This window comes from Crassostrea angulata, chromosome 4, assembly GCF_025612915.1.
Source record: "Crassostrea angulata isolate pt1a10 chromosome 4, ASM2561291v2, whole genome shotgun sequence".
Taxonomy (NCBI): domain Eukaryota; kingdom Metazoa; phylum Mollusca; class Bivalvia; order Ostreida; family Ostreidae; genus Magallana; species Magallana angulata.
In genome coordinates this window covers 11,668,621-11,922,797 of record NC_069114.1, presented here as the reverse complement: position 1 = coordinate 11,922,797, position 254,177 = coordinate 11,668,621, and the positions used below count along the sequence as shown (strand labels likewise).

Below are 254,177 nucleotides of genomic sequence, written 5' to 3'. Positions count from 1 at the left end.
TTTCCGAAGACGGTTTCTTTTTCTTATATTTCGGTTTACTTTTTTGCATTTTTTTGCAATCACTAATCGGCCTCTCTTTTTTTCAAAAACACAATTCTCCCAAAACTCCAATGTTTCAACTAAAATAACAGCAGCAGATTTTGCTTGGTCCAAGGCTTGTAATTCCTTTGGTGTTGTTTTATTCCGTTCAATATCATTTATTTTACAAGCTCCAGACTTACGAAAGTCTATCCACTTTTTTCTCTTTTTTATCTTTTTACACTGTAGTTTTTCGTTGACCTGGTACAATGTACACCTACCGTTGCGGAGGAGACTTGTTAGATTCTTTTCGTTGTATGGGAATGTTCTAAGAACACCTGATATCAGGTTTTGTACGAGTGTAAAATTTGCATATGTCCCATGCACAAAAATTATCTAAGAAAGAAAGAAAACAATTTGATCATTACAAATTAATTATATTTTTATAATCGGTAATGAATCGTTTTGTAAGATTTTAAGAACATTTTACATTACATTAAAAGTACACTGTACTTCTTTTTCATAGTATTCCAAGTAATGACACAGGTTAATGTGTCAATAAAAAAACTCTTTAAAAAGTATTCTTAGTTCTCTTTCTTTATCTTACTTTTCTGTTAACTTTTGGAAAGGCTTGGGGTAAAAGTGTTTGGGTTTTAAAGGCTGCATTGTGTACCATGTTCAGTTTGTTCTCCTGTGTATGGTTAAAGAAATACATAAAGGAATGACAAAAAATATTGCTAAATATTCTATGAGATTTTTTTTTAAAACTTAGGCCTATATAAAAAATATCTAATAGATTTCTACTTGTTAAAAGATAAAAATTCTTACAATGTTTTCAATAAGTTTGTCGAGGTTGTTGATGGTATCGTTAATGTTCTTTTTAACGTCTTTTAGTAAAACGACATGGTCACAGGATCGGATTTCATCGTTGGTTTTTGTAGATATCCCAACTTCACACGGGTCACACAAATGACTTTGACTTGCAAACGTTAGTTTAAGTGCTACGGCAAAAATGCCAGCAGTTTGAAGAGCTGTAATAAAATCCCAGAATCAATAAACACTGAAAGACAACTCCTCTATTTCAAACCGAAAGTAAACGATTATAATTTTGTACTTTGATATTAACTAATTAAATGCTTAATTAATGCAAACTTACCAAATGCCATATGCTATTCCGTAAGTTGTGTACATGTATCCGAACATCGCAAATATTTATAGTATTTTTCTTTAAGGAAAACCAAGGTCTTAGGAAATCGCCTACCAGTATCCGTGTTTAAATGAGTAATCCAACTTTGGCGAAAATGGAAAAATCCCATGCTATCCGAGACAAGTCTAAGCTCCCAAATTATCATTGTTAGTGATTTCAACGGATGTGTTTTTGTATATTATACTATAAATATATTTATGCTTTTTAATTGAATGGATAATGAGTAAATTTGGAATTTTTGCATTAAAAATTCTGCGAGAAAATATCATTTTTAATTTGTCTTTTTAGACACTTTTAGTGAACATATGCAATTTCTTTATAAATCAAAAATACAAATACATGTAAGTACTTTATAAAACACATTGTCTAAAGTATGACTGTGCAACATATTCTATTCAAAACATACATTAGAAAAAAAACTTATGGGACGTTGGCGCCAAACAATATATTACAAGATGAAAGTGATAAGTGTAAACTCTGACTATAACTGACTTTATTCCTTGTTTGCAAAGGAAATAGCGGAGTTACTATGATAATTGCCTTACGTTTTCACAATCTAATTTTTAATAGAAACATTTTAATAAACAATGAATTATAATGAAAAATGCATTTTGTAGTCTTCCCCTGGATTGTCTTATTTTGTCTATAGCAAATATTTTTAAGAATATTTATAAGAAGCTCTGTAATTCAGTTAACTGAATGTCAACTGGTTTGGAAAGGGGTCTGGAAAGGGAGCTGATGGCAGAACCTATGCCGTGTCTTAAAGCCCTTAAATACCCTCTGAAATTTAAATACCTCTCAGTAACTATTTGTAAACAGAATATCAGAGTTATATCCTGTGATTTGAATTAAAAAAATACCCAGCAATACCGTGAAGTCATTTTAATCGGCGTTGGCAAAAATTCATGGTATTCGTGATAAGCCCTGCCCAACCAATTTACATCCTAAACAAAAAGAAATTTCTAGAGACTTACCTGCTCTACATAAATTGAAAACCGACGCATCAACGAAAATACATCCCCGCGAATAAGCAAAAAATCCCAAACCAACGAACATTGTCCCCCACGAATCTAAATGATTTCCCAGTATATGTTGAATATTCTGTAATATCAATTTTACAAAGCAAAGTCGAAAAATCAAGGTTTATCATGATTAGTTGGTCTTCCAATATTTTCATAGCTTTACATACTACATCCCAATTTTAAATATAACCTTAAGTTCAGTCAAATATCTTAATTTAACACATAAATAAGTGAAAGTATATAAATAAAAACATACAAGCATTAAATATTGACGCTCTCTTTATCTGGAAAGCCTGGGTTTTAAATCGAGAAAATTCTAAACAATTAAGTCTTGAATCCTGGGTTTGTGTTATTCCCTTGAAAAGAGAGAAGTGAATTGACTTCATACATACTCTAAGCATTTTGTGAATCAGATGATAGAAATGGCGACAATATTTTGTATCTGCGGTTTCTTACGAATAAAACATTCTTCTGGATGAATGCTTTCTTTAAAAATTTGCCACAGAGTAAAAGAAGCAAAATAATCTTATTATCATGTTACAAATGTTACATAATTTATATGGCACATTTCCCCCCCGTTCAGATTTTAAAGTCACTTTTAAATGCTGTTAAAGGCCAAAAACATTTCTTTGTGTAAATGAAAAAGCCACCTTTTCCGCCAAACGGCCTAAACTATCGTCTGGACGACACAATCATGAAGCTGATGAAATTCGAGGACTGTCATAACAATTTATATTGCATTTCAAGATAACCTAATTGTTAGCGAACTATCTGTTATCGAATTTCATTAAAATATGTTGAAATTAACATACAACGTACCCAAGCTTCTTGTAGTGTAGCAATTTGAACTCTTAGATTAAAAAATACAAAAATTAATCTTTCGTTAATTTACGATTATTATGATCTTTGAAAAGAATGTGATCATTAAAAAAATTGATAAGATCGAATGATATGAAACAGGGAAATGTGCGGTTGAAAAAAAATATAGAACACATTTGATTGATTTCGAAGATAAATCATCGTATCTAACTTTTGACACAAATATATGACGTTGCCGTTTATTCTAAATATGGAACATGATTATACAAACAATATTTTAAGTGTTCACTCGTATTTTTTTAACCACTGTGAAACTTGGTTATAGCAAAGTCCTAGGGACCATTTGATTTACTTCGATATATCAGTAATTCGTTCTTATCGTATAACGAATTCGTAATAATTATTATTGCAAATTCACTATATGTTTTTATTTATTATTTTTTTAATTATATATATGGGTTTTTTTCACCAGACTACAATTTTTGCTAATTGAGGCTTTGAATGAAAATATGCTTTTTAGTACCATTGATAATCGTCTTGTAAATTTAAGAATTTATGTGAAAATAAATCACTGAATCTTTTTTATGAAATGATAATTTAATCTTTTTTAACTGTCAAGCATTCGTTGTAAAAGTATTCAATTTCGTCATTATTCAGCTCTAAGGAACTCGGAATCAGATTGCTTTATCCGTAAATTCGTTGTAACCGAATTCATTATAACCGTTAAAAATGTTACTTGGAACTACAAAAAAACTTCGCTATATCCGAAATTTCGCTATAGCCAAGTTTGTACTAAACAAATTTTACTGTAAATGAAATAAACGATTCGCTAATCTTTCATAATTCATAAATCATGATGCATGTTTAAACGACTGTTGCGTAAATATCAGCTTACTGTCTCATCAGACTAAAATGAAAACACCCATTGACATGACACTTTTAAAAACTGGAAAAAAAATATGAAAATGAAGAACATAAATCAACATCTTTGCCATGGCAATGAAGCATATGTTTGTCTTGCCGATGCTAATCTTCACCTATTTCCAACAGTTGGTAAGATTTATAATGACCAGTTGCTTAACGAGATATGTTCCTTTATTAGATATCACTTCGATTTGGTTGAATTTCTCCCAGATCTTTCTTGGTTTCTGATGGAAAAGACGTGACACTGATCATAGCCATGACAAAAATAATCTTAATTTTTTTAAACAGATTGCCAAACATTTAGAACAATAAAGAGGACACAATGAACGCTAAATTAAAATCAAGCATATCCAGTGGTAAGAACAATCCAGACGCTAATAATCCCTAGGCTTTAGCTTGTTCCACAATGATCAATCACCCAATTTTAAATGTCATACATTTGAAACTGTTACAAAGACATACCAATTGCAAAGAGAAGCAATTTATCAGAAAACATGTGCTAAAAATTACCAATTTCGAGTTTTAAGATTTGTCTCAGATAACTACAATTTTACATTTCACCGTGTCGCATGCTGAATGACGTTTTTCATATGAACTGTTCGACCATAAATATTCATCTTATTGTCTACGGATTTTTCTGTTTTTTTCCCGATTACCACAAAGAGCACACGGCGGGTGTGACCAGTCAGCAGAGAATGCTCACTCTTCTTTGGCACCTGATCCTACATCTATCTTTTTACAGGTTTGTGTTGCACTGCTTTGAATTTGTATTTCGTTTTACGAATTTTTGAGATGGTTGGCAATTTGTTATTGTCATATTTTCTCAAGCATGTGCTAAAAAAAACTAATTTCTTAATTCTGGGATTCGCCTCATATAATTGCTTTCAATAGATGTTTTTATTTATTATTTGTGCTATTCTATATGAAGACAAATCGTATACACAATTTTAAAATTACACTTCACCAGAAATTTCAATATTTATATCAAAACTTGTATATATGATAAAAAATTCTAAATTGAAAAAAAAAACAACAGTACTTGGGATCCAGGAGGGTTTTCAGACCCAACCTAACACAAGAGTAAACTCAAACTAAACCCCAGGTTTCCTTTCAGGATTTACTTGGGGTTTTACTCTGGGTCCTGATTTGAAAATTTGCCCATCCAGGGGTTACTTTTGGTCCATTCAGGGTTTACTTGTGTTTACTTTTGGGGTCCACTTTACGCACTGAATTGTGAAGCAGACCCGTCTTTTATCTTGCCATCTTACTGCCTGTAATTCTTGCCCCTTGTTCATTCCAAGTACAAATGTAGCTTCTGCTTAACTGACTAATAATTATTGAAAGTTCCGTTCAATGTTCCCTTTTTGGTAAATATGAAGAAAAATATGTCTCATTTTTCATTGAATTCTAAGAATTGTGGTAATTTTGATGTCGGTTTCTGCCACCGATTAAATGATGCAAATAGATGAAAAGCATTTCTTTAATCAACTCCTCTTTAAAATAAAACACAACCAAACATAGCCATAAACTTTTAAAATTACGATCTTATGGGCGAATTTCAAACTTTGAAAATAGTTCATTTAATATATATAAAGTATGTCTTTAACTTTTTTAACACACATTATGACTTTACCGCTGCTGAACAATTAAGTAGTGATATTAACATCAAGGGATGGGCTTTTTTAAAATACATTTGCAAAGTCACATTTGCTTGCATTTGTATTTTAAGATAAACTGGCATTGCTTTGATTTGGAAAAAGAGCCCTTCCTGTTAAAGTATGCATCGATTTTCACATAAATACTTAAACATCTCGACTGCATACCTTTCATGAGAAAACATAGTCTACAAAAACTTATATATCCGGTCTTTAAAAAATTACATTCTAATATTGACAAAATAAGCTGAACGAACAACACAATGATGATTTCAATGATTTTATTGTTTTTAATGGTAATGTTATGCATTTGATATAACATCTTGTTAATTTATGTACAATTAATAGAAGTTCATTTTACTATTTCTTCAAGCATTTGAATCTACAATCTATTCGAACAATTTAGAAATCTTTTGCACAATATAACAATCTATTGCACAATGTATTACTTACGATCAGTTTATGATATTTAATATGTAAACGTTGTCGTGGAAACAATTGGCGATGACCACTTTTAAAAAGCGAGACCCCCCCCCCCCCCCCAAAAAAAAAAGTACAAAAAAAATTTAATTTTAAACATAAAAAAAACAACAAAACAATCAAACCAACATTTTTACAATGTATCTCTAGAAATGAAATGAAAGTAAAAGAATATGAACAAATAGAAATTACCTTTAAATCATATGTATAGTAGTTGGTAATATCGACAATTATTATCATATAAAAAGACTAGGTATGCAAAAGGCTATCATTTCATACATTGATAATATGTTAATATATACATGTAACATAACTTTTGGCGAACATAGTTTGTATTCTACACAGCATGTAAATTATTTTTCGGACATAGTCACTCTTGCTTTCTCAATTCTCACATACTCACTTTTTCGTCTTATATTGTAATACTAATAGTAACAAAGAACAGGATAGTTGCTCGAGATAATTTTAAAATTGATTACCTTAAATAAGTACAATTCATGAGAAAAAAGAAGAATAAACAAAAGAAATGCTTAAGTGATGTACTATTGCACTTATGTCACATCTTACACTGCCATTTGATTAATAAGACAATTCCATTGAGACCATGCTTTTTTCAAATTCTTCAATATCTGATTTCTGAATATAAATAGACTTTTCAATTTTGCTTCTTTGATTTATATAGTCTAAAAAACCCTAAAACAGTTGGCGTCTTATTTTGTTTTAAGCATGAAAATCTATTTTGCATTGCAAAATTCTGTTCTCTCCGTTAAAGGGATAAACTAGAAAAGACATTACAAACATTAAAACTAAAATATTGTAGCATTTTTTATATATAAGAATACTAAGTGCATTCCAGTTTCAGATATATCGATACAAAAAGAACAGCAATCAGGTAGAAATTTTAATTTTTCACATGCAAAATACTTTATGATGCGATATGAAAGAAATAATAGTATGTGATAAAGATTTTCTAATGGCAAACCCCTTGACCCTTAATAATTATTTTACTTTTTAAGTGCTTGACATTTATTTTTGGGAGTTGATTTTAATCAACTCTCCTATGCAGTTACTCAGACGAACCGAAAGTGAAACCGTGTTTGGACCTCAGCACAAATCATTGCTGCTGACAAGACTTAGTTCTTGAAAATAATTGATAAATTCGATGTAATGTATGCTAAAGCATTGTTTTTCAAGGAATCTTATTTACAAATACCTTAAAAATGGTCAGATTTTAAATGGTACGAACAAATTAAATATTTTTTGTAGTCATATGTATTCCTACGCCGGAGTTTAATATAGTCTTGTTCAAGTTGACGCTCGGCTGTCTCCGTAAATCCTTGTCGGAGATTTACGGTGTCAGCCGAGCGTTTGGTTGAACGAGACTAGAGTTTAATATTGCTTAAATCCATCCAATTTTCGAGAAATGTTTCTATTACTGATACATAGTTTGATTGAATTAATTTTATCTTTAAATATTATTTAACATGATTCATATGGGGGTTTCTCGACATTCTTTCGAAAAAGTCCAAAAATTCATATTATAAAAATGTGCGAAATTCAAATTAGAAATTACATCTTAGTACATGTACTTGTCATGCAAAATAACATATCATTGATTTTAAAATAGATAAACATCGACAAAATCAACTCCCGTCAGTTCTTCAGTACTTTGATTCATTTTGATACTTAATGTATAACCTTTTTTTTTTTTAGATACGCTAGACGTATAATTATCAATTTAGAATGTACCTTTACATTACTGCATTCAATGAAATTCTAAGGTTTCTCATTTAGAGTTTAATTTTAAATTCCCATTCCCCCTTAATTCCCATTTTGAATATATTGTCCATATACGCCATTTTTGGATTGTTCTTTTGACATTTTCTTGCAACCATTAATCGATTTCTTCTATTTTCTACAACACAGTTTTTCCAGAATTCCAAAGTTTCATTTAGGATTGCTGCAGCTGATTTCGCATGTATCAAAGACTGCAATTCTTTTGGATACAGTCCGTCCAAATTTCGATCTTTTATGTCATCTTTGACTTTGCAAGCTCCAGACCTCTGGAAGTCTATCCATCTTTTATTCTTTTTAATTTTTTTACACTGCAGTTTTGCGTTGACTTGGTACAAGAAACACAAGACTGGTCGAACTGATAAATCCAAATCGTTGTACGAAAAGGTCCTTAAAACACTTGTGATAAGGTCTTCTACTATTATTAAGATATAATACGTTTTATGAACAAACGATATCTGAAATACAAGGAGAAGAGTGGAAGGATTTAAATATATAAAAAAAGAATGGGCAATGAAATTTGAAAAACAAATATATATGTATATGTTTGTGTGAAACAATCAGCTTACCTTTTTGTTGACTTTCAGAGGGACAAATGCTATTTGGTTCTGGTATGCTCCTACATCTGCGATGTCAATTATATTCATTTGTTTTTCCTTTAAGTAATAGAACAAAAACAAACAAAATTGCTTGTAGAATGAATTTTAGAGGTTTTTTTTATGATAAAAATTAATTTTCCAATAACAGCTTAGCATAATCGTGTTTGTATCAGTTACATTGTAAAACTATTTTGAAATAAAAAGTGTAACGAATGACCATTCTTATTCCTTAACTAATGTCTTGAGTTGAATTGTGTCAAACAGAGCATGACCATATTATTTATCTGTAAAAGTTACAGCCTAAATTTAAAAATTCCTACAATACACTTTGAAGTAACTGTATTACTTTTCAAATTGGTATAAGTTATATATACATACCCACTCTATAACGTTAGCAGGTTATGAAATAATAAATTGTGTACTTACTATACTTTGAATAAGAACGTTAAACTTGTTAATAGTCGTATTCAAGGAACTTGTTATGCTGTCAACAGGTACAGCATGATCACATGAACGCTCTGCATGGTTTGATTTTGTTAATATTCCATACACACATGGTGAGCAAATTTCACCAGTAGCTACCAAGTGTAAGGAGACGACCAAAATGCCAATGATTTGAAGTACTGAAATAAAATTACAAAATCAGTGAACACAGGAAGATAACCCTTGTAAAATCAAATTTAATGTTTATACTCTCATTGATATTAAATGCCATAAAGTATGCAAACTTACCAAGTGCCATATTTCGATTTTGCTTGTCTTTTTTCGCGACATGGCATACATTTATAGTATCTTTCTTTGAGAAAAACCGATGTCTTTGGAAATCGCACCTTCACTAATATCCGTGTTTATATGAGTAACCCCATTCACCCCAAAAAAGCAGGAAAATCCCGGGCTATCCGAGAGAGATCTTAATTCCTTAATTTTGAGAATAAGTTGTGACCTAATAATTAGCGTGTGAATCTGCATTACTTTTATTTCTTTACCATCTCCGAGGTGGTTTGCATACTATTGGTCTTATTCATCTTTCTTATTTTAGAAACATCGAAACCGGTAATTATGCTTACGGATACATGCTCTAATCGAATCATTGATGCATGAATTAATCAAAAGTTTTTGAATTATTTGAAATTGAAATTTAAATAATTCTAAATTCATTCAATATATTAGTATAAACTGCAACGTTTGTTTTTGGTTAAAATAATAATTTAATGCAATAAGCCCCACTGACATAGCAAGGTTCTGTATACTATTAGTAAATGGGCATTATGTGTTCCTTAAAAGCTTTTCCTTAACATCAATTTTGGTTGTTTGATCATGCAGCTTGCAACCTTTAGATCTTCCTTGAATTACAAATGGCCATAATAAGATTATTTGTTTATTGTTTGTACCAAGATATTTAATGCTTCACTTTTGGACAATAGCTAATAAAAGTAGACGTACCGATGAAAAAGGGTATTTAAAATCGAATAAGGGGAACATATCCAAGATAACTTCATTAGCAGATTAACATTTTTAGGAAAATCATGAAATTTGTCCCACTGCGTAAAACTTTGTAACAATGCTTTGACATCTTGAGTACCATCTCCTTTAAATTTTTCTAATTTGATAATTGAAGACATTTTAAAAGGTAGACAAAAACTGTTTCTACCTGCTGTTTCCACTGTGTTTTATAGGTCCTGTTGCTACACATTCCTAGCTGATGCGGGGGAGGTTCTCCAGTTCGTTGTTAATGTCCGGGATTTGGTGTGCGTCCGGAGCGACGTATCCGTCCGAGTTGATGTGCAGTAAGCGTTAATTACGTCCAGGGAATCGCTTCGGTCCCGATTGATGAAGAGGAACCCGGGCGTCGTTTTCGTCCTGAGTAATGATTAGACGATGCTATGGAGGCGCTGTTGCTTTACGTTTGTGGCCCGATCGTGTTCGTAGGGTCGTTGATGGCTCTTCCGTGGCGTCCCTAGGACAAGTTGGAAACCCGGATTCCACCACTTTATCATAACGCCTCCAGTACTATCCTCGAACCTCGAGATCTTTGTTCCAACATAGCCACACCTGGCGGGTGCCCTAGCCAAGGTGTTTCAGGAAAGTCTCCTTCTCTTCATTGGGAGTAGCCCGTGTCCCAGTGTGTATAAAAAGAGGAGGCAGAAAGACGGCTTCCAGATGACTACTCTTTTATTGCGATACATCAGTTTAATATGACATTTTAACAATAAATATTAATATCAACTACAATGAAATTTATCAACATTAATATTTATTACAAAAATATCTGAAAATAAAATATTAGTTGAACCCTCTGAATTCACTTTTGAGAATGCGCGTAAGCGGTATAATTTATCTTACCTGTATAAAAAGAGGAGACAGAAAGACAGCTTCATGATGATGAAGAGTTGTGTTTCCCACACCCCCATTTTATACTCACGGACATTGCGCTACAACATTCTCCTCCTAATAAGTAAATGCGATCAAGTGCATACTAATGATCTGACGCACCGCGGTCAGTAGTAGCATTTTATTAAGATTTTTGACCCGGCGTTGACAGGCTCATCACTGGACTTAATAACACATTTCTCTATGAATATAAATAAACATACACTATCTATTTACCGCATGTATTTTAACCAATTTCTGTCGAATATCCGTTATGATATAGCTATAATATCGAGTAATTAAGCAAAATGCGTATGAAGGATATTTTTGAACAAAGTATAGTACACGATCGTTTAGCCAATGTAAGGTTTATTTACCTCCTTAATTAAACAGCAGGATTTTAAATATCTGCAGGCATAAAAAAATGGCATTTTTCAATAGCCATATACTCTTTCCCGGGATTATGAAGCCGATAAACTATTTGCTTTTCCTTCCCCACAGGAAAGGTTGCTCTTAAATGTGATTGTCTTATATTCTTTCCTTTCCAATATTTTGTATGGTCAACTATTCGACATCACATATTGCAACATTGGATAAGACATCAATCAGTTTAATTTAAAATAGATATATATGTGGCTGCCTGTATGAGAAAAGGATCCAAAAGGTCGGACTTTTACAATTCATATTTTTATCAAATTTGAGTGCACATCACTTTCTAAATATAAGTATAAGTACATAAATTAAGATAACTGTTAAGATAACAATTACGATTACGCGGGTAGGTTAAGGCAACTCATAGTTTAATGACCGTCAAAATTATGATCAATTTAAATAATGTTTATTTTTATGAAAACAGCGCTGGATATTAATACCAAGTGAAAGAGTTCACCAAGATATTATTTTTCTACTTCGGAATCGACTCAATCTTTGAAGCTGCCGTGCCATGGTATCACGTGACAGTTAAAAATAGATCACTTTTTTACCTTAACAAAAAATCAAAAAGTGTAACACTACCCCGAAGTTCATTTGTATTTTTTCTACAATAATTCGATTGAAAATTAGTTCATGTTTATTAGTATTACTGCTAGAATCCTATTGTACATCGCATAAAATAAATATTGTAAATATTTATCGGAAACCCTCTCAACTTCTACAATTTCATTGAAAATACTACGTATTTTTCGTTTAAAACAACAAAGCACAGGATTCTAGCAGCACTTTTCATGTAGTTTAGGTCATATACCGTTGATATTTACAAAAATCATCTTTCCTAATATCCAGGGTAGTGTTACACGTTTGCCATTTTTTGTACACACTGACAGAGGAGAGGCTGGTCAAGCCATATAAATGTCGATCCGCTTACCTTATAACACTCGCTGATTAAACAAAATATCCATCCCTGTATTATCCTGATTATATTCGAACTGACACTCATCTAAATCTTAGGTATCTGTATTAAATAAGTCTTATTTCGGCATTGTTTACACTGCATTCCGATAATTTGTCTCCCGACATGATCTTCTCTTTTAAACATGCTTGTGACGTCATCAATGATAATTATACGTAATAGAGAGAAATCGAAGATATATTCAGTTAGAAGAGTTTCTAGTGATCTTTTATGTCTGTAATTTTTATAATAAAAACCAGAGATAAAGTTAAAATCGACATGTTTCTGAGTAAAATATGACATCATGCTGCTTATTGTGACGTCATATCGATCAGAGGAATTTGATCGCTGTGAGTTGCCTTATCATACCCGCGTACAATGGAATCACACGCTAACCTGAATTCATGAATTGCTAAGTTAACAGAGAGACGGTGATTTTTTAAAAGTTCTGTTTGGGGTTTTTTAAAATGAGATATAAGCTATCTCTGGAGACATAGATGATCAATTGTGACTTCTGGGGCTGAGGACACTAACTACTTCAAGGTAAGTAACATTGACCACCATGTTTTCAAGCAACGCTGATCATAAATATCTTTTATTATTACCCTTTGTATGAGTTGGAGAAAAACACTTCGCCACCACTCATAGCTCTCATAATTAATCAATACTGTCCCCTAACAAAATAAATATTTGTTAAGCGTTATCAAGCAAAGTTAATGATAGAAAATAAACGAACAAAAAATGTGTTATACGTGTATTAGTTTTTCATATCAAAACGCGAGTAATACCGGTATATACAAAAGCAGTACTGGCTTTGATAAAAATAATAGAAAAGCATTGGTTGCAAGCAACTTAATTTGTTGATATGCATTCCAACCATAAAATCATTTGTTAAAAGCAGAATGTTTAATAAAATTAATATTCAACTACTGAACATTTTAGGGTCAGAAATCACTGCCAAAAAAGTGCATGCATAATGATCTAATTTTGAATTGGATTCCAGTATATATAAAAGTAACAAAAATTGATAGTGTTTGTTTCGATCATACCGGTATTAAATCGTTCTTCTTCAAATTTCAATTTTCCGTAATCTTTTATAATTTCATTTTTTTTCCACCTTTTCTTTACTTCTTATTTTTTTTTGTTTCTTTAAAATTTCTTTGAAGTTTTTCTTTAAATTTTCAGATTTATTCATGGAGACTTTTGTTAAACCGGTATTCTGCCTTGTTTTTCAACCATACATTTTTCCCAACATCCAAAAGTCCTTACTAATATTGAAACAACAGATTCGAATCTTTCCAGGATTGCAATTTGTTGGATTTTTCATGCCCCTTTTTGAATTTGAATTATTTTTATTAAGTGTACAAGCTCCAGATCTGTCAAAATCTATTAATACTATTCATGTTTCTTTGCATTTTTCTTTCACTGCAGTTTTCTGTTTGTTTGTTGCAGTAAGTACAAAGAATGTCAAAGATAAAGAAGAAGAAATTAAATAGGTGTAAAAAAAAAAAAAAAATATTTGAAGATTTAAAATCATTTAGCTCAAAAATGATAAAAGTATGATGTAAGACGAGTTACATGCAGGCCAGTAAATTTATGTTTCCTTTTTCTTGACAATTTTGAAGACTGAAAGATTTATGTTTTGGGATATTTGCAGTACCGTCATTATGTACTATGTTCATTTTGGTCTCCTGGAAAAGTTAAGACTATTTTAATCTAGTTTTTTTTATGTTTCTTCACAATAAAAATAGAAGACAATTGATAGAAATTGATAGAAAACATTTGTTTAAAAACAGTTTAACAAGGTAAACATTTTAACACTTTACTGATGAGAATGTCGTTGAATGCTCAAAGTTTGCCTTGTACAAAAGTCAGTGTATCGATTTCACTTAAATAGTAATTTTCATATGTTTTGATCTCTATAAATTGTTTGACTCAAACTCTATTTTGTCCCCAAAATTGCATCTTTTCTGTTAGCCAAATGCCAAATGCCTCAAAATATCTAAATTCTTTTATCATCAATTATTTAAGATTTTCGTTATAAAAACCAAAGAAATAAAAAATTATAAAAATAGAGGGTTATTTTTCAAGTGATTGTTATTTTGTTATATTTTTACTTCTTTGCGGTGGGTGTCTCTCTTATTTATATGCATTGCAATTTCTAATATATTAATTCACCATAGTATACTCCAGTAAAAGTTTTTACTATAAAAGTCACTACATATAAACCATAAGGCAGCATGATCATTTTATCATGATGCCAACATATTATTGGTCAGATAGAGAAATCAAGTAAGTTGTATGTGAGGTCTCTAGAATGCTGGTTTTAAGGTCTCAAACAAATGTTAAAAAAGCACATAGACACAATGTATTCAAAGGACAAATTAAGTTGATTACGAAATGACAAACAAATGTGTTTAAAAACCAAAACATTTATTTTCATTTGTATTTGGTTGAAAGGGTACATGTATAATATGTACATGTGGTAAAAATTAATGTATATCTAAAGGGTCAATGTATCTGGAACATATTAATGTCTCCATTGCAAGCAATTTTCATTTTTCTCTCATTTTAACATTGATTTAAAGAATATTTTGTTTAAGAGTACGCTAACATTCAAATATCAAAACCCGTCACATACTTATATAATATACATTCATCAAAAGTATGATCTATTATACTTCTACATGGAATCATAAGCCCAATCGTGAAATAATTAGCTCAGTTCTTCCAGTTCTTACAATTAAGGTTTTTGAATTTGTTCATGATCATGTCTAAAGAGTGTTTTTGGAAATTTGTCTACAGAAACAATGTCAGTACAGGAAACCTTGCATTTGTGATTCGCTTTTCTTTTATGACTTTACAAAATGACTAAATATCATTTTCAACAGTTAAAAAACAACCAAACGTAAGCCAATACATTTGAACAAAAAATTGTAAAAAAAAAAAATGAAATTTGTGAAGATAACTTTTTTAAACCGAAAGTACAACAAAAAAACAAACATAAGGGGGATTCTATAGTTTATGCTTATCATGAAAACTAATGCAAGATTCTCAAGAATCCACATTTTGATTCCTAATGATAATAGTTTTAGATTTTTAAGGTCCAATTGCAATAAAACTGTCTGTCCTTGGGAAACTCGCCTACTTGTATCCAAAATTGAGTAACCCAAATTTGCTGGAAAAGGAAAAATCCCCACGTTATTCGAGATTATGCTTGGGCGTTAGATGCAATTAGACTAAGGTAACTCTAAGCATATTTCTATTCTTACAGCGATGTCTGGTTAGCTATTAAATATAAGTATGTCGAGTTTATTTGTTGAAGTCGAACTGTCTTTTTTTTTCAAATTCAGTACTTATGAGAGTTTGCGCAGTAGCGAAGATTTGTAATCGATACACACAACATACATACAGCGTGTCATTGTTTGGCTTGATTATTTCAATCTGTGTTTCAATCAACTCACTGCTTGCCACAGCACGGTTACCGGTGGACGGAATGTAAACAAACCAAACTGAATTTTAAATTTAAAAAAAAAATCCTTCGATATAAATTAGGTTGATGCAAAAATACTTTTTGATATATTATGTCGAAAACGGACATAGTAGCAGGTTTGCAAATTATGTTATCTTCAGACTGATATTTGACATACATTTACAATACAATATTTTTTCTCAATAACAAAAAAAAAAAACAAAAAAAAAAAAAACCAAAAAAAAAAAAATAAATAAAATACAAAAAACCAAAACACCCACTGAATTATTTTGATTAACAACGTACGTGTACACAGAGCACTACCAGAAATAGTAATTATGAACATTTTGTTAAAGTTAAAAATGCTTGCGTGAAAAATTATAATAGGTACCAAATAATTTTGCACTGCTTAATCAATAATATTACCAACCACCCACCCACCCCAATTAGTTTGCTTCTGAAGCAAGTTTATTAACTATTTTCAAATATCTCTACAGGATATCAGCATATGAAACATTAAAATAATTAAAAACTGGTACCGTCAATATTGAAAACTTTGTCATGAAATGCAACTTCTATCATTCTACTGTTTTTTCGACAGTGATTATTATCTGTTATTAATAACTGGTAAAAAGAGACCGAAAGGAAACTGTGAAATTTAATAGGGATTTTTATGCGTTTATGGACCATTTCCATAACAATGTTGACAAGAATGACAGACCCGTTGTACTTTTGATTTACCAAATGCTATCCACTTAATATAACCCTAGCTTAGTGTTTACAGAGTAAATATTGTGTTAAGAACCGTGAGCATGTTAGTTCCTGGATTGTTCTTACGACAGGATGAACGTACGTTTAATTATTTGTTTATATCGTCCTCGAAAATTATCTGGATGTTCGGAAATAAGTTTTTAAAAAGTTATTTTTCGATATTTTCATCTGATATAAGTGGTACGTTTTGTTCATCGACAGAACAGTAATCTATAAGCTCTGGGCTTATCTTAACCCAACTGGAAGTGGTAGTGCTATTATCTAGCAAACACCTAAATCTAGGGTCGCAATCAAAGGTAAAGATTGCTTTAATAGTTCTTAACCACTTGATAGTTACGAGGAAATCAGTAAAAACAAAGGCAAAAGAAACGAATGTGATATTTCGTATGATCAAGACATTAAGTGTGTTTAACCTCACGAAATAATTTAATTTTTTGAAACCTATGTATTGCAAATTTCATAATATTGTTCATATATAAGTTTCGTATCATTGATTTGTAATGACAACACATTTTGGTTATGCAACATTGTGGCAACCCTTGGATTTGGGAAAATATTTAATATATAAATAAAAACAAATAGTATCATAAATAAAATTTTATCGACGCTATATACATGCTATATGACTTGGATAGCAACACCAACAACAACAACATAAGATGTGCAGGGTACGAATGCAAAGAGAGGAGTGTTTAGCTGCCTTCAAAATTGTCTAGTGTTTATATACAATGCCGGATAATAGAGCATAATATTTGAATTGTCCTTCTTTTCAAAACGCTAATCCTTTCCCCGTATCTTTCTACTTCTTTTACTTTTTCCTCCATTTCGCTGCTTTCTGATTTTACACTTTCGAAATTTCTTGAAAGTTTGTTTTTTTCTGGAAAATCGTTTCGCTGCTCGACATTTTTTTGCTACAATCAGTCGACCTCTCTTTTTTTCTACTACACAAGTTTCCCAATACTCCAAAGTATCCACTAAAATTGCAGCTGCAGATTTTGCATGCTTCAGGGCTTCAAATTCTTTTAGATTAACACCGTCCTGTTTTAGGTTCCGCATGCTATTATTTATTTTACATGCCCCAGACCTCTCAAAGTTTGTCCATTTTCTATTACGTTTTATTCTTTTACATTGAAGTTTTGAGTTAACTTGATATAACATACACATTATGGGTTGCAAAGATAAGTCCACTTTGTATAATATGAAGTACTCTAAAAAGCTTTTCGTAAGGGTTTGCACCAAGGTCAAATTGGCGTATGTCTCATGCACAAAAGATATCTGAAATTGAGATTAAGAAAATATTAAGTTATTGTTTTTAAATGAGGAAATGAAAGAACGAAGAATTTTAATATCACAAACGTATATTTGATGATATACAAAATTTAAAGTATCAAATAAAATGAAAATATCACATGTTCTTTCAAAGGTACATTGTGCATGTATGAAATATAATTTATCTGACCTTTCTGTTGACTTTTCGAGAAAGTAAGGGTTTATGGCTGTGTAACCTGCGAATGTTGGTATTATGCACCATATTTATCTTCTTTTCCTTAGGAATTAAAAATAAATAGTTTATAAATCAAAAGGAATAAATAGATAAAAACAGTTTCTTTAAATCTTACGTCGTATCAAATATGAAATTATATATATATATATATATATATATATATATATATATATATATATATATATATATATATATATATATATATATATATATATATATATATATATATAATATTCGCTTGTATATAAAAATATACACACTGACCAACTGTTTAGCAATTATTGAATCAAATGCATGTACTTACAAGGCTGTGTATCAGAATTTTTAAGTTGTTGATTGTGCTATTTATGGAGTTTTTGATGATATCCAAAGAGACAATATGATTACATGATATTTCTACATTGTTGCTTTTCGCATTTTCTCCAATATCACATGGTGAACAAATTCCACTTGCTACTGTCAATTGCAAAACGATGACTGAAACGCCAAGAAATGCTGTAACAAATCATGAAATCCTTGAGAGGAAGATAACTCGTTGTTGTAAAATCGAAAGTAGAGTATTATAGTTAAAATACAATTATGCTCAAACGGGGGGAAAGTTTACAAGCCAATAATGCCAAAACTAATGCAAACTCACCCAATACCATGTTTTGATTCTGCTTGGTCGGTATCTCGCCATTGCTTGTTTTTATAGTCTGGTTCTTGATGAAAACCCATTGTCTTGGAATACTGGTAAATGAGTCACCCTCCCCGCCAAAATAGAAAAAAATCCCCATGCTATCCAAGATAAGTCGAAGTACAAGAATTTCAAGTAGATTGTTTCATACAATAGTTTCTATTTATTTGTCTTCCTTTTATTAGTTAAGAACAATCAACCGTAATTGTATGTTAAATTTGATTTCTATATCAAGATTTTATGCCAAGGCGTCATGATAAAAAAAACATTAACTGAATGCTTTAATTATAATTGATCAGGTGAAGAATATATTTTAAGATATATGTTTTAAATTTTACTCTCAGTTGACTTAATATGCATTCATCATGTGAAAAGTGAAGAAAATAACAGACTGAAGATATTTCAGATAATAAATTAAAAACCACTTAAACGCTATAATTCTCAAATATTTTATTTTTAATCTTTGAAAAAAAACACAAAAACAATAACATACAAAGCAATTCATTTGAAAAACTTATTCATAATACTTTGTAAATACTATTTAACAAGAACGTATAATAGTGTGGGTATAAGTCTGTAAACTATATATATGACTTAAAATGCAAGATCTATTTGTAAAACGAAGGCGAAAAAACTCGATAGTCTCATGTTCACAACATGGCACTTCGCCCAGAAGCTCTGTTGTAAGAATCTGAATGTTCACTATTGAAGGCAAGATGAACCTGGATATGAACGGCGAAAAATCATGCGGCACCTCTCCTCGGCTAGTTTTAAGTATTTCTTCCTCGTGCAAAAACAACATGAAAATTTCCATCCGATGTATGACCAAAGGTAAGTTCTATAGATGAAATACGAAAAAAAAATCATAAGTTGACCATATTGTTTCTGATTTTAATAAATTGTGTACGAGTGAATTCATAGATATAAAAATCAAAACAAAATATGTATACGAGGTTTCGTATTTACCATACCTCGAATGAATCGAGCTGTCTTGATACCGGACATCTGTTATTTGGTATTATGTAGGATAATGGAAGATTGTCTTGCTTTAACTAAAATAAATGAGTAGAAACAATGTCATTTGTATCCTTTGATCGTAATCATTTAATTATTTGTCATCTCTAGTCCGTATTTTTTTGCACCAAATAAAACATTGACATTGAACACGTAAGACCTTAAAACTGATTTGCATTTATTTGTGGTCGTTATTTGGACAAAGTTACGCAGATAATACATCAAATGGAAAATGGGAATCTATTTAATCAAACTGTTTTCAAACCATAGCAAAATACTCGTGTTATAAAACCCGCTGAATCTTTTTTTTCATAAATTATTTAAACGCTGTAGAGTTCTCTTAAAATGACATTTTTTGGGGGCAGTGACTTCCTGTTCAAAATATTAAGGAAAATTTATTAGGCTATTTGTTTGATGGAATAGGAATTTTTTGCAAATAGTTGTAAATTATTTCATTTCAAGTTTATTTAATTGTGATGCCCGTGATTTAAACAGCTTTTCCTGATTAAAAATACATATCAAATATATCAAACCCGATGACTAGAGATGTACAAAAAACCTATCATAAGCACATTTAAATAGTAGGACATGCACCCTTTGTATTGTCTTTATTAAAGCCAGTAAACTCATCCCAAAAAAGATAACAAAGTTCTATGATTTCGAAAGTCTTAAAAGTTGTTTGTCTAAAGTCAGACACCCTTTAACAATGTATACGATTGCTACACGTTTGTGATGTTCGATTTGCCGCAAACGTAACTTTAAATTTGTCGCCTTTTTTAAGAACAATCTATTTTTCTATAGACATTGACATGACAGTCTCTTCTAAAATGACAAAATTTCTTCGAAAAACAGGCAAGAACGAGCTAGTGAGTTGTTTTTTTTTTTAATTTATCCTAAACGTGAACAGTTTTCTGAAATGCTACATGGTTATTTTTACGTTGTATTAAACTTTGAGAAAAATTCATCCGTTTATGGGCCATGAACCAGCATCCAGTCTTGAACAAGTGCTATACACTACTTTGAGAGACGTGCGGCACGTCTACTTTTTCGAATGAACATTAATTTAGGGGAATCAGTTACTTTCTTTACCTGTGACTTTTCATTCGCGATTCGATTCGCAACGCTATCAAGTAAATGAATACACATTGTTTCGTGGAAAAAATACCAAATATAACTAACCAAATGTGTTTGCCATTACATGTACTACAATTTTTCAGACTGAGTGTCGTTCAAAACCATCCCCTACCACCTAAACAAATTAATTACCATTTTTCGCAGTAGTGAAGAAATAGAACGGTGTAATAGAGTCAGGTGTGGTAACACAGCTCTGCAGTTTTCTACCGTGTCACGAAGTGGGGTCGGTAACACTGGAGTTACAACCACCAACAGAACTGTAATATAACACCATACCATACATGTTTTACATAGTAAATATAGTTCGTAGGGTTTATGTTCACTACACTTTCATACAAAAAGGTATTTAATCTTAAAGATTAGATTTCATGTTAAATCTTCCTTTTCAAAAAGCACATTTGTATAATGTTTTGCACTATTATCAAATTCTAATAAACACACCAGGGTACCTGAACATCATCTAGCAGCAGCGATGAATTTGATAATGTGACATAAGAAATCAATATGTATGATTTGATGAACAGAACATTTCAGTAACGAGTGCATTATCTCTTTGACTTCAATTCAAATACTTTACAATTGTGTTATATTTTTTTTCCTTAAACACTTCCTTATCAAATATTTGGATAAATGTCGATTGCTTGCAGACTCTACTTTTTTATCTAAAGATGTATAATGACATTCTCTAGCAATTATAATCTATATACGTAAAAAAAAAAGCAAAAAGTATCAATAAATCAAATTTCATATTTTAAGATTAAAAAAAAATGATTAATAACAATAACTTACTTGCACATAGAATAATTTTCCGTTTCATTGTATAGAAATAAGTTAAATAAAAGAGTGATTACAAATTATCTGTGAGTGTTTCGATTTCTGTCTAGATTTATATAAGCATTGTCTGTGTTATATTTCAAGGAAAAGCCCAGTGGAAAAACAATTACTTAAAGCTGTAATTTAATGAAACACAATATTTTACATGGGTCGCAATACCTTATTGGATTATTGTAGTATGGGAATATGACAATTTTCAAGAATGCCTATCCCTTGTTTCATATCTTTTTTCCATAGTATCAGACAGCTAAGCATTGGTGTATCACGTTAAAAAGAAAGAAAATGATATAAAAATATATTTTCTATTTAGATTTTAGGTAAACGCTTTTGTTTGAAGAAAATTAAAGTACATTTGATTCTGTTTCCTAGTATAATGTATCAAGAAAGAGATTAATTGTCGTTATATATAACAGTACAAATTGGATACATTCGTATCGATCGATTACCTATGTTGCATACATTCCGTCAAAAGGTTTTGTCAGTACAATTACAACTCACCTACATTTACCTTTCTTCGGTAGAAAAAGATAAATGTTTGTTCAATTGATTGATTTTTTGAAAACATCATTTCGTTTTAATGATAACCAATGTTAAAAAGATTATACTTGTATTAAAGTGTGTAGGATTTATTTTATTATAACATGTAGCTGTATGTATATACTGGTACTGTGCTATAAAAAAGAAACAAATAAAAACAATGTAGCTATGTTTAATTATAGATTTTGCAATCTTGACTTTAGGACATTCTTTAACCAAAATCAGATTTATATTGTGTTGTCCTCCTATAATCTCTTACGTTATTAATTATTTTATGACATTCCCCAGGCAGTGCGAGGTTAAAGATAGTTGATCGTCATCATTAACCTAACAATTGTGAACCTCGATTAAAAGATATTATTACTGTGATAACATTATAAAATTAAAATAAAGCATGCAATATTCAAAGGTTTGGATGATAGATAAGTTAAATCCCATGTTAAAAATCATGAGAAGAAACAAACCTGTCATTCTATAGTTTAAATGTATGTCAAAACCCTGTATTTTATGGATCAATGGGACAAATTTAAACCTATCCAAATTGAACTGTCATCTTTTCTACGAAATAGGTAGTGAGATATCTTGGAGGGGATTAAAAAAGAAACTCCCCTTTAAATACTACACATATCAAGTAAAAACTGGTCCGTATCTGAATAGTTTAATTTCAAATAGTTTAAATATTTGAAATACAGAAGTCATGAAAAATTTACATAGTAAGCAAACGGGGTCTTCCTTGATATGATGCATCAACATAAACTACATGTTCGGAAAAACATGCATGTAACCTAACCAAATATATAAAATATTGAAATGTATTACTGAAAACTTTCTTCTTTACACAGTTTGTTGTTAAAACAATGCAAGCTGTACGAACGGTCCTTTATTATAACATGTGGTAATATGCAAAACAGTTGCACATTGACTCTACTTTTACCATATTCAATTTGTACATAAATTTCGTTGGTTGATGCAAACCTTCTGTTCTTAACAACATTAAATTTTAATGAGACCGATAGGGACTCGTTTCTGGTTTTTTTAATGAATGATTTATCTTAAATCCTTGGCTAATTGATTACCGCCCACACTTCTTAAGGCGTATTTGAATTCACTGAAGGGTGTACTTTAAAACAAAACAAATTCATCAAACCTATTAAGATTCATTCTAGCTAATATTTTGGCCCTGTTTGTGAAGAATATTGATTTCTCTCTATACATATGCATACAAAATCCATCAAGTCTCCAAAATTGCGTCAAATGTTCAATATGGAACAAGGTTAAGATATTTAAAGATAACTAAAGAATGCGGAGATTTAAAGAACACTTAAGAACGCTGTTGCCTACATTTACTGCTAGAGTTTTTGTTTTATGAATCACCTTTAAATTTTAGTTTTTTCGATATGTTTGTATCATTGTCATTTTTTTATTTTCTATAATACGTTCGCACCTCTTACTTTCACACTTATCAAGTAAAATTTCGTCAGATGTTTTATGCGATTGTAGGGGAAAATACTTTTTCCTAAAGGAAATTTCTATAGTTTCTATAAAACATTACAAACACAAAATGCCATAAAACATTGAATTTTTTAAACATTTCTTCGGTTTTCGTCAGCAAAAGTTAAAATCAGTACTATGTAAATACTATTTGCAGGAAAAGAATCTTAAGCAATATATATAAGAAAAACAAACTAAGTCGAAAATCTATCAACAAAAATCAAAGGGTTTTCAATTGCCTTTTAAAAAAATAATGAAATGTAGAATATTCCTTATTATCAAGATAACTGAAAACTCATAATTAATAAAAGTACATTGAGTACAAAAAGTGCGTATAAATATCTATGAAGTTCAGAATGCTTTTCTTACCCTAAAATCATCCCATCAACACCTGTGTCGGTTTGTCATTATTGTTTACGGTGTGTTCGTTTGGAGCCTAGTACAGAAGAGATCGCCGATGAGTCGTGTGGATATGTACGTGCATAAGAATTTTATATCAATGTGTAATCTTTAGCTTGTTTTTTCCTTGTCTTCTTTCTTTTTTTTTTCCAGTACACATCAAGTAAATACCAGAAATGATTAAAAAACGATAAAATGCATAAACAATACACTGATTTATAAAACAGTTAAAAAGGGGAAAGCTAAAAAGGAAATACATGTACATGATAGCAGTTTGGTTTGAACAAAAGTGAATCATTTGATGAAATGTTGCCTTTATTACATTTAACTACAATTACATGTTTCATGGTGCAAAAAGCTCCGATGATTGATATGAACTCTGCTCAACAAAAATATCTCTATAGTAATGAAATGTGAAATAAATTTAATATAGTAGCGGGAAAAAGTGTGAATCTATTCTTTTTTTCTTCAAAGGAAGTAGTGGTCATCATAATTTGTCTAAATGAATTCAGAGAAAAAAGAAAATAAAAAAAATTAGCTAAAATTTATACCAATGGTTTCATATATTTGCCTTTTATCAAATTCAACCCTTAACAATAACTGAAAAAGTTAAAAAAATCAACAAATCTAACAGAGAAAAGATTAAAAATAAAACGTAAAAATTGAATGTAAAATATTTAAACGATTCTTAAAATCTGTTTACTACACTACTATGCTCTTTCAGGAGACGTCTTAAATTTCAAATCATCATTTTAAGTTAATTATTGATTTCAACAACGCATGTTCTACATTAGTGAATATTCAATATTTATGCAATGATCGGCAGATTATATTGTTACCCTTTTGGAAAATAAAATGTCGGCAATGGGTTTGCGAAATATCAAGTGACGTAATTTAACTTTACTAATTAAATAAAATGTGTAGAGTGTATAACTTTAAGCATAAACGGAATTGGGTTTTTTTTCACCACGAATCATGCATATGGATTGCAGAGTAATACAGAAACATACTATTTCAAAGACATACAAATGGATATGTAGAAATATTCTTATCGTAGACACTGTAAAAATTGACCTTTAAAATTTGTTTTTTTTAAACTGAATTTAGTGAGCTTATATCTACATTTATACTTCAAAGATTCCCATATGCAAATTCGGTAAGGACAATTACATTATTTTGCACAAAACTGAAAACATCTTTAATATAAAAACAATGTGCAAAATTTCATCTTACATGTACATGCATCAAACATTATTTAACGAATACGTAACGTGTAAATTACAGTCATGCGAAAATGTACGATAAGATTAAGTAAATGACCATGAAACATTTATCTCAAGGTAAGTCTCTGATCTAGCACCAATGTGAATCGGTTCTGTAAATTCAGGGGGAGCTCAAAATAAGGTTTGATGCTTAGTGACGTTATAGTACAATTTTTGTCGACCATATTCTCAAACATTGTGTTTACTTTTACTATGCAAGTTGACTCGAAATTTATTCAATACATAGACATCTTCATACTTCAAAGTCTTTCAAAACAATTAACATGTTGATCAGTAATAGTATTAAAACATCAAGTTCACGTGTTAGGAATATTGCTTTTTTTCTCCAATAGAAAGATAATTGAAAAACTATATTTTTATGATTTGTTCATTATACCTTCATAACAAACTAAAGCAAACAACTGATCATCAAACATACATATTCGCTACCATAGAACCAGTACAAAAGACAAAAGTAAAGAACATGGATTACCAGTTATTAACGATAGTACACTCTGTTTGAATTATTGATATTAAACTTTTCCTCAAAAGATCTTCAAACTTTCTTACGACCAACAAATACATGACCATGAACAATTTTTGGATAAAATCTCGCATTGCTTAATACCACTAGGGTATTTCATTATAGGGTATGTTTGTTGATGTGCTAAAGTATGAGTGTGTGCAAAATCTTGTGAGCAAGATAAACATTAGACAGATGCATGTCAATTTTTATGTACATTTACAATGCGATTAAAAAAACATCAAGTCACAACAAATAAACCTCTTAACGTTATCAATGTTCGAAAGATTGAATTTCGCTGTTTGGTAGTAAAATATAAGCTTACAAAAAGTCGTAAGCATTTGTAAACGTTTCGTGTTGCAAAGGAATTTTCCGCCTGCCTTGCGCTGTCCCATTTTATTTGTTTAAGGTTAGAAACCTGGTTTGTTTTTACATGTAATACAGCTTACAACAGCTTAAATGTTAGTTGGCAAATATGCTCTTACATGTGTTCTTTTAGTAGCAAATCTATGCCGTATATGATTGCAATTGTTTTGTTACAACCTTTGAACTTTCGAAATATAGTGGCATTAATACATAAAATAAGACAATGTACTTCAAAGAGTGAATTAACCTGACATTGCTTCTTTCCCGGAATCTGTGAAATAGCTTCAATATTGTAGAGACAAAAAAATACATTCCCTGATTCATAAATATCTGAAACGTAAGTATGTTTTTATAACTCGAAAACATTTTTATATCAAAACTAAAAATATGTTGGTAAACTTGCTTTCAAAACTGATACATTTACAGGATTAGGTTTCAACAAGGATAAGACAAATTTACACGCATCACTCAATGAGTTCCTTCTTCTTTAAAGTATTGGTTATAAAAAGGGAAAACAAGTGAAAAGCTGTCAATGTGACAGCAAACCGGGTTTTCTTTTATTGTGAACTTTATCCATAATCCAATTCAACCCATATCCAGTGAACTGGTGTACCATATATGCAATATTTTGCCAAAAAATGACTAAGTTCAAAACCTGGTATTTTTTTCATAAATTATTGGAAATCAAAATCCTAGCAATATGCACACCTCTGATATATGTAAAATTGATCTGCAAAAGAACAAATTCCTATCTTGAAAACTGTAGGAAGAGTTATCCGTACTATGAGGGTACATTATATGCAATATTTTGCCAAAAAATGACTAAGTTCAAAAGCTGGTATTTTTTTCATAAATTATTGGAAATCAAAATCCTAGCAATATGCACACCTCTGATATATGTACAATTGATCTGCAAAAGAACAACGTCCTATCTTGAAAACTGTAGGAAGAGTTATCCATACAATGAGGGTACCCTATATGCAATATTTTGCCAAAAAATGACTAAGTTCAAAAGCTGGTATTTTTTTCATAAATTATTGGAAATCAAAATCCTAGCAATATGCACACCTCTGATATATGTAAAATTGATCTGCAAAAGAAAAAATTCCTATCTTGAAAACTGTAGGAAGAGGTATCCGTACAATGAGGGTACATTATATGCAATATTTTGCCAAAAAATGACTAAGTTCAAAAGCTGGTATTTTTTTCATAAATTATTGGAAATCAAAATCCTAGCAATATGCACACCTCTAATATATATGTACAATTGATCTGCAAAAGAACAACGTCCTATCTTGAAAACTGTAGGAAGAGTTATCCGTACAATGAGGGTACCCTATCTGCAATATTTTGCCAAAAAATGACTAAGTTCAACAGCTGGTATTTTTTTTCATAAATTATTGGAAATCAAAATCCTAGCAATATGCACACTTCTGATATATGTACAATTGATCTGCAAAATAACAAATTCCTATCTTGAAAACTGTAGGAGGAGTTATCCGTACTATGAGGGTACATTATATGCAATATTTTGCCAAAAATGACAAAATTTCAAAAGCTGGTATTTTTTTCATAAATTATTGGAAATCAAAATCCTAGCAATATGCACACCTCTGATATATGTACAATTGATCTGCAAAATAACAACTTCCTATCTTGAAAACTGGAGGAGAAGTTTTCCGTACAATGAGGGTACTCCTTTGGCAGCCGCCCGCCGCCCGCCTGCCCGCCCGCCATTTTCACCATTTTAATAACCGGATTTTTCCTTCGGAAAACCCGGTTAAAAAAACTTTAATATTGTTTTATAGATTAATTTATCGAGTTCGCTTTCATTTAAACTTTATAACAACTGTACATATGCATGTCTGTTGTGCTTTCTGTGATTTAGTGTATCATTATTTTGAATTATATTGTATCTCATCTTCCATTTCAGTTTTGGTTGAACAAAAATATTTAAAAAAGAAATATTAACTGCATACTTCGTAATAAAACTGCGCCATTATTTTGTTTTTCTCGGAATAAAAAAAATATGCATGGACACTTTTCCAAGAAAATGAGCCCTTCATTGAGATTTCAATTAATATTCAGATTAGAATTAAAAGAATAGATTTTTTTGGTCATTTATGTCATTTGGCAGAAACGACAGAGGAACGTTATGTATGTAAATGCTTTTTTCAAAATAAGTTTTAAAACTTTAATTTGCATTGAAATATCGTTTTTAAGTCATCACATTTTGTTTTCAATTTTAGGAAATAAAATGATAAAAATATATTCTTTTTATTGACATTCATAAATATCCCACAAGACGTAAAATGTGTTTATCCGTATTATCCGTAGAATAGTTCTGACTTTAAAAGATATAATATAATAAATAAAAATTTAGTTAATATATCTTCAAATGCAAAGATTATAACAAATAAAACAATGGGGCAATTTACCGAACGTAAAAATGACGTTAATGAAATCATAACGTAACGTCGCAAGGTGAACCACGTAATAGGTAAGAAAATCCATAACTTTAAATGCCAAATAAAGATATTTGTCGTACTAAGTGGATCTTCATGAAACTTCATAACTTTAATATTCTGACAAATATATATATATTAATCCATAAAAATCTGGAATTGTGAAATAATGCCATAAGGACTCTTTTCTCATGGGCGCATATATGTATAATTTTTTTTTCAAATCTTAAAGTTGCACCGGCCGTTTTTTTTAGCAGGTTAAACGTCTGGTTTTCATTTCACCTTGGTATTCGAATACAGATGTATTTTTAGATTACAACTAACAATCAGAGATTGACGACTATTAGAATCAAATTACATACTTGACAATGAATCATATTCCAAAAGTCTCTATACATGTTACACCTTAATGGCAATCTTTTTTCTAAGTTTTCGACGAGGGCATGAATTGCACTTGACAATATGACTATAGTTTCATTAATTATGACTGTTTTAAAAACACATGGATTTTTATCTCAATATCTAAATGATTGGAAATATTTACGGTTTTATTAAATTAGATGAAACATATTCAAAACACCTTAATAATAATAAGTAATAGGAGTTTAGTTTCTTTCCAAACTATTGTTCAAAGCGAAACAACTCTAACAGAATTACATAACTGCATTTTAGAGGAACCATATTAATAAATGTATGGTCATTTATAATGTACAGTTATTCTTTAAACGACTAAGTTATCAACATAATTTTTTTCATATGAGGAATTGTGTTGAATTGTATTGGTTTTTATATGTTTGACGTGCAGACTACATGTACTTGAGCTTTCCATTCTCGTTAATACTCCTTTGACTTTTCCAAGAAAGTGTTTCCTTTTGAAACAGAAACAAACTAAATATTGTGAAAAAAGTCGAATCGGTCATTTTGTTTCAAAACAATGCAAAATATTTTTTTTTAATGTGTAAATTTAGCCATTTGAAAAAGTTTACATAATAAATTTAAAGATGGCAAAAACTTCTTTTTTCCTGCTTAATAAAGACGTTTATTTGCCATATACGCATTTTTACTTTCCATTGCACTTAATACACCGAAATATGATTTTCTAATAGTTGTTCTAGAACCCCAAGGCAGATCCCTCCCCCCCCCCCAAATAGGTGGGAACTTTAAGTACGTTATAGCTTAGGATCGGCGATAATTCACTCAAAGACACTAAGTGACGCATTATCCTCAACATGACCAAGGTCAAGTAAGAGATGAATGAATACTATCAGTTACCCAGGATCAATCAACGGTTTCTTTGGATCTACACCGGGTGTTTTCCAAACACCCGTAGGCCAAAAAAACAAACCCAGGGTAAATTTCCGAACACATTTGATTGGACCTTGATTTATTTATAAAGAATTTATTTCCTATGTAAACTAAAAAAAAACATGTTTCCCATGTCTAATCAAGGATGTACTACACTTTCAAGATATATCATTTACGCATTTTATGCATTGTGACGTCATATTTCATGCATTATGATTGTAGTTTTGACTTTTGAATAAAAAATGTTACCTTGATAAAGTAAAGGGAAGACGTGGAATCGTATAAAGATAACGTAAGCAGCTCAAATAAAACTATGATAGTAAATAAACATGAAGTTAACAAAATTTAGCATTTTACGGGAAAAGTCTGGCATAACTAGACTTTTCATTATACTTAAACGTTGAAATAATAGGGGATATATTTTGGATTTGTTCTGATACTTTTCTATAAAAAAAAAATGAAGCTTAATAAAGAGGCGATAAATAAGTTTATTTTATGCTTTTGATCACTTCATCATTTTTTGGTAAAATATTGGAAAAAACATTGTTGGCATACTGAGCCTGAATATAATTAAATTGTGACCACTGGTAAATATCTATTCCTAATTCCTTTCTTCTGATTCATATGACAAAAACTACTATTTTATTACAGAATTGCGAAGAAAGAAAAATTTGAAGCGATATAATCAACCAACCTGAAACCATGTTCATGTACCTAATGAGTGTCATCGCCCAACAGTAATGAAGGTACTCACTACATCAAACCTATACTTTTTTAGATACTAGATGGCGATTTAAATGTTTTGTTATTTTTTAATATTGATTAATTTGGTTGAATATCATCTTGCTTCATTGGTCGAATTGTCGCTTAAAGTATCGTTCATATTTACTGAATTTTGAAAATCATTTATGATTATTTTTATCCAAACTCGCATATGTTTCGCCTAATTGGCTTATTTTCTTTCTGTGCATCATGCTTTTAAACACAATCAAGTTCTTCTTTTGCTGATTTAAGAAACTATTTGAAGGTTTAGTTTGACACCATATTATACAACCGTAGAATCAAGCACAGACACAATAGAGACAGTGATTGATTTCTTGAGCAATTACATTTCATAACATTACATCGTATGCAAATAAACCCCATTAAATCTAATGTGTAATACTTACTTCAATTAATACGGATAATAAATGTGAGCAATAGGTTTTTTCCAAAACAAAAAACACTATTCTGAAAACACGAGAGAAACAGGAGAATAAATGCTTAAAACGTTCATAGTAACACACTGTATTTAATTACAATAAATAGTCTGCTTTAACCAAATTTGAGCCAGCTTGCCCTTTGAAAATTCTATTGTTTAAACATAAAATACATGATTTCTAAAATAGTTGGCTTTATTAGAAAAGTTGTATGTCATGTATAAAGGAAAACAAAACAAAAAAGCCTAAATTTGTTTTTACTACAAAGAGCATTAAGTTCACATTAAGTTCAACATTAAGATTTACATCGGGGGGAGGGGCGGAGGGTGCTGTTTTCTTTGATATCATCGATAATGTTTTACTATTGAAATTTGAATATTAAGGTACTTCACTACACCGAAACTTATACTTTTTAAGACACTACGTCACAAGATGGCGATTTAAATTTTTTGTTAAACTGTTTGTATCAATCGAATCAGATGTACATCGGCATAGCCTAGCGGTTAAAGTATCAGGCTTGTGATCATGAGTTCGAATCCGCCTGGGGCTTTTGTTTATATTCACTGAATGAAATTTTTAGAAATATCATTTTTTATCTAAAATTGCACCTTTTTTCGCCTATTTGACATATATACTTCTTATCCATCATACTTTCTATCATAATCAAGTAATTCTCTGCTGATATGATATTTTTTTCAAGGTGTAGTGAGGCACCTTAAGGGTAAAGGCATAATAATTCGTTTTCTTTTTGACATTTTGAGATTTTATAACGGTACTCGGTAAACTTCAAACTTTATTTTTTCGTAAAATTCAGTCTTTATTCATGGATAGAAATCTAGACATTGTTTTAAAATAAAAATGATTGCTTTTGAAATGTTTAGTTTGTGTAAACTCTCTTCCTTCTATGGTTAAAAACGCAATAATATAGAAAATGTATTATACAATATATAGACCAATTGTTGAAAGTAGTGATCAATTTGAGGCAATTTTAGCTACTTTAATTCATTATTTTTCTTTTTAAACTCATAGAAAGAAGTATATGTAAAGAACAATATAAATATAACTTTTTATTTAACATCACTTATGAGAAAAAATGTACATGCTTTCTTTCAGTGTCCTTGTTGTTTAATAAAGGCATGCAATATAAGTTACTGTCTTACCGAATCGCATCCAACGTGGAGAATTCGACGAATAATCGACTGGATGATGATTTGATACAAAAAATGCACATAGTCAGTTTGTAATTCGGATTAAGCTATTCAGCAGACTAAATTATACTAGATGTTAGTGTGAACAGATATAAAGTTACCTCATATTACATAAGCTACAATATTCGGTACAAAAAAGTGTTTGCTATTTACAAATGTACAGAACATGCACTAGTCTTGAAGAAACTTTTTTAACAAACTATAACGAATTCTCCAAAGTGGTTTTGATTAAATATTTAAGAAATAAAGTACGAGTTTTCGTGAATGTTGCTGAATTACCTCCGAGGTCGAGAAATTTGTTTTGAAATATAAAAGCCGAGGCTTTTATATTTCAAACAACATTTCGAGACCGAGGAGGTTATCCTGCAACATTCACGAAAACAGGAACTTTATTTCTATTCTACTAACAGCTCAGTATTTCTACAGATCGTTTCTCTTATAGAGAGACGATCTAGATCATTTTGACGGCTGTTCCGTGTAACCCCAACGGTTTTGTTAGTAATGTTTACTTGTGTATCCATCAAAGGAATCATATGCAGACGACAGACTTTTTCTTAGGATTTTAATACTCTTCACTTATTTATAAAATATCTTTGAATCATATTCCTAATATTTTAAGGGCAATTTAATACGATTAAATCTACTACACGTTATATATTTTATGTAAAAACACGCTGTGAAAATGTGCTAAGGAGGTCCTAGGAACAGCCGCATTGATCTCTTAAAAATAAAGATTTGAGGCAATACACATTGTTTTGGCGGGAACTAACACGTGAAATTGACATGGTTTTAAAACTTTTTACGGTTTGAAGTTGTACTTCCATGATCAGAGCGAGACAAATAGGTATTTCTGATCTGATAATTTACTGATGACGTTCGTGGTATATTGGAGAGTAATGTCCGCGGCATCTCTTTGATCTCGGCAATAACTGTAGAAGAATGATACATACATCTGATTTACTACAACGTTAGACAGTCTAATCAATTTGTGATACTCAATTTATTAACGATAAAAAAGACCAAAGATATATAAAACTTTAAAAGGATGCGACATAAAGCAGCGGTGTTTTTCCAGAGTGAATCCTCTAGACATTGTCTTAATGGTTTATTTTACATTGTCAAGACGTTTGTATTATTTTTTATGTGGTATATTAAATTCGTTTGTCTCTTTTAATCGTAAATATTCGAGTCCCTGCTCTTCAACTTGCAATAATTCGAGAACATTGTCACTTATAGATAATGATCTACAGCCAAAATATTTGATCTTTTATGGAAATGTATTATGTATAATAACATTTTTTATATATATAATCCAAATTGAGCTTAATGTTCAGTTATTTTTCAATCTGAGCAGGGCTCGAGGTTCGACTATTTATTATCTCAATAATATTTGCTTAAGTTATGTACACAAATCTAGTATGAGTTAACGTAGTGGAGAAACTAAATTTCCCGTACTTTCGGCATAGAATGCTTCAGATGGCACGTTCTTTTCTAATTGGGTCAACAATCGAAAGACATTAAACACCTTCGCCTTCTCGGCTTTAAAAAAACATAAATATGATCATATATTTATTTTATCCACTTTGGGGTAACCAGCACTCCACATGCGTAGGTTTCCATTCCAGTAAGAATCAACATTTCAATTCAGCAACAGGAATTGTTAATTGATTTTAATAAAAATCAAAAGGGAAGCATGCTCAAGTTTTGAGCAGAAATCTTTCTCAGTTTTTCTTTTCCCATGTTCTTTATTAGGAATGCTTTAGTTAGATATTTTGACTGATCATCCAGAGTATCAGTGTCGGTGTCCCATTTTTATGTTCTGTATATAGTTGCTGTCTGTAAATTCGTTTTCAGGACCACAATGTGAACTAGTTTTGTAAACTAATTGTGCTATCCTATATAAATAAAGGACATTATTCTTATATATTATTATTATGTAAAATACATAACACACTACTCTTTAACATGCAAACAAAATTCAGGCCATGTTCCTGCTAACCTGGACATTAAATGCTGAATAAATTTCAAACAAAACACTTGCAACTGTGTATTGGAGTTCAATACGAAAATGGAAGATTAAAACATCTACTTCAAAACGATTTTTAGTACTTGAGTTTACAACTAGAATTGTAACTCCGTATTTTTTATATACTATAGTAACTTCACAACTGACATTCAATTTAAACTGACCATTAAAAAAATATATCCCAACGAGGCATTTAAAATATTAAAAATAGAACAATACAATTTTAAAGAAAATTGAACGGGAAGATTTTAGCCTCGTCTATAAGACACAATAATTTCAATTGAGGTTAAGTGATTATTCCTTGTTTTAGCGGACAATGTCTTTATGATTAGAACATGTATCTTGATAAACTGTGAAATGAAATTTTGTGACTGAAATACCATATTTCTAGACAAGAAGCTGTCGCGGTTTCTACATGAAGTTTTCTTTGATGTGACGTAAACCAAGAAGATGGTTGCAAACCTCAGAAACCCAAACGTCTGCTCACGAGAGATCATCATATTAACTCTGTCCTGCACGTGACCTGCACATAATCAATATTTCGTATAATGTTCTTTTTTGTATTGTTCAATGAATATATATTCAAAATAAATTTAAATACATTAGCTAGTAGCAATTTGAATTAGTTTGAATCAATCAATGTTTTGACATACCGACTTTGAACATTATCGATGAAATCACATGCCCATAACCTTCTATATAAACAACCGAAATGTAATGTCTGATATTTTACATGCAATTACAACTTTTATTCTCTGTTACAGTTTGGGTGAGAAGAATAAAATATTTTCTCAGCAGTTGATTAATAAAAAAAAAATGATATTTGGCCATTCAGGGAAGGACCATTTTTTTTGTTGGGCCTGCCAATACAAAAAATGGAACTGGAGAAAATAGTAGTAAAAGGGACAGAATATCTAAGTCCAAATAAGTTCTATGGGCATACCAAACATTCAAGTAATGCAAAGTACACATGTGTTTTTATTCTTTGAATACTTTACTGTCGCAGTGATAGTCTTATTATTCATAAATTCATAAATTCAGACTTGTTTTTTCCTTACACCTTAATATCATCTGGGACATATGTCCCATAAATTGACAGTTAATAATAAATAACTCTTCGATGTGATATGCAAAATTCATTGATCAATTTAAGTTTGTCATCTTATGGCTTCTGTTGTTCCTCTCTCAAATCCTCGAGAACATTATCACTTATAGACACAGATTCACTGTCAAAACTTTGTGGATTTGTAGAAAGGAAGGATTTATCATGAGGCGGTAAGTAATTTAAATCGAGATCGGCATTCTGATGCGATCTTAGGCTCGGAGTTCCACTGTCAGATTCCCTTATGAAATCATTACTTACGTTAAATTTAAGGGACTTCATTTTCTCGTTGGGAGATGAAAAATTGCTATTTGATCGTTCATGGTGATCGTAGAATGAATAGCGCTGTATTTGCCTAAATCTTTGGCTTTTCCTGCATTTACAGCTAAGGATGTTACGGAAGGCACGTTTGAATTCTTTGCTTGAGAAGCCATAAATCACTGGATTCATCATCGAGTTACAGTAACCGAGCCAGAAAATCACTTTGAACAAATCCTCGGGGGGTGAACATTTACTACACAATGCACCTGAAAGTAAAAAAAACAACACAGAACTGTTTAAATATTATAACATGATGTTGAAAGAAAAAAATGCGAATTGTTGCTCTCTCATGATCATTCTGTGAAGCAATGTGGCCAGTACGCAAATTAGAAATATTATATTTCTCTCATGATAAATATTTAATTTCAATACGCTGTGAAAATGTATTAGTTTCGTGCTTAATAATGTTAGGTGGCAACAGATCTGACCTTCTGAATAGGTGGTCTTTCATATAAGTGTCCTTAACGATTTGTAATCGAAAATCTGATAAAAAGATACAATAACTAATGAAATACATGTAGTTGATGTGGCGCAGATTCATCCACTTGTACTATATTTATAAGCGTCTGTATGTCAAAAACAAAAAGAACCCTGTAATCCGTATTCGAGTATCATAACGATAATTTTAGGTCTCTGGTTCTAAGGAGATGAAAAAAGGCTCTTTTAATACGATTTGGTAATACAACCGTAAAAAAGTAAAAGTGATTAACACTGGCATTTGAAATCCCGTGTCATTGAAAGCCAATACCCTATACACTCAACGCCCCAGCCTAACGAACTAATAGTAGAAATTTCTGAATGAATGAACCGCATTACTCGATCCTGGCCTTTTCAAACCAAGTGGAGCGAAAATTATTTTTTTTTACATTATGCATGTATCTCTCTATCAACATGATCTTATTTCTAGTTAAGGACCTTAAAAATGTTTAGCCTTCTCATTTTCTTTCGCTTCAAAAACTGATACGACAGTTTAACAAGTGTGATATTTGCGTAACTTGTACTGAAGCACTTAAAATGTAGCTAGAAATAGATACATTTGACTTTCCTATCCATTCGTCGTGTATCGGACACTTCCTTTTTGGAGAACTCAGCTATGTTTGAAAGTCTAAGTTGAAAGAAGATGGCAACTGTGTATTTAATATTATTGTAGTGGGTATAAAGGGTCGGACACATTTTAAAAAGATAATGTCTTGTTTATTGTTAAAGGGGTAGTGAAGATATAAAAAGGTTCAACACAACTGGCGACCCAATAAACGTTGAAAAATACAGCCATTGAAAATGACAGTAAAAATCAATTAACAAAACAGTGTCTGCTTTCAAATCGCATTAAGTTCAAAGTGAATGGAAAAAAACATAGTAAATATAGGTTCGTTCAAAAAAACTTGAAATAAATAACCTCAGTCTGTAAACAAGTAACTCTCTTTGGCGGTCCAACATATTAAACGACATAAAATATTTAAAAAAAAAAAACTATTGTTTCAAAATCGTTAACCTGGAATGTAGAATGTTTCACACATATAGCCACATCTTTTATCGGAGTTATTATCTTGATGCCCATAAAGACTTTGGGCTTTTCTGTCACTTCGATTCTTTTAACAGTATTTCTTGTCTGTTTGCCAACAAAATTAAATTTTCCTATTACTGTGCAATAACTTTTGATGAAACCACAGAGACAATATAAATTTTGCTTGAATAAAAGAAGCTCCCTATATCTATTTTCGTATTTCATTAAACTGTCTGGTTTTGGTCCATTTTTTGTTCCTGTGTTCAAGAATAAGGCAGAGTTGCACCGCAGTATTATTGAGTTTCGAGTGTCATGGTAGTAAAACGATGCCAATAATTTCAGTTTAATAACAAATCATCAAAAAAGAAAATGCAGAATTTTCTGTTGGCTTTATTTTCAGCTTGCATCTAGAATATAATGACAGCCGAATGCTAAAAATAATAATCGTGGAAAAAAAGTTACAGAGCTCGCGTAATAAATGGAAATCCAAACATGGAAAGGAAATTCGCAGACGTTTATGGTTATACTATTCTCTTCCCTGTTTCATATATTCCCTTGTTGTAATTTCACACCTGTAACATTTCTGTAAGATATTAGAAATGTTTCCTTGCTCATTCGCCGAATTCCTATTAAGTACCCTGCTACATTTTCTTTTCTTATTACCAACAACATAGTGTCTGGAAATCGGGTTCAACAAGTATATTAAATTAAATGGGTATGAATTTTCTAACTAAATGACGTCGAATAGAAGTCATTATGTTACGTCCAGGTACTTCTCAATGCAGATGTGGAAAAGTATATGTATGCATAAACATTCAGCATACTGGTATTAGAACTAATTTGACAAGAGCCTGGACTTTGGTTTGTTGTTTCAAACAGCAATGTGACGTAGGCATGTCCATTTCATTACTGGCCACTCAGCCACAACTCTTTGAAATCAGCAACATTTGTCTGGCTTTGAGGCAAGATAACGCAATCGGTGCATATTTCGCTTGAAATCGCGTTATTTTCAACTCGTTTTGACGCACGAATTAGATAGCCACGTCCTACTGAAAGTCCAAGGGCTTGTTAAAATGGTTCTAAGACCTCGTAACTTTCAGGATAAGTAAGGTATGACCGAGAGAATCCTGTAGGGCTAAGTCCAAGTTCAGGGAAAGAACCGAGCAATGTTCTTTTGTGTAGGTAGTGTTCATTGGGAAACGTTACACCAGACACCACCAACATTACCAATACTTGTACATCCTATATATATATAAGTCACGCATCTTACATATCAATCAAATAATGATTTTCACACTTAAATATTTGACCTATTTGTACTGAATTGATCTACGAAAACCGAATTGGGTCACAGTGAGTTTATTTTGACAGAAATTAAAACGCTACGTGTAATTTAATTTCATTAGCATAGAGGTCAGACGACGGGACATCGTGATGGAAACAGCAACTAACCTGATATCCAAACACACATCAATCCATGATTTGACAAGGTAATGTCACTCAAGTTACATCGGGATCGAAAATTTAGCACTGTAATGATGACCAGGCATGCATTAAATTCTCTTAATCAAGCATGCTGTCTCTTCAATGTTTCTGTAATGAACTGATCCAGGAACTATGGAAACCTCATTAGGGAGAATATCAGGATTGATGGGAAGAGGAAAAATTCCATATAATGGACCTGTACCTTTTTAATTAAATGCATCAAAACAATGAGTTTTTGTTTTTATTGCACCTAACGTGTATTTTCACTCATATAAATAACAGGCTTGATTAATGTCACCTCGGTTTTTTTTTATTTGTTAACTATATGTTTCATAACATGATTTTCATTTATATCTAGCATTTGTTTGAACATAAAACGTTTGCTCACGACTTCATGCTGATCTATAACTTAGTTATGGACAGCATTCGTACTAACCACCTGCTCACAAAACTTTCAGTAAATCAAGATGGCCACCCAAGCGACCCTTTGTAATTTTATTTATAATCCGAGGAAGTTACTTATGGCTTTAATAATATGATATTTAATGAGTTTTTTCATATCAGGATGCTAAAGAGTTTGTAGATTATTCAAAAACTACCCCTCTGTTCCATTAAATAAATTTTTGATGAAGAGATACAATCTTTGTGAGCGTTATCTCTCTTTTCACAGACACATTGTGCCTTAAGCAGTCGAAGTTACTTCCCTTATCAAGTGATATGTGTACCGTAAAGTTTTTAGACCCGAACAGAAAGTCAGAAACCAGGCAGTGATACTGTTATCTCTTTATACAGATTATAATTTAATAATGTTTGATTTCTTTTGTTCCGGAAATACATGTCTGACATTCTGCAATACCGTTTCCCCCTTAATGTCGCACTATCTCATGATCAGTTTTGTCAATTTGATTTTTGTGTTGTTTTTGGAGAACTGCATCTAATTTTACTTAACAACCAATCTTGCCTTACAGCTAACATGCATGCAGATTGTACTTCTTTTTCATTACAAAAGAGGTTAAATATGATCAAATAATTCTGTTTGATTCAGATTATCAGATAGGCCGGTTTTCGATGCAGTGTCTGCGGTTTTAGTAAAAAGCAATATCGTTTACTTAAACGGTTTCCTACTATTTAGGTTTTCGTTCGGATCTTGAAAGAGAACGTCGTATCTGACACATTATTTCGCTTTTTATTGAATTTTTTATTGTGTTGCAGAAAAAAACCATAACACGTCAAGTTTAACAAGTTTCCAACGGCATCAATTGTTACGAAATGAAACGAATTCATCTTTTTTGAAAACCAATAAAAAAAAACAAAATAATAAAAACAGAATGATTGACCTTTAAACAACAAAGTAATAATCACCAAAACACAACTTTTAGCACCATAATAATGCTACAGCTTACATGTATACATGGTATTATATCACATACAGTAGTTTAACTGAAGATATATGTCTCCAGTTTCAGTTTTATGGGATCTACTTTCAAGTAGGGCACTACTAACAAAGTTAAAGCAAGGCCGTGTTAAAGAGTCTCTGGGGATAAGTGATACCAGCTTTACATATAAATGTTACAAAATAGTACATCGTGGTACGGTTGCCATAGAATCGTTCGTCTGTATGTTTGATTATCAGTGCTGCTCTCTTTGATACTTTAAATGATGCCAATCTAGAGTATAAAATATATATTTTTTTTAAACAAAGTGAAATATTGACAAAGTGATAGAGAAAAAAACAACAAAGAGAATTAAAAAAGTCTACACGTGCCATTGCTATCGTAGTTGTTAAAAATATTTGACAAATGAACGATTTGAAAAAAATACTAAACAGTTACCAAAAGACATTGTAATACAATGTCCCTTACAGAGTAAAAGATTAAAATAAATATTTCTTTAAAACATACCAAAAAGGGTACAATAATATTTGTATATTTGATGAATAACTTTGTAAAACCTATCTGCTTAACTGTACAGTATCTACACGAGATATTTTGCACAATTTCGAAATTTTTCCGTAGATTTACAGTTTAGCAGCTGAATACACCTATATCATAGGCTATTCATATGAATTATAGCTTCCATATTTTACCATGATAAAAAAATTGCAATCCTTTGGTAAACTTCTATATTACAGTTATGAAGAATTAATTCAATCTTCGACGGAGAGGTTTTGGATAATTGAAAGGCTGTTCGGTATAGATGCATTATCATTATTGGCGAAAAGGTATATGAAACTCTTTGGTATGCAATAGCTTGTTTCTAATTATCAAGATATCTTTCTACTTAAACTGAGCTGGTGTTAAATACAGGAATGTTAAGTTCCCTTGTTACTTGGAAAAGGAGATAAAGACATTTTCAACATTACTATAATATAAAATAATTAAAATTAATATTAAATTTGTTCTTCTCGATCTTTTGCTCATATTCCTAGAAGTCAGTGCATGATACTCTTCTGAAAGCGAAAGGAGCAGGGTTGATCAAATTGTAAAACTCCTTAAAACATTGACATGTTCTTTCTAGGAATACTCTATTTCAAATACACTTCATGATGTGTTATAACCATGATCAGAAACTAGTTGCTTACGATACTTTTCGGTTCTACATATGCATTTTTAAAGCAAGTGAATTCACAGATGTTTGAGGACAGGACAAAGCCCACCCCTTCCTTCTCCCGATTTCAACCCTTGGGGTGGTTTACTTTATGATGAACATTCCTTTTTAGTCATATACAAACGAAGTTCCATTTCAAATACCTAAAATTAACGGAAAACAGACGATTTAAGTAACCCTCCTTGCATATAAAACCATATGCATGTAGCGGTTGTTTTAAATAAATTGTTTTTTTTTCAATAAATTTTCGGATATTTCATATGGAACATGTGGTGTACAAGACTTTAAAGGAATCTTTATCCAAAAAAGCGTCAACAACATGTATCGGGAGCGGGGGGGGGGGGGGGGGATCATGTCCTCCAGCACCTGTGAACAAAATATCATATTTCAGAGTTTGACTGGTAAAACGATACTATGTTTCAAGTCTCCATTTTGTTTTGTTTCTGTACAATAACTGCAGAGTGGAATGACGGAAAGGATTTTACATGTAAATACATGTACAACTACATGTAAATATAATTAAAATGTTTCTTAAATATCATTATCAATAATTCTGTCATGAATAAGATCAGAAATAAGTGTAACAGGTGAAATGACATGGACAGTTTTTTGTTGTTTTTTCTAGTTTTTTTTTTTCTTTTTTTTTATCTTTGTTCGTTTGTTTTTGTTTTTTTTTTAAGGGGAATGGGTGGGAATGAAATCATTTTTTGTCTCACCGATATTACCATAATATCATGTTTACTATGTTTTCACGATATAAAAATTGCTGGTATTAGAAAAAGCATCGTTATGTAGTTAATGTCTTGCAGTAAGACTCAACTATTATGCAAAAACGTGAAATTCAGGATAGCTACCTGTTATGAATATGATACAAAATAAACAAAATGAATTCCTCGCACATGTTATTGCATTTTGTTTTTCTTTAAAAATATCCAAGCACATCACTATTTGTAGCTTCGTTTGATCCCTGGTAATGCATATCGTATTCTACGTCGTGACAACATACTCTCTAAAGTATGTTTTGCATACTTTGGGGGTAAAACATAGATGACCAGCAATAACTGGGTCTTTTATCTGCAGAGTATCGAATTTTAGGGTCGGTTAAAAAATATATTGCATTAAGGAGTTTATTGTGATTAAGAGATATAACATCCCTATAGATATTAGAAGAAAATGTCATTCATTTGCATTGATAGGCATGGTTTGAATTTTTCCCAGAGGCTCTGATAATGCATTGAGCTTTGCTTCGAATTCGACGCAGATCTACTGATTCAAATAACATCCCGAAGAATAAAAAAAACAATTATATTAACAACATCTGATAGTTGAATCAACAGAATAAATTGCATATATGTAGCATGTTGAAAAGATACATGTAGTAAAAAAAGATCCTAAGAGGAAATATTGATTCGTATAAATTCAACCATACATGTACGTTGTCAAATTAAATATAATACAAATGGAGCCATCTACCCTTGACAAAACACGAGTATCTCATGCTAGAGCAATGTATGTGTTAATTATTTATTACAAAAAAGTACAAAAAATAATTCCTTGGAACTTTTGTGTCTCTCATGAAAAAAGTCATCTTTTATTTTTCTTCCTACAGCAACATTACGTATTTTCGATGATACATGTACATTCAAGTAGCGTTCTCTTGGATAGAAAAAGTATAAAATAGGTAAACGATCATATTTGATGCAATGCTCGAAGGTATAGATGAAACTCAGCAAATTCACAATATATGTATACTTAAATCTATTATACTAGCTATAACAGAACTACAAAACCGTTTGCTTACAACTGTAAACGGGTGACATCACTCTACACGTATGTACCTCACGATAAACGTATACATTACATGTATTTAACTCTCTCTCTTTTCATCTCCAGTTGCATCTCTCTCTCTCTCTCTTTCTCTCTCTCTGATACTAAATTTTTCAGAATCATAAAACTTTGCAAACACACACTATTTTTTCTATGATTACTGACGCATATAACATCTAATTACGTAACGCCTCATCACTTTCGGCCCAGTTTCTATTTATCTATCTATACCTCTCACTTTGTAGGCAGCTAACCAGTGATAGATTTCTTTGATGAATTCACTTATCGTCCAAATCATACAATAAAAGACCTTGAAAATCTACTTAGAAGAGGAAAATTACTTAAATATCTAAAGATGTCGATTTTTCACAAAACTCTTTTATCATGTTATAATTATACGCGTGTATTCTTTTGATTTTCTAACGATTTTCAATACATTGCATTCTGGGTTTTGAAGTTTCGGCTGTTATAGAAGAAAAATGGAATATGCTTTAAAAAACGGAAAAGAATGCAGATAAATGGAGAAATGTTTCAAAGATATCATTTTATGTTTGTAAATGTGATAAATGTCCTTTGTAAGGAAGTCATTACATATGATTTATCTTTCTTACATGTAGCAAAACAGCTGTTATGCATATCTTTAACAGAACGGACAGATAAAACACTTAAACAAATGTACCCTCCTTAAGGTTTTCTAGGTCAACCGTCCAAATGTATGGGATAAGATTATCACAGCACTTGACCATTTAATTGACAATTCAACAGTTCTGACATATTTCAAAAAAGTGATAGATTTACAGATCTTAATGTTGGTTATTTTTACTACAGAAAGATGTATCAAAAAGCTCAAATGGCTATGTTTGATTGTTTCTTTGCCGAACCCCACCCCCCCCCTCTCTCTCTCTCTCTCTCTCTCTCTCTCTCTCTCTCTCTCTCTCTCTCTCTCTCTATTTCATAGTTGAATTCATAGAGTTTTAGATACAAGTAGGATATTTAAAACAGCAGACTCCGCTGCATCTGTTTCGACTTCTTTTAACTGAAGAACGTAAACCTATATGTTCGTTAGATTAGCATGCTCATTTTGATAAATAAAAGCAGAAACGCGCACTAATGATTGTATAAATTAACTGTAAATAAGATAACAAAAACTTTTAAGAAATACCCCCTCCCACACGAAAAAACGGGGTTTTTATTAAAGCCAAACCAGATGTGTTCATATGTCGCATTTGAACCTGATTCATGGTGCAAACCTGTAAAAGTCTTAACACACTATTGATAAAGTATCTAGTTATTCGAATTAACGATTGTGGATTAAAATGTCCCAAGGATGTATATCTTTTCAAAATGTCAATGAAGTGATTAATATGGTAGCTTTGATTCACTGTAATTTTCCAATGTTTGTATTCTGGAATCGAATCGATTATCTTTACACGAGGGTACACCTCTCTCTCTCTCTCTCTCTCTCTCTCTCTCTCTCTCTCTCTCTCTCTCTCTCTCTCTCTCTCTCTCTCTTTCGTACCTTTTAGAATGTAAAACTGATATAGTCTTTAATGTATGTATTTATGTAAATATCTTTAATGATTTATTTTGCTCGATACTGATAATGGACTAGTAGGTCAGATCTACTTAAAACATATGATATGAAGAGGTAACGAAGTGTATGCCTATTTATGCTTCAGGAAGAAACAAATCTTTTCAATAAGAGCCTGAGACAAAGATAAAAATCATGTATAGCAGTGTTCCCGCCGTCCAACCTCGCATTCAATAATCAGAATGTGCATTACTACAAAAGTTCGGTATCTAATATTTGTTTTAAAAAATGTAACTGTAAATATTTTTTTTCTTTAACTATTGGATTGTGTCCTATGGTATAACATCTAAGAAAAACAAGTTTTTGTTTAATCGCGTTGTTGTATAATCTCGTTTTATTAAAGAAACAGATAAATGTGTTTCTCTTACTTTTAAAATCTTATTTAACAGGTCATCAAAGGACTATATATGGTTTGAGCCTAAAATGGCCCCCGAAAAAGAACATTGTCATTTTACTGTAATTCTTTGTTTTATTTGTACAAAAATACATTTGAAGTTTTTTCATATTTTTCATTTTGATTTTTAATGCCCACAATTTAAAAATATGACATCATAAAGTTTACCATTTCCCGCCATTTTCTCATTTTTAGCATAAAACGGCTTGTTTTGAGGCAGTTTTTCTTTAGGGAAACATTGAGCGACTGCTTGAACAAACAAAATATTTTCACCAAAGATGTATCTCTAATACTTATAAGTGACAAAAAGTTCGTTTTTGTTCAAAGAGTCGCTCTATGTTTCCCATTCGAAAAAAGATAAGAAAAATGTCAATTTTTGATTGATTTTGATTGAATTATAAAAATAGCGTCACTTCTGACGTCATATACTGCCAGTGAGTGCATATAAATCAAATAAATTGGTGAAAAACGTATTTCATGTCAACTCTTTTATAAAATAACACAACAAAGAAATGTACCTGAATCATTTTAAAAATATCGAATTTTGGGGGCCAAATTTGACTAAAATCATATATAGTTCTTTGAATTTTTTTTTCTGTTATCGAACTGTCAGTGTTACAAACTGTTTTGATGCACCATGTATTTAAATCAACCATTATTTACAAGGAAGGGTAACCTTAGAATAACAAAAACAAAAAAATCCATCATAAACAAAAAACGACAGGAAGTGCAAACCAACTTAAAAGATGCATCTTGAGCATAAAAGACGAACCATTATTTTTACGACTTTAATAAAACAGAGCTTAGTCATGTTGATGTGCTTTACAATTCTTTGAATTTATTTCATGAGTGGGGTGAACACGTTTACCAAGTGTTCATTAGAAGAACAAAGCTCTAAAACTTCTTCAAAAGTAACAAATGTTACAGGAGATAAGAATATATCATGTCTTTTGTTTGACATGATCTTCATCCTTACAAAAACCATGAGTTCAACCAAACAATTTACAGTCTTTTTTAAGATTTTCCATATTCCAAAAGCTATAAATTCTACAGCCAACCTTAATTAAAGAACTTTAAATTCTTGGAATTCAAAATTCAGAGAGAGAGAGAGAGAGAGAGAGAGAGAGAGAGAGAGAGAGAGAGAGAGAGAGAGAGAGAGAGAGAGTACAAACGCCAACTAGATGTACTCTAAAGATGTTATATTTGTTCAGAATATACTTTCATATGACTAACAATTCAATGACATATGTGTCATGAAAACACTTAGATCTACTTAAAATAAGATCTTTGATCTGCTTACATGTATACTAGATCGCCAGCTGAAGCAGGTCTAATTTTAAAAAGATTGGTTAAATAAATATAATTTACTCATAAAATTGAAAAAAAAGTTCTGAAAAAGACGCAATACATTATAAGTAAACGTAGCATACTGAATTTAGATAGAATATTCAATTTAGTGAAACTGTATCATTAGACATCATTAGACATCAGAGAGAGGTCATGGTGTGTCAGTGTGTCTGGGAGGGGGGGGGTATATTTACATGTATATAATGAAGGCTTTAATCTGTGAAATTGACATATAATATAGGAAAACAAGCTTTTATGAGGAATTTGATAGATTTATTCCAAATCTTTGGGCTTTTTAAAGGGGCATTGTCACGATTTTGGCCAAAAATCATTTTCCCGATTTTAGTGTTTACAATGCTTTAGTATGGCTTTTTTAATAGGCAACCACAATTTGAGTGTCATTCGCTGAGTTATATGCAAGTTACAGAGCTTAATAGTACTGCTCTTTACTATGTAAGCAAAGCTTTTGTTTACATTTTGAATGTTGATGTGAAAATTCCAGTTTTAGACTTAAATGAATGTGTTAAACGTTAGGACAATCAGCTTAAAACAGATTTTATACTGGCATATTGAACTTATGTAAACAAAACAGGGCATGAGCCTTGTTTATGTGACAAAGAATTGTGAGCCCTGTATCCTGGTTATAACTCTGCGACTGACTCTCAAATTCTATTTGGTCATTTGAAATGCATTCCTTAAGCATTTTAAATAATAAAAACACAAAAATAAAATGTGTCCAAAATCGTGACCATGCCCTTTTTAAGGCTTACAAGAAGTCTTTTAAATCTTTAATAATCAATTTATCAAAAAATGCAGACAAAAAATGCTTGGCGAATAGAGGTATATAATTTGATAAACGAGAAAGCTGTAGCTGATTCTCATATTATAACCACTGCAGGGCGTGTATACACGTCAACTATCCTAGGGTCTCGTTTTGATTTGTATTTAACTTAAATTTTATTTTTTTACCTTTTTCCTTCTGTTAAATACTTAAGGTTTAGTGTTATTTGTATATGTTTGTCTTAAATTCAAAAGCTCTTTATTTTGAGTGAGGGGTTTTCTTTTCTTTCTTTTTTTTCTTTTTTTTCATGTTTTTTTTTCTTTTGTTTGTTGTTGTTTTTTTTTCGTGTCTTTTTCCCCTTTGTTTGTTTGTTTTCTCTTTTAAGGATATCATTTTGTATACGTAAACCGTATAAGTAAAATCTCTTTATATTTCTTTGCGTAAAAAAAACATTGATTTACCTTCTTTTTTTCGCCATAACGCTTTACACAATCTTCGTTATCATTTCCCCTTTCCAGTTCTAGTGATCTTTTGCTTAGATCTAAAACAGTTCTTCTACACGAGCATTTTATTATATTAGTTTCTACGTATATTACATCATCCGTCCACTTATTTCTTTGTTTGGTTGTTTGTTTGGGTTTCTTTTATTTGTTTGTTTTTTATTTGTTTTGTGGCCTTTACTGTCCTTTACAAAAAAATTAGATTATTGAGAATCAAAACTTGTACCTTTACAAACTTTGATTCTCAATTATCTAAATTTGTACATATACAAATTTTGATTCTCAATAAAATAAATTTGTACATGAAAATTCATTTCTTTCAACTATTCATCAAAGCATTCTTTTGCTACATGTAGGTGGCCGATACCATACTGTACATTTCATTCTGTCCGTAGAATTCTAGTCACCGCATTCTATTTAAATATTTAGGAAGATTGCCGTAGAACTAGTTTTCATCAAAAGCTCTTTAATGATGATGAACTCTGTACACAACTCAATTGCTACAACCGCGTTTCTTCTGTAAATTGCTCTTATCATGATACCACCAAGGCCCACATTTCATTAAATTAAGGGTTTATTAAAAGAAAGAAAACCATCCTTGTGATTATTGCCAACGGTAAAAGTCTTTCATCTCAAATAAATTTTCTTCAATTCTATTTGTCAGCAATGTCCATGAACTAGGATATTTGCAGGACAGCTTTCGTGATCCGATGGGACCAATTAGTGATTAGTCCTATACCCGGTCCGTGCACTTTTGGACACGGTCGCATTTAGCATTATTGGACATTAGCTCTGGGAACGGAAAATGAATGTCGTACAAGGGATATACACAAAGAGAACAAGAAAGCGAAATTTCCTTCTATACATCTTTGTAAAATGTCGCAACCCTATATGGATTCACGATAATTCACCCAGACGCTTGTCATATATATTACAGTAACTGATATATGTTACCATAGTAACCATTTACTCAACTTGTTGCGTAGGAATCAACGCTAAACTATCTGTATACGATGTGTGCATTTATTTGACTTGTAGGAAAGATTAAAACAAACCCATAGCACAATAAACTTAGGTCAATTTGAATCTTAACGTTTTCAATTTGCCTCTGTCATTTTCAATTTGCAATGTCATTTCAAAAGTAATCAGTGATTTTTTTCTCTTTCCGATATCATCTACTGAAACGTCTAAACTCAGATAACTGTGATACCTACATGTACATGTATAACATGATAAAGAAATGAGTTTACTTGTGTATTGACAATGTGAAAGAGAAATTCCAATTTATAAGCATACATGTATATCATGTGATCAAGACTCGGGGCTAGCTCAATCGTGATCTCAGTCTTTAAAAAAAATTATTTCGTGGAAAAGCGAGACCAAGATAAAAAGTGAGCCCACCTAGTAAGCTTTTCAGCCCTCGGGCCTGCGTTTACGTTGTGCGCATAACAGAAACGCACTAATTTTCCTGCTCCAGTATGTCCCTTGCAAAGTTTCACTTACATAAGAACTCTTACTATGAAATACCGCAAAATTCACCCTCTATTACATTTCATTTGTTTTCTTTTCTAAGGACAAAGTTATGCTATTCAGATAACTGAATCCTCAATCAAAGGTCTGCCAAGTGTTTGCGTAGTCACATAATAGAGGGAATCTTAAAGGTCAATAAAAAAAGTAAGATTTTAGAAAATTGTACGTAGACAAAGTGATCTTACATAAGTCCCTACTAGGCTGCGCACATACAGAGTGATCACGGCCCCTGTTGTACTTCCGGAATCGCCATGTTATCGCAGAATAAAAGTAAAATTTTATAGGAAATCTTCAAGATAGTTGAATGCGCTCAAACTGAGTGCTTATGGCGTTATTGGGGTTGCCACTTCGCGTTCACAACGTGTTGGATGTGTGCAAAGTGGTTTGATTGCGTGCACAAACAGTCATTTCACTTCCTAGATCTATGATTCTGCTGCGTTCTTCTGAGATGCGCAAGTAGAGTCTCTTAGAGAGCCGCAATAACGCAACAGTATCTTTATTTGTCGCGGTAGGATCGTCTAGAACGCCATGCGACGTTGTGCAATTTGAGCAAGCACAGAGTATTAGCGTGCGCCGTAACTCTGCGTTCGCATACACATTTAGTAGAAACGAAGTGGGATCGCCGTAGAAGCAATGTAAGGTCTCCAAAAGCGCAATTAGAGATCTGTAGGCGCACTTATGTAGCGCACATAATCACAGCATATACGCAGAGATACGTACGTTGCGCTGGCACGTGAACAGTGACTTTTCGGGGTCATTTGGAATGTCATTACCTCTCCTCGCTAATACGCTTTCATTGGCCATCTTCAGCGTTCAAAAGTGTTGGCACCATTTATTTACTCCCTTCGCTTCAACGTCTACCCGTATAAGCGTTTGAAACGCCCCTCAAATGGGTTTCTGGTGTGCGTTGTTTGCCAGTCCACCAGAAGTTTAGCAATGCTGTTATACAACAGTAAGCTATGTTTAGCGCTCTCAAAAATAATAAAGACGTTGTAATTTGTTGTGTTTCCAAATATCGCAGGACCAGTTACAGGACGTACATTTGTAATATATCATTCTTGACATTTTTTATGTTGCTAGTTCCTCTCTGTTTTCTTGTTACTAAATACTTTTATCCGTATGACCTCTTCTCGTTTTGGGTTTTTTTTTTAAAATTATTTTATCTATTAACAAATTAATTCATTCGCAGTAAAAAAAATAAATGTTTTTGTCTTTTATTTATCAATTTATAAATTTGAGTACAATAATAGACAGTGTAATTTATATCTACTCTCATCGCATTAAGCACGCCCAGAATGCGAGGTGAAAACCCTTAGCACGTCAGAAACACTCAGCGGGGGCACAAACAGTTGTCATGTAGATGTATATACGCATTCACACGCCGCAGAAGTTACATGTACGTAGGTCGCTATCAACCGTTTCACTTGTAATTTCATATAAAATTGTAAAACTTTTCATGAATTTCCCTACGACCCAATTGCGATCCCATAATGTTCACAACGCCGTGAAAAAGCCACTGTGGGAGCGCAACTTAGGGTCTTAATAACGGTGAGTGAGACAATTTCTTCGCAACCTCAGTGACACGTATTCATTTGTACTGCCTGCGTGACAGAATGCATGCCTGCGTACTGTGCTTGCTCAAAGTGTCGAGCCGCAATCTGTTACAGCCGCTTTAATTTGCTGTTACAGTGCTGTAGGAGGCCGTATTGCAGACATCTTTTCGGTTCTGCTGTTTTCATGGCCGCCCCTGAATCACCGTTTTGACACAGGCCTTCTGCTTTGAGTTCAGTTCTTTTCTATAAGAACCATCGTTAGTCAATCATAATAAGATCATTTTCTCTCTGCAATTGAATACGCTTACTCCGATTCATTTATCTATGCAATGGTTTCTCTTCTCAATTACTAGTATTTACTGAGTATTTGTTAAATCTTAAATAAGTCACTAACTAATTGTGTTACTACTTTGACTTATCATGCTGTACGATTGATGGGAACTGTAATCATACAGTGTATCAGGGTTATCGCAAATTGTTTCTTTGTTTTATATTGCAATAAAAATTGATTATAAGTGTTTTTGATTGGAACTCTATAATCATATTAGAATTATATTGAGTGGATTTTTACAGTCACTTTGTCACACCGAATAGCTTTAGTTTTATTCCAAAACCATGAGTTATTAATACTCTTATTGGAGACCGATCTTAGCCTGGTGGTAGATCAAGCCCTACGATGTGATTGTAATCATCGTAATGTGTAACAGTGTTCGACCAAATCCGTGCGTTTTATGATATAACTTAAGCCCTGGTAAACCAATATGCCTGCAATAAAGATCTCCAATACAATAATAATTCAACATTCCTATACATAGACGCTCCAAATGGGCGATATTCAATGATATCGGTTCTTAGAAGTAACATTTGTATGTAGTTCAATGGCTAATTTAGGGAAGCCCCTGGATTTGACATTTAAGGTGAAAGTTTTATTCCTGGTACACAAGATAATCATTTTCAAAAGCTTTTTTAAGCTCTGGTGATATTTGTTCTTTGATAACAAATCCTACAGTATGAAATGTAATCTCATACTTTTCTAAATGATATTGTTGCAACGACGTAGAAATATTGGGTCGAAGAATAATATCTGACAAAACTCTCATCAGTATAACATGTTAACAAAATTGTCATAAATAAAGAAATAACTAAAATGGCAAAGGTTTCTTCTATGATTAATTCGGATTTTTTGGTACGTCCATGTAATAAAGTTTGTGATTTTTTACTTTTGAGTTTCCTGTCACACAGGAAGAATTCTGTTCATGCCGACCATAATGAACTGTTCGCAGAGAGAAGTGAAGGTGAATTAAATTATTGTGGTGGTGTTAGATTTCTTTTGTGGTAGGGGGTACGAGAAACAATCAATGCCATGCCACACAAAACTAAAACATAAGCTGATATTATACAGTTACAAATGTAAGTCGGTGTCAGAAAAATCAAAAATAAACCAAAATAAAAGATACAAAAAACGGTTGCACTTTCCGGCTTTTTTACAGTCCTTTATAACCAAACAACTTCTGGTTTCTGTTTCAGTGCACTAGGTTAGTTTATCTTAGCGCTGATTTTGGCAGTATGAAATGTAAATTATGTAATTCAAATAACAAACCTTGTCTCTTGGGCTTAGAATTAAACGCAGATCGCGGTAAGTCAATTGTATACCACAGCAATGGGAGCATATCTTGACAGTTTCATTCCATTTATATTTATCTTTATACTTTTTCCCACCGCAATTCACCTTTTAGCATTGACGAACTATAAAACATTCTGAGAAAATTGCATAAGCTATACATGAACGTTAATCTCAAACGGCATGCATTTGAGATAAGATATTTTTTTTTAATTCCATTCTGTTTATATTATAGAGACAACGTTTCGAGATAATTGGGAAAAAATGTAATGTTGGTTTTAAAGCAAAATTAAAATAGAACCATTTTAACAAGACCTTGGACTTTCATTGGGACAAAACAATCTATATCTTGCTTCAAAACAAGTTAAAAATAATGTTGATTTCAAGCGAAATATACACTGAAGGCGCAGTCTAAGCTAAAACGCCAGACAAATCTTGTTGATTTTAAAGACTCATGACTGAAGAGTGGCTGAGGAATGGCCTACAATGAAATAGACAGGCCTACGTCACATTGTCGTTTGACACAACTTCCCAAAGTCCAAGCTCTTGTTAAAATGAGAACACTGTTAACATATAGTTTACAATATATTTTGTATTTTACATAAATTCGTGATTTCTGTTCACAATTTATCATAAATATCTTCTTTGCCATGCGGGAAAAGCAATGTAATGTTTAAAAACAAAACAGAAAATGTTTCATCATCGTTTTCCTAGTAGCATAGCTGCATGTGTAAAATTGAGTTATATAAGAATCTGACGAAATGAAGTTATTTTCTACTATTAACACATGTCAATGTATGCCTGATTTCGGATCCATTATTCAGTTGCTCAAGCCTCTCAGATAAGTCAGATTTTGACAGATCGGTCAATTTATTTATGGATCAAATACGAGAGCCCGGCTTTTTTATATTCAGAACCCCGCTCTGTGGTGGCCCTATAGTGATTAGTCTGTCCGCCCGGAATAACGTGTCCGGAGCATATATCTCTCTCCTTAGCCCAATCTGGCTTATAACAACAGAGTGTCTTTGGGTAAAGAGTGTGCAGTGACATTGAAACAAAATCATGCACCAAAGATGAAGGGCATAGCAGACATGTGTAAATTTCTTGTCAGGACGACCCCCCCCCCCACCCCCTTAACTCAATCTGTTTAATTTTTCTCACATGCAAAGAGCCTTTTCATGAAGGGTGTGCAGTTACTTGTACCGTGAGCCCGTTTCTAGATCAAAAGTCGAAGTGAAATTTAAAAAAACATCTGTTAAAAACCTTTGTCTATAACATATATTTTCCCCCATGAGCCTCCTCTGGCTCATACTTCACCTAAAGAGGGCTTATGTGTGCAATGACTGTGATTCAACATTTAAGGTCAGCGATTAAGGTCACAAGAGATCCTTTTAGATCCAATTCTGCACCATTTATTCTCTCCTATTTACCAAATCTTGCTAAGACTACCTGTAGGCATTGAGTAAACAGTACATATACCTTAACACAAGTGTCAATGAGGAAAGATCGATGTCATATCAGACTTCTCTGTAAAAGACTTGTCCACGCGGTATGTGTTTCCACTTTGTTTTATCTGCCTTATTCTACACCTTATAATGCCTTCATGATGTATGATACGTTCAGAAAAAAAATCAAGTTAGAGGTCAAGGTCAAGCAAAGTCCTCTAACTCTAAATTCTGAGGCTCTTGGAAATGGTAAGAAATTACATAAATTAATGTTGTGGCATGAACAAATGCAAAGGTTTTGGATAAAACCATCTTCACAATTACATAAGTCAGAAAAATGTATCTAACGTCCATTCCCCACCTCAACCCAAAGCAAGAAAAATATTTTTCATAGTTGCTCTTTAGGGGATAGTATTAACAAATGAAGAAGAAATAAATTAATAGACGTTGATATGAGCAACACTGCTCACATAGGTAAGCTAAGATAATAACCGATACAATTAATAGAGTTAAGATTAGAATGGTAATGGCATGTCCGATATCAATACATTTTCAAAAAAGTATTTCATGAAAACTTCGACTCTTTCATGTAAAGGTAAATATAGTACCTTGATACCACGCTAGATCTGGTCAATCTTCCGCCAGATGAATCTCATGATAAAGTAACTAAAGAGTAATTGGCATCAAACACACATTTTCTGATTCGCACGCACACACATGCATAGTGCGAGTAAAATCAAAATGCATATTCTTTTGATCTGTAGATTTTTTTTCAGCAAAAAGCAGTTACATTGGGTTTTTTATAGATACTCAAGCGACCGCAAAAAAAGCATGCGATGGAGTTTCGATATGGATGCATATTATTTGGCTCAAAAACCAGTCGTTACCGCAAGTTAACAAGACCCACGTGTATCCTGAGATCGTTTTTTAAGTTTTGATGATTTATTCCTCTAAAAAAAATTTATTATTTTTTTTTATTATATTTAATTATATTAATATTTATAAAAAGTGCACTAAAATTCCTAAGTACAGTTTGTATAGACATGTAAACTTATTTGAAAAACAACAAGATATTTGTGAGCCAATGCTCACTGGTGATACCCCCGCTCTGATGTGAATATGCAAAATAAGCAAAGTCGACATTTAACAGAAAGCTGGCATCCGATTGGTACAGAAATCCCACAATATGGCATGCCTAAACAAATAGTGTGTTAAAATTTCAAGCGTCTGCGATAAATAGCTGCTGAGAAATCTTTGAGGAATATTTGTTTGAACATTTTGGCTAAAATTAACAAAGTACTCTTTTAAAAGTAAGTTGACGTCCGATTGGTACAAAAATATATCCCACGATATGGCATGCCTTAACAAATACTGTGTAAACATTTCAAGCATCTGCGATGAATAGCTGCTGAGAAATCTTTGACGAAAATTTGTTTGAAAATTTTTGCTAAAAATAAACAGTCATTACTAACAGGAAGTTGACGTCCGATTGGTACAAAAATATATCCCACGATATGGCATGCCTTAACAAACACTGTGTAAACATTTCAAGCGTCTGCGATGAATAGCTGCTGAGAAATCTTTGACGAAAATTTGTTTGAAAATTTTGGCTTAAAATAAACAAAGTCATTACTAACAGGAAGTTGACGTCCGATTGATACAAAAATAAATCTCACAATATGGCATGCCAAAACAAATAGGGTGTTAAAATTTCAAGCATCTGCTATAAATTGTTGCTGAGAAATCTTTGACGAAAATTTGTTTGAAAATTTTGGCTAAAAATAAACAAAGTCGTCATTTAACAGGAAGTTGACGTCTGATATTGGTTCAGAAATATATCCCGCGATATGGCATGCCTATACAAATATTGTGTAAAAATTTCAAGCATCTGCGATAAATAGCTGCTGAGAAATCTTTGAGGAAAATTTGTTTGAAAATTTTGGCTAAAATAAACAAAGTACTCATTTAACAGGAAGTTGACGTCCGATTGGTACAAAAATATATCCCACGATATGGCATGCCTATACAAATATTGTATAAAAATTTCAAGCACCTGGATAAACAGTTGCTGAGAATTCTTTGACAAAAATTTGTTTGAAAAATTTTTGCTAAAAATAAACAAAGTACTCATTCAACAGGAAGTTGACGTCCGATTGGTACAAAAATATATCCCACGATATGGCATGCCCTAACAAACACTGTTTAAAAATTTCAAGCACCTGGATAAATAGCTGCTGAGATAAATGCGACAGAATTTTTTGTTACGGGCGGACAGACAGACACACAAGGGTAAAGCAGTATACCCCTTCTCCTTCGGAGCGGGGGTATAAAAACAAATACACTATGTGATATGATACTATGCGGCATGCTTTCGGAATAAGATGTGCACAAAATATGGGGATCCTTTAGATAATGTGGTAGGAATAATTCTTTCTTGAAAAATAAAAATATTGCCGATTAAAATGTCACTAATTCTGGCCTACGTCATGTTGTCAAACGTCAAATTTCAAGAGTAAATATTTACATTCAGTGTATGTCACCTTATCTTTGCATTGAAAATCTGTGACGTTTAATTTCCTGCGACGTTTAATTTCCTTTGGATAGACTTGGATACACATGCGCAATGAGTACAAATATAAACGTTATCAGTCTTTTTTTTTTTACCATAACATTAATTGAAACGTTAAACCTTACATATTAACCAACTTCCTATGTACTGATGGAAAATAATCGATAAATCAAATCTATCATAAAAAAGATCATGTTTTTCGACAAAAGTTTCTAGCACTATATTTTCAGTCGCGGAAACAAACTAAATAAATGCTAATATACTTAATTTCGTGGATCAACTTACTAACGAAATCCACGAAAATTGGTATTCAACGAATATGATGAAAACACAGTAGCTGTTCTATGTATGTTTCATCTCCCTTATTAACAGCGTATATAATGGCTTTATAGCGACGATACACAAATATTTCATACTAATTGACATCGGAATGAATATAAATGTAAGCATTGAATGCTTATTTTTTAGATGGCATTGGTCCTTTAACCCACCATGCGGTGCAGACAAATTATCATACCGCGCTAATGCATAATTTGTCTGCACTGCATGGTGTGTTATAGGACTGACGACATCCAAAAACAAGCATTCGATGCTTAAATGTAGCTTCACTATTTGCAACATTACTCTTAGAGGCCTAACAGTTGTGACATTGGCTAATCACTTCAGTTATTGAACGTTGATGATGAACATATTTTTGAATGAATTCATGATTTCTTTCATAGCAGTGCAAATACGTATTTATAAATAAGCCTTGGGATGTATGTATATGTTGTTTTATTTGTTTTAATATCAATGTACCCGACATGGCTATAGAATAGATGAATGAATTACAGTGCCGTAAATCTTATGAAAACGCAATCAATTATTTTATTAATTCCCTTAAATGTTTAATATCTTTATAGAAGTCTTTTCTTGTTGATAATCGCACAATCTTGCACTATAAAAATAGTTAAAGCAAAAAATATAAGAGATCATAAAAAAGCAATGCACAAAATTACACAAGGAATATTGGGGCAAAAGACAGAGGATGCATACAGAGATTCTCCGAGTAGGTGTGATCTAGAACTATAGTAGAAGGAGTGTGATTAACGTGAAATGGCAATACTCCTATCAGCTTTACTGTCAAAAATCAATGTGTTTTATCAGAAATTATTCACGACAACCGCGATCAAATTTAATTTTTTTAACAACAGATCCCTGAGATTTATGATTGTTATTGACGGTAAATATGATATAAACTATGAGATATTGTATAAAAAATATTATGTTAATCTTCGTAAATTGCACTCTAGATTCTAATATGCATCCGTTATCATAACTTTGACAACTAAAATCATTGGATTTGATATCAAACCAAAAAACAAAAGAGCATGATATCTTTGAAATATTCAATAAGAGTATAAATGATATCAAAAAAAAGGTCACAAAATGTCACGAGCATACTTTCTAACACTGGACAGTCTATAGAAAAAAGATGAATGTTTCTAGCTATATAAAGACATGAACATGTAAACGCCGTGTAAGTGAATGGTTGATATTCGATATTCAGAGAGCAAAGTCGCCGGTGTAATGTATTTTTTTATCACCAACAAAAGTAAGAGTATCGCACGGACCATCGTGTTAATGGCAGTTAATGGAAATGTCAGTCTTTGGATAGAGCACAGCAGATAAAACGTTGACAAAATATAGATGTAGGAAGGATATACAGACAGTTTTGAGGGAATAATGTTACATGTACCTTTTATATGTGTACCATTATGCACAATAACGAATACCTATTACTATGCCCAAATTTGTATTGACCGGACAAGTATGGAACACCTACGCTATCTGATCATGGCCAACCTAACTTCATTTGATGCTTATATGTCATTATGTAGTTTTTCTCATACCATTATGTGGTGTGGTTTTGTCAACATGTGATGTGCTTTTATTATTGTGTTGTGTACTTTATAATCAATATTTAGTTTGATTACATCATTATGTAGTGTGCTTATATCATTATGCAGTATGCTTATATCACTATGTAGGGTGCTTATATCATTATGTATTGTGCTGATATCATTATGTTGTGTGCTAATATCGTTATGTATGTAGTGTCCTGATATCATTATATATTGTGTTTGTATCATTATGTAGTGTGCTGATATCATTATGCAGTATGCTTATATCATTATGTAGTGTGCTTGTATCATTATGCAGTGTGCTTACATCATTATGTTGTGTGCTCATATCGTTATGTATGTAGTGTGCTGATATCATTATATATTTTGTTTGTATCATTATATAGTGTGCTGATATCATGATGTAGTAATGGTGCGCTGATATCATTATGTATGTATTGTGCTGATATTATTATCCAGTGTGCTTATATCATTATGTAATGTGCTGATATCATTATGTATGTATTGTGCTGATATTATTATCCAGTGTGCTTATATCATTATGTAGTGTGCTGATATCAATATGCATGTATTGCTGATATCATTATGTAGTGTGCTGATATCATTATGCATGTAGTGTGCTTATATCATTATGTAGTGTGCTTATATCATTATGTAGTGTGCTGATATCATTATGTTGTGTGCCGATATCATTATGTATTGTGCTGATATCATTATGTTGTGTGCTAATATCATTATGTATATAGTGTACTGATATCATTATGTTGTGTGCTAATTTCATTATGTATATAGTGTGCTGATATCAGTATGTATTGTGTTTGTATCATTATGTTGTATTGGTGTGCCGATATCATTATGTTGTATGCCGATATCATTATGTTGTATGCTGATATCATTATGTAGTGTGCTGATATCATTATGTAGTGTGCTGATATCATTATGTGGTGTGCTCATATCGTTATATATGTAGTGTGCTGATATCATTATATATTGTGTTTGTATCATTATATAGTGTGCTGATATCATGATGTAGTATTGGTGTGCTGATATCATTATGTATGTATTGTGCTGATATTATTATCCAGTGTGCTTTTATCATTACGTAGTGTGCTGATATCATTATGTATGTATTGTGCTGATATTCTAATCCAGTGAGGTTATATCATTATGTTGTGTGCTGATATCATTATGTATTGTGCTGATATCATTATGTTATGTGCTAATATCATTATGTATATAGTGTGCTGATATCATTATGTTGTGTGCTAATATCATAATGTATATAGTGTGCTGATATCATTATGTATTGTGTTTGTATCATTATGTAGTTTTGGTGTGCCGATATCATTATGTTGTATGCTGATATCATTATGTAGTGTGCTGATATCATTATGTATGTATTGTGCAGTTATCATTATGTAGTGTGCTTAATAATTGATATGCTGTGTGCTTAGTATAGTATTACCATTGTGTAGTTTGCATTTATCATTATATAATGTGCTTACATCATTATGTAGTATATAGTGTGCTGATATCGTTATGTAGTGTGCTTAATATAATTATTATTATTTAGTTATTGTTCAATATATCATTATGTAATGTTTAATTTATCATTATATAGTGTGTTAATACAATATGTAGTGTGCTTTCATCACTCTGAGTGTTTAATATATCATTATATAGTGTACTTATATCAATATGTACTGTGCTTAATATATCAAAGTGTGCTAATAGTGTAAGGTAGTGTGTTTTCATTACAAAGTACATGTAGTGTGCTTTTGTCATTATAAAGTGTACACTATATTTGTAATGATGTGATGTACAAATGCCATTTTCACGTGTGTTTTGGTTTTCCTGGAATATAATTATAAGATTGCATTATTTTTAGGTCAATGTATAGTTGGAAATTAAAAAAAAATGACATCATTGAAAAGAGAATTTGAAAGAGTAACATTTGTTATCAAAACTCTCCAATTCATGTATAGTTGTAAGTAGATCAGTCATCATGAAATATTTAAATAAATGTAAACGTTGATTAATATGAAATCAAAGTAGAAAAGAAGGACCAAATTAGATATTAAACTAATTTATTTTAACTAGTTCTATACAATGATATTTAACATCTAACATTTCCTTCCAAGTAGTATTTTGTATTTTAGTTTGAGCCGTTCCCAAATCACAATTGTTTCTATAATCAAAATGCTTTACTTCTATGCTTACCAGAACATAACTGGCATGAAACTTGACTTAACTTCAGTCAAACTTTAACAAATCTATAAAGATTAATATATTGATGACAGAAACAAGCAATGAACTAAAAAAGCGAACTGTGCTTTCTAAACGCTTTCTTCATTGTGTCGTGTATTTTATCATATGAGCCAAAAAATATGACGTCATTCAAAAACTATAATCATAACGATGCTCGAACATCACATAAAGGGGTTTGCACAGCGCATGAATAGTTATGTAAGTCTTTTTGATTACGTAAGGAATATGATATAAAGAGATATGTATGTTACAACAACGACATGACAAAAGCACATAATATTATTTTAATATAAAAGAGAGAACATTCCATAATGAGATAGCAATGCATTTACTTGTAAAAGAACATCAATTATAAGTTAAGCAACAGTACATCACATGATGAAAAAAGTAAAGCACAAAAAAAAAACCCAAAAAAGAGAAAAGACCGAAATACCCCCCCCCCCCCCCAAAAAAAAAACAAAACAAAAAAACAACCCACATAATGACAATATCTCATTGCATGACACAAGAACGCCTTATAATGATAAAAACTTATTATATAATGATAAAAGAACTCCACACAATGACAATAGCACACCAAATCACGATAAATACATGCAGAATGATCACATAAAAAGGTAATAAACTGAATAAGAGAGCTATGTTTTCTTAATTTTTTCTTTATGTCATATATTTATCAGATTGAGCTGAAATATATGACATCATTGTAAGACAACCATTTTAACGATGCTTGAAACATGCAAAAGCACACAACATATTGATTTAAAAAATCACAGAACAAACTCAGTTGAGACAACTCAATCGTTCCATGGATAAACATATACACGGTTATGAAAAAAGAGTCGCTGGCTGAACAGTAAAACTACTCCTGCACAATCACAATATTTTTTTTTATTGCGCGTGTTAGGCCATGGCTAAAAACCTTAGCTACATGTTTCTAATGGCTTATAACGAGGCCCCGAGAGCGATATCGGCCGGAGCTACCCAGGACGCTAATATATCGGGGAGCAATACCAGCATCCCCTACAGCTATACGTCGTTTAACAGCAAATTAAAAGGACAGTATATAAAAAGAAATTGTTTTCTTCTTAGAATATTCTTTCTTCTCTCTCTCTCTTTCTATCTTTCTCTCTCTCTCTCTATTTATCTCTCTCACTCTCTCTTTTTCTCTCTCTCTCTCTCTCTCTCTCTCTCTCTCTCTCTCTCTCTCTCTCTGATATAAGAAGTTAGAACTCATATGAATGCAAATAAATGACTTTAATTACATACAATGCTTCATTAAATCAAGTTTAAAATGTGGTTTCTTTCCATTAACGTAAATAAATTATTATTTAAAAAGCTATTCAAATGTATATAAAATGCATTTACCTGATTTGAAATATGCTAACTCTGTAATTTTGACCGCTCCCTATTATTGTTTGTTTTGTTTGTTAAAAAGTTTAATGTTTTTCATGCTGTGTCTGTATCAAAAAGGTTAATTAATATTTCATTTTATAGCAATTTAGCTTTACAAACTCCAGGAAAACTTTTGCCGGAACGTTACTTTATTGTTACACCTCGCTGGTCATCCAAAGGTGTTTCTGAACCGCTTTAGAAAGCAATTCATTGTGGAAAACCATTTGCTACAAGATGGGATCCATCGGACCAGCATCGAAAGTGATTAATCACAGATAATAAACCCGTTATTAACAGGCATTGGCTACCTATTTCATCTGAATAAAGGGATGTATTGACTTATTTACACATAAAGAACAAGTCCGTGAAGAACTGTAAAGGTGTTTTTTAACTCTTGTAGGGCATAGTATCTGAAGTCATCGATAAATAAAACAAAATTAAAGAGCTGACACAAACCTATGTACCGTGACCAATGAATGATGATAAATCAATGACGTTTGTATAAGAGAGAGAGAGAGAGAGAGAGAGAGAGAGAGAGAGAGAGAGAGTCTTAAACTGAAATAATATTTCCGTCAAAAGATAAGTAATTATAATAGAGCAAATTACAATTCATATTTAAAACTTCGCACTTCAATTTTGAAAATGTGTTTGTCATAGTTTCGTCTTATTATCTTGCAATACCAAAGTTAGCAGATTCACAAGTTAGAGATGGCGGACAATCCTGTTTGAGCTCATAATTTTTTTATGGCAGAAGACGAACGAAGGGGATCTTTGATGGAACAATGCATTGAATATATAAAATATAATTGAATGAAAAAAAACGACCAACATTCATTAAGCTTTGGTGTTCATTACCCGTTTACTTCAACTGTGTCTTGTCAGCATTTGTTTATTGTCAGCTGTTTAAATTCCATTCAGTGCATGACGCCATATTTAATTCTAAAGTGAACCAATTGAATATATTTACTTCTTTATCAATCTTTAACGAGGTCTAGTTCTTAACATTGCTCCATTCAAACACATCTTAACGTAAAACAAGCCCACAGCTTCCTACCATAACATTGTACCTGTTTTATGATTCAGAATATGACCTTCCCGACTAATTAACATCAATATGCCCCAAAATATTCTTTTATTAAAAACATATACTTGAGTTAAAAGAATACCAAATACAGTGTCCTTTTTAAAATATTCGTTTCTTTTAAATAGAGTAATAAGAGATGCAAGTTTTAAATTGAAGAAATAAGACTAGCCGACTTGCTGGGCACTTAAAGATAATAATAAATGATTTTGATATTTCTAAAAGGATCACCCTGCATATTTATGCATAGTATCAGGAGAAGAAACCATATAAAGGGTGAAAGAAAATGCACTTTGAATCAATCGATTGAATTAGTTCGGCAGATCTGCACGACAGCCAATATACAAGTATATACATACGTATAAGACAGTCATGTATGTTATTATGTCATAAAATGGCCGCTTTTAACCCCCCCCCCCCCCCCCCAACCACTTAAACTATAGTTTAAAAAACTGAAATAATGGTACAAACTGTCATAGTACAATTGTACTATATGCAAAATATCTACGCATTAGCTGATTTGCTCGGCACTTCAAGATAATAATAAATGATTTGCATATTTCTTAAATGATCACCCTGCATATTTATGCATAATATCAAGAGAAGAAAATCATCCAAAGATTTATCATCTCTCTAAAGGAAACTTAAACTCACTATTTGCAAGTTAAACGAAATCTGTATGCACACCTCTTAACTTTACTCGGTGCCAGAAAGAGGAATACTAAGTTAGCTTCACGCATTGCCTTTATTATTTATGAGCAAGTGGTAAATAAATTCATCACAAAAATTCTTTTCGTGCCATTCTTGAAAATATTCTCAAGAAAATATTAATATTATCGGAGACTTTTTTGTCTTCCTTTTTTTAAGAATGACATTTCGGGTATTATTAAATAACTTTATCTTATTAAAAATATAGCAACCGTTAAGTACCAGTTGAATTTGTAGTATATAGTTACATTTATAGTAAAGAGGTTAGGCATTGATTCATCAAAATTATTCTTAATCTGCACAGACCTATCGTTATTTTTTTCTGCAATAGAAAAAAAATTGTCATTATCAAAAGAGTACTTACCTAAAGGTAGGACCAAAAAGAAGGGAAACCAGCAAAGGATGAAGACCCCGACTACGATTCCAAGCGTTTTAGCGGCCTTTTTCTGCCGGCTGAATTTTATTAATCGCTCGGACATATTCTGTTTCGAGTTTCCGTTCAATATCGTGTTACAGCTCGACCGACCGGTGTGGATTCTTAACTTTACTTTTTTGGTGGATGACTTTCCACAAGACATGGTGGTCTCCCCTTTCTGAAGATTTTTTGAGTGTTCGTTGACAGTTTTGAAGATGCGGCTGTATACGAAGACAATTATGAACAATGGGATATAAAATGATCCCGTCACTGAAAATAAAACGTACGCGGGCTCTCTGTTCACATGACAATTTTGAGCGCTTGCTAACTTCCGGTCATGTCGCCAACCAAACACCGGTCCGATAGAGATCGCAAGGGAGACAACCCACACAAGGGAAATAATCCAGCAAGCTCTCCTCTCGGACATGATAATTCCATGTTGGAGAGGTCGAGTTATTCCTATATAACGGTCAACGCTGATGACACACAATGTTATTATGGACCCAGTACACCACAACACATCCACCGACGTCCAGAAAATGCACAGGATTGGACCAAAGGGCCAATATCCAAGAATATCCAACATCGCCGAAAATGGCAGCACTGACAATCCCAGCAGAAGGTCAGCACAGGCTAAATTCACAATAAAGTAATTTGTCGTGTGTCGCAAATTCTTGTAAATGGCCACAGAAAGTAAAACTAACAGGTTTCCAAACACAGTCATGAATAATATACTAAAAAGCACAGTTCCCGTCGCAATGGCGTAAGGTAGAGAAAGTTCCTCTGAATGCGGGTTCTGTTCCGTTGTATCATTTGTGTCGTTCATGTTGAAGAATCAACAGTGGGTGAACTGCTGCTCACTGCAATACTGAATACTGATCTGGCGGTGAAACCCTGTTGCCTTTATGAAACCGTTCGATGGCATAAGACTACCGATAGAAATACATACCGTAAAGAGTTCTCGCCTATGGTCGATTTCATTTCCTCAATATCACAAGTCCAGCGATCTTCTCGAGTTGCAACGAAGAAAACAAATAATAAAAGAGCGAGAAAATTCTGCACCCGTCATCACTAAAGTGTCACTGGCGAAAAACACACAGCAAGGTGCTGAAATATAATCAGAGAAGTATTAATTATGTGAAGTAGTGTCTCAAACAAAAAAAAAAACGTTCACGAGTTTCTTAACACTTCCACTGGGCGTTACTGCGTTGTCTGGGTCCATACGCTAAAGCGAGATAATTATCGACTATCATTTTCTTTGCGTCATTATAATGTACAGTGTGTTTAATTGGAGCAACAGCAGCACTTCCTATTCACAGCGCGCTCATATCACCCTAGGAGAGAGAGAGAGAGAGAGAGAGAGAGAGAGAGAGAGAGAGAGAGAGAGAGTGTGTGTGTTGTATTGGACATAGGTGGCATATCTCTTATCTTGAAATATCTACAAACTCAATTATTTATTCTTTTGACAGTCCGTGGTTTTATGTTATATTTTACAATCGGTGCAACGAATACAAGTTAACCCAAAATAAAAGCCATTCAAACTTTTAATCTTTGGGGTGTCGTTTTTACTGCTGACATGCAATGCCTGTGTTTAAGTAACCACTTGAAGTTGGGGGAGCTTCTAAAAATCGTTTAAATAGCTGCATGGTGACACATGCTGATCTTAGGATCGCGGTCTTTAAGTGTCAGGGCGGCAGATGTGGGACTTGGGTCGTCCTGAATAATTTTTGTGCAATATCATTGTCAATGTCGTTAAAGATTAATCCATTAACATTAAGCACATAAAATTTGTATTCAAGAAACAAAAATAATACACCCTAAAGAGGTTCTAGAATAAGTGGCATATTGAGTGTCGTCCCCGTAACCAACTTTTCTTATACGAGTTAAATGCTATCATTGAATAAATTTTCGGAACCGCCATCAATGTGCAAAAACAATAATGTAAATTGTTTAAGGTTCGTTTGTAAGACAATAAAGCGACTTGACAACTTACTATTTCAAATACGGATAAAACGCGTTCAAAGGAATCTTGTATATATACAAGATATACCATACGAGATGGCATGTTCCCTTTTTTAATGATTTTGATAACGCAACATAAGCCTTATCAACTTTTCAATCTTTTGAATCAGGCCATCATTTTTAATCTGTATGATAAGTCATGTATAAGACAATTTTCTGACAACTAAGCTATTTTTTATCGGTATTTATCGGGACACTGGGTATATTATGTAATAGAAGGGGAAACACCGATTTCCATATGCATACTTAAAAATGGTTGATGTTGTTGTCAATTTGAATATGAAGGATAACCCACATTCAAAGGCTATCGTGTTTAAGTTTTAAAAGAGATTACGAGATCACGTGACAATGGATATTTCTAAAGGTTCGTTTTAGAATAAATTCATCGATAAATATTTACATTTTCCAGTGTCTTTGCCTGTGATAACAATACGTATCGATTTTGTACTATATAACCCGTAACTTCAAATGACGCCAAATTGAGGCGCCAGCGGGGTTTGCTTATTTATATTTAAAAATCTAATCGTACGATGGCTTAAAATTGTATATATATAAGTAATAAGGAATCATTTTTTGAATATTATGAGGTGATAATTTCGGTCGGGGCGTGATCAAATCTATCATAAAGCATTTCGGGCTTTATTCGATTTGATCACGCCCCGACCAAAATTATCACCTCATAATACTCAAAGAATGATTCCTTATTTCTGAAGTATCTTGTGTTTGAGTATAAAAAAGGATTATTTAAACCAGCCCGGAAGTCTTCTACGTGTCGGATGAGATAAAATTTGACCAGGGAAACAAACATGCTGAGAGTATTGCATAAGCAATACACGTCCCCTACCGGTTTGTATTATTATATGAGAGCTTCGAAGCCTACAACTTTACAGAACTATTATAAACGAGATGTTATTATTTAATTAGATAACAGATATAAAAGAACAGAGGAAATCCAAACTATACAGTTGGTAATATTGAAATCAAATAAAATGTGGGTAAAATAATACTCTTTATTTTATCTCCTGCATTTTTGCATTGCTGGTAGAAATTTTGAAAACAATGTACTGTTATGCACAATATAATTTCTTACCTTCTTCTGGACCCCAAACCAAACCAAACAATTAAAGAGCTCAACCCGATAACGAACCCGATTGTAAAAATACAAAAAAAAAAATACTGCCAATTAAATTTACAACACAACATAACACAATTTTTCAGAACTTACAGTATCTGTTTGTTAGAAATGATAAAAGTAATGATACAAGTAACGCACGATATTATTACTGACCACATACTGGCCTCGTTCATTACTTACACATCGAACCACGGTCGGATAACGAACCTAAACATTAAAAAAATGGAATTTAAAGAATTCATTTTATCGTATAAATGTCGACCAGACGCTACGAAAGTGTAAACTTGATCGGTTGAAATTTTGGACCTGTTCAACAAGTTTCATACATGTATGACATGTATTCCTCAAACGCATAAAGAAAACAAAAGTGTGGAAAACTGATGTGGGACAGACAGAAGGACAGGCGGACTGACGGACGCAGAGGAAAAGCCAGTAGAGGACTAATAACACCTAGATAGGTAATGTCCTTTTTAGTCATTGAACACAAATTACTTGTTTGATGGAGAGAGAGAGAGAGAGAGAGAGAGAGAGAGAGAGAGAGAGAGAGTGTGTGTGTGTGTGTGTGTGTGTGTGTGTGTGTGTTAATGCATACACTCATCGAAAAAAAATTGTATAAAGTTCAAATCAATTTAAACAATGAGAACATGTGTACTTAAACTGCACATGCACTTCCTATGATCTTCAATGTAAAATTCAATATGCATTCAAATGCTTTAGGTTTTCATAATGATCGCCATTTTTATACCTTTATAAACAAAAGAGTTGCACTAATGCCTTATTGTATTGGTGAATAAAGAAATCAATATTGGATATTTATGAGAACAAAAATAATCAAAGAGGTTAGCTATTGGTCAGATAGCGCACAGTACATGTATATAAGGGTGGGCGTAAGATTTCGACGCTGATGTAATTAGAATTAGAATTTATAAAAGTTAAAAATTTCACTATTCACTATTCACTTTTTATTCTTTTTTTAGGTTAAAGGAATATATTTACCTCTACCGAGTATGATTCCCTCTATTTCTTTCGAAAACTTATAGTTAATTCATAGCTTTATAGAAACAGCCAGACTGAAATCTACACGCGCCCGTTTATCGATTGGTCGAAGCCTCCTGCGAAAAATCATGGACTGCACGAAATAAGTATGGAGATGTCAGACTCAAATTCCCATAGGAGATGATTTGGCTGTTTCTTAAGCTAACCTACTGATGCACATTAGGAGTACTTTATCCTACTTTTTATAGTAAATGTATTAATTTGTTGAAGGAAAGATGTACAAAACAAACAATAAATTGCTTTCTTTGATGATTCATGCAGGTTATGAAGGTAGAGATCAAGGCGGAAATAAATGACATGCAAACGCGTAATTAAAAAAAATTAAGATGATTGGTGCTTAAGAGTTTCAAAAGCGTGGATGTTAAAAGGAAATAACAATAGACATATTTTAATGGTGAATTGATATAATTATTTGTAACATTTTTGCAATCTTTTACAGGTTATATTTAAAAATGTTTTTTGTGTATTTTTCTTGGAGCGGAACAACCTATTTACCAGTATTGAATGGGCAATCACTTTCTCTCAACAAAACATTGGCATCGACGTTCCATATTTTAATAACATTAAGGCATGCTTTTCTTAGAATCAAGGGAAAAAAATGACATATTATATGTTCTGCTCCGCTAGTTTCTGCGATGATCGATTAAATTGGATCCCCACCATTGAGTATCGCACAATGGGAACACGATAAAAAGCGAACTAAAATACACCACAGAGTGCGGGCTGTTTCGTTCCTGCAATGCTATTATATGGATTCCAGTCGCTCTGACATACGCCATCACCCTGACACAAAATTTATTTAAAATGACGTACGTTGCTTATCATGGGTTGCGCTAAATTGAAATTTATTAAAATTACAAAGGAAATTGCGAAACTCTAACCAAATTTGGTAAACTTGAACATCCCTTCGACACCCAACCCCCTTGAAAAATTATAATGCGAAACATCGTTTAAATTTGTACGTTTACGTGTCGTAACGGCGAGAATTTGATCTATTATACGTGCTGTTTTGGTTTTTGCAATGGTTCTATCCGGACACCATATATGCCCTCATGTAAGAAGAAAGAGAGCTATATTGTATATTGCGAGCTGAATCTTCTGGTTACATACTCCTATGATAGCTTGTTTTTATTCGTATTAATATGATTCCCTTATATATTTGGGCTCAAATTCTTCAGGAACTTTTGTCAACTGCATGTTCATAAAGAACAAGATGCAGATTTAACCTAATTTGGCCGGCTTATTATGTTCAACAGTTACACGTTTTTGAACTGCATTGCAATTAATATCTTTGATATGATAGCAATTTCAAAGATGTACTACATGTACATTTGAAAATCATTACTTATGCATTGTTTAAATACATCTTAAAAGTATTCATTATTTAATGTAAATGAGATATTTTCTTTTATCTTTGCGGGTCAAGAGTTTTAAGTCGTTTGTGGGGGGAAGCGGATTGAACAGAAAACATTCATCTTTGCTAGCCAAGGGTTTTTCGGTCCACTCCACTCGCTGTGAGGAGCAGTGCGGATCAGAAACCCCTGATGTAGAAGATGAAAAACCATAGGCTTGCATAGATATATTTATGTTTCATCTTCACAGATATGCAAATGTTTATGTAACAAAACTGCTGAACTGGAGAAAGCGATGCCTCGTTCACGATTGAAAGTAAATTTATGTGCATACGGATGAGATATCTAATAGAGATCTTGCTGTCAAGAACAACAACAAACTTTTTGAGGCCCTTCTGTTGATGGATCGGCGGCGTTGGAACTCTAGCAGGTGAAAAGAAAAACTAAGTTTTGAAAACTGATAATTTCTATGTTATCTAATCGGATTGAATTAAGTGAAACAGATAATTATCTATAATTATGTAAAGTTCATGTACACTTAAAGGGACCTAGACACAATTTGAGACACGAATTTAAATTTCATATTTTATATGTATAAAATGGTTTACTTGTGCATTTTGAATGATTGTCCAACATTTGAATGTTATAAGTTATAAGAAATGTACAGAAGTTAAAATTCATTGTTATATGTAAACAAAGCGTTTAAGTCTTATATTTATTTACAAATAATGTAAAGATGTAAAGTAAGGAAAAACCTTTCTTTAACAAAATTACTCGTGACAAACAAGATAAGTTGAATAAACATTAAAACATACATGTATACCAATAAAGAAATTATGTAAACAATAACGAAACTTGAGCCTTGTTTACAAGAACAAGATATTCAAACTCTGTATCTTGCTTGTAGCTCAATATTTGACTTTCAAATTTTAATGAAGTATTAAAAAAAAAACCATATTAACCATTCTAAACATTAAAAATGGAAAAATGAAATTTAGAATTTGGAGTGCAAATTCTGTGTAGGTCCCTTTAACCGGAAGACGATACCATGCGTAAAACAAATGACAAAATTCTCCACTTGCATGCGTTTTCTATCCTTTTCTTGTTCGGCAAACACCGGTAATTTCAGCGCTCGGAGAGAGCCTATGAAGATTATGTTCTACGGCAAAACATTTTTAAGCAACCTCAAAACTTGGAACGGGGAGTACCAAGGTGAGTAACCGTTTAAAGGAAGGTATAGAAGTTATGGATTTAAATGCGTTTTGTTCAGAACTCATTGGATTAGTTACTTGTACTTGACTGCTTGTATTGATTGAATTTAGACTTGAGTCAGAAAAGGACAAAATTTTATACCAGTTGTAAAAAAGGAAAAGCTGTACTGTCTTTTTTGTTATCAGTTCACAAACGTCAGACTTCTGTTTAAAAATCATTTTGAAAATATCTATGCGTTCACGCTGGAAAAAAAAAAACAATGTTCATGAAAAGTTCAAAAGGAAAAAACATCGAAATTGTAGATTAGACTGGTACAGAAATTTCAAATTTGATGAATTTTGAAGCCAAACATAATGGAACTTTATTCAACACATTTTATTAGTCCCCTACTGGTTTCATCGGAGGGTACTATAGCTTTCCTCTGCGTCCGTCGGTCCGTCCGTCTGTCTGTCCCACTTTAATTTTCCACACTTTTTTATTTATGCGTTTGAGGAATAATATGAAATTTGCTGAACAGCTTCAAAATGTCAAACTGAAGATCAAGTTTACACTTTTGTAGCAGCGTCTGGTTGACATATTTTCGAGAAAATTATTTTTTTATGTTCCAATCTTTTAATGTTCGGGTTCGTTATCGGGTTCAATGTGTATTGAATAAACGAGTAAAGTATGTTGTCAGTAATAATATCGTTCATTACTTGTACCATTCCTTGTATTGCTTTTAACAAACAAATAAGTTCTGTAAAATAGTGTCAAGCATTGTGTTGTAAATTTAACCGACAGGGTTTTTTGTATTACATGTATTACAATCGTGTTCGTTATCGGCTTGGTCTGTTGATTCGGGGTACAGAAGTCGGTAAGAAATGATATTCTGCATAACAGTGCATTGTTTTAACCGGTAGGGGACGTGTATTGCTTATGCAATACTCTCACAATGCTTTTTGTGATTGATTTTTTTTTTTGCGATTGAGATTTTCCGCAAAGTGAACATGTAGGACTTACAGAAAATGCGAGCTTTACGATCATTTCCTGTTGTATGAAATTGAAAAGCTAACATATTTCAATTTCCCTACCTATGAAAATACTAATAAAAGGAAATTAACAACTGCGATTAAAAGACGTAAAAGATATACATCTTTAATTTCCCTAAAAAGTTTATCTGCCAGGTGGATTGAAACCCTTTATAATACAGATAAAGATGTTTTGAATTATTCGTAGTTTTTACCAAATTCCAAGCTTATCTTCTCTTCACGATCAATATTAATTATATATTTTCTGTATGATCAAAAGCATCATGGAGATACAACGCAACATAAGCATTGATTAGTGTTATTTTGTGGAAAGAAAAGGGTTGTTACATGCCCATTTACTCAGCATTGATTAAAACTGTAGCAAAAGTATAAAGTTAGCTCTATCTCTACGCCAGCTTGTGGGAATTGTTAACACCCTCTAGACAAAGCATGTGGAAGAACATGCAAGATTTTCTCATCAATCATCTTGTACTATGTTTAATTCTTTTTTCAATTTAGTGGCGCATTTTTGTTCGATAACATTAAATCATAATATATAGTTTCGTTATCTTTTCTTTCCGAAAATGTTATTCTATTACGATTTTTTTTCTTAAAGGGGCATGGTCACGATTTTGGTCAAATTCGATTTTTCTGTTTTTAGTATTTACAAAGCTTTAGGAATGCATTTTTAATGATCAGAGTCAGTCGTAGAGTTATAAGCAAATACACGACTCAAAATTCTTTGTCATGTAAACAAAGCTCGTGCACTGTTTTTCTTTACACAGGTTCAATATACCAGTAAAAACCGTTTTCAACCTGTTTTGCCTATGTTGTAATTCATTTTGAGCATTAATAAACAGTTCATAACGTATAACACAACATTCAAAATGTAAACAAAAGCTTTCTTTACGTAGCAAAGAATTGTAAGCTCTGTAACTCGCTAAAAAATCAATGAATGACACCATATTTTTGGTTTTAAAACGCCTAAAGCCCCTTTCACAATTGGCGTACGAGCAGAAGCGACCAAATATTCGTGCAACCGAAAAAATTTGATATGAATCGTTAACTGTTGCCGAAATAATCGCATATGAAAAAAGTATTCGTACGAATTTTGCACGATCTAAGCGAGCGTTGAGCGATGTAAACGCATAGAGTCTTGCGATATATCTTGCGTCTGTATGCGACTGTTGTACAATGAAAGCAACTGTTGAAAGATAATACGATATAAACGCGCGAGAGACTAGGTGATCGGACGATTGAACGTGCGCCAATGTGATTGGACGTGCGATTATGCGTTCCATGGTACAAATGATCGTGCGAGTCAGAGGGGGTATATACACCGCCCATATTCAGTAGACATACTGTAGCTGAAAGCGAGAAAAGATGCCGCCCAAGAAGATACAGATATGCAGCAGCATTTATTATTATACCTCAATATGATTATTCTATTATATCTGAATGGTCTAAAAGTCACGTAAAAGGGAGATGTCATAGGAATGAAAAAGCCGATATGAGCATACGATGTAGTTTATGAAAGAAAAGTGAGACAGTTAAATGGGAAATCAAACAATCACGACGTTAATGTTGCGACTGTTGAAAAGTCAAACATAATTAGAAATCAACGTATTTTGTGTAATCATATGTTGCTTGGTATAATATAACGTTTATTGCATTAATGTACAGGGAATATGAAGATTTATTCCCCAGAAAAAACAAATTTCTCTCGGGCAATGCCCTCGGGAAATATGATTTTTCTTGAGGGAAAAAATTTGCATACATGTATTTCCCTCACGATGATGCAATAAATGTATATTGTAAATTTTGTTCTGAAACAGAGATACTTATATAGGGTATATATTCTTGTAGGAAAGCATGGCATATAGAGGCTAATAAGTCGTGCAATGATAGTAAAACGTTGCAAGATTACATGAGACACGTTGAGCAACAGTCTCACGGTCGCAAAACAGACGCATAAACACCAGCGATTTATCTTACGATCTTTATAAATCGTGCATCACTTTTGCAAGTACACAAAACGTTGTAAAACGTTCGTACTAATGTTCGTGCGTTGCACTGCGATAATTTGGATCGCGTTCGGTCGCGTCTGAACAGTGTGCATGTCCACTATTCAAAAGAGACTTGATGCGACCAGTAAAACGTATGCAACAAATGCGAGAGCTCGTGCAACGTATGCGAGAGCTCGTGAGCAGCTAAAAAATTTCGATCGCAAAGTGGTGTAAAGTGGTCATGCGCCAATTGTGAAAGGGGCTTAACTGAAGCATTGTAAACATTAAAATCGGGAAAAAAATTTTTGACCGAAATCGTAACCAAGCCCCTTTAAGGGTCTGGGATTTTTTTATGGGAGTAGAGGGGTAGCGATTTCGGAATGGATAGGCCTTAAAGGATATTATCTTTTAAAGATAGATTTAATATAGTATATATGTCGAATCTACTGACCAATCATTGACCAACTAAAGGTATGGAAAAAAACACATATGATTTGTAGTAAGGATTTAGGGGTTTAGAAATGAAATTCAGGTGCTGGGTTCCGGGGTTTTTTTTTTCTCTGTTGAATTGAAATATAACTTTTATCACATGACACCGATGTGGCCAGTTACGACTGACGCTGGCAGGCTACGTCATTGTGGCGGTTCAAATGTCCAGTGGACGAGCCCCGCTTAATGACGTCTACTTATGTTTTTTTAAGGTCGATTTTCGGGAGCCATACACATTTTGAATAAGCTATTAAGGTACAACAGTATATGATCAGTATGCTGTTCATTCACTTGTGTTTGTTGAATCAGGTATTCAGGTACAACTGTATATAATCAATATGCTTTTCATTCATTTGTGTTTGTTGAATCAGCTATTCAGGTACAACTGTATATAATCAATATGCTGTTCATTCATTTGTGTTTGTTGAATAAGCTATTTAAGTATAACTGTACATGTATATAATCAGTATGATGTTCACTAATTTGTGTTTGTTGAATAAGCTACTCAAGTACAACTGTATATAATCAGTATGCTGTTCATTCGTTTGTGTTTGTTTCTTTAGAAAATGAAGTTAATTATTGACTTCTTGCGGACGCAATTCTAACTTTTCATTTAACAAACATTTTACAGAGGCATTCAGCATTCCGCAACCTGTATGATTTGTTTACAAATAGATTTTATAATCAAATTCCACGATGCAGGAAGTAAGAATAAAACAGTGAGATAACGTGTGGCTCATGCTTATCTAAAGGGGTGTGACTGAGTTTATGAAAAATTTCAAAAATATTGCATTGAATGCCAGGGATAATTTTTTTAGCAATAAACAAATCAAGAACGTGAAACATGTTTTACGATTACATGCCTTCAAGTCAGGTTTCCATCACATGGTAAATTTAAATAAGAAATTGTTTTTAATGATAACATTTACTACAATATACATGTATTTTATCTTTTCTTTTTTTTCTGGAAAAATAGCGTATCTTTAACTGTAGTGATTGAATCCTTTGGTTTCTAGGCTCTAACATTAATCAGGTTTAAAAATCGAGTTGAGGAAAGTCTTGAGATACACTTCAACCAAGACGCCATATGTTGATTACTATTTATGTTGAAATTTAGATTTGGCCGCATGTAGCACAAATTAAACGTTTGAAAATGGCTTAATCTTGTGGAATCGTAAACCAAAAAAAAATGGTTTAAGGGGAAAGTGTTGATCCATATGTTAAATTAGATAGAAAATTAATACAGAAATAAAAATAAACCATGCTGTGTTTTATTTTTAGTTTTTCTTATTGAAATTGAACGCTTTTACATATCATATCCTGTAGAAGCTTCCTTCACTTAACACGGATACTGGCTTTTAAAGGGTAGTAATCAGTCTCTTTTCATAATAATAAGTTAACTATGAGTTCCTCAGCTATCTAGTTACTGCCAATACGCTGCTCACTAACTACAAGTATATGGCAAATTATATCTGGCCTCTACAGCAGGACTTCACATAAATCCTACTCTATACGTTATTAATATCGATAACAACACACATATATCACAATATACTCGGGGGCACACTTCAATTTGGTTGTTTAGACAACAAGATATGAAATAATTTATTATTGTTCGATTGAAAATAACTCTCACTTGTAAAATTTGAATATTCTGAGCATGTACACGTGATTATAAGTTTTTTTGATATTTTATTCATGTGCATCGGATCCAAACCGAAGTTTCAAGTATGACTGGTAACTATTTTCCTTATCGCATGCAAGCAAGCACTATAGAAATTCTTCTTTAGTTTTAGCACAAGTCCTACTTTCCACGTACCCAATACTCCTGCTAATGAAGACTCTAAGAGACTCAAGAGAAATTGACTTGTGATTTGGCGAACATGCAAGATAATGGATTTGGGTTGTCTCTCTGTACAAATACCAACTGCAGTGAGATCATAATACAACGCGCTCATATGTTCGTGGATTTTGTTCTCGTAGACGTTTGTATTACACGTGGATGCAATGCTAACCGACTACATAGTGCAATGCCTGCTTCACAAACGTGCTATCACTGAGCTCGATTTTATTATATGAACAGATATACAGTTAATTTAGTAACAGCAGTAATTATGATATCAAGAATTGACCGAGTGAACGATGTTACCCGAAAACATACTGAACTCTTTCTTGAACTGTTGAACGTTGCATATCTAACAAATGATTTCCACTATGTACATGTACAAAGCAAGTCGGCTTAACATCAATAAAGACTCGTTAAGTCTCGAATCATTATGTATTTGACTGCAAGTGCTCTCTTTCTCTCTCTCTCTCTCTCTCTCTCTCTCTCTCTCTCTCTCTCTTCCGTGGGCAGAATATTTTATCGTTAACATTATTCATAATTACTGTGAAGAACAAACAAACTGACAAAGATCTAATTTTTACGCAACCCTGAAGTGGGTGGCAGACAAATTTTTTCGATCAAAAACAGCGACTTGCAGATTAAAATGATCGGAGCAAACTAGGAGCCTTCACGTACAATAAGATGTTATATCGCTTTTATGAAATATTTGCCTGACATTTCATACCCTCTTTCCCTTACTTTTCGTCAGTTTAAGTTCTGCACAGCCCAGATACATTCTTTACAAGCAACTATGCTTATTTCAACTTTTAAAATGAACATGTACATACCTTCAGTCAATACGATATTTTCTTCCTGTAAAACCAGTAGATATCAAAAGAATATTCGTTAATTCAACTTAAGGATGAAATTAAGCAGTGACACACCCTGAGTCTCGATTTTGTGTGTGTGTTCCTTATTCCTAGTCCCTCATACAGAGAATCGACAAGTACCTTAACAATGTGCTAATTTGTATGAAATGTTTCTAATAGCTACTGTGCATCACTATAAATGATGCAATATACGTTCCCAAAACGCATAATGAGAATTTTATAGGTAATTATTTAAAAACAGTGACTCACTGCTGGAGCTAGAAATTCACGTAGTCATGTGACAATTAAAGACATCTGTCATCTTCAAGTGTTTGAAAGGACGTTGATCTGCGGGCAATAGAGAGTCTATGTTCTTCGCAGATAAAAGAAAATCAGAAAAAGAAGTAGGAAAAATGGTCATGCAATGACACAACTTTCTAGATCACTTGTAACTTCAAAACGAGACAAACTCAAATAGATTACATAGTATTACATGTAGTTAGTCTACAGAATCCAACAAAATATGTATTGATAACATAAACATCCTAATATTGCAACTGATATGAAAAGAGGTGACAAATTGCTACAAAACGGTTTTGTGCTTACCACAACAAAAATCATATCTTTAAACATTATGTTGTTATTCGGTGGATTCGTTTCCTGTGATAAATGCTAGAAATGACACATGAGAGACACTGATGCTGGTATTCATGTATACAGTTCTAACACTGTCTCTGTATGAGCCCATTTTTTTCTCGACCACTTGGATGTCTTTGGCTTCTAATTAGTCTGCTTTGAGTTTGAAAATGGGCCTATGTAAACTAATTCCGCTGTCAAACGATCATAAAACCAATATCATTTCCCATAATATTGAACGTTCTTCTACGCAAATAACAAATTCAATTTGACAAGCAGACATCTGGTCCTGAGCATGTATATTTGTGGTAAAGACCTTGTAAGTTGTCTGAACTTGTGTCCTAACCATTTGTGTGTGTGTGTGTGTGTGTGTGTGTGTGTGTGTGTGTGGTACACAAAATAAAATATGTTCAAATCAAATCAAATCAAATTTTCCATACCACTGTTATTTCCGGTGATCATACACTAACTGAAACCATTGTTTTATTCCTGTTGTAATTAGTAATTACTGTGTGACGAGTTGTTTTTGAAATAATTCATAACAGGTTAGATATCATATAAAAGGAAAGTAAATGCATAAGGAAAAATACGGCGATTGTATTTATATTTAGGCTAATTGATTATCAACAACATATCTAGTTTATTTTTAAAATAAAAAATGTCAATTAAAACGTTGTTTTATTTAATCCTGTTTATTAATTTGAAAAGATGTCCAACACATATTTTTATGTGTCACATGAATGCCTTACTAACAAACTATTTCATAAATCATTTCATTTTGGCTAACTTATACAAAAACAGTTCCCTCAGAAATATTCAGAGCATGTAATGACTGTTGAACAGTTGGTAGTATGTATAACTAGGCTAACAACTGAACTGAATCAAAGTTCTAAGTGTTCTACCATTTATTTAATGAAATAAAGACAATCATTTTCTTGTCATAGCCTAATCACACTTTGCGAAAAATGTTTTCCTTTGTGGGACAACATAGAGGTCTAAAGGGAAAAACCTACTTTCCCATTCTAAATGCTATCAAATATTTGGGCATTGTAAGATGAAATCTCTTTGAATTGATGAATTCCTTCAATGTGTGAGTTACTCCATCCTATGGCAAGCAAAATACACTGAAACAGATTTTTAATGTCAAATAACGTAGTTACACAGCTTTAAATTACAAAAGGTACTGTAAAAATCTATAGGTTTTCCCAAGATGGGCGTCAAGGATCAAAAATTTTGTAAAGTGTTGCTAGGTATGTCGAGGAGGCTGATTTCCATCATATTCTTAAAAGCGATTTTGCAATCTTGACCGCTTGTTTCGACACAAGACCTGGAATAAAGACGTCAACACTGTTCCGGATAATAGTGCCAGTGGCAAGGTGGAATTTTTGCACCCGTCTAAGCTGCATGTATCGACAATTTCAAATATGCCATATAAAAAATGAGCCATTGCTAATAATTAAGAAATGAACTCAATGTCTACCCAAGTTATGCAAGTATAACCTGGGATGGGACAGTTTACGCTTTATAATCCGCAAAGCGGATTATTAAAAATGCGTAAATTGACTAAAATAAGTTTGGTTGATATTGAGTTCATTACTTACATGTATAATTTAATTTCCTGTGATTTTATGTACAAATTGAGTGTGTTTTACTTCTAAAAATGATATTAATCTGTTTAAAATTCAAGCGTAACGTCAAGCGGATTAGTACGTCTTTGGCGTTGGTTCTTTGTGACGTGTAAACCAGGTTATACAAATTTAACTTAATTTTTCTATCCAATCAAATGCCACGTTACAACCAGAATTAAATTATATATATATATATATATGTAGGATCTTTTTTGATTTGCGATGATATATAGTTTTTATCCAACGAGTTGTGAGTTTTCTATCCTCGAACCTTGCCGAGGGGATAAAAAACACACAACAAGTTGGATAAAAATTATATACCATTGCAAATCATGAGAGATTCTTTTCATCGCATGTTTTACAACAAATTAAACCTCAATTCTTTTAAAAACTGAATCTTTCTGTAAACATTATAGTTGTAAGCCGCAGAACACATTCACTACAAGACGTCAACAACTTTACGCATGTAAAAAAGTTCCTTAAAGATTACGACACATTTTATTTTCTGGTATATTTTTATCAATTTATAAAAGAAAAGGAAATAATTTTAAATAATGACGTCACGTGGCGTAAGAACACACAGTGGAATATAAAAAAAATTATCCCATGATTGATACCCACCGTATATTGGCATAGACATGTGATAATAATCGTTAAATGATTGACACGAAACAATATAAGGGACGAAATAAAAAGTAAATGTGAAAAGTAGATAAAATAAATAATTTCACAAGGAGTTTATTACTATCTTTTGTTATCATTGTATCTCACCTGTCAGATGAGATATTTATCTTTAAAAAGTACATTCCTACTGGAAAAAAAATTTTCCTATTGAAAAATCAATTTTCCTATAGGATATTTTGAATTTCCTACTGGAGTATAAGAACTTCCTACTGGAATTTAAATTCTGTATAAAAGCCCCTTAGGATTTTAAAAACTGATAGTAAATCTTAAATTCCTATTGGAAAACTACATTTGTACCTGTCTAAATCAAATTCCGGCTGGGAATACTTTTCTCCTATGGAAAAATATTACTACAATATTTTTTAGAGAATTCAAAATTTCATGCAGGAAAAATTATTTCTACAATGGGAACTATTATTATTCCATGGGGTATTCATTTTAATTGCTAAACATATCACCTGTGTCACATCTCACCTGTGTCAGGTGAATATACAAAAAACAAAATTAATAATATACTCTCTAGACAACGGTCTATCATTTAGTATGTATAGGGAATACTGCATCTTAAGGTGGAATAGCAGGAAAAAGTAACTCAATTTAAATATAAATTATTTGATTATGAAATATACCATGTTAAATTAACTGTACATCTATCAAATAAACCAAAAATTAGTTTGAGAATAAAAAAAATGAACATCTAAAAAAACGATCATTTTAGTAAGTAACAACAAAAACCCCTGCGGGATTCGATATCGAGATGTATGTATCACAAGCCTGACACGTTATCCACTCGGCTATGGGATAAGTTACATTTTGTTCTTGATAAGAAGCCTTTTAATAAAACAATATGAAGTTTTGATCAGAGGCCAGCAATTTTGTGATGGTGTGTTATTCCACCTTTTCGGCGGGCGCAACAATGCCACCTCGGCACTGACATTTATCCGGTACAGTGTTTATCATGAATTCCTGTTTAGCCGACATTCGGATTGCTGCTTGTGGTTCATGGAATGACGATGTCAGGGTTGTCTCTAAAAATTGAAGTAGAAGGAAGAAACAAAAAATTAGAAAGAGGATCTGGGGGTCTTGCTTATAGCTACATTATGTTGAAATGCAATAATAGCCAGGGAAGTCCCCGCCTCCTGGGTCTTAAAGACAACCCTGCGATGTACTCATAACCTTGATCGATTTTTTTTTAAATAACTATTTATAGACTTTGCCAAATAATTAGCTGTTTATATAAATTGTTTGATAATTGAAACAACATCGGGGACGAAATGAAAAGTAAATTTATTATAATAGTAAGTACAACATGTTGTAAGAACAATTCAAACAGCAACATTTCAACTGCTCTGATTTTTTTCTCTCCTTATTTACATGCATTATGCACATTAATTGTAAGTATTTATTTTTAAGACCATTATCAGAGACTAATGTCAGTTTCAAAAGGTTTTCGTTTAGCTATAAGGCACCACCTCAAAACGCCAATCCCTTGTTTTGAGGTTTATTCACTGGTAACTGATTTCAGTCAGTTTTATTTAATGTGCTATTGATGAAAAGACATATTGCTTCTGTAATATTGAACATTTTTTTATATCATTTTATTTTATGATTTTTAAATTATGCTACATTTAGCAGGCTGAATAGTTGGTAGTTTTGTTAAATGAGGGAATAAGAAAGGTTACCATTCTTTGAGTATGTCTGGCAATTTAGCTTTATGATATATTCGATCATGTCCCGACCATGATTTCTGAACACAACACGATGTGATAAGAAGACCTAGAGTTAGAAGGCTCAGGTGACCTTAAAAACCGATATTTCACGTTCACATTAATACCCGGTATGTGTTTATCCCTTCAAACTCAATGATTTTTTTGTCTTAATTTCTTCCCGGCGTTTAATTGTTACCCACATCAAGTTATCTCTCTCTTTCCCTCTCTCTCTCTCTCTCTCTCTCTCTCTCTCTCTCTCTCTCTCTCTCTCTCTCTCTCTCTCTCTCTCTCTCTCTCTCTCTCTCTCTCTCTCTCTGAAACAGCTTTATGGTTTCAAGTCTTATTTCCTAATACATCTCCATTCTTTTAAGTGTGTTCGTCTGCCATGACTTCTTTACACAAATTGATTCTGAGATCAACAGCCATTTGCACTACGGATGGGATATCGTATTGGAAAAAAAGTACAACTGGAGTTGTCGTACTGTGTCGGTTTTATTTATCGCAGTCTTACGTCTTGCAAAGCGTAATATTGATATATCTTTGATGAGACCTTCTAATGTTCTCATATACATGTAATTGAATATGTGATTTCTCTAATACTACATAAGTAGTCTTTTGTTCATATCTTTTTAGGATACATACATGTATAACATATTTTTTAAAAATATTTTTTTATAGACAAATATGTACCGGTATAAGTGATTTTTATAAATAATGATCTTTGAATTGACCTTTTTTCTGCGGCTAGATGCAATTAATTAATATTAAATTTTTGGATTAATTCTGGTTTTTAATGCCACTGTTTGTTTTGCAAAAGTTTTATTATTACGTAATATTAACATTTTCTCTCTCTGTGATTTGCATATTTATTAATATTAACTTACAAAGTGTAATGTATGTTAATAAATTTTGATTATAAAACACTGTGCCGGATAATTATGCCTGTGCCAAGGTGGCAATTTTGCACCCGTCTAAGCTGCACATATCGAAAAATTTAAATATGCCACATGATAGATCATTGCTTCAATAGTTTAGAATCTCCTTTGTTATCATCGTAACTCACCTGTCAGGTGAGATATTTACCTTTCAAAAATAAATTCCTACAGGAAAGTAATCTACAGAAAATTCGAAATTTCCTTTCGGAATACAAGAACTTCCTACAGGAATTTCAATTCCGGCAGGATTTGATAAAAACCTATAGGAGATACTAGTTTCCTATATGAGAATCATTTCTCCTATGGGAATTATAATTTTCCTATGGGATATTTATTTTTAAAGGTAAATATCTCACCTGTCAGGTGAAACACATTAAAAACAGAAGTGGTTATATACTTTCTAGACAACGGTCTATCATATTTAATGTATGAATTTTTCTGAAACTGCATCTTAAGCGTGTGCAAAAAGCCACCTTTGCACTGGCATAATTATCCGGCACAGTGTTATAAGTATAAAGCTGTTATATTTAATCATTTTTATTTGTCACTTTACGTCTAATAATCTATCAAACTAAATATAACAACCTTAGAGTTTATTGCGCATACTTTTGCGCACTCTAGTAAAATTCCGTGTATGCACATGCATGACATTTATTTATTGCCATACATTGTTAAGTTTATTAAAGAATTTGCTGTATATGAGGGCTGTTCGCATATGTTTTGAGACAACTATTCTTATTCCCTTGGGAAAAAAGAAAAACCCTTGAGATTTAACCAAAACGTACACAGGAGTATAATCGTAAAAACTTCCCAGTCTCATAATATTACTAGATCGTTTCTGGTAAGTTGTCAAACTTGCCTTCGTCCAGTGACTCGGAGCAACCACAAACTTATCGCAATTTTCGCATATTTTAACGCTTTGCATTGCCCCTATGCTTTTAACACCATACATACATGTATGAGCAGAAATTCATTTTTCATCTTTTGTTTTCATTTCAAAATGCCAGCATTGAAACATTTTCTCCATTCTTGATTTTTTGGAAAAAGAGCGGAGTTCTTTTTAACCGAAAGTTAAATTACTTTGAACTTCTTTTACAGTCATTCTTTACATACTTTACACATTTTGGCATCAGTTGGATTGTACACGTACTTAGTCCCTTTGTTTCAACTCTATTTAAACAATCGGTACAAAAGATTATAAACTGGAGCTCTAGGTCCCTTTCAATCGTTCAGGTTTTGTTTAAGTAATTGCAGAGCTGGCATTACAAAGCGGCGGTACACAACAGAAGAAAAAGACTGGCACACAATTCTATTAAAATCATAGTTTTGACATAAAATTATGGTTATGATCAATAATAATTTTTCAAATAATTACAAATAAAACCCGCATTTATATTCATTTATTTGTTTTTATCTGTACATCGATATATGTTATTTGCCTTTAATTTTGGTATTGTGGTTAATGTCTCATACTTTCATAAATATATTAGAATTAACGAATTATATTAATTTGTGACAATGAACTTTAGGTTAAATATGAAAAACTGAAATGTCACTAAACATTATGCAATGATATGAACACATCACCAAATTCGAATATTTGTCAATGTATATACATCACGTGATTACGGTCATCAGGTAGGCAGGGCATGTCTCTGTGTATAAAATGCAAACATGGGACTTCTAAACAATATTACTGAGCAACATGAGCAGAGTTTCACTGATCGCCGTTGTCTTCTTCTTTGCTGTCAACTTGTCGGCAGGTAAGAACTTACTTTTATTCTGCTATGTTCAACTCTACTTCAATTAACAAAAACAAGTAGATTATATTTTTAATATTTTAAAAATCATTGTTTGTTTTGATGTTTGAACCATATACAGTTACTTGTATGAGTATTTTTAATCGCTAGCATAATATGTTTTATAACTTATTGAATGATGAAATTTTTGAACAGGACGGTATCCAATTCCACCCCTAAACGGGCCCTGCCCAGGAGGAACCTACCCCACAGTATACACGGCATGTATACATAGCATTCAATGCCCTTACCGACAATACTGCTTTATCGAAAAACCTTCAAGTTTTCAAGACCATGGATTCTGTTGTCCTAGTAAGTAAAGATAGAAAGCTGTCCTTGGTATACGTCAATTTCGGGGGGGGGGGGGGGGGGTGGGGGTGGTTAATTGAAAAAAAACGGGGCGTATTCGGTAACGGAAAGAAATTACGAATAAAAGGGATAACGGAAATGAAAATATCACCTTTTTCAATCAGATACGTATTTCAACTTATTTCTTGGAACATTTTTTTAAATTTTGACTTTTTTGGGGAATATTTTAAATAATCTTACAACTGTATTTGTTACACGATTCAAAATGAAATATTGCATTGCAATAATGTATTTACTAGGTTAATTATAAGAAATAAATGCTAAGACTTTGTCGTATATATAAATAATTGAATTTTCATTTTTTGTCTCTCAATATATTCACACTTCTCAAATTCACATTATTTTTTTCAGAGCCACCAAAACCGCACCACTACTAGGCCTACAAGTGTATGGCATTTGAAATAAAATTTTTAAAAAAAGCAAAACTCAGAAAAACAATCAATGTCATGTTTGATACTGTGGAAATGACATAATAAAATTGCATTGATAAATAAAGGTTTTCATGCAGATGATACTTTGCTTTATATTTGTCCTTGGAAAGATAATTTTGCTTTTGTATTGTTTCTTGTTAAAGCTTGTGAAAATCTAAAAAGCAATTGTTTTGGGAAGTTTCCAATGGCATTAAAATATACCTTATTTTGGCATTTTCTGAACATCAATGTACTTCACAATGTTAAATTACATACCTTCAAACTTTGTAACATCCTTATCATAAAAGAAAAATGCAATTTTCTTATTAACTGTAAATAAGAATATTATAAGAAATTCATTTATAATGAATAATATTCAATCAAGAAAAATTCAGCAACGAGATATCATTCATAAAAGTTTTCTTTAACAAGATCTAAATTTTTGACCATGTTCATGATCGAATCTTAAGATTTATCCTAAGACATGTACTAGGATACATCTTAGGACAAACCTTTAGTTAAAACAACTTTAATACGTGTCTTTAGAAGTAAACCAAGCTAACTTAGACGAATCTTAAGATATCCATATAAACTAAATTCCCTTTATAAAAAATAAAAATATATAACTCCATAGGTAGGGATGAGAGGGAGTGTGGATTTTTAAGTCAATGGAAGAAGAACCCACAGGAACCAGACGTTATACATCTTTCTCATAATAAAAATATATACCCTCAATCTAATAATACACAAGGTACCCATCGCCGCCATTTTGTTTTTCAAACTGTCACATCAGGTTGAAATTTTACAGTGTGTCGGTGCCTTAAGAGTTTTGGTTAATATAGAAGCCGACGATCGCATAGGATAACCCACCAAAGCTATGTGTGACTAATAAAGGATTCACAGGATGAAGCTCTGCCATTCAGTCAACTGAATGATAACTGAATGGTCTGGAAAGGTGACTGAATGGCACAAATATGCCATTCAGTCACTTTTCAGTTACCTTTCAGTCACCTTTCAATTGACTGAATGGCAGAGATTCATCCTGTGATTGCGTTTAGTAGATTTCATCTAATTAGATAGGAAAACCTATAATCATTAATTGCATCAGAATTTTGCAGTACGCATTTTTTCCTGTATGAGAAAAAAAATGTTTTATGTATTATGAATTAAAAATTATTAATGAAAATGTTTTTTAATGATTAATTAAGAAACTTTTTTTTAATTATTCGTATATTTTTGTGTCATTTTTCTAAAGGATTGCAATTAATGATATATTATTTTGACATATGTTTTGAGATTGTTATGCAATTTTGAATGACTGTGCGTTTTAAAAGGAAAGTCATCAATGACAATGGCCATATGAAAAAACAACATGCTTCGGAGTTTACACTATATAGGTTTCTGACATGTGATAGTGCAACATGCACGCGGTACGGAGGGTCAACCCTCTGCAGGGAATTAGATGGGGAAGGTCTAAAAAGCTGAAAAATCATGAAAAATAAGCAAAATATGAAAGGGTCAAAATCTCATAAAAACCAGTATATAGAGAATTTTACAGGTTTTGATTAGTAATTTTCTCCATAAATTGGTGATTGGCCTTATAAAGAGTGAATTAAAGGTATTTGTGCTGAATAGGACCTGAGGAAATTCTAGTTACAGAGTTGACATGCATCACTTAGCTACAATGAATTGTATAAAAAACTGTCGCCTGCCACCTTACCTAAATCAATTTGTTTACATTTTTATACCTTTAAACAGAAGTTTTTTTTTCTAATTAGTATATGCTGCAATTTTTTAAGTTTTAAATTATTCAGATGAAAATGTTAAACACCCGGTCATTTGACCTGATTATTGGTTGGTTTTTACAATTAAAACATTTTTCCACAGCGCGTTGACATAATTCTTTTTTCTAAGATCAGTATAACCCCACTTTTAAATCTCTCCAATTGAGAGTGATATAAGCTTGGCGGAATTAAATTTAGCCAAACAGATTATTACAAAATAAAAGGTTTACTACAAAGCAGATGACAGCCCCGTCAACAGAAATTGCGTGAAACAGAATGATTGTATTATATCTTAAAGAGCTCTTGATGCTGGCTTTTTCTAAAGTACTCTGTGTACTTAAAAGTAAACAGCTCAAAACAGAAATTTAAAATGAAGGTTCCATGCTATTGAGTACACCTTTTCATTCAACACTTTGCTGCGTGCTTTATTTTTCAGTTTTATATTCTTACCAATTCAATTGGTTTTCATACCTTTGATACAAGGTTTCTTACCATGCTTTTAACAACATGCAACAAAGTAACAAATATGTTGACATAAAACTGGGACGTCTGAGTTGTTAACTTTGAAACCATCAATCATTATGTAATTTAATGATCATAACACGTTTACGGAAAAGTCTACGTTTTAAGAAGCACGTGATTGTGATCATAAGGTAGGCAGTGTATGTGTTGCTGCTGTATAAAAAGCTTACACAAATTGTCAAAACCAATATTCATCGCACAACATGCACAACGTTTTACTAGTCGCCTGTCTTATATTGGCAAGTGTTTGTTTTTCGGCAGGTAAGGTTCTTGCCAATTAGTAATCTTTCGTTTATTTTCAATCAATCAAATACATCATACTAAGATTTTGCACTCTTCAATGTAAATAAAGAGGGAAAAGAAATCTTTTATTTTCAAATAATTTTCTTTGCAGCAAAAAACTTATTGATTTACTTTCAATAAAACATGAGTACAAAATTTATAATTTGAAGTTTACAGTCACAGAAAATTCATTTTTAAAAAAAATCAGTTTGCTTTTTTTTAGTTAAATTAAGGATTTTTCGAATGTCCAAATGATGTTCAAAAAACCGAATCTTATATCAATAGGACTGCTACCTGTCCCAGGAAATGGGCCGTGCCCTGGGGGTACCTACCCCACGGTCTATACAGCATGCAGGAGAGACTGGCACTGCCCCCGAGGGCAATACTGCTTCCTTGAAAACCCATTTACTGGCTACAGTTTTTGTTGCCCCTGTGAGTATTGATAACGATTATGTTATAATAATTGCATATTTACTTCATTTTGTAAGTGTGTGATGTAATTACGTACTTAATATAAAGATCAAGATATGAACGAAATACAGTTGCAATTGATGATATGGAGACAAATAAAACTAATGATATTTATATTCTGGGTTGGATGAGAATTCAAGTGTCAATTGATTTTTTTCATTGTTGCATGTATATGTTAGAGTATAGACAATACATAGAAAAACTGTTGTTTTGTAAAATATGATATTTATTAATGAAACGAATATTAACTCTACATGTACGTTATACATGTATGTAACCTAATACAATTAAACATAAAGTTTATTGACAGTTTTAATCATTTTGTAAATCGTGTGGTAGATGACTCTAATTATTTGCTTATTTTTTTTTCTACTTTTTAGATCCGCCGAAACCATTTTACTGATTAAATTTTGGTGGAAAGTACACAAAATAAAAGTTGATAATGCAAAAATGTTATTTCTCCATCAATTAGCATAAAGTATTCGTGTTTAACGAATAACCAAAATGGATAAAGTTTCAAAGCCAAAATGATAAGCATTATTGAAGCTTTCTATCGATAGACGTTTTTATATTGGTTGAAATACGCTTAATTGTATAATCATGATTCACTAGATCTTTTATTCATTAAAACTTCTTATTAGATTAAAGTTTGACATAGTTCGTGTACACACAATTAAGCATTGAATGCTTATTTTTGGATGTCGTCGATCACGTAACACACTAAGCGGTGCAGACAAATTGAATAGCACGCGTTTTAACCATCCTAAAATAAGCATTCTGTGCTTATATTTATATTCATATTGATGTCTTTTTGTATACAATATATGTAAATTGTCCCTGTAAAGCCATTATATACGCTCTCAGTCAGGGAATAAAATATACCTGGAACAGCCATATTAACATGTTCCGCTTCTGCAACTTAAAATATAGTGCCAGAAACTTTGTAGAGAACATTTTTCTCTATTAAGGAGTTTATATCATTCAATAATTTTTTTTAAAGTACATAACAAATTATGTATGTATGTATGTAAGATTGAAAGTTTCATTTAATATTACCCCCCCCCCCCACCAAAAAAAAACCCCACATAAAACACGTGAAGACGTTTATATTTGTGCTCATGGCGCATGAATTATCAGAGTATTCATATAACTATGATATTTTGTGATTGTTTATTGACACCACCGAGAAACATATTGATTATGATACATTTCAAAAATATGACAATTCTTTTAAGAAATAAACGTCATTTTCTTTCCAACATACTAGACCTACCTTAGTCTAAGTTTTGTCAAGACATTTATTAGATTTAACATTTTAATTGATATAAACATTGTTTAACAAATGCATCATACAGTGTTCTCAACCTCTTCTTTGACTACTTTTGTTATTAAAGTAAAGCCAAGTTTCCAATCTATTTAATTATTAATATGTTCTACAACCAAAGCATATAAAATGTAACCACAATGAATTTCTATCGAAAAATAATAATCATATATTACTTCTTATCAAAAATACAAATGTTTATAAAACCAGCAAAAGGATATCTTCAAGGACGATTTAAAAGCGATTAGCGATTTAAAAATAATTGCAAGTTTTAATGAAAAAAAAAACATTCTTGTCCAAAAGAAATAATATTTACTAATTCGTATTGTAACATGATGCACAATGTATAATGCATACTAACCTTTAGAAAACCTTTCCGGTTCATTTGGTAAGTATTACTTAATTATACTTATGGATTAACAAAAGAATGTTTAGGTGTAGTAAAAATATCAGCAACTCCAAAAATTTTTTTTTGGTCTTTTTTTTGGTTAGAAAGTCCATATTGAGAGAAATCTATCTATATTTTGTACGATCTAATTGTAGATATTAATAATCGTAAGTTGATAGAAAAGGTTATTCTCAAAAAGTTGATAAACTTACTTCTTTTATATTTCAATTTCATTTTAAAAAATAAATTTTTTTACAATGAAATTGAAATATAAAAGAACGCCAAAACCCGTTTTAAAATGTATTACTTAATATCTTTACTGAATATTGAAAATACAATTAAAAGAAAACAAGTTAGTTTGAAAATGTCATTTAGATAATTCTCACACTTTTAATTCATTTATGCAAGTTTCGAATATTATAATACAGTTGACATTTTAAAAGTATAATCAAAAGATGTTCATAGCTTTTTTAAAGAAGTTAATAAATAAACATAAAAGTCGATGTTGATTTATGTACGGGTACAGAGGCGCGTACTTTATAAGCAATGCTTCGTTTTAACTAGGCCAGTTTTCATCAAAACCGCCCGGTAACTACCCCGGCGGGTTCCTAGCAATGATTAGAACGGCCTGTTCCCTTCCTTTACAGTGTCTGAGTGGCGCTTTCAGTTGGCTTTAACCTAGCAATATTATGGACTTTGTTGTTCAATCTGTATAATTTATGCGTGTTTCCTCTAGTGGCATGTTGGTGTATTTGACATTTGCATACATTTTGCTGGTGTGACTTTTTTGTTAAATGATTTTTTTTTTGTATTTTGTCAGTTTGGTGGTATTTAAAAAATCACTGTTAGATATCACCATTTTTGTATATTTTGTAAATTTTTACCACACATCCTTAACTGAAAAGCTCTGTTGTTTTATGTGAATTATCAGCAAAATAAAGCTAATTGGAAAGTATATATGCTCTGAGATAAAGATATTTTGCACGGTCCGATACGACCTTGACCCTTAACCTACAAAGTTCTTTAAGGTTACTGCACACCCCTTGTGATTGAAGTATGAGCCGGATTCGACCAAGGGAAGAGAAGATATTCCCCTGACAAGAATTTTATATATAATTCTGCTATGAACTTAACCTTCGAACTAGAAAGGCCACTGCACATTTTTTACTCAAATGCACTCTGTGGGTGAAGTATGAGCCAGATTGTGCCAAGGAGAGGAAAAGATATGCCCCGGACAAGCAATCTCAAACGGACAGGCGGACTGAAAGACTGAAGGACGGAGTGATCACTATAGGGCGCCCACAGAGCGGATCCATATTAAAATCAATTGTTACAAAATATATCTTAACATTGTGTTTTAATAGATAACTTGTGATAAAATTTCCCTGCCTATTCTTTTGTTTAGCATTGATCCCCTTCGTTACAGGATGATTCTACAGTCTATCACATATCGAGCATTGCAGTAATTTTTCAGAAGATTTGAGACAACCGTTAATATGTAGATTTTAAACCTACATCAAATTTGAACCCATTGTGAGGTCTAGAAATTGTCCAGGAGCAAAAATCTATACAATTTTAAAGAATCAACAGAATGCTTGCATATAATGTAAACCATAAATAATAACACTTGAGTCTTTCTAAATTATTTCAATGTTTTCCTTTGTAAAATTGGAGCCCCCCCCCCCCCTCCCTTAATGTCTCCCAACCTTACTCTAAAGGATTATGAAAGGATTATGATTTTGACAAATTTTAATCTACACTTAGAATGCTTCCGCACCAGTAATACCTTTTCTGGCTGTTCAGTTTCTGAGATGATTTTTAAATGTTTTCCCTATAAATTTCTTCCTATAGAAATTTGACCTCCAAAATTTTTGTCTCACCCTACCCCGGGGGTTAATGATTTAAACAAACTGGAATCTACCATATCTGACGATGCTTCCAATCGGGTAACAGGTTTTCTTGCCGATTGGTTTCTAAAAGAAGATTTTTAGAGATTTTTCTCTTTAACTTCCTATGTAAAAAAATCACCCCATATTGTGGTCCCCATGTTACCTTTTGGGGTCATGATTTGAACAAACATGGGGATGTTTCCACAAAGTTTCAGCTTTTCATGCCTATTGATTTCTGAGAAGACGATTTTTGAAAGATGCCAAAAAATGATTTTTGATTATTTTGTTTTAAAAGAGGGCGTGGCCCTTCATTTTATTAAATTTGAATCCCCTTTACCTAAGACTGCTTCGACCAAGTTTTATTGAAATCGGCCCAATAATTTTGGAGAAGATGGAAATGAGAAAAAGTTGAAAACGACACAACTCAGACAAATTTTGATCAGAAAAGCTCACTTCAGCCTTCGACTCTGGGTAGGTAAGAAGTGTTATAGAACTTACCTCTAAAAAGTGAAATAGAAAAAATTAATACATGGAAATTAAATTGAATTGGTATTTATACAAGATGGCTGTTTTAATCTAAAAAGGATAGGTTCTGATTATTTTCCCCAATTTAGTATTCACAATTTTTACGATCATTTAGAAATTAAAACGCTGTAGCAAAATTCAATGAGATGGGTTGAAAAAAAAATTCAAATTGTTGTTTTTTAACTGAACAATTCTATTTTTAACAAGAAAAATATTAACAAAATTGTTTGTTTTTTCGGTTGAATAATATTTGGCCAAAAGATCGAGTTACTTTTTCTCTAAGTGCGTATTTATCATAAGTAGCATTTACCTGCAATCCATGGAAAGTTAACATTTTTAAAATTATTTTTAGTTCGAATTTCTGCCTTGTAATGCTATGGAACGTGACGAATGTCAGGGCAACTATGCACAATGTTGTCGTTACTGCTGTAAACAACAGACTAAATTGATTATGTTAAATGCATATTAACAAAGCAAAACCACAGTTCTGTCCGTTCAGCGTGATTTATTGTTGTTCTTTTTCTTACAGAACCGAATAAAAGGACAATGCTTGTTTTGTGATTTTATAGCATTGTTAAAATGAAGAACAGAACTGCATTCTTAGTATTAATTGTGTTTTTAAGCTGCTCTAAAACCTTTGGTGAGTATATGAACTACTACATGTTTATCTTTATCACATTAGCTTAAACTATAGCTAAACGTATTTGGATGTGTAGACAAAATCATTTACACAAATCGCATTATGATTTAGTGATCAGTTTGTTATCATTAAAAATACATATACATTGTTCATAATTACATTTTTACATTCTGTAAACGACACTTCAGGTGTCATTGTATTCCAGGTGCCAACCTTCTTAAAAAGGATAATTATGGCATTCATTGCATCCAACAATGTTTTGTATGTTTTTCAACAATCACTCAATGTGGGCATTTTTATTACAGGGCAGAGTCAACCAACACCGCGAGGGGATTGCCCAGGCGGTTATTTTCAGGTGAGCAGAACGGCATGTTTCCGCCATTCTCAGTGCCCAGATCGCTCATTTTGTTGGTTTACACCAACTAGAACTCATGGGATATGTTGCCCTTATTGTAAGTACAATGCACATGCTATTTTAGTTTTCCCCCTTCAAGTTAGTGTTATTTCTCGAATTATATGGTGTTCTTTTTAGCTATTTTTATTATTTCTGGGTTTTCTTTTAGTTTGGTTGTACTAAGAAGATATACACAAGTAAAGAAAGCGAAACATCACTGACAATTGATTTTACAACTTTGTCTGATAAGGAATAAAATTTATGATTTTTTTTATAGTTTGTTTTTTCTCATATACATTTAAAAAAAAGTATATATATATATGAAATAAAATTTTTAGAAAAAGCATCGATTAAACGATACAAAATGTATATACATATTTACAGAAACATAACTTTTATATCGACCATTTATTTCGAATATTTTTAGCTACATATGTTTATCAAGTTTATAAACAATAGAGAAAAAAATCAAAATTGTAAAATTTTTAAACCGAACCTTTATAGACATGTTGATAAACATGTTGATAAAATTAGACAACAAGTGATCAGAATATATCTAATGGACCTTTAACTCAGTAACGATGGTTAAATCGTGAAAAGCAAAACTCAAGATAGCAATGTACTATTAAATATTTTTTGGATACGATTTCATGATTTATGGTTTGATTAGATTGTTTTGTAAAATGCAAGAAATAGGGTGAACTAAACAGACTTTCAAACTAATTCCTTGAAAGGTTTTGGATATATGTAGTGAATAATTTTGATTTTTTTTCTCTGTGGTCCTCCAATATATAACTTAAAAATAACACACAATTTAATTCGTTTAGTACTTACTAGAAAAGCGAAAGCGCAGGAATTCAACGTTTCATTTTTTTTTAAACCAGTGAGTTGGTTATTACATATGTAATGTGTTACAACTCAAAATAATGTTCTTTAGGTCAGATTGGTTCGCTCCACTTTCTAAAAGTGCTGTTTTCCAAAAGCATGGATACAATTTAGACTGAACAATTTTAATTTGGATTTTTTGTTGGACTTTTAACTATTGATTTTTTTTAAAAATCTTTGTTTGAGTGCTGATTGAATTCGATAGCACCGTGTTTAACTCACAATTGAATGTATCAAACTTTAGAAAATGTGTATTTGTATTAATGACCATGTCGTAGTTAGAAAAATAGTTGAAACGGAACGTTGACATGTGTATTCAACCCTTTGAAAAATGGCATGAAAGTTTAGGAAGTCAATTAATTTTTTTGTTAGAAAAACAAACAATATTCCTTTGATATATACATAAGTAATCATATGGAGAAAATGAATTAGATAGATGGATAGATACATGTAGATAGATAGATAGATAGATAGAAGATAGATAGATAGATAGATAGATAGATAGAGAGAGAGAGAGAGAGAGAGAGAGAGAGATAGAGAGATAGATAGATAGATAGATAGATAGATAGATAGATAGATAGATAGATAGATAGATAGATAGATAGATAGATAGATAGATAGATAGATAGGCAAGCTACTGACAAACAAGTTGATAAAACAGGACTATCAACAGTCTCGTTCAAAACAACTTTTCGTAAGTTCTATGGTCGTTACAACGACTTTGTCAGCAAATACAATCTTCGGCTGGGTCGCATGCTGACTGGATTTTTCATACTAATTCTTAGACCTTAACTTATCAACTAATTGTCTACGGACTTTTCCGGGTTTTTTTCGTGATTACGACATAGAGCACACGACGGGTGTGACCGGCCATCAGAGGATGCTCACTCCTCCATGACACCCGATCCTACCTCTATCTTTTTACAGGTCCCTATTGCTCTGCTTTGAATTTGTATTTCGTTTTATGGATTTTTGAGATGGTTGACAGTTTGTTATTGTCATTTTTAATAGATAGATAGATAGATAGATAGATAGATAGATAGATAGATAGATAGATAGATAGATAGATAGATAGATAGATAGATAGATAGATAGATAGATAGATAGCAGCTAGCCTAAGACTAATTACACCGACATAATGTATTAATTACAAGCAAAAATATACATTAAAATTCATTATAACTAAAAAGATGAATATCACTTAGTAAATAGATGTCGTGTTTGTTACCAAGTGTTTACTAAAGTAGCCATCTTGAATTTGATCCTTAGCATAAAAAATATTTAGGCGATGAATATATACAGAGTGGATAGGCTAGCTTACCGTTCAACTACGTAGCCCTACGTAGCAGCGACGATCTTGAACGCAGCCCTGACTTTTGGGGTTTTGAATGAATTTAAATGAGATTCGTGCAACTCATCCCTTTCCAACGTGATATATACAAACCAAATTTTGAGTCATTTTGGCATAGTTTTAAAAGATATATCACATACAAAGTCACATATAAAACAAGCATGTACAAACAAAGAGGGCATTAACAGATATATTTAGAATGTTCTGACTTTGGGGGTTTGAATGAATTTAAATGAGATTCATGCATTTCATCCTGCTTTTTACGTGAGGCATACAAACCACATTTTGAGGCATTTTAGCATGGTTTTAAAAGATATATTAAATAAAATGTCACATATAAAACAAGCATGTACGCATAAAGAAGACATTTTCAGATATTTTCAAAATGTTGCTTATATATTCCTCTGTAATTTACATGTACAGTGATGTGCCATTAGTGATCATCCAAATTCAAAATGGCCGCCGTAGTAACATGACGCTTCGGAAAAAGAAAACGATGAAATAAAATAGTAAAACACTTTAAATTACCTTAATATTTTGTTATGTAGCCCTTTGACCTTAGTACTCTGTGTATCCGTCTAGGAATTGACCTATATAGGCTCTGCACATAGTCGGTTGGGATGTTTACCCAGATGCGTCGAATGGCCGCCTCCAGTTGATTTTTGCACATAAATGTTTCATTGCCGTTTTTAAGTTCACGTTTGAGTCTTAACCAGATATTTTCTATAATATTTAAATCTGGACTCTGAGCGGGCCAAACCATCGAATGCATGTTGTTCTGCACCTTGAATTCTTGGACGATTCGGGCTCTGTGAATGGGGGCGTTGTCGTCTTGGAAGATGTAATTATTCCTTGGAAAATGACGAGCGATAACAGGCCATAGTTGTTCATCAATAATATTTATATACTTCTGGGCATTTATATTACCATCCAGAACAGTTACAGTACCCATACCATCGAAAGTAATGCAACCCCATATCATTAAACTGAACTTGGGCGTCGGGGGTGTCGATAGACAACATGGCATCCACTCTCTTCGCCGACCTTTCTCCAGACAAATATACGGTTATCACTTCCAACATCCACTTTACATTCATCACTGAATATAACTCTGTTCCAGTAATTGTCAACAGTTTTAAATCTGTTTCCTCTACACCACGAAAGCCGGGCTTTTATGTTCGCTTTTCGAATTCGAATGCGCTTCCGAACAACTCGTCTAAAATATCCTTGCTTGTACAAACTTCGCTGAACAGTTCTTTTTGAAACAATAGAGTCCCTATTCTCATTAAACAAAGCCGTGATGTCTGATAATTTTCTCTTTCTGTTTTCCTTCACCAACCTCAAAAGTTTACGACTGTCTCTGTCACTCAACTTCGCATGCTTCCCTTTCCGACGATTGTTTTCAACACTTCCCCGCTTGCGATATCGGTCAATTATAGATGAAATTGTAGGTCTGGGTATCTCTAACCTTCGTGCAATATCTGAATGTTTTAACCCTGATAGATACAAAGAAACGATAACTTCTTTCAACTCGGTACTCAATTCTCGACGAACGGCAGCCATGTTGTTTACAAGGGAAAACCACAGCAGACGAAAATATTATTGATACGTAATTATGACACGTGACAGTCACGTGAATACGTGTTAAATATAGACAGGCTTTCTCTATATGGACGGTGTTATTAAAAACCAGAGCGCCGGTAAACGCAACCAAAAATTAAAGGTGACGTAATAGAAATGAATTTGGATGATCACTAATGGCACATCACTGTATATTCGTCAATGTGTTTTGGTTTACTTTTTATATGTATATGTAAACATGACGAATGCAAAATGATTTCAAGATGATTACGCTATGTAAGAACATGTCTGTAAATTGATTGTGATTGTTTTTGTTTAATCAAGAGCTTTTGCTATTTGTTTTTGGTTAGGTTACTAGTAATTCTGCGAAATGTTTTCAACACATTGTTACTGATTTTAGCTTGTGTTCCATCCTAATTATACTAAACGGACATCATGATGCCACAATTGCAAATCGCATTAGATTTCACAATTCTTTGATGATTTCTTTTTATTCGAGAGGGCGGTGTCATATGTAAATGATAAGGCTGATTTGTACTCTGACATCACCCGCACAACTTTCTAGTTAACATCGTTTTTTATCGAAAAGAACTTTGGTATTCATTTGAAACACAGAAAGTGCATAACAATAACATTTATTATCGTATTAATCTTACCATAAGTCTAGTTTCATAGAAATGGGATAGTATTGATCTTTTAGGCATTGTTTTCTTTCAATTTTTTTTTTACCATTAATTAAGATTAATATTTTATACAAGAACTTTCCGATTTCTTTTTACCTTGATTATTGAAATATATTCAAAAATTTTAACAGATATAAACGAAAAAGCTATTGATATATAAAATATATTATTATGTTTCAAAAGAGTGTGTGAATCAATTTGTAATGCGTTCGATGTTTACAAATCAAACCTGCAATGATTGTCTACCGTAATTAAAAAATTGTAATACCTATATCTAATTCCATAATGGTTCAATGTTGATCAAACAAATGTATGAATATTTATTTTATATCAATTATCGTTCTAATACTAGAAGCGAACTTTATTTAAGTATATTTTACAATTGAGCAATTCATCACCTTTACATTGTTAGTTGATAGTTCTGTAGTTACATGTATATATCTTAAAAATGTCCCAAATACCAGTCTATATATTGAACGTTATTCCAAATCTAAAATAAGGTTGTTGTTTTATCAAAAACTATGAGCTGTGTCAAATGGTCACATTGATTACACCGCCTTTTAAGTAAATTCAATTACACTTTCTTTTCACTCGACAGTGCACATGCGCCGGAGAGCTAATTAATTGTGTAGAATTTTCTCTAAAACTGCTGATCCAAATAATTTCATTTTCATACTAGAACTATAAATTGAAAATAAAGTGGCTTGGAGCTTTCTGCTTTGTTTACTTTATCATTTCTGAGACCTTTCATGTCAGAACGTACACTAAAAACGAAATTCATTGATACATGGATACCTTTTCAGGACTATTTCCTCATATACATATAATCGATGAACGAGTGACCAAAGATATAATAGTTTCAAAGTTTTATAAACTGAACTCAATAATGATTAACAAACAACAGTTCTAAATTAATATCCAAAGACAGTTATGATACAAGAATGTTTTTAAAAATTCACTCTGTCTATTCCTTTGTAAAACTTCGCCCCCCCCCCTTTGTGGCCTTACCATATCCCCGGGGTTCATACTTTTCAAAACTTTGAATCTACACTACCTGATAATGCTTCCACACAAATTTCAGCTTTCCTGGCCAAATAGATTTTGAGAAGATTTTTAAAGATTTACTCTACATATTCCTATGTAAAAATTCAACCCGATTGTGGCTCCACCCTACCCGCGAGGGTCATGATTTTCACAACCCTAATTTTACCCTAGTTTTACACTATCTGAGGATGCTTCCATATAAGATTCAGCTTTCCTGGACAAATTGTTCTTGAGAAGAAGATATTTAAAGATTTACTCTGTATATAAATTTGACCCCATTGTGGTCCCACCAAACCCCCGAGGGTCATGATTTTCACAACTATAAATGTACACCAGCTAAGGATGCATCACATAAGTTTCATCTTTCCTTGCCAGTTGGTTCTTGAGAAGATTTTCAAAGATTTACTCTATATATTCCTATGTAAAAAAGTCGACCCCCTATTAAGGCCCACCCTACCCCCGAGGGTCATGATTTTTCACAACTTAGAATCTACACAACCCGAGGATGCTTCCACACAAATGTCAGCATTCCTGGTTGATTGCTTGATTGTTTCCTGAGAAGAAGATTTTTGAAAATTCTCGAAAATTTTCAATAATTCCTAATTACATGTTTCTCCTTTTGCAAAGGGGCGTGGTCCTTAATTTCAATAACTCTGAATTCCCATAGCCTAAAAATGCTTTGTACCAAGTTTGGTTGAAATTGGTCCAGTGGTTCTTGAGAAGATGTGAAAAGTTTATAGACAGACAGACGGACTGACAGACGGACGGACAAACGGACAACAGACAAATGTGAGCAGAATAGCTCACTTGAGCTTTCAGCTCAGGTGCGCTAAGAAAGGTTACTTCCTATTCTAGTGAACATTTATTTAACAGATTAAATACTTACTTAACGGAGTAAGTTTGTTTTATTTAATTGTTACATTCGAGGAAAGAAATCACTTTATCATTATAAAAACTTATTTTATTTTTACAATATGAACATTTGTTTGGGATAAGTAATAAAATAAAAGCTGATTATTGTGTTTCTTTCACAGAACCATTGAAAATATAAACACATTGTTTATCGATTGGGTTTTGAGCAAAACATCATATGTGATAAAAATAAAAAAAGAAATTTTTTTTTTCGATAATCCCTCACATTTTCGATCAGTTAACATCCGGGTGTATAATCTATTTCTCCATGACATCAAATTAAAGGGTATCAGAGATAAAATTAATACAAGGATCCTTTAATGGCGAATTTTTCTATGACACAGATACATGGTTACATATGAAACAAAATATTAAAATAATTTTATCCATAAATTGCAATGTGTGGCTTTAGTACAGTTTGTAAATAAATGTTTACTTAAAATATTCATCCTTAAATTATTGTGTACATGTAATTGATTGCCTTTTACTTAGTTTTGCAGGTTTCTTAAGATTCAAAATTGTTTCATATAAAATTCTGTTTTTTAAGAATGCGGAATGTGATAATATTGATATGCTTTTGAGATTTTAAAACGTCACTTTTAAGTAAAACGAGTAACATTGTATCGGTACATGTACTAAAATATATACTTCATATACGTTTAATATATTTTACATATCTTGCACAATGATCTTATAAGGCACATTAAGTAATGTACATTGCATAAATTAGACGGGTACGTCTTAGTTAAAATTGTTTTATTGAAAATGCGTCTTTAAAATAACTAAGTTGTTATATAACACAGGATTGGTCAACAGAATTCTGCGTAACTTCAACTGCACTAATATCCAAGAATCCGTTCTTTCTCCCGTTTCGGTTCTTTCTAATTTCGCCGTTTGACTGCGATGACGTAAGATCTTTCAGTGACTTTACAGAATGAACCACATCCTGTTTGTTCTTCGTACCCGTCTTACACAGAGCGCACGGTAAACTTCGACACATATCGCACAGTTCTGTGTTGAAACCACACGCCATTTCCTGCCCGTGTACGCAGGCACTCTTACATTCAGTCAAAGAGTTTGATAGCACGTTTTGTGGAAGGGACAGATAGGTGTTTGGAATGACTGGTGACGGAGTCGTCTCCCCCTGAGTATTCATTACTAAGTAGGACGTTCTACTTCCGGTACTATCTGTCACGCTATCCGGTACAGAATTGGGAGATGAGTCCCTAAAAATGCAAATGAAATTGGCCGCCATATAGTTGCAAACGAAGTAAGAAATAAACAAAAGACACACAATCACGAATAAGATCACAATATTGCATTGAATGTGTAACTAACATGTAATAACCTAGAGACTGCAGCAAATGGATTAACAAAAAGGTTATCTAGATATTGCTTGCATTTAATGAAAAGAAGTACATGTATCTATGAATTAAAGCTTCCACTAAGTACGTTGTCTTCGAGAAAGTGACAAGATACTGTTTAAAAGACTGTTTTACTAGTGAAGTAAACAAATTATTCTTTGCAACTACTCCCAAAATGGTAAAAAATAATTTGAAATTTACTGTCGAAGTTATTGTTAAATCTTCTTTTTTTCAAACATTTACAATTGAGAGCATCATGTCCTCCAAAATAAAAACAAATTTGATTGTTTCCTTCTTTAAGGAAGTTTTCTTTCTGGAATAAAATTAATCCCACTTTAGGCCTACGAAGATCATCATTGTTAAATGTTTAATTGTTTTTTTTTTTCAAACATTTACAAGTGAGTGCATCATGTCCTCTAAATGAAGTTTTGATTGTTTCCTTCTTTAAGGGACTTTGCTTTCTGGAATAAAAATTAATCCTACTTTAGGCCTACGAATATCATCATAAGGTGTTAACACAGATTATTTTAACCACGTGTATCATTCAACAAACCTAGTAAAACATTGTTATAAGTATAAAAACGGGAATGTAGAGGGCATTACCATTTGAGGCAGATATTAAAGTTCAATTCAATATAATTTTCCCTCAACTTCTAAAATATGATTGGTATTATCTTATTTTTTTATCTATTTTTAATTGTGAAAAATACATTTCTGTGTTTAAGTATTCCAAGAATAATACATTTTTACTTGCCAAAGTGTAGAAATTTTTAAGCCAATTGATCCACACCGAACTTGTATAATAACGTCATTAATGGACATACATGTAGCTACATTTACTAGTTGAAATAGCCTTTAAAACAACAAAGTTTTCTTGAAAAAATTTACTTTGTTTAATTTTATAATTGATATCAAAAGTTCCTTAAAAGAGTCAATGAATTTTTCAATCCTGGTTTTAATATACCTGCTCACTGCATCAAATTACATTGATCAATCTAGTTTTAGTGATATTCCTGTACAATCTCCGTTTTCATAGTTGTCATATTAAGAACCGTGTTACTTAGTTATCGTAGTTTTACATCCTTCATTACCATAAAAAAGGCATGTTTCAAATTATCTGTAGATCAATGAGTTTATCATCGAAACTGATAGTGCGGACACGCTCTTAGAGTCTCATTGACTGCTTCCATAAAGATCGGCCGGTGGACCTCATTAGACTCGGGTTTTCATTAAAGGCTAGAGAAATACCGACACGTTTATTATTTTAATTCCTAAGCAACCACAATGTTAGCGATAACAATAAAAAATGACCAGGGAATGATTAAATTGTGTGCTTAAAAAAGGGTAATTTCAGTGAATACTATTCCTCTAAGTGCTTTACATTAAGAGCACTCTTTCATTACTGGAATCGTTTGTGATCGTGATGTTTCATCTGAAAGAACAAGTTACGATCGTAAGGCGATGTCCTGTAAGTGTGTATATTATTTCAAGCATCCATCGCGCTGATGCTTGTTCATATGAAGTATGTTCGTTAAGAACGTTCGTGTTAATCTTAAATATATTGTGCTAACATCACAGTTTGGTAACGTAAATTTTTACAGAAAACTATGAATAGAAGATAAAATTTAATGTAGTCAAATTAACACATTTATATAACCAGTACGCAGAATAACCTGTTGTCATTGATTGAGTTATTGTTGAGAACATTAAAATGTAAAATGAAGAGTGTTTTTCTTTCGGACTTACGATTTGGGGAAAAAGGATTCTGCACTCAGCAACATAATATCATAACGAAATAATACAGAAATTGGTTAATGTGCATTGGCTATACAGATAACGAATAATTGTTTATATTCATAGAAAAGTGGGTAATTAAGTCCAGTGATGAACCTGTCTGCACCGGGTCACAAATTATGAATAAAATACTATGGCTGACCACGGTGCGTCAGAACATTGGTATGGACTTGAGCTCATATACTTATAAGGTTAGGAAATTTGAGGTACAGTGTCCACGTGTATAAAAATGAGGTTCGGGGAAAGCAGCTCTCCAGTAGTCATCTGGAAGCTGTCTTTTGCCTCCTCTTTTTGTACAGGTAAGATCATATTTAGATACTTGCGGGTTTTTAATAAAAGTTAACGAAAATGATTCAGGGGGTTCAGGTAAATATAATATTTTGTTTAAAGTTTCTTTAATCAATGTTTATTTGTTATACATTATATTATATTGTGGTGTTTAATCCGAATGTTTTATAAGTAAATACTTTTAATAAAAGAAGTAGTCATCTGGAAGCTGTCTTTTGCCTCCTCTTTTTGTACAGGGAAAAGGGCTACTCCCCAGGTAGAGGAGGAGACTTTTCTGGGTTATGTAACGTGGCACAGGCAACGCCAGGTGTCTAGTCAAGGATGAATAAGGTCCCGAAGATCAAATTAACTTAAATATCGTATTAAGCGAAATCATAGTACGATATAGTGGTGGGGAATCCGGGTTTCAAACTTGTCCTAGACACGCCATGGAAGAGCCATCAACGACCCTATGAGCACGATCTGGCCACAAACGTAAAGCAACAGCGCCTCCACAGCATCGTCTGATCATTACTCCGGACGCAAATGACGCCAGTGATGCTCTTCAACACCCGGAACCGAAGCCATTCCCTGGACGTAATCAACTCTTACAGCATATCAACGTGGCCGGATACGCACACGAAGTCCAAGACATTCAGCACGCACTGGTGAACCTCCCTCACGTCAGCTAGGAATATGTATCAACGGGAACTATTAAACAGTGCAATCAGCAGGTAGAAACTGTTTTGTCTACCTTTTAAAATGTCTTTAATCATTAAATAAGAAAATCTTAAACGAGATGGTTCTCAAGATGTCAAAGCATGGTTACAAAGTTTTACGAAGTGGGCCAAATGTCATGATTTACCCAATTCCAAGAAGATTCTTACCGTATGAACATAGAATTAACCCAACGTTACTAACATCTCTTTTTCAGGAAAGATTTAGAGAATTAGACATTTTTTTGGATTTGTCAATATTGAAACAAGATAAAACAACCTGTTGAAGATTTTATAACAAGACTTTTAAAAAAGGAACTATTAATAATGATCCAGACAATATTTTACTTTCGGTTACAATGAATTGTTTAAGATATGAGACAAGAACGTATGTTGTTACTCAAAATCCTAATTCAATTGAACAATTGAGAAAAATTGCTACTTGAGCTAAAAAAAATTTCAACCAAGTCAAAGTATAACGTTGGAAAATTATGAACGTTTGTTAACAGAAATTCAAAGTTCGAACGAGAAAATTAAGACACAATCAGAGATAAATGATATGAAAGGTTTTGAAGCCCAATATCAAAATCAATCTCAATATTTTGCATCACAATATTTTGAAAAATTGCCACCGGTAGAAAATCACAAAATGTATTTCTTCGACACCACAAACACCTAAATGTATGACAAAACGTCACAATATCAGAGTTAGAAGGTCAAGAATAACTAGGTACGAGCTGCCCGAGGTCAATGTAACACCTACTGCACAGCAGCAGCAGCTAACACAGTACCCCCTCATCATCGCTCCGCAATGTTTAATAAAAATTATACTGAACGTCATTTTAATTTACGCAATCTTTAATATTAATTTCCAGAAACTAATATGTGACATTAAGTTTTTAAACACTTCAGTTTTTAAATGTTTGTTAATGTTTTGCGCTTTCTTCATGTAGGTAGGTAGCCTGTTTAATAGATTGCTCTCGTTTTTCCTCGGTACGTGAACGATGTTCTAATGAAGAACCAAGTTTGATCAACATCACGGCGCCTCAGACAATTTGTTGAAAACATTATCAAAATATATCATTAGGTGTTGATAGCTGAATTAACTTAGGTCATCTCAAATTTAAGATATTACCTTGAAGAGTTGTCGTTCGTGTAGTAATCTTGAGAGACACTAACAGACAAATTGATGTAAGATTTTGTTGCTTCCAGCATAGTCTCCAGCTTATGTCTAATGTCATTGAAACTTGGCCGACATTCTGCATTAGGATGCCAAGCCGACAACATCATTTGATATCTATAATAAAAAAAAATTCTCCTTGAAAAATTACCATTTTGTATAAGTTTAAATATTGATTTTTTTAAATTTATCTAAACGCAAAAGGGTTCAATATCAATGTTATTGAAAAATGCAATGCGTACTTTGGAATAGTCTGATTAAAAATATATAAAGCAAATGAATCGGTAAAATATAAAAGTGACATTACATGTCTGGGGAGCAATTTTCCGGTTTGTCCATCCGATATCCATCCTTAAGAAGACGAAATAAATCTTCATTTGGTATACCTGGATATGGACTTCCACCTAACGTAACTATTTCCCATAATACAATTCCAAAGGACCAACTGTTAGCAAAAAGTAAAAAAGGAAACAATTGTGAAAAAACTCGATATCTAAAATAGCATCATTTATTGTTGTTAAAATCGACCAATTCATTCATCATATTTGCGTCAGCTTCCATTAATGTACATTAATGATTATTAGCATTTAGATGGAAAAGGGTCATACAAATATTTCCTATTAACTCTATTGTCACTATTCCACATGGATCGGCAGTAACATGAACATTAAATTTAATTAATACACGGCTTCCTTTCCTCTCACATAATTTTGTTCAAAGACAGCACTTCAAATATTCAAAAAATAGGGCCAATTTTTGTCAAATATCAAAGGACGAAAACCCTATTGTGCACTTTTTGATGATCGGAAGAAAAAATGTTTCGTACATTAAATGATGCTTTTAGATATCTAAAAAAAATTACTCAATCACCCTCAAAATTGACTTACACATCGGATTTTATTGTGAATATCTGATCAAAAATGGATTCAATCGCCATCCATTTATACGGAAGTTTACGGGATGAAGTCGGCTGGTACATATTTGTTTCGTATATATCACGCGTCAAACCAAAATCCGAAATTTTCAATCTTCTATTATCCACCATCAGAATGTTTCTTGCGGCCAAATCCCTGTGAATGAATTTCTTCTGAGATAGGAATTCCTAAAAAATATTGTAGTTAATAGAGTCTAACACAACATATCACTACTTCATTAAGTAGCTCTTTTTTGACACAAGTTGTCAATTTGGATCTTTGTTTGAATCTTTTTAATTATAATTATATCGTTTTATAGAAATAAAGCTGAACGCTGTGAAATAACATACTAGTATGATTAATGAAAGAGATAGTATTCTGACCTGAAATTTGCATTAATCAAATTTCTTTGCTGACAGTGACTAATTGTAGAGTAACAAAAAGCATTATCAAATATATTTATCTTTAATTAATGGTGAATGTGAATAAAGAAAGATTAGTACTTGCCATTCCGATAGCTATCTGACGAGCATATGACAAGAGTGTGGATTCGTGAATGCAACACTCAGAATCTGTAGATGAAATTAAAGAAAACAGTAAAATGTTTACCATGATCATTTAACCTACGGGTATACTGTTAACTTTACGTCACTTCTTTCACAGAATTAAATTCATTATTTAAAACCTTTTGAAAATTTGTTTTGCACTATATATTTAATAACTTTTTGGACCAATATTTCAGTATCATGTACTTTGTCTGAAGGCGGATACAGATAAATGCAAAATTCGTATTTTTGTTTGATAAATTGTCCTGCAATTTACGGTTGGTTTTTAGAGACATTTTTATCGTTCCATGTCGACATTAATAATGTCTGATTTATCTATTGTGTAAGAGGCATACCACAGCTATCTGGCAGAGCAGAAGCCTCTTCTGTTCCATCGGACTCTGCAGGAACTGAAAGGAAAGATAAATACTTTTAATACTATCGATCTAAAAAATGTTTCTCTATCAACTGCCTGTTTGAGGACAGTTCATTTGATTAAAACAAATTATGATTGGTTCAAGATAAAAGGAGAAAGTTCTACGAGGTTCTAGTTTCTCTATCTCCCTGTTTCTTGCTCGTTACTGTCAGGCAAGGCTAGACATGTTCACAGATAACATAGATTACAAATAACAGCACGATTAGAAATGGTCTAATATCATCATGTGAGATTTTATGGTGATAGACTTTAAACATATTTTGTCAATTATTTTTGTGATCGTATTCATCTTCCAAAGACTAGATTTGCCTGGACGGCGCACTATTTTAAAAAACAAAACATATGATATACTTTAGCAATAATTAAGATGAATCATGCAGAATAGTGGTACCAAATTTGTTTTTTCGCTCAGTATAAATGTAAAACATTGGGTGATAACTAAACGCTTATATCTTCATCTTACTAGTTTCATATTCAAATCCACTTAAATATGGAATTAATTTTATACATGGTGGCTAAAATCACAATATGTAAGAGTTGGAACTCAGTACATCAGAAAAGATGGTATAGAATATACACAGTTAAACAAAAATATTATGATCAGAATTAACTTTTTTCAAATGGCCTTCATTTATGATCAAATATTGATCGGATTTATTATAAACAATTAAGGTTTCTTACAAAACCCATTAAGGTATTTTTTATTCAACTGACTGTGTTTTATATATATATATATATATATATATATATATATATATATATATATATATATATATATATATATATATATATCTGGAAACAAAACTGGTGATAATTAAATTTCAAATGAGTCGGGAGAATACAGAAATGTTCTGATGTACAGGTACTTTTTTTCTTTGTCAAGTGTAATAACATAATTTCTTTTAGATTATTTACCATAGAAACATACAAACTTACTGCTAAATCATAGGTCATCTTCAAGATGCGATTTCCTTTTTCGAAGTTTTCAATAGTACAATATTACTTACAAAATACGGGCGTCTTTCCTCTCTCACATCCAGGACTGATCCCACTGTCTGAACCCCTCTTGACTCGTTGACCTGTTCTCATCATCTACAACATGTTGTGGAAGGATTTCATTATTTCAATTGGCAAATATGATATGAAAAAATTACAGCCTGTTTATATCCACTATAAGTTCTGCATTCATATTTTTTAATTTGTATTTAAAATGTGTATAACTAAATTGATTGCGGTCAGTTTTTCAATCAGGTTACAGTTATAACAGATTGAATTTAAACTTGAAAGGACTGAAGTCTATGAAAAAATAGAGAAGTCAACAAAATGTGCATGTTCGTTTAATGTAACTATCTTGTATTCTCTTTATTGTCAGCAAATTGACTCAAATCAATAAATGTGTCAGATATTTTGATTCAACACTGAGAACTGATTATGTTGATATTTAATGATCAAAGTACTTCAGCATTACTTCATTTTATCTCACAAATAGGCTAGTAGAAATAGTTTTTATGATATATGGAAATCAGTTGAGGCATTTGTCACCAAAACAATAACAACCAAATGTTTTGTTCTCAAATGCTGAAGATACCACAATTCGTGTCTGCGGGGGTGCCTTGTGATGCGTAGGCGAAAGACATGGAACAGACCACGTTCACTGAAAGTGTTTGGTTAATGGCATTGACAGCTTAATCGCTAACCTGGTGCCTGCAGTTAAGGAGATACTGGCGTAGATCTCCGAGAGGACAGAAGTCCATGATTAGACACAGGGAAGAAGACTTAGTACAGTAACCCAACATCCCCACGATATTTGGATGATTTCCCAGCTGTTTCATGGCTTCAATCTCTTTCAATAGGCTTTTCTCCTCCGTTTTATCAGCAAATTCTACAGAATTAGACCAGCACTTTGCAGTTTATAAAAACATGTAAACGTGCTAGGAAGATCATTTAATTAGAGAATGACATATTCTATTTAATATTCTATATTGAATGGACATTTTGAAAAAAGAATAATATTTATATATATATATATATATATATATATATATATATATATATATATATATATATATATATAACGTTCAGTTTGACCTTATGATAATTTTACCCCAGAAACTTTTTTTTTATATTTAAGAGACTTCAAAAACAAAACGATGCATTTGACAAATATTTTGCCATAAACATTATTTGAAAGCAGCTGTTCTGAAAAAAGTCGTTGTTCAGTTTCATATGTTTCTTATAAGTCAAAATATGATTTAATTTTTTAGCAATCACATTGACAAAAACAAAATTTGATCCCACTAACCTTTAAGCATTTTTACCGCCACAATGGAGATTTTTCCGTTGTCTTGTCGGTATTCTCCTTTATGGACTTTACCGAAAGCTCCCTCCCCGATGACTTCTAAGAGTTGGAGATTCTCTAAGCAAATCTCCATGTCATCAATAAGGAGTGGTTCTTGACAGGAAGAGTGAGGCGTGGCAACATACAGAGGATTAAAGGCCTACAAAGAAACCTACAAACATAATAGAGATACACATACAGGTAGAGAAAACTACAACATTACTGTTCACCTTGAGAGAAAAAATTGCAAGTATAAATGCGGTATTCATTTTTGGTAACAAAAAGCCTACAAGTAGAGTTCGAAAAAAAAAATGAAATTTAAACAGAAAACCTTTCGCTGTTAATGATGTATCAAAATTAATCAACATGAAATATTTATTAAAGGTCTTCAGTTATTTTTTTTTTCATTGTTTTGATTTTTTTTTATTGATTAGCTATCTTTCAAAGAAAACAAGTATCATATATCGAATTAGAAGTTTGGGTTCAATTATATGTTTTATCAGTCACTCATATTTTCCACATTATCTTTATCTAACAAGTACTATAACTTGAAAAAAGTGTGTGAAGAAAAATACTGACTTGCGTCTCTTAGTAAAACCTCTAACATATAATTCCAACATGTTTTTTTACTTTCGAATGCTACATACATAAACAATGTGCTACATTTATAAAGAATATATCAGAAACGAAAGGTGCATTCAAATGATCCTAGGAGGTCGTAATTTAAAGCTGCTTGGTCCGATTTTATATCAAATTTTATGCACGCTTTTAAACGATGGCTATGCTTAATATATGTATGATAATAGACATTGCAGTAGTTTTACCCGTCAATTATGCCAAATTTTAATGAAGAAAAATACGTACAAAATTTGCTAACAAAACAAACGACATTAAAAGGTACCGCGTTATTTCGCCTCATGTTAAATTTCACCCCTGGCGACGATACGGGAATGGTTGTATTACGACTTTGACATCGCTCTAAATAAAGGTCGAAATGATCAGACAAATTACAAATAAACATGTGTACGTTTTGTTCGCTAATATTTCCAAAGTCTGCTTTCTTTACAATCGATGCATAGCATGCGGGTTGAATAACCCCAATCATTCGGGGGACGAAACCAAGCGGTTTCCTTTTCTAAACATTCCCGTGATGCATTTTGGTTTGTTTTTTCGTTTTCCCAAAGAGAAATTATTTTTATTTACTTTGAATATTTCTAACTTTGAAAGGAGACTGATTCTGCTGGTATAAATAGGAGAAAGTCCATAACTTTCTGAGATAAATGATTTGTATGGAACAAATTTTGATACTGTAATTACAAAATAAATCGGACCAAGCAGCTTTAAAACTCATAAAATTATAGAATTAACACATTGTTTACCTCATCACTGGTTTTTCTCTTAGCTTCTTCTTGGCGAGTTTTCCTTCGTTTAATGATGCATATGATGAAAAAAGCGACGAAAATACCTAGCACCACCACAACAACTGCAATTACAGCCTCGTTTTTAGTACCCTTTTCTGAAAATATTAATGTGGTTAATTTAAACTAAGATTCACCAATAAAAAAGATGAAAAGGAGACCTAAGGGTAATTATCACAAAATTTTTGAGAGATTTTTGTAAATCAAAACAATAGAGTAATGTAATATCTGCTCACTAATTGAGGTTTACACTGTAATTACATGTAACACGTACTCACCAATACATGTAAAACTTTGCTTCGATATTACTTTCAATATGTGCTCACCAATAAAATTTGTAAAGATGATTATCTCAATTACCTTTGTGGTTTTCTTTTTTACTTGTAAACTCAAAAAACTCCCCTGAAATGCCATAAAATAAAATCAATACTAAGCAAATATCTGTAAAATGTAAAGTTTATATTTTCAGATGCAACATGTTGCCCTCTGTTTTTAACAAAAAAACCCTAATTTATCTCTTTTTACGGTTCTCTAAATTTTCAAAATAAACACATTATGAAAAGGAATTTACACTTTTTTGCATTTCAGAATTTTGTTTAAAGTTTATAAACATCTAGGGTTAACTCATTTTAGTCATTTACTTATGTTTGAAAAACGTGTTTGGAAAAGTAAGCTTATAGCACAAGTATTGATCCCTTTCATTCTTCGAAAAAGTTATTCCTCTTTGTTCATATTTGTAAAAATCACATTTGTTTGAACATTTTAGTTAAGTAGATTTTAGATATTTAAACACTGTGAATTCAGTAATGATATTATTTGATGGGAATAATTTTACATAGCTAACAATAATTGTACACATTTTTATAGCTGGTATGATTTTTATATTGGTAAGATTTTTCTTTACAAAAAAATCCATCATAAAAGTCTGGTAATCTTTATGAAGATAATATATATGTAGCTACCTAGTTTAAAAGTCTGTGCACAGTCGTCGTCTTTGCTTTTACCACCAGCTGAAATTGCGGTGATTGAAAACCGATAGTCATTGAACCAGTGTAGATGTTTGATAAGGACCCAGGTTTGATTCTACAAAAAAATCAACACATTTTTTTGTCTCGGTCGTTTTTAAAACTAGATTTGCATAGACCAAATCTTAGCCGTATGAATGTGCACTTTCAACATTTTCTTACCCCAGGTACGTCTGTGTAGTTAACATGGGGAACAAGGTACTGCAGGTGGTGAAGTGGGCCCTCTTTGCGGAACTTTATACGGTAGAAATCGATTTTGTTCCGGGCGCTGACGTTCGACGGTGGTTTCCATGACAACATGATGTCTCCTGCCGACATGTTGTGGGAAGCGTCCACGTAAGTTTTAACCGTTTTTATGGTGATTTCAGACGGTGCATCTGGTGCTGGAAACGAACAAAGTTCGATTCATTATTTTAAGTCTTTTTGATTCAAGGAACTCGCTCTGCATACTGTGACAATTCGCATAAAGAGCGACTGATAGTATGTTAGCCTATACTTGTATTTTTTTAATTCAAACGAAAGGCTTCTTTTTACAGAAACATGTAACAATTTTTTTTTTATAAATGTGTAACATCCCGATGTTTAAGAGATTGCTTGGTATCCATAAAATATTACGATTATGACATTGAAGATATATATTTATATATATCTATGCCTTTTATTTACAAAACTAACAACTTGTTATAAATGCATGATTAACTACAAAAATCACTGATTTACGCTTGTTACAGCTAGGAAAAGTAAATAAATCAATAAATACATTACAACGCATTGACCATTATTTCAAACAGTTATTTTTGTTTGGGAACCAACTATTTCCTCAACATGTGTTTTTTTCTATATTTTTACTTACTATATGTTTTTTTTTTATAGTTCGTCATATTCCGGACATTGTCATGAGAGCGAGAGCGAAAGAGAGAGAGAAGAGTGAGAAATAAAGGAGAGAGAGACCGAGGACAGAGAGAGAAATAGAGAGAGAGAATTCCAAACTTGCCACAAAGACTGTAGTTGTAGGAAGTTGCTGGCAGACAGTCCATTGTGCGATAAGACATGTTCCTGAAGTCACTGACAGAGGTAAAGAACGAGTCTAGGGAACTCTGGATTTTAAATTCATATGGACAGCTAACTCCTAGTCTGGTCACCCAGACAGAAGGTTCTGGTAGTGTCTACAAAATGTAGATATATGTTTTACAAATTGCACAACATTGTGAAAGCTTTGTATGATGCAAAATGCATAAGCGTCGGAACCGGGAAAGGGACTAATGCTACTTGTTGCAAAGCTAAACATAACCATAACCAAAACCCTGATACATACGTTAGTCTTGCCCCCCACCCCCGCGTTCAATTTGATTCTGACGTCACCGTAATGTGGAGTAAAACAATGTCTTGTCAATTGCAAAGTTATCTTCTCCAAATTAAAATATGAACCACAATTTGTAAAAACATATTCTTTACATTTCAGTAAAAATGTGGAATACAGTGTTAAAACAGATTTAAACTTGAATACAGTTCAAGATGCAAAATTTGCGCTGCAAAATATGCCATTATAATCGACCAAAAAATCTGAGAAATACATACAGTTATCTGTTGATTTAAAACTAATTTCTTGTTCTTATAATAAATAATTTAACTTTGGGCTAGGTGATTAAAGGTGGTAGCATTTGAATCGACCTGAATGGGTTTTTTATATTTTAATCAGACTTACCGTAAGATCCAAATCCCGAGATCGCGATACATCACATTTTGCGGACATCCAGAATAATCTGTACAAACACGGTCTCTCTGTATGAAAAAAATAGGAAGATGAATTGACAAACTTCTCTACTACTAAAAAAAGTTTTCATTTTACCAAAATGTTTCATTCTATGCAATCACTGTTATTCCTAAACTTACCGTTACATTTTTCACGTTAATTATCAAAACAACATTTATAAATTTTTCAGATTTTTTAAACTTCTCTTGTTCTGTAAATATGATAAAAAAAGTATTCCGACTAATCGCAATATCGATCTCAAGTAAGATTGAAAACAATCTGCATTCTCTACCAACTTCGATTCTGCCTGCAGTCCAAATGATATAAAAATAATAATTGTGAAAATCCTTTTGTGAAACTTTTGTGATCGAAATTCAACATTGCAATCCTACAAATATGGCTATAAAACACAGTTTAACTTTTAAAAAACACAATAAAATACAAGAGGCCAATTGGCCTTAACGGTCACCTGAGTAGCATACAAATGTATAACCCATACACTAACTTGTCGAGGAGTCTCATATATGCATTTAATTAATTAGGTTTCATTCTGGAGTAGAAAATCTATAAATTTGTAATAACGACCACCTCTCTGCCTCAAATCTTTCAAAAAGAACTATGAAACCTATAATTTTGGCAAAAAACTTTAAGATCTAGTCTACAAAATCATGAATTCAGTTTTCCTTGCAGGTGTGTGGGAGTAAATATATATTTTTTTAATTTTATGCATTAACACCTATACATCCATTTTGGCCATGTCGTAGAGTCAAAAACCACACCCCGGGGAACATGAAAATTAAAATTTCAGTAGATGACTTCCTGTTAAACATTATCATAAGTCAGTTTTTTTTATTCAGATCTGTGAGAATAGAAAAGAACATTTTTAAACATTATATGCATTAACACTATATTGCCATATTGCCCCCCCCCCCCCATGTCCTGAACCCCTGACCCAGGGGCTATGAATTTCACAGTTAAGGTAGAGGAGTTAATGGAAATTGTAACTATGTGTTCAGTTTTTTGCCCACATGTATGGGAGTAGGGAAGAAGATTTTTTTTAGATTTAAAACATTTTTATTATATGGCCATATTGGCCCCACCCTAGAGCCTGAACCCCAACAAAGGGGTCATGAATTTCACAATTTTGGTAGAGGCTTTCATGGACATTATAACCAGGCATTTAGTTTTTAACAAATATATATGGGAGTAGAGAAGAAGATTTTCTAAGATTTAACACATGTTTACTATATGGCCATATTGGCCCAACCCTAGAGCCTGAACCCCTGACCCAGAGGTCATAAATTTCACAATTAGAGGGCCTCATGGAAATCATATTCATGCATTTAGTTTTTAACAAATATATATGGGAGTAGAGAAGAAGATTTTTTTAAGATTTAAAACATTTTAACTGTATGGCCATATTAGTCCCACCCTAGAAGCTAAACCCCTGACCCAGGGGTCATGAATTTCCACATTTTGGTAGAGGGCCTCATGAAAATCATATATTTTATATATTTTTACAATATGGCCATATTAGCCCCACCCTAGAGCCTGACCCAGGGGTCATGAATTTCACAATTTTGGTAGAGAGCCTCATGGAAATCATATTCATGCAATAAGTTTTTAACAAATGTAAATGGGAGTACAGAAGAAGATTTTTAAAGATTTAAAACATTTTTACTATATGGCCATATTGGCCCCACCCTAGAGCCTGAACCCCAACAAAGGGGTCATGAATTTCCCAATTTTGGTAGAGGGCTTCAAGGACATTATAACTATGCAACCAGTTTTTTCCTTACACGTGTGGGAGTCGAGATGAAGATTTTTGAAAATTTGGCTTTTTTTTTTTTGCATATTTGGCCCCACATGTGGCGCCCCGGGGATTGTAGAGCCATACATATCACAATTTAAAGTCCTCTTACCATAGAGATGCCTCACACTAAAAATGGTAACAATCGGCCTTGTAGTTTTTAAGAAGAAGTTAAAAATGTAAATTGTTAACGCACGACGGACGAAAACTGAAAAATTGTTGTTGTTTTTTTTTTTTTTGTTAGCAGGCGAGGTTATAAGATGACAATTCTCTACCACTCTTACTGTCTGTATTTATGCAGCATGATCCTGTCAGGGGTATGAAGCTTACCCAAGGTAGGTTCCCAAGACAGAAGAACTTTTACAGATGTCCCATTCACGGTTTCGTTGGACACAGAGATACGTAGAGGTCGATTTGCAGAGCCATTCTCTGTGGGGAAAAGAGTATGTGGTTGTTACATGTTTGTTAATACTTAAAGGAACGAATAACAATCAAATCATCTGCTTAGTTACACGTACCCTTAATATTCTCACTCCTTACGTTTTGATTTGACTGTGCAGATGTTCATTTTTAATAAATATGATCTTCTTAATACATGTATAATCCTCACGGGAAGATCATCATTTTATAACTACACAACATGCTTAAAGAAGATCCATTTGGATTAAAATAACAAACAAGTTTTGGTGGGAATTATTTTATTTTGTGCGGAAGGTTTTTAAGACGAAAATGACAGAAACAAGCAATTTTATCAATTTTCGATATCATTTTCTTTTTATCATACTTTATTCATTATTCACATTTTTGACATTTGATAGATTTGTGACTTGTTCTATAGGTCCCGTGTGACCTGTACAAAACTAAATTTTTAGAGAATGATAGCCGTTTAGCATAGATCATGCAAATATATAGACAATGTATAAACATTTATTTTAGCCAAATCTTGTGAGAATTTTATCTTTGAAGCCATATATCTACATGTAAAATTTAATATCACTGACCCCCGTGTATTATTATGTCAAAATGATCCTGTATATATATCTAAGCAAATTGGATTAATCTTATAAAATTCTTGATATTCCAAATGTTTTCATTTCAAATCAAATTGTAACTATTATAGAAATTGTCGGTTTTAAGGGGAAACATGTCACAAAAAAAATTTATGCAGCTTTTCATACAATTTTTTATTCGTAATACATCCATTCAGTGTGCTCATTGTGCAAAATTGAAAATGATATTTTAAGGAAAAAGTATGCATTATCAAAAACGCTGACAACAAATCCTAATCGGTTTGAAATCGCACTTTAGGTGCAAAAAGGTCAAATTACGTTGGCTATAATTCGGAGGGATGAATGCTGACCTCCAATAATCTTTGTATTTTTCAAGTATGACTTGTCTTCAGATTTCAATGATATACTTCTCAAGAAATTCTTGATACAAGAACATTAAGAAGTGGGATACCTTAAAGAAGTTTTTTACTTCTGGTTAGATTTGAGTACGAAAATAGTACGACATTGTGGTTAAAATAGGAAGCACTACAAAAAAGAACTGTTTTGAAATATTTCCTTTATATACATCTTAATTTTTTTTGGCTAAGTCATTGCGGAAATGTTATTATGTTACTTACATTTATTTGTCATCTTTTTAGCCATTGATATTAAAGCATGTTTGTTTTTATTGATTTACTGAAAGAAATAAAATTAACAATATAAGCTCTTACCTGGAAGTGCGCGTACCCATCTTGTTTCTAAGGGCTGTAAAATGACATCGCCAACAGTCACGGGAACTACTTTAAACATGTAGTCTATATCAGGTGCAATGTCGTCTATTTTCAAAACTGTATCGTTTGTCTAAAAATATAACAAGTGTAAAGTTTATTCGTGTCTAGTATGCTACAATGTATCTAGAAGTCGTTGGATAATGTTAAATGTCAATATTAGTATCTAAGACGATAGAGTGAAATGAAAACATTCTGCCTCGCTCATGGCATTGTATCTCTGTTGCATGTAGTGTAGGCATTTAAAATTACCGCTTTGTTTCCACGTTCAGATTTATTAAAAAATCTTGAATAATTGATGTATCAATATTTGTAAAATTCCTTTTGGTGCCATTTTAGTTACTGTTTCATTCCTCTTACTTTGATCTAAACATTGATATTGAATGCCCAATTTCTGTAAAGAGGGGTTTTACATATTTTGTAAATATGCATATATATACATGTACAGCATATACTTGCCTGTTTGTGTATAGAATTCTTTCTTTCGTTAATTACGTGGAATGCAATGAAATGTTTTAAGGAGGCTGGTGATCATCACATTAACCATTAAATTACCCTAACTCTTACATTTTAGAGGCAATTCTTTACCTATGAACCATTGTTTTAATAACAAAATATTCCAGATATTTTAGTTTTGAATTTTTTCCTCAATGAGCTGTATTTTTAAGGAGACAGGTATAATCTTAAGATGGTTACGAATTACCAGTCCTCCTGAATTTAAGTCATTGATTGAATGGGATCGAGCGAATTTAACGTGTTAGGACCTCATCAAAAAGTCAGTAAATCTTCAGTTTTTATGACCTCTCTTGCTTTTGTAGCTTCCGGTAAATTATAGAACATAAAAAAATCATAAAATGGCACTCATTAAAAACGAATCCATAGGCAAGAGAATGTAAAATAAGGATTGGTGTTTCGTACTATATCCGCAATAATTTAGAAAAACATAAAAAAGCTATTTTTCCCTTTTTGTTGCTAATGCTTTATTAAGGCATTTCTGATGTGTTACCAAACCGGGAAATCGGTTTTCAAGTTATAGGAGAAATACAGACCTATATTTACCTTTCCAAATATATTACCTTATATGAACTTACAAACAAGCGAAAACGATCAATTCTGTGTGAACTTTTCATGACGTCACAATGATTACCGCACGCGTTGATCTTTGACGTTTGGATTATTGTAAACATAAAAACACAGTAATTTTAATGAATATGGACGCGTTGCCTTTTCAAACGTAAAAACGTGTTTCGTAATAAACATCAATATTAAAAAGTTCACAGGCATATGAACTTATTTGGTACGTGATCAAATCTACTGAGAAACTAACACGTAACGAACCAAGTTCATGTCCTGTGAACATTAAACCTGCTGTTTATCTTTAAGTAAAGCTCGTGTCATGTTTTTGTTTTCCCCTTATGTTATTCGGAACATTTTGACAATAACATGCATATTGAAAATTACATAAGATTATCGGCATGCAATAAACTACACTATATTACATGTCGTCTTTAATTTCGATGCAAAATTAATCTCAATGCATAAAATTGCTTTGATAATTGTAAAGTAAATAATCAACAAAATAAGAAATATATTTAATCGTGAGTGTTAAAAGTGAGGATAAAATGTAATTGCATTTAACAACACAAATGGTTTCAAGGTCAAGGCAGTGAATAGTCCAATCTGCTGTCTGATTTTTAGAGGCAGTTGGCTGTTTAAACTGGGGCGCTTGTAAAGTGCGAAACGAAATCGAAACGAAACGAAACGAAACGAAATCGAACGAAACGAAACGAAACCAATCGAAACGAAACGAAACCAATCGAAACGAAACGAAATCAAACGAAACGAAATCAAAAATCGAAACGAAACGAAACGGAATTTAAACAAAACTTATATCATTTTTGACTACATAAAAGTGAAAATAAATTCATTGAAATAAATCTTTGAACCATAAAATATAACTACCTGTATGTTTCAGATTGCCGCTGTAAATTTTTAAGCCGATTATCCGAAATTTGCAAAAATTATATAATTATGTAAATAAGTGATGTACATTCCTATACCTTTTAATGTTTCTAATTTGTTTCATTAAATTATATACAGACGTTTAGAGAGAGAGAGAGAGAGAGATGCCTTAAAACTTATCAGCGACATCACATAGCAAAGTATATATACGCAAGTTTTGGGAGAGAGAGAGAAAGAAAGAGGGATAGAGATATGATGATGATACTGAAGGGGACATTCTAACAACAATTTTTTTCTATCGATTTGAAATATTGTAAAAATGAAACGATCAAATACAATGTGATTTATAGCATACTGGTTGGTTACCAGTTTCTAACATATAATAAGAAAGTATAGCATGAATTTGGACGTCGTTATTTGACAAAATTAACGTGCAATATAAAGCTGTTTTTACCTGTTTTTAACCTTAAATCAAACATGATACCCTCTTTCTCCCCCTTTTACACGCACGCACAATGTATTTGAATCATTTTTACAATATTTCATATCGATATAAAAAAAATCGTGTAGTTGGAATGTCTCCGTAAATACTGTAAACGCACTATATTTCGGGTGTACAATATTTGGCGGAATATCATTTTTCAACAAGTTAGCATGGATTTGAATTAGCGCATTTCTGAATTTACCTTTTTATCTACTTATATATTTTACATTTGGCAATGTACTTTTGCGGACGCCGTTTTCCGCCAAAAACACAAAATAGATTACATAGACAAAGGGTTAAAGACAGTTTTTTAATACGTTTACAGTATAATCATCTTTATATTGCAAGTTAATTTTGTCAAATTACGACGTCCAAATTCATGCTATGCATATTACAACAATTAGTATGCTCTAAATCACATTGTATTCGATCGTTTCATTTTTACAATATTTCAAATCGATAGAAAGAAAATTGATGTTAGAATGTCCCCTTTAGTATCATCGTCATATCTCTATCTCTATCTTTCTTTCTTTCTCTCTCTCTCCCAAACTTGTGTAATATACTTTGCTATGTGATGTCGCTGATAAATTTTAAGGCATCTCTCTCTCTCTCTCTCTCTCTCTCTCTCTCTCTCTCTCTCTCTCTCTCTCTCTCTCAAAGCGTCTAAATACTAGTATCATTTTTATGATTTAATGAAACAAATTAGAAACATTAAAAGGTATAGGAATGTACATCACTTGTTTACATAATTATATAATTTTTGCAAATTTCGGATAATCGGCTTAAAAATTTACAGCGGCAATCTGAAACATACAGGTAGTTATATTTTATAGTTCAAAAATTAATTTCAATGAATTTATTTTCACTTTTATGTAGTCAAAATTGATATTAGTTTCGTTTCGATTTTTGGTTTCGTTTCGTTTGATTTTTGGTTTCGTTTCGTTTGATTTTGTTTCGTTTCGATTGGTTTCGTTTCGTTTCGATTGGTTTCGTTTCGTTTCCATTGGTTTCGTTTCGTTTCGTTTCGTTTCGATTTCGTTTCGCACTTTACAGGCGCCCTTTAAACTGATACACAATTTAAAATTGAAGATAGAGAAAAGGATTTCTGATGAAATATATAATAGCTCTGCTTTTTGATACAACTGCATAGCATATACATGTACACTGTATACATATACTAACTTACTGAGCAGACGAATTGCCAGTCCCTGTCTTCAAATTCCAATTTCCTCCATATTGTATATGTAATGATTTCAGCATCTAATTTCCCATAATTCCATTTCAAAACGATGTTAAAAGTTCTGGATTTGTTTACTCTAGGAGGCTCATTATAAGCACACGTGTTGATAGACGGGTTGCCCAAGGTTGCTGCAAGACATAGTATGATATGCTATTTTTTTTATATTACATATTCTTGATATAAATTTGATAATGTATTAACATTTTTAGCATTTTAGAATGTTTAATCATGTTATTTATATTAATAAACACTTAACATAGTGAAGCGTAGTACTTTAAGTAGGGTCCTTTAAAAATTATATCAATATAGTAAAAAAAAATTATGACAGTGTATCATTTCATATTATTGGTTTTTGGATAAAGAATGACAAACAATCTTTGTAATTAGCAAATACATACAATTTTGCTATTTTGTAAAGCGATTACTACATTTTTTTAAGTATTATTAGTATATTTTTGGCATATCATCATATTGTTCTTTTATCTTATTTTGGGAGAGAGAGAGAGGGGGAGAGAGAGAAGAGTGTGAAGTTTTCTCGTCTTACACACCTGTTGATAAAACCCGTTGACTGGATAGTTCAGATAGAGACAGCAAACAACTAGATAAGCAATCCTGTTGATTGATTTCCTTCAAAAAATAGAAAATAAACAATGACAGTAAAAACCACAGATTTCGACATCTTCATTAGCTTATTTCTATATAATGCAACAAAATATCAACGTTATCATAGAACAGCATTTCATTTGATTTATATGTGGTACCTTAGAATTGCCCATTACTACAGTACTGTTTTTGCTAGTAACATTTTTGCAATAAATTAAGCTTTCCTTTATCAATCATTCTTCTGAGCATGTTCTTTATAGCAACAACAATGACTGAAAAGTGTTCGGTTAAATTGTAAGTATTTAATTTTTAATCCTATGAAAATGACAGTTATATACATGTATATACACAATGGTAGAGAGCAAATTTAATTTTTTCCACAATCAGATATACGTGTATAAGTAAATGATAACCTACAGCTAGTTTTTAATCATAATTGGAACAATAGGATAGGTGGTAAAAAAAACCTCAAATATCAGACTATGTTTAATAATTATATATAATATAATTAATTCTTTTATAATAAGCACTTGCACAGAACACGCTTCATCATTGCTTATTTAAATGAAAACTTAGGAATATTTATAAGACCTTGCTGTACATGTACATCAATGATTGATTTTTTTTCTCTTTCAAAGCATCATTAAACTACCTTGAAATATAGAAAAAAAATGGCACAGGACCAAGACTTCGAACACGATGGTAAATGTTTTTATCTCTTTTTCCCTTAAGATATGCTATAAGTACGAGCATAGAAAATGGGTGTTTGCGGTTTTTATGATTTCAATGACAAAGATGTACTTTTTTCTTATTTTGAATGTTATAAATTTGTTCTGTATTCAAATGCAGTTGTCATGATGTAGGATTTTATCATTTGTTTTTTTTTTCAGCGGTCATTGTCCCCTGTCGTAATTGGGGAAAAGAACTCAATTTGACTTGAATTCGTGTGGGGTCAACTCAGGCTATTAACATATTTTGTTGTCATATAACAAATGTTTGTCTAGAAAATTCTTCATACATAACACATTAACATTTGAAAGGAAAAACTAAAATGGTACAGATTAATTCTGTTTAATTCATTTTACAGACATAAAATGACAATTATAAACAACCAAAAACGATAGATAAATTTATGACCTGTTATAGTTAAATACCTCGTTTTCATTAAGTGTAAAAAGGTTGCCTATTATTTAAACTTGTTTTTTTTTCTTTACATGTATAAAAACCGCATTTAATTCCCACTGGGACACAAAACATCGCATCAATGATTTAGAAAAAAGTTAAATAACTTGGTCCACAGCTGTGACACTTGTCTAAGACTGGCGGTAGGTCGCCGACGATGCTTTGTTATTCAAACTCTTTTCGCGTGGTTGTATGTGGTTTTGTTTTCTATGTGGTAGACCAGATACAAACATCATTATTTTATTTCATGTCGTGTCTGTAGATACTTTTTCTCCAAGGCGGTCTTATTAAATGGTTGTTTATTATATCAAGACGTTGAAAAACAGTCGGAAAGATCATAAATAAGACTTAGTACAAAAAAAAAACAAAATAATTTGGACATAATGCCAACCTTCACACACTTCATAAATGGATGACATAAATTTTTGCTTCCTTTTGCAGTCTCTTGATAAAGATAAGTTTAATATTCATCTCTCTCTCTCTCTCTCTCTCTCTCTCTCTCTCTCTCTCTCTCTCTCTCTCTCTCTGATTTTAACATTCAATGTCATAAATTTCAATTTCGGGATATATACAGAAAATATGCATAAAATGGTTATATTTATGTAACGTATTCGTATTTGCACAAAGCATGTCATAAATTAATTACAGGTGTGTGAAAATGGTTCAACCACAAATTCCTTCGGGCATATTTCATTGTGCAGCTTTCTTGTTAACTATCCGCAGGGATGATTGATGAACTCGTTATTAAGTGTATGGATTATATTTCAACATTTTCAACACGTGGACTTGAATATTTTATCGATACTTCTGACAGAGAAAACATTAATGATTGAACAATTTATACAAGCATAAATATAAGCATAAATACATATAATGGATGATGATTTCCTATTAAATGTTTGTTTAGCTTTCATTTTCAACCGAAAAATGTTAAACTAATTTTTGCACTTATAACTTACTAATATTTGTTGACTATTCTAGGAAGATCCTCATAAAGTTTGATATAAATCGGGTTTCTTAGTCTTATGAAATTTTATATTTGTTCTTACGTATTATCAAAAATATTTTTTTTTCACAACAAAGTCAGAAAAAAAAATCCAATTCAATATCATAAAATATAAATATAGAGGTCTATGGCACGATACTTGTACTGTAAAAAATCAAATATAACAAAATCAGTGGTTTTCCAATTTGGATTTAGTGGTAGAGCAACTACATGTATATGCATTGCAAATCACTTTAGCATAGAGGGATGATTTATTCACGCAATTGACGGTTAATGACATTTATTTTCTTTACCATTTCAAACACTATGATGAAAAACCCAAAAACATTTCTTAATATCAGCTGAACTGTTAACATTTAATTTACAACAACTTAAATCTTATTTCCTATGCATTTTAAAGGGACCTTACATTGTTTTACTTTGATATGATGAAAAGAAGCAGAGATAGAGAGAGAATAAATGAATTGTTACATAAATTTAGAAAGTTATATATATTTTGATATGCTATAGTCATGATAGCCATATACATGTACCATGGTCTCTTGTTATGATGTATAAGCTAATTATTTTATACTTCTTGCAATCACAGTTATTTTGCACTTTATTTCGAATTACATATAAAATAAAAACAGAAATCGGAGTTTGTTTGTTTGTTTTTTAAAAGAAATACAAGTTTCTGGTTTACCTTAATAGCGCATCTAGCTTTGCATTGCTCGGCCAATATGGTTGGTGTGTACTCTGTAGTTTTGGCGATGACTTCTTCCCACCACAACAGCATCAGCAAGATCGGGAATTCACGCGTTATTCCTGTTTTTCTCATTCTCGTCCAGTTTTCTACAACAGGTAGTATTAACAGTGGTTTCTGATAAAAGGAAAAAAAAAATAAAATGGTCTCCTTTAAACACGAGTAAAGCTGACGAAGATTTAAAAGACTCTACTTTTATATTGTTTATTTCATCTTTTCAATACACCAAAAAAAATGACATGATTAAATGCAGTTTTTAGGATAACATTAAAAAGATACCATTCTGAACCGCACAGATTCTATCAGTCATCTTGATGTATGAACTAAAACTAGCATCCAAAGATCATGATTATTTTTTTAAAATCCTGGTCTTGGGTTTAATATTTGTATATTGATTTGTCCTCCTAGGCCTATGACGTTATCTAGAAAATGGAATCCTTGAGACGAGATGGTCATACCGATAGTGCGTAGCATATATCCACCTACATGTTGCAGGTTTAGGAAACTAAATGAACTTGGAGCTAAACTACTACCAGCGCAAAACAGAAAAAAATGATCACAGAAAATTGCAGACCTTGTGAATTACCAATCTAAAATCATTACAAGAAATCATTGAAATATCAGGGTTTATTTCCGATTGTAAATGATTGAATAAACCTGTGCTATCAGTAAATTGAACATTTATATATGTTGTTGATAAATACTAGCACAACCCTGATCTAAATATGATTGATATGTAAATGGTGTGATTATGAACATCGTTAGAGGTAAAATGAAGCAATAAAAGTTGAGATATTTATATTTGTTCTGTATATCATTTGAATTGTTCTCAATACAAGTCCCCAACGGGCTTACATTAATGTGGTTATAAAAACAAACCCTCTTTCGTAACGAAAAAATTGAATTTTTTTTCCTTTTTTTTTCTTTGAGATAACAATAGAAATCTAAAAATCACAATATTATTTTTATCAATACTGGTCCACTGAAATTGCGTACTAATTCTTTTCATTTTTGATCTTGTACGACTATGTCACATCTCTTAACTGTTAAGTACAAAAAATTAGAACTTCTCAGCGCTTATGACAATAAAAAATAAAATAGCAGTATTTTTGGGTTATCTGATGTAGTGCCATCCTGCTTTCGACTAATATGAATGCACTAAGGTTGACAATTAAAGACTGCTATTTGCTACGATTATGTAACCTTTACAGTTGTTATGCACAAAGGAAAGTTCGACCAATAGTTAATGCAAAAAAAAACCCAAAAAACTAAAGTATACTTCAGGCCTTAGTTTGGGATTTGTTTGATATAGCAACATTAAATAGATGCCTTTATGACTTTCATATCTAAAAATGAAAATACAGAGGTTTTTTTATCCTTATTGAATTTCTTAGAAATTGCAGTCATGTAGTTCATGTAAAATGAGTTTACATAAGCAACATCCTTCACCAGTTGTTTTTATTTTCAAAATTGGAATACAAATAAAACGTTAAATACAATCCCACGACTTGACATGTTCATGACTAATCGTGTCCAAAAAAAAAACCTTTGTGACAGTATATAATGAAAATAAGAACAATATTTTCTATAATTACTTTTCGTCTACATTCTGTTAAGACTTACCATTGAAAAGAAGAAAAGCCTTCGGCATTACACTTCTTACCACAGCTCCCTATCCAAGACTATGTCAAACAAATTAAAGTGTCTGCACTAATGATGCTTTAGAACAATAAACAAAATTCCAGGTTGTGTTTTCTAATTGTTTTGTAAGGTCATTTCCTTGTAGCATTTGTTATGAAATTTGAAGAAGATTTTTTTTTCAATGACATAGATTTATGTCGTCTTAGTTTTAATAAAAACAGAAACTAGTTATGTCAGTTTTTTACATAGTAGCATTTGTCAAAGTAGTGGTGTTATATTGCCTAGACTAGGCTATGAAATAGACTTATCCTAATTAGTTTCCACCAAGAGACTGCGTCCGTTTATTTATAACGAGACAAGGCTAATTAAAATTCTCCATAGCTTTGTTAATTGTTCTACTTACCTGAAAAATGTTCAGCGAATGAGTCTAGGATTGATAGTAAACTGGCCCCTAATGTGTATGTATCTTAGTTTATTGATTGACAATAAATAATACAATACTAGAAAGCTAAGGGAAAACTAGTTCTCTCTCTCTCTCTCTCTCTCTCTCTCTCTCTCTCTCTCTCTCTCTCTCTCTCTCTCTATCTCTCTCATTGTTTCAATGCCCTTCTCATATCAGTTCATAAAAATAACAATAACAAATACAGACTTGGATTATGTAGATGAAATTTAAAAAAATGAATTTTTAAACAAAATTGTAAATATTGTGTTGGTGGGCCAATAAAATGTCATTTTGTCATGCTCTTCAGATCGGGCTTTACCAATCTCTCTGTTCTTTGATTTATTTATATTCATGTATGGAAAAATATACATCAAATGGCAATGAAAAAGAAACTAGGTTGTAAATTCCACCAAACTATGAATTTATATGTGGCAATATTAAGTTATTTTAGTTCATTGAATCCTGTTCATTATTCAAAGGTGAAAAACAGAACCAAAAGAAAACGAAAATGAAGGATATGTTAAATGAGAAAACTGGTGATATGTCGGTGTATTCATCTTGTATACTGGGGTAGGGTGTGTTTTGTTATATTAATTGAAATTCGTTTGTAGCATATTGGACGAAATTTAGCCAATCAGTCAACTGGGCATATATATATATAAATGAAAAGCAGAACTATGCCTTTAGTATCTTCCAGCCACCTTTCAGTTGACAAAATGGCAAAGCTTCATCCTGTGACAATCGTTCTAATAAGGGATACGAACGTTGTTAATTTTCATTAAATTGAATCATATCAATGTTTAAGTTTGTCTCCAAATGGTTGCTTATGCATGTACCCTTTAAGTTAAGCATAACAATTAATTGACGATGTAATTGAAATGATAAAAAAAAAAAACAAATAAGGTCCAACAGCATTTTTATTTTTAAACTCCTTACAAATAAACTTTATTCTTTAGCTCCATGGGCAAAACACTTGTTTCAACATTCCAAACATAGAATTTTTCATCAAAACATGTTACATACAAAATTCAAGAACATCGCTTTATTGCAGATTTTTATCTGAGTACATTTGGTTGAAAAAAACGAGCGAGGTATTTAATTCACATCCCTTGTTGTTACCATTGAGATTCTCTATTATTTTTTCTGTAATTTAAAAAATCAATCTGCCATCAGCAATTCGTAATTGACTAACTCTGTGTTTCAAATAAATTTTATGGGTTATGAACTAATTTTTTTTCCGGAATGAACAAGATGCTTATCAAAACAATGTCCTCTTTGTGGAATGATTCTGACGCAAATAGAAAAATTGTTAAGTAACTATTGCATTTGGTAATGACATTGTCTGAGTTTCATACGTTATCAGATACAAAAGGAGACGAGGTGATCTAATTTATATTCAATGATATTCTTCTCTTGTAAAGAAAAATGTTATTTCATTGATATTATTTTTCCCTTGTCAAATAATTTCTAAATTGAATTGAATATGTTTACTGCTAAAGCAGACATTTTTTATTTGTTCTTGATTGAAATAACATTTCAGAAAAATTTGTACAACATTTTTATACACCATACACATGCTACTTTTTATGTTTTTCTATTTTGTTTTATTTTCAAACACTGTTACCTCATGACTTTGCAGTTTTATTCATGCATTTTCTATTTGTTAAGTAGTGTTTTCATTTAACAATGTATGAAATACATTAGGATAATGAATCATTTTTTCTTTACTCTTATGTTTCAGCTTTAAAAGAGAATCAAATATAATTTTCTCATTTTAAACCTCCAGTAATGTGCAATAACACAATTTAATTATACATTTTTTATCTTTATCTTCTTTAACGTCTTAAAGCTTCATTGATTGATGTTTATTATATTTCTATCAATACTATTTCACTTTATTCAAACTTAAATTTGTTAAATATTATAAAGGCATTTTGCAAATTTCATTTCTTATACATATATCATTAAAAGTAAAAATAATCTTAGTTGTTTAAGAACTGTTCATCTACCCCTTCTGTCCGCGTGACAGATGAGAAAGTAGAAAAAGAAATTAACTTTTACAAGAATCTTAATCACATTGATTTCAGATTATCTCTAGATCGAGTCTCGAGTCAAAACAAATTCGAAGGCAGATAATGTAGTGAACGGCAAACACTGCGAAGTTAATTGCACCGTGAAACATGACCTTGTAATATCCATGTTCATGTTAATGCGCATGTATCTGAAAGTATCTCTTATACCAAAACAAAATGCAAACCTTCATATTTCAATCATTTTGTGGACAATTTTCTTTAAATATGTTCAATCTTGGACCTTCAGTAAGGCCCGATGTTATGATATAAATCAGTTTCTTGGCTAATTACTATCCTTACAAACATAAATACATGTAATAACTGTTGAAAGATTAATTGTCGTCATGTTGTAAAACAAAATAAAAATGATTTATGACTAAACCAAGCGCCGTTGTCAAATCATTTAAGCATGTTCTGTGCATGTTCTTAATGAGACCATTGTTTATTTATGTACCTTTGAATATTTAATGTAACATGAAAAATGGGTAATTAAACTTATAAACGTCACAATCTCAAAAACGAGAGCAGGAATTTTATTGATAATGTTTTGTCAACTGTGTTTGCAAAATGTGTTTTTTTATGGTTATAATTTCTACTTTGAAGAAATGAATGTTTTTAAAGCAAATCAACATTTTTGTCGTCTTTGTTTTAAGGTATATTTCATAACAAGGTTAGTTACATAAACTGCACATTCTATCACTTAAATTGACAAAAATTTGTGAATTTGTACTCTGCAGACTCAGCAAACTATGAGTAAAAAATCCGCCACTATCTTAAACGGATCTACATATGTAATTAGGTCCTTCAGGTAGTTTATATATATAACAACATTAGTCCATAATTCCTTACGTGTCCATCAAATTGTATGTATTGGATTACTATTTTACTCTAAGGCTAGGAATCTTGTAATTCTCTCAGTATTTTCCATTGAAAGCTATATCGTGGTACAAAAAAAGTTGTGATTAGAGTTAACCTCTGCTTAGTCATGTGTGCCAAGCTTTCAATTCCCTAGGCATATTGAAAATACATTTTGTCTATCTTTTAAGTACATGTAGAGACATCTGGATTAATGTTCAGAATTTAATGCTTTTTTAGAGTGTAAAACGGATTTTCCCTTCTATACCCCGATTATCTCTTTTCTGATTTTTTTGTACGTAGTAAATTGCATGATATTGAAATGGGATTGAAGCTATCATCACGTCAATAGATTCGTGTCACTCCGATGAGAGAAGGTAGATCCGGTTATATCAGAATGATTTAGCGTTTGCTTCTTTTTTAGTCCCCGACCGGTTTTCACCGGAGGGGACTATAGCTTCTTCTGCGTCCGTCCGTCCGTCCATCCGTCTGTCTGTCTGTCCGTCCGTCTGTCTGTCTGTCCCACTTCAGTTTTCCACTGTTTTTTTCTTTATGCGTTGGGCGAATTATATGAAACTTGATGAGCAGCTTCAAAAAAACTTAAGAATATCATACGAGAAATCCTACAAACGCATCTGTAACAGGTTTCACTTAATATTTCTCGTGCGAGTTTTCCTTTCCCTTGCAACAATCTCTTTTTACTTTATAATTCTTATAAAACAGGAGAAACATATGAACAAATCTAAATTCTCATTTATAAACAGGTTGCAAAAATGAAAAAAAAAGTCATTACTTACTTATACATTGAGTAAAGTCGATGTGATGTAGTAGGAATCTGACGTCACAATCACAATGTGTCTTTATGTAACATAGGTAACTCTAACAACTCTAACAAGAAGAATTTGGAGTAAAAATGTGGAGAATTTACATGTTTATTTGTCTGACAATAACTGCTATATAATGCGAGATAACAGTATAGTGTGGCCCAAAACATTAAATTTAGCTCCTTATCTTGTTTATTTTATTTAATGGTTTTAACAGTTTTGAAATACTACCGAGAGGGTATGTGCAATCGTAAAGTTTTCTCTTACAATAAAAAAATAATCTTAAGATTTTCTTGTGAAAAGGGCTACAGGATATTATGAAGCTATGGTGTAAACGAGAAACCACATAGATCTGACTCATTGCATTCGTATGGCTGTTATACAGATGTATGCCTTAATGTGAAATCATACGAGTCTAGCTCTGACAGCGTTAGGTTTACAGTATGGCTGTTATAAAGATGTTGTGTATGTCTTTATTGTATTGAGAAATACCGTATATATTTGCAATGGTAGAATCATTGTATTGATTTGGTGTAAGTGTGTATGCTTGAGGTGATTAAAATGTTACATGTGTCTTGATATAATAAACAGATTGTATATGTTTCACTGTGAGAAACTAATTGCATATTTCAAGCTGTGAGAAAAAATATTTTGCAGTGATTAAAACATGTTTACGTTTCGACGTGACAACGATAATGTATAAGTAGCGAAATATGCAGATTTACAGAATTTAGACGTCTATCTTCGATAGGGTCTGTTTGTAATTGACACATTTTATTGTTGTCTATGAATTGCATGGAAATTGTTATGCTGTAAAAAGTGGTTAGCTTTAAAATATATATAATAAGTTGGTTAGATCTCATTTTCTAGCAGAAGTATCAGAAGCTTTCAAGAAAATGCGAATGAAATGGCTGTGCAAAAAACTTTTTTTTTGTTAATTTTATATTTATTATATTACAATTGCTAGATTTTGCGTGATAAACGGCTTCAGACATCAGCTGCAACAGCGCTTAGCCCGATAGCCTTAGTTGCCCCCTTGTGGCTAGAAATCGTTCCATAATCTCAATAATTACAGACAGATTTAATTACTGTCTACTAAAAAATGGGTCGTCTTATACCGTTTTTATTGATTTCCTATAAAACATCACAGAAAAACGAGTATAACAATACTTTGGTCATACGGAAAGCAAATTCACATTGTAAAGACAAACTATGTCATATGAAAGCATTTTTATTGTGTGTTTAAAAATATGGATATAAACTTTCTGGCCTTAACACATTTTAACAAGCTTTTCCTGATTTTAAACAGGTTTTTGTGGTTTCTGTATATCATGGAGTTAGTGTTCTTTTTAATATTCACATTTTTTGTTCACCGCTGAGCGGCTTCAGACATCCTGACACAAGACAAACAGGCGTTCCTTCCAATTGAAAATAAAACCTGTCCTTCATATAAGATTAAAAAATGACTTATCATCATTAAAACCGTTCATTCTGTTTTGAATTCTCATCAAGAGAATTTAGCTGGAAAAGGGTGTTCAATTTCTCAATGAAATTGACAGAATTGGTACTTTTCTAGTTTTATTGGCGGAAGGTTGACTTATTATTTGATTGGAAAACCCTTAATTTTAATTCAACCCTTATTAGGGAACGGTGAAGGAGGTGTGAATCTATTTCTTCACAAATTAAAGTCGTTAGATTTTATTTTTTATAGAAACGATGTAAAATTAGTAAAGGAATGAGTTAAACTATTTTCAAAATATGATTTGTTAATTTTAAGCATTATTTCGAAACTAGAACTGGCACTGGAGACGAATCAAAATAATACAATATAAGATGACATATTCAGGAGGCCCACTTTAGATTTCATTGCGCATGTTTCTGCGCATTCTAGTAAAAACAATAAATATTTACCTTTTAGGAAACCTTTGTTTCGATATCATTTACATATATTAAGATTACCACGATAAACAAAATACAGATAAAAATATTTAGAACAATTTAAGAAAATTTTATTTTTAAATGATTTTTACGTTGTTCGGTAGGTGAGCATTTTCATTATGCTTTTATTTTGTTACCATGAAATGAAGTTTCATAGGAGTACGTTACAAAATAACATAAAAAATGTAACGAGTGTACGCCTTTGAAATTTTACACACAGAATAATGCTATCGTCGTGGTTATTTTCTTCATTTTTTTAATGAATTCATTGTACCGATATACATTCGTAATATAATACCAAAACTGTAACAAAAGTTGGTGTATTTTTAATATTTTGTGATGACCCCCACAAAAAACCAGACGTTAAAGTGTAATATTTTCATAGATTTTTTTTTAATTTTGTGATGACGCCCACTAAAAATCAGACGTTAGAGTGTAATATTTTTATAGATTTTTTTTTATATTTTGTGATGATCTCCACTAAACACCTGTCGTTATAGTGTAATATTTTTACAGATTTTTTTAAATAGATTTGTATCTCTTCTTTCTTTGCGGAAACACAACTTATTAACAGACAGTCTGTTTTGTAATAATTGTGGAACGTCAGCAATACTTAATATAGGACCATTGATCTTTAACACAACACCATGCATCTATGCGACACTGATTAATAAGTATCGCTAACAAATCATCATAAAACAATTTTCATCTCTTACTGACTCGCCTTTGTGATAATGAGAGCCCTAGTCTTAATAAAGAGAGCTCAATAATCGTGACCGTTTTCAGACTTTATTAATCTCCTTAAGAAAAATAACTTTTTTATAAAGATTTAGGGTATCATTCAAAATATAAGGTTAAGCTAAACAAAATCTATTTTCTTAATCCCAAAATAGTTTATGAATAGACCCCTTCACGATAACTGCGGTACTGCTATCTTGCAGGGCAAAATGATATACTTTGCCGAAATTTCAGTAGGTAGATAATTAAATGACGTAAATGACACAATTGACTTTACGTCATATTTCACCAAACTATGTCATTTTGCCCTGCAAAAGAGCAGTGCCGCAGTTACCGTGAAGGGGTTCATAAAATGATCAGTTTTTGCACCCAGTCTCTTTATGGGTTTTTTCAGCAATATAGCGGGAGGCATCGATCCTCGCGTGATATTGTTCGAATTTCAAAGTAGAAGAAACCGATTTTTCCTTTAGACTAAAGAAACAGATGACACGTGCAGAGTTTGAAGTATACATTAGATTATTGGCTAAAATTCCTATTGGAATCAGAATAAAAGGCTGAAAAAGCAATGTTCAAAAGACAACTAGAAAATAAACGTTGTATTACGTATGCTGAAAGCTAAACCAGTACGTGTGGAATAAAGTAACAACTGCCTGTTGGCGGTTAAGTTGACAGGCAAAAAATTGAACTAACACATTTAATTGCCTACTAGGGTTTTCTATGCATATCTGTAAAGTTAATGTCAACATACCGCAAGAAAATCAATGTTTTCAATTTCTTCTTTACAATTCTTTTGTCAATGGAAGATGATTTTTTTCATTCTTATGTCGCCTTTAGTCGCGATTGTCTATTATATCAAATAACATCCATATGAATTTGTCAGAGGCAGATTGTCGCTTCCTTTCTTATGCCTCCTTCTGTTTAGTAGCAATTTCCTATTTTATCAGATTGGGTCCATATTGAGTAAGTTAATGACTTACCAAAAAATCGATTTTTAACATTAGTGGAAGAAACACAGATTGCTTACAACGAAAATGTCTTATCGTTTATAATCTATTAAGATTATTGTTATATTTTCTAATTTGGGGATTGATGGTCGACAACTTGTTCTTACCCTTGTTCGAAACTTGATGATGATCAGATTTGGACAACCTGAACACAACCAAGGTCGCGTATTAAATATATTAAATCTTTACAATATATATTTCCCAGTAAAACTATACATCTAAATCTAAATAAAAATATATATCAAATAACATAATCATATAATTAGGGGTGGAAATTTTAGATTGCGCGCTGAAATAGGAGGAAAAGAAAATTATTGAAGATAGGTCGCGTATGATCTTAAACGAATTTAAAATTGTAAAGGTGAATCAATGTTTTTAACTTTGATAAACAATGTATGTTCTCTACAAAATCTAAAAAAAATGACTCCACGAATAAAAATGAAATTAAGGTAAAAGTTTGATATATTTGTATCTTATCAATCAATAGTTTTAATTTGCGCTAAACATCTGATCAAATTATTTCGTTTATTAAGCTAAAGCAACATACGCAATATTGAATGGCAGATATATATACCAGGTTATAATTAGATATTATAATAATGTTGCACTTAATTCTTAATAACTCCATCAGATTCTGCTTCAAAAATAAACAGACGTACTGAGAGAAGTATTTAGCTTGTAAATTCGTGATGAAACAAAAATAAAACATAAATATACTTACTCTATAAGTCGAGTTGGTCCTCGTTTCAAAATTCCGTTTGTTTTCTTCACAGGACGTTGCAGCAATTCGACGTTACCTGTAAAAAGTTATAATACCTGTAATCTACATCTCATTTCACTGCATTTAGTAGACTATACGGATCCTTTATTCATGCTATACATACCTTTTGGAATGTTAAATGCGACGGCTTGTTCCTGTGCTAATCTTCAAATTGGACCATGTCTGCAATTGCAGGGGAATTTGAATTTTTCATAACCATTTCCCGATTCCTTATGACCGACTTTCTAGATAAAATAAACTCAAAATTTACGTCGTTTCCATGATAAATCCCCTTGCATATAATCAACAACGATATTTGGGGTTTTTTTTCAAAATAACTATCGCTAAGTCAATGAGGATTTGTCAGTTAGACATTTCTTTGCTATGCTTACAAGACACTGGCCATTTGTTTCATGAAGACCCTTTTCTCTCCTTAACTATCTCATATGGTAGCTATCATATTGATTTTCTTTTTATTCTGCTATGGAATGATGAAGGCTGGCTTGGCAATTGTTTTGAGAAATATATAAACCTATAAAAAGCTTAACTTAAATGGTTCATTAGTTCCTTTCAGAAAAATAGTTTTAATATTATTTATTAAAAAGAAAAACCAGTAAAACCATTATAAGTATTTTGTGTCCTGTATTTCTTATTAAAAAAAAACCACGTATGTGTTAAAATAGTTTTCTAAAACGTTTTAGTTAGATGTTATTGGTTTGATAATCTCATTTTCTTAAACTACCTAATTCCTTTAAAGAAAAGAATTTAGCTGTAGACAGGTACCCAGGATTATTATTTCTTTATTATAAAGATTTTCAACCTTTTAAACGCAAACTTTATGAATACCATGCTTAAAACAGTAAATAGCAAAAACTTCCATATTAGTTTGTATTACGAAATACTAAATAGACAAAAATTAAAAAAAAAAATAATAATAAAAAAATTAAAAAAAATAAAATAACAAAATATTTAGTTAAAGAGTGTGATATTTATATTAAAGTTTTACACTGATATAATAAAAAAACCAGTCCATGTGCAATAATTTTTACTCACCTACATTCACTAAAAAGGTAGATGTCAGTTCATGCTATATACACATCACATTTTTATGTAATAATGCATAATATTTAGATTTAATTTCTATATATCAGTGAGAGGTTAAGAAAGGGAGGGACTTCACTTTATAATTAGAAATTACCTGGGCTTTAATGTCACTGATTTTACCACAAGAAATAATATATATCACAGTTTTATTCGGTTGTGTTCGTGTATCCCCTAAGATAAAAACATATTCAAATATACATCTATATATAAAATATAATATACAAATTCCATAAAATTATAAAACACATTCACATATTCAAATATACATCTTTATATATAAAATATAAATTTGCTTCAAAAAACATACAGTCTTCCATTAAGCGTTGCAAGTACAAATTCGTAATTACGTCTTAAAAGGTTCACTGTAGTTATTACAATCCTAATATATTAATATATAACATAGTTATTTAAGTTAGTAGCTATCATTAAACTACAATTATCTTTGGCAAAGCAATAACTCGTTTGCAATACCAACAACCATTAGGACAAATGAGTACTGCTCCTGAGTGCTTTAATTACAGACATAATTTATCTAAATTTATGCTGGAACAAATTAAGATTTTCGGAAAACTGGTTGATATTTAGTTATATACAAAACTGTTCTTTATTGTAATTTATATGCGAAGATATTCTGGACATATTAATTCTAAGGTAGATACCTTAAAATGTATACGTTAACGTGTACAATACATAATAGTAAATCAATACGGCCTTGGACAGGTATTTAATGTGGCCTACAAAACATAGATCATACTGTTTTACTTGACGTGTATATGTTCAATCATGTATGTGGTTTTTACACCCCTACTTTAGGATGTTAATCTAAAAAAAAAGTGGAAATGGTTCTGAGAAACCTATATCGACGAACCATAATATAAATGTTGTATTTTTATTATTAGCGATGTAGCTGAATATTTGTGACTTTTTCATTTATCTTTTTTTAAACAAAAATTCGTGTCAAAAGACCCTGGACCAAAATTCATATCGGGGTTGTATATATGGTGACAAATCTGAAAAAAAAAAGAATTTAGAATACATATGGTATGCTTTCTTGTATTATCACAACGAATCACATTAACAAAAAACATAACCTCCATCTGCAAGAGCAAGTTCGATGTCGTCATTATCAAAGCCATGAGAAAAAGAGTTCTTTTTTTCAAATATATAAACAGTAAGACAGAAACTGTTACAGAAGTGGGCTATGCAGCATGTGGGCCTTTGAGAACGAGTGATGTTCTTATTCCCGCCGCGTTGCTTTTTTTGGGGTCGAATAGATTTCCTGTCGGCTTTCACTGCACGCCAGCGTTTGGACCATTTTATCCCAGATTGACACAGTTAATTTTGCGTATTGTTGATGTCTCTATAACGTGTCAATTTTTAATCATGATTGCTCATCCTCAGCAAACCTTCTTATCATTTTAAGGCTTACTTGCTGGTACTAAGCAGTCATCAAGAGTATACAAGTATAAAGTTTTTAATGTTTGAAGTGAGCTGGGTTGTTTGAATGTAAACACCAGAAGAACAAATTAGCATTTGGTAACATCTGCCATTTGAACTTTATTTATTTTGATAAACACTGGTCAAGTATGTAACTTGTATGTAATATGTATGTAAGAGTGTGTTTTACCACATGTTTAGGCCAATTTGCGGTGAATGTCAGTCATGGTATATATTTTTGTTTTACAACAAAATGGCGTTCTCTGGGTATTTTGCATTAAAAATCCTATGAAATAATAATGAACACATAAAACAATGATGAAAACCTGATTAAAAGAATTTATTGTGGTTTGTGTTGGTATGGTACATGTTTAGATTATTATCGGGCTCGTTGAGGATTTTCTATCCCCTGGCCAAGGCTCGGGGAAAGGAAACACAAAAATCGTTGAATAAAACGCATATACCATCACAAACCATGAGAGGTCCTCTAGGCATGTATATGAAATGATATGTATGTCGATTTGTAAATATGTTTACGTCTGCTTTTTTATAAATCATATATTGTGATACATTTGATTGTTTACAGCAATAAGTCATGCAGTCTTTTATACCTTTGATGGCTCTTAGTTGATAAATGAATTAGGTCAATTCAATTTCTTTCTATTTGACTTGCTTAGTCTTTCGTATAGAATATAAAATTGCGTCAAATCCGGTAAAAAAAAAAGTGGGTGGATTTATTTCGACTGCAAAATGTAACATATATGAATTTTGCCCTGGTAAAATGTTTCTTTTTTAAATTACTTCCTTGTAAGTTTGAAAGTTTTATTTTCATTTATTTGTTATTTAATTATTCGAGAACATTCCTTGAAGGCAAAAGAAAGAATCATGTAGTTTGATATAAAAAAAAAAATTAGATAGGCTATGACAATCATTTTTCTTTGAATGTTAGGCAAAGAAATGAAAATTTGCATATTTCACCCGTTTTGCAATAATTTTACGCATTAGAGTGTACCTTACACATGATTGATGTAAGTATATTTCGACCTAATTATTATTTCACATTTTATAACTTCCAGTAAAAAGATTCATCAAAAAAATGTTGGACCTTTTTTTTTTATAAGGAATAAGGACTCATACATTTAGTATTATGAGGTATCCAACAAATAAACGCTTAAGTTTAAAACCATCTTTGATTGTTTCATTCAATCAATTATCTTATCTCAAGAACAGAGTTAAAAGTTATGATTTACGAGTATTGTCGATCAGCATGTTTCACAGACGGAACAGCCCATTTTACATACTGTGGAATCATTTAAATTCGTGGGGGGCAATTTTCGTGGATTGTGAATTTTTTGTTCATTCAAGGGGATGTAATTTCGTGGATGCGTCAGTTACTGTTTCAGTAACAAAGATAACTCTTTCTAAAATTGTATTCGTTGGGGATTAAAATTCGTGGGAGAGGACTACCCACGAATACCACGAAAATTGAGTCACCAAATATTAATGATTCTACAGTATAATATATGTGTATAGTGAACCATGGTTTTTACAACTACTTGTACAAGAAAGTCCGAGGTCAGTCCTTGCTAGTCCTCAAAGTTCGTGCTTCCAAAGTATCTAGTACACAAATATCAACACCAAAAGTATACAAAGAAGATATACATGAACGTTAAAATTATTTATTGTAGCTACTTGAATTAAACTTGACAATTAATTTACTATATAATATATTTAAGAACATTTTTTATATTGCTGGAATGCGTAGTTTTTGCACTCAGACGGGTCGTTATACTGGGCCGCCTATATTTCAGTCTTAATTCGTTGTCACTTTCTGTAAGACACCAAGTAGATGTTAATTTATTACTTAGAACATATTTAACTTTTAATCGCTAGACTGATTATTATTCAGACCCCTAGCTTTCGTGCATCCATTCAGTGGTTCTTTTTATAGTACCATAAATAGACAATCTAATATGGATACTAGCGCAGTTGGATTTACACAGCAAGACTGGTTAAAAATGTGTTAGGTATTTCTAAGTTCGTGATTTGTTTTTGTCTTTGCTTTTAATTTATTGTGTTTCTGTCTTAAATGTTTGTTATTACACTAAGAGTCGATTTTGTAACGTATAGTCACAAATATAGTTTTACAATAACGCGGTTGGGATGCAGGGTTTGAGTATATGTGCAAAATAAAAACAAAATAAAGAATGTCAGTTATTTAATATCTTATTAAAAAATAGATAAAAAATGTAATAAACATAAGTATTAAGGAATGATCATTCTTTGAATATTATGAGATGATCAAATTTGGTCGGGCGTGATAAAATTTATTATAAATCCCATTCATTTTTTTTTAATTTAATCACCCCGACCTTATTTAATTTGATCACTCACAAATACTCAAAAAAATGATTCTTTACTCCTTAAATAATTAAGGTTGGTAACTGTCTTACTCTTTTTAATATATATGTAACACTGTGCCGGAAAATTATGCCAGTGCCGGGATGACATTTCTGCACCCGTCTAAGCTGCATGTATTATATAATTATACAATGTCATATAAATACAATATGATTGACCTTTGCTTGAATAATTTATAACCGCCTTTGTTATTTACGTATCCCACCTGTCTGCTGGTGAGATATTAACTTTTGAAAAATAAATTCCTACAGGAAAACAGTTTTCCCATAGGAAAAACAAGTTTCATCTAGGATATTTAGAATTTCCTACCGGAATAAAAGAACTTCCTATAGTAATTCCAATCCCGATAGGATTTAAACAAAACTCCCACAGGATTTTAAAATCCGATAAAAACTCTTAATATTCTATTAAAAACCTACCTGTCTGAATCAAATAACTGCAGGAAGTACTTCTCTCCTCTAGAAAATATAATTCCTACAGGATTTTAAAAAAAGGATTTTCAATATTTCCTGTAGGAAATTTTTTCTCCTATGGGAATTATTGTTTTCCTATGGGATATTATTTTTTAAAAGGTAAACACCTCACCTGTCAGGTGAAACAATCCAAAATCTAAAGTGGTTATATACTCTCTAGACAATGGTATACATGGATTTTTACGAATCTGCATCTTAAGGGTGTTATTTACTCAGGGTTTGAGTTCTCAAATTCCGATTGTTATAAAGTTCAATGTAATGAGTAAAATTCGTTCTAAACACAAAAAGTATTTATGAAATGAATTATTATTGACAAAACATTCAATAGTTTTACTTTATTATGAAATTAAGCTCAAACAAAAATTGACTTTTAGTCAAACAGAGGAAATTCGGACTAAATTTTGCAGATTTTGTTTTCTGCTAAAAGTTTTTTGGCAGTAGTCTAATATTAAAAGTTAGGATTTTATATTTAAGTGTATGTAATTTTGCATATTTTCCGTTAGTTTTACCTCACTTATTCATAAAAATAATCGTATGACACGAATAATAAAAATATTGAAAAAAAAGCTTAAAAACGATAAAAGACACCATATCTCAAAGTTTTGATCATTGACCTCATATAAATTTTATGCCAACAGAATAAGGTAAATAAAAGTAGTTCAATACCATAAATGTTTCTGTATTATCATCATTCAATTTTTTGTAAAATTGAATCAAAAGGGGTTTGAAAAATGATAGAGGAAATTCGGACTTAGGAGTTATGCTGAAATCTTAATGTTGTGTACTTATTTAGTGTCACTACCATTCATAAAGTGTATCTTATTTTTTAAAGTGTTTAATTATTTGTAATATTTTTTTAATTAAGAAAATCTCAATCGTAGTGTAAAATTTTATGGGATTTTTCTTGATTTTTCAATAAATATTCAATGGCCATTAACTCAAAAAGTAGGTCATTGACCTACGTTTCTGAAAGTGAAAAATAACAATACAAGCAAAGGTCTATAACACACAATAGATGGTTTTTCATTATCATCAGTGGATTTTTTTCATTCTGAGTAAACGTCATCCTTAAGTGGATGCAAAAATACCACCTTGGCACTGGCATAATTATCCGACACGGTGTTAAGGCCCTGTCACACCAAGCTGCGTCCCCACGGCGTGTTCACGGTGTTGTAAAATCCATGGAATTGCCGTTGGATCGCAAGGAAAATTCAGAAAAAATGTACAGTTTTATTTGAAAATTTTACAAGTGGAGATGTCACGGCGTCCTGACGGCGACCGAGGCGTTCTTACGGAGTTCCCACGGCGTGTAACTGCGTTCTACTTGGCGATTACCTGCACTCTCCCTGAGTCTCCACCGAGCGCTCATGACGTGCTAGGAGTTTTTACCGCGCGAACACGGCGTGCTCTGCGAATTGACTGCGTGCACAAGACGTTCTTTATTTCCTGGTAGGTTAATATTAATTTGTATAACTAGTAAATAAATTATTAAAAAATTGTTTTGATTTCATGAAAAGGTACGTTGTAATTGAAACATAACTACTTCTTACCAATTTGTGATGGACTAGGACAAAACTCTTAGTCAAGAGAGGCCGATGAACGCAGCAACAGCTCTTTGGGGTCGCTGTGTGAACGCAGCCAAATGAAAAACAACTTCTTCAAACGCTGTGGATGCGCAGTGAGAGCTCAGTGAGATCCCAAAGGACTCCGTGAGGCCTCCGTGCAAGTGCAATTGACTTATCACTGCGTCTACACTGCGATTAGCTGCGTTCCATGAGCGCGCCGACGGAGCTCTCGTGGCGCTGTTGGAGATCTTTCGGCGCTGTCACGGAGACCTCACTACGATTCTACGGCGTGTTTATCAGAACGCCGAGCCACGGCGTGTACTTTGTGCTTGTTCAAAGTGCGCGCCGTCGCATGGCGTTCTAAAATGTTCATGGCGATCCCACCGCGATGGACGAAGATACCGTTGCGATGTTACGGCGCTATAGGAGACTCTACTGCGTTTACCTTGAAGTTTTACATTATTTAAGGACGCAGTGGGATCGCCGTGAGGACGCACCTCCGGCGTGACAGGGGTTTTATGTAGTTAAAAGAGGGCGATGCAAAAATAAACAATGCAAATAAAGTTTTAAGTTTTGTCGAGGACAAAAAGCTAGACTGTCTCTATATATAAAATTATATATATATATAAGTATATATAACAAGCATAAGCAATACACGTCCCCTACCGGTTTGTATTGTTTTATGAAAGCTTCGAAGCATACATCTATTTCAAAACTATTATAAACAAGATGTTATACTTGAATCAGAGATAAAAGAACAGAGGAAATTCAAACTATATGTTGATATAAAGAAATTAAATTTTAAAAATGGGTAAATTGATACTCTTAATTTTATCTCCTGTAATTTTGCTAAGTCCATTAAGTATTTGTTGGTAGAAATTTGTGAAAACAATGCAAAATATCATTTCTTACCGTCTTCTGTACCCCGAATCAACAGACCAACCCGATAACAAACCCGATTGTAATAATACAAAAAACCATGTCGATTAAATTTACAACACAATGCTTGACACTATTTTAAAGAATTTATTTGTTTGTTAGAAACAATAAAAGGAATGGTACAAGTAACGCATGATATTATTACTGACAAAATACTTTCCTCGTTCATTCAATACACACCGATCCCGATAACGAATCCTAACATTAAAAAATTGGAATATAAAAAAGTAATTTCTCGAAAATATGTCAACTAGACGCTACAAAAGTGTAAACTTGATTTGTAGTTTGACATTTTGAAGCTGTTCAGCAAATTTTATATTATTCTTCAAACGCATAAAGAAAAAAAAAGTGTGAAAAACTGAAGTGGGATAGACGAAAGACGGACGGACGAACAGACGGACGCAGAGGAAAGCTATAGTCCCCTCCGGTGAGACCGGTAGGGGACTAATAAAGACACGCGATGAATAAGACGTTAGGGCCATCATATTTTTGTCTATAGTCTTCGAATATGAATCAACTTTCCCAGCTTCTCTGTCTTATCAACAAACGAAACATTTTTTTTTTGCGCTCCGTCGAAAGGCAAAAAAGTGCATGTAGTTGGGGTTTAATGGTGTTTTTTTTTTCATTTAAAAATTGTTTTATTCGTTTGTTCCCATGTCACATTTGAGAATTTACTCACGCATGATAAAGCAAGATGACAAACTTAGGAATTTGGATGGTGTGCGAATGTACATTTTCTAGAATTCTTTCCGAAATATTACTCTTAAAAAAGGTACAAATTTGAACATGGAAAAAGAAATAAACAAATTCTGATTAAGATAATTTTTAACTCATGACGAATTGTATTATTTTTGGTATAAATGTCATAGGTCAGATTAACATTCCAAAGCCACTTTGGGTTTTTTTTCTCGTTATTATTATTTCTTTAATATTTTTATTATTTTGTTTTTGGCCATCTACTTTTTGTTTAATTTACACATTGAAAGAAAATCAATTTTTAAGCCAACTAGTCCCGCCACTTTTTAAAGACATCATAATCTACGTTTATCAAAGGAAGATGTTAATTGAAATTGTTAAGCTTTTTCCCTAAAGTCATACTGCGCTATTTTGTTGAAATATGGTTTCTTGGAAAGATATGGTAATTTTTTTAACACCGGTCCCAATTAAGTGGAAAAGTAAAATACTGGTAAAGATGGAGAGGGAGAAACATACACCTAAAACCGTTACGAGCAAAGAGATTCCCTGAGAATTCACTTAAAAACAGTTAATTCTAAAAGGAATCTCCGTAATAACGCGGACCTGAGGGAGAGTGTTATAAATAATCAATTAAAATGATTTTCAAAAATATAACACCAGAGACAAATGTGAAGATGGAGGGGTAAAAAATTGTTAAAATCAAATACCCCACAAAAGACTACCAGCGTACCTGGATAATCTGTGCTCAAACGTTTGCCCTTCATGTCTTTAATTTCGTTTATATGTAGATAAAGTCAGAAGCGCCATTCTTCTCTACTATGGGTGTATTCGATTGTTACCTCTAGAACTGGTCCAGTATGTATCCAACGTCTACATGCTATTTAGAAAGTAGACAATGGAGATCTACCGGAGATACTGCAGAGGACACTGAGGATAACTCTTGTAGCTCTCCTATGGACCATACTATTATTCAAACGTGTTGTCATAATCTACATATTTTGGATAAAGTGAAAAGACCGTGTAAGTTATGGTAATCAAAGTCGTCTCTAATGTTAACATTTGAACAGAGTGTTTGTTTGTAAAATGAAACAAATAGTCCTTTTAAAGGAATGATCAGCATTTGATATCATTGGTCAGCTTCATGTTAATGTTATAAGAAATCATTTCATGCAATAATCTTGATAATTGAAATTGGACTTATCGCATCAATTGTTTGATCATTGAAATTGCAATTTGTAGGCCTTAGTAGTGTACTTCTGATTAAATTTCTTTCGCATGTAAAGAAAAACGTAATTTGAATAGTTATGTAACTGCAAAAATGTTTTAATCTCAAGGCAAACGCTTTAGAATAATGTTTTTAAGTAATCTACATGTAATTAAAGATGTACACGAAGCCGTGTCTGCATAGTAAATAAAGTGGTTCCAGGAGCATTTATTATGCTTGCGCAAATAGTAAAATGTGCCGCATACTATATACGGACACAACTGTGATCGGCCGCCGATTACTCAAAGTTTTTTTTAAAATTATTTCTAAGGGCTAAATTCTTTTTTTAAGGACAGAGTCAACATAAAACACTGACTTCAAATCGTTTCCGCCCAGTCATAGAGAATTTAAGGTCAGAATCAAAAGTGATTCATAAATTATCTTGTACACATTTTTTTGAGATATTTGTTTTTATTTAAAGTATTTTCATTTATATCATTTCTGCAGTATATACTTTGAACATTTCTATCAAGCAGTCTATATGAATGAGAGTGTACGATGTAAAGAAAAATTTATATTTTAAACACAGAGAACGTCATTATTTATCTTTTTTAATAGACGTATCAACCAGGACTTGTACAAGAATTTCAACTTAATATGTTAATATGTAGATTTTCATATGGTTTTAACTCAAATGCAAAACATTTTTCTTTCTGATATATATGTCAGATGCTCTATTAGAGAAAAAAAATCCTAAAACATGAGTGGTTTAGACAATAAAGAAGCTCCCGACAGGAAGCACTGCTTCACATTGCTTTGTGAAGAGGGATAACTTGCTGTTCATTTTCCACTACACGCAACGAATTTTTCTGTTGACATTTAATCATTCACATTTAATGTGTGCATGCATGTTCTGTTAAACCAATATTTACTATAGTATACGTTACATGTATTTTTAGAATAGAATCTTCTAAGATTTGATCAATATTTTTAATATCTATTTATTAATATAAGTGCAATTTTTTAATATCCAGTACAGTTTGAATTAGATGACTGGATGATCTTAACATCTATGTTATTTACCCATTAATTTGTAGTTACTTTGTGGTTTCAAAAATGCAGATAAGAAATATACTTATCAATTTCCCCTACTTGAAACTGTTCATTAAACAGAATGTTATCTGATTTTCCGGATAACCACACTGTGGGTTTCTGAATTCAAATTAGTACTTCCAAAAAATGACAATTCTATACAGTGACTTAAAGGTAAAAAAATTAATATTTTGAATACTAATGTCATATATGCTTTTGTCGCGAGTGGATCAATCAAATACTGATGGATTTTAGTGGATTTGTTGTTTAAACATAAAATTTATTTGAATGTGTAACAATCTTTTATGAGCTCTAGAATACCAAGTGTCCTGCAAAACTTTCACAGTATGGGAGGGATTTTTAAACCTATATATTTCCACCAACAAATTAATATCGCTGCCTTTCCCCATTAGCTAGCAACCATCTTTGTATTTTGAAGCAAAGTTCCAAGAGATTATTTTGCAAAATAACACACGTTTGTAACATATATGCATTATTTTCAAATACTTCTTGACTCATTTTTTTTTCTCAATTCGACTCTCTCTCTCTCTCTCTCTCTCTCTCTCTCTCTCTCTCTCTCTCTCTCTCTCTCGCGAGAGAGAGAGAGAGAGATTGATTTATATTCACACGAATAGAAGCTAACAGATATGACCGCGACACTGACATTGGATGAAGGCCGAGGATAAAAACAAATCTTAATAGTGCACGACCATCACGTTATGGTTCGATTCATTTTTTATGTCCACTTTTAACTGAACTTCGTATTTTGTTTGTTTAATGGTTAACTCTATATACATGTAGGACCCTCTGTCACGAGAAAATCCCAATTCCTGGGTAGTGTTGATCGATCACCCTGCTATCCGATCCTCTGGAGGAATGTTATCTCTGTTTTGAAGACCCTTCTGACACTCGTCTCCATTCCACCAGCACTGAAAGTACATTTTTTTTATTAAATGGGGTAAGCTACTTTCTTTTCTTTTCTTTTTTTTTTTGAATTTTTTATTGATTAATTTGACCAAAAAAAAACTTAAATAAACAAAAAACAAAACGAGAAATGAATAAGTATTCAAGAAGACAATCATTTTAAATAAAATACGTGTATATAGATGTACATAATTATATGTATATAGTTGATTAATTTCATTTTACGTTTTACATGAGGTGGTTGGGGGGGGGGGGGGGGTCCCACTGGGGGATGCAATTGAGAAACTCAACAAATAATTCATTATTTACCAATCAAGTTTTCATTTTATTCTGATAAACAGTTTGCTACTGAATATTTGATTTCAAAATACTTATACATACCGTTATTTATCACTATCTGTTTCACACGTAAAGGCAAGCAGGGATTGCAAGTATTAGCTCTCAATAATATCTGCTATGCAAACATATATCCCTCCTTAATCAGTTCATCTAAGTACATGTTTTGTTTGTATTAAACATACATTCACTATTCACTGGTATATCAACCTTAAAGACCCTAGCGACTAACTATATCATTAATTTTCTTCAACTTTGCTTTTAACTTTTTTTTTTATTTTCGTTTTGTCATTGCTTTTTATTATTGTTCTAATTTTGTTTAATTTTTAGAAATGAAGAATTTGGTTTTGTTACAATGCGGTCATACTCACACTAATTAAGAGGGCTCGATAATCGTGCCCATATATTAGACTATATGAATCTCCTTCAGAAAAGAGTTCTGCATAATGATAGTGAAAATATTCAAATCTTAAAGTGCAAATATTTTGAAATTTTCTCTACTTATTATAAATATATGTGTTTAAAGCTCACAAATTAATTTTTAAAAATTTAAAGGTAGACCTTACAGGTAAATCGTTGACCACCGTGACTTTGTCACCTCAAAAAAATGTCCTCAGGCGGTAACCAATACATACATCGTACATAAGCAATCATCACGCATCAAAGTCAAAAAGAGATTGCCAGTGTAAAAACGTGAACAGTATTTTACATGTATTAAAATTCAAATGAAAAACAAATTTTACTACTTGTTTTATTACGTTTATTGGGCAGCTATTTTTTCTTATAGATAAATAGAATTGATTTATAAAGACAAACTATATTATTTTTGTATTCATGATAATCGGAACCCGATAAAAACTTTATCTATGTATACAGGTAGAGGGTGGAGAAGGCCGGGAGAAGATAAATGATTTAACAGTATATGTATATGTAACTTATCTTTGTCATTCATTTGCCTCCTGATATCCGGCTCTCAAAAATATCAACAACAACAAAAATGACCTATTTTCTTTCTTAGGTGCTGCACATTTTTCTTTCACAAGAAAAGGTTATAACTCGGTACCGGAAGTCCTAAGAAAGTATGGCGGACCCTGCAATGGTGGCCAACCTCAAAGAGGATGTGGACGAGATATTGGAGCGCGTGCTCGTGGAATGTGGCGGTCTTGGGAAACTGCAATGGATTCTCATATTCGTCGTCATCGGGAGCAAGCTCGCTATCACGTGGAGCATGCTGATGATGACGTTCGCAGGTGCGACTCCGGATTGGTGGTGCGCATGGCAAAACCAAACTTCCGGTTTCAATGACAGTTACGTGGAATCTTTGAAAACGTGCAGTCCTCCAGCGAACTACTCTGTCGGAGACACGTGTATGTCGATTCGCTTCAGTGATGATAAGAATACGATTGTGAATGAGGTTGGTTAATTCACTTTGATTGTTTATTTGATTGTTTGACTATAAGTCAACAATGAAAATGTTATGATATCCTGTTTAAAGGCTAGGAATGCAAAAGTGCATTTTTTTTCTTAAAAAGACATGATTAATATGAAAATCGGTTGATTGTATGTGGTATATGCCCCAGAACATAACATATTTGACGTGCTCACGTTTAATAAAATGATCTCATACTCATAATACTATATGCCATAATTTATTTCTTTTAATAAAGAAAAGATTCAAAATTGTGCTGATTATTAATTTATAATTCGTATTGAATTACTAGTAAAACGTTTTACAGTGGAACCTGATTTGTGACGAGGAATGGATCGCCTCCACCATCACTACAATCCAGATGGGAGGACTCCTGGCCAGCGGCTTCATAGCGGGGCAAATCGCCGACCTGATAGGCAGGAAACCGACCTTCTTCCTGTCCCTACTCTTGCTGGCCGTCAGTAACCTCGTCTGTGGTTTCGCCGTCTCGTGGCAGATGTTCGCCGCTGCTCGCTTCGTGATCGGCCTGGCATGCGGCATGTACCTGACGGTGTTCTTTAACTTCGTGCTGGAGTTTATCCCCATCCGGTACCGGGCCATGATTATGGCTATCCCTGCATGGCCGGTGTTTGCTGCGCTGTTTGGCCTGGTTTCGTGGTGGCTGAGAGATTGGCAATATCTTCACTATGCATCCGCTATAATCACCGTACCATTTTTATTTGGAGTTTTGTGAGGAATTTTCTAATTGTTTCACAAAAGTTGTTGATCCCTTAGAAGTATTTTTTTTTCAACTGCATCAATTATACAGTATTTTTAGGCTGAATAATAGAAGGATTGAACATTTTCCAGTCATTCATTGAGTATAGAAAACCATAGAATAATGGTGAACGTGGCAAAAAGTATGTTTTATGGGCCTGTTGTAATGGTTTCTAGAATATACACTGTACATGTATCGACTTACTGAAACAATTATTTGAGTTATTTTCCAGTATAATTCCGGAGAGCTTTCGCTGGCTTGTGTCTCACTATAAGACGAAACAGGCGGAAGTGGTGATTGCTCGAATTGCTGCCGTCAACGGCAAAAAGAAACCGGACGTGACGAAACTTATTGAAATAACCCGGAAAGAGGAAAATATGAAGCAAGACAAGAAATACTCCATTCTTGATATTTTCAAACATAAATCGCTGATGAAGCATTCATTCCTGTTATGGTTTATATGGTAAGTAGCGTTTTACAAGCGCTGTCTAAATCTCTCTCTCTCTCTCTCTCTCTCTCTCTCTCTCTCTCTCTCTCTCTCTCTCTCTCTCTCTCTCTCCTCTCTCTCTCTCTCTCTCTGCCTTATATTTTTCCAACACTGTGCTCACAGTTTAAATCAAACTTCGCGGGGCAAATTATAAATTATTTCAACTGCCTGCGCCATTTTAATCGCGATCCAATTCAACACAGTCATAAAACTGTGCAAAAATGATAACTGACTGAAATTGTTAATATGCCTGAAATTGCTGTGTCCTCCGATGTTCTCTAACAGTACTAGTATTTCTCTTCCCACACAGGCTTGCCAGTGGCTACTCTTACTACGCAATATCGTTCGGGGTTGAAGAACTTTCAGGAGACCTCTACTTAAACATGTTTCTACTGAGTGCGGTCGAAATTCCAGCACAAGCTGTCACGTGGTTCTTCAATAATTGGTAAGTATTGTTTATAAATAAGTTGGGCATTAGAAACTATATAATGCATCACAGAAAGGAACACTGTGTTTAATTTAGTTATCAAAAGTGGCTACAATCCTGTCTTAATGATCAGCGTGTTGGAGTGTAAATAATGAATTCTACTCACAGAAAACATTGTCAAACATTTTTGTAGTGTGTATCTTTATATTGATTCATAAACTATTCTTTTGTAAATGACAGTTCCACGGGCCGTAATTCTTTGTGATAAAAAAAACCAGAAACGAATTTAATATTTTATGTTCTTAACATGAAAATTGGCTGAAGTTTTTGTAAATACATAAAACATGCTTTTTCTTTCTCTTAATTACATGTATGTCTTATGCAACTTTCATGAATTTTCTCCTTATTGATTTCAAATGAATCTCTGTTATTACGTATAAAAAGTCTTTTTTTCTTAAATTCCAAAAAAATCAAATCAAAATGCCCGAGTGCATACAGATGTTATTCTGTTATTGTAGTTTTTTAATTCTGTGATTGTAGCATCGGAAGAAAGTGGACATGCTGCCTGTTTTACATGATCGCTGCTCTGGGAGGTTTGGCCGTTGGGGTAGTGCAAGTTCTCAGTAAGTTAATGTACTGGTCAAAGATGTAACATTCATACTCATATTCATTTAATCAAAGATTTTTTTTGTGAAAATTTGGTTCAAAATGATAGTCTTGAATATGGTTTAAATTTGGTGGACAAAATGTTAACAAAATTTGACTCAAAGCATTCTTGTGGGGGGGGATTCCTTAAGTTTTTTAAATAGTAGATTATACTTGTAGGGTTGTCTTTCTTTATCAGAGAGATGACATACCTGAAAAGTATCTCGATATCTTTTATGAACAAAAAGATATTTGATATAAAAAGTATTTCATACATATACCTTCAAATTTTAAACAATCTCTCTCAGATCCAGCCAACAGCTCAGCCATTATAAATGGATGCGCGATGGTAGCAAAACTGGGTGTGGCTGCGGCGTGGGCGGCGTTAATGACGTTTACAACGGAAACGTACCCAACGGTTGTCAGGTGACGTCATTATACGTGTGAATACAAATACAAGTATAAAAACTCGTAAAGAAAAAATTATTTATTTTAAAAATGTCTTTCCTGTTTTTCTTCTCTAGAAATATAGGATACGGTTGTGCCAATTCTATTTCCCGTGTTGGTGCTATGGTTGCCCCGCAAATTGTTCAATTAGTAAGATCTTTTAATTATCTGATGTTCGTTTTCTATGCTTTGGAACTAGTACCTTTATAAGAACTATTTTTTCATTTATTTTTTATAGAGTAAATCTGTTTCCGGGTTAATGTACTTTCTATGCGGGACTTTGATGTTTTTGTCCTCCATATCTGCAGCGCTAGTTCCGGAAACAAAAGGAAAATTCATGGAAAATCAGATCCGGAAGTCCGGAAAAGCGGACGTGTACAAACTGGAGAGTGGTAAAGAGATATTTTAGATTGAGAAACAATTTTATCATTTTATGAAAACGTTATTTTTTGCTTTTTTTGAATTTGACTGACATAATACCGCAAGGAATTTCTATAATAATTTTTTTCTTCTAATTTTTAGGTTCAGTAAATGCAGAAAAAAAGATAACAATATAGCCCCTCGGGTGAATCAACATATAAACAATGTTATCGTTTATTTGATCTGTGCATGTATAAACATTTTTGACATGATTACCTCGTTCTAGCTTCAATGAAGCCTTTCTCAAAAGGTTTTCTTTTTATGAACTAAGAGTTGAAAAATGGACTGTAGGTTTGTGAATTTATTTACTCAATATTTTTGATAAAACATATAATTCTGGATCAGAGTAATGAAAATAAAGTACAAAATAGAATATTGATCCAATACAATTTGAGGTTTGTATCTGAAATCGTCAATTCTTTTAAAGTCTCGAAAACATCAAATATCAACGAAGTCAGTTTGAATATTTATGTAACAAGTGAGCACAATTGTTGATATAAGAGTTTGTGCGCGATTAAATGTAATTCACTTCGATGTTTCGACGACGGTCTCACTGTCTGCCACTATAACTGTCTCTTCCACGTGACCCGAGCCGATTAGATCCTCCAGCGCCTTGTCCTTGGTTTCAGCAATGCAGAAAATTGATAGACCGGAAATAAAGCTCACAGCGCCACAGGAAAAGTACAGGAAGCCCGGAAGGGTGGCGCTCTAATCAAAACAAAATTAATTTTGCCTTGGTGATTGTAAGAGGACAACTGTGTACTTCAGTCTTTGTTTCAGAACTAATCATAGTACGTTTCATTGATTATTTCGAATATGATAATCTAGACTTTCTTTTAATAATCATAATTAAGATTATAAGCGGGGATATTAGCTAATGTGTGATGTAAACTGCATGATTCCATACCAGACTTAGGGAAAGCGGGGCAAGAATTGGACCAATTCTGCACAGAGAAGATGCCAAACCATATCCGGTTGTCCTAAAAAGCAGAAGAAAAACAAATTGTCCATGAATAGAAAATACACCGTAGTTATTTTATGAAGAAGGATAGATTTTCGCATCTCCGCATCTTCGGAAGGGTGAACGATCCATCCTGGTCCAAATATAGAGGAGCAGAGTGGATTGTAAACCTTTGGCTAGCGAAAATGGCTTGTCGAGACAATTTTAAAATTACATTATCTATTGAATAAATGGAGCTCTGATATAGATAAAGGAAAATACTCCAAGTTTTTTTTAAAATAAATGTTAAAAGTTTAAATAATTTGTTACTTGTAACCATCCGGCCTCTCTAAAGAGTTTGAAACAAAATACACACAAATTATACGTTTTCTGGGTTTTTTGTTCAGATTTTAAAATCAATAAATCAATAAAATCAATAAATCACCATAGAAATAAAATTGAAAAAGCAACCAGCTCTTGCGATATATCTTTTTGAAAGTTTTATTCAAATGAATGTCATTTTTCAAAACTCAATTAATTTAAAAAAGAAATAATTTTTAGTGCAATTAAAAGTCATAATTAACTTATACAGTAACACTTGTACCACTCTTACATTGCTTGCTATAATTAATTCTCTTATATTAGCATAGGAGGACCAAATACTAGTATAAAGACTTGCATAGTGTAATAATTTTTCCATTGTTAAAGGATAAAAAAATGGTAAAATCCTTTATCTGTTAACAAACATAGATTTGGTTTTACCTGATGATTAGTTTTCCAAAAGATAAAAACAATCAATTAGAGTTTTATTTATCTAACGAGGCAACATTTTATGTAAAACCACTTTTGATATCTATTGTTGTTCATTTTGCGTAAAACTGGTATTCAAATAAACAATTACAATATTTATCGCAGTTATCACTCTTGTCGAAAGTGCTCTGAACCATGTTAGATTAAGTTTAAGCTGCAATACGACACGGACCTTAGTACAGTGGGATAACACTCGGTGGTGACGACACAAACCTTAGTACAGTGGGATAACACTCGGTGGTGACGACACAAACCTTGGTACTGTGGGATAACACTCGGTGGAGACGATAGAAACCTTAGTACTGTGGGATAACACTCGGTGGTGACGACACAAACCTTAGTACAGTGGGACAACACTCGGTGGTGACGACACAAACCTTAGTACAGTGGGATAACACTCGGTGGAGACGATAGAAACCTTAGTACAGCAAGGTAACACTTGGTGGTGACGACACAAACCTTAGTACTGTGGGATAACACTCGGTGGTGACGACACAAACCTTAGTACAGTGGGATAACACTCGGTGGTGACGACACAAACCTTGGTACTGTGGGATAACACTCGGTGGTGACGACACAAACCTTAGTACAGTGGGATAACACTCGGTGGTGACGACACAAACCTTGGTACTGTGGGATAACACTCGGTGGAGACGATAGAAACCTTAGTACAGCAAGGTAACACTTGGTGGTGACGACACAAACCTTAGTACTGTGGGATAACACTCGGTGGTGACGACACAAACCTTAGTACAGTGGGATAACACTCGGTGAAGTCGGTACAAACCTTAGTACAGCAAGGTAACACTTGGTGGTGACGACACAAACCTAAATACAGTGGGATAACACTCGGTGGAGACGATTCGAACCTTAATACATTAAGGTAACACTCATTGGAGTCGATACGAGCCTTAGTACAGTAAGGGTAACACTCTGTAGTGACGACGAACCCTAGTACAGTAAGGGTAACGCTCTGGTGTGACGACACGTACCTTAGTACATTAAGGTAAGACTCATTAGAGTCGGTACGAACCATAGTACAGTAAGGGTAACACTCGGTAGTGATGACGAACCTTAGTACAGTAAGGGTAACACTCGGTGGTGACGACGAACCTTAGTTCAGTAAGGGTTACACTCGGTGGTGACGACGAACCATAGTACAGTAAGGGTAACACTCGGTATTGACGACGAACCTTAGTACAGTAGGGGTAACACTCGGTGGTGACGATGAACCATAGTACAGTAAGGGTAACACTCGGTGGTGACGAAGAACCATAGTACAGTAAGGGTAACACTCGGTAGTGACGAAGAACCTTAGTACAGTAAGGGTAACACTCGGTGGTGACGACGAACCTTAGTACAGTAAGGGTAACACTCGGTAGTGACGAAGAACCTTAGTACAGTAAGGGTAACAGTCGGTGGTGACGACGAACCTTAGTACAGTAAGGGTAACACTCGGTGGTGACGACGAACCTTAGTACAGTTAGGGTAACACTCGGTGGTGACGAAGAACCTTAGTACAGTAAAGGTAACACTCAGTGATGACGACGAAACTTTGTACAGTAAGGGTAACACTCGGTGGTGACGACGAACCTTAGTACAGTAAAGGTAACACTCAGTGATGACGACGAACCTAAGTACGGTAGGGTACAGTGGTAGCAACGTTCTTGTTGACAAACGACACGCACAAATCTGATATATACACGAACGATCACGCACGATACATGAACGATCACGCACGATACATGAACGATCACGCACGATACACGGAATATCACTCACTTACTGAATTTTTACGATACACGAACCGTGCCGTACAATTTAACACGCAAAATCGAAATAATTTTTTAATATTTGAAGAAATAAAATGCATTGCTTCACTTTTATTATGATATGCTTGTGTTTTATTGAAAAGCGGCATGAAAATGTCTTATCCACTGTTTTATTTTAACGAGTAAACGATATGATGGAATCAATATACTTATAAATATTTTTTTCGCCCACAAGAAATAGTAAACTCTATCATTGGTTTAAGAAATTAAGAGCAAAAGAAATGAAGATAATGCATAAACTACATGAAATTATTTACATACGAGTTGAAATTTATATAATCCGTTTCACTTACGCACGACTTAATTATAGATATACAAGTAAATTTGTTACCTTGTTCCTAAGAACTTCGATTATACACATTCCATATTTTCATAATATATGATTGAATTCTATTTTTTGTTAGTCTAATTCATAAAGCGTCTAAAGAAATTTTAGTTCCAATGAATGTTTATACAATGTAACAGAGAGGAACGTGTATCGTATTTTCATTCCGATAGAAAAGTTACAAAACGAAAAAACCGCACGATCACGCATGACTAAAAACGCAAACCAATTTTCCCGATTCATGCACGATCCCGCACGTTACACGAACGATCACCCACGGTACACAAACTATTTAACACGATTTGCTTGTCAACTATAACGTTGTTATCACTGTAATGACGACACGTACATGTACCTTAGTACAGTGAGGTAACACTCGGTGGTGACGATACGTACTGTAGTACAGTAGGGCAACACTTTACTGCAACAATGTAGCCCTCTCCGATTTTGTTTATATCTGATGCATGGTTATTAGAGAGGTCTACAATTCCATAGGATCTCCGTAATGGTGCAAAGGTTTTTCATTCGGCTGACTTCAGTCTGAAAAGATCGTTTTTATGTTTGACTTCCTTAAGATAAAATATTTTAATTCAAGTTTTAAAAAGTAACCGTATATAAATCACAACCAGATAAAACACATCAACATGTTTACCAGTCGTCCTTTTCAGCAGCCATGACAGTTCTCGCGTGATTTTATGAGATTTACGCTTGGAGTTTTGATGAGCTTGATAACGTGCATGTCAGTGTAAATAAACAATCTTACCTCGTTCTACATGTATCACCGAAACATCATTAAGGAAATTGAAAATAATGCAAAATCCATATTTACCATATTAATTATGTTTAAAATATTGGATTTCATATATTCAGTTCAAGATCCGATCCTGAATTCTCATTGGCTGTCCAAAAAAAAAAACCGGTCAAAGTAGGTAAACATGGCGGACAAATTCAACACGCGTTGTTGACATACACGAAAAATATCCGACATATGGACTGTTCCTGATTTTTTTGGATTCATTTATGCCATACACAACTACAATGTTTGGGTTCGGGTAAGAAATGTAAATGTAATTGCCATGCATGTAAGATTTGAGCTGTTGCGGAAGAACTGTGTTTTCATCAATATTCAAGGGTATCAATTTTCGTGGATAAAGTGAAAATCACAGTTTCAAGGATACGTAAATTCGTGGCTGATGATCCTATCAATACAAAATGTTAGTGGAGATTGCACTTCAATGAACATTAAATTTCATGGACCAGCCTAACAACGAAATCCACGAAAATTGGTATTCAACGAACATTGGTGAAACCACAGTAAATCATTCCCGCACTTGCACCATTACGGAGATCCTATGGAGTTGTTGCCCCCCCCCCCCCCCCCCCGGTAAAAAAATGGGGAGAGGGCCACATCATTGCAGCTAGATAACATTCGGTGGTGACGACATGAATTTTAGTACAGAAGCGTAACACTTGGTGGTGACAAAACCAACCATGGCACAGTAGGGAAACACTCGGTGTTGACAAAACGTACTGTAGTGCAAGAGGGTTATACTTTGTGCTGACGACACGAACCTTAATACAGTATGGCAACACTCGGTGGTGACGACACCAACCTTAATACAGTAAGGTAACACTTTTTGGTGACGACTCGTACCTTAGTACAGTAGGGTAACTTTCGGTGGTGACGACACGTACTGTAGTACAGTATGGTAACACTCGGCGGTAACGACACCAACCTAACACTATTTGGTGACGACAGTACCTTAGTACAGTAGGGTAACTTTCAGTGGTGATGATAAACACACACGACCACGCCATGCCTCCGCCAATTTTCGTCAAGAAAGCAAAGCCATTGATGACTGAGCCTTGATTGGTAAATTCTGAAAAAGAAGAACAAGGAAAAAAATGTAACAAAGTAAATTTAAAAATAGCTTTGTTGAATAATTACCGGTAAACGTCATACAATTGATTTTATAAAGATAGTGTTTGCAGTTAAAATTTTAAATGGACAAGGGTATATAACACATTTATCATTTTTATCGTAACTCGATCCAAAGAGCCGGATAACGTTCCGTTTGTTGGCGCCTGGCAACTAGACGTGATCCGACCCTTTGGATCAAATTACTGTTATAATGATAAATATTTATCGGTACATTATATATCAAGGGGTATCATACTTTAATAAAACTTTGAATGTGTGGATCGACTGAACAAAAAAATTAACAAAAGATAGTGTACAATCAATATTGATGAAATTTTTTTTACTAACTATTATCAATTTTATGAGCATTCTACCCCTTACCGAAATTTTCAGTCACTCCAACGGCTACGGCTCCAGCAGTCGACAGCATGGTGAAGATGAAGTAGGACTTCCGGCGTCCGATTCTGAAAGGGAAAAAAATTAGTTTCTAAGACAATTAAAACTGATTCTGTGGGTGAATGGGGGTGGGGTAATTAACTGTACAGGTTGATATAAGATTTTGTATTAAGGTATTTTTATAAGCCATCTCAAATTGGGGTTAACATTAATTATGATTTGAATAAACATTACAATTTACATCCTCGCCTCTTTAACGGATTAATGTGTTAATTAGACAAAAGATGTCATGTGATATAAATTTTCCCATTGTTAAAGTATTTAAACAAAACATATCACGTTGAATTAATATTATTATTCGTAATATTTACATTACATAGCAAAGTACAATGTATACATGTAATTTCACTGTCTTTATTGATAATACAACAATGAAACAAACTTTGGAATCATTAGAATTCGTGTGGCTCCATTTTCATGGTATTCGTGGTTAGCCCTCATCAACGAAAAGTAATTATAAAAGATTAAATTTTCCTACTGAAACAAATTCCGACGCATCCATGAAATAACATCCCCACGAATAAGCAAAAACCCACAATCCATGAAAATTGGCCGCTAGGAAATGAAATGATTACACAGCATATTTGACTATTATAAAATTAATAAACTTGTAATAAGACGCTAAAAATCGTAGAAATTCGCTTCACGTACTTGTTCATGAAAAACCAGGACAGGAAAGCTCCCGGAATTTCTAACACGCTTAGAATAAACATGTTTAGGTACAAGCTCCCAGATAACTTGTCTACACCAAAGGAAATTCCATAATAATTGTAGGCCATAGCTATCCTAAAACATAAAATATAACAAATTAATTTCATATCAACTGTTGTCTACCGTAATTAAATGAATTTGTTTATCAAGAAATCGTCCGTACGTGAGAAAAGAGGGGGTGGTGTATTATTTTGAATTTTGAACTTCTTTGTGAATTTGTTTTCTGTCCATTATGTCTTCAAAAGCATCGGTAATTAGAGACACTGAGCAGTAATGGTTCTTTTAGGTATCAGCGCCATTTAAACAAAACCATTTATTCAGGAGTGATATTACTGTATGGAAATTGCTAATGCAAATATGATTTGACTTGCATCACCGGCTACACTTTTATTGTATCTCAAATTTACTTGCTGCGCATTAGACAAAAATGCAATATCAAAAACCATTGATTAACTTCTATGAAAACTGCATCAAATTATTTAGACATTGCTATTTTTTTTTTTTTTTAAGTTTATTGTATTTCTCTTTTCAATTCAGCACATTTCCGATTAGCACTCCCTATACAGTGGATATTAAAGATTTCAAGATTTAAACACGGTGTAGAATATTTACCAGGCAAATGAGACTATTGCAGCTCTCTTCAGCAAATAACCGTGTCTACAAATGTCAAGTACAGTGTACTTCCGGTCGACTGTGTGCGACTTTTGTAAAGCGACCTCTATTTCCTTTAGGTCAGGTGCCGCAACTCTGTTCAGCTTTGCTATTTTCTCGATCACTTCCTTTGCTTTATCTATTTTCTTATGAGAAACCAGCCATCGGAAACTTTCTGGAATAAGGCTAAATCAAACAAAAATTATAAGAATAGGAAAATATTTCGTAGAATATTTTTCTCAATTTCATGAATTTAGCGTTCGAATCAACCTAAGAATATTGCCTGATTGTAAGCATGGAATAATTAAATTATTTATTGTACTTAATTGCATTGTTCGTAAACACCCCTTTAAGTACTACATGCATATGTATAACACTGTACCGAATAATAATTCATATATGTCAGTGCCAATGTGGCATTTTTGCACCCACTTAAGATGCAGTTTCGTAAAAATCTATACATGTATATACATGAATATGATAGACCATACAGGTCAATGCAAAAATGCCACCTTGACAATGGCATAATTATCCAGCACAGTGTTGTATTATAGATGATTTGGGTCATTTTGGAAAGATTATGTGATTGGCTGAAACATTTTTCTATCGAACACAATGCTGTCTGACCAATTATTATCAGACTAGTTTATATTAGCCTTCTCATAAATACAGAGTTTTTAGTTAAAATGTGTTGCAGTAAGTTCAAGTCAATAAAATATTCATAGATTAAATTAAAGTGAAACCCCTCGCCGATGTGAAATGCTTTGGATAAACTAATTGAACAATTTTTCTTACATCCAGCAGGCCAAGAAAGGTAACCCAAAGGCCCCTGTAACCATTTGTAAATATCTCCAATCATGAAGTAACCATGACAAGAGCCCGTACGCAGCGGCACCGAGAGACCACGAGGGCACAGCTTGGACCATCGGTCGGTATTTTTGAGGGGTGAACTCAATGAGGTAAGTCAGGTAGGTCGCCAGATACAGACCGCAAGAAAAGCCAATCAGGAACCGGAAGCCAGCGAACATCTGCCAAGAGCTTGAGAAAGCGGCGGCAAAGTTTGTGATGGAGTTCAATAGAATGGCTAGAAATAGTATCAACCGCCTCCCGAATAAGTCTGATAGCTGGCCCGATAGGTACCCACTGGTCAACAGTCCCACCATTTGTATACTGATAATAACACCAGGGACCCAGCTCTCACCACACACCAGACCCCACTGTAAACAAGCATTCGACAATTAATTTTTTTTAAACATGATTTAATGTTCAAATGTTTTTAAATATCTGAGACTGCATTGAATTCAAAGCATATTTAGACGTTGTCCTTTTGACATACCGTTGCTTCATCTAATTCAAATTTTGGAATAAACTTGGCGTTGGTAAGAACATTTGTTCATAGCAAAACAACAAAACCAAAAACAACAAAAACATAATATTAAAAAGAATTTCTGTTAACTTTAGTATCTATTTAGTTTCATTGTTATTGGTTTTATCATATGCATCATTTTTTTAATTTATAATTTTCAATCCATCCCAACAGAACATTATATTGCAACATTTTGAAGATAAGTCCTTTGCAGATTGAATCTTCGCTTTACCTCGCTTATAACGGTATTCATATCGGGATCGAAATACCTATCATCACAGGCGACTGAACCGTTTACACTACACACTTGATATGATGACGTCATCAACCACTCGCTGCCATTAAGAGAATCTGTGTTCTGATTTGCTAGAGAACTATTCCTGGATCCACCGCACCACCAGTCGGGGGTCGCTCCTCCAAACATCATCATCAACACAGACCACGTGACCGGAACCTTACACACATTGATAAGCGCGATGAGGATGAACTGAAATCGGCCTAACCCTCCCGTTTCCTCTAACACATTCTCCAAGAGATTGTTAACCTCGTTCGCCATTGCTGCCTAATTTGTAAACGATGAACACTCGCATCCAGAATTAGACTACTTAACGAGAGTTGGGAGTTCTAACTTCTACCCCAGGATTAAATTAGCATACGTTTGTGACAACGCAAGAAGAAGACAACATTATGAGTATATATGTATTCTCAAATAGTTATCCTGTTTAAAATGTATACGATTTATTTGCCTTTGTTATATGATACTGACACTTTATTCATCCACAGCGTTGACATATATTCATTATCTTTATCCTGAGTGCGTTGTATTTAAAAAATGTAATGCTTTCTTTGGTGATTCTTGCGGCCTAGGTAGCGAGATTGCAGTTATGAAATTTTGTTTCTGCCATGATCGCTACCTTCTTACCCCGCAGAGATCGCATTTTATTGTTGATATTAACATCTTCATGTGATAGATCATTTGAGTTAGTCATACATATTAATTACGTAAAAGTAATTTTAGTGAATTATTGTTGTTTTACATCCGTGCATTACATTAATAAAGAAATTGCAATGTCTTCATAGTCTGGCATCATCTTATTTAGTTCGTGCAGTCCGTGCAGTTCTTACGTTGCTGAAGGTTTCGACCAGTCGATATACTGGTTAGAACTTGATAGAGCCCTGTCATTTCTATTATAGCACTATGAAACACAATTACATTGTGTATCGGTTGACTTCAGAAATATGGAAGAAAATACACAGTGAATGTAAATAAATACAATGTTTATAATACAGATGTGACATCTTTCTATCGTTACTGCGATAGAAAAATTGGTTTGGGTTTTTATAGCAAATTAAATTTACAAAAAAAACCCACAGTTATATTTGATTTAAAAGGGGACAAACAATTTGTTGAGTAATATCTGTGTAGTACAATGTACATTATTGAAATTATATGGAAGTGACAAGATTACACGAGAACAAACGGGAAAATTTAATGAAACATACCGGTAATATATTAAGTAATTGTTCAAATGATTAATTGATTTGAAATATATTTGTCTTAAATATCGTTAAGTAATTCAATGTGCAGATGATTTTATTAGCGGTTTTTAAGATATTTTTAAACGACACGAAGACGATAAATCGTACACTGCTGTCATGTTGTAAATTTTGAATTTACTAGGCGGGTGTAAATACAAAATTTACAACATGACATTGCTCTGAATCGCTGAGCACACTTTGTGTTTATAATTTTATAAGTCTCTCTCTTACATGTAAATCATTTAAGACGCTCTCTTTAATACCTTTTATAAGGTGACATTTAAGTAAGGTAGATAACAAATATTCAGATATTCTATACAGTGATAAGTTGACCAAATTTCAATACAAATCACACTTGAGAGGTGGACTCGCGCCGGTTGGGTGTGTGTGTGTGTGGGGGGGGGGGGGGGGGCTCTGCACTGCGAGAATAATCACTATTTCATGAGTAATGTTCAACGTGTCCATACGTCTCCATAGCCATAGCTTATAATCTAAATACAAAAGCCAACAGCTTCATTTGTTTGTACATGCATATACACTAATTTCGTGATAAAACCATTAAAACACTGATACACTTAGAGCAGTTCAAGATTTAAAGGTGAAAATAACGGTTTCAGATAACAAAACTCAGATAGAGGGATTGCTCTGACTAGGAAATATTTTATACCGTGCTTGTAACCTGACACAATATAAGAGAGGAAGGGGTGTGGGGGGGGGGGGGGTAAACATACATGTATTCATTGGACTTTTGGGTGGGGGGGGGGGGGGTAAACATACATTTTCTCATTGGATCTTTGTGTTAATTGAAATTTGTTTTTGCATAAGACTCAAAAATAAATAATGAGACCAACATGGTGTTTATTTTATGAGTAATGAAAAATCAAAATGGCGATTATTGACATTCGAACTTTATTTGACCCCTTGAAACGCATTTAAAAAGCATCGTAAATACTAAAAAATACTAAAAATGAAACAATTTTAAAATATTTCTCTCAAGTATAATAGTTCCTTTTTCAGGACTAACTTGAAAGCTGTTTTTGATATGTACTTTTGGATGTTTGGCAAAGACTTTTTTTTTATTGCAAAGCGATCGGAAGCTATAGTCTGCTCCCAAGTTATTGCTTCGCTCACTTTTTGACAATTTCAACGAAAAATATTCTAATTCTCAATTAAGTACAATTTAAATTGATGAACAGATTTTTTTATCTTTACTGACACGTCGCCTGTTGTACGCTGGTCAAACTTTCACGAATAAATTAAAACATATTTCTTACAGAGATTTCTAATGGAATATGTTGGCATCTTTTCTCTCTTCAAAAATACTGGGACACCTTGCATACCTTTTAACATCATTAGGGGTACTTTCATGCCGTTTGCCATGGAATACCCCCCATATTTTTAATTTTAGACGCACATTGAAAACCATTAAGCTAAAGGGAACTTATACAAATAATATTGGGATTTTCTCATGCTACTGAAAGTCGCCGTTCCCTAAGGTTTTAATAAATAACCAGGAATTGTAAGAAAATAAATATCCTGTGACAAAGTTATTATACTATTACCAAAAAAACCCACGCATATGATTATCGACATATTGATAATAGTAGGAATACACCATGTTATACATGTTCATGTAATTAACTTCGCGTGGTAAACGTCACCTGTATTTGTTACATATGCAACAAAGAAAGAAATAATTTATGTAATTTACAGTACAAACTATTGTCTAATGAAAATAGAAATACTGAAATTCGTAATTGGCACATACCACAAATGCTGTTAAGTGATAGATCAATACATATGCGCAGATCTAAAGGGAAATCGGGCCCGAACCCCGCCCCCTTCTTTAAAATATCTATTTATCTATTTATTTATTGTTGAAAATTTGAATTTTTTATTTACGGTTTGCCCTGTTGCGTTGTTCAAAAACGTCATCAAGTATTTGGTAAGTTTACTAGCATCTTTGCAAGACTAGCTAGTTAGTCAGCTAGTCAAAGATCGCCTAAATTTGTTTACCTTGCAAAACAACGATAACATTTATGAAATGACCTCATTTTATTTATTGCATAATATATACGTGACCTGTAGAGTGAACATCTGTAGTCAGGTGGCAATAGCTGTGCAGAGGAAGGTTTTAATTTGTAAATACCGCTTGCGTCAATATATCATTATTTCTCTAGGAGGGTTGTTAATTTTCCTGGCTAGTCAAATTTAATCTGTTGATGCCTTTGTTTCAAATAAGAAATATCTTGCGCTTGTACTGTATGCGTTGGTGCGAAATATCTCCATCGATTTTTGCATTACGTGCATCAAGATCTTAAGCTATGTGCAATGGTGTTGAAATCTTTTGTACAAACAAAAATTATACAAAACAGATTAATCATGCACGGAGAAAACTGTATCGTATTATATATCAATCCATAGGTCTGCAAAATTATGGGGATAAATTCCCCTATCCAATATGAGGGATTTTGAAATTCATTTTTTTTTAAATTTGATTCTTCAGATAATCTTTTATAATTCTAATCTTGCGGGTTTTGAGATATAAACGGGAAAATATCATACCTGTATATAAGACAACAAGGAAATCGAGAGAAAATAGTTTTAATTTTCAAAATTCACATTACAGTTACATACAATATATTTTACATGTACTAGGTTACGCTGTACAAGATATTAACATATGAATCACAACGTCGCTTCTTTCTCGATAATGTACTCTTATTGACCTATATCCTATATAACCCAAGGCTTACTGAACAATGTTTTAATCACACACGTTTAATTGAATGCTGAAAATGAATTACATAAAACTTCTGCCAAAAGTGGAGTGAGCATTTCGATTTTCAGAATGCATAATTTCGATTTACGCTGGGGTTTTTTTAAACATTTTTCATTATTGTTCACCTTAGATATAGATCTATGGTTGAATCAAGTACTTATCAAATGATATCAAGATATGATCTATTATGTATACGTATGACAAATGAGGAACGTTTTATTGACCAATGTACTCCACTATCCAGATTTTGCTGGACAGTGTCCCCACCCAAAGGCTCTGGTTCTCATCCACATCGAGGCCCCAGGGTGAGTACAGACCGTCCTCCACCGTGAGTATATACTGAAGAAAGACGCCATCTTGGTCCACTAGGTGGATGCGGAAGTGGCTATTGTCACCTATCAGAATATTTCCAAAGGAATCATGGGTAACGTAAAATGGCGAAAAGGTGTCCCCTTTCAACCCTCTGTAAGTGAAACGGAGGTTTCCTTCTTTATCAACAACTATGACACTATTTTCGGCTGAGTCTGCCACACAAATATCACCGTTAAGTGGACTTTCGGAAACTTTCGTCGGACTTCGATACAAATGGTGTCCGTTAGCATCGAACTGAATTTTTTGCAAGATCTTGCCAGAGGCATCCAAACGTAGAATTTTCCCCTCGTTTCGTTTTGCTAAACACGCAAGAATCTCGTTCTTTCTCGTTCTGCTGATTCCTTGACAGTAGAATGGCGCAGCGTTGTAAAACTCCGTCATTTCACCATCTTGTATACTTTTGATTGTTTGTCCATTTGAAAGGAGCAAAGCATTTCCCAAAATAGCTAGATTGTAGGGATAGAAATCTAAAAACACCTCATTGAAAACGTCGCCCTTGGAATTCACCAGTCGAACCGACTGCGCTCCTGTGCCAACCCATGCGTGACCATTCGGTAATGTTCGAATGCAATATGCCGCATCGTTGTTTGTGAGTGATAAAGTCGTCACGTGACCTATAATCACTTTGACGTGATTATGTAAGTCCTGATTTTCAAGTGTTTTTTTAGTTTCAATAAGAGCACTTGAACTGTCTTGCTGAAGGTATCCGTACAATTTTTCAATAGCATTTCTATTTATAGAATCACTCGTCACAAAGGTCGGAGGGCGAATGGGCTTAAACGGATTTTGAATCTTGACACTCGACAGTTTAAAGATTAGTTCTTGTGCAGATTTTACAAAAAGCTTGTCGTTTTCTTCTCGCATTGCCGAATCACACTCAAAAAGTAATGAAGAAATTTGTTTGAGTTCCTCTTTTGTTGCAAGAACAGAGGAATCTAAAGACTTGATGTCAGAGTCCTCTCGATCTCGCAATTCGTGCAAGATTCCTTCACATGTCAAATCTAGCTGGGATTTTAGGAGCTTCGTTCTTTCCGTGATCTCCAACCGAAGATAGGCGCCATGTTTAAGGTACTCTTCTCTGTTCATGTGAATCTCTTGAGACGCTCTTGTCTTTGCCGGGATGATAATCTTTTTAACATAATCCATTCGTTGCGCAAGCTGAATTCTCAGTTCCTCGGCGACTTTCATCACGTCTGCTTGCTCGTGGTTTATGTGTTGCTCTGTCCAGCACAGGTCACAAGCAAGAACTTTGCAGCTGTTGCAGAACCTGGTGAAATGTTGCTCTGTATGTTGCAAACATTTGATCCCAATGTTTTCGCGCTCCGTATGCAGGTTTACGTAACTCGGGCTGTCACACATAGTTTTCTATATACTTGTTTATACAACGAAATGCTATAACAAAGTTGCGAAAACGTTTGTATCCACGGGATCAGATCTAGGGTCGTAGAGATGGTACCGACACAATATATATATCCCTGATAGGCTTATTTTAATACTCGAAATAAACGAGCCACGTTGCTTCCGTAATGAAAATGCGATACAAGTACTAATTTGCCGGAAACCAGGAAATGGAAAACAAAAAATGCGGTGATGGTAAACTAATCGTCCTTTTGTTGAAACGAGTCGCGGACTGTCTCCCTTTGTGGGTTGATGTCGCAGTATGTCTGAGTGTTATCTCGACTGATTACGTAGATCAACAAACGGACAAAGTCTAACACTGATAGTCATCTTAAGAAATGCTACTCGTCTTGTTTACACTCCGTAGTCGGTCATTTCGTTCGAAAGTTGCAGCAAACAGTGGACGGATCCGTCATATAAAGAAAAAAATCCTATTGTCCTCTGTTTTAAAAATGATGCATTCGAAGAAAAAGACAGCTGCTTTGCCGTTTGTTCTCTCTTTTCTTTCTTCAGTCTTCAAATCAATACGTTTCCTCAAGAGATGATCTGAAAACTTAGAAATTAAAATCTCGTTTTATCTTATTATCTTCCACTGTGGGAACAGCAATTTTCTACATCTTTGAGTAACGTTAGCAACTAATGACAGTTCTCCTGTATTTCCTTAGTAATTACATTAATTACTCATCAACAGATTCAAACTACACACATTTACACGGCGGAAAGAGCTGATATACGAATCTATATTCACCGACAAGCATTTTGTCTGCTTCTACGAGAATGGATTATAGTGCAACGTGGATAAAATTGAATAATATGATTATGACATCTGAAAAGGTCATATCCGATACACGGATTTTAGGAGAGACTTTTAGCTCGAACGCACCGTAGGTAAATTGAACAGCTAAAACCTTTCCGCTGGGAGCGATGGCTTTTTCATTTAAATACGCAGAGTTTTATCGTCAATTTCTCGGCTGGATACGGGAATTCAGTTCCCATAACTCTGTATTGATCCCCCGCCTCTAAGTCCAAGTAATCTATTCCTCCAATACAAAACGAAATCGTGTTTGAAATTGCCATTGAAAAGAATTTTATTAACACAGTTAAATCTCTCTATACACATTCACTCGAATGAAGCTACGGGTATCTATGAACATTTTGAAATAAAAATGTAATTTTGATGTCATTGTAAACTTAGCAGGATTTTCTTTTTTGAAGTTGTGACTTTAATTTCATGAGAAGAAATTTGTTCGACTGAAGGTATCCATTAAATGCAACAAAATACCAAAACCTTATATATATTTTAATTTAAAAGCCACAGACATATTTTTCTACAAGAATGAACAGTTTATTTAATATAAAATCAGGTGTCCTCCAATATTAGTTAATTACATGTATATTGTGCACATAATGATTCAAAGAATATGTACTCTTTTGTGTTTTTATTATAAAAACACGTTTATTTAGCTTTTGGGTAAAACGTTCAGGGCATCGCCGTCACATAGGTTTTGTATGGGAATGGGGGGGGGGGGGGGGCTGACTTTGCCTTAATATAATCATTTGCCAAATTATTAATATTCAGCGTCGCCTTTACGTATTGATTACTATGATTACAAAACTATGGCAGAAATATATATATATATATATATATATATATATATATATATATATATATATATATATATATATATATATATATATATATATATATATATATATATATATATATATATAAAGCACTGAATAGAATCAACAACACTAGGCATCTTTAAGGTGTCGGATCTAATATATAGATACTAAGCCAGTAAACTGAATATATAAAGCACTAAAAATGGCTAACGACACGAACAATAGAAATTGTCACTAAAAATGGCTAACGACACGAACAATAGAAATTGTTCGTGTCGTTAGCCATTTTTAGTGCTTTATATATATATATATATATATATATATATATATATATATATATATATATATATATATATATATATATATTTAAAAAACAGCCAAGAATACCATTAAAAATTAATATGCACAATGCGAAGCCTGTTATAAAGAACAGTGTCAAAATTTGTTCACATTTTTTTAAGATGGCCTACAATATATAAATAACCCATGGAAACTGAGAGGAGATAGATAAGTATCAGCATCTGTACAGTGATTGATGTCGGGAGCGACAAAATAGTCGCCAGCCCTCAGGGAAGATTGGCGTTAAATTATGAGTGGATTTTTTTTCTGCGCAACAATTTTTTTGCCCGCAATAAATACTCGGTATCTGGCATATTTAAGCGAGTTTACGTGTATAATTTACTATGTCACGCAGATTTATTTCTTTACTGCTACGGTTAAGCAGCGGCTGTCAGTGGCGTAGCTACCATGTATGCTTATATGCCTGAGCATGCACATTATTTGGGAAAAAAAAGAAATTCAGTAAAAAAAAAATAAATAAAGAAAAAAAAATAAAAAAAGAATTTAAGTATAAAGGTCCATACTTAGTTATTCCATCAACCCGTTTCCGTCACCCGGTCCTACTTAATTTATCCGGAATCAATGCTAAACAAAGACGTCTTGAGTACCAAATATAGACACGCAATATGGTCTTACATTACCATATTAAAGAAACAGTACACAATGCATGTACCTAATAAGGCAAAGATTTATTTTATATTTCACCTTAGTTTGACACATCATTTTAAATTCCCCCAATAGAATATCACAGCTTTATTGAGATATTCATTACCATAAACTAGATAAAAATGAACTTAAGAATAAAAGCTTTGAGTGTGTCAAAAACAAGCGTCAAATGTTTTTTCTTCTTTTTAGCTTTTAAGTTTAGTGATTTTATTTTATGCCTAAACTATAACCAAAAAAATTTTTACTGCCTAAAATAGGTTTAAATAGCGAGCCTTCCGTTAAAAATCGTCAGAATCTATGAGCTTCCGGAGTCTTCGCACCCTGGGCCCCCACCAGGCTTCACCATGGACCCACTGGGGGCCTCATGGCGGCCCCCACACCCCCTGTTTAGCTACGCCACTGGCTGTCTGCTTAGAAATTAATTATTAATCGATCTCTTTCTTTTTATTCTCACAATTTCAATAATACGCATTCACATTAGTTACACGTATCACCATTGCCGTAGACTGCCCCAGTCTAAAACTCTCCAATATCATTACATTTTCTCACGTTAGTCAGTGGATGTCATTTGCTTTGTCCCTTTCGCCATGTGGGTCGATGATTCTAATAAATTCAAATCCTCGTAAAGTACGATGAACAGGACAGAAAGACTCAGTAATATTGGACAGGGGTGATTGTGTTTCATTGTCAAACTTATTTACAATAAGAGTTTTTGCTTGAATTACTCTCGCCCTAGTATGAATTTATATAAAAAAAACAATGAATCTTTAAGATATTAACATGTTTTATAAACAGATTTTAACTCATAAGAAACGTAAATGCATTCCATATATATATCGTTGTAATAACTGGCATTGGTCCTATTGATATACTTTACAAGGATTTAAAATATTTATAATAAATGATCCAGTTGAGGAAAGGGACGAACCAAATTACATACAAGTAATGTTCCTTATTATTTTAAAAAGAATTACTCAATAATGCACTTGAATATATTTGTGCTCATCAAGTTTCAAGTTTCTTAGTAGAAGTACAAAGATTGGGCCCATTTTATTTCAATTCATAAACATTTCCGAATAAAAAAGATAAATTTCATATCAATGTTATTAAATAAATTGATAAAAAAAAAGTAATTTCAAAATGTATATGATTTCCACACAAAGAGGTTTTTATATAACACCATTTTTTTTTTTTCATTATCTGATAGATCAATAATCACCGGTTGTGCCCTAATCTTGATTTCTAAAAATAATATAAGTGCAGCACTAAACTCAAAACATACCATGATAATTTTAGGTCACTTAGGCCTTGTTCATTCATTGTCTGTTGGAAAACGTGGTAGTACTCTATATCTTTCTCATAAAAATAGAATTCATTCAGATCAAAAGATCACATTAAATTAATGAATACTAATCTCTGTAGTAATATTTCTGCATAACATATTTATTAAATTATTAATCTAAGTGCAAATAAGAACTCAAAATAATGGATTTTGCGGAAAAATAAACTAATGTAATCGAAGTGTTTTCTATAATGGTTTGTAATTTTACTTCTTTTTTGATCTGGTTAAAAATTGATTGATCAAGCCTACCTGATCTGGAATATTTCTTATTAGGAGTAGGTCTTTTCCCAAGAGCACTGTCGGTTCCCATGAGCATTCCTGAACACTTTCCATTTATCTTTCGTCGATATTATTTACTCTTTGATAAATGTGCACTGGACATGAAAACATGCCTTTTAAGAATCTTAACATCTATCTTGTACAATAGATTTGTATAAGTCTTCATTTGTCAATGTAATGCTTACTAAACGAGTCTATGATGACAAATCGTTTTTGTTACACATACTAAAGACCCAGGTTGGTCACCTTCAAATTGTTAAATATAAAAAGGGGGACCTTTAACGAAGGAAATTCAAAAGCAAATATGGTTTCTTTATGTTTGTTAACTTATCGTTTTGGATGATTAGATTTCACAAGATGTCATAACTGTTGACAGTTGACACGTGCATTTTTTATCTTGCACTAAATAGTAAGGTATTTTACAAAAGAAATAGACACATATGTATGAGAGGGACAAATGCAAAACAATAAAATCTATTTTACAAACACCAAGTATGAAATACTTAAGAAATTTGGAATTATGAACTGATAATATCAAAGACATTATGTTACGAGGGAAAATAAGATATATAACAATAATGGGTACTGATCTGCGATTGAAAAAATAAAGCAGTAAAATGATGATTACCAAATAAAGTGTCAGTCTACTACAGTCTACCCCCTCCTCCTACATTAGCGAACCAAAAGATGTGCCCAAAACCCGTTACGCCAATATTTTTGTCTAACGTGTATTTAAGAACCAATTATAATTAACATATCTTTGAAGTAGGTCAACATAATGAAAAGAGTAATCTTGTTTTAACTGTTCGTAAAGTTCAGTCAATTTTGGTTTTTGCAAAAGGTCATATGTTTGTGGCTTAAGAGTTCTGAGTTCATTTCCAGGAATAGAGTGGTCAGTTTATATATATCTCCTGAGAAAATTAAAAAATATCGACTATTGTTATTATCAAGAAGACTCTTATAAATGATTTTTTTTAATTTCACAGATCGAGACTTATGAGTCTATTCCAGAACATCGCGTGTATAATACTTAACTTTATAATTCAATCATAAAATATACGTGTATCATTGATTATGCGTATCCCATAAGTATGATTAGTTTTACAACTTTAGGCCTCGTTCATAGCATGCTATAATCTATATCATACTTTTAAAAGTCAAAATTATTAATAGTAATTAATACTAACCTGTCTTGATCTATTCGTATATAAAATATTGTTTAAAAAAATGATATGATGTAAAATTGTGTTTAAATTGATAAATTATACGAAAAAAAATAATTTTTTATAATAGTTTGTTATTTTAAAAACGTCAAACTTGGGTTAAGTTGATTGACAAAGCTTACTTTTTCTTAACTTTTTCCCTTCCTTCTAGTAGCATTTTATCCATTTCACCAGTGCTCTGTCGGTTTACATGAAAATTCCCGAACAAATTCTATTTACCCGTCATCTATATTATATACCCTTTAACAAAAATGCACTGGACATAAAAACATGTCTGTTTGTAATCTTAACATTTGTCTTGTTATCGGTACTGTATAGGTCTTCATTTGTCAAACTAATGTTTATTCAATGTGTCTGTATTGACAAATTGTTTCTGTTAACACAAACTAAAGACCCAGGCTGGTCACTTTCAATTTCAAAAGGGGAAACTTTAACGGAGGGAATTCAAAAGTAAACATGTTTCCCTTGGGTTTGTTTACGTAAGAAACGTTAACTAACCGTTTTTGAGGATTGGTTTGTATAAGATAGCATTACAGTTGACAGTTGACACGGGTATCAGTAATCTTGTGTTTAATGTGTTTTGGATAATTTAGGTGTACTTAGGTGTTGATATGTAAATGATAGAGCATTATAAATGCAGTTTTTTTCCACAGGTCATATTGAAAAATATGTTTGCATTGTAGTTATTTGTATTTCATGTGAGTAGAGTGTGTTTTATGTGAAGGCTATGCAAGAGAGAATGTGCTTTAAAATATTTACATTCTTAATGATTTGAAGAAAAAACAAACATTTACATATAAATTTTTCAAAATGCATTGACCATACCAAAGACACATACTAATTTGGTATTTTATAATATCGACATAAAGGAATAAAAAAAAAAATAACATATAATGAAATCCAGTTTACAAAAAATAAGAAATTTGCGATATAAAATGATACATGTAAAATACACAAAATTGGGTTACGACTGAAAAATATATCAGTAATACGTTCTGATCAACAATCATATAGGCATATATGGTACAATCTAATAACAAGAGATTATACCAGATAAGATTCCGCCTACATCAGCAAAACAAAGAAATGTGAGCACCATTGTTAACGTGTCTCCAGTGTCTTGCTATTAACGTGAACTTCGCGCTCTACATCATTAGCACCCTATCAATTTAATCCCTTCTCCCTACAGAACACATTTATATCACAAAATATCACAAACGTAATTACAGTTTGTAATTATACACGCTATTGCATAATAGCAGTGGAAAAATGTTGTGGCATTCTTCTTTCATTTTCACAATACATACATGTAATCAGCTTCTTAGTTTCTAGAAGTGAAGTAGTAGGCCAATGTTAGTATATATATATGAAGGGCTATTTAAATTACTAATATCAGCTTTTGAAATAAAATAATAAACTGTATCACATATTCAGCTTATGATTTAGTAACATTACTTATTAAAAAAAAGGAATATCAACTGTCACAATAAGTGATATATAAATATATATCATACAAAAAGGTGATAACGGCTAGAATATTTCAATTCCAAGTTCTAATTAAACACATATCCCACTTTTATAATAAAAAGGTGATAGTACATATAATAATAAAGTGAATCTGATAAAATGGGTACCGGTGTTATATAGTGCCTTTTCCCCCTAGCCATCTTTCCCCCCAGAACAATGGCTATATAGTAGTTTTTCCCCACGGAAAGCTGACTATATAGTGGGCTTTCCCCCTTTATATAGCCAGATTACCCACACGGAAAACCTACTATATAGTAAATTTTCCCTCATTTTTAATTTTCGACCATGTTGATTTTCGGTTTCTCTTTTTATGAATGAAAGTTTATTGATTTATTTATCTAGTTATTTATTATATCATTAGTCAATGAAAAATGATTAAATGTTTTGAAGAATAATGAATTTACCCGCGTTCCTTTTTAAAAAAAAATTGTTCGTAAATTTAAAAAGAAAAGCAGAATTAAACGTAATTTTCAATCATCTTGATAAAGAAATAGATGAGTGATTGTGCATTTTTAAATGATGTTTTTACTTCTAAATGACCGTAAAAATATGCTCATGAATGTGGTCATCTATAGTTTTTGAGATATAGGGCCGTAAAAAAATACATATTCTTTATAATTGGATTTCAAACATCGGGCTGGAAACAACAAACTTAAGGCTCCTACCCGGCATTGGGGCTAAACTTTTCGGTGTCATCTACTAGTGGTATACCACTATCACTGTGAAAATATGGTTAAGTGGTCATTTCTAGAATTTGAGATTCGGGTCCCCACTTATAGAACACTATTCAATCATTATAATGGGGTTTTAAACATCGGGCCTTGAAACATCAAGGACCCCTACCCTGAGGGCTGAAATTTTCAAAGTCATCTTCAAGTGGTAAACCACTGCTACTATAAAAATATGGTGATATGGTCCTCTCTAGTTTATGAGACATTGAACCCTAAAGAATAGGCACTATAATTATTATAAAGGGGTTTTAAAAATCGGGCTCTGAAACATCGGAAACAAAATTTCTCTAAAACAGAGTTTTAGCCTAGATGAAATTTTCACAAACAAACAGACAGATAGGTTTATAAACAAATTCTTAAAACATTCTCGCTTAATACAATTTCAGCACACAGAATTATGCATATAAGTGTATAACTTGTAAAACCAAGTACTTTTTCAATAAATTACCCTAATTAAGTTATATGTGTAATTCCATTACACACATGTTCAATTTTCAGCATTGTCGATAAAAACAGTAAATCGGCAAAACGAAACTTAACCTGTTCAGATGAATGCATATATACATGTATGCAACCCGGGAGTGTAGAAACATTAATTTTAATCCTTACTGGATTTCCATAAATATTTTTTATAAAATCTGAACCAAAAACGTGAAGGAGAAACCCAACTACGGGGGAAAAGCTACTACATAGTGGCTTTTTACCCCGGGGGAAAGGCTACTATATAGTAGGTTTTCCGGGGGAAAAACTGCTATACAACACCGGTCTCTGTTCCAGCGATATCTGGTTATTCGAGTTTATCATCACAACTTACGCGAATAGCATGTCGAGAATCAATGCCGTTTACACCAATCATATACATGTATGGCGACACATATTCGCTAGCCAAGAGTTTTTAATCACTTTGCTCCCCATGAATGTTTTAGGGGGGGGGGGGGGGAATGGACCAAAAATCATTGCCTGGCGAAGATGATGTAAAGATATTTGATAACATTTCATCCCCGCGTACACAAGTTTATAGTACACTCTTTCACGCTATATTAAAAAGCACGTTGGGCCATGATTCCTATTAAGGTGTCTATATCTAGCTAACACATAGAATTTATGTATATTGGTTGTTTTCCGCATTTGAAAGAGTCGAGAAGAATTTTGTTGGCCAGTTAGCCGTGTTTAAATAATTGTTACGATTATACAGAACTTAGTAGCAGTTATCCGATTTATTTCTTTTAGACTACTTCCTAATTATTAAGCCATGTAGAATTGAAAATTATTAATTTAACCTTAGTCTTTGTGTTTTTGCCATAACGCATTGAAATGTCTTTTAGCTGGCTTACTTCATATATACATTTTATTTAAATATATACACATGTATTTTTTTTTTTACATGCAACCTTTTTAAATTGGAGTGTCAATTTAAATTATTTATTCAATTGGTTTAAGGGAAAAACAATTGATTTGCTGCCCTGGTTCGTTCTCAAAATAATTTCTATACCTGGGCAACATCGGGTTTGAAGAGAGTGGTACTTTGTTTGCACGTACATAGTTCAATTAACTCTTTACAAATTATCATATAATGCTTAATACGTTGAACCATATTTTTGTTCATTTTTGTTTATACTTTGTTCGATTTTTTCCTTCTCTTATTTTTTAAAATTGAAATAAAAAAACAAACTGCATTGTTGGATATAAGGAGGAGCGGGCATGCATGAAAATTCTAAACTGAAATGGATAATATATACAGGTACGTGGCCGTAATGCTGTTTGTTGCAGCTGACTGAAAAATAAACTCGTTTAACGTATTTATTTCAAATCAGTGAATGGGTATTTAGTGTATCTCTCTCTAAATTTGGTTCTTTTTGGTCAATTTTGAATGTAATTTGTACTACTCTTCCAAATAAGAATTTCAGGAAAAAGACTGTTTTGAAAACAATCTGGACGGGGGGTCCCATTAAACATATAGACGTAGAATACAATTATCTGTTCATTAATGTTTACAAATTAATGTTTAAGGTTTACAACCAATCTGTCGTGGTATAAAAAGAATGAAACTAAAACAGGCTAGGTTATGCATTATAATCTATTTGCATGCATATTTTAATCCAAAGTTGTCAGATTTAAAGTATCTGGTCCATGGTTAACTCCTTCCGGCTACACTTTCCGCCATAATGTCAATTAGTCAACCCGTTTCTTGGCATCCCGTTCTGAAAAGTTATTTCCATTAATACTAAAATAACATTAATTGTTCTATTTTATTTTTTGTATTAATAAAAGTCCGAATCAAGCTGCCTGCCCATGATGCATTATCGTTTTCCACTTTTCGATTAATGTGCGTTCTTGGTTACCCAGTTCTGGAAAGTTCTCAAGCGAATGTGTGTCAAAACTAAAATCGCCCACAAAAGAAACGAATTGACTCATTATATTTATTCAAAATTTGTCAACCCTTAACTTCTATGTATTCTTCAAATAGGCTCACAGTAAATATATTCACTCTTTACGTTATCATTCAATATTATTTTATTGCAAGTATATATTTTGATGCAAACTATCCCTTACTTGGATCCGCCTAAGCGTATCCACCAACTTACTCTCTTTTTTGCTATTTCGGGCTTGTTTATCTCAAATGAACGTAGTTATAGTAGTAATAACTTGTCAGTTAAAATTCACTTATTTTTTACCGACATCATCACGCATGTGTTGAAATACCAAAGGTGTAAACAAGTACTCTGGTACTAATATTTCGTAGTTTATTTGCAAAATGCCTAAAGTAAGTATAGATTTGCACATATTTTTACTTGTCATTCCTTAATAGAAATGATTTCATCATTTATGAAATATCATGACAGTCAACAATTGCCTTGTGTACATTTTTGATTTGGGTTCATAGATATTAATCTTCTTTAATAAGGGTTTTGTTTGATTTTTCTCTTGTTCTGGGCGTAAATTTCAACTATTTATTACATGGTCAGTACTGTTTAAGACTACGAACAATGCTTAAACTCGAATGTGTTAGTATTAGTAATCTTTCAACTTGAAACCTATTCTTAGTATATTTTGCATAATATCCTTGGTTTCATTAATTTTTGGGACTGTTCTCAAATACTGGGTAGAATCCATCGTAAAGAAAATTGTGCCACAAGTACAACTTGATGGGTTTTTTTTTATCAATTCAAAATTCAAAAAGCTGCAATATCTGTTTTACTAATTATTGTTTAAATATATTAGATTTACTATTAAATTTATAGTCATCCTTTATATTACAGTAGTCTTTCTAGTGATATAGACCTGACACATGTTGGTTCAATGGTATGGTTTATTCAATATAGGTATGAATTAAATATCACCCTATAGATATACAGACATATTACTAAGTTACATTATTGATATAAGATTTCAGGTATAATCGATCAGTTTCAATTTAATTAAGGTGGTATGAGATATCTGTCGATAGTTAAACATTATTATTAAACTACTTTAATTGATTTAGAATTTTCAAATTTCACAATATTTCACCAATAAAACACGTTTTAAAAAGTTTTGTAAAGGTAAAAATTTTATCAAGTCACCAGATGGATTCTAACTCATGACGTACAGATCAGTAGTTAACCCGCTAGCCCACTGCGCTGTAAGATAACAGTACTGTGAAAGAAACAAATGATATAATTATTCTTTAATTTTTTTGTTTATTACAATAAACAATACGTCACAACATGGAGGTGTCTCATACCACCTTAAACTTTCATGTAATCTTCAATTATGTATACTATCCTAGAGTTATTCCCCATGTCATAGCATTTATTTACCAAAATGTAAACATTTGATTTGAATATGTTTAAGACAAATGAGTAAAAAAAATTGATTTGAACGTGTTTTAGACAATTATACCTGTAATAAAACAGAATAGGACCTCTCTATGGCAATATAGTCGTTTATAAGTGTATTTCTGGAATAATAAAAAATAATATATTCACACTAACATCTTTCAAATTCTATATATTGAATTAATTTTGTTAAATATAAAAAACAAATAAGTTTTTCAGATGATTAATTTGTAACTTGTTAATTAAAAAGTAATTAAAGGTATTGAGTAACAATACCGATAAGATCAACCTAACATAAAGTAAAATGTCTAAGTCACTTTAAAGGGGCATGGTCACGATTTTGGTTAAAAAATATTATATCAACTTTAATGTTTTTAATGCTTCAGTAAGGCATTTTTAATGGGCAACCGAAATTTGAGTGTCATTTGTCGAGTTATAAGCGAGTTACAGAACTTACAATTCCTTGCCATGTAAACAAAGTTTTTGTTTACATTTTGAATGTTGAAGTGTAAATTCCAGTTTTAGACCTAAAATGAATGTGTTCATCGTTAGGAACTGTTTATTTATGCTTAAAATGAATAAGAGTATAGACAAATCATCTTGAAAAAGATTTTTACTGGTATATTGAACCTATGTAAACAAAAACAGGGCACGAGCCTTGTTTACATGACGAAGAATTGTGAACCCTGTATCTGGCTTAAAGCTCAATGCCGGGCACCCAAATTTCATTGATCATTAGAAATGCATTCATAAAGCATTGTAAATAATAAAAAAAGAAAAAGAAAATTTGACCAAAATCGTCACCATGCCCCTTTAAAACGTCAACAAGAATACATAAAAAACAATCCTTATTGGTTCTCTGAAATTGTATATAATAATACAAAAAATATAACAAGATTAACCACGTTAACTATTTACAAACTTAACTAAGGTTGCTGAAGGAAAGATCATGTCCTTCCTCTTTCTTAACTTGTATCACACTGATGTTGCACACACACAATCACACACACACACACACACACACACACACACACACACACACACACACACTAATATTTTACATATATCCGGAAACGTTTATAACAAAATGAAATCGCGTAGCTACTTCCATTCTTAAATCAGAATATAAATTATGTAAGTCTACTTAGTAAAAACTATAATCAAAACAATTTTAATTGTGGTAGAAAATCAAATGAGTTACGTTGTAACACATCTCTACCAGTCCTATTAAGTATTGTTGGACCTCTCTCCCTTTTGTGGTCTCGCTCTATTGCTGTTAAAGACTTCGTTAACCCTCTTATAATACGTACATTATCGTGGGTATTAAATGCAGAGCCATTCTGGTTGCATGTAATATTCATTATATGTTCTGTATCCTATTGTATTGTAAAAAATGAAATAGATAAAACATAGTCATGATCATATTTGTTATTCAAAATATACAAGCACAGTTAAATGAACTATATATATCAGATGTTTACTTGCCACATATATACATGTATATAAACCTACAGATTGTCCTCATAGATAAACTAACTAACACATCGTTCAAAATATAATTTAATTTTTATTTCCGAAAATGTCTTGGAAAAAAATATTTTCTTTAAACAATAAACGTGTATCGTGAGTGCACACTCAATATACAATTCTAGTTTTGCTTTTTAAAATATTTTCTAAGTACAAACGATCTGCTGACCCCAGTTTTGCCATGTATTATTTGTTTACTGTCCGTCTTGCCGAAATGTGTCGTTCAGAAGTTTGACGTCTATTTCTATCGGTCGAGTTTCTTTTTTCACTTATTGTCATCTTACTCTACTAAATATTTTCAATTTTGAAAATCTTCTAATTCACAAAATGCATTTCTAAGCGATTTTGTTAATTCTATATATTTCAAAGGCATCTTAGGGTTTGTTTTAAGGTCTTTACAGAATTTAACCAGTTGCTGCTGCGCTGCCTTAAACGCCGACGTCGTCAATTTGTTGTGTGTTAGCACTTCAACGTGCCACAAAAAGCCCTATAAAATCTTTAAAAGTTTTCTTATGGTCAAAACATTTTCTGGCAGAATAAAATAATAATTAACAAATTTAAATGCGTTTTTACGTAAATTTGCGGAGTTCTTTTTATTGAAAAGGTATGCTTTTCACTCATTTAATCTTACATGTAAACAATATTTACAAAATTTATAATTTGTTTGCAAGTTACTTGAACCCTTTGTTGCACAAGTTTCCTCACTTTGTGTCTTCGATTAACTGAATAACGCCGCTTGTCTACGCTAGTTTGGGGCAACCGTCGTATACATAGAGTTTGTCTACATGCTGTATTCTATTTTCTTTATTCTACCTGTTCTACACTCAGCCACAAACAGGTTGTCTCTTGAGTCTACGCATAAACCCCATGGATATCGTAAATCGCAATTGTCAATGTAGCGGAGGAACTGTCCGTCCTGATTCAGAATGTGGATATACTGGTTGTTGGAGTCGGCTATCAGGATCCGACCCTGGCTGTCTGTTGTGATGCCACGTGGATCAAATTGCTTCTTAGTAGTAGAAGGAGTACCAGTGTAGGAAAACCGAAGTTTCCCGGCTTTATTGACTATCACAACAGCCCGGGTCCCATTGTCAGATACACATACATCTAGATTACAGTTTTCACTGATGTATTTAATGACATCATATGAATAAAGAGGTTGTCCTTTGTCATTGTATTGAATAGTTTGCTTCTGTAATGAACCAGAGAAACGCACAACTTTTGCTTGTTTATTATCATCAGCGACTGTGACAATCAAAAGATCACCAGAGGAAGTACTACATACACCCAGAGGTCTCCATCCTTGTAGTCTGATCACTGTTTGTATTTGTGTATTCTTCACTACGTTCACAGTGCTATCAATGTAGTCAGTATAAACTAGATCCCCATTTTTTGTCACTGCTATGTCATCTGCTATCTTTCCTGACTCGGTCTGGAATAACTTCACTTGTTCCCCCTGATGGTTGTATAGTTTTATCATGCTGTTATTACCACACGTCCAAATCTCTGCATCATTGAAACAATTTACGCCGTATAATCTTGTATATTCTGTTTTTATATCTGTAATGACCCGGGGTACAACCATCAATGACCGGTCTGGGGGAGAGGACTCGGTTCCCTGGGCCAGTATGCTGTAGTCTTGTTCCACTGTTTTGCAAGATAGTTCTGACAGAGAACCAAACTGTTCAATTAACTGTTCTCTGTGAATTTCTTTAGGCATGAAGTTTGGGAACAACACTTTAAGTTTGGGAGGCAGTCTTCTGAATTCCGCATTCCTGGATTTGTACTCGGAGACAAGGTAGACATCTTTGGAGTTCATTAACTTCTTTAGTTCATCAATGCTCTGTGTGATTTCAGCAATGGTGCGTGTAATTTCATCTTCCTGTTTATTAAGGACATCTAGGTGTCTAGATTCCATTTTCTCCACATTAGATATCAGGTTTTTGATAATGATGTCTATTTCCATGTGCCAGATATTTCCTTGTTTGTGAAGAGAAGTTGCCAATTCGTTGGAGTTTTTATTTAGATCGGCTTTCTGAACTGGGATACTAGATATCATCTCTTTATATTTAGGATAAATAATTGTCTCTAATTCTTTCAAATCTCTCTGTAAGTCTTGCTTTTTGTTTTCAAATGTTTTTAAAATATCAATTTGTTTATGTCCTAAATGTTTTCCAGACGAAATACATTGTACACAAATGGGGATGTCACATTGTTCACAGTGGAGTTCACATTGTTTGGTAGGGTGTATTACACATTTAGGATAGTTCAAAGTATTTAAGTATTGTTTAAGTGACACCACCTTATGAACGTTAGAAGAATCAGATAAATGTTTCTCTACGCAGTCTTTACACAGATGTATATGACAAACTTCACAGCACATTGGGGCTATAGAAGTCTGACACAAGGTGCAGTATACAACATCTTGGAGACTGTGCCTAGGGTCCATGATCAGGGAAACATTGTTCTAACTTTAGAAAATTAATTAAAAAAGGGGGGAAATAAATGTATATAAACAATAAATAAATAATTCTGTAACATATAATTCATGGATTTTGTTTATTGAATTATTTAATATAAAGTATGAATATTTAATGTTTCAAGGGTATAATAAATACATTTTAAAATATCAAGTTGGTTTAATGGTAGGTTTACTTACTTAGTGTCCAACTATTGATGAATAACATCGCTTCACAATTCAACATGGCCGGTTCCACGTATTTATTGTTCCTTGTTAAATATAACACATGACTGATTTAAACTTACGGTGTTCCATTGAATGAATACAGTTACGTGTACCTGCAGTATGTAATATTTAAATCGTTCCGAATATACAGTAGGTCTGACATTTGTTGTTTTGGAAATACAGAACTGTACGTTATTTAATTATTCAATATTTCGCAATGTTAAGGTGATAGATGAATACTTTTTATGTATGATGTATATATTTATATAGAGTATACTTAAAGGATAACACTGTTTATTTGTTCCATACATCTTCATTTCTTTTTTTTCTACCCCAAATAACTCAGATTAATTACTTACTCAATGCAGTAATGCACAGTAACGATTCCCTATCTAGCCTACAATGTTATGTCCAAAGATAAAATCGTCCTAGTATGTTGCTTTTGTGCGTAAGAGTATGTGATAAACCAGAAAGCCAGTAGTCTACCGCAAAAAGAAGTAGTAGATTAAAACATGAAATGCATATTGGCTTAATGTAAACATTTACTCAGAATGAAAAAAAAATTCCACTGATGATAATGAAAAACCATCTATTGTGTGTTATAGACCTTTCATGGTAGTGTTATTTATCACTTTCAAAAAATAGGTCATGACCTACTTTTTGAGTTACTGGCCACTGAATATTTTTTGAAAATTCAAGAAAAATCCCATTTTATTTTCTTAATTCGGGGCATGCATAAATGTATGCGATATAATAATATGGTATAATTCATATGTATTAAAATGTATTCACAATTTGAAAGTTCATATTCCAGTATTCTATTCTTCCTGGAATCTAAGCGAGAAGGATTATTGGGGGATATTATATAAGTTATCCTCTGAAGTATAAACTAATGACCTTATTCTTCAACCTATCAACACCTGGTGAAGATTGCTATATACAATGTGGACCAGGAATGTAGTGTGGCAAGCATGTGGTGTTTTAAAAGAAAATAAATCATTTGCACGCATGATCTTAATTGTATAACTGCATGACACTAGTAATGAATACTAAATGTTCATATTGATCTTTATATAGGTGTTTACACAGCAGTTGATGGTACCTTTTTTGAAGCAGATAAATGCCCCAATGTCACAGAGACATGCTTTAAGTTGCATAAAAAGACCATTTACAAGAGGGTGCTTTTTTCGACAAGGTAGTTCTGTAACCGTCATGCATAATAATAGGTCTACTAAGAAGCAGCTCTACTTAGAGCAAGTTGAGAGAGCAGTTGGTATCTGGGTTCAAGGTCTTAAAATGCTGCCAACAATATGAAAGAAATATCAATTATCTTATAGGAATACATTAGTTTGGGGTTTTTTAAAACTCTATTATGTAGAATTTATTATTGATGACACCTTATTCTCATATGTTTTAATCATTCTTCAAATTAAACAATATGAAAGAAATATCAATTATCTTATTAGAATCCATTAATTTGGGTTTATTTTAAACTTTATTATGTAGCATTTACTATTGATACCATCTTGTTGATTTAAAAATTATTTTTACTTATAAATTAAAAACTCAAATTCAACCTGTAGGAAATAAATGTGAAAAGCTCTGTTTTGATCCTTTGTACACATATCCTTATTATAACTCAATTTGAACAAGATATGTTTGTGAAACACTTATGCCCCCCTCCCTTGGAAACATCGACAAAGAAATGAACGTAACCTGCTAATAACTGGGATTTTTCTAAGTCCAAGGGGTATAACTCTGTCGAAAATTGCTCGATTGCACCCAATATCAAACTTGATGTATATATTATCATGATAAACCTGTATACCAAATTTCCTTCCAATATGTTCATCCTCTGCGAAGAAAATGAGTGGAAACTGCAAATAACTGGAATTTTTTTACATCCAAGGGCCATAATTCTGTCGAAAATTGCTCGATCGTACCCAATATCAAACTTGACCTAGATAAACCTGTATACCAAATTTCATTTCAATATGTTCAACCTCTGCGAAGAAAATTAACGGAAACTGTTGGTGGACCGACCGACCGACCGACCGACCGACTGACCGACAGACAGCAGCAAAGCAATATGCCCTCCCTTCTTCAAAGGGGGGCATAAAAATATACTAGGATTAACAGAGAAATTGTGGCACATACACAAAACACTAAATAAAAGTTTCAAAATTATGTATAATTTCGTTTTAATGTTTAAGTATATATGTAATTAACGGGATTTCTAGTGTGTTCTCCCACGATCGTTTTTTTTGTTTGTTTGCGCCTGGTGCAACATTAGAATAAGTTTTCCCTCCTGATTACGTTATACGATGATAAGTAAGCATCAGCTATTATTTCTGTTTCTGACTTGTCCAATTTGGCTTTCGGGGCTTTTTCTCATTCATTTTAAGTATGCAGAAAATGTTCACTATCACAGACGATAAACAGAAATCAAAGTACTGAAGAACTGACAAGAGTTGATTTTGTCGATGTTTATTTATTTTAAAATCAATGATCTGTTATTTTGCATGACAAGTACATGTAGTTTCTAATTTGAATTACGAACACTTTTATAATATGAATTTTCGGACTTTTTCGACAAGAATGTCGAGAAACCCCCATATGAATCATGTTAAATAATATTTAAAGATAAAATGAATTCAATCAAACTAGAAACAAATAGAAATATTTCTCGATAATTGTATGGATCCAAGCAATATTGAACTCTAGTCTCGTTCAACGAAACGCTCGGCTGACACCGTAAATCTCCGACAAGGATTTACGGAGACAGCCGAGCGTCGAGTTGAACGAGACTATATTGAACTCTGGCGTAGGAATACATACGACTACAAAAAATATTTAAATTGTTCGTACCATTTAAAATCTGACTATTTTCAAGGTATTTATAAATAAGTTTCCTTAAAAAAAACAATGCTTAGGCATACATTACATCGAATTTATCAATTATTTTCAAGAACTAAGTCTTGTCAGCAGCAATGATTTGTGCTGAGGTCCAAACACTGTTTCACTTTCGGTTTGTCTGAGTAACTGCATAGGAGAATTGATTAAAATCAACTCCTAAAAACGATAAACAAAAAAAAAGTACTTGCATGTAACACTCATGTGTAGCTTCAATAAGTACGGTTTATTTACTTTTTTGTTTGGAAGAGTTTTATTGGTAAACTACGAACAAGTCTACGTGTAAATTCACGTTTAGTTGCTTAGTTAGGACCTTTAGTTAAACACAATCTACGCACATGTAAATTCGGACGTAAAGTGTACTTTTACGTCTAAGTCTTATACAAAATTTATGACCTTTAGTTAAACTTGACCAAGGTTCCAGCTGGTTATTGTACACAACACTATGACTACTCTATACAGGTCACCCATTATCATTTCAAATGACACTGTTATCGTGCATATGTGCACTGTAAACATGGATAAACATATACTTAAACTATATATCATAGTGTTTGAATTAAATAGTATTGTAGTTGTATATGACATTTTGCAACAATGCTAGTACTAAAGATACTTGCTCATCAAAATAATTCCAGAGAGAGAGAGAGAGAGAGAGAGAGAGAGAGAGAGAGAGAGAGAGAGAAAGAGAGAGAGAGAGAGAAGGGGATGTGCGGCATTCTTAGAATTAAAATGTAAACATTTCTTAAACTGGCTTGTTCTACCCCAAACTGGCGAATCTGTTGTCTAATGATGCAAAAGCAATAAATATGGGAGTCTGGCTGCGCAGTTCTTAGTGATTAAAAAGTCATTATTCTGCTCTTGTATGCGTAACTTGCATACAAAACAGCATGTAGAACCACATATTTTTTGCTTTTTTATCTTATCAGTATTGGCCGCACATATCCCTAAAGAAGTGTTGCATGTCAATTTTAAATAGTATGCTCCAAAATTCAAAAATCTAAGTTTGATCGAATTTAATCACAAAAACACGCAAACTTGATATTTATACACTGCATGCATATCATTTATAAACATGTGTAAAATAACAGTCTTAAGGAAGGAATCTTTTTGTTCTCAGACCTACTTCTTATTTTAAGAAGTTCATGAAATTTTCACACAATAAAACCAATTATATAACCAAATGATTCTTTCAGTTTGTTTAAATTTTTGCATCAAGGTCAAGTCAAGGTCACTACCTTTTTCCTCAACTTAAAGGATGATAAAAATAAATGTAGTTATCTGCAGTTATGTAGACATCTGTTTAAGATATGAAGATTCTTTTCTTCAACAAAATGATAGAATATGAGAATGTTTATCAGCTTATACTACTAAATTGGTTAAATATCTAAACTAAAAATCAGTTTGTGTTAGCCCACCTTTCCTCTATTTTTTTTTTTTTTTTTTTTTTTTTTTTTTTTTTTTTGTGTAGATATTTTGATTATTTTTCATTCTTCCAATATTAAGACATTTTGGGGTTTTACATATAATGAAGACCTGATATAAAGATATACATTGACAGAAACGCTTATATATTGACCGTTTGATAAGAGAAAAAAATCCTATCCTAGTGATTTTTCCCAACAAATCTATTTATAGAATAAGCGCTTAAAAAGCGACTAAAATTATAATTTGATATGCAAATCATATTTTAAAAACATATTCTAGAACCCAAGTATCATTTACATTAGTTGAAAAAAATCCAACATTAATGCACTTGTTTGAAAACTGCTAAATAGTCTCATAAATGTACAACAATTCTGATTTGCAAAAACATGATATTTTCCTATGCAAATTTTCCGCCAAAAATATAGTCCTTGTTAGATTCTAAAATTGTATTACTAATTCGATGCCAAGTGTTATGTGAAAAAGAAAGACAAAACTGATATTCTGATTTCCATTTATCTTGATTTAATGAACATTTAATCAAATTTACTTTTGACAAGTCAAAAACCAGAAAAGACTCCTTCCTTGATAAAATTTCAGAAAACTTAATCTAGTTCCGTAAACATTAAATCACTGGGAAATTGGACAAAATAGGAATTACAACAGTGGATAAATACATTCAAAGGTTTAAAAAATCAATCAAGTTATTCTTTATGTTATCTATATAAATGCATTTAGGTTATTACTTAAGATATTTTCTAGGATAATGCTCATAGACACTTACTGACTTTAGCTAATCATATTGTCATTTCATGTAAAAGATATGACTAGTAATATGGAAATAGGCGTTTGATGGCTGCCACGAATAGCCCTAGAGTAACATCTAGGATTATTCAAAAGGTTGTAATCAAAAACACAGAGAAAACAACTCGTTGATAGTTGTCAATTTATTTTGAGAATGTCTAATTTTTGCAATTCAAAAATTGTTTTTGTACCAACACGTAATTTTTTTAATTAATTTTTTCAGAAGAAATATTTCCTTTCCTTTCCATAGCTGTTTATTATTAACAGCATAACACATTTATATTAGACTTAAATTAATGTATTTCATGATAGATACGTAGTGATGTTTTATTCCTATAACTAACAGCTTCATATATTCATTCATTCCAGGTATAAAAAGTAAAAGAATCCAATGAAACTTTCCGTCTGATCGATATCATCAATATCAATATTTTTAAATAAAACCCTAGGCCAAGTTTCTTAATATTTGTAAAAATTATCCCACGATATTTATTTCTAGAAAGTATCTTATTTATTATGTGAGACTCTGGGGTAAGTGCACTGTAATCTTCATTAAAGGCAAGTAACTGTAAAGATAGAGGAAATCTAGGTCCGGAAATCACATTAAAAAATTCTTACCAATATTTTATCAGGTGACTGAATATATGTTAAGCAACTGGTGTTGTTTGTCCAAACATTGATGATTAAAATTGTATTTCACATTAATGTTGTTAAAACACTTACTTTCCTAATTAAATAAAACTAAATGAATTTAAGGACACGGAGGAGTATTAATTTTATATAACAGTGTTTTTTTCATTATCCTTGAATTTCAATAATCACTTATTTTACTCTATTGTTAAAATGATAAGAATTGAATGACGCTCGTATCTACATTTTAAGAACATACGAGGGTCAATCAAAAATACGAAGACAATGTGGATGTCTATCATATATTTTTCATGAAAGTCATACTTAACAGATTAATCTGTGCACCAACACTTATGTTATTGATATGCGAAGTTTTAGTCCATTTGATGAAACGGTATTTTTGTTACCCCTTTTTAAAAACAACATGTTTTGTCACCACGGCGCACGGGAACGTTCAAAACATGACGTCAAGATTAAACATGCACAGTTTATAGATATACCCTATCTTTATATCACGCTTAATCTCTTGTGCCTTTCTCCCTACAATTTAAAATTGCACTGAACCACTTAACATTTTATTTGCTAACATATGTTCGAGAATCATAAGTTAGTTCTTTAATGTTTTTTTATTTTCTAACCGCGTATCTCTTAGTTTACAGTAAGGATAACCCTGAACGTCGGTTGACGTTACCTATTTTTTGACCCAATATTTACAGATATTCTACTCTCTTTCGGACTGTTTTATGTTCAAAATACAATTACCACCACCCCCACAAAATTTATTACAGTTAAACACAAACTTGCAAATAATTGTTGATTTATTTTTTGCACCATTTAGCATTTTCACAGCTTGTGTCGGCTTTTTTCTAATTTAAATCCATTTTGTTTGTACCTCTCGATGCGCCGTGACGTCCGGCGACGTCGATGTTTTTAGTCAATTCTAAAGAGGCCTATCTGTCTTTAGTTACTAATATATCTTCGACAAAATAATATATCCCATCATTATTTGGAACAAAGAATACCAAGACAAAACTTAATTTGAGGTTTCAATATTATTTGGTTTGAAGCCCAATTTATAGAGATATTACTTTCAACATTATAAGGTTTATTGTTTACATAACAGACATTTTTATCGTGCGCCGTGACCTCATTTTTGCAGGATTAAATTCTAAATAATTCTTAGAAATAAAGGAATTTATTAACTTTTTTCCTGCAAATTGTTTGAAACTATTGCTAAATTATGTCTACCAAATTAAGTAATGATATGACGTTAAGTAATATAGCTATGACAAAAGTCTTCGTATTTTTTGATTGACCCTCGTACATGTACCATATCTTACTCATAAAAGATTAATTATATGAAATGTCAAAGTTAAGAAATAGACTTGATAAATACTGATCTTCGTATATATATATATATATATATATATATATATATATATATATATATATATATATATATATATATATATATATTACTGTATGAGATATAATTTGATTGAGGTCTTCAATGTATAATGAAGATATATTGAACAATTTTTTGAATCATTTTGAATTAGTTAAATATGTACATGTATTGCAAGATATAAATGAAAATGAAATAAACCAAATTCACATGTCATTTTGCATCCTAAACTTTTTTGAAGAAATTGATGAAAGAAAAAAATCTTAATTTTGTCAATATATCTGCGAAGTTTGATTAATTTCATATTTTAATAAAGAAAACATTATGCATATATTTTTACCAAGGAATCAGCATACATTTCAAGTTTTTTTTTCAAAATCTGGAGAATAATATCACGTTTTGTCCGTAGAATTCAATGTAAAATCCATGGAGCAATTCAATTGACAATAGTCAACTTTGTTTTCAAATTCCTTTAGTTTATTATTGTTTTTGATAACACCTTCAAAATGATATTATGATTAAGAATATTGAACCATGTATTCATTAGGTACAAAATGTGATCGTTGTACATTGATTATCTTAATAATCTCATGGAAGTAAGTTCTCAAAATCATGGACTTCACTGGTAAATTGATTTTTATAATCGAATCGTTATTTATCGTAGTTTGTAATTTTAAGAAAAATAGTTAAATAGTTGATAGTTAAAGGTTATCTGCTATATAATGATTCTTTTTAGTAGTGCGTCTATTTTTTCAATTGCACTATCGGTTCACAAACTTTAAAAGTCGCTTTCCATTTACCTTTTGTCGATATTAATATTCAATTTGTATAAGGGAAAACCTTAACGGATGAAATTCATAAGTTTCCACATGTTTACTTTGTGTTTGTTAAGAAAGAAACTTTAACTTACCGTTCTGATTGTTTACATTTCATAAGATAGCATTACTCTTGACAGTTGACACGTGCAACCGTATACAAAATATTTTGGAATTTTACGAAAAAAATCGACATAAAGGTATAAGAAGGACAGGTTACATATACATACATTAAAAGCAATGCAGTTTAAAAACACCGAGTTTACAATGATTTAGAAATTTGGAATATATACTTAAAATATAAGAGACCTTAGATTATGGCTGAAAAATAAATGTATAACAATAATGGGTTCTAATATAAGACCACATAAATGGAGCAATGAAATAACAAGTAATGAAACCAATTATTGCTTAGTCCATTTCGGCCTCCCCCTACACCAGCAAAACAATATAAGTGTGCACCATCCGTTACGCATGTGTCCCATGTCCTACATGTACTATTTAACGTGAACTCTCCGCTTCATATCATGTTCTTCCTTCTATCTTAGACCCCAATCCACGACACATTCTTATTACATAGCATCACAGACGTAATTACAGTTTGTAACTATACAAGCTTTTGCATTATAGCAAAGGAAAAGGTGTTGTTATTGGGTTTTTTTTTTAAATTTTAATACATACATGACATTAGCTTCTTTATTTCATGTAGTAAAGTAACAAGTGAATGTAAGTATGAGGGACCATTTCTGAATCTAATATCAACCTTTTAAAAAAATAATACACCGTTTTATCTACTCGGCTTTTGCTTGGTTATGTTACCCTTTTAAATAGGTAAATCAACTAATACAATAAGTGTACCGACTATACAAAATTATGATAACAGCAATTTTATTTAGTTTATGTAATTTCTTGATTGAAAGTCTACTTCAACAATTTCAAATGGTATATAGATATCACTATTTGAGCACCAACGGATAGAACAATATCTCCAAATTAAATAAATCTGAGGTATTATATTCCTATCATGGAGTGAAATTTGAGTAACTGTTATCTTTTCATAAATATACCTTTCCCTTTGTACAAGACAATAATTCACTTCAGTTATAATTGCTTAATTACTTATTAACTCTTACACCTCGCCTTTGATTTAATTGACTCACTCATATTGAAGTTTTACTCTATGACATATGTCACTCGTGCTTAAGTGCTAATTTCTATTGTTTTCAATTCTTATTTATATTGTGTTATACACCATTGTCGAGAGAGAGGAATTAGGTTTCGGATTGTTCGGGAGTAGTTTTTGGATTCCCAGAAATCACCCATACCGACCTAAAGTTCAAATAAAGTGCTTTTTACCATCTAAAGCATTTTAGTTTTATTGTCGCCGGATATATAGAAACACCTTAATTTTCCCCGGTGATAGTTTGGTGGATATATCCTAAGGGTATTTTACCCTGGACTGCTACATATACTTTGTAGCAGTTAGATCCTGTGTACCAGCAACCGAGCGAATTTTCCAAAAGCATCAACAAACGCCGATAATACAACCCAAGAGCAGATGATTCAAACGCCTTTTACGACCACATACCAACGTCGCTGCTTTTCGAGTTTTGGACATCCCAGGACTTGCACGGACATACTCTACGCCTGGATTCCATCCAGCATGTAACAAGAGCGGGATGACGTCATCCTGCGAACACTTGTTCTCGTTCTGTGTGTTTCGTGTGTGGATTTCTTTGCCATTATGCTAATATGTTCTTTTAAGCGACCGATTTATTGCATTCGAATCCTAAGAAAATTTTCCTGGTGTGGCGACCGACGACAAAGGTTCGTTTTAAATATGGTCCAGCCCAGAATGCCGTGTTGCAGTTGTGGATTTCCGCAATGTAGAACACATTTTGCGTATTCCGGCCAAGACCTAAGCAAACGACGCTGAGATTCAGACCGCACATTCCCTACAAATCATTCCGATGATTTTTAGACGAGGACGTCTCATTTTTCGAAGCGCGAGGGAATTATCATGGAGTGAAATTTGAGTAACTGTTATCTTTTCATAAATATACCTTTCCCTTTGTACAAGACAATAATTCACTTCAGTTATAATTGCTTAATTACTTATTTACTCTTACACCTCGCCTTTGATTTAATTGACTCACTCATATTGAAGTTTTACTCTATGACATATGTCACTCGTGCTTAAGTGCTAATTTCTATTGTTTTCAATTCTTATTTATATTGTGTTATACACCATTGTCGAGAGAGAGGAATTAGGTTTCGGATTGTTCGGGTGTAGTTTTTGGATTCCCAGAAATCACCCATACCGACCTAAAGTTCAAATAAAGTGTTTTTTACCATCTAAAGCATTTTAGTTTTATTGTCGCCGGATATATAGAAACACCTTAATTTTCCTCGGTGATATTCCATTCAATTCAAGTACTGATGTTTATGATAAAACAAAATAGCATTGGGCTGAAATACAACGGAAGGGAGTCTTCAATTAATCTGATAAGGAGTGTCGGCACAAACGAAAATACTTCTATGATTATGAAGAAAATATGTTCGGTGTGGAGCTATTTCAGAAACACTTTTCCTTTCATAATTGTCCTTAAAAATAGCTTATTTATTTATTTCTTTTATAATTATTATTTTGTTGTATATTTGATACTTTTAAGTGTATACCCTTGACTTTCAACTTTATTTAAGATAAGACCGCAGTACTTTAGTCAAAGGAGTATGTCATGTATCATGAAAGCTGACGGGACTTTTTATCCATTCCATGCATTTTTACTTCAATAATTTCTTATTCAGCTTACCATCTGCTTTTTTAGTGTCATTTTTTGACATTTGAAATTGTTCAAAGTCAAATACGATTTTTAAACAATTACTTATAAGTATTGTTTACAAGCGAAAAAATTAAATAACAAGTCTTTGCTTAGAGTTACAGTTCTTACTGATAGGACAATGATAAAGTGATAACATGCACCAGTACTAAATCATTTCTATTTTAACGAATCAATAAGGTGACCTAGATTTTTGGTTATTTAAATGCCGCCGTATGTTTGCTTTTTTACAAGGACAAGTTTGTTCCTGACATTTAAATCAAACAAATTATCTTGAATAGGTAGGACATTTACCAAACTTTGTATCAATAAAGCCCGTTCCATATATGTCCCTGAATCGTGAGAAGTTTTGGAGTTAATGGACGAATATTCAAGAAGTAAGATCTGTTTCAAATTCCTTTTCACTTATTGTGTATAGATTATCTCGATTTAACTTTTCATATTGTGAAATTTTACAAGTATTATTACATGACATAAATTGAATCTCATCTTAGGTTCTTATCTATTTTTCCACAAAGTAAGGCTAATTAATAAGTGTATATTAACTTTTATTTAGGAAAAAACCTACAGCAAGCTAATGTGGAGGTTTCCTAACCATGAATCGTCCATGCAGCGCCCCAGATGTTGTACAATGTTCCATGTGTCAAACGTCCGTCGCCCCAATGTACTGTGAAGTTTGTATTACACATCTGTGTAAAGAATGCGAAGAAGCACATTTATCTGATTCGTCCAAGGTTCATAAAGTTGTGTCCTTTAAACAACACTGGCGCTCTCTGGACTACCCTAATTGTAGAAAACATCCAACAAAACAATGTGATCTCCTCTGTGAACAGTGTGGCATTCATATCTGCATAAAGTGTATTTCCACCGGAAAACATTTAGGACATAAACTAGTTGATATTTACCAAGTTTTTGAAAGCAAAAAACAGTTGTTACAAAAAGATTTGCAAGAAATAGAAAATTCTCTTTATCCTACACACAAACAAATTGCATCCAACATTCTAGTTCAGAAAACTGATCTAAAGAAAAACTCTCAGAAACTTACAACAACCATCAACAAACAAGGAGAAATCTGGCACAGAGAAATAGACACAATTGTCAGAAACCTAAAATTTGATGTGGGAGAAATAGAATTCAAACATCTGGTCATCCTAAGTAAGCTGGAAGATGAAATTAGGAGCACCATTTCTAAGATCACACAGACCATTGATAAACTGAAGAAGTTACTGAACTCCAAAGATGTATGCCTTGTCTCTGAGTACAAATCCACGAATGCTGAATTCAGAAGATTGCCTCCTAAACTCAAAGTGTCCTTACCAAACTTTAGGCCTCAAGAAATCCACAAAGATCAGCTGATTGAACAATTTGGTTATCTGTCAGCATCATCTTTAACAACTGAGGAACAAGACTACAGCGTGACGAACAAGGGAGTGGAATCTCCTTCACAAGACCGGTCACTGATGGATGTACCCAAGGTCATCACAGCTATAGACACAGGATATGAATATATATACGGTGTGACCTGTCTGAACGATACAGAAGTATGGACGCGTGGTAATAACAACATAATGAAACTTTACAACCTGAAGGGAAAACTTATGAAGTCAATCCAAACCAAGTCAGGAAACATGCCAGAGGACATTAAAGTAACTAAAAATGGGGATCTGGTATATACTGATTTCGGTTATAGAACTGTAAATGTAGTGAAAAATTCACAGATACAGACAGTGATCACACTACAGGAGTGGGGACCTCTCAGTGTCTGTAGTACTTCTTCAGGTGACCTCCTGATTGTTATGGACAGTGATAATCATAAACAAACAAAAGTTGTACGTTACTCTGGTTCCACAGAGAAACAAAGTATTCAGTTCAGTGACGAAGGACAACCTCTCTATTCATCTGATGGATTTAAATACATCACAGAGAACAGGAACCTAGATATCTGTGTGTCAGACAATAGTGCCCATGCAGTAGTGGTGGTCAACCAGGCCGGGAAACTCCGGTTTACCTACACTGGTCCTTGTTATACTACCGAAGAACCATTTGATCCACGCAGCATCACAACAGACAGCCAGAGTCGGATTTTGATAGCAGATTATTACAACCACTGTATCCACATCCTGGATCTGGACGGTCAGTTCCTCCGCTACATTAAAAATTGTGATACACAGCTTCCGTGGGGTTTATGTGTTGACATCAGAGGCAATCTCTCTGTGTGTGTATGTTGCAAAGGTGAAGTTAAGAAAATTCAATATCACTTGTAAATCACGTAGCTGCAAAAATTATAAGCAAAGTGAAATAAGTGTAAATCACAAACTGCATGTAAAACCAAACTGTTTACATAGCCTCTAAGTATTATTTGTTACATGGTGTGAATACTTTTCCTATTAATTATGGTTTATACGTGGTAGTGAAATTCCATATAGGGGGAAGTAATAATGAAAAATAATGAATGATAATAAAACGTTTTATATAAAAAAAAGTTACAATTTTAATTTCGGCTCAAAATATGACGTAATGATACTCAACAATTGATACCATAATGTTAAAAAGAGGGAGTTTTGTGTACTGAATGTGTATACATGTATAATACACGCGTACATTGTCTCCGCGTGACTGCTGTTAGGTTAAAATGTCCTTACAAACCAGCAGGAGACAAGATGTATAATAAATAGGGAAATATGTGCCCCTGGGTTTTTTTTCTACCTTTTTGTCTTCGCTGTTCAGCGGGTACTATAATATTAGGCAAATTCCAATCACTCATATCATCTTTTTTTGCACAAATGTGTAACGAAGAATTCAAGGCAGGGCAAAAGTGTTTGCATTTTTAGAAGAGCAAAAAAAATTATACTGGTTAAAAATTACCGCGAATACAGTATATGTATGTATCAGATGAAAATGACATCTTGAGAGTTTTATTTTAACTAAGCATGCATATTGGATATAAGCAAATTTTCAGGCAGTAAAAATTTGCTTATGTATTTAAACATGGCATGTTAAAAGCGCATGCATGTTTCAATAGTATTTACATGCAATTACAAATAAAATGCACGTTAAAATATTCGACTGTATTTACATGTATGTATTTAAAGATATATAAAACAATATGACTGTATGTAATGGTTTTTATTCTTTCATACATGGAAAAAATATTTTATTTATATAAAATCAAGCTACATACGACTGGTTTTTGGGGGTTTTTTGGGGTAAGATGAATAGAAAATTAAACAAATTAATGATTAATATATCGGGCATACGCAGTTCAGGTTAAATGAACAGGTGCTTGAAGACAGGGCCGACCCCCCTCCCCTCCATCCCCCACCCCCAGGTATCTAGACGCCCGAGACTTTACTCATTTTTTCTTTAAATTATCCTTTTATGACATATTTATCATCTAATGTATACATTCATTGCAAAAATTACTTAAAACAATCATTTTGAAAAAACAATCATACCCCCTCTATATATAATACAACAAGGTTGTTGAAATCGTCTGCCAGCCGACAGGCGATGCCGATGATGTGCTATCAAACTACATCTACCGGTAAAAATGCTGACCTCATGTCGTAGCCCGATAATTCCCATCACTGAATATCTGTATGTCATGCCCATGTAAATAAATTTATTGGGTAAATTGGGTCACTTTTCACCGACAAGTTGCAAGTTTTTGAACCGAGCTATCCAATTATAGTCTGTCCCAAGATATTTTTGCCACATATTTTCTTAAATTATTCAATATTTATAAATACCTCTTGGTTCAGACGATGTTCATTCAATAGTATGAAAAAATCCCAAGATTTCCCCTTTGAAACGCCCCCTCTAACTTGTCGGGTATCAGTACACGGCTAAAAATAAAAAGTCTACGAGGTTTTTCCATTGCCAAGGAGATGAAGACGCCCGGATGATAACGTTGAAAAATTGCGCGAGAGGTCCCGAGTATTTCCGAATGGAGAAAAGATGTCAACATTCCCCATTATAAATCTCCTTAGGAAACCTGTGAATTTTTACGAGGGAAAAATGATAATGTGTGAATGAAGTTATCTTGGGAATTTTCCCTTCCATCGATTTTAATTGCACTTCAGTCACAGGTATGTGTATTTTTTTATTAAAAATCGTTCAAATATGCAGCAAAAATAACTTGGGACAGACTATAAGTATTTTAATTTTGATAAAACAGTAACTAATATAAGTAAGTAAGTTACCATAGTAACTCGAAACTCTCTGATATTTTTCCATACAGAACTGTTTTCGGCATATATATTTTGTTGTGATTTTGTTATTAAAAGTCAATTTCATCAATTCAAATTGAAGAGAGTAATCACATTTAATAAAAAAAACAAAATGTGATATCACCTATCCAAAGAAAAACATCTGAGATAAATAAATCTGAAATAATGCCGTATCCCCACAGAGTGCAGGGATGGATTGTACATGCCATCACACTATTGGATAGCACCTGGAGACGATTCCTCTAAGGTGTCTATGTTATCAGCCTAGGACACCTGCATCTGAACAATGGAGTTTTACTATGGAAATGATTTCAATGAATACATATTCTTGGAGGAGGAGTGTTGGAAGAAAGAAAATAGATGTCTGCATCCATCATCAATTCAATGTCTAAAGGTTAATACTGCCTTGCATATAACAGTTTTCCTTTTATAAAATAAAGTATATTTGCGTCTTAAAACTGAAGTAATTGAATCGGTATGTAGTTGTATCTTCTAACTTGTAACTGGGAGCGATTGTCGTGCGCAAGAATTTTTACCGCTTGGATATGTATGAACTTTTCGTACAGCAGATAGAGAGCCTCAATTTGCATCTCGCTCCTGACTTTGTTAGCCCAGTCCCGTGCTAATAGTTAGGTATAGTCCGGTACAGCCATAACCAGTTATATAGAATCTGATCCTTGAAACTTTACCGCTTAGATATGTGTGAAACTACCAAGGCTCCGTTTTCAGTTTCCAATGCTACCAGTTCGGTAAAGTCCATTCTCTTCCGCATTTTATTCCAAATATTTGTTGTTTTTTCCACAGGTGAAGAAGTTAAAATAAAGGATTTTTGTATTGCAGTTATTCATTTCGTTAAGTTATTTCCTTTAGACAACTACTTATTTATACACACGAGTAGAATTTTTAAGGATCTTAAAATGATGTATTTCTAAATTGAATAACTTTTTCTTCTGGTTTTTGTCATGATTCACAGAAATGTCCTTTAGCTGCATGTATCACATCTACCATTGCATGTACTTTACATTACAGTTTATTCACACCAATGCTTTTCTACATAAAACCTAGTATCATACTACAAATTTCATTGAAAATGTGACTTACTTCCCGATTTGTTCTCAATTACATGTATGGTTTCTTCTGTTATCCAGCTGCGTAGGATTAGACGACAGTGGTACTTATAAAGCTGCACAAGCTGACGAAAAGACCTCACCCATATGATGCATGTCCTTGTTGAGTTGAGTAAAATCCACATTTACCTGCTTACCACTCACTCATTGTTTTGTAGTTGTCTTTGGGTCTTTTGGTCCATCTAAAACATTGGCGTTTTCTTGATTTTTTTTTTCTTCTCTGTGCCTTAATATTTCAAGAAGTCAATGTTGTTAAAGGCTGATAGGACTCTGATACTATTATCCTAATAAATGATTGTTTGAAAGCTACATACTTTGCTTAATTTCCTAGTTTTTATTAAAAATTTGTAGTTTTTTTTCTCTTTTTATTCATCAAAAAGTTATTGTTCCTTGTGATTATATGCTAATTAAAAATGCGGTTATGATTTATATTCAATACAGGTATGAATTAAAATCCACTCATTAATATAGACGTCGATATCAATATAGTAAATATACATGTACATAGAAATCATTTAGTTACATAATCAATATAGGATTATGATCACTCATTTTAACAGGCATATATAGCTGTCCATTTAAAGAAGATGAACACAATACTTCTTAAAATGACCACGACTATCGAGTCCTCTTAAGTTTATTAATATTTATTAATACGTAGTTTTGTATGCCCCTGATTAATTAAAATGAAGTTACATTTTAATGTACAATTATGATTTTTTTTTTCCACATTTGAATAAAACATATACTGTGTACAGGAAAATATTCGCCCCAGTGTTATTTTTGCCCCTTTCGACCTCGTCATCAGGCGAATTTCTCCAATGTCTCAAATTTAATTATCTCTCCGTAATCAACAAAGTGTCTGGGCGAATTCAAGACGCGGCGAAACTGTCTGCATGTGTTGAAGGGCGAAAATTACACAGAAAAAAAACCAGTATACAGTAGTGATTATTAAACTTATATCTATAGAGGGTCAAAGGTTTGATAGATTATTACTCCTTGGTACATCAATATGTGCAGTAGAATGTTATCATTTAAATTGTCATAGAATTCATGACACTTAAGTCCGAGGGCTCGAATTAAACATTGATACACCGTCACGTGTTGATGAAAGTCTGAAAATTAAAAAAAAAGTGGTGTTATTAAGGAAAGTGAAAATTTTCAGAACAGGAATAAGATTACCAAACCCTTGGATGTTTACATCAGAACATTGTAATAAGAAATGAATAGTTAGAAGTTATGCATTTGACTTCATTGACTGAAATTGATTTACAAAATTATTGTTCCAATATAAGAGCAAAACAGTGTTCTCTAAAGGTGTTTAAATGAAGAATGGGATGAGGGAATATTGTGTGGAAGAGTATAGTTCAAAGAAGACGTTCACAATAATACAATGTTTTCAACAAAACCGTTAGCTCATGCTAGCAATTCAAGAAATGTACAGTGTATCATACTTTTATCACGTGTCTCATTAATGCCGTACTGTTCTTGGTCTATTATAGAGTTATTATATAAATAGTGCCTGTTTGGGAGGGTAACAGTTGAAATTGACACCCCGAGAAAACCATTGTCAACCGACGCGAAGCGGAGGTTGACAATGGTTTTCGAGGGGTGTCAATTTCAACTGTTATCCTCCCAAACAGGCACTATTTATTTTGTTATACTGAATGTCTTTTTTAAAATTTTTAAGAAAATTTTACTGCTTTTATATAGGAATAACGTGAATTCTACAGCGAACCGTACGCGCATAATTTTCGCGCATGTTATATTTTTTAATGTTACCCGTTGCCAAGTGCGTTACTAACGCTGAGGGTAATAGTAAATATTATCAACTGCGTCTTAACCAATCAGATTTCAGTATTTAACATGAAAGTATAACAAACAATATTATTCAATCTTATTCAATCATTTATGCATATATATTTTAAACTGATTTTACAACATTGATTTAGATACATTTACATGATCCACAAATACATTTGAATTTGCCAATATAGCTTTTAGAACTATTTTAACAAGGCCTTGGACTTTCAGTAGGACGTAACTATAATTATATATCTTGCGTCAAAACAAGTTGAAAATGACGCTGGTTTCAAGTAAAATATGCACCGATTGCATAGTTTTAGCTCAAAAGCCAGACAAATTTTGTTGATTTCGAAAAGAGCAAGGGCTGAGTGGCCAGCAATGAAAGAGACAGGCCTACGTCACCTTGCTGTTTGACACCAACTACCCAAAGTCCAAGCTCTTGTTAAAATGGTTCTAGTGCATGGTCATGTATTTATTTCATATTTACGTTTTTAATTATATATTTAAATATTTAAAGCTACAGGTCATACTAATAAAAAATAATAAAGTCTATACCTAACGTAACCTATTTGAGAGAGAGAGAGAGAGAGAGAGAGAGAGAGAGAGAGAGAGAGAGAGAGAATATGTCATTTCAATGACGCTAGGTAGGTGACCTATTTTTTCACTGTTTATAAAATCCTGCATTTTATCTGACTATGTCAAAATACAAGTTTGTACCCGACATTTAAATCAATTACGTGATCTCTTGCACAGGTAGCAGGACCAGGAACAATAAACACCTGAAACCCGCCATGTTGTAGGATGGTAAATTCTTGGAATTTTTTGAGGAATAAAATGTGTAAGTTCTGCTTCACTTTATACTTTTTTCATAGGATAACTCCAATAAACTTTTTGTAATCAATTGACATGAAATAAACTTGATTATGTATATGGTCAATTATAAATATAATTATTCGTGATATAAAATTCATCAAATTTTAAGCTTTATTTATCTAGCTTTGATAAGACAATCTTAATAAATACATGTAATTTATTTCTCAGATTAATACCCAGCTATAGGTGAAGAGTATCCTCAAACATGGACCCTAGGAACAGCGCCAAGGATGTTGTATGCTGCACCCTGTGTCAGGACTCTGTGGCCCCCATGTACTGTGAAGTTTGTCATATACATCTGTGTAAAGACTGTGTAGAGACACATTTATCTGATTCCTCCATTGTTCATAAAGTAGTGTCACTTAAACAATACTTATCCACTCTGAGTTATCGTAAGTGTAGGAAACACCCCACCAAACAATGTGAACTCCACTGTGAAAATTGTGACATTCCTATCTGTGTACAGTGTATTTCTGGAGAACATTTAGGACATAAACCAGTTGACATATCTAAAATCTTTGAGAACAAAAATGAAGTTTTACAGAGAGAGTTACAAGAATTAGAGAAATCCTTTTATCCTAAATACAAAGAGATTGCATCCAACATCCCAGTGCAGAAAGCTGAACTGAGTAAAAACTCCCAGAATTTGACAACAGCAATTGACAAACAAGGAGAAGTCTGGCACAGAGAAATAGACACCATTATCACAAACCTGAAATCTAACGTGGAGGAAATGGAATCCAAACACCTGGTCTTCCTCAATAAACAGGAAGATGAAATCACACACACCATTTCGGAAATCACACAGACCATTGCTGAACTGAAAAAGTTACTGAACTCCAAAGATGTCTGCCTTGTCTCTGAGTACAAATCCAAGATTGCTGAATTCAGAAAATTGCCTCCTAAACTCAAAGTGTTATTACCAAGCTTCAGGCCTCAGGAAATCCACACGTCAGATCAGCTGATTAAACAGTTTGGTTCTCTGTCAGCATTATCTTTTACAGCAGAGAAACAAGACTACAGCATGCCGCCCCAGGGAGCCGAGTCCTCTCCCCCAGACTGGTCACTGATGGATGTACCCCAGCTCATCACAGCTATAGACACAGGGCATAAATATCTATATGGTGTGACGTGTCAGAATAATGCAGAGATCTGGACACATGGTCTTGACAAAGAGATGAAACTCTACAACCTGCGGGGGAAACGAGTGAGGTCCATCCAAACCAAGTCAGGGAACAGGCCACAGGACATAGCAGTGACAAGGAGTGGGGATCTAGTTTATACTGATGACAATGATAGAACTGTGAACATAGTGAAGAATACACAGATACAGACAGTGATCAGACTACAGGGGTATATACCTCACGGTGTCTGTAGTACCTCCTCTGATGATCTCCTGGTTGTCATGAAGAATGGTGATAAACAAACAAAAGTTGTGCGTTACTCTGGCTCCACAGAGAAACAAAGTATTCAGCACGATGACAAAGGAAAACCTCTCTATTCATCTGGTGGAGACATCAGGGAGAACAGGAACCTAGATATCTGTGTGTTAGATGGTGGAGCCCATGCAGTAGTGGTGGTCAATCAGGCCGGGAAACTCCGGTTTACCTACACTGGTCCTCCCTTTACTACCAAGGAATCATTTAATCCATATGGCATCACAACAGACAGCCAGGGTCGGATCCTGACATCAGACTATAACAACGACTGTATCCACATCCTGCATCAGGACGGACAGTTCCTCCACTACATTGACAGCTGTCAATTAGACGGTCCATGGGGTTTATGTGTGGACACCAGAGACAACCTCTTTGTGGCTGAGCATAGCACAAATAAAGTGAAGAAAATCCAATATACCATGTAAATCAATTAACTCTATGAGTTACATGTAAACAAAGTGTACAAAGGAAGTATTGTGTACTGTGTGTAAATATAATTATAATTTCTATACAAACTGTTCATATTACACCTCTTCGTGGGGATTATAAGAAATGAAAACACATTAATTGTGTTATTGAATTTTGTTTCTCATGAAAACTGACTGACCATGTATGTTGAATGAAAACAGACTGTCAGACAAATGAAGACAATTGATAACATGTCATTCAAATATCCATGTTTGAATAATTTATCATGTACATACAAATGATTAATTAAAACTGTGTTTATATATTTCAAAATATGTAATTAAAACTATTGTGTACAGTATTGACCATTACCTGCATGGAAAGCAAATCTGTTTATGTTTATGAAAAAAATGCATGTGAGGGCTTTTTTTATTGTTTTATTAAATAAAGATGTATGTAAGGCCAAACAAAATAATATTTAATTTCTCTGAGGCGTCGCTCAAAATGCTGCTGCAATGTTGATAAGGAAAATAACTTATTTAAAATATAAAAATTATAGAGTTATTTCCCTCTACAGATCATACAAAAGATGCCTGCTCTGTTGCATCTTATTTTCATTAGACTAAACATTTGGGGTTTTTTCGGGGGCCAAAGTAACTTTATCCATTGTTTGTTTACAATTTGAATTCATTACGGAACAGGCCTTCGCCACAGTTAAAATGCCTCCCATACACCAGTAATGTAGCAGAAAATTCTAGAATAGCTCCAAAACGATTTTGGAGAAGTAGCAATTCCTTTAAAATAATGGAGTTAGGCCACAAAGGGACTGAGGCCCATTACTTATAAAGAGGAGTGGTGCAGGTTTATTAACCCTTGCTTGCTTTGAATGACCAAAAGCGTCGAAATTGCAGATTTTTAATATGGAAGGCACTGTAGCTCCCATACAGATCGTCCGCAGCTACCTATTAGCCTGTCAAAAAGTCTTTAATCATATGTAAAATGACATTCTATAAGTTACATAAGATGTGCAAGTAAACCTTGGGAGTGAAAAGTAGTCTAAATAAATCGATTAAACTAATTTTAATTATTAAAGTTGATACGTAAATATGAGCCATAAAGACAAAAACTTCTATTTTGAATAACAACATTTGTTATTAATTAAACACTGAAATATCATGATTTGCAATTAAAATAGTATCAGGAACAAAATTTAAACTTGATTATAATGTTACATAAGTATTACCTCAATATACATCTGACATAAATGTATAAAAATTTATACGCATACCATCGTCGGAAACCCACGGTCGGTCTCGGGTTTCCGACGATGAGTAGTAAGGGAAGCGAGACTGACCGTGGGTTTCCGACGATGAACGCATACGTATTTGCTCATTTTTTATGGACAATATATCAATTAATATGCTTGAATTAAATTTAGAAAACTATAAAGCAGATAGACGCCAGTACAAGTAACTGAAAAACAGATAAGGGAACCGCGTATGCATGCGCATACGTATGCTTATGGATTCATTGTGTTGAGATCTGCCATTTAGCTGTACAAAAAACCGCCACCAAACCGAGAGAGAGAAAGAGAGAGATTGGATGAATTACGTACACTTGCATGTCAAACCAATATGTGTACTGTGCGTGATAAAGAAGTTGGGGTGATCACAGAAACCCAATCCCCCCCCCCCCAATGAAATATCGACTCTCTCTCTCTCTCTCTCTCTCTCTCTCTCTCTCTCTCTCTCTCTCTCTCTCTCTCCTTTAAAACGATCGGGCTCGGAATGATGAAAATACATAGCACAAGTGGATATACAAATTGTGGGTATTTTACAGAAATTTACAATTGTCATTTCTAGAGAAAAGAAATGGCCGGTAAAATGGAAGTGGACGGTCCTGGTGGGGGTGTGATGGCATCCACATCTTGTCCAGGCAGTGTGTCTGTTTCACTTCATCCCCTGGTCATTATGAACATATCTGAGCACTGGACGCGAGTGAGGGCTCAGGAAGGCAAACCAACCCAAGGTACTTGTAGATCTTCTCAATATGACAGTTATTGTGTTGAAGCAGGGAAGTATATACGTCCCTGGTTAAAGGTTATTTCTAATTTGTGTTATGTTTCTTATTTTAACTCTGAAGTCTGTATATACCTTCATATTCACTGCTATGTTCTTCTCCAGGTATGAACCGGTCGACCAAATCACTCGTTTTTGAAACAATGTCAAAATATGAGCCAAAAAACGGGAGATAAATAGTGTAATAGCAAAGAAGGGATTTAAAAAGCTGTCATTGATTTCATCTTAGGGTGGCAATTTAAATTATATCTGTTTAAATGTTGAAGTATCCATGGCATGATGGGAAGACGGAGAGGGTCGCAACTATTTTTTATCCATAAGCTTCAAGCAAAAATTCCATCTGCTCTGACAGTTTTGAATTTATGATTAAATTAAGATGGCAGCGATGTGTACCTTGTATATTATTTGGTAAAGGGTAACTATATTTTGTGAGAAAAATATATAATTTCAGGTGTCTGTGTAAAAACATTTTACTGGGTGAACACTTGGAACATTAAATCAGTTTAGTAATCATCAGTGTGTTGAGAAATTTATTTAATTTCACCAACCATAGACCCCAATAACTGCGCTCTGCTCTCTTGTACACCCCTGCGAATGTGTTCGGAATGTTTTCTTTATCGTTGCTAAGTATGTAATAAATCCAGAGGTGCTCGAATGAAAGTTCACGAGACTTCACCGAGATTTGTTCAGTTCCTGTGAAATTTCGAGCGGAAGTATAAGTGTTCGGATAATATTCTCAAAATATGCAAGTACTGGTCGATTTTCATATCATATTCTACTTTGAATTATGTTAAAAACATCATCATCTTTTGAGATGTATGTCTTATTTTACCATCTAGCGGTTTTTCAAATTAAAGGATGATATTCGGAACAGAGTTATCGTTCGTATTCAACCACGTGTAGAGTAGTTGATAATATAAACATTGGGTTGCTTAATAAAATCATAGCCATGTTTGATGCTTGTGGTGTGCACTACCATGTTTTAAAAAAAATAATAGGTGAATGTTTTGCAGAAAAACTTAGTGTATCGAGCCATTTCAAGGAACATTCTGCATAAAATGGTACAGTCTGTTTCACTTTTGATGTTATTACTGTGTCAGGCGCGGATCGAAAATTAATTCTTAGGGGGGATCTCTACTATGCATGCTAATTGTCGCAAAAGCAGAAAAAAATCTATTTTTTGTATTGTCACATTTATTTCTAGAACTCTTTTTATCCCTCAATGAATGAAGATAAAGTTTGAAATCAATAAACCTCTAGAATTTATATTTGACTACAAGTACCTAGATTCTCTAAAATAGACTATAAACACGAGGCACGATTTTTACTGCTAAACTGAAAGGGTCAAATAAAACCACGTGGTTAAAAATTTAAATGACAATAACATTCGCAGGGGTGTTGTAGGGCAAATTGATATGCTTTGCCATAGTTTTAGAAGGTAGACAATTTTAACAAGAGCTTGGACTTTGGAAAGTTATTTTCAACAACAATTTGACATAGGCCTGTCTTCTTTATTGTAGGCCATTCAGCCATGGCTCTTTGAAATCAACAAGAATTGCCTGGCTTATGAGCTAAAAATACGCATCTGTGTATATTTCACCAGTGTCATTTTTAACTTGTTTTGATGCAAAAAATTGGTTACTAGTTACATCTTACTGAAAGTCCAATGTTTGGTTAAAATGGTTCTAAATGAGGTAAATGAACAGTTCACTGTTTGCGTTAAATCATATTTTACCAAAAATGTCATTTGCCCTGCAAAAGAGTAGTACCACACCATGAAGAAGTCTTTTACACTCTGAGTTTAATCTGGTCATTAATTCATATTAATTATCATTATCCCAGATTCTCACATGGCTTTTCCTGAAGAAGAGCAGAGATTGTTTTACTGAATTTTTGTCATTTATACCAAAGTTTTGAGAGTTTGAAGTGAGGTTCCCAGGAATCAATGACAGATTGATTGAACCCTTTTCCCCCATTATACTATATACAGTAATATACCCCCTTTAGCTCATTTTGTTTCAAACATGTATTAATGCACATGTAATAGTAACACTTAAGTACTTATACTTTTATTGCAGTTTTGGGAGCAGTGATTGGTAAACAGAAAGGCAGAAAAATTGAGGTGATGAACTCCTTTGAACTGCTGTTTGATCTCATTGAAGGGGAGATAATTGTCAACATGGAGTACTATAATACAAAGGAAGAACAGTGTAAGTTACAAGTTTATTAAATATTAGTAAATCAGTTCATCCAGGGCCATACATTAAAACCAGAAAACATGTACAAGTCAATAATGTTAATATTAATTGAGTAAATATTTAATAGAAATAAGTACACCATATATAAATTTGTACCATTAAGCTACTGAACATCCTTTCATCAGTATTTAAATATCAACAAGTAGAAATAATTGAGTACAGTAGGTCAAATCTACCTACAAGTATATCATATGTGACGCTTATAAAATCTTTAATTAGCAGAGTATGGTATGTTTTGAAAGTGAAAGATCTTTGTTTTGCAGTTAAACAGGTGTTTAGTGACCTGGATTTCCTGGGATGGTACTCTACAGGGGACACGCCCACTTCTTCTGACATAAAAATCCACAAACAGGTGAGAGGTCACTAGAAACAGCAACTATATATAAATTATTACTGTTATAAATGAAGTTATTTGATGTAAAATGCTAGTTATAACTGACATGATCTCTCTCTCTCTCTCTCTCTCTCTCTCTCTCTCTCTCGTAATTCTCTACCTTATGTCTGATTTCTCATTTTCCTAATTTTCAGATCTGTCAAATTAACGAGAGTCCAATTTTTGTGAGATTGAATCCTTTGGCCAGACAATCTGATGTAAGTAGAACTTTCTGTCTATTCAATAAATGATTTTAAAACATAAATTACTCGAAGAACAAATTACAATTACACATTTTACAGTGACTAAACCATTCAGAGTTGAAACGATTTAGGGTCACCTTATTTGGATTTTGACAGGGTTATATGTGTACACCTATCATTTCATCTTTTCGAGTTTTACCCTAACAGTCAGATGTAATAAATGTACCAGCATGGCTCTTGATTACTTTTAACTTTGTCCGGCTGGTTTCAAGTGGCCAAGGAATGTTATATACTTTAAGACAGTTATTTTACTATAGACTTATTTTTTTTACAGCTCCCTGTTACAATTTTTGAGTCGGTGATTGACCTGGTCAACAACGAGGTGAGTCCTCCATTCATTGTATAATGTACACAGGGTTATTTTTGCCCCGTCTTGAATTCTCCTAGACACAGTTTTATTTTAAAAAGAGATAGTTTGAGACAGTGGTATTCGCCCACACCTGTCCTAAGTTTGCCCACTGGCAACGATGGTGAACAGGGTGAACATAAAACCAGGGCAGATTTTTCCCTGTATATAGTAACTCTCCTCAGAAAATGATTTTAATGAAACATCTGGATTGTGGGTACCCTAAATGTGTAATTTTCCATTTATATGTAAATGGAGTCCTTTTTTTTTGTCAGGCCACCATGTTGTTTGTGGAGTTACAGTACACGCTGGCTACAGAGGAAGCCGAGAGGATAGGAGTGGATCACGTGGCACGTATGTCCACCTCGGACGCAGGAGAGGGCTCCTCAGGTAACCTTCATTTCATATACCTTTACAGTCAATGTTTTACAACGGGGGCTTTCAGTAAATTTGGGCCACAAGTATTTCCTGTTTCAAATGCCATGTTTACCAGTAAATGTACCAGTTGTGTATTAAATCAAACACCATAGTAATGAAGAAACAGATTTAAAAATTTCATGAGTGTGACACCATAAGCACTCGTATGGACGACAAACAAAATTATAGAAAAACACAACCAAAGGCACAGATTTTATTCCCCATCTTTGATTAAACTTCATATACTGGGTATTTATAGACCAGACACATAATCATGAAACAGTCTAGATTTCTATAATAACATGGAGATTCTACATTGGTTGGTTATGTTCTGTTATCTTATTTTCTCACAGTTGCTGAGCACTTGATAGCACAGCACAGTTCAATCAAAATGTTACACAGTCGGGTGAAGTTAATTCTTGAGTACATTAAGGCTGTGCAGTCTGGTAAGTAAGAACTATAACTCTATTTTTTAAGCAGCAACCATTGATAAATGATTTTGTTTTATTTGTCTTATCAAAGAAATTTTGTACATTCCACTTTCTTTTTATTCACGTTCTTGTATTTTTAACATTTTTAATTATTTGATGAAACAATGAGATTGACTGAAAGACCTGACAATGTCTGTGACACCTTTCAGGTGAGGTCCCCAAGAACCATGACATTCTGCGCGAGGCGTACAGTCTCTGTTACAGATTACCTGTCCTCAACACACCGAAGTTCAAAGAGGATTTCTATAATGTAAGTCACACATGGATCTCACATGTGGATAAAACAAACTAATGTTTGTTTCTGAGGAGCCCCTCTCCCCAAATAGTTCTGCTATATTGATTAATTTTATTGCTAAATTTAAAAGAAAAATAATTGTCTCTTTATTCTGAATTTAAATGTGGTACATGTTATTGAGGTATTCCCCTTTGGCAGAAAAATTAAAGAATCATATTCATTTTCACAAATATATTCAAATTCCTCAAATTAAAAAAAAAACAAAACATTCATATAAAATAATTAAGAACCTAAATAAGTCTTTTAGATGGGAAACCAATTTTTAAAATAGAAACTCTATTAATCCATTGGTGTATTGAGTCTGCTAGTAAATTGGAGATTAAAACAAGAACAGTAACTCTGTCATTCTTGAAGCCTCTTTTTGATTTAATGATAGACAAACCTGTTTATTTTCTAGCAATGTAATGATGTCTGTCTGATGGCGTACCTGGGGACAATAACCAAGGGATGTAACACAATCAATCAGGTCTGTGCACAAATCTTCTGTAATTAAATTTTTCAAAGGATCACTTTATAACTTATGAAACTGACTCAGTCTCAAAGGATTCTTCTTCAAATTGAGTGACGGCTCTCAGATTTGTATTAAAAAAATGAAGGTGAGAAGGTGATTTTACTTTTATCTTGTATGCTTCATGCAAATACATTTGAAGCATTTTGGCTATTGGCCAAATAGACAAAAATGGTTAAAATGTATTTGCATTAAACATAGAAAATATGTACCGTAGTAAATGTAACAAAAACTTTCTGAAGTGTCTAATATCATTTTTCTTCTTAAAAGAGATGGCTGGAAATGTTTGTTAGTTTAGATTGATGTTTTCAAAATGAGGAAGTATATATGCATTGGGTTTAATTTGTACATACGATATAAGTACCGGTACTTTTTAAATCCATCAGCTCTTACTTATGCATATTTTCTTTTCTCACATACGTATTTCCTCTGTTTCAGTTTGTGAACAAGTTCAACGTGATGTATGACAGACAGGGAATGGGACGGAGAATGAGGGGGCTGTTTTTCTGAGGACTGGATACCAGTTTTTACGCTGAGGAACCAGTTTAATTAAGGGCTTCTGATTGGTGAATTTTGTAACTCATAAAGAGGCTGTGTACAATATACATTGTATGTGAAGTGCTATGGAGAGAAAGAGAGAGAGAAAGTGTGAGTGGGTGTGGCATGTGCCAGTGAGACTTTTATTAAATATATTAACATTACATGTTATTTAATGTTTTTATTAAGTGATAGATGAATTTAGCATTGATATAAATTATATACACCTGTCAGATGGTTGAAGTTTAATTGCACAATAGTTCTACTGATGGGATTTCGTACATTTGAACAATAAAATGCTCTTTTTGGTGATTCATGTGGGATATGAAGGTAGCGACATTGCTGAAAAATACATCACCCACGTTAACCTTGCGTTGGCAACCTATGTAACAAGTTTCATCATCCGTCCTTAGATAGTATATAGCCAATATCTTTTCTACAAGATGTGATAACTTTAACCTTAAACTTGAGTGTTCGTTAATGTTTGATGGAAGTTTTTCTTTTGTCATTTGTTCGTAGAATGAGAACTTTTTGCGATCTTGAAGTCAATTATATTATCGGATACTTATTTTCGTGGATTGCTGATTTTGATTTATTTGGGGGTTTTTTTCAGGGGGGGGGGGGGGGGAAGGAGGGGTCTGACCCTGAGTCCCCCCCAGATCCGGAGGGGGGGTACATGAATGCGAGTACTCACAGACTTGAAGCCAGTACAATTTTAATTACACTTTTTTTGCTTTCCCATCCAAGACCTAAATCTACCAAGTTGACAAATTAGAATACTAGTATAAGCCGATTTAGGGAATCCCCCCGCCAAAACAGGAGTTAAAAAAAAGGAATGATAATTACATAACAGCACCGTACAAGTTGATAAGAGTCCTTGAGTTGCCATTAATCTGGTATCAACCAAAGACTCGTCCGATCCCCAGCCCGTCAAGGGCTCCTGCCTATAATTGAATAAGATAGGCCCGTTTGCGCGTTTACCTGTCAACTGGTTAATGGCGGGTCGTTAGAAATTCATTGGTAGTTCGTTTGTTGAATTATGGACTCGTATTTCAAGCTGTCGACTAGATTTACACAGGAATTAAGAATGCTCTTCACTTCTCAGTAGGAAAATTAAATCGTCAAAAGGTGTTTTTTTCAATGATATTTTCACTTCAAGCCCTCTGCAAATAAACTGTTGGAAATGGAATTTTTAGGGTTGAAAAAAAAGGTTTTCAATAAAGATACGTTTTTTCACCCACTTTATGAACGTGTGTGGTTTCAATGATATACGAACTTCTAAAGAAGTGATACAAAGTCAATTAGATTATAATGACATTGCCAAGATAAATATATACATGTATATGTGCTGAAAAATTCAAAATTGAATAGTCCATCATTCAACTAACTATGCAAATCAGTCTCTCTCTCTCTCTCTCTCTCTCTCTCTCTCTCTCTCTCTCTCTCTCTCTCTCTCTCTCTCTCTCTCTCATAACCAACTATGCTCTGATTGACAAGTTTTATGCCTGTATCCAGACTACACACAAATGTTTCACACTACATGTTCAAGTTGTAAAGTGGTTCCCTTCAAGATTCTCGACTCCTTTCTAACACACCTGATCCTTCTATTCGACACCTGTTCTTAAACCCGGGCATCTGAAAACATAAAAGTTGAAGTGGTCCGCTCGGTGGTAAAGATACTTCAGTCTCCTGACGCGAATCATTACCACCGGCAAAAAACGGATTTATATCTTCTCTACAGCGAAGATAACACAAAAAACGAATAAAAAATTAATATATCCAAGGAAAAAAATCAACGACCCCACGGCGGTTGGGCCGCGGGGTTGGATGTTTGGGGCTCAAGTTTGCGGGTTTAAAGATTTCTCGGAACATTAATAACATCAAGTCATGCATTTTTTGTTTTCATACGCGTCCGATCCGAATCGTTAAAGTTTTTTGTTGCCATGAAAGTGTGAAATAGTGAAATTCAAGTAATATTCGAGATGTGTAATTTTTGTTTAAAATTAAGTCCAAGTATGCAAAGATTATCTCGTTAACCGAAGTTTATCTATCTCCCGAGGTGCAGAGGTATATCTTCTGTCTGTAGGAATTAAAGAATCAAAGTATAATTTTACTTCAAAACGTTCATTTCTCCATATGAAACTCGTGGTTTAGGAAAAACAAACTTATATAAATACTGATTCACGTCATGGGAGAATTTTTCATTTACAATTACCAACATCATATCGTTTTTAACAAAGAATTGTATCGCCGTGTGATTAGCATGTGTATATACACTAGGCAAAATTGCTAATGCACCACCTACTACTTCTTTGATTGTTTTAGATCTGAACGCAACAAAGATTGATTAGTATATTATTTTAACAGTTTATAATAATACAGAAAATGAAACATCATTTGTTGTAATCTTATTGACAAGGTTGCTTTGAGTACTGTTTATGAAACATTGGTACCCCCATTATGTGATTCACATATCAATATCAGGTGTGGGCTCCATTTGCTCGTATAAATGGGATCTGTCTGTCTTTTCGCCTAGTATTTACGCGACGCTTTGGAATTCTTGCTCGGTCCCTCACACTTCCGGTTTGCGCAAATTTCCGGTACAACCTTGCAATTGACATGTGGTGCCTTTTAATCACTTTGGCTACCTTAAACGACATTTTTTTTTAATTTGATAAGCATGCTGTGTCATGTTTTGGCAAATATCACCGGTAATTGTACAATTATTAACATTTTTTCTAACCTCACTAAAGGAGCATTCTGCGGAGACCATACCAATTGTCCTGCCACGCTCTTCTGCGATCAAACGCGCCATACCCCGTCGGGTTTTTCGTGAGGTTTTAGTAATGCATGCATCAATAATAAGATCACAAAAAAGAAAGTAAAGATTTATCTTTCCAAAAGAAGTGTGAGCACGATTTGAGCATTTTTAAAGAAGAGTCACGCTTCGGTTAACATTGCATCCATTTATCCGTTTTGACATTTAAATGTCTTACTTATAATTTAGGTGACTTATTTAAACATTAAATATATCTTTAAAAAATTCTAGGATGTAAATATTATTTTATTTCAAATGGTGCGTTAGCAATTTTGTCCAGTGTATATACCCACCTGATAATTCGCGTCATCAATGTCGGGTTTGGCGCCTTCTATATTCTTACCGTGTGAACTCATTAGGCCTACTGAGTCCTTAATCAGTAAAGACCCCCTTTGTCCAGTCCTATTCTACAAACTTCCAAATCATTACTATTTCAGAACGTTTTTACATGAATTAATGCGCTTCAAGGCAGTAAAGTCATCTAAAATGCTCAACTTTGCACCGTCAAATATTTGGTATATATTTTGATTTCTATCAGTCGCAAATCTCTTGAACTTGTCAGTTCATCGCTCGCATCTCTAATATTTGTACACATTATCATCTTCATCTTTATTATCATCATCGCCATCGTAACCATGACCTGTTAGTTCATCAAATTTTCACAGTTTTCAAAAAATTAATAAAATGTTATGGCAAAATGTCTTTTCTACAAATTCGAAGGTCCACAGTGTATGCATATATCCTACAAAAAATCAAAATTCAGTCTACATGGATCATTACAAATTATGTCGGACTCAAAACGCCAGGAGAGATTAACTCTAGCTTTTTTCATCGCAATCTTATTATTATCCATTGATGCTTTGTTATGAGTAGTCTCGATATATATAACCCTTTATATTTCTGATTACGTAGTCACGTATATAGTAGATATGGGCATCTCTTTGATAAGTGGCTGATTGGGTAATTAATTACTGTTTCAGGCAGTAGTTGCGATCGTTCAATCATGTTACGTAATTGTATGATTTAAGAAATGAATGTGATCATTTTTCTTTAATCGACGTATCAAAGGAAAAATGATCAAAAACCTTCATTATTAATAACAGATATCATCACAAAGTTGATGTTTAAAAGTAACGGTTTGATATTGAATTTAGGGTCCTTGGAATAAGGGGGGGGGGGGGGGCGGGTTCTGTCCCACCGTCATTTGGTTTGCATGTAAAGCCAAATAATTTTAAGAATTTTAAGAAAATTAATTAATGGCCATTTTAACCCCTCACCCCAAAAATGGCTTCTCTAGGCAGTCGTGTAACTTAATTTATATTAGGACAAAATTGATCTGGTTTCTGACGGTGTTCAAACGGTATAGCTGACATGTATATATTCAAAGTGCATGAAAAAAGATTTCAACAAGGAAGTGCGAATTGAAGAGTTTTTGAAATAAATGAAAAGGGGGAGGGGTCTATGACAACTCATCGAAAGACACTCGTCGAAAAAAAAAAATCTGTTGACTTTCGGTGAGTTGACGCATTCGATAACTTGACGCACTCGATGAGTTGATGCATTCGATGAGTTGACTCATTCGATGAATTATCTTTCGACTAGGCGTCCGGTACCGGAAAAACGTTACTTCTTTTTTCTTCTTCAAAGGAACGTTCGCTTATCGCAGACTACTTAAATTTTTAAACATCCGCTATCAAAATGAAGCCCAACGAATTTGCTTTTACCTATATAAAATAATGTAAGTATCATTTTTAACAAATATCATCTTATTAAATCAATCATTTTTGGTCAGGTTTTGGCGTATGTAATTTGAAAATACCATGTCCGAGGCATGTTATGTCAGCATTAACTTTGACAAGTCGTTAGTTCAGGCCCATACTTAGCCTAAACTGGTACAATGTATACCCAATTTCATATGGATGGAGTAAGACAACAAATAATAATCACAGTATATGTAAACCAAGTGCTATGTTCATCCAACAGCATCTATTTGCAGCAGGATTTGAACCAGAGTTCTCTCGGTGAATGGCCGAACGCCTATGACTAAGCAAACTATACACATTTTACTACGATTTGTAGACAGGTTCAACAACTTACATGTATACATATTAATATTTTATATATTAGGAATATCATATCTTGTTGGCAACTGTACGATGCGTTCAATAATGTATAAAGCTGCAGTACCCTGTGAAAAAAATTACTGATAAACATTTTAATTTTTCTTAAAAATACCCACCCACCTCATGCGCATATCTTTTATATCAAATCCAAATTCCTTTAAGGACATAGATCCTCCAGATTGTAATGTCACTTTAAATTCTTTTGCAAACCAGCTGCAGTCGAGAAATATAAAATTCAATAAAAGTTTATTTTCTTTAAACTTTCTTAATAGAAAGTCTGAAAGTGCTAGTCCCACTCAAACCAAATCCACCTCCATAACTAACAACAATCATTATGATATCACTTTCACCAAATTCAATTAATAGCATTAAAAAAATATAGTACATTTTGGGTTTTTTAACACACTCTTATACCCCAACTATACCCCTAATTTTTCTAACCTCAATTTGATTCCAGCGAGGTCATGCAGGTAATGTGCCTAATTATGTAGACTACCTACTTTACACGTTTCGAATTATAAGTATATACCCGTTCTGATTTTTTGTTGAGGAGGGAGAAAGGTTGGTACAATTGACCATTCCTTAATGAAAGCTCTCTTCCCCCCCCCCCCCCCCCCTACTGCGTTCAATATACCCTAATTCCGACTTCTTATAAACGTGCCAATTTGATGCATGCGCGGATCGAGAAATTTTTTTCCAGAAGGGGGGGGGGGGGGGGCGAAGGATAATTAATTGATTAATTGTGTTTGCCAGTGGGGAGGGGGAGGGGGGTCCGAGGCATATTTGCGATAAATTTACTATGTAATTTTAATAAATATTAATTTTCCGGGGGGGGGGGGGCTTAGGTCGGGACCCCTCCGACCCTCCCTCCGGATCCGCGCATGTGATGTATTCCTCCTGCATTTGATATCAGCCTTCCCGGAAATTCTAAAATATGCCGGGCCTACTTTAAGCATCTAGAAATTTTCCCCACTTGAGGGTCTCTTTGGTTAATTTACTAGCTTTCAAGAGAGTCCCCTAACCGACCCCCCTCCCCCCTCTGCTCATGTTAAATCCCCCTCATTCAGTTTATGCACCTTTACATTTCCCATCGGCACCGCCTTGGTCTTCACCCACTGCCATTGTCGTACGGTAACCCCGAATGATAACCCTCACTTACGGGGAAAGCATAAAGAGCTAAACACGGCCATCAAAACTCTGATAATTCTACCTGATTAATTGACACCTACATCCGAAAGTTATTCCTTCGTGAATGCGTGATTTTTTCATAGCGCCTCAGTATCTGGCGCAACGCACTATATTCTACCTAAACAACCATTAATTCGAGATGAGATAGATATACCTTAACAAAAATTGGAAATGCGGAATCTATAGGAGATGCCGTGAGAGAAAGGAGACAACAAAAAAAAAGAGAAGATTTTGGATAAAGATAGAGAGAAGTGAGATATTTGATGGTGAAAAAGATAAATTCATACTTGTTCAATCCGAAGGATGAAATTTTGGAAGAGATTGCATCAAGAATGAAGTGGTTAAAACGCAGTAAAGCGTCAAGTAGCTAGAGGAAATCTTTCTTCTTTTTTTCTTGAAGGAACTGGCTGTTATTAGTTCCCAGATTTTAAATGAGTAAAGGGATGTCAAGTAAAAGAAATGGCTAGAATGCAAAAAGGGAATTTCAAAACGACTGGAATTTTTCCGACAGAAAATGGAACAAAACCCAAAGTGCGCAATTGGATTTAAAGCCTTAGAGTGATTTTTGTTATGTGTAGTCTAATTTCTAAACTAATATTATTGTTTCCTTCTCAATCAAGAAACGGAACAGAAATAGAACTATTTCAGACTTTCTCTTTTTTTATTCTCTCTTCAACACAATCCTATACCCGAAGAACTTGACCCGAACACCTTTGAAGAAATTTGGACTAGAATATCAGAAATGAGCCCGTCAGTTGCTACTAATCCATTCTCGGGTACGAAGAGACTGTGTTTGGGAGAGAATTCCATTGTTTAGAGAAATGAAACTTATCGCGAGTGGGACCAGTGGTGTTCCAGTGAATGACATCTGAAAACCTTTCGAGCGCGTTCAGTGCAAGTTTGTAAAATTTATCTACGAAACGGGATTAACAGGTTTAGCGCGTTGACGGTCGTTGATTAATCAATCAATTTTGTTTAGATGCTGCATTGACAGTTGACGTGAAGGATGTATAACAACCAAAGATAAACGCCATTTTGGTTTCTGCTGTTTTTTGGTTGTCGTAGCATTATTCCTTTTTTTACACAGACTTTTTTTTCTGAAAAAAAAAATTCATAGATAACACTTGTTTGTGAGCATTTCAAACAGTGCAAGACATGCATATAAGTAAAATGTAAATATAGAGGGCTTTTTTTACTGGTTTTTTCAATGTCCTTCAACCAATCCTGCAGATGACTTAATATGATAAAAAGTCCGCTTGGTTGGAGAGCCTGTTGCGCGTGGACTAGCTGTGTTGCGCTTGTGTTGCTATTGCTCTGTGGTGCTCAAATGGTGGACTCTAAGCGGAGAGAGAATAGGTGTATGAAACACTACTTCGTCCATACAATCGAACACCCGACAAAGAACTGTGAGAAGAAGGTAAGAAACAAAACAATGCCATGTAGCATGTGGTAGTCATCTGGATGAAAATGTTTTCTTGTTTGTTTGTTTGTTGTTGGTTTTTTTTGGTGTTGTTTCTTCTTCTTTTTTTTGGGGGGGGGGGGGGGGCTTTATTTTTTTTAAGGAAAATGGGTGGGGAAGGTGTTAGACGTTTTCTTTTTTTTCAGAAAAGATGTGTTTAGCGTAAAGCCTTTGCACTTTTCTTTTTGGTTGTGGTAAAATACATCAATGTGTACGTGTTTAGTTATACGCTCATGTAGATAAGAACTTTTTAGAAAATACATAAATATTAAAATGAAAACACCAAATATTTGTACAGGTGCATGGGAAGTGCATGGATTTTTATATAGCAAATCATTTCTGTCAGCTGCGTCCTTTTTCTTATATTGATTTATAAGAATCAAACTTTTTTCAGACTTATAAAAAAATCATATTCGAAAGCCAATATAGATAAAATTAATTAAAAGATACGAAGCACTCACCAACCCCACCTCAACCAAAGAATATTTTTTTTTAGTGTCGTCGGGATAATAATCTGAATTGTATTTATACATAACCCTTTCTGTAAGGTGCCTTGCTGGTTTTAAAACCCTTCGTAAGCTAAGCCCCGTTGCTGTAGCAACTTCACAGCATCTCTTCGGTACTCCTTTTGATCTACCGCTATATATACATTCAATGGCGCTCCGTATCATCATTCAATACGCCCGTGTTATAGAGACTGTGAAATGTCGTGTCTTCTGTGGCCAAACAACCATGTTTTGGCGGGCCCTTAAACAAACTATAACCACGTTGTTCGTGATGTAGCAAAGTAAATATTTTTAGACAAATGATTAAATTTTGGCCAAGTGGAATTACATCGTTATGTGGTTTTTATAAGTGCAGGCTACGGGTGATGCTAGCATTAAATTAAAAAAAAAGAATTTAAAGGTTCTTGTCTGATTCCATTGGTGGTAGTGGGGGGGGGGATGAGAGGAGGATGCAGTCATTTTTATGGGCAGTGGCGAGTGGGAAACTTAATTGCTTTTAAAAGCAGACTGCGATTTAGAAGCTTGGTGCTAATTTGAAGTTTTGCAAAATAGTTGACGCATCTCATAAATGGGGTTCATTGTGAATATATATTTCATACTTAATAATATATTGTTTGAATGGCAGTCTTAGAGTTACACTTATATCTATTGATTAAGATTCTGCAGAATGTTGTTTGTTAACTATTAAACAAAGTTTATTGATTGAGAAATTCACGAACCAAATTGTTTTCATTAAAAAGTCCATCAAAATATACATATACACACAAAAGTGGACCATGCATTGTCCAACCAATCCTTTTCCTAAAAAGACACGAACATATATGTACATTAAATACCAATAAATTACTTAGAAGTGTTGGATTGATTTAGAATAATTTTCTTTCAGTTTACAGCATCTTCCCAAGTCAAGACCAAGGGTTTGTGTTCAGTAGCGGAGCGGATTAGAAACTCTTGACTTGGAAAGATGAGATTCCTGTATCATAGGCCCATTTTTATTTTTACAGCTCCATATATTATTTGATACACAAGTACTAAAAAGCACTTGGGACATAAAGTTTTAATATAATATTTTTTGTTTCTCGTCTAGCACATTCTCCTGGCTCGGTGTAAGGGATTCTGCTCCAAGTCCAAGACAGAGCCGCGGGTCACTTTCAGCCCCGTACTGTACCGACCCTTCAACTACCACTGTAAGTGTTGCCGGGACTCACTGTCCATCATGAAGGCCGTCAGTTTGAACTGTGAGGGGGACAAGCCGGTGTTCGCCACCTACCGGTATATTCTCAAATGCAAATGCAGGAACTGTAATTTTCGAAGGTGGTAATTTTGTTTTTAACATTTGAATTATTATGAAATGTGTTGTGACTTTCCCTCCTTGTGCGCTTAGAATGTATATTATATAATGTGCTGGGGAAAAAATGGGTAGACTATATATCGAGTGCGCATATACAACGTTCTATGACGTCAGAAAATGACATTCCAGTGCATTGTGATGTCATAATAAGACAAGTGCGAGAATGGATCTATAATTATGTTCTTTTGGAATTTGGAACATTTATAATTGTGAGCGAGAACGTAAGAAAAATTATTGTGCAATCTCATTCAAGGAAACGCTAGTTACTGAATGACGAAAAGACTTAGTTCTACTATTCACAATGACAGCTGTTCAGCTGTTCATGTAGCATTCATCTATGAACAAAAAATAATATAGTACTTCTTTATGCATATTTATACACCAGATACATCACTGTGTGGTGCTTTTTTTTACTTTGTCAATATTTAACTGGTTATTGATTAAAACAAAACAATTTTACTCTTGATGCATTTCTTTCTTATATTAATTAAATGATTCATCGAATTCAAGTTCACATTTGAATTGAAAAAGTAGCTACATTCGTTAAAATAATCATTTAGATCAACATATTTAAAGAATGCATACTGTGTGATTCCATGTACCGCTAACTAAAATTATCGAATGCGATGTATAGTATGATCTTATGTAAACTGGTGAAAAAAAATCGGTTTATAAAAGTGCGTTACACTAATCTAATTGTGTGTTTTTTATAGTCTGATATATATTAGATACTCTTCACGGGTCAACTTATATCGACATTAATATATTAACACGTGATGATGAAGATGGTGAAGAAGAAGATGATGATGATGATGATGATGATGAGACAACAAATATCCAAGCTTTTTAGAGAAAAGATATATCTGCATAAAAACATCGCTTAACACTCCATGACATCTTCAAGGGTCATCTTATTATAATAGTTATAACGATATTTATTTTAATATATGAACACGTGATGATGATGATGATGATGATGATGATGAGACAACATATATCCAAGCTTTTTCAGACTAACATACGCATCAATCATTGACTGAAACCAAATTAAAAACTGCTCCAGTAACAAAAAAAAAAGATATCTGCAAAAAAAAATCCCCTAAAACTCCATGGCATCTACAAGGACACTTTGCTGCCAGTCAGGTATAATAACTGCACGAGTCGTCTGGCAACAGGTAGCACTAATCACCCACTATGCCAGGATAGCACTAATCACCCACTATGCCAGACTTCACACAGCCAGACAATAAATGTCGACTCACAATTTGGCAGAAGTGCCCCCTCTTGATATTACTACGCGTGTCAAAATCACCTTCCGTGATAAAGAATCCCCCTCTCAAAAAAAAATCATTGACATTATCTGGCGAAAGTCAGTTCGGAAGCTGATGGAACGTTTTATGATCCTGAAAGAATTGTTCACCGTAAAATTTTTGTTTGATTCTTGTACAAAAAGGAGAGTAATGAAAAGAAAGTTTTTGTATATAAAAAAATTATATATTTGCCGGTTTCCATAAAACTGTATATGTTTTGGGGCGCTATTCACTCGTTTTTATACCTCCTCTGATAATCTGTTTCTTTTTTTTTTTATAATTTTTTTCTTCTCCATATCTGATAATGATTTTTGAAACGAGGCATGATAAAAATTTCTGCAAAAATTTGTTTACAAAGTGTCAGCAATTTGTCATTTTCCTTATGGTGTTTTTCAAGTTGGGTATGAAAAGGTGCATAAACTATTGAAGATAATGAGAAACGATATATGCTCAAGATAAATCATTGTTGGGTTGCCATCTCATCTGCGGCGTACTTGGAACTGGCATCAAGGAATTTAATAGTACATGTAAAATTAAACAAACAAATGGCGATACTCTCTTCTACTTGAACATAATTATCTACAGATTAAATGGCTAATTTTTTGTTCATACTGTATGAAACAAAATTTCATTCAATATAGCAAAAACTGATATATTTTTGACGTTTTCATGTCAATAAATGTCCTCATGTGAGCAGACAAATTGAATATCAGGCGAGCAGACAAATTGAATAACGCGCGTTTTCGTTATCTCGAACTAGATAGAACTGTTTAAAAATTTCGAGATATCCAAGTTTTCGAGATATTGGGGAGGGGGATACTTAAAAATAAGTGGTTGGGACTTACAAATCACTTCGACATATCCATCATATTCGAGACATCAGTGTTAAAGATATCGAAGTTCAACTGTATAAGGTTTTCACCTATACTTGTCCTATTAGTATGTAATACAAATAAATCCGTTTATCATGTTTAAACCATGTTTTATTCATATATAGCATTAAATATACTGTGAATGATATTAATAGAAATAAAATTTAACAAGAGATGTTTATGAAACACTTATGCCGCCCTCCCTTGGTAACATCCGCAAAGAAAATGAACAGAAACTGCAAATAATCCGAAATTTTTTCTATGTCCAAAGAAGATTACTGTTGAAAATTGCACGATCATACCCAAAATTAAATTTGACATAGATATTATTATGATAAATCTGTAAAGGCTTCCAAATTTCATTTCAGTAAGTGCAACCTCTGCAAAGAAAAACAGAAACTGCAAATAATTGGAACTTTTCTACATTCAAGGGGCATAACTCTGTCAAAAATTGCTCAATCGTACCCATAATCGAAATTGACATAGATATTATTATTCTTACGATTAATCTGTATTTCATTTCAATATGTGCAACCTCTGTAAAGAAAATGAATGGAAACTGTTGATGGACCAACCGACCAACACAGAGACAAACGGACAGCAGAAAAGCAATATACCCTCCCTTCTTTGAAGAGGGGCATAAAGTTAAGCCTGCTTAATTTAACTTATACATGTATACCAATAATCTGTCTCTCGGGCATCATTTCACAGTACCAAAACACAAGTTAAATATCAGTTGTTGAAAAATACAACAAAATTAAATTAAAGTTTCAACAGTTTGATACATACACAAAGGAAAGAATGTATAAGTAAATGAAAATATGAAAGAGAATAACATTGCATGTAATACATGTACATAAATACTGTATAGACATGTACTATTTTATGTATATGTATTGAATTTACAGTATACAGAAATCTCAATTACTGTATACAACAGCTTTACTAAACAGTATGTACTAGACAAACATTTACTCTAGTTTTCAGTTTCAGGGTATTCTCCTCTCATCATAACACTGTACACAGAACCCTCCGATAATTGTAACACCATTCAAACATCACGACACATTACTGTAAATCCTGTACAACTGTGTTATCAGCTCTCTAACAAAAGAGGCTGAAAAGTACACTATCAATGTACAACTCTTAAGTCAAATAAGGTTGATAAGCACTATCTTCATATTTATTTTTTCTCCTTCACAACCGGATCTTCATCAAGAGGGATTATCATAGTCGTCCTCCATTTTGCGTTTGAGCGGATTCATCGATTGGTTAGTGATAAGAGAGGTGGTGGTACTCTGAAGTGGCTGGAATTGAATCGTGTGCTGTGGACCCGCGTGGCTACTTGAGGTGGACACCACCTGGTGGAACGTGCGGTTCTGATTCAGAGAGTTTAAGGACGTCCCTACAATTACATTCACATTGAACATGCAATAGTTTAGTTAAATAAATAGAGTTGCACTTAAAATGCTGTGCTGCTAATCCTATACATGTACTTCCAAATAAAAGGTTTAATATTTGCCTCGATCTAGAATACATTAATTTCAAGTAACTTCAAATTAAATATTATTTTTATGATTTCAAAGTCATCAAGTAACTTATCAAAATTTCTTATTGATCATCTAACCAATCAACAATGCTACAGTGATTGTACATGTACTACAGTTTTGTTTTTTTTTCAACAAACACCAAAAAATATATTTGCCTCCTGAAATATTATATATCTGAAATGATTTATCTTTAAAATTAAGATGTCAAAACACCAACCTGTAGAAATCCTGATGGCTGGCTTAGCAGTCATGGTCTGCTGACCTGACGGTTTGGTTACTATGGTAACAGCTGGGACACCCATCCCGGGTTTGCTGACCACAGTGAGATGAGGACCCCCAGCGCCAAGTTTCCCTGAAATAATAAATCCTCCTGAGTAAGACATTACGGAAAGGGGTATAACTCTGACAAATACACAGAAAGGTAAATTTGAACTTCAAGAAAGCTGGATGGTTGCGGCCATTTTTAGACACTACTGATCTCCTTAAGGTGGTATGGAACACTTCCATATTGTGACGTATTGTTTATCGAAATAAGCAATAAAACCAAAATATAAGAAGTTTCTTTCCTAATTATGTCATCTATCTGTATCAGCGTAGCGCAGTGGTTTAAAGAGTTCACTACGAATCTTTAAGTCATGAGTTCGAATCCTGCGGGGGTTTTTACAATTTTTACCTCCCCAAATATTTTTAAAGCTATTTTTTTGGTTAAATATTGTAAAATTTAAAAATTCTAAAACGGTGAAAGTATTTCAATTATAATGTACTTTAATCCACATTAATATCGACATATGTCCCATACTACCTTAAAGAAGAAGATGGATGGTTGCGGCCATTTAAAGAAGAAGAGCTCTGCGTTAGGACACAATAAATTTAAATTTAGATACAAGTAATTTTTTTAATTACTTAATAACAGTTTATAGCTAAACAAATCATATCTTATAATTTAAGGTACATCTTGTGGGTAAGTTGACCATCCAGCCTCCTTAAGGGGGTGAATTGCATTCAGATAAAGCTTGAGGGAGATGCAAACAGGAGTAAAAATGGCATTCCATACAAATTGAGAATATTTACCAGCCAAAAAACCTGTCAGGAAAGAAAAAGAAAGTTGAAATCCAATATTATTGTTTATATGTTACATTTCTTTATTTAAAAGTACATTTATAAACATGATTTTCTTCAATAACAGTTTCCCATACATCTTTTTTAAACTGTCATAGGCTTTTGCTTTATATGTCATTTACCTTTTAACAAAATGACATTCAATTCATGCAGTTTTGATTCCAAATAACATAATTCTAAAAATATTAAGTAACTTGTTTCCCCTTCTTTCCATTTGCAATGTCATCACACAATTATCAAAAAGACAGATGCTAAAATGTGAATATTGAATATTTTTTGCTGTATTCCATTCTATCTTCTAATTTGCGAAAGTCTTAATGATTTAAGGTAGTTCAGTATAATGATTAACTGACCTTCTTTAATAGAATTGCATAATGCATTTATTTTAGCATAATATTGTGTTCATAATTAAAACAATTCTTATTATTACCTAATCAAAGGAATTTTGTTGTGTTATTATAAATTAAAAATTTTCTTCTATTTTGTATGTGGATTCAGATTTGAAAGTGATCTATTGAACTACCGGTCAATAGACTGCGATCTATTTGACTGCCAGTCAATAGACTGCAATCTATTGGACCGGCAACGTATCCGGCAACGTATTTTAGAAAAAGTAAAATTGCTACAAGATTAAAAGATAACTCTATTATATTTTTTTTTACAATTGTTCTTAAAATTTATCTTCATGGTATGAAAACCTTCTGTAATTTATAATTGTGAACACAAAATACTTAAAACAGAATTAGGTAATAAAACAATTATTTAATGCCTGAACAGTCGATAGACCCGAATATTTATCCCTTGATGCAGGGAACAGCTCAGTATGATCTATTGCCCGAGGCCAACAGCCGAGGGCAATAGATCATACTGAGCTGTTCCCTGCACCATGGGAAAAATATTCGGGTCTATCGACTGCTCAAGCATTAAATAATTGTATATTGTTGCATTTTTTATTAATGAGAAAGAAAATGATTTCTTTTTTTTTGTTTATGGTCTGTTTGTTTGGAAAGGGGGGGGGGGGGTTCTAGTTTCTAAATTTTTTTTTGGAAGGGGATGGATTTTGTGTGTTGGTTTGTGTTTTTATTTTTTTTTAGAGAGGGTGTGTGTTAATACATACCTGGTGTCATGGACATCTGACTTAAGTTGATTCTCTGCTGAAACTGAGGAAGTCCTATCTGTATCCTAGCTTGGTGCTTAAAAACAGATCAAATTAATACTCATCATAAACTTCTTGCATTTTAATTGCATTTCAATTTGAATCAGGAATGGAAAGACCAGCAGATAGACAAATCACTTTAAGGTTCTTGAAAAATTTCAGTGAAAAATTAGCCCTCAATAACTTAACCACCAGTATCTCTTATTGCTGGTAAAATCAGTAGAAATTAATAAAAAGAAAGAGACATTGAGGTGAGACCAGGAATACCCTTTTAAATTTTGTTTCAGATCCATGTTAAGGGTTTAAGGTAGCTCACTATCTCAAGGTTTATACTTTTTATGACATAATGCAACTGGATGGCAATTAATGATCTGTAAAATTTTTTTTATCAATTTATTTAAATGAATATCATGGCTCCACAGTTAAATTATCCGGCTTGTGAACATTATGAGGTCAAATCCGCCTGAGGCTTTTGAATTTTAATTTTAAAGAATCATATTTTCCTTAAAAAAAATTGCTATCTTAGCCATCATGCTATATATCCTAATAAAGTAGTTTACCATTGATTTGAGGATTGAACTATTTGAACATAATGGGAGCCCCCTCATCAGTGCAATAGGTGATCTTACCTTTTTGACAGCTTTGTGGCTGCTCATTCTGTAGTTGGGGGCGGACAGACAGTACCTGTCCGGTGGGAGACGCAGTCCTGTGTAAGGCTTGATCAGGGGCATCACCTGACTGTTCTTGTGTTTTGAAATTTCCATTAAAAGCTTAAAAAAAAACAGAACAGAAATGAAACCTTTAATTTTTCCTGTATCTTAATTTTTTTTTCTTCGTAAAACTGTTCTCTTATCCTTAGACTCCTAAGCCTTTTTTTTTTTTTATTATTTGTAAACATCACATTGCATAAGAATAAGGAAGGAAATGGTTGTAATTTGAGGTATTCAGACAAATTTTTAAATAAATTGAGTACAACCAAAACATTTTTTTAAGCTATGATTTCAATCAATTGCTTTCACTTTCAGTATTTAACTTCATATACAAGTTCAAACATACGTCTCTTGGGGGAGGACTGGTAAAAGAGTGGTCCATTCGACATTGAACGGCCAGCTTGATGTCCTCAGCATCCAGACTCTTCTTGTTGGCATGGTTACAGTAAACTTTCGCATCCTCCAACACATCCGTGACATAACCTGTCAATAGTTTGCAAGGATAGGACTACTGTAGAATTTGTAAAACTGTTAATATACAGTTTAGTGGTCAATAGTTACAATGGTCACATGTAAGAAAGTTCTGAAGAATTTCGTATGTATGACACGTTTATTTATCAGATAAACGGATGAGAGTAGTGGCTCTTATTTTCATTCATTTCTACATGTGACAAAATTAGACATTGTAACGTATATCACTCTTAAAAAATAAAATGAATATAAAGCTGACTTGTCAATAAAATCATATATCTTTCATACTGAAGAAATCACAATCCAATGCATAGCGTTTCATCTATGCGCTCAATTTCAATATCATACTGATGCTACAATTGTCTTACGATAAACAAACTCCAACATGACATTCACAACTCTAGGTTCATATTCTGTAACACCCATTTCTTTCAAAATTGCGCCCATAACTTGAGCATCTCGCGGCGAACTTTTCACAGGGGACGCCATTTTTTGTTGACGAGTTGAATATAGGGGGAAATCTCGATCCCGATGTTAAAAGAGAGAGAGAGAGAGAGAGAGAGAGAGAGAGAGAGAGAGAGAGAGAGAGAGAGAGAGAGAGAGAGAGAGAGAGAGAGAGAGAGAGAGAGAGAGAGAGAGAGAGAGAGAGACTGATTTACATATTGTTGAATGAAGGACTAAAAATTTGAATTTCTTAATACATTTATTTATTTTGGCGATGCCATTACATAATTTAAGACTTTGTGTATCACTTCTTTGGAAGTTCATATATCCTTGAGAAACAGAGACAGACAGACATACTCAGAGAGAGAGAGGAAGAGAGAGAGAGAGAGAGAGAGAGAGAGAGAGAGAGAGGGGGGGGGGGATTTGAAAAGAGAGAGAGAGAGATATGAAAAGAGAGAGAGAGAAAGAGAGAGTGTGTGTGTGTTATAAACTAATATTGTAATTTACATGACCCACATACGCATCTACATGTAGTTTAAGATAACACTGAATTACCCCCTATTCACAGTCCCCCCCCCCCCCCCCCCCCCCCCATCTAGCATAGTACAATGATTTACAAATGTCATGTAAAAAAATCAAATTAAACACACCCATACAACAGTGACATAATTTCTGCATGCGCGTCGACACACATTACACATAAATCACACTTGAGCGACATCGTTCAGTTGTGACGATAGCTTTCAACTCCCCCCTAAATGTTGTGAAATTTAATGAACATGGACGCGCTCCCACTTGTTTGTGTCGCAAGACACTTCTAAGGTAAGAAAGGATTTACTGGTCTTTCGTAATTGTCGTTTTCGTTTTTGTAATCCCAGGCTTGTTAATTCTGTGTACTTTGTGATAACACAGAGGAACATGCAGGTCGTACTATAGGTTTGTTATTTTTAAAACGATCTACATTGTCAACAACTTCACAAGAAATCTATAGCACGTGTTAGGTCCTCGAATACGAAAACCAACGTTTACTGAATTTGACACTGTAAATGATAATGAAATATATATACATGTATTTTAAAAAGCCGGTTATAATTAAATAGGTCAACTCGCGGTCATTTCCGACGCACACTGTAAATTCATAACAAACGTTCATCTGGAAGTGGTTACTCTTTTGGTTTCTTTACGGGTCACCAACCCGTGGATATTCTTCATAAACTTGGGGGTAGATTTAAATGTACCCACACAATCACAGACAGTATTGGCCGTGGTTCAGTGGATATCAAACATTTATTAATTAGACGGCGGTCAGTAGATAACTGCCGCCGATCATCGCGTAGTGTCAGTTATAGTACCGCGATGGATTCTAATGATATCGCCGTGTGACTTTATTTTACAGGAGTCGACGATCAGTCCGCCCTTACAGGTGTATAACTTGCTGTCTACCTGTATATCATGGCGCACAGGTGTTTAACCTTGTTTACTGTGATCGTAATCAGCTGTATTTATGAAGGTAAGACTGATTTTATTTTCTGTCGGTCTCTTCCTCTCTTGTTCATGTATCTTATCTTGTTCTGTCTTTCTAAATTTTGCTGTCTTTCTTTGTAATTGTTTTTCCCCTTCTCTGTTGTTTTGTCCATTTATCTTGATCTGTGTCCGTCCGTCCATCATTCATGATCATTTGTCTGTTCATATCTCTCTCTCTCTCTCTCTCTCTCTCTCTCTCTCTCTCTCTCTCTCTCTCTCTCTCTCTCTCTCTCTTAGGTTATCAAAATTAAAAAAAAAAAATTAAGTTCAATAAAGTCTTCAAACTTTAGTGACTTTTAAATTGCATAGATTCACCCTTCGCTAAGTATATCAAAATAAAGAATCAAAGTTCAACAAAGTTGTCAAACTTCAGTGACTTGTACATTGTATAGATTTAATAGATTGTAGAGCTTAGGCAGATAATTTTCAAATTGTCTGGCACATATTTCATATCTAATGCTGTCTTTTTATACAATGAACCATATAGATTGGGCTCTATCTTTAAAATTCAAATTGATTTTCCAGCGCACGAAAAATGTTTAGCACACATATAGCTCGTACGTTAAACAATGCATGTAGATTTAGTAAATTCAGATTGAATTTTCCATGTGTGTGCTGAAAGAAAATTTAGCAGGAAACGAATTAATTGAATAGTTTCTTTTAACACAACAATCATTGATGAATTTAAATTATAAGATTCGGAAGAGTGCTTAAAAACTCATTTCCTCTTGTGAACGTATGATTAAGTTAAACTATATTTTTTATGCAAAATACTAGTATTTCGAAAGATAATCTGGCGTGCAGTATAAATATGTTATAAACAGTGTTCCATTGCATGATAGGCAGTAATTAAATTAGTATAATAATTTGAATTTTAGAATTAAAATAAACTTTATGGAAAACCTCCAACCTTATTTTAGCATATTGTCTAACATTGGAAAAGGGTGGCTGTGAATCACTCCTTTAAATGACCCGTAAAAACAACAAACACGCAATATTTTTATAGTAGTGTATGTCCAATGTTTATACGTACGTACATGGTACGCGATAGGCTAGTATCAACTCCATCTGAAAGCTAAAAACTCTAGCCAAAACATGTCATTAGGAACTGAGCGATTAAAAGTCAGATACCGGCGCTATATGGACATTTGTTATGACCACGGGGATATATATTTAGTCCCGAGTGACACCGAAAGTCAAATTGAAATAAATTACGTTTTGTTACCGCAAAAAAAGCGATAATCAGACAAAAGCATCGCCTTGAATATTTGAGTCTTTAACGTCGTTTCGATAAGAATATAAATTAGTTCATTATACAAAATTGCATCACATAATGGAATGTCTGAATTGTGAGGCAAAAATGTCTGAACATTTCGCCTACATTTCCCTTCTTTTGTCTGGTTTTTTTTTTTTTGGTCATGGGGGTGTTTTTTATCTTTTCATGCACGGATTCAGATTTTTTTCGGGGAGGGGGTCCAAGGGATAATGAGGCTAATTTTTTTGCCATGGGAATGGCGGTGAGGGGGGGGGGTCTTATTCTAATTTTTGGTAATCATACTAAAAAGTATGTGATTTAAAATTAAAAACGTTTGGAATTTCCAGGGGAGGGGGCCCTAGCTCACCCGATCCCTTCTTGATCCGCGCTTACCTTTATTTTAAGGCTTATGTGTTTCACACTGAGATAAGGATGACTATTCATTACTCTCATTCATTCCTCTCATTGCTGCAGAAAACATATATTATAGCTACATGTCATTTTTGTCAAACATCCATCATATTTTAATGTGCAATGTTATTTAAAATGTAATTTCATTATATAAAAATTACTTGTACCTTGATTGGCAGCAACATTATTTTTTTGAGTTTTTGTTTGTTCTTTACCTTTTTTATTTGGGGAGGGGCTTGTTTATATTTCTGATCTTGCGAAATATTTCTATTAAAAAAGCCACAAATAAGCTTTCGGGACTTTGCCATTGAAAATAAAGTGATGTTAAAATAATTTTCTGACAATTTTCTTTAGTCCTATTAAAATGAATAAATCGTTTTTGCTGTTAGTTTATCTCTCATCATTATAATTCCGGTTTATTATTTATTTTGATCAAGTGAAATTTTAAAATCAATAAATAATTTTCAGGAAATTTACATTAAAGACCAGCAAATGATTTCTGTATAAACTGAACGTTCTGCATTTTAAGGTGGTATGGGACACTTCCATGCATGTTATGACGTATTGTTTATCGAAATAAACAGTAAAATAAATTAAAGTGTAATTATGTAAGAAGTATCTTTCCCAATATTGTCACCTAAGAGCGTAGCGCAGTTGGTAAGAGGGTTTACTACGAACCTAGCTGTAAGTCATGAGTTCGAATCCCGCTTGGGCCTTTACGGTTTTTACCTCTCCAAATATTTTTAAAAGCTATTTTTGGTTAAAAATTGTAAAATTTGAAAATTATAAACCGGTGAAAGTATTTCAATTATATTGTACTTTAATTCATATTGATATTGACAGATGTCCCTTACCACCTTAAAGCTAAAGCTTCGTACATTAAGGTGGCTCCATACACCCACAGTTTATTCAAATTTTCAATAGAAGACCACAAAACATATACTTATCAAGTATTAAAATGATGATAGGGATACTATAGGTATTTTTAAAGATTTTTTTTATTATGTTTTTTCGTGTTTTTGTAAAATATTTTTTAAAAGACAGCTATCAACAAATTGAGAGAATTTTTTTTGTCATATGATGGATATTTCCTTCGGACACATAAAAAAAATATAACACTTCTTAACATTCAAAAATGTTATTAATGCAATTTTTTTAGTATTTCCCCAAAACATAATTTTTCATATTTTCTTACTCTGTTGACAAATCATCTGAAAAAAGTTGCTTGATGCTATAAGAAAATGTATTTTAATAAATGTGACATAAAAAATTGAATGAAAATCATTGCAAATAAACACAAAAAATATTTTAAAATCTTATTTGGTATGAAAGTTCCTCAGGTAAGGGTTATCGTTCCTAAGTCCCAAGGCCCAAACACCATGGAGACTTTTCATTTCTGAGTTGAAGAAAATTTCCTAAATATAATGTTGGAATGATAAATACATCTTCATACACATTTCATTATAGGCCTGTATAAGTGAATATATTTGCTTTAATGCAAAACTAAGTCAAATAAATAAAGGGGAAAATTGACTTGGCTAATAGGATTTATGTATCTCAACCTGAGAGAAATTCAAAGCAACCCTCCCATACCCTTCAGGTGTCGATATTAATGTGCATTAAAGTATATTATAATTGAAATATGTTCACCGGTTTAGAATTTTCTTTCACAGTATTCAACCAAAAAATACGTTTTAGAAAATTTGGAAAGTTATAAATTTTATTGTTCTCAACGGGAATCGAACTCATGACCTACAGTTTTAGTAGTGAACCCACTAACCCACTGCGCTACGGTAGAACATATCAATTATGTGAAAGAAACTAGCTCTATAAAGAATGATACTTGATTTTATTGTTTATTTTTATAAATAATACCACACAACGTGAAGGTGTCACATACCACATTATTTGTACATGTAAGTAATGAATTTTCGCATTATCAAATTAAATCTATTCATTTAACAAATTTTTCAAAAGAGCGGTCCCCATACAATTCGCCTCAGTTTAAATCAGCCAGAACCGGAATTGCATGCTTCCAGATTTACTTTTTTGCGTACTGCGTCATCAAAAAGTGGTGTATAGAGCCACCTTAAAACAAATTATGTAAATCCCACCCCTCCCCCCCCCCCCCTCCAAAAAAAAGAAGAAAAGAATAATAGTCTCCTAAAACAAATATGAAATTATGTGCTATATAATATATTCGAAAGTATATTTAAACTTAAAAATCCCGAAATTTGAATACTATAGTAAGATATGCAAGACACTGCAAAATATTAAAACATTGTTTTTCGGTTTTCTCTCTGTTCCTGTTGCTACTCAGCCGGCGGTGTTGTGGAGGTCCAGAAGTTGCCCGGATGGAGCCCGTGGTCCGGCTGGACGTCGTGCTCGGTGACCTGTGGCTATGGAGACTCATTTCGTCAAGCCCACTGGTTAGACAAGGACGGGCAGCGAGTAAACGAGACGGCCAGGGAACACATGGGCTGTTACATTCCCAAATCATGTCCAGGTATGTGTAAATGTGGGCTGTTACATTCACGAATCATGTTCCGGTATGTGCAAATATGGGCTTTTACATTACAAAATCCTGTTCCGGTATGTGTAAATATGGGCTGTTACACTCCAAAATTATGTCCAGGTATGTGTAAAATTGGCTGTTACATTTCCAAATCCTGTTCCGGTATGTGTAAATATGGGCTGTTATATTCCCAAATCATGTCCAGGTATGTGTAAATGTGGGCTGTTACATTTCCCGAATCCTGTTCCGGTATGTGTAAATATGGGCTGTTACATTCCCAAATCATGTCCAGGTATGTGTAAATGTAGGCTGTTACATTTCCCAAATCCTGTTCCGGTATCTGTAAATATGGGCTGTTACATTCCAAAATCCTGTTCTGGTATGTGTAAATATGGGCTGTTACATTCCCAAATCATGTCCAGGTATATGTAAATATTGGCTGTTACATTTCCAAATCCTGTTCCGGTATGTTTAAATATTGGCTGTTACATTTCCCAAATCCTTTTCCGGTATGTGTAAATATGGGCTGTTACGTTCAAAAATCCTGTTCCGGTATGTGAAAATATTGGCTGTTACATTTCCAAATCCTGTTCCGGTATGTTTAAATATTGGCTGTTACATTTCCCAAATCCTTTTCCGGTATGTGTAAATATGGGCTGTTACATTACAAAATCCTGTTCCGGTATGTGTAAATATGGGCTGTTACATTCCCAAACTATATCCAGGTATGTGTAAATGTGGGCTGTTACATTTCCCGAATCCTGTTCCGGTATGTGTAAATATAGGCTGTTACATTCCCAAATCATGTCCAGGTATATGTAAATATTGGCTGTTACATTTCCAAATCCTGTTCCGGTATGTGTAAATATTGGCTGTTACAATTCCCAAAGCCTGTTCCGGTATGTGTAAATATGGGCTGTTACATTCCAAAGTCCTGTTCCGGTATGTGTAAATATAGGCTGTTACATTCCCAATACATGTCCAGGTATGTGTAAATATTTGCTGTTACATTTCCTAAATTCTGTTACGGTATGTGTAAATATGGGCTTTTACATTCCAAAATCCTGTTTCGGTAAGTGTAAATATTGGCTGTTACATTCCCAAATCATGTCCAGGTATGTGTAAAAATTGGCTGTTACATTTCCAAATCCTTTTTCGTAATTTGTAAATATGGGCTGTTACATTCGCAAATCTTGTCCAGGTATGTGTTAACTTGGGCTGTTACATTTACAACTCCTGTTCCGGTATGTGTGAATATGGCTGTTACATTCCCAAATCCTGCCCAGGTATGTGTAAACTTGGGCTGTTACATTTCTAAATATATTTTATTGATATGAAATATAGACTGCATGCTATATATTGCTTTAAATCTTGTCCTGAAATGTGTTGACATGGATTGTTGAAGTTTTTATGAAATCCGTATGATCTGTTACATTCCTAAATCATGTACTAATAATATATAAACACAGCCCGGGCTGTTACATTCTTAAATACTGTGACATGTTGTGTAAAAATGGACTGTGACTTTCATAAATCCTGTCCCGATAGGTACGTAATAATAAACATCAGGGACGTAGCATCGGGGTGGTGTGGGGTGAGTTTTGGGGTTTAGGATTTTGAAGACATTTGGAATAGGGTATTTCGCTTTTTTTTTTGGGGGGGGGGGGGGGGTCTGGTATTTTGGTTTGTTTGTTTTTTTATTTGTTTTTTGTTTGTTTTTTTTTTGCAAGTCCAAAATTTTTGGATGAGGTTGGTCCCCCACTTTCAAAAACGATGCTACGTGCCATGAACATGAATTCGAACAATTGTTGAATTGTTACGCCGCTGTGTTATATCCTTACGTGTGTTGTTACATTCGTCATCCCAATCCCGCATATATGCAAGCTATTAATATGTATTTTTTCTGCAATGCTTGCCCTCTTTCTACTGGGACGAAGCGCTAAAGAGGGCCTTGTTTGATAACTGTTTAAGTAACCCATCTCCCGCCCATATATAAATGTACACATTAAAACTCTAAATGAAGACGTGGGTGCATAAACTATGTTCCTTGCTAGTGCAAACAGTGATGGTAAGTGGACCATAAGGTCAGGATGGTGCAGATGTTTATTAGTACATACCAGTACTGATGTATTACATCATATACATTAGTACTAGTATGTTAGTATAGTGCTCTATTGCTTACAGTGAACGGTAACTGGACTATATGGTCGGGGTGGTACTGGTGTTCCTCTGTCTGTGGTCCCGGGCGTCAGGAGAGGTATCGCTACTGTGTCAACCCCAAACCAGCCAATGGAGGACTCCCGTGCTCGGGGCTAGCCAATGAGAGCAGAGCGTGTGAAGTACAGCCGTGCCCAAGTGAGTATAACGGTGGAAATGGGGTTAACATGGTTAAAATGGAGACGACGAGCTTCTGACATAATTCTTTTGGAAGATATATTATTTAATATCGAATCAGAGACATAAATAACATGTTTTTTATGTCATTTCGATATGTATAAGTATTGAATCAGATTTTAAAATAAAAGTTGAAATGTGATTATGTGGTTATATTTTTTAATTCGAAAAAATATTAATCAGACACTTTAATCTTTTCAGCCATTCCTCCCAGTTTTCGTTTATCGGACTGTGCAGATGAGGACTTCATGTGTGACAGTGGGCTGCAGTGCGTTCCGGCTGCGCAAAGATGTGATAGAACATTACATTGCCATGACGGAAGTGACGAAGTGAAATGTCGATATGTCAGAAATCAAGGCAAGAAATCGCTCTAAAAATATCAATTAAGATTGATAACAATAGATTACTAGTAATTGAAATTGTTTAAATTAACTATGAAATCGGTGATTTTATTTGAAATAAAAATTTAATTTTAAAACAAAATATTTCAGTGTTTCTTGTTTTAAATGAAATGTTTCGTATTTGATTACCCATTGTTAATGATGCATGATAAATTAATTTAAATATGAATATCATGAATATGAGAAATATATACAATTATATACACGTAACCTACATTGATCTTTTTTCTCTTGTAGGTGCCATCCTTCATTTATCTACAAGGATACTTTGTCTCATTCTATTAAGTTATATTTTTGTTACAACTTAGCTAAAGTTGTTCTGTCTCATGCTCTGAGAGAGAGAGAGAGAGAGAGAGAGAGAGAGAGAGAGAGAGAGAGAGAGAGAGAGAGAGAGAGAGAGAGAGATGTATCAAATGCACTGACCAAGATGTATTCCGTGTAAGTGAAATATCTACGTACATGTACATTTATTACCTATACATTCACAGTCTTGTAGTATCATCTGAAACTGTCGGTAAAAATGACAGAAGAGCACAGCTAGCTTTGTGTAACAAACAATTATACATATGTGAGCTTTCATTTCGGTGAATTTATGTTCATAATAATTCACCATAATATATATCAGTCGCTTTATTTGTGGTACATACGTACCATATATCATTGCGGGAGTATATTTAGGATATTTGATATACATGTATGTGAGTTGGGGTCCATTTCCAGAAGTTGTGAGTGCGTGTATAATGGGTACTGCCTTCCCTGAAAATCTTATTTAAAAAAATATGCTGAATTTGGTTGAAAACAATATACTTGTATTTTCTGAATACCGATCAAATGTGTGGGTGTGTGTGTCTGTCTGTACGTGTGCGCCACGAATCTTACATACGTATAATGCATTTCAAAATAGTTTTAGTGCAATGCTTTATTCTTACGTTGTTTTTTTTTTAATTTTTATTTTTTCCTCGATTTTCCTGTTTTCTTATTCGTCATTTATTCATTTTTTCAATAATATTTTAGTTAAAATCAGATGTTGTTTTAAATATAATTTTGACACAAACATTAACTGATAAAGAAGTAAATGCAATTAAGGGTTGTAGTTTTATTCTCGATTTCATCAGCAATTCGAGATTTATTATTTACCATGGTGTTTATAAGATATTGTTGATATTTTTGCTGTTTTTTTATTTACTGTTGTTTGTCAGTAAATATATATTTGACATTGGATTATTGTTTTTTCTTGCCTTTTATATTCAAAGCAGTTTATTTCCAAAAAATATCTTGTTTGTTGCATAACTTTAAATTCCTATTCGACTATAACCGAATACCGATTTTGTAACCGGTTATTATTGTTCAGTATACTGCCCGGTTAAATGTTAAGGTGCCTCACTACACCTTGAAATAGTTTCTCAAATCGGCAGAAAATTACTTGATTATGATAGAAAGCATGATGGATAAGAAGTTTATATGTCAAATAGGCGAAAAATATGCAATTCTAGATTTAAAAAAAGATATTTTTTAAAAAGGTCATTCAGTAAACATGAACAAAAGCCCCAGGTGGATTCGAACTCATGATCTGCGGTTCACAAGTCTGATACTTTAACCACTGAGCTATGATGATACACATCTGAATCGATTGATACAAACAGTTTAACATAACATTTAGATCGCCAAAAGTATAAGTCTCGGTGTAGTGAAGTACCTTAAGTTGTTTTGTATCTGAATATACATTAATTTTTCTTCTACTTTATAATAATATATATCTTAATGCAAACCTTACAAAATAGAGATTTCAAAACATAAGTTGGAAATTCCAAGATTAAGTTGGAAAGAACTTTGAATTCATGCAATTAAGATACAGTTGAATTTCAAAGATTACATTTTGAATGACCACGATTTAAGCTGGATTTCAATGATTAAAATTGAAAACGCCATCGTTAATTTTCAACATTTAAGAAGATATTAAATGTTAAATGTGCGTATAAATCTTCAACGCAAATAATACTGGAAATTCCAATTTCCAACTTGTAAATGCCAAGAATTGAATTGGAATTTTCAAGATATAAAGTTGTAAATTACAACCATTCATATTGTTAGGAATTCCAACTTTAAACTTTAAAGATTTTGTTGTTTTAATCACAATATTGTATATGCCATTATATTTACTTTTACTGGTATATTTTATTCTCTTCCGATGGTGTTACCATGCATTCACCAAATTACGATTTAACTATTTTCAATAAGCTTGTCTTTTTGTATATATACACATTCCGTTAAACTTAAGACTGTCGTCAAGCATATTGATAGTATTTTTGAAAACATCAAGGAATGCTAATTTACAACATGACACACAGTCGAGGGGAAACTACTCGATCGGTAGAAGTCTGTGTAAAGTAAAATCAAAGTACTGAAGTACGGTCGGGAGTTGATTTTATTGATTATTATCAATTTTAAAATCAACGATATGTTATGCAAATTAATTTTTATAATATGAATTCTCGAACTTTTCCGACAAGAATTTCGAGAAAACCCCATATGAATCATGTTGTGTAATACTTAAAGATAGAATTAATTCCATCAAACTGTGTATCAGTAATCGAAATGTTTCTAAAAATTGTACACGTCTGGATCCAAGCAATATTGAACTCTAGTCTCGTTCAACCAGACGCTCGGCTGTCTCCGTTAATCTCCGACTACCAAGAGAGACTCTCTGCTTGAGAGAGCCGAGCGTCTGGTTGAACGAGACTATATTGAACTCTAGCGTAGGAATACATGCAACTACTAAAAAAACAATTGAATTGTTCGAACTATATAAAATCCGACTATTTTCAAGGTATTTATAGATACTTTTCTTTTGAAAAACAATGGTACAGCATAGCGTACACCAAATTTATCTATTATTTTCAAGATCTACGTCGTGTCAGCGGTGATGATTTGTGCTTAGGTCCAAACACTGTTTCACTTTCGGTTTGCAAGAGTAACTGCATAGGAGAGTTGATTAAAATCAACTCCCAAAAAATCAATGTGGGTAATATGAATATGGAAGGAGCTATTCCCAAAACATACAAACAAATAAAGTATGATTGATGATAGATTTGATCACGCTCCGAAATTATCACCTCATAATATTCAAAGAATGATTCCTTATTACTTATATTTATATTATTTTAAGCCATCGTACGATTAAATTTAAATTTATTTTTTTTCAATTGCCGAGAAAAATATAAAACGTGTCTGCATGTGCTAATAGATAACGTTTTGGGTTGTTTTTAAATTTACACGGATTTCATTTTGTTTAAAAGTAAACAACAACAACATGAAAAAACACCAAAAGGCACAGGATGGCTTAAATATGCAACACAAATATCCATATATTTACAAAGAACCCTGCAATTGGGGCAACTATTTACTTGATATTGTCACCAGCTTTGAACTGCTTGCGAAGATAAAAGGCACTTGGCTACGATTTTAGATCAAAATTTTATTTTCTATTTCTTTTGTAAATAATTGTATACCTGTGCATTTTTAATGATTGACCAAAATTGAAATGTTAGAATTCAAGTTATAAAAGGGAGATACGGAGGTAAGAATTAATTAGAAGTCTTACATATGAATATTTGTTTATAAATAATGTAAAGTGTGGAATTACTTCTTTGACAATTAAAATGACTCGCTGCAAAAATAAGGTATATTGATTTAATGTGTTAAAGAGACTTGGACACGATTTAAGACCAACAATTTTATTTTTATTTTTTATGTATAAAATAGTTTACCGGTGCATTTTAAATGATTGACCAAAATATTGAATGTTAAAGTCAAGTAACAAGCGAGATACAGAAGTAAGAATTGGTTGTTATGTAAACAAAGCTCGAGTCTTATAGTTGTTTACAAATAAGTAATGTAAAGATATACCATTTCCTAGACACAATGACTTGTAAAAAACAACTTAAACTGAATCAATATCTTCATTAATACTAGTATCAACAAAAGAAAGATACATTTTTAAAATTGAAACTTACACTAATACAACACATATGTAAAAACTTACAATATTCGAGCTTTGTTTACAAAACAAAGAATTATGAACTCTGTATCTTGCTTATAACTTGATATTTAATGTTCAAATTTTGACGTAGCATTAAAAACTTATATATTTATCAGTATAAATATTGAAAATGGGAAAATAAAATTTGAAAATTTTAAGTCAAATTAATCGTGTCCAAGTCCCTTAAACAGATAATATTATCAAACAGGGAAAGCAACATTTGATTGAAACTTATATTAATATAAAACATATGTAAACAACAAGCTAGCCCGAACTTTGTTTAAAATATAAAGAATTTCAAACTCCGTGTCTTGCTTAAATTATAACACAATATTTACATTCAAATTTTGCAAAGTACATGTATTAAAAATACACATATAGTAACCATTCTTTATTAAAATAAAATTTAAAGTCTTGAGCTCAAATCGTTTCTAAGTCCCTTTAAATCTTTTCTTGCATCCTAGGAGCTCATAAAGCCCGGAAAAAAACCTTAAACCCCCTTTCGAAAAAAAATTTATCCCTGGGTCCAAGCATGGGTTTTATTTGTTCATATGAATTTTTTACCGCGTACATGTTCCTTAGGTACTAGTATATTGTTAACTTTGTTAAAAACATTTATATCTTAATTCGTAATTAACTGAGCATTCTTCTCCAAAAGTTGTTGATTCTTTAGCTTTTATTAGTTCAACTCATGGCCGATAAACTGACGGGCTTTTCATACCAAAAATTAAAAATAAAAAGCCTATATGTTAATTTTGTAACACTCGAACCTTGTTTTTTCATATATATGTTTAAAGTACATTGTACTGACAAATGCTTCTTTCTCTACTGTACTATCTGAAAGTTTTAAATATCAATATCTATACAGGTATGCAAGAACATATCTTAACAGCTATAATAATCACCTAATTTTGTTACATTTTCCAAGTGTTAAATACTTTATTTACTCTTTTCTATTCAGCAACCTTGTAGCTATAGATGAGCCTTGTTTTCGTATCAAAGAATTGTGAGCTCGTTTCTAACTAGTTTACTGGTGTTAAAATTACCTTTAGTAGTTAACCATGCATAATGTACATTGAATACTTTATCAAAATTGGGGGGAAATTTGAATGAAAAAATTGTGACCATGACCCTTTAATATGAAATGTCTTAAGTTTATTAAATAAACATCACAGCGAATCCCTACATAAATTAATCATAACAAATTTGAATCCATTGTCAGTAGGACTTTTATGGATATATTAAATTTTTTTTATTGGTCGGGTTCGTTGTACGTCAGTTATCGGAACTTTTCGGACTTTTCCCTCCAAGTTCTCCGGAACCATTCCTTTTGAGTTTCGCCGTCGCTTACGCGCCATGTCGGAAAGCGATTCTGACGATAGTAGATCCACTTGGGTTCCTTATAGGGACCGGGAAGAGTGGAAAGATGTAATTCCTGTCCCCCAGGACGACGGCCCCGCCCCTGTGGTACAGATTGCATACTCTGACGACTGTAAGTATTCTAGAATAAGACCGAAACATGATATATAGGTCGTCGCTTGGCTGGCCATGTTTGCATTGGTTTGTGTTTATTATGGATGTACATGTAAAACATGCTCTTTGGCAGTGGGCCAGGTGCCTAGGAAAATTGTCAAAAAAGTCTTCCATAAGTCCTTGTTATAACCTTTCTAGATTGTCAGTTCGGTTTAAGTAAACAATTTTGATTCAGATTGTAGTAAGATTGCTGTGAACTTGTATGATTGGGGGGAGGGGGGTCATCATCTGAAATGAAAAATTTCCAAGGAACAAATCACTGATGTCTCGAATGCATTATAATTTTGTTCAATTTTTTAATAACATATTTTTTTCAACCAATATTACCAACAACTTTCAATTGATTTATTAGCCAGTTTATAATTAATCATTTCCTTCTTTAAACATTGCTTATGAAATTGAGTTCTCAGAGTTTATTTTTTTTTTTCATGATTTAATAACTATGCAGCTGGAAAAATATTGATGGTTTTTTGTACAATAAATTGTATAAATTAATAAATTCATGAATCACTTTTGAAATAATACATGTTATAAGTGTAGTAGGAAAGGAGGAATGGGCATATAAATACATTGAAAATATATAGAGGGACCGGGAATTGAACCTGGGACTCCTGCAGTTCTAGTCAGGAGCTCTACCACTGAGCTACCCAGGTTGATATCCACATTTCATAATACTACTTTTTAATGAATATATATGATACATGTAGTTAAATATCCAGATCAGTTGTAAAAATCGTTAGCCACAGCATCACTCTTTAGTGTCTTCTGTTGTAGTTCAGGATGTGTATGACTATTTCCGTGCAGTCATTGACAAGGAGGAGATTAGCGATAGAGCCCTGGAATTAACTAAAGATGCAGCACGACTGAATGCAGCCAACTACACAGTGTGGTGAGTATTGCCTCACTGATTGATATTTGTTAATTTATGTTGTACTACAGAGTTCATTGAAGATATTTGCCGCTTCAATCAGTGACAAAATTTGCAAGCAAACAGCTCCAAGTCATGCTATATCTTACAGTGTTAGAATTTATCTAATTATTCTCTAATATGTTATAGAATTTATAAGAACAAAAACTGTTGATGCTGTCTTCAAATTCTGTTAGATAATTATAATTGAAAATAGCTATAGCTTATTATGGTTGTATTGATATTGGTCTTTGTGATGTTTTGGAAAGTAAAGAATGATAAACAATTTTAGCAAACATTTTTAAGGATGGCCTCCAGTGAGTGATCATGTGTGTGTTCAAAATACACATTATCTTATTGTTTGTAAAGATAAGTTTTGAGGAAGTGTAATAGCATAAGAATGAAACAAAATATTGTGTTTTCTCCAAGAACTAACATGCTTAATATGTTTAAAGTCATTTGTAATGATACATTGTAAGTTTTTAAGAAGTGTAATAGTGTTTTACGTTAAAAAAAACCCCACTCACATGATGCATTGTAAGTTTCAAAAAAACGTAATAGTGTAATACAAAATAACCCCACTCCATTGATTCCAAGAACTGACATTCATGTGCAGGTAAGAAAAGGTCAAAGGTGATCAAAAATTCTCACAGGTGTCATTGCTCAGGGTTGAAGATGGCATGAAGGATAAAGACGATGGGTCAGCGACAGGTCGAAAGACTGAGTCTGCATGGTCTGTAAAATCTGAAGACCACAGGTTAAATACATGTAGCAGCTAATTAAAACAAACTTTTACATAGAAATTCATGTAGGAAGAAGAGAACACATTACTCAGAAGGGGCCATATCTGCCTATTATTCTGATTTGCATGTAACAATTTCAGTTTTAATACATGTATCACTGTTTCATGCTGCCTGTATATGTATCAATCCATGTTCAATTTGATCTATATATTAATTATTTCACCTTTTTTCAATTTTTTTCTTCATAAGCACTAATTTTAATATGTCGTTTACAAATTTAATGCATATTATTTTAAAAAACATTAATGCCCCCATTTCTTGGGATTGGCAGATATTTGGTGGGGGTGGGAGGGGGAAGAAAAAAATCTTGATGAACATCAATGCAATGCCTCATTTGTTGATTGTTTTTTACTATTAAGGTGATAACAAAACACACTCTTCTGAAGTCTTTTGACTGGTGCTGGTACATCAATATGTACATTATCTGATGTTATATAACATGCTGAATGATAGTCATAATTGTTTATACATTGGACAGCAGCACGCAAAGAAGCAGTGCGAGATTATTGTTCATAAAAATCATCAATATTGGCTACTTTAAATTCCATTATCATTACTATTGACAAATATCCAATGGAATATGATTCTTGAATAACACCTCCAAATGAATAATTTACTTCTCAAGTCTTTACATCAAATTTAATATTCAAAACTCTGTATGCATTCATATTTCTCACTAGTATGACAAGCTGTTCACAACACTTATTTTGTTGTCTGCCGTACATCAAAATCTTTTTTGGGGGGATTTTTAAGACACCACCATTAGATTTTAAATATAAATTCATCTTGTCAAACGCAGTGCATTGTGATTTATGCTTTATTTAAAATTACAACTGTCATCCATGAGACGGCAATTTAAAGCATCTGTGGTTTATTTTCTGGGAGAGGGGGGGGGGTTGAGATGGGGTTATCCAAGTTACAATGTACAGTATTTTTGGTCAACCAGTGAATGGGGAATGAAGAAACTTTGACAATGTACAGTATTATCGGTCAACCAGTGAATGTGGAATGAAGAAACTTTGACAATGTACAGTATTATTGGTCAACCAGTGAATGGGGAATGAAGAAACTTTGACAATGTACAGAATTATCTGTCAACCAGTGAATGGGGAATGAAGAAACTTTGACCACACAACACTAATTTGCTGATGGGAAGTTGGACGTTTGCCTGAAAATTGATTATAATGTTCCATTACCATGAAGACAGCCAATTTTTTTTCATCTTTATTGATTTTTGTTTGTATGGTTTAATGGTAATTGGCCATTTTCATGTTCTTTCTTTGAATTTTTTTTTTTTGGCTTTTTCCTCAACATGAATATGCATTGTCCTGATTATCTAGCATTCATTGGTCAAAGAATCTGTTTATATCAATATGTACCGGTAATATATGTAAATATTGGACTTGTGTCTTGACCTCAAAGAAAGTTAAAAAGTAAAATGCTTTGTCATTCTTTGACGCTGTGTAAAATGGCAATTTGCCATTGAGGTTTGATATGTATGCTAAACATTGGACTGAATATAGTGAAAGACTTTCAGAGTTACAGCAAAAGAAATTTCCAGTCTTTGAGATTAGCATTTGTTTGGTTTGCTGAATGTAGGGCTTTGTAGATTGAATGTGATCAAATGAACGTGACTGAATTGCCCTAAATTTAGTCCATGAAAGAAGTTTTTTTTACATTGTCTCATGTAAAATTGCCTTTACTAGGGTTAAAGATATTGTCATTTTGTAGAAATTCCTGCAATAGAGCATGTCTTTCTTGCTTAGATTCACAGAGATTAAAGATATATTATTAGTAAGTGAATCCGCAATATATAGAATTATCTATTCTGTAATGTAAAGCTTTTTGGTTATTGTATAGAATATTGGATGATTCATTTTCTGTTATGAATGTTGTGGTCTAAGAGACAGGTGATATAAAAAAACTGATCAATTATTGATATAAATGCTGATTGAAACTATGAAACTACAGATAGAATATCTTAGTGAAATTACTGAACACAGAGTGCAGATATAACTTAATAGGGTGTTGCACCTGAAGGCATTGACTTGATCTTGAAGGTCAAATGGTTATACCTGGGCAGGTAAACTAAAGTGAGAGAGAGAGAAAGAGAGAGAGAGAGAGAGAGGGGGAGAGAGAGATGTGGTTAGAACCAGTAATCTACGTGATTGCTAAAAATATACATGTAAACAAAGTTTGTGTGTAATTATATGTATTCAGGGCAGCACGAATCCCTTATATTACTGTGTGTGCTATAATCATGTTCTAGCTGGCTCATATATTGAAATAAAATTAATCTGAAGGGAAAGTATCTACAGTCATGTTAATGAAGTAATGTATACAGGTATATTATAAAAAGAGATCATTTTGAAACTTGAATTTTAGTTTCACAATTTTGATGTTTCTTTACAATTTTAACTACCGCCAAGGAATTTTTATTCGTCAACCAAAATTTGAATTTTATTACAGTCATGTACCCTATACTGTGGAATCATTTAATTTCGTGGGGCCAATTTTCGTGGATTGTTGGTTTTTTGCTTGTTCATGGGGATTTAATTTCGTGGATGAGTCAGTTTTCAGTCTCAGTAGGTAAATCAAACCTTTTATAATTAGTTTTCGTTGAGGATGTAATTTCGTGGGCGAGGGCTACCCACGAATACCACGAAAATTGAGCCACCACGAATTTTAATGATTCCACAGTACATGTATGTTGTAAACATGGCTCATGCCATGTGTGGTTTTTTTAACACCATTTTTTATTTGACAAACTCTAGCAAACACAAACATTACCGGTATTTAATTATGCTCATGTAAATTAACTTCTTTAGAAAAAAAAAATAGATTAAAAAGAGACTTTAGCAGTGTATAACCACACACTTATGTCAACAAAAAGCATGACAAGAGCCTTGTTTACAAATGAGAGTCCTGCATATGTAATTATTGAATCCATGTATAATTTACCTAGTATGTTGTAGTCCAAGGGCACATATAACAAGTTTCCCATGACATTTTTGCCATCATCTGTTTCTCTCATGAGAGGAGATGCTACACTTGACTATTATCTGTCTGTTCTGACATAGAAAAAATATGAATCACTGTAAGAAAATTAAGATTACCCGGTACTTTGAATACCATTGACTTTCTCTGTGTTGGTGATTGAACAACTTAAATAAGACCTTGGACTTTGGGTAGGATGTAAATATCTTTTTCTTACATCAAAACAAGTTAAAAAAAATTGAGCTGATTTCAAACTTGTGAAATTTACACAGATTTTGTACTCTTAGCTCAAAAGCAAGACAAGTCTTGTTGATTTCAAAGAGCCATGGCTGAGTGGCCAGCAATAAAATAATCAGGCCTACATCACATTGCCGTTTGACACAACTTCTAAAGTCCAACCTCTTGTTAAAATAATTCTTTTTGTGTATTTTCCATATATCAAACATGATGCGTAAAGCAAGTGTGACAATCAAATGATGACAGTTTGTAGATCGAGATGTACCAGGCACGCTGATTATTTAATAAAATCTTGTTTTCTCTTTTTGTAGGCACTACAGAAGAATTCTTCTAAAAGAATTGAAGAAAGATCTAAAGGAAGAGTTGAAGTACATTACCGACATGATCCTCTCGCATCCTAAGAACTACCAAGTATGGTCAGTACTGTGGACTCGCCAACATTTGTTGAATACCAATAAGTGTACTGGTATATCATTGTTTAGCCGATCCACAAAATTCAGTGCTCTTTGAAGCGCAGTTTCTAATAAGGAATGGTGAAGATTCTTGTGTCATCTTTACACAAGAAATTATGTCAAGTGCCCCATATCCCCCAAAACACCAGCCCTCCTCCCAAAATTTGATAAAATTAACTGAAGAATTTTAAGTAGGCTTTAGAGAGGTAATTGTATTCCCTCTACATATTGATCAAGGAAAACACTTATTAGTTAAAATAATAGTAGGTGATTTATAGGAATAAATTGGGATAAACTTACCTACTTACCTCTTCCTTGCTCCTCCTTAGGCAATAGCAAATTGAATGTAATTAAAACAAAACAAGACTTTTCAAATCTATGGAATGCACACATATTTAAATCCTTCCAAATGTTATCTCTGCTTTAGTCATTCCTTTTAACCTTAAGTCATTGACTATATTGTACAAATCAATTTTTTGAAAGCAATGTATCGTAGCTATATAGCTATATAAAGTCCTTGAAAAGATGAGTGCAGATTTAGTTAGATGATTGACTGTGAAGTTTCGTCCAACAGGCATCATCGCCAGGTCATTGTGGACTGGCTACGTGATCCAGCCAATGAACTCGAGTTTACAGCCAAGATTCTGAAGAAGGATGCCAAAAACTACCATTGCTGGCAATACAGGTCAGTAATAGTGGTGTAACCATAGGGAACTACCATGATTGGCAATAGTGGTCAGTAATAGTGGTGTAGCTGTAGGAAACTACCACTGCTGGTAGATACAGGTCAGTGGTGTAACCATAGGGACCCACCACTGCTGGTAGATACAGGTCAGTGGTGTAACCATAGGGATCCACCACTGCTGATGTAAACAGGTCAATAACTGTCCTACATAACAGAGTGGTTTTAGTGGTGAAACCACAAGGAACTAGCATTGCTTGTGATACAGGTCAGTTATGTATCCTTAGTGATGAAACCATAAGATACTACCACTGTTGGTTATATAGGCTAGTAAACAGTGTCAAAGTGGTGTATTTATATCAAACTACCACATAATGGTAATACAGATTGAGAATTTAGACCACTAGTGGTAAATTCTATCACTTCTACAGAAATTTTCTTAGCATTCAATCCCTAGTGGTGAAACTGGTAGAAGTTTCGCTTTCTGTTCCTTTAGTTTATGTCTGCTATCGGTATTCTCTTACATTTATTGCATCAGATGAGAAACTATATTCAAACTATTAGGGTTGTATTAATAGCTTGTAGTATGGGATGATCTAAAGATGAGAGATGATCTGAAGATGAAAGAAAGTGTTAAAATTGACATCTTTCATTCAGTTGAGCATCTTGCAGTCATAACTTTAAACTTGACTGAGAATACTTGATTCTTATAGCAAAAATACCTAAAAAGTATTAGTATTTAAACAAACGATTAACTGTGTGTCTAAGACAGTAATGCTGCATTATCAGGATATAGTGATTTAATCCCTATTTGACCTGTGTGTGACCTTTTGATTGCAGACAGTGGGTGTTACGGGAGTTCGGGTTGTGGGATCAGGAGTTGGCCTACATTGACACTCTCCTAAAGGAAGACCTGCGGAACAACTCGGCCTGGAATCAGCGGTACTTCGTGGTCAGTAACACCACAGGCTTCACCGAACAGGTGGTCAACCAGGAAGTCGAGTAAGGATTAACAGAGTCTTACTTTCTTAAACTTTTCCTTTAGGGAACTAAAGATTTGCTTACTGTAGATTTGCAACTATTAAATCATGATGGTTTTAATTTCACTATGTTCGCGATTTATCATTTTGCCATGAAATTAAACCCATCGTTAATAATTATAAGTTTTTAAAAAGTGATAATGCTCATATTTCTGATCTATTGGTATTATTGGAGGGTGAAATTAAAACCATCGTGATTGGTACTTTTCGAGAAATCATGAAATTTTAATTCAGTGGAATTAAAATTACTTAAAGTATACATGTATTAACTTAAGGGGGAGAGGAGGGGGCTTCAAATTTTTATTTTTAAAGCTGAAATAAAATGCATTGTAATGTAAAAGAGTTTGATGTTTTTACTCATGTTTGTAGTTTATCATGATTATCTTATTTGATTCTTGTTTAATATGGGCATTATCCAGCTGTATTATCAATCATGAAAATTTGTTTTCTATTTTTTTAAAGATATACCCAGGAGTTTATTAAGAAGGCACCAAACAATGAAAGTGCATGGAACTATTTAAAAGGGTAGGTACACTATTTCCAATATGTACATTTGTATTCTTATTTTCACCATCAGATAATTGAAGAAATAATAACCTGTTTCTGCTGTAGTGTCTCAAAACTGTAAAAAGTGATGTATTATTTCAAAAATATCACTATCAAAAAGCAGTCTTACTTTTGCTTCTGGGTACTTCAAAAGAGAGAAATTGTATAATGCTGAGATGTAATTTTTTGGCGTAAAGGATTATTTCAGAGGATTTGAAAGTCAAAATGGTCATTCCTGAGATCTTTGCAAACCTCCAATTGATTTGATTTCATCCTTTTTCTTCCTTTGCCAATCACATCCCTGTTTATAGGATTTTAAGGGTCCCAGTATATTTTCAGGGTGCTGATGGACTTTGAGCTACACAAGTACCCGGGCCTGCTTGACTTTTGCCAGCAGCTGTACGACGAGCGCTACAGGTCGCCATACCTGATCGCGTGCATGATTGACACATATGAGGAGATGCTGGAACAGAACTGTGGAGAACAAAGGGAGGTTCTAGAGAAAGCTGTATCGGTACGTCTATACTGTAGACATGATATAGTACTGTAATTAATGTGGTAGTGCTGTGAATGTTATGGCAGTATTGTAAACGTGGTACTACTGTAAATATGTCGGCAGAACTGTAAGTTTGATGATGGTACTGAAAACATGGTGGCAGTATTGCAAACATTGTGACATTATTGTAAACATGGTGTCAGAGCTGTTAACATGTTGGCAGTACTGTTAACATGTTGGCAGTACTGTAAACTTTGTAACATTATTGTGAACATGGTAGCAGTACTGTTAACAGTTCTGTCAACATTGTGGTAGAGTTGTAAACATGTTGACAGAACTATAAATTGGTGGCAGTGCTGTAAATATGATTGCAGTACTGTAAACATTATAAATATGGTTTTGCATTTTTTTCAATAACTAGATATACTAAGTTGCATTACATGTATTTTTGAACAGTAGTGATCATTGATTGCGATGTATTTCTTCCTATAAGACTATTTAGTTAAATGTAAAGGAGATCTCAGAAATATGTGTTTCATATTAAAAGCAATAACAAACTAGGAAGAAATTGACTGCTTATGGTGTTTAAAGCTGACATGAATTCATAAAAGCATTTGGTCGCCATATTAGTTTCGATCGCTCCTCTACTGCCACTGGGGTATATAAACCGGTTGAGAAAGTTACGGTCGGTTGCCTGCCGATCGAGGCATTCACGTTGCACGGACTTCTAAATGCATGAACTACACATTGCAGTAAAATGTAGTAATAAAGAAAACAAAAATCAATGAAATACAATATTTATTTATTCTTTGAAAGGATGTCCAAGATATCTGTATTATTTTGCACAGACAGTGCTGCCTTACTTGGCATGCACATCGAACACGTGTGTCGTTCATACGGAGTGCATGAAACCGGCGACACTACATCGAACACAGTAGCTAAATGATAGTAAATCCAAGAAAGTAACAACATTTCCATCCGTTCCAAAAACGCCCCGTTTCTAAAATTCAAATGATAATTGACATTGCTCGATCTGCCACAGTGTGTGTTTTGCGCATGTGCGATGAAATACACAGGAAAACGGTCTACAATTATCAAGGAATTTTCAAAGTATCTGCGCCTGGATTTCAGTCTGTCTTGTTTCGTCATTTATTGGATATATCTTGCCAGTGCAGTGGTTGTCATATTATTTTTGTTCAAAACGCGTTTTTACAAGTCTTTTCGTCCAAGGTAACGTGTTCGGGTGTATGAAATTCCTAAATGCGGTGAAGCATGAATAGTGCTCTCGGCCTTATATAGGGGGTGTGTAGCGATGAGCAGAACAATAGAAATCGACATCTAATATGGCGGTAGTCAGAGATAAAAGGGAAATAATGCGTTTTTATGAATTCATGTCAGCTTTAATAAGACCACCAATATTGGATATATATTTGATGGACCATTAATATTGTTATTTTAATGAATTAGATTCCAGTGAATATACTACAATGGGGAACTACAAAATCAAGAATGTTTAATTTGTTATTTTGTAGCTATGTAGATCCTTGGCGGAGGAATACGATACCATCCGGTCAGAATACTGGAACTTCTTATCTCGGATACTGTCCAGTAAATACGGGAGTGAAAACGCAGTACAGACATCGTCATGACAATAACTCCCCCAGAATTTCGGGGAAAATGTCTGACGTATAAAACTGTGACAAAGGACAATAATTTTTTTTTTAAAAAGGCGTCATCATTGTGAGTCTGCATGTAGTCTACTCCTGCTGCCAGCCATTGTACCAGATGTCCTGTAACTGCCCCACTGCTTGTGTTATTGTTCATTTTGTCTAGAACACGCAGGGATTTTCTTAACCGCGATATGTAATAGTTTACTAGATGTAAATGTGTATGTTGTAGTAGTATTGAAATAATTTATAAGTGGAACTTAAAAGATGCAATGAAGTCCTTTTTATAAAAGTTTGTTTTATTTGAGAAAAATTTGAGCCTTCTATGGCACATTAAGTTGAACTAGCAGTAGGTGTGCCACTTTTAAGGTGTGATCCTGAATAAACTAGGATTCCGAAGATAAATATGCCCGAAGTACATGCAAGCCTCTCAAGAATTTATGATTTTACTCTCAATATAGTAAATGTGGATTGAGGAGGTGTGGTGCTACCTCGAGAGTTTACCTCCAATTAATCTGGTCATTACATACAGCACACATACCTGAACCTTTTTGCAGGGATACTTTTATAGATTAAGCAAAATTATGTTTACGAGTAAAATGTAAATCAAGAACATCTAATTAATTGTAGATTATGTGGTGACCTGCAAAAAAAAAATGCTGTTTTCAAAATGTTGATACAGTGGATCATGATTTATTAAGAACATTGGTTGTTTTTTTTTTATTCTGGATTACTTCCATTTTGACAACGTTGTGTTCTTCTTTAATATCAGAGGCTCTTTGTTTCAATGATAACATGAAATGTGATTCAGAATTAGGGAATATATTTGTAGATTTAATAAAACAGGAATGTTCGAGTATAAATCTGTTAAGATTTTGCATTCCCATTTATATTTCAAAGCAGGGCATTATATATAGACATCTTACGTGTGTGCAGATGAATATTCTTGGTTTTTTAGGGGTTTTTTTTTGGTACAGTTAAGCCTGGCTTGAACAAACAGATAAAAAGGAAAGGAAACACAATTTTTAGTGATATAAGTTGTTAAAAGACATTGCTGATGAAATTTAATATTGTCATTAGACTTGAAGTTGAAGTGTCAAATTACAAAACTGTTCAAATTATAGACAGGTTTAGCGGTAAAAGTAAAATGTACTAGTAATAGACAATTTGTGTGACTTTTCTTTTTGAAACTGTAATCATGTAATTGTATACATTCCACCATGCCCCACTATCCCCCTTTTGGAACCCCTCGGGTATCTTTGAATGAACCCAAGGAGTTCCAATTTTTACAACCCTTCCTTGATTGACAATATTTAATGGCTTTGATAACAAGCAGCCCAGCAGATACAATTAATACCAATCAGAAGCATTGTGTGTTAACCTTTAAGAGAATCCATTTTTAGCACATTTGAAATAAAATGTGAAGAAAATACCAAGCATTGTGTTGAGTTAGTTATTTTTTAAAATACCGGGTAATGGTCAGAAGTGTAAAAAAAAAAATACTGCAGTATGAAGAAGAATCAAAGAAGTTTTTCTTGTTACAAAATTTAAGTTTTTTCGTAGTTTTATATGAAGCATTTCCATTTTGATGCATATTGTTTTAGAATATAAACATAAACAGGTATAGCGTCGTTTCCCGTTATTTTGCCTTAATTCACTTGTCTTTAAACAATTTTTAAGAAGGATCTTTTTCTCAAATAGATTTAAAGGTATAGGTACCTGTCATATTAGAATTTCCTTTTAACTGTTTAAGCTGAACACTTCTTGTAAATAGGCACTGTCATACAGGTACTTCATGTATAGTATATAAACCCTCTGATTTCGTTCACAAATGTTGGTCGCTTTCTGCTAGGAGAGTGGGTAACTCTAGAGTTCTTGGGTTCAAGCCTTGGCCAGGGCAGAGGTGGAGGTCCAATAAAAGTGAATTTCCTTGTGCTTTATTTATATCTACATGCATTTACTTCATTATGGGCTTGTATATGTCAATTTGAGAGTTATTGCAATGTCTGTGCTTATTATTCTTCTCTTCGAGAAGTGGACAGGCATAGCCTACATCCATGTGGATGTAGGCTATGCCTGTCCACTTCTCAAAAAAGAATATGCTTATTATATGAATATATGTCAAGTCGCCGGCAATTTTTATGTCAAGTTTTCACTCTTTATTACAAAATAACAGACAGGAATTATGAAT

At 33.0% G+C, this 254,177-nt stretch overlaps 12 protein-coding genes, 3 long non-coding RNA genes and 1 pseudogene across 22 annotated transcripts; 9 read left to right on the top strand and 7 right to left on the bottom strand.

Annotated features, from left to right (window-relative positions):
* The first annotated feature begins 12,755 nt into the window (after positions 1 to 12,755).
* LOC128181425 (uncharacterized) lies at positions 12,756 to 40,613 on the top strand. 2 transcript variants are annotated; one of them, XR_008243316.1, is made up of 4 exons: positions 12,756 to 12,818; positions 19,410 to 19,529; positions 30,680 to 30,774; positions 38,795 to 40,613. It is a non-coding gene; the product is annotated as an uncharacterized LOC128181425 (long non-coding RNA). The 2 variants fall into 2 exon arrangements; XR_008243315.1 differs by lacking the exon at positions 12,756 to 12,818 and having other exon boundaries at positions 19,185 to 19,529.
* On the bottom strand, positions 19,416 to 24,815 carry LOC128181424 (uncharacterized). Its single transcript, XR_008243314.1, has 4 exons — positions 24,078 to 24,815; positions 20,979 to 21,103; positions 19,670 to 19,750; positions 19,416 to 19,536 (listed from the first exon to the last, which is right to left on the bottom strand). It is a non-coding gene; the product is annotated as an uncharacterized LOC128181424 (long non-coding RNA).
* On the bottom strand, positions 35,417 to 77,493 carry LOC128181422 (alpha-1A adrenergic receptor-like). The gene is made up of 3 exons (XM_052849822.1): positions 77,362 to 77,493; positions 64,359 to 65,516; positions 35,417 to 36,090 (listed from the first exon to the last, which is right to left on the bottom strand). Exons 2-3 carry the CDS (start codon positions 65,233 to 65,235, stop codon positions 35,624 to 35,626), a joined length of 1,344 nt encoding a protein of 447 aa, XP_052705782.1. The 5' UTR covers positions 65,236 to 65,516; positions 77,362 to 77,493; the 3' UTR covers positions 35,417 to 35,623.
* A 15,730-nt stretch (positions 77,494 to 93,223) lies between these two features.
* Positions 93,224 to 94,037, top strand: LOC128179768 (uncharacterized). Its single transcript, XR_008243129.1, has 3 exons — positions 93,224 to 93,377; positions 93,683 to 93,829; positions 93,941 to 94,037. It is a non-coding gene; the product is annotated as an uncharacterized LOC128179768 (long non-coding RNA).
* A 6,491-nt stretch (positions 94,038 to 100,528) lies between these two features.
* Positions 100,529 to 135,277, bottom strand: LOC128179296 (tyrosine-protein kinase receptor torso-like). Of its 2 annotated transcripts, XM_052846685.1 has the most exons (22): positions 135,185 to 135,277; positions 135,022 to 135,097; positions 124,727 to 124,875; positions 121,799 to 121,877; positions 121,197 to 121,378; positions 117,508 to 117,637; positions 116,118 to 116,216; positions 113,930 to 114,006; positions 113,219 to 113,390; positions 112,387 to 112,607; positions 112,162 to 112,282; positions 111,560 to 111,601; positions 111,161 to 111,297; positions 109,746 to 109,941; positions 109,141 to 109,325; positions 108,451 to 108,535; positions 107,364 to 107,417; positions 106,970 to 107,034; positions 106,436 to 106,650; positions 105,856 to 105,993; positions 105,504 to 105,665; positions 100,529 to 101,453 (listed from the first exon to the last, which is right to left on the bottom strand). In XM_052846685.1, the coding sequence occupies exons 3-22, from the start codon at positions 124,859 to 124,861 to the stop codon at positions 101,018 to 101,020; spliced, it is 2,931 nt and encodes a 976-aa protein (XP_052702645.1). In that variant the 5' UTR covers positions 124,862 to 124,875; positions 135,022 to 135,097; positions 135,185 to 135,277; the 3' UTR covers positions 100,529 to 101,017. The 2 variants fall into 2 exon arrangements, with proteins under 2 accessions (XP_052702645.1, XP_052702644.1); XM_052846684.1 differs by lacking the exons at positions 135,022 to 135,097; positions 135,185 to 135,277 and adding an exon at positions 126,410 to 126,502.
* Positions 135,278 to 146,813: 11,536 nt separating this feature from the next.
* LOC128181677 (organic cation transporter protein-like) lies at positions 146,814 to 152,252 on the top strand. The gene is made up of 10 exons (XM_052850160.1): positions 146,814 to 146,949; positions 148,270 to 148,665; positions 148,988 to 149,409; positions 149,670 to 149,900; positions 150,235 to 150,369; positions 150,892 to 150,974; positions 151,305 to 151,422; positions 151,521 to 151,593; positions 151,682 to 151,835; positions 151,966 to 152,252. The coding sequence occupies exons 2-10, from the start codon at positions 148,333 to 148,335 to the stop codon at positions 151,998 to 152,000; spliced, it is 1,584 nt and encodes a 527-aa protein (XP_052706120.1). The 5' UTR covers positions 146,814 to 146,949; positions 148,270 to 148,332; the 3' UTR covers positions 152,001 to 152,252.
* Positions 152,147 to 161,692, bottom strand: LOC128181680 (solute carrier family 22 member 6-A-like). Its single transcript, XM_052850161.1, has 8 exons — positions 161,108 to 161,692; positions 160,305 to 160,726; positions 159,471 to 159,695; positions 158,799 to 158,933; positions 158,073 to 158,155; positions 157,533 to 157,650; positions 152,771 to 152,843; positions 152,147 to 152,571 (listed from the first exon to the last, which is right to left on the bottom strand). Exons 1-8 carry the CDS (start codon positions 161,429 to 161,431, stop codon positions 152,389 to 152,391), a joined length of 1,563 nt encoding a protein of 520 aa, XP_052706121.1. The 5' UTR covers positions 161,432 to 161,692; the 3' UTR covers positions 152,147 to 152,388.
* Positions 161,693 to 165,002: 3,310 nt separating this feature from the next.
* LOC128182463 (uncharacterized) lies at positions 165,003 to 172,687 on the bottom strand. 3 transcript variants are annotated; one of them, XM_052851095.1, is made up of 4 exons: positions 172,564 to 172,687; positions 171,189 to 171,313; positions 170,880 to 170,949; positions 165,003 to 167,519 (listed from the first exon to the last, which is right to left on the bottom strand). In XM_052851095.1, the coding sequence occupies exon 4, from the start codon at positions 166,925 to 166,927 to the stop codon at positions 165,413 to 165,415; it is 1,515 nt and encodes a 504-aa protein (XP_052707055.1). In that variant the 5' UTR covers positions 166,928 to 167,519; positions 170,880 to 170,949; positions 171,189 to 171,313; positions 172,564 to 172,687; the 3' UTR covers positions 165,003 to 165,412. The 3 variants fall into 3 exon arrangements, with proteins under 3 accessions (XP_052707055.1, XP_052707057.1, XP_052707056.1); XM_052851097.1 differs by lacking the exon at positions 170,880 to 170,949; XM_052851096.1 differs by lacking the exon at positions 172,564 to 172,687 and having other exon boundaries at positions 171,189 to 171,409.
* A 5,304-nt stretch (positions 172,688 to 177,991) lies between these two features.
* On the bottom strand, positions 177,992 to 182,811 carry LOC128182456 (E3 ubiquitin-protein ligase TRIM71-like). The gene is made up of 2 exons (XM_052851085.1): positions 182,704 to 182,811; positions 177,992 to 182,515 (listed from the first exon to the last, which is right to left on the bottom strand). The coding sequence occupies exon 2, from the start codon at positions 182,491 to 182,493 to the stop codon at positions 180,826 to 180,828; it is 1,668 nt and encodes a 555-aa protein (XP_052707045.1). The 5' UTR covers positions 182,494 to 182,515; positions 182,704 to 182,811; the 3' UTR covers positions 177,992 to 180,825.
* Positions 182,812 to 193,776: 10,965 nt separating this feature from the next.
* LOC128180934 (uncharacterized) lies at positions 193,777 to 196,730 on the top strand (annotated as a pseudogene).
* Positions 196,731 to 201,466: 4,736 nt separating this feature from the next.
* LOC128181082 (uncharacterized) lies at positions 201,467 to 203,842 on the top strand. Of its 2 annotated transcripts, none has more exons than XM_052849347.1 (2): positions 201,467 to 201,562; positions 201,778 to 203,842. In XM_052849347.1, the coding sequence occupies exon 2, from the start codon at positions 201,803 to 201,805 to the stop codon at positions 203,459 to 203,461; it is 1,659 nt and encodes a 552-aa protein (XP_052705307.1). In that variant the 5' UTR covers positions 201,467 to 201,562; positions 201,778 to 201,802; the 3' UTR covers positions 203,462 to 203,842. The 2 variants fall into 2 exon arrangements, with proteins under 2 accessions (XP_052705307.1, XP_052705306.1); XM_052849346.1 differs by having other exon boundaries at positions 201,469 to 201,562; positions 201,766 to 203,842.
* Positions 203,843 to 205,236: 1,394 nt separating this feature from the next.
* On the top strand, positions 205,237 to 211,243 carry LOC128180843 (COP9 signalosome complex subunit 6-like). The gene is made up of 10 exons (XM_052849001.1): positions 205,237 to 205,472; positions 207,601 to 207,732; positions 208,044 to 208,132; positions 208,309 to 208,371; positions 208,691 to 208,738; positions 209,038 to 209,152; positions 209,533 to 209,625; positions 209,820 to 209,920; positions 210,363 to 210,431; positions 210,912 to 211,243. Exons 1-10 carry the CDS (start codon positions 205,316 to 205,318, stop codon positions 210,981 to 210,983), a joined length of 939 nt encoding a protein of 312 aa, XP_052704961.1. The 5' UTR covers positions 205,237 to 205,315; the 3' UTR covers positions 210,984 to 211,243.
* Positions 211,244 to 218,310: 7,067 nt separating this feature from the next.
* Positions 218,311 to 221,134, top strand: LOC128181033 (norrin-like). Its single transcript, XM_052849287.1, has 2 exons — positions 218,311 to 218,556; positions 220,192 to 221,134. Exons 1-2 carry the CDS (start codon positions 218,380 to 218,382, stop codon positions 220,423 to 220,425), a joined length of 411 nt encoding a protein of 136 aa, XP_052705247.1. The 5' UTR covers positions 218,311 to 218,379; the 3' UTR covers positions 220,426 to 221,134.
* Positions 221,135 to 222,726: 1,592 nt separating this feature from the next.
* Positions 222,727 to 228,158, bottom strand: LOC128181802 (transcription initiation factor TFIID subunit 9B-like). Of its 2 annotated transcripts, XM_052850337.1 has the most exons (7): positions 228,012 to 228,158; positions 227,519 to 227,655; positions 227,092 to 227,232; positions 226,424 to 226,499; positions 225,259 to 225,270; positions 224,405 to 224,539; positions 222,727 to 224,042 (listed from the first exon to the last, which is right to left on the bottom strand). In XM_052850337.1, the coding sequence occupies exons 1-7, from the start codon at positions 228,130 to 228,132 to the stop codon at positions 223,852 to 223,854; spliced, it is 813 nt and encodes a 270-aa protein (XP_052706297.1). In that variant the 5' UTR covers positions 228,133 to 228,158; the 3' UTR covers positions 222,727 to 223,851. The 2 variants fall into 2 exon arrangements, with proteins under 2 accessions (XP_052706297.1, XP_052706298.1); XM_052850338.1 differs by lacking the exon at positions 225,259 to 225,270.
* A 603-nt stretch (positions 228,159 to 228,761) lies between these two features.
* Positions 228,762 to 237,806, top strand: LOC128181851 (thrombospondin-1-like). Of its 2 annotated transcripts, none has more exons than XM_052850392.1 (6): positions 228,762 to 228,909; positions 229,484 to 229,597; positions 233,598 to 233,783; positions 235,977 to 236,147; positions 236,388 to 236,543; positions 236,825 to 237,806. In XM_052850392.1, exons 2-6 carry the CDS (start codon positions 229,540 to 229,542, stop codon positions 236,893 to 236,895), a joined length of 642 nt encoding a protein of 213 aa, XP_052706352.1. In that variant the 5' UTR covers positions 228,762 to 228,909; positions 229,484 to 229,539; the 3' UTR covers positions 236,896 to 237,806. The 2 variants fall into 2 exon arrangements, with proteins under 2 accessions (XP_052706352.1, XP_052706353.1); XM_052850393.1 differs by lacking the exon at positions 228,762 to 228,909 and adding an exon at positions 229,005 to 229,023.
* A 4,134-nt stretch (positions 237,807 to 241,940) lies between these two features.
* Positions 241,941 to 253,423, top strand: LOC128181195 (protein farnesyltransferase/geranylgeranyltransferase type-1 subunit alpha-like). Its single transcript, XM_052849501.1, has 8 exons — positions 241,941 to 242,118; positions 242,934 to 243,048; positions 247,415 to 247,519; positions 248,130 to 248,240; positions 249,078 to 249,239; positions 249,740 to 249,802; positions 250,163 to 250,337; positions 251,852 to 253,423. Exons 1-8 carry the CDS (start codon positions 241,983 to 241,985, stop codon positions 251,966 to 251,968), a joined length of 984 nt encoding a protein of 327 aa, XP_052705461.1. The 5' UTR covers positions 241,941 to 241,982; the 3' UTR covers positions 251,969 to 253,423.
* Positions 253,424 to 254,177: the final 754 nt, after the last annotated feature.

Coding starts and splice junctions, on each gene's coding strand:
- LOC128181082 (XM_052849347.1), top strand. CDS start 201,803: ATGGACCCTAGGAACAGCGCCAAGGATGTTGTATGCTGCACCCTGTGT.
- LOC128181195 (XM_052849501.1), top strand. CDS start 241,983: ATGTCGGAAAGCGATTCTGACGATAGTAGATCCACTTGGGTTCCTTAT. Junction 243,049..247,414: donor GCAGCCAACTACACAGTGTG/GTGAGTATTGCC, acceptor CTCTTTTTGTAG/GCACTACAGAAGAATTCTTC. Junction 249,240..249,739: donor GTGGTCAACCAGGAAGTCGA/GTAAGGATTAAC, acceptor ATTTTTTTAAAG/ATATACCCAGGAGTTTATTA.
- LOC128181802 (XM_052850337.1), bottom strand. CDS start 228,132: ATGGCGTCCCCTGTGAAAAGTTCGCCGCGAGATGCTCAAGTTATGGGC. Junction 227,656..228,011: donor CATGTTGGAGTTTGTTTATC/GTAAGACAATTG, acceptor AACTATTGACAG/GTTATGTCACGGATGTGTTG. Junction 227,233..227,518: donor CCAGTCCTCCCCCAAGAGAC/GTATGTTTGAAC, acceptor TTTTTTTTTAAG/CTTTTAATGGAAATTTCAAA.
- LOC128180843 (XM_052849001.1), top strand. CDS start 205,316: ATGGCCGGTAAAATGGAAGTGGACGGTCCTGGTGGGGGTGTGATGGCA. Junction 207,733..208,043: donor TAATACAAAGGAAGAACAGT/GTAAGTTACAAG, acceptor TTTGTTTTGCAG/TTAAACAGGTGTTTAGTGAC. Junction 208,739..209,037: donor TTGACCTGGTCAACAACGAG/GTGAGTCCTCCA, acceptor TTTTTTTGTCAG/GCCACCATGTTGTTTGTGGA.
- LOC128181033 (XM_052849287.1), top strand. CDS start 218,380: ATGATAAAAAGTCCGCTTGGTTGGAGAGCCTGTTGCGCGTGGACTAGC. Junction 218,557..220,191: donor CAAAGAACTGTGAGAAGAAG/GTAAGAAACAAA, acceptor TTTCTCGTCTAG/CACATTCTCCTGGCTCGGTG.
- LOC128181680 (XM_052850161.1), bottom strand. CDS start 161,431: ATGGCGAACGAGGTTAACAATCTCTTGGAGAATGTGTTAGAGGAAACG. Junction 160,727..161,107: donor TGAATACCGTTATAAGCGAG/GTAAAGCGAAGA, acceptor GCTTGTTTACAG/TGGGGTCTGGTGTGTGGTGA. Junction 152,572..152,770: donor CCCCGCTTTCCCTAAGTCTG/GTATGGAATCAT, acceptor TGTTTTGATTAG/AGCGCCACCCTTCCGGGCTT.
- LOC128181677 (XM_052850160.1), top strand. CDS start 148,333: ATGGCGGACCCTGCAATGGTGGCCAACCTCAAAGAGGATGTGGACGAG. Junction 148,666..148,987: donor AGAATACGATTGTGAATGAG/GTTGGTTAATTC, acceptor AACGTTTTACAG/TGGAACCTGATTTGTGACGA. Junction 151,836..151,965: donor CGTGTACAAACTGGAGAGTG/GTAAAGAGATAT, acceptor TCTAATTTTTAG/GTTCAGTAAATGCAGAAAAA.
- LOC128179296 (XM_052846684.1), bottom strand. CDS start 126,437: ATGCCGAAGGCTTTTCTTCTTTTCAATG. Junction 117,638..121,196: donor ACTGGCAATTCGTCTGCTCA/GTAAGTTAGTAT, acceptor TTATATTTTTAG/ACAAACGATACAGTTTTGAA. Junction 105,994..106,435: donor TTCACAATAAAATCCGATGT/GTAAGTCAATTT, acceptor TTTTGCTAACAG/TTGGTCCTTTGGAATTGTAT.
- LOC128182463 (XM_052851095.1), bottom strand. CDS start 166,927: ATGTGTGACAGCCCGAGTTACGTAAACCTGCATACGGAGCGCGAAAAC.
- LOC128182456 (XM_052851085.1), bottom strand. CDS start 182,493: ATGGACCCTAGGCACAGTCTCCAAGATGTTGTATACTGCACCTTGTGT.
- LOC128181851 (XM_052850392.1), top strand. CDS start 229,540: ATGGCGCACAGGTGTTTAACCTTGTTTACTGTGATCGTAATCAGCTGT. Junction 236,148..236,387: donor TGAAGTACAGCCGTGCCCAA/GTGAGTATAACG, acceptor TAATCTTTTCAG/CCATTCCTCCCAGTTTTCGT. Junction 236,544..236,824: donor TCGATATGTCAGAAATCAAG/GCAAGAAATCGC, acceptor TTTCTCTTGTAG/GTGCCATCCTTCATTTATCT.
- LOC128181422 (XM_052849822.1), bottom strand. CDS start 65,235: ATGAACGACACAAATGATACAACGGAACAGAACCCGCATTCAGAGGAA. Junction 36,091..64,358: donor CTTTTTGGTCCTACCTTTAG/GTAAGTACTCTT, acceptor TTTTACTTTCAG/GTGCATTGTGTAGTAAATGT.